The sequence below is a fragment of the Nyctereutes procyonoides genome, unplaced genomic scaffold (assembly GCF_905146905.1).
Source record: "Nyctereutes procyonoides isolate TBG_1078 unplaced genomic scaffold, NYPRO_anot_genome, whole genome shotgun sequence".
Classification (NCBI taxonomy): domain Eukaryota; kingdom Metazoa; phylum Chordata; class Mammalia; order Carnivora; family Canidae; genus Nyctereutes; species Nyctereutes procyonoides.
Genome location: NW_026575142.1, coordinates 16,813,179 through 17,101,536, shown reverse-complemented (window position 1 = coordinate 17,101,536; position 288,358 = coordinate 16,813,179). Strand labels below are relative to the sequence as shown.

Sequence of the window (288,358 nt, the reverse complement as noted above, 5' to 3'; positions counted from 1 at the left end):
CTGGCCTCCCCCCTTTGTACTAGACCCTTTCAGAAGCTGCATTAATGTTTTGAAGGCCCTGATAAGCTAAAGAGCCACAAGATTCTAAAGGTGCATTGAAATACTGTTCCCAAAGGTCTACACAGATCAACCTGCTGGGCAGCCCCAACTTATAAAGTCATTCCCAGCCAACATTGCCATAGAAGCTTCTGAGAATAATAGGGCTTCAGCTACAAATCAAGAGCAGCCTCCAAACATCCTTAACAGCGTATAAAACTTCCAACACTCCCCACTGAACACAAGCACCTGACCGTGTCTCCCAATTCTTAGAAGGAAATACCGCAGACACTCCAAAGAGCCTGTTTTATACTGCTGGTAGAACTGGAAAGCCCTGAGGCTTTTCACAGGGCCATTTACTAAGCAAGGGTTCTAAGTACTATGCTGAGAAAGAGAACATAGCTTGGTAACAAGCAGCCCCCAGCACTTAGCACCCAGGCATCTCTAATGCCTAATGATTCCAAAGGATATGAAGGAACATTCTAAAAGTGCTCAAAACCAAATGAATTTGAAGCCTGGGTACAGCCTCCCACAGTGCTTGGGATGGGAGGGGATGCTGAACCCTGCAGCAGAATGCAGCAACTCTAAAAAGTTTGGGATCATTGGCTACTCATTGAAGCTGTATCTCAACATGTGATGATTGCACTGGTGTCAGAAAGATTACTGACATTTTGTCCAGAAAGGTATCAGTGTCAGTCCAACATAATGGAAGGGTAAATTTGGGGCCACAGAAACCCACAATAATTATACAGATTCATTTGAGGCAGTTCTGTTTATAGGATGACAAAATTAAGTCTAAAATTAAATTCAAACAAATGAAAATATGTACATTCCAAGTCAGGAGCTCAGAAATGAATGAAATCAAGCTGCATTGTTTTAATCCAAACGAGGTTTTCAAGATGTTATTCACAAATATCCAGTTTTATCTATTTTATGGTATATTTTATTCTGGGCCATAACATTGCTATGGTTTGCCTTAGGGGCCATGATATGGCTGTGGCTTGGCTTAAGTGAACCACCGGCTTCCAAGGAGATTTATCAGGGAGTGAAAGATAAACAGAAGTCAGTGGTATGTTCTGGGTTGTTGGACAGGTTTTGAAGGAGGAGGAGAAGGGGCATCAAAGACTTGCTCACCATCAGAGGTGAGGACGCCCAACTTCTCTGCGTTCCATTTCCTCTAATCTGGATTGGCATGTCTGACCAAATTCCTGCTTTCAGTGCCACTTTTAAAATCCTAAGAGATGAGAACATCAGCACACTATCTATTATATTTTTAAAGGATGGTCTTAATTAAGAATGAAGCAGATCTATATTGACAGATACAAAGCAACTGCCAAGATACATTATTAAACATTAAAACAATGAAAGTTACAGAATGTCATGTATCCTGTGCCATTTGTGTATTTTGGAGGAAGGTATACATAAACGCTTTTGTATGCACACATATGTCTAGATTCTAGAAAGATACATTGGAAAGAGGTATAGATAAGGGAATTGTGGGACTGAGATATCCATCTACGCTATATGCCTTTTGTAGTTTTATCTTTTTTCTGGTTTGAAAAGGAAATCATGAAATAAAATGCAACATTTAATTGAGAGCTATATTTTCCAGACTAGTATTCGACCAATAGGATTTTGAAATTTTACACAAAGTACTGTGCAGAAACAAAGTCACCCAATGATGTCTTACATAGCTAATCAAGCTCAGCCCAAGAAGATTTTAAAGGTGCAAATGTCAGGCCATTTTCAATAAACCTGCTTCTTTTGCTTTTTTAGTCTTCATTTTCTCCTTCGATTTTCTAAAGATTAAAATCTTCAAGGTAGTGAAAGAGTAAGCGTGTTATTGTGTTAGTTATTAAATATAATTGTTTCCCTTACTCTCTGGAGAGAAAATTACAAAGAAAATCTGAAGTCATTTAAGATTTATTTCTCTTTCCCTAATTGGTTGTGAATACGGATCAAGATTGACACCCAGTGGCCAAATTTAATCCTTTCTTTTTTTCCACTGAAGTTCTCTTTCTGTGTACTTAGCCATTTCCTAAAAATCTCCCTTTATCTGTTTTCATCTGAAACTGTTATTGAAGGGAGACAAACCCTAAGAGACTCTTAATCCTAGGGTTGCTGGAGGGAAGGTAGGTGGGGGGATGGGGTAACTGGGTGATGGACATTAAGGAGGGCAGGTGATGTGATGAGCACTGGGTGTTATACAAGACTGATAAATCAGTGAACTATACCTCTGAAACTAATAATACACTATACGTTAATTAACTGAATTTAAAGAAATGTTTTTTTAAATGTTATCGAAATCTACAATCTAGTGTATTGTAGCTTATAAAACCAGATTAAATTAGTCTTATATCACACATAATTAATAGACTTATTTCTGTACCCTCTTTTTTTGTCGTTGAATTTTTTTACCTAACATTAAAAACCAAATGGGGGAGGGACGCCTGGGTGGGCTCAGTGGTTGAGCATCTTTCCACTCAGGGAGGGATCCAGAGCTCAGGGTGGGATCAAGTCCCACATCGGGCTCTCTGTAGGGAGTCTGCTTCTCCCTCTGCCTATGTCTTTGATTCTCTCTGTGTGTCTCTCTCATGAATAAATAGATCTTAAAAAAAAAAAAAAGCAAATGGGGGCTCGGGTGAAGGGATAAGCAAAATGAGTGAAGTAGAATGGAAAATACACCTTTCCAGTATGAATAAGTCACAGGGATGAAAGGCACAGCATAGGGAACATAGCCAATGGTATTTTAATAGCCTTGTATGGTGATTGGTAGCAACACTTGTGGTGAGCACAGTATAGACTTGTCCAATCACTAAATTGTACGCCTGAAACCATATAACATTGTGTTTCAACTATACTTCAATTGAAAAAAAAAAAAAAAAGCAATTTGCCCTCACTTGACAAAACAATGTATTCAATTTTTAGTAGAAACTAATGGAACAAAATAGAATCAAACCTAATTAGAGGACAAGATAATTTATATCCTTAACTTTTCCTGTAACAAATAGCAAAATTACCTATTCTGATTGGTAAATTACTTATAAATAATTAAACATTAGTTATTTTAATTTTGAAATACTGAGGGTGACATAATTGTCTAAAAATATTAGGGAGCCCTATCAGAACTGAATTGTACTTCTATTTAAAGAGAAGGAGAAAAAAAAGCATAAGATATATAATTTTGTTGTGTGATCTCTTACATGAGCACTCTGGAAGTTTTGTGATATGGTTAGATAAAATGTGTATTGTAGCATCCATTTTAATTGTTCTAAAAAATAGAAAAAAATCCTTGATTTTTATGAAGTTAATATTTTAGCAAAGACATATGACATGTTCAATACAGATTACCAAACAGGGAAGTTGGGAATTTAAGAATCAGAAAGATCAAAGTCCAAATTCTAGCAAGGCAATCTGAGCGAGTCTCAGCATTTTATTAACTTCAAATCCCTTCTATAAAATAGAGCTATTAATCCTGCCTCACAGGACTGTGGTGAGGATTAAATGAGATACAATTTAAAATGTTTATCATGTTCCTGGCACATAAATATATAATAGTATCTATTATTATTATGAGAATACCAGAAACAGCAAGATAACTAAAGTCAAATCCACATGAAGTAGATATCTCTTGAATCAATTTTCCATCTACCTGCTTCGATACAGGTGAATAGTGGTCTCAGATAATCTGAAAGTATAAATAATCCAAAAGATCAAATCCAAATAAAATCATTTTCAAGTTGGTTTCTATGATACAATATTTTTATGGCCCATTTATACCTTCATGATCATTTTTTAAATAAAACATTTAAATTAGATTTAAAAATGGGGGCTCTCCAAACTTTTCTCCTTTCAGGAAAAAGCAAGAATAGTGCATATTCTATAAAGCTCCATATATGATATATATAAATTACTTATAAATCATAAAGACATACTATTGACTATGTACATTATAAAATATGCCCAAAATAAAAATGTTTAAAGTATGAGATAAATATAAATCAAAGTGGAGACACTCTTTTCTATCTCACAATGGAGTATTTTGCACCCACCTGGGAGGGTATCCCCAACTTTGGAGGCCATTACCCTAATAGTTCTCTGACTTCTCACCAATAAAGTGTACAGAAACTAACTAATTAGTGATCTGGCACAGTGGAACAAGCGAAGGATTTGAGGACCTCAATCCTTTCCTTCACTGGAGACTGCTCTTCTGTTTAGGTCTGGGGCGGCCTTGGCAAGTCTCTTCATCTCTTTGAGCCTCCGGGCCCTCTTCTATCAAAGAGAGGTGATTATACCCACAAATGATACTATCCATAAAACACAGTGCTTGGAGCAGAGTATCATTATTACCAAGAGGTGAAAGAAGCTTTCAAAGGTCACTTAGGACACTACAGCTAGGATGACACAGTCCACCAGACTTTAAGTCTGGGAGACTTGCCAAAAGCCACACAACTAGCTACAGACAAATCCAGAACCATCCTGTTCTCTTTACTGAGCTCTTAACTACCTCAAAAAGTGTGCTGTCGGGCAAGTTTTCCCTGGGATTAGGAATTTAAATTCTGCCATAAAATCTCCCATAAATTTTACCCATCTGTAATCTACATGGAGGTACAATTAAAGGTACAATTACCAATATACTCATATGACCAAAAAAAAAAAAAATCCCACAAGTCACAGAGGAAATTGTGCCCTATTTACAATGCCAAAAATCCCTTCAAAACATTTTATTTTTAAATCTACACAAGTGGAGGGGCACCTGGATGGCTCAGTGGTTGAGCCTCTGCCTTTGGCTCAGGTTGTTAACCCCAGGGTCCTGGGATTTAGCAGTGCCTCAGGCTCCACGAAGGGATCCTGCTTCTCCTGCCTGTGTCTCTGCCTCTCTCTGCATCTCTCATGAATAAATAAATAAAATCTTTTTTAAAAATCTACACAAGGGGAAAAACTCTGGTCTAGAAGAAATGCTACATAGATTCTAGTTCCAATTGTGATGTGAACAAATCACTTGATCATTCTATATTTTCCTAATGTATTAAGCAGAAATGATAATATATTTATGGCAAGGATAGCATACAATAAACAATAATATAGGTTAGTGAAAGGATTCTATGAATAACAATCATTATTGCTAATGCCCTCTCTTCCGCAACAGTAAAATTGCAACACACACACACACATATTTGAGAATTCAGTATCTTCCCAGACCAAAAGAAAGATCTGGTCCCTTTGGAGATATAGACCATAGACTACTCCACTAGGCCACAGGTTTCACCAACAAAAGCATTGGCATTTTTGCCTTCTCTGATCACTCTTTTTGTCCTCTGACTGCTATAGGGGCTGGCCTCTGAGTTAGGCCCATTCTGAGATATTCTTTATCGGCAGCCCCAGGCCTTCCAGCCTATAACAAGATGTATGGTTTGCTAGGAATGAGCCTTGGAATCCCACATAGCCAGGTCACAGCATTTCCTACCTGACTTCTCCCTGACCAAGTCATCTCAGTCCTTCAGACTGAGCATCTGCCTTGATTCAACTGTTTGGAGCTCTCATCCTTTACTAGGACTAATGTCTTAACCAATTAAGAATGGATGCCATATTGTGGGTCTACTACTATGCTGGATATTTTACATATAGCATTTCCAATCCTTATAACAATCTGTGAGGTAATGATTATTATTCTACTTTACTGTTATAGAAATTGAGACTCAGAGAGATTAAGAAACTTATTAAAGTCACACAGCTAAGATGGGAAAATGCCCAGATAATCATTTCAGTCTGGCTCCAAATCACATGCTCTTTCTAAAATATTTCACATCCTGATTCTCTGCCTAGTTCCTGCCTAATCTATCCTCAGGATCTGGATCCTGTTTATTATAATCTTGTAGGGGTCCTGCCAGGAGCTACTGGACTGGCATACACAAAACAATTTTCTGCTTCTGGACTTACCTACTAAGTAGAGCACATATTAGAGCCCGCAGAAGCACTCTCCTAGACATGTATGTACCTCAGTTCACTAACTGACAAGCTCATATTGCTACACCCTTTAAACACAAAGCGTTGTGTTGCATGGCCTCCCCACCTGTACACTTTCATTTCTGTCTCATCTCAATCCCAGCTTCCTTCTGCTTCAGGCCAGCCCATGTACCTGAGGTTCCAGCATGTTTCACATTTAAGCCTGCCTTAGTTGCATGCAACACACACAGCACCTTATTCTCTTCCTAAAATAACGACTTAAGGAACCAACAAATTATTCACTACCTTGGAAAATACTATATTTCATTGAGATGGATAATTGTGCATATGCTTTATTTAAAAAAAGGAAACTTCTATGTCCAACATGGGGCTTGAACTCATGACCCCAAGATCAAGAGTCACATGCTCTACTAAATGAGCCAGCTAAGCACCCTTTGAATGGAGAACTGTGATTCACCATTAAGGAGGGGGTGGGGGGAAGCCCGGCAGATATTTAGGCTATCTTTTTAAATGACAACAAAACAGTCATTTGAATTGAAAACATCTGTATCAAGAAAGCAAAAATCTTTTTAATCTCTATAGATACACAGGGGTCAGAATGGGATGGTGCCCCCTCCCAAGCTTTGTAAAATTCAGAGACACTGAGCCTCAATAGAGGCCAATAATCCACATGAAATTTTAATATGCTTCCTCTAATTCTCCAAGTTCAGAGAAATAAAAAAAGCACCACAACCACATTTTTACAGGCATTTTAAAAAGATATATAGAAAGCATAAATTATGATATTGTAAGAGTTAACCTTGCAGATCTTACAGAATGGGAATCACACCATACATTTGGTACAGGTCACTTTACTGTAGCTTTAAAGACCTGATTTAAAAGAAACATCTTATACTCTCATGCTCTAGTGAACAAAGCTATCCCCAAAGTTGGATAGCTATGATCCCAACAATATAAATTTAGGAAACAGTTTTACAAAATTCAGACCCATAGCAGAAGGTAAGCACAAGACTCTTGAAAAGTGGCTTCTACTCCTAAATTAAAAAATAAAATGTGAATGTGTCATCTGAGGCACTTGTGCAGCAATTATTTATACAACTATTATCGAAGTTAGATGGGAATAACTCTGTTCTCATCACCAAAAAAAAGTGTCCAGAGAAATGTTCCAGCCCCATATGACACCTTTGCTCTAATTAGACTTTATGGTGATCACACATACTTTTTCCGTTCCTGTCTAGTGACTTGACCAAGTAACAAATATCAAAAGTGGAGTTTGTCTGAGGCAGGATGATTGGGGATAGACCAGGTAGATGGGGAAAACATACTGCCTTAGAATATGTTTTTACTTCAACAAGTGACAGTGTTTAACTTTGGTTGGCATGGTCTCTTCTGTGTCAGACACTTAGAGTCAAATACGCTACCCTATTTGTGGAGACCAGTAGAACATGCCTCCAGCAGCACTTGTACAGCAGCCAAATTGCTAAGAGAATCTTAAAGGGTAGAGATCAGAACTAATCAGCATCAGGGCCCTAGCAAAGCAGCTAGAGTCTACTCAAAACTTCAGACTTCAAAGAAGACAAAAGTTGGTTTCCACACAAGTTCCCATCAATGTTGACAAGGTCATGGATGTCAACCTGTATCAGGCCTTTTTCATGACTTGCTACTATAATAATATTGTGTGTTTAGAGAAGATTTTCATGCCAAGGAACCACTCTGAGTCTTTTTAATTTGCCATCAAAAAACATCAGAAGTCTTTTAGTTAAACATAGAAACTGCCCTTTAGATACAGTCAACAAAACTCAAAGACAACCTACAGAATGGGAGAAGATATTTGCAAATAACATATCAGATAAAGGGCTAGTTTCCAAAATCTATAAAGAACTTATTAAACTCAACACCAAAGAAACAAACAATCCAATCATGAAATGGGCAAAAGACATGAAGAGAAATCTCACAGAGGAAGACATGGACATGGCCAACATGCACATGAAAAAATGCTCTGCATCACTTGCCATCAGGGAAATACAAATCAAAACCACAATGAGATACCACCTCACACCAGTGAGAATGGGGAAAATTAACAAGGCAGGAAACAACAAATGTTGGAGAGGATGCGGAGAAAAGGGAACCCTCTTACACTGTTGGTGGGAATGTGAACTGGTGCAGCCACTCTGGAAAACTGTGTGGAGGTTCCTCAAAGAATTAAAAATAGACCTGCCCTACGACCCAGCAATTGCACTGTTAGGGATTTACCCCAAAGATTCAGATGCAATGAAACGCCGGGACACCTGCACCCCGATGTTTCTAGCAGCAATGTCCACAGTAGCCAAACTGTGGAAGGCGCCTCGGTGTCCATCGAAAGATGAATGGATAAAGAAGATGTGGTTTATGTATATAATGGAATATTCCTCAGCCATTAGAAACGACAAATACCCACCATTTGCTTCAACGTGGATGGAACTGGAGGGTATTATGCTGAGTGAAGTAAGTCAATCGGAGAAGGACAAACAGTGTATGTTCTCATTCATTTGGGGAATATGAATAATAGTGAAAGGGAATATAAGGGAAGGGAGAAGAAATGTGTGGGAAATATCAGAAAGGGAGACAGAACATAAAGACTTCTAACTCTGGGAAATGAACTAGGGGTGGTGGAAGGGGAGGAGGGCGGGGGGTGGGGGTGAATGGGTGACGGGCACTGAGGGGGACACTTGACGGGATGAGCACTGGGTGTTATTCTGTATGTTGGTAAATTGAACACCAATAAAAATTAATAAAAAAAAAAAAAAGAAACTGCCCTTTACATTTTCCTAAGCCTCTAGGAGATGATCTCTACTGACGTTATCAGAAGGGAAGTCATTCTGGATGTCCTGGAGCACAGGGAGTACAGGTGCCCTTGACCTCTTATAATTTGGTGTTGATATTTTCGTTCTTTTATGCTCCTGTTGTCCTCTGGTTCAGTAATGGGAGAGTGAGCAGAGGAAGTGTCAAGGGATCCCACAGTAGTTTTGCATTCATAGGAATTCTCTTGCCTTAAACCTGCACATTCTTTGCCCTGTTGCCCATAAATAATAGGCTGCACAGCAGCATCACCAAAGCCACTGATTTTCAAAGGCAAATAACCAATAAATTTTGATTAAAAATTCATAGTTCCGTATCAAACCTCTGCTACAATAATCACAGCGTCACATCATTGGTTAGCAACACGTGGATTACCAGATACTAATATTTTGACAATTCACTGTTGAAAGATAATTTTCAAAGAAAGGTAAAACCATGAGTCTCATACAGATACAAAAATGAATGTGTATTAAGGATTTTATTTAATTCAATGAGGAAACTGAGGAGGTTTCGCAACCAATTCAAAGCAGAAGTCAAAAAATGCCCAAATTTACATGGAGTAAAGAAATGAGAAATGAATGTGCAAATGAAGGCCAAACTAGCTTCTTCCACAGTGGAGGAGGGTGGTCGGTGGAACCTCTACTAGATAAGACAAAATTTACGTGTCTATAGACAAGAATTTTGTTTACAGGACTATCAGTTATCTACAATTTATAGAATTGTAAAAAGAAGCAGATAACATAAAAGGATGTCCCCTACACAGTGCATAGTTTTTCACTGAAGCACAAAATTGTTCCTACATCTGCATTTATACCAACTTGAAATTAAGGAAGTGATGGATAAGTAACTGTTGTCCAAATAAACAGCCTGAAAGAATGGCACAAATTATCAAAGATCTTTCAAGGATCCTGATCAATAAGACTTCACCAGTTTCATACCATTAAAATGTCACTCCGTGTTCAACAATGGTAGTAAATACTATTATGTGATTAATGATACATATAATTAGTTCCAGAATGCTGGCTAAACCATTGTATTCCATGTTCCTTAAGGAGCTACGGCCCAAAATTGTTGGAGACATTGCTCTATCTGCACCTAAACTTCACTCTTGTTTTTTCTTTTTAACCACAAAAGTAAGATCTGTAGAACTGAATAAAAATGAGCTCCTGGCTCTTGGAAGCATAACTGAGATAAGGACTCTTATGTACAATGTTCCAAGTTCAAAAGAGTGTTTAGAACTGCCATATCAATTGACAATAAGTTCTTCCTCCAGCATCTCCTCTAGTGCCATTTGGCTTTGGTTTTCCTCACTTTTATTCTATTCTATTCAGTTCCACCAACTAAGATCTCACAACACCACAAAGCGAAGGAAAGAATAATTCCTCTCTAGTCATAATTGCTGACGTGGAGTCAGCTGACATTTCTACACTTCTTTGTATAGCTCAGAGACAGCCTTACAAATGTCATGACCTTCCTTGACATTATGAACCAAATGAAGACCAGTGGAAATATATGCCGTGCACCTGCCTAACGTTGGCAAGTGGCAGGATCATATTTTTAAAATATTAAATGTATCCAGTTTTGGTCTCATAACCTTTAGTAATTCCTAGTTTCCCTGAGGCTTCCTACCTATAGCCTAGAACAGAGTGGCCAACTGAGTTGCTTCATCAGCTCTCCGAAGACACAAACCACTTCAAAGCGAAAGCAAAGGACTAAGGGGAAGCAACTTCTTGGACAGAGGCACAGCAGGACCACCCTCCCCTCGGGACAGTAGGAGACAGAGACTCCTATCACACACCACTTGCCTGCGGTATGGGCCAGGTCTAGGCCTTCAGGGAGCAGACGAAGACAGCTGTCCTGGAAGCCCGATTCACTGCCCCAGGCACCTACTCTGGCTCCTACTCTGGCTCCTACTCCAAGTCCCTGTGGGGTCTCAGCCGTCATTGGGCTACTCCCCAGAGCCGCCACATACCCTTTCCCAGGGTTCTCCAAGGACCTATACCATTTGGCTCAGGGCCTGGTGGAGAAAAAAGAATATGTAATGAGTTGCTTCAAGACCCTTGGGCTGACCTTGAACCAGTATCTGTAGTAGTAACCAACAGTACAGCAATACTCAAACATTCACAGACAACAAAGGAAGATACTTTTGTTAACATTTCTGAAATTCGCCTGAAGCTTCATGTGTCAGGAATATCTTGGACACAACTTTTACTTGTGTAATTGAGTTGAACCCTAAGATGGTGACTTTGAATTATTTGGATTTTCTTGGTATTTTTCACCATATCAAGTATTGTTGATATTAGAGAAGACATACGATAGAATAATTTGCAATATTTAGCTCCAGGAATGCCTACCACATTTTAGAAGATTTATAGTTTCCAAATATTTATATAATGGACATTTTTGTCTTTCAGTAGTTTTCCGTTTTAAAATAAAACATTTTGTCTTTCTAGAAAAAATTTAAAAGGAAAAGAGACTAAGTCACAAGTGCTTGATAAGGTACAGTGATGGTTTTGTTTTGAATTGCAATAAGGTTTGACTTGCAAGATATCAACCAAAGCCCAAAAGATTAAGCAAAGGGTTTTATATTAGCCATAGCGACAGTGCCATATAAAAAGTAAGGGCAGATTAGTACCCCTACAAGGAGGATTAAAGATCTAAGTTGGGGAAAGGAGGAAAGTTCAAATGCAAGTGAAAAGTCTGCTCTTTGGTTCCTTCCTTTTATCCTGGATGAAATTCAGGCAGTCTCAGACTTTTCTGGTCATTTTCAGATAATAAAAAGCCCAAATATTTACATCAAGTTGCAAACCAGTCTCAATTCAGGAAATGAAAGTGTGCAATCTCAAGTAATTACCAATTTTACAGTTCAATTTCTCCCCTTTCAACTGAGGTCTTTGTAAGTGAACCCAAAGCATGGAACATGATACTATTTCCCCACCATAGGCTTCTACGCCATCTTGCTGTCTTGCAAGATGTATTTTCTGGCTCATCAAGGGTCAAAGCAGGAGAAAGAGAAAAGGGAAAGGGGAACCAGGAGGGGGAAGAGGAAAGCTAGTATTTGATCAGGACTGTCAATGGTCTTTGCCCTCTGGTCTAGATGTCTAAGGCTGGCTCTAACTTATAATCCCTTTTATGAGCCTCTTCAAAAATCCACCCTGGGAATATTCAGTTTTATTTCTAGTCCTGGTGGATGCATTTTTCTCTGCCTAGCCACAGTCCATTCTCTCCCTTGGGTTCCCATCAGGTTTAGACAAGATTTAAAAGAGCCATAGGTCTGTTCTTTCTCCCAATGACTATATCTGATGGAGTAAACACACACTTGCATCCTTTGCTCCCACCTTGCATCAGCTATCCAGTCCACATTCCTGCCTTTCACATTTTTCAGTCAGAAGTCACACACCAGTCCACACTGCCACCCTCCTCCTCACAAAACTACTTGACTCATGTATCAAGATTTCTAAGGAACTCTTCTCACCAGGTTTGAGGTGAGGGAAAACAAGGCAGGAAGAGCTTACAACAGAGCTCTCTTCAAAGACATCCTCTATTCAATCCTCTCTTCCCATTTCCAAAGCTATCCTTTAGAACTTCAATAGGGGAAAGGTTTAGAAATTTCCTTTGAAATTTTACAAATTCTACTCTGTGATCTCACAATCCACTCTGCCATCTGGCATTTGTCATTTTAGGATCCCAGCTTAAACTTCCATTTACAGATCCTATTACAAGTGTTTTCTACTATTAGAGGAAACAAGGATTCGTGAACAACCATAGCTTCAGGTATAGAAAAGAAAAAAAAAAGAAAGTTAAATTTTAACACATTTAAGTTATGACTAAAACCTTAATTCTTAGTTACCTTCAGTATACCTTCATGCATATAATATGAGAGTCCCACAAAACAGGAGTCCACAAAAAAAAAAAAATGGAAACAGAAAGCAACTTTCTGGAGAAAAAGCAATAGAATGAAGGGGTAAGCAAGTTGGCAACCATCTGCTAGAAGGTCAGGTGTCCTCTCCCCCATCAACATCGAAATAGTTTATGTACCCATAGTTCTGCAACCCCAGAAAGATGAATGGAGAATAATTATGGAGAATAATAAGTTGATGCCTACTGCTCCATCTTGTATCTTCAATGGAAGCAAGAGATAAAAATGTTCACAGCCAAAAAAAACCCCAACAAAACAAAAAACCAAACCAAAACAAAACCCAAAGACAGCCACGTCAGGAGCAACAGGAAAGAGAAATGATGGTTCAAATGGAGTGAACTTGGTGTGCCTGGCTGGCTCAGTTGGAAGAGCATACGACTCTAGATCTCTAGAGCTCAGACTCGTGAGTTTGAGCCATACATTGGGTGTAGAGATTACTTAAATAAACTAAAAAAAAAAAAAACTTTTAAAAAATGGAGTGAACTTGAAAGAAAATTCTGATTTACAAGATTTATGGTTTGCTGGGCATCTCAGGATATGCTGGGTGACACCAAGGACTGAGTGTGCCTATAAGCTTAAATACCTGCCTTTATTTTGAGTTAAGTGGTATTATTTGCAAATTAGACAAGTGAGTTGTACAGCTTGGAGTCCCATAAATTTTGTGTGAACTTAGACCCCTAATGTTTGATATGGTTCCATTTATTAATCTTCTTAACATAACAGTATTAAAAACACTGTTTCAGGGCACCTGGGTGGCTCAATTGGTGAAGCATCTGCCTTCATCTAGGTCATGAGACCAAGATCCTGGAATCAAGCCCTACATCAGGCTCCCTGCTCATTGGGAAGCCTGCTTTTCCTTATTCCACTCTCCCACTTGTGCGCTCTCGCACTCTCTCTCTCTCTCTCTCATAAATAAATCTTAAAAAAAAAACACCACTATTTTATATGTCACCAAGGGCACTAGGTAAGGGGACCTATGCCACTCAGCAATATTCCAAGAAAGCTGGAGCAGCTCATGAAAAACTGGACAGAATAAGAGAACATTAGTATTCTAATTCTTTTGCATTCTTATGGTTCCTGTTAAAGTAATATACACGGAGGAGAGTTCTCAGAGTGGTATCAGAATGATTAAGAACCACCACACAAAGCCTTGCTCATGGCTTATCTGTGTGTTTAGAAATTTTGCTTCCACTCTGTAGTACTCTCCTAACCCAGCTTTCTTCCCCTGGAATCCAATGAATCTACTCTCTTTGATCCCTTCTATTTTATTTACTCTTGTCACGCAGCAAATTACTCCAAAATTTAGCAATTTAAAACAACCATTTTACTATGCTCATGAATCCCGTGGACCAGGAATTTCAACAGAGCACAGTGAATAAGACTTGCCTCCACTTCCATGATATTTGAGATCTCAGATGGGAAGACTCAACAGCTAGGATTGACTCTGGCAGAGGAGAGAAAGGAGTGCTGGAATCGGCTGGAGGTATATTCAGTCATATGTCTGGCTGGTGACGCTGCCTGTCAGACCTTAGCTGGTACTAAGCACCTACGCATGGCCTCTTGTGTGACCTGGATCTTCTCCCAGCACGGTGGCATAGGAACTTACATGATGGCTCAGGGTTCCAAAAGCTGAATGTACATCACCCTTTTGGCCTAGCTTCAGAAGTCACACAGCATTACTTCTGCTGCATCTATTGGTCAAATGAGTCACAAGCCAGCTGAGATTCAAAGGGAAGGGATACATACCCTCTTGATAGGAGGGGTAGCAAAAAAAAAAAAAAAAAAAAAAGCAGCCAATTTTTTAAAACCGCCATACCTTCCTTGCCTGAATACATTCAAGATTATCCCAAGTGCACAATTATTTTTATTTTTGCTATCATTTCCCTATTTTGAGTTATCAGTCAGAGGAAGGTAAGGTTTCTCTAAGATTAAGCACTCTGCTTTCCTCTCCTTTTATCACCTCCACCTGGCCAATTGGACATACAAGTACATAAACATACATACTTAAACACCAGTTTTCAGGGAACTAATTAAGCAAAGGAACATTAAGATTCAGGAAAACTATCAGTTGATTTTCTTTTTTTTTTCTTCCTACTGCAAAGGAAAGCAAATCTTAAACTGTTCACCATCAAAAAAATAACCTTTCACATTTTTCATCTTTCAGAAAATCTTAGCAAGCTTTCTATCAACTCTTTTACATTACTTGATTCAATTTTTTTTTACTTGATTCAATTTTTTAAAACATCATCATTTTCACACGAGTCATTGTTTCATGATACATAATTATACAGACAATGTTTCCAAGGTAAATGTTCACTAGTCCATAACAGAGAAGTTAAGTATTTAATCTATTAGTACTGAAAGCATTCTTATCTTTAAAATATATATAGGGCAGCCCCAGTGGCTCAGCGGTTTAGCGCCGCCTTCAGTCCAGGGCGTGATCCTGGAGACCCGGGATTGAGTCCCACATCCGGCTCCCTGCATGGAGCCTGCTTCTCCCTCTGCCTGTGTCTATGCCCCTCTCTCTCACTCTCTGTGTCTCTAATAAATAAAATCTTTTTTAAAAAAATAAGAAATAAAAAATATATATGTATATATTTTTTACTTATTATTTGTTTAAAAGATTATATATACACACACACACACACACACACACACACACACACACACACACATATATTCTTGAGGAACCTGAGTGGTTCAGTCGGTTAAGTACCTGTCTTCGGCTCAGGTCATAATCCTGGGGTCCTGGGATCCAGCCCTGTGCCGGGCTTCCTGATCAATGCCCTCTGTCTCTCCCCCTGCTGGTGTTCACTCTCCCTCTCTCTCTCTCAAATAAATAAAATCTTAAAAAAAATAAAAAATATATATATATATTTAATAACCAAGTGAACAATGACTATTGCTAAGGAAGTTGAGACAAATGTATTCACTTTGAAACATTTTTTCTTTAATCAAAACTGTTGCTAGAAAGCACTATATTGCTTAGAAACTCTTCATCATTCTTCAAAGAAACACTTTTTCTGATCATATTTTTGTTTTGAGTTGAGAGGCATGTATTATACACCACAGTTTGATACAAACACGCCAATTTTTAGCAAGCCCTCTTTTGTGGCTTCTTGAAGTATCATTTGCTGCTCCCTGATTCTTAGCAAACCCAATGACTTAAAGGATAACGACCCTGACCACAGATCAATGAAAATACAAAAAGAAAATATCTATAGCTTCTACTTAGTGAATTTACCAAAGTATTCTATTCTTGGCTTTACCAGATTATGCAAAGATAATCCAGGAATTTCAACCATGTTCCTGAATGGACAGTGATAAACAACACTGACAGCGAAATGGAAGAAACACAAAATGCTCCGGGGTTATCCAGCCTCAGCTGAAGTCTTTACCCCAGGGAATTGAATCCATATCTCATAGGAGAGTTTACATTTATAAGGCTAGTTTAGAGGAAGCTGATGTAAAGCAGAATGTGAATGTTATAGAAGAGATTCAGAGTGCTTTGGGGATTAAAAGGATAAAAACACATAGGTTAGAGGAATCATGAAAGACCTCGTAGAAGAAGTGCCCAGCCAACTGCTTAGGGCTTCATCCTTAAATATAATGAATGCTCAAGATTTATCAGGTAATTCTGGACAACAACAACATGGAAGAGAGAGACCTAAACAAACAAACAATATGAAAAGAAAGGGAGAAAGAAAATGTAAAAATGTTGAGGAGTGGGAAGGAAAGGAGGACACAATACAGAGAAGAGAGAAAAACTTTCAAACAAAGAATAGCGTCAGAGAAATAAGAGATGTATCCTGAAAAAAAGAATAGGTGCAAAGAAAACAGATAATCCAAGAACAGGAAAGAGCTCTTGGAATTTAAAAATCTATACACTAAATTTTTTTTAATTAAATAGAAGGGTTGAAAAATAAAGTCTTCTCAGAGAGTAGAGAGAGAAAAAAAAGGCAGGGGAATAGAAGAAAAATACAAAAGATAAGAAAATTGGATAATCAATCCTGGCCATGGAACATCCAATAGTTCTGGGTACCAGGAAGAGAAAAAGACAAAATGAAACAGTGGAAATTTAAGAAGTAATTCAAGACAACTAGTAGCACTGAGAACATAAGTCTGTAGCCTGAAAGGACTTGCCAAGTGACCAGCATGATTAATTTCAAAATCTCATTGCAAAGACCATATCACACAATTAGTGACTACTGGGGATAAGCTGAAAATCTCTTAAGTCTTCAGAAGAGAGAAAAAAAGATCATATACAAATGAACAGAAATGAGAATGGCATTGAACTTTTCAGTAATAACCCTAAAAGACAGAAGACAAAAGATCAGAAGTCTTAAAATTGTTGAAAAATGACTTTCAACCTAGAATTTCTATGTGGCTAGGCTTTAGAGTGAACACATAAAGGTTAAATAAATGTACTCCTTTTCTTGGAAAATTAATATGTGTCCAGTAAAATTGTAAAAATCAAGAAAAAAAGAAATCATGGATTCCCAAAAACCAGGGTGTCTAATTCAGGAATGAATCAAAGAAGAGTTGCAGGATCATAGCTGACCTAGAGAACAACCAGTTCAGAGTCGCTGGGAGGAAAGTTCCCAGAAAAACAAAGTTAATAAATTATTTGACTTGCTTAGCATTTGGGAAATTATTGAGAGGAGTTTGACAAATCTTATGGGAAAAATTAAAGATAAATGCTGAAAGGTATATAAGTAAAACAAATGTTACAATCATCAACTCCAAGAAAAACAGCACAAGAACTGTAAAAGTAGGGGCACCTGAGTCGCCAGTGGTAGAGTGTCTGCCTTTGGCTAAGGTCATGATCCCAGGGTCCTGGGATGGAGTTCTGCATCGGGCTCCCTACAGGGAGCCTGCCTCTCCCTCTGCCTATATCTCTGCCTCTCTCTCTGTGGCTCCCATGAATAAATAAATAAAATCTTTTAAAAAACCTGTAAAAGCAAGGAAGTTAAATCATAATACATTCTTTGGTTCAGGAATAAACAATATTCATATAGTATGATGTTATCCATGACTACCTTTGAACCAAAAATTATAATTCCATTAGGATAATGGAGTGTTGCTATTTACCCAATATTCCTTCCCTCCCTGACCCACCTTCTTCCACCTAGGTTTTGTTTAGATAGCTACCATTTTCTGTCTGGCAACATGCTTTAGGAGAGGCTAATCTCAATACCAGCCCCAAAAGGTAAACCTAATTAATCCCACTCATGATAATACCATCCATTCCCTCAACTGTGATAATTTTAGGAAGAGGCATAGGTCCAACCCTGTTGAAGGGCTTCTTAAACAGAATTGCAAAGAAGAGTCAATCTCCTCTTCTTTCTGTGGATATATGTCAAAGACAACTAAATTTACTGCCTTCATCCAGCAATCAGGAGGCCAACCTAAAGACAAAGTCAACACCCCAAGGATAGGAAAGCAAAGATCAGAAGTACTCAGGTTTTGATGATGCCACTGAATTATGCAACCTTGAGAGATACTACCTCTAGATTTCTGTTAAATGGAAATAATAAATGTCCTTATTAAGTTAGTAGAGTCAAAGCTTTCTGTAATGCTCACTGGAAAGTATTCTAATTGTTCTGGGGTTTTTTAGCAGGAGGGGGAGGAGGAGGGAGCAGAGGGAGGAGGGTGCAGGCTGATAGAGTACTAAATTTTAAATCCACATCTACCATAACAGGACATATAGAACATACTATCTAAAATTATTAAACCACACCGGGGTGCCTGGGTGGCTCAGTTGAATAAGTATCTGCCTTCAGCTCAGGTCATGATCCTAGAGTCCTAGGATCAAGCCTGCTTCTCCCTCTCCCTCTGCCTGCTGGTCTTCCTGTTTGTGTGCTATTTCTCTCTCTCTCTCTCTCTCTCTCTCTCTCTCTGTCAAATAAAATCTTTTAAAAAATAAAAGAATAAAATAAAATAAAATAAAATAAAATAAAATAATTAAACCAAGAGTAGAGCAGTATAAATTCCACATTTAGAAACACAGAGGCAAATACTTGGGAAAACAGTTAAAATAGTAGATAGTTGGGGCAGCCTGGGTGGCTCAGTTGGTTAAGTGTCTGATTCTTGATTTCAGCTCAGATCATGATCTCAGGGTTGTGAGATTGAGTCCTACATCAGGTTTCACACACAGCAAGGAGTCTGCTTGAGATTCCCCCTCTCCCTCTGCACCTCCCCCTGAGCTCGCTCACTTGTTCTCTCTCTCTCTCTCTCAAAATAAATAAATAAATCTTTTTTAAAAAATAAAACATAGAATAAAATAGTAGATAGTGGGTAGTTTTCAGGAGTAGGAATAAGAGTTGCAGAGATGTGAGGTAATACTGTTTAATTATGTGGGTGATTACTTTGATAAAAATAAAAAGTCATCACAATAAATAAATAAATATGAGAATAAAAACACAAAATGCGATTTTCCAAGGTAACTGTACAGAAAGATTGAGCGCCTCATTGAACCATCAAAGAAGTTACTGACATCCCCCAAAAGCCAAGCCAGCTGGTCTTGAAGGAGCTAATGTATTAGTCATAACCACATGGATCTCACAGTGCGAGGTACCAATGGCTCATAGTGTGGAGCAACCTGGATCTTTTTAATTACATAATGCAATGCTCAGATCATTTCAGACAAGATTAGAACAAGAGGATATAATTACAAGGTGACATGATGAGGGCTAGGTTGAGGTCAACCAATATTCTTTCCCCAAGTTACTTGCTGACAGCCAATTTCATTCTTTTTTTTTTTCTTTTAAGATTTTATTTATTTGACAGAGAGAGAAAGTGGCAGGCAGAGAGAGAGAGGGAGAAGGGTCCCCCAGAGCAGGGAGCCCAACACAGGACTTGATCCCACAACCCTGGGATCATGACCTGAGCTGAAGGCAGATACTTAACTGACTGATTCACTCAGGTACCGCCCGCCCTTTTTAATTAAAAAAAAAAAAGTCTTCCAGCTCTCATTTCTCTATAATTCAGATATGAAATTTTACTCTCAAAGCCTCAACATTTTTTTAATTTTTTTTTAATTTTTATTTATTTATGATAGTCACAGAGAGAGAGAGAGAGAGGCAGAGACACAGGCAGAGGGAGAAGCAGGCTCCATGCACCGGAAGCCCCATGTGGGATTCGATCCCGGGTCTCCAGGATCGCGCCCTGGGCCAAAGGCAGGCGCCAAACCACTGCGCCACCCAGGGATCCCCAAGCCTCAACATTTTAAAGGGCTATAACTGAAGAAAGATCTTTTCAGCAAACTTCCAAGATCTTACAACTGTTAGGTAACATTAAGGTTAGGTAAAGGTATCTGATTTTTGACAAATCAAACAGAAAGGTAAACTTTTGGAGCAACGACAAACTTGTCATTCTATCAAGTAGAACTCAATTTATTTACCTCTTGATCTTTGGCAAATTAACAAATAGGATATTAAAATTGACATATATGTTAAAATAAAATCTTGTCACTGATTTCAGCCACTTGGCCACCAAACGTTTCACCACGTCAAATAATGAAAGTGGGTCAGATTTGCTTTCCCATCTTGTTCCCTGAGCACTTCTTGGTGAGGTGGGCCCGAGTCTGCTACAGAAAGGAAATGCAGACATTCCCTAGGATCTGGGAGAGTTAGGGAAGTGGGGACCAAGGCATTGAGATGTTGCTATTAGCATCCTGTTAACTCCAGTCGGCCTTCAGGTACCAGTTTACCTCTCCAGGAAGTCTCTTTATCCTCTAAGACTAGAATAGGCCCCCTGTTCCCTGTCATGCCCTCTTATAACACCTACCCTTATCACAACAGTAATTAAATCATTGTTTCTGTGATGATGAATTGTTTCTTGTCTGCCTCCCCCAGTAGACAGTAAGTTCCATGAATCACAGGTTGTGTGTGTATTTGGTTCAGTTTTATATTACCTAGTACAATGCATGGCACATTATACATGGTCAATAAACATTTGACGAATAATTGAAAGGGTGAAACAGATGGTTTTTATGCATATTAAAATATGTTCAGCCTTATTCATAGATAAAGAAATACTATTCATGAAAACATCGATGAAATACTATTTTCCACTTATCAAATTGAAGAGTTCAAAAAATTTGATAATACACTGTTTGTTGGCAAGGGTGAATTATGAAAGGTGGTTCCTATTGGGGATGCTACAGGTTGGCAGTCTCTTTGAAAGAAAGTTAGCAAATTATTTCAAAACTTGAATACATATACCCTTTCACCCAACAGTTTCACATCTAAAATTTTATTCTACCATTATGCTCTCATTTCTGTTCAAAGACACCTCTACAAAGATGTACTAAACAGCAGTAAAATAATTAATTATATATTTATATACTGATTAAAAATAATAATCAAGACATGTAAGTAAGAAAATAAAATGCAAAACAATGTTCATATTATATTTCCCTTTATTGTGGTTTTTAAAGGAGATATACATGCATATAAGATATACTGGGACTATATGAGAAACTGTAATAGAAGTTGCTTCTGGTGCAGGAAGGCTGGAAAATTGAAATCCAGGACAGAAGAAAGACTTTCTTTTCACTCTGCCTTTCGAACTGTTCGAATTTTTAGCACGCACCTCAATACATTTTTAAATATTACAGCTTGCTTAAAAATCTAATTCTTTTTTTTATTATTTGACAGAGAGAAAGAGAGAGAAAGCACAAGCAGGGGGAGCCCCTAAATATTTAATTCTTGAAAGAATATCTTTTAGACCAGATGAATAGTCTTTCCACTTCAATCGTTTAATCAGTTTACAATTATAAATACACAAGATGAAAATAATTAAAATAAATAAATACACAAGATGACTGAATTTTGATTTAGATTATTTTGAAGATGCTCTCCTGGGGGCACCTGAGTGGCCCAGTCAGTTAAGTGTCTGCCTTCAGCTCGGGTCATGATCCCAGGATCCTGGGGTCAAGCCCCACATCGGGCTCCCTGCTCAGTGAGAAACCTGCTTCTCCCTCTCCTGCTCCCCCTCCTTGTGCTCACACTCTCTCTCTCTCAAATAAATAAATAAAATATTTTTTAAAGTCTCATTTTATATCACTAATGATTTTTTCTAAACAGAGACATGTAATAAATATCTGCTAAGGAGAGTCTCTAAAGTAGCTAAAAGCTAATCATCTTCGGTTTAATATAGAATGTACATTTCTCTTTTGAAGTGGGAGCCATACTAATTCATTCATTCATAATAATGATAAATCTAATTTAATTTCTATGGCCATGCATTTTATAAGAATTACACAATTCTTATTTATTTTATGAAGTAATTCCAATGAGTATTAAGTGTTATTTAAAATAAATGTAAATTAAATGCTATTAAGAAATCTTATTTATTAACATTAAATGTTAATTAAGAAAAATAAGACTTGGGATGCCTGGGTGGCTCAGCGGTTGAGCGTCTGCCTTTGGCTCAAGGCGTGATCCTGGAGTCCCGGTATCCTGGAGTCCCGGAATCAAGTCCCACGTTGGGCTCCCTGCATGGAGCCCACTTCTCCCTCTCTGTCTCTGCCTCTCTGTGTGTGTGTGTGTGTTTCTTGTGAATAAATAAATTTTAAAAAACTCTTTAAAAAAAACAGAAAAAGAAGACTTATCTGAGACAGTTACAACTGTTGGCTAATTGATGCACTATCATAGCTGAAGATATAATTTTATCATGGAAGAGAATATCTCATATGCCTGGAATCCTAGTGAGAGAACTGCCAAGCGCCATATGCATTCAGCTAAACTCCTGCCAAATTGAATGAGGCTTTCAGAATGTAAGCACACCTGAGCCACAGAACTGTCAAAAGAATATAGAAACTTGTTACCAAAATAACATAATCTGGCATCAATAATTTACTATTGAGTAAGAAAATATCAACTCATCAAGACATTTCTAGCTACGTCCACTTAAAGTCATTAATTTTCTTTTTTTTAAATGATTTTATTTATTCATGAGAGACACAGAGAGAGAGGCAAAGACACAAGCAGAGGGAGAAGCAGGCTCCCTGCGGGGACCTGATGTGGGGCTCTATCCCAGGACCCCAGGATCACACCCTGAGCTGAAGGGATTCTCAACCACTGAGCCACCCAGGTGTCCCAAAGTCATTAACTTTCTAAAAGAAGTTAAAAGGTGATCAGTCAGCTTAATAAGATCACTAATTTTGCAGGAAGAATGCTCTACTTAGTTTGGTTAATGGGTAAGGTACTGTAGCACTTTATTTTTTGGTTGCAATATATCACTTAAATAATCTTAACATAGTTTCTATATAAATGGACCTGTTGACCTATTGAAAACTTTATTTTTTAAGATTTATTTATATATTTATTTTAGAGAGAGAGAGAGAGCGTGTGTCAGAGTGAGTGGGATAAGCAGCAGAGTGAAAGAATCCATCAGACTCCGCTCAACCTCACAGCTCACTACCTCACAACTCACGAGATTATGACATGAGCTGAAACCATGAGTCAGAGGCTCAACCGACTGATCCACCCATGCACCCCATTAATGACAACATATTGACATTAGCTGTAAAAAAAATATTTTTTAACTTTTTTTAAATGTTGTGAAATTAGAAAGTTTTTGACCAGGCTCAAGAGGCACCAAGCAAAGGTTGATTCTGGTATACTATCAGTCTACTCCAAGTCAAGGCAGTAGCCTTGACTTAAAATGCCCTTAGAGAGTAGAGGAATAAGATCAATATTTAAGGGTACAGGCTTGCAATGAATAGTAAATAAGACATAGAGATCTGGGGATCCCTGGGTGGCGCAGCGGTTTGGCGCCTGCCTTTGGCCCAGGGCGCGATCCTGGAGACCCGGGATCGAATCCCACGTCGGGCTCCCGGTGCATGGAGCCTGCTTCTCCCTCTGCCTGTGTCTCTGCCTCTCTCTCTCTCTGTGACTATCATAAAAAAAAAGACATAGAGATCTAATGCACAGTATAATGAATGTAGACAACAACACTGTACTACAATCATCAAACTTGCTGAACGACTGAACGTCATTATCCCATCCACTAAAAGGAAAGGATAATATGTAATGTGACAAAGGTGCTAAATATCACTGCACCAATAATCACATTACAGTATATAAATACATCAAATTAATACATTGCATGCCTTAAATTTACATGTTATAAGTCAAATATACTCAATAAGAGCTTTTTTAATGATTCAGAACTTAAAAATATAAATACAATGCTAGATCATTTCACAATATATACAGACCCATTTTTGAAGTCTTACTATGTCTAAAGTTAACCCACTTTAGGCAACAGATTTTTAAATTTATTTTTATTTAAATTCAATTAATTCACATATAATGTATTATTGGTTTCAGAGGTAGAGGTCAGTGATTCATCAGTCTTATATAACACCCAGTGCTCATTACATCATGTGCCCTCCTTAATGTCCATCACCCAGTTACCTTACCCCCCAACCCCCTTCCTCTCCAGTAACCCTCAGTTGGTTTCCTATGATTAAAGTCTCTTTGGGTTTGTCTCCCTCTCTAATTTCATCTTGTTTTATTTTGTCCTCCTTCCCCTATGATCCTCTGTTTTGTTTCTTAAATTCCACATATGAGTGAAATCATATGATAATTCTTTCTCTGATTTACTTATTCAGTTTAGCAAATCCTCTAGTTCCATCCACATCATTGCAAATGGCAAGATCTCATTTTTTTATGGCTGATTGGTATTCCATTATATGGAATACACATCTTTGTCCATTCATCTATCGATGGACACCTGGGCTCTTTCAGTAGTTTGGCTATTGTGGACATTGCAACAATAAACATTGGGTTGGAGGTGCCCCTTTGGATCACCACATTTGTATCTTGGGGTAAATACTCAATAATGCAATTGCTGGGTCATAGGTAGCTCTATTTTCAACCTTTTGAGGAACGTCCATACTGTTTTCCAGAATGGCCGCACCAGCTTGCATTTCCACCAACACCATACAAGGGTTCCCCTTTCTCCACATCCTCACCAACATGTCATTTCTTGACTTGTTTATTTTACCCATTCTGACTGTTGTGAGGTGGTATCTCATTGTGGCTTTGGTTTATATTTCTCTGATGCCAAGTGACGTTGAGCATTTTTTCATGTCTGTTGGCCATTTGTACAGAAAACAGATTTTTTAAGTGGAACTGAAACAATGACATTAATGAGCAAGGGGCACATGCACCCTGATACTAATAGCAGCAGTGTCAACAATAGCTGAATTATGGAAAAGGCCCAAATGTCCATTGACTGATGAGTGAATAAAGAAAATGTGGCATGTGTGTGTGTGTACACACATAATGGAATATGACTCAGCCATCAAAAAGAATGAAATCTTTCCACTTGCAATGATGTGGATGGAGCTAGAGGGTATTATGCTAATCAAAGTCAGTCAGAGAAAGACAAATATCATATGATCTCACTCATATATGGAATTTAAGAGAGAAAACAGGTGGTCATTGGGGAAGGGGAAGAAAAGAGAGGGAAACAAACCATAAGAGACTCTTAACTATAGAGAAAAAACTGAGGGTTGATTAAAAGGAGGTGGGCAGGGGATGGGCTAGATGGGTAATGAGTATTAAGGAGGATACTTGTTGTGTTGAACACTGGGTGCTATATGTAAGTGATGAATCACCAAATTCTACACCTGAAACCAATATTACACTGTATGTTAATTGACTAGAATTTAATAAAAATTTAAGAAAAAACTCAGATCAAATGCCATTTTGGCCATGTAATCCCACCACATCCCCATTTCTGAGGATTCCTTTCTTAGTCTGCCACCTGACTACCCCACAGGCCCGGGGTGTCTCCCCAACTCTGCCACTCCCAGGTTTCTCCCTCCAGAAGGGCAGGGTTTGCTGAAGGGTTTAGCAGAACCTCCAGGTCTGCAGGCTGGCCCTGGACCCCCCACTCTAAGACTAGAGAAAGTTGTTCTGAGGGAAACTATGGAAACCTGGGAAAGTTGGGGGACATCTTCCAGGCCATCATGGCATGGTGAAGCATGGGAGTGTATGGGAGGACTGTAAGAGAAAGCTGGAGGAAACCCAGAGGGAAGGGGAAGGGGCTAAAGAAAGGAAAGGCAAGGAGAATTTCTCCTAAAAGGAACTGGAGTGCCAGAGGATAGTCCTGAAGCTGGAGGTAGAGACACTAGGAGATCCCAGCCAAGGTTTCTCAGGTTCTTGGATCCTTATCCCTAGACATCCTTCTGTACCTGCTGGGTCAATGCTAGGGGTTCTAGGCTATGCATGTGGGGCTTTTCTCTCCCAGGAGAAAGTCCTAAGTTTTATGCTTTCCTAATGCACTGAGGAATCCCTCCCTGTTAGCTTTATGTGTGAGGTACAGAATAAATTTGGTTTTCAGGGATGTCTGTAATAGCATTCTCCTTCTCCAGAAAAGTTGCTTATCCTGTCATATATGCTGCAGTGAGCCTTTGAGTCTGGAAAAACTAGGCTATCCCTCTCTATTTAGCAATGAGTTTATAACCTTTTCAACACTACAAGCCAGTGAGTTGGAATAGCTGCTGGGGACTGGTTAGAGAGGGATGTGGCTGCAGGATGGGAGGAAAAGGATCTTTGCAGAGATGGTGTTATACATGAACAGAAACACCAGGGTACAGCTAATGAGAATCCTCATGAGGGTCAAGGGAATGAGTTTACCACAACCTAATATTCTTCCTAGGGTCCAGTAGAATGTCTGCATACTGAGAGTCTTATTGAATTCTCAGGGATACAACCATATGAAAGACACTTCCAAACACTAAATCTAATGGGATTATCAGTCAACAAAGTCTCATTAACATGTTAGACATGGAATTCCTTATTTTAAGGTGCATTCCTGTCCAAAATAAATTTGAAGAAATGTGTTTGAATTTAGCAAGAAAGGTGGGTATAGCTATCAAATGACTTTCTTTATGAAAAAAACAACTACTAGGGGTACCTAGGTGGCTCAGTTGGTTAAGAGTCTGCCTTTGGCTCAGGTCATGTTCCTGGGGTCCTGGTATCAAGCCCCACATCATGCTTCCTGCTCAACAGAGAGCCAGCTTCTCCTCTCTCTGCCAACCACTCCCCCCCCCCCCGTTCATGCTCTGTCTCTCACAAATAAAATATTTTTTAAAAAAACAACTACTGATCAAAAGCTAGAGGCTTAGCTTAGTTCAGCAAAAGCTAAATTAGAATCTTGAACTAGAATTGGACAGTAACTTAACAAATTTAAGCAAGTTAAAGTAACTTAACAAACGAGTCAGGAAACCAGAAAACACACCAGTTGTTTCCATAGAAAGAATTTAATATATGGAATTGGTTAAACAGATATTGGAAAACTGAAAAAGCACACAGGGATGTCTGAGGTAATATAGACTGTAATAGAGACTGTATCAGGAAGCAGCTATCTCCCCAAAAGCTAGGTGAACAAAAGGAAGATGGATGTATTAAAACTCAAAAACTCAGAGGAGTAACTTCAAGATCTGGCACTGCCTAGTGGGTGCTAGTATCTTTGAAGCTGGAACCAACTGCTATTCTTGGTATAAAAATTCCAAATAATATACCAGTTATGGTTGGACTGGTCAATTCACCATAAGAAAGGATTCAGAGGCAGTATGTGTAAGTGGACCACCCTTTTTTGCACAAAAGTAAAGCCTGCAAAAATGGCAGAAGACTTAAAACTCAAGAATACAGAGACAATCCAACGACAACAAAAAAGTAACCTAAGGATTAAAATAGATATTCTTTGAAAGAAGATATACAAATAGCCAATAAGCAGGTAAAAAAAAGATGCCCAATATCACTGCCATCAAGGAAATACATATATAAACCACAATGACATACTACCATATCCATTAGAATGGCTATAATACAACATTTTTTTTTATTTGTTCATGAGAGAGAGAGAGGCAGAGACACAGGCAGAGGGAGAAGCAGGCTCCATGCAGGGAGCCCAAAGTGGGACTCAATCCCGGGACTCCAGGATCACACCCTGGGCGGAAGGCAGGCTCTAAACCGCTGAGCCACCCAGGGATCCCCAAAATATTTTTTAAAGAGAGAGAAAGAACAGTAGCAAACATTGGTAAAAATGTGGAGACATTAAAACCTTCAAACACCGCCAGCAGAAATGTAAAATAGTGCAGTTGCTGTGAAAAACAGGTAGTTCCTCAATAAGTTAGACACAGAGTTATGACCCAACCATTGTATTCAGAAAATGCTCTGGAATTAGTGTGATCATTATACAACTCTGTGAATATACTAAAAGTCACTAAATTGTGTACTTTAAGAGGGTGAATTCTACAATATACTGTGAATTGTATGATGTGAATGATAAAGTTAATTATATCTCAAGTTTTTTTCAATAATAGGAGAGAGGGGGCAGCCTGGGTGGCTAAGCAGTTTAGCGCCACCTTCCACCCAGGGCCTGATCCTGGAAACCCGGGATCGGGTCCCACGTCGGGCTCCCTGTATGGAGCCTGCTTCTCCCTCTGCCTGTGTCTGTGCCTCTCTCTCCCTCTCTCTCTGTGTGTGCCTCTCATAAATAAATAAATAAAATATTTTAAAAATAAAATAAAATAATAGGAGAGAGGACAAAAAAAATAGGGGCAGTGTTTTGAATAAGATAATATTAGACCAAGCATATAAATTTCTCTCTTTTTTCTGGAACATCCTATTCAATATCTTCCCACATCAAAGTGCATTTTGACTTTGTTATCTACTATTCAAAATCTGACTGATTAATCAAGCCCTCAAAATACTAAAAAGAGTACATAGAGTGCTTTCATGATTAACGTCTGGTTCACCCATCCAAGAATGCAAGGACAGAAACCTATTGTGTCCCATCATTATCTACTCTTCAGTCCTGGCTCCTGTGATCTGTGGTCCCTGCTGGTTAGGATAGGGTACCCCTATCTTTTTATCAGACTCCTGACCCCTACTTGTCACTTCACCAACCTTGGACTCCTACAAAACTCCCACCAACCCCAGGACAGGCACCAGTAGTAGATGAATTAGTAAGATGACAGACCAGGAAGCCATCAATTCACTACCTTACTTGGTGTCCCCATTTTCCTACCATCACCCCATAGAACTTTCATCACACATCCTCCCTTGGCTAGAAGAGGGTCAGAAACCCAAAGTAGGAACATCTCAGCTATAGACCTGGCATATTTTAACACCAATTACAGGCAGCCCGGGTGGCTCAGTGGCTTTGTGCCACCTTCAGCTCAGGTGGGATCCTGGAGACCCGGAATCAAGTCCCATGTCAGGCGCCCTGCTTGGAGCCTACTTCTCCCTCTGCCGGTGTCTCTGCCTCTCTCTGTGTCTCTCATGAATAAATAAATAAAATCTTAAAAAAAATTACTCTTGCTCATGCTTTCTTCTCAGGATTTTCTTCCATCCCTTTTCTTTTACCACTGCTTCTTCCTGGTTTATGCCTGCATTGCTATAATCATCTCTAGGTTTCTGCTTACAGTCTCCCCTTTCTCATTATCCTATACATGGATATCAAATAACATTCCTCAAACATTTTGTCTTTTTCATTTCTCTGAAATCCTTCAATGCCTCTTCAGTGCCAGTTGAATGTTAAAATTTAATTTTTGAATCTGGTTTCAGAGCCCTCATGATCTAGTTTCAACCTCTTTCCAGATTTACACAAACTCTCAATTTGATTACATACAATACTTTACCCTTACCCCAAGATTGCCTATTTCTGTGTCTTTATATATGTCTTCTTCCCCAGTTCCTAATTGTCTCTCCATCACAGCCTATCAAAACTCTTCCAGAAAAAAAAAATTCTTCCAGGTCTTCAAGACCTATTCTTTAAGGCTTAGATCAAGTTTTAGCTTTTCCAAGAAGTCGTGATTATCCCAGCTAAGTTTAAACTCTCTCCTTGAAATCATCACTATTTTCTCTCCCATTTGGCCTTCATCATCCACTACTTGGTAGTGGAATCACTTCTGGCCTCATCAGCTCTCCTCTAAACTCTAGGAGGACAGTGGAGCTTTGGATGTCCTGAAGTGCTAGTCAAATTCAACCTGCAGATCCATTCTGCACAGTGATTTTACAACTTTCAAACAGTTGTCGTCAACATTTAAAAGTTGGGAGATCTCTCATAAAAAGCTGGTTTTCTGCTTCTCTGAGAATTTTGTTCACACTGGGCTGAATTCAATTCACACTGGACCTGTACTCTTGCTTAGAAGATGCTAAGAAGACTGAGTAGCGGCCACCTCTTTAAGATGGGGCCTGTGCCTTCCAGTTTACCCAAATTCCCATCTTCATAGTCTTTAAACCTCATTCATGCCCCAAAGGGGTCTTTGCTTCTAACATCTCTACAATGTAAGGGATGGATGGATGGATGGATGGATGGATGGATGGAAAAAAGGATAAATGAGCAAACTAACCTAGCAGATGGCAAAACTCACTTCCTCCACATGTCTCTTGCTGTCCAGGAAGCTTAACAGCTGAATTCTCTTAACTGCCAGATTCTCCCACTCTATTCTTTACTTGTCCTGAGTCACATCCAGAAAAATTCTGGCCCAAGCTTGAGTGGAGAAAAGACATTTCTTTTTAATAAGCACTTCCCATTTTCCCTCTCAGAACTCTTAATGAGTGTGAGATGACAGTCAAGATTTTTAAAAAATCATTCCTGTGCCTCTGTCTGAAACTGGGGAAGTAAAAACTCAAAAGGGATCCATGCAAGTCACAGCCTTGCTTTGATGTGCCCCTTGATGACCCACACTGAGGCAACACATGGCTGTGGGTTCCCATTGTCAGAGTAAATGTGACCTTTCTTACACAAGGGGATTGTGGTTTTGATCTATTGAAAGGACCCCGTGGGCAGCCAGGGATCAGCATAAAGGGTGAAAAGGTGAACAATAAATATGCCAGTGCATCAACACAATTAGGTTTATAAAAAAGGCACTGAAGCAAAATGGAACATCGAGAATTTACAAAAGCAGCTGACGGATTCTGTGTTTTAGAGATGGATTTATGGCTAATTAACTGTCTAGAACCATTCTAACTCCTGTACATAGGAAAACATGAGCTGAGACAAAGAGTGATTGATTTTAGTGGGAAAGTCTTGTATTGTGAAATGAGAGAGAAAGGGAGGACAGTATAAGGCAATTATTTGGAAGTATAGTTTGCATAGCATACATGTAGAATCAGGGTTTTGCAAGAGACTGAGTCATTGCTGCACTGTTGTTTTTATTGCTGTTGTTTGCGTTATTTTAAAGTGTCTTATTAAGTAAGGTAATAGCTATATCTGTCACAGAAAGGTGGCTGGATCACAAGATTTACCAGCGCCTTTTGAAGTTACTAGCACTGGAATTCAACATTAAGTATTAATCAACTCTCGATGTATGGAAATTATCATGCTATCATTACAAGAGAGGAAAGAGAAGATTTTGGTTTTAATAGTAATGACTCTTTTCATACTTAGAGTTTTATCTAGATTCCAGGGGCACTGAGAAAGTGCCCATAAGAGGAACAGGCACTGCCATATCTAGAAAATATAAATACTTTCTGTTTAACTCATTTTGTCCTGAAGTAAATCCTTTCTGCCAACAGTTCCATATGCAACCACTCTCCTAGCCTTGAAACACAGTCAAACCAAGAGAGTGTATATACAACTAATGAATATTGGTCTAATACCAAACATCTATATTCACAGTAAGACCTAAGCACAGATAATAGCAATGGGATTCATCATCTTTGTGGTTCTCTTTCTAAAGATCAATTGCTCTGATTGTGGTTATCCACTTCCTCCCTCTAGAGAAGGTTCCAAGAGAGATAAGTGGGAATATAACCAGAGAAAAAGAAGGTAAAGTCTAAAAACAGAGCAGAAATGGACAATAGAAGATAGAGGGAGGTCTACCAAGACGGAAAATGGGTTGGATACAGTTCAAGTTGGCAGAGAGTAGTTAAAATTAAAGATAAATAGCTTGCCTTTTTGAAAGGGAAAGACTGGATTCTAGATTCTGAGGATTTGCTGATATCAGGCTTTAGAAAATGTAAAGTGGCTTAAACATAGAGTTGGTTAGCATTTAGAAAAGAAACTAGAGATAACTCAGAGCAATTAACCTCTTTTTCGTTTCTAATAAGATGTCTACATTGGTAGAGCAGGATCACTAATATGAGTTAGGGATTTCAGAAAGTCATGACAAAGTTTCTTTCATGATAGCCTGGTAGGCAAAATGTAGCAACCAAAACAAGATGATAGTACAGATAAGACTGACAACTTTATGATGACAGGGACTGTCATTGGCTTGTTCAATGCTGTACCTTCTCTATGCATCACAGATCCTGACCCAGGCTCAAAATATTTGTGTTGATTTAGTAAAGTTAGGTGCATTCTGATGACTGAAGAGCAATACCCAAAGTACATTGTTTTCTGGATCTCTGTCAACAGATTTAATTTTATTCGCCTTAATATCCCCAGGAGATTAGAAAATACCTGGCATACAGTAGGCACTTAATAAAATGTGATGAATGAATGAATTAATCTATATGTCTTTTATAACAGTCTTACAAGGTTTTTTTTCTTACTCTTAATCTAGTCAATGCTTTAATCAGTGGCTTGGTTGAAGATATATTAAAACAAGGGATTATCAGTTACTGTAATTATACACATTGAAATAATGAATAGATTAAATGCAATGGGTGAAAAGGACATATGTCAATATTAATATGGCAAAATGTAATATCACTAAATCTATATTCAAAAAATACACAAGGCCAAAAAAGAAGCACAAGGCATATGATCCAGCAATTCTACTTCGGGGCACAGGCATATCCCAGAGATACTGTGGATTCAGTTCCAGACCACTGCAATAAAGCAAATATCACGATAAAGCAAGTCAAATGAATTTTTTTGTTTTCTTATGTATACGAGTTGTTTACACTATGCTGCAGTCTATTAAGTGTGAAATAGCATTATGTCTAAAAAAATTAATGTCAGAGTTAATTTTAAAATATTTTATTGTGGAGTGCCTGGATGACATCGTTGGTTGGGCAACCAGCTCTTGGTTTCGGCTCAGGTCACTATCTTAGAGTTGGGAGATTGAGCCCTGAGTGGGGCTCCACACTCAGCAGGGAGTCTGCCTGAGATTTCTCTCCCTCTCCCTCTATCCGTCCACCCCTTGCATGCACACACTAGCTCTCTCTAACATAAACAAATAATTTTTTTAAGAAGAAGAAGAAAGAACATATACTGGCTCATAAAATTATCCATATCAAGCATAAAAGAATTTAAATCATACAAAGTTATCTGACCACAAAGGAATTAAGTTAAAAATCAAAAACAGCAAAAAAAAAAAAATGCTTCAAACATATGGAAACTTAAAAGCACACTTAAATAATCCATAAATCAAACAGGAAGTCTCAAGGGAAGTCAGAAAATACTTTAAACTGAATGAAAATAAAAATATAACATACAAAAAGGTGTGATATGTAGCTAAAGCAGTGTTTATGCAGTAATCATGTCATTACATACTAATATTAGGAAAGAAGACAGTCTCAGATCCATAAACTAAATTTCCATCTTAAAAAAAAGTATAATAAACAAAAATATCACAAAAGGGAATAATTAGTAAAGATAAAAGCAGAAATCAATGATATTAAAACTAAATAAAAAAAAGAGAGAGAGAGGGGTGGGGCACAAGAGAAAACAAAACCAAAAGGTGGTTCTTTGAAAAGATCATTAAAATTGAAAACCTCTAGCAAGACCAACAAGAAAATAGGAGAAAAGACACACTTACCAATTATCAGGAAAGAAAGAAGGAATCACTACAAATCTCAGATGTTAAAAGAATGATAAAAGAATACTACAAACAATTCAATGCACATAAATAGAACTAAGATGAATCAGACCAATTCCTTAAAAACTTTGAAATATTAGGGAAACAAAAGCAAAAATAAACTATCAGGACTTCATCAAGATAAAAAGCTTCTGCACGGTGAAGGAAGGAAACAATCAACAAAACTAAAAGACAGCCTATAGAATGGAAGAAGATATTTGCAAATGACATCTGATAAAGGGTAAGTATCTAAAATCTATAAAGAACTTGTAAAATTCAACACCTAGTAAATAAATAATCCAGTTTAAAAATGGACAGAAAGGGTGCCTGGATAGCTCAGTCAGTTAAGTGTCTGCCTTTGGCTCAAGTCATAATCTCAGAGTCATGAGATTGAGCCCTGCTCCCTGCTCACCGAGGAGTCTGTTTTTTCCTCTCTCCCTGCCTCTACCCCCACTCATGTGCTCGCTCTTGCTCTCTCTCTCTCTCCCCCAAATAAATAAATAAAATCTTTTTTTAAAATGGGAAGACATGATAGACATTGTTCCAAAGAACACATCCAGATGGCTAAGAGACACATGAAAAGATGTTCAACATCACTCATCATCAAAGAAATACAAATCAAAACTATAACGATATATCACTTCACCAGGAGAATGTCTAAAATTAACAACACAGGATATGACACATATTGGCAAGGATACAGAGAAAGGGAATCCTCTTACACTGTTGGTGGGAATGTGAACTGGTGCAGTCACTCTGGAAAACAGTATGGAGGTTCCTCAAAAAGTTAAAAATAGAGCTCCCCTACAATTCAGCAATTGTACTACTAGGTTTTTACCCAAAGGATACTAAAATACTGATTCAAAAGTATACATGCACCCCCATGTTTATAGCAGCATTATCAATAATAGCCAAATTATGGAAAGAGACCAAATGTCTATCCATAGATAAGTGGATAAAGAAGAAGTGGTTTATGTATACGATGAAATATCACTCAGCCATAAAAAAGAATGAAATCTTGCCATTTGAATGATGTGGATAGAGCTAGGGAGTATTATGCTAAGCAAAATAAGTCAGTCAGAGGACAAATACCATTTGATCCCACTCATATGTGGAATTTAAGAAACAAAATAGATGAACATGGGGGGGAGGCAAACCAGAAAACAGACTCTTAACTGTAGAAGAAAAACTGAGGGAGGGTTATAGGAGGGGAGGTGGGCAGAGGAATGTGTTAAATAGGTGATGGGTATTAAAGAGGACACTTGTGATGAGCACTGGATGTTGGATGGAAGTGATGAATCACTAAGTTCTACATCTGAAACTAATATTACATTGTATGTTAACTAACTGGAATTTAAATAAAAATTTGCACTTTTCCAACAGGCTACATACACTGCATGCTAATTAGTCATTTCCAGGAAACGGGTGCTGACTTTGTAGGGTTCAACATGGAGACAACTAGGGGAAATGCTGAGCCGGTTCCTGGGGAACTGGTGTCTGTGGCACATGCTCTTTTCCTCCCAGCCGAGTCTTATGGCAATGATCTTGATATCAAGATGGCTTGGGCCATGAAAGCAATGCAGCATGCTGAAGTCTACTACAAGCTGATTTCATCAGTTGACCCACAGTTCCTGAAACTCACCACAGTGGATGACCAAATCTATTCTGAGTTTCAGAAAACTTTTGAGAAACTCAGGATGGATGTGTCGGATCCAGAAGAACTCAAATCAGAGTCCACTAAAGAGAAGTGGAGACCATTCTGCTTGAAGTTTGACGGGGTTGTAGAAGACTTCAACTGTGGTACTTTGCTTCGACTGGATTGTTATCAGGGCTACACTGAAGAAAATACCATATTTGCCCCCAGGATACAATTTCTTGCTATTGAAATTGCTCGGAACCGGGAAGGCTATAACAAAGCAGTTTACACCAGTGTTCGTGACAAGAGAAAGAAGGCAACCATGGAAGAGAGAAAGCAGCTGACAGTGGACAAGCAGAAGAGAAAGGAGCCAAAAGAGAAAGAGAAAAAGTGAAAACCAACAAAGGAGAAGAAAAAGAGAAAGAAGCCAACAAAGAAATCAGCAAGAGTGGTGAAACAGCTATGTTAGGGAGACAGGGAATAGCACTCTGGAAGCTGTGACTCAGCTAAGTCTACAGATTCCATGATGCCACTTGCACAGACCCCTGTGGTTAAATGTATGTCCAGGGCACCCGGGTGGCTCAGTGGTTGAGTGTCTACCTTTGGCTCAGGGTGTGATCCCAGAGTTCCAGGATCGAGTCCCACATCCGGCTCCTGCAGGGAGCCTGCTTCTCCCTCAGCCTACGTCTCTGTCTCTCTCTGTGTGTCTCTCATGAATAAATAAATAGAATATTTAAAAAAAAAACTTGCAGAGTAAAATAAAATAATAAAAAATAATTTTTTTAATTTTTAACTTCAAAATATCAAAATTCATGAAAATTGCCTTAAATAACCCAAATTGCCTTATAACTAATGAAAGAGTTGAATCTATAGTCAAAATCTTCTGAAAAGAGATTTCCAGGTCCAGATGGTTTCACTGGAGAATTCGGCCAAACATTTAAAAAAGATATTACACCGGATCCCTGGGTGGCTCAGTGGTTTAGCGCCGCCTTTGGCCCAGGGCCTGATTCTGAGGTCCCTGGATCGAGTCCCACATTGGGCTCCTGGCGTGGAGCCTGCTTCTCCCTCTGCCTATGTCTCGCCTCTCTCTCTCTCTCCCTGTGTCTCTCATGAATAAATAAATAAAATCTTTTAAAAAAAAGATATTACACAAATTCTACACAGTCTCTTCCAGAAAATAGAAGAGGAGGGAACACTTCTCAACTAATTTTATGAAGTTAGCATGACCTTGATGACAAAAGCAAAGACAGTACAAGAAAACTATAGACTAACATCCTTCATGAACAAAGATGCAAAAATCCTCAACAAAATATCACCAAATCTAATCCAGTAATATAAAAAATACACCATGACTAGGTGGGAAAAGAAACCTCATTCAATGTCTTAAAAATTAATCAATGTGGGGCACCTGGGTGACTCAGTGGTTGAGCATCTGTGGCTCAGGTGGTGATCCCAGAGTCCTGGGATCAAGTCCCATATCAGGCTCCCGGTAGGGAGCCTGCTTCTCCCTCTGCCTCTCTCAATAAATCTTTTAAAAAATTAAATTAAAAAAATCTTCAGCAAACTAGGAATAGATGAGATCTTTCTCAATGTATTGAGAAAAGGCATTCTCAAAAAAAAAACTACAGCTAACATATACTTACATGAAACAGTGAATGCTTTCCTTCTAAGGCCAGGAACTTGACAAAGATGTCTACTCTCAAGACTCCAACTCAATATTACTAGAATTCCAAAGAAATAAAGTGAAATAAAGCAAGAAATAAAGCAAAAAAAATAAAATAAAATGCATACAGATTAGAACAGTTTCACAATGTGTAGAAAAGCCAAGAAATCTACTTTAAAAACTTCCTAGAGCTAATAAATGTATTTAGCAAGGTTGAAGGCTACACAGCCAACACAAACACCAATCATATTTTCATACAGCAGCAATAAGCAATTGGATACCAAAATTTAAAACACAATACCACTTAAAATAGCTCCAAAAAATGAAATATCAAGGTATACATCTAAGAAAACTTTTACAGGAACTATATACCATAAACCTCAAAACACTGATTTTAAAATAGATGTGAATAAATGAAGAGACATATTATGATCAAGGACTGGAAGACTCAACAGATCAAATGTCATTTGATCTATAGGTTTAATGGAATTGCACTCATAATCTCAGCGATATTCTTGGCGATAAAGGCAATCTAATTCTTATATTTATATGGAAAAGCAAAGAGACTAGAGCAGCCATAATAAATTTGAAAAAAAAAGTTGGAGCAATCACACTACTCTATTTTAAGATTTACTACAAAGCTGCAATGACCAAGAGTATATTATTAGTGGAGAAATAGATACAAAGCAATGGAAAAGAATAGAACCTAGAAATAAAATCACAATACATTAATTTTTACCTTGATGCAAAGGCATTTCAATGAAGATAGGGTAGTTTTTTTAAACAAATGATGTTGGAACAATTGGGCATCCGTATGGGGAAAAAAACCTCAACCCATACCTGTACCATACACAAAAATTAGCTCAAAATGAGTTATAAATATAAATGTAAAATGCAAAACTATATAATGGTTAGAAGAAGAAATATAAAAAGATTCATGGCCTGGGATTAGGGAAAGTTTTGGGACATGACACCAAAGACACAATCTATAAAAGAAAAATTTGTACTTAATCCAAATTAAAAGCTTTTACTCTATAAATAATACTCACTACTAAGATAATGAAAGACAAGCTAGAGACTGGGACAAGTTATTTGCAAATCATATGTCTGATAGAGGACTTGTATTCAGCATATATATGCATTTTTTTAATTCTCAAAACTCAATAATGAGACAGCAACTCAACTAAAAGATGAGAAAAAAAACTTGAAAAAAACTTTCACTGAAGAGGATATTCAGAAGGCAAATTGGTGTAGTCTAACACCAATTTCAGTCAGCAGGGAAATGCAAATTAAAACCAGGATGAAATATTACCCAACACCTATTAAAATGGTAAAAATAAAAAATAATTGACAATACCAGGTGCTGACAAGTATGCAGAACAACTGTAACTCTCAAATACTGCTGATAGAAATGCAAAATGGCACAGCTACTCTGGAAAGCCATTTGGAAGTTTTTTTTAATAAAATTAGATGTATCTGATAATTCTACTCCAAAATATTTAGGAGAAATGAAGTCCATGTTCACAAGAAAATTGACACATGGGAGGTTACAGTAGCTCTAACAAAACTGTCAAAAATTAGAGAAAATCAAATGTCCTTAAATTGGTGAATAAATAAGCAAATTTGGTGTACCTTTACAATAGACTACTACTTGGCAATAGAAAAGAATGCACTATTGATACATGCAACAACTTGAATAAATCAAAAAGGCACTAAATGGAGTGAAAAAAATCCAATCTCAAAAAGTTACATATAGAATGATTCCATTTATGTAACATTCTTGAAAAAATAAAACTATATGATGGAAAGAAGACTAGTAGTTTCCAGGGCCTAGGAGTCAGAGGAGGGTGTGATACAAAGATAGATTAGGAGGGAGGATCCCTGGGTGGCGCAGCAGTTTAGCGCCTGCCTTTGGCCCAGGGCGCGATCCTGGAGGACCCGGGATCGAATCCCACATCAGGCTCCCTGCATGGAGCCTGCTTCTCCCTCTCCCTCTGCCTGTGTCTCTGCCTCTCTCTCTATCATGAATAAATAAATAAAATCTTTAAAAAAAAAAAGATAGAATAGGAGGGAACTTCAGGCAGATGATGAAACTATTCTATATCCTGATTGTGGTTGTGGTTACACAAATATATACAAGTATTAAGACTCATAGAACTGTCCACTAAAAAAAAAATGATAATTTAAGTGTATGTTAACTGTTTATATACATTTTTAAAGTAAGATAGAACAGTTTTTTGTAGGCCACAGCTCAATACATGCCAAAAGTGTGATTTGATGACTAAGAAAACCCCCATAAACAGCAAAAGCAAAACCGTCTTAGGCTGCATTAATGGAAGAATTAAATCCAAATCAAAGAAAGTTATAGATGTATTGGATCTTAAACTGATCAGAACACACTTACCGTTTTCTATTTTCTTTAGACATTGATAAAATCAACTATCTAGAGGAAGGAGACCAGAATGAATAGAAAATGGTGGAAAGAAGATATTTAGCCTGGAAAAGAGAAGGAATGACACGGCAATTCTCTTACTCTATTAGAAAAATTGCCAATTATTTACTAAGTCTTGGGCATCCCAGGTGGCTCAGCGGTTTAGCGCCGCCTTCAGCCCAGGGTGTGATCCTGGAGAACCGGGATGGAGTCCCATGTCAGGCTCCCTGCATGGAGCCTGCATCTCCCTCTGCCTGTGTCTCTACCTCTCTCTCTCTCTCTCTCTCTCTCTCATGAATAAATAAAAATCTTTAAAAAAAATTACGTGCTAAGTTTTATTTTGTATCACTCTTCATGAAAGAATTGGCTCCCTGGGAAATAGTTGCAAGAAGGCAGACCTCAGATTACTATAAAGAAAAGCTTTCTGGGGGATCCCTGGGTGGCGCAGTGGTTTGGCGCCTGCCTTTGGCCCAGGACGCGATCCTGGAGACCCGGGATCGAATCCCACGTCGGGCTCCCGGTGCATGGAGCCTGCTTCTCCCTCTGCCTGTGTCTCTGCCTCTCTCTCTCTCTCTCACTGTGTGCGTATCATAAATAAAGAAAAATTAAAAAAAATAAGAAAAATAAAAAAAAAGAAAAGCTTTCTGATAATTCAAGTCATGAATAAGTACAATGACCTGCCTAGATAAGCAGTGAGCTTCTCATCGTTGGAAATCATTGGACATGTTTAAGCAGATGTTAAATAACCATCTGTCAAGGTTATCCTCAAAGGGATTACTTCACTGAGTAGGAGACTGATCTCTTTAACCTCTCGAGTCTCTTCAAACTCCACCTCCTGTATTCTAAATTATAAAGGTTGTTATAAATCATCCCCCACCCCTGCTGAGTGTATCTCCAAGTCTCTACAATTCATTGGATTGTACATTAGGTACAGAGTGCTCACAAAATCCCCTCGGATTCCTCCTAAAACTGATGGTCCCAGAACAGCCTTCGAGGGGCTGTTTTAATGAATTCCAACCAACAATAGTAAAGATATGCAGAGGAACATGTGAAAAAATCAAACTTGTGCAAAGAATGGATAACTTCTAATAAGAATGTATAGGGAATATTTGACTCTGCTCTATTAATGCTTGATGAGTTATTGTATCTTCCCAAAAATGAACTAAAATGAGGTTTGAGATTGTTTTTGACTTCCCTGACCTAGTCATTGCTCTAGTCTAGAAAAGGAAACTGGAAATTTCAAGGTCTTAAAATTTACCAAAGGGCAAAAAGAAATACCCCTATTCTTTCCCGTTCTTCTCAATTATTTGAATCTCACTCTTTATATTTTACTCTCTAGTCTTCTCGGCAAGAATTATCTCAGCCTAAACATTCCAAAAGTCTGGCAATAAGTGAGGAGCAAGGTGCCTAGTTAAGGTTATCATGGGCAGCATCAAGGCAGGTTCAGCAGCCATCAGGCTGACAAGAATTGGGACAAGGGAAAGGCTATGGAGATTAGTTTCATCCAGCAGGACATGAATCAAGCCAAGTGATCACTATTGATATATCTGAGGTTGGAAGTACAAGATTTAAAACAGTAGATCCAGGCATGACTTAGATAAGACTTCAATTAGACATCGTGTGGCACTCCAATGATTCCAAGAGAGCCAAGTTGTGTGCCCAAGTCCAAGGCTGTAATCATGCCTTCCCACATCAGAGTCCGCAGGCCTACCTGGCCTCATCCTCTTAGTAGAACTCTCATTCTGAATTATTTACTAAAGTCAGATACAACTTGACTCTTTACGGGGTGCTCCTGAGGGGTACAGCTGTTCCCTTTACAAGTCCATTACAGAATTAAAAGTCTGTTTGGCAGACAAAAATAATCTATAGTATGAGAAGATCACTCATTGTGGTAGGTAATCACTGGAAGGGAGCATAGTTGGGGGTTCTGGGGTTCTGGTAAGGTTTCTTGATCTAGGTGTATTCAGATTGAAAATCCTAGTTGTATACTTATGATCTCCATACTTTTCTGTATCTATGTTGTCATAATATAAATATATTTTAAAATTAAAATGTTCCCAAGATAAGGGAAAAGCCCTGAGCAGCAGCTTCATAAGACCACTCTGGCTACTGGGCAGCCAGGAGTAAAATCACTAAGCCAGAGCGCTAGACTCTCAGTCCTCTTCCTTTCTTTCCCTGTGTGTGTGGCTGCTCACACATGCTCACTCATACATGTGCATACACCCAAACACAAACAAGATGAGGCACCAGAGGCAGCAAGCAGAGAGGAGGGCTTTTTGCCTTATCTTTCCAACCCTGACCCTAACTCCAGGACTTGGCTCATGTCCTTCTAAGGACCAAGATTTGAAATTCTACTCCTCAGTGTTGGAAAAGGGGTCCTCCTTCTCTTGGTAGAAATCCAGACTTCTGAGATGAAGAAAATAAGATAACTTTAAGCATCAGGAAACTAATGACACCATATGTGTAGAGTTATGTATATTTAGCAAAAAAAAAACTACATCAAAATGTTAACGGTTTTTATTTCTGAGACATGGGATGAGTTGCAATTTTTTCTTTGTCTTTTTCTCTCATTTTTATATTTTCTGTAATGATTGAATACTACTTTATAATAAGAAAATACATGCTATAAATAAAAATTTACGTTTATATATTACATTAGCACTTCCAAATCTACAAGCATAAGTTTTCTCAGTGGGTTCTCTGTATAGTTTTGATACAAGTCCTTTATTGGACAGGAGTTCGGCAAATATTTTTTCTTTTCTTTTCTTTTCTTTTTTTTTTTTTTAGATTTTATTTTTTTTAAGAGGCAGAGAGAGTGAGAGAGGCAGAGGGAGAAACAGACTCCCCACTAAGCAAGGAGCCTGATGTAGGGCTCCTTGATCCCAGGACTGGAAGATCATGACCTGAGCCAACGACAGATGCTTAACTGACTGAGCCACCCAGCACCCCTCGGTAAATATTTTCTTTCAGTCCATGGTTTGTCTTTTCATTCTCTTAACAGTCTGTTTTGCAGAGCAGAGGTCTCAGATTTAAATAAAGTCCAACTTACCACTTTTTTTGTTTCATGGATTATTCTTTTGGTTGTATCTAAAAACTCATCACCATCTACTGATTCTTACAATAATTCTCTGATATTATTACCTCCATTTTGCAAATGAGGAAACCAAACCTCAAAGGTGAACTTGACTAAGCTCATGTGAACAAAACTAATGGATTTGGGACTGATATATTCCAATACTCATTCCACTATGCAGTGTTGTAAAGCTATCTAACTCTGTTCTTCTTTTTGTTTTCTTTGCCTTTCTTTCCTCTTTTCTTGGAAGTTTATTTTTTAAGTTTTTTTTTTTTTTTAAACCTAGGGTAAACATGTCTTGCCAGAAGACATGACAACTTCCAGAGAATAAGAGATTGATGAAGCTGGTCCAAAGGTTATCACAACGGCATTGATAGAAACATGCTCTAAGGTGCAGTGTCAAGTGTTGTGGAAGCTAAGGGCTCATTTCTCTAAAAACACACATACTCACATTTTGCATACAATTTTAGGTGTTCTGGATGCCATTGCTGCTTTATAATTAGTTTAGCACCTGGCCATCTGGGATACATATGAAATAATATGAAGAAATAATATCTATGAAAGCACTAGCATAGCTCCTGTGTAGAGGAGGCACTCAATAAATTCTCATTTAATCTGAAGTCTGATTAATTTGATTAATAGTACTTTTTGCCTTCAAGCAAGGAATCTATACCCACTGGGTTTAATATAGTCTGGTTACAAGAATTCGCCACAGGGTGTCACTATTGTTCTAGAGAAAAAATTAACAGCATTAACCCGTCCCCCCCACACTCCACCCCACTCCACCTCACCCCTTTAATTTAAAAAACAAAGTGATGCCTGTGTGGTGAGGAGGGGGTGGGGAAGGGCATTACTTTTGTATTCTAATAGCTTTTTAAATTTTTAATATTAACACAATTCATTGCTTTTGAATGTCATAAAAATGTTGCATCAACATATTTTGGGTTACTGAGCAGTTGTCCAGGGTGTAAAAAAAAATTAAAAAGCACTGTTTGGGTTCAGAAAGTTTACTTCACTCCAGAGGATCCATGGGGAGTCTCAGTGACTCATTTACTCATTCATCAAAGATTTGTTGCCTGCTATGTGCTATGCATTATGTAAATCATAGTATATCAAGAGGTTTGGCATATCTAGTCACTTTCACAATGGCTCTGAGTGATTAGTCCCCTGCTTAGAGTAGCAATAGGATAGGGATTTGCTTCAGGATTCCTATAGAGAATGTTCACCCCAAACAGCCTCTCATAGTTATTCGACCTGATAAATGTCATAATAGTCCTACATTCTAGCATGCTGCCTGGGGTAATATCCTTCCATCACTACTAAAATGAGCAGCAGTCACCTGTAAAATATCTACCTGGCATGTGCCTTCCTCCCTCTGGGCACCACTGATGGCACAGATAAAGGGACAAAGACAACAACATTCAGATGAGCAGTTTTGTTTTGTTTGTTTTTTAAGTAGGCTCCACGCACAGGGTAGGGCTCAAACTCAGGATCCTAAAAAGGAGAGTCATTTGCTCTATTCACTGAGCCCACCAGACACCCCCAACAGTTTTGTTCTTCAACAGCATTTTTGGGGTATTTACATACTGTAAAATTCACCCATGTGAAAATGTACAAGTCGTGGGTTTTAGCATATTCAGAGAGTTGTGGAATCGTCCCCATTACCTAATTCCACAACATTTTCGTTAGCCCAAAAGAAAACCACACACCCACTAGCAGTCACTCCCACCCTTTCCCCAGGCTCTGGCAACCACTTATCTACTTTACGTCTTGCTGGATTCACTTACACTGGACATTTCATAAAAATGGAGTCATAATACATGAACGGTTTGTAAATAGCAAAAGAAAGCAATTCTTTCATCTCTACTCCAACTACCATAGTTTGATTGAGTAGATTCCTGCTTCCAGAAAAGTGCTTTTAGAGTAGTCCCCAATATGTAATCTATAAATTCCTATTATAGTCATCATGAACTCCTTTGGGGGAATTTTTTTTACCTCAACAGCACATCCAAATGGGAGTGAAATTGGTTTCACTCAGGACAAAAGTGGCTGAAATCAGTCATCTTCTGAAATCATTAATTTTTAAGCATGGCCTGTGAGAATGTGGGTTGTTTTGGCCCAACTTTGACTTACACCTATTATCTTATTATACTCTTAAGTAGGAGACAAGAAAAACTAACTATAAAGCTCTGCTCTCTCTCTTCATTAATCATTAAATAAATACCCAAGTCCTCCCCTATGGCCCACAGCATAGAATGAGCCAACAGTAACCTGCCTGGTGGTGAAGAAGGGCATCCACAGAGAGAAATCCATGCTAGGCATTGTGCTGGCATTCCTCCCCCCAATTCTGTAAGTACTATAAGAATGAGAAAATGAGGGCAGCCCAGGTGGCTCAGTGGTTTAGCAGCGCCTTCAGCCTGGGGCCTGATCCTGGACACCTGGGATGGAGTTGGAGTCGGGCTCCCTGCAGGGAACCGGCTTCCCCCTCTGCCTGTGTCTCTGCCTCTCTCTCTCTCTCTCTCTCTCTCTCTCTCTCTCTCTCTCTCTCTGTTTCTCTCATAAATAAATAAAATATTTTTTTTAAAAAAAGAGAAAATGAGACTTAGTGAGATTCAATAACTTACCCAAGCAAGGCTACATGCCTAGTATGTGGAAGTGTTTAGTAAAGGATAAAAGCACAGAATCAGAAGCCAAGCTTTCTGGGTTTAAATCTTGAATTATACAGCACATACCTGTGTGACCTTCAGCAAGTTCTCTTAGCTCTCTGTGCTTCAGATGGCCTCTGTAAGGAAGGGATCCTAATAACACGGACCTTATGGGGAGGCTGTAAGTAAGGTTCAAGTAAGTTAGTACCGAAAGCCCTTATAGCAATGCCTGGCATATAAAAAGCCCTATAAAAGTATTGACTGTAAATATTATCAGAATCCAGATTCGCCTGGATTTAAAGTTCTTGCCCCTAATGCAAAACCACGCCTCTCCATGCTTACCCTATATTCTTGAAGAATTAGGAGATCTGTGGCCTGAGCTGAACTGACATTGCTGTGGCATGTGATGTCTCAATTAATGTGTGAGCCTGCTACAGTGAGCACATTGGTGGTACCGCCCTGTTCACACTGCAGACAATGTCCACTGCATCTTATTTCCACCCCCCACACACTCTATGTAAATACCACAGCTCTGGCCTGAATTGCAATAGTGTGCATTAAAAGAATGAAAGAGAAGGGTGTGAGAGCAGTTGCCTCCTGCAACAACTCTTTTACATTACTGTAGAAGCAGAATAATAAAACTTCACTGTCACTTTCAAGAAAAAGAGAAGCAAAACCAGGCTAAGGAATTGATAACCTGAACTAATGACCAGGAAGGTATTTTCCTGCCCACATCCCAAAGCAAAGGAGTCATTAAGATGATTTACAGCAACAGGGGGTTACTGTTACTGGTTTTGACAGCAATTGTCTTTAAGAGGATGGGTCCTGCAGTCCTACAAGTCTACTTAGATTTCCAGAAGGAGGGAACTCCAAGAAAACAAAACAAAACAAAACAAAACAAAAAGCTGTTTCCTAAAGTATAAAGAGGGCAAACGTGTATCTTAAGTTTTCTTTTTAACTTTTTTTTGTTAAGCAATCTCTATACCTAATGTGGGGCTTAACTCACAACTCCAAGATCAAGAGTCACATGGTCTACTGACTGAGCCAGCCAGGCACCCTGAATTTTAAGTTTTCCTAATAAAATGTATTATCTCTGTATCTGTACAATTATCTGCTTGCCTCTCTGGAATAATTTTAGTGAAGAATTAATAGGCAGTAAATAAACAAATCTGGCCAGCCCAGGTGGCTCAGTGGTTTAGCGCCACCTTCAGTCCAGGGTATGATCCTGGAGACCCGGGATCGAGTCCCACGTCGGGCTCCCTGCATGGGGCTTACTTCTCCCTCTGCCTGTGATTTGCCTCTCTCTCTCTCTCTCTCTCTCTCTCTCTCATGAATAAATAAATAAAATCTTTAAAAACAAAAGATTTTCATTATTCTGCAAATGCCTACAGTATCTCTTTACAGAAGGAATTCTCAGACTTGGCTATACACTGTAATCACATGAAGATGCAGGGGCTGTGCCCACAGAGATCTCTGACTCCATGGATCCAGGATACAACACGGGTATCAGGAATTTCATAGGCTCCCAAGTTAGGAGTAGCCACATTTTTAAAACCAGTGCTCAGTTGGCAGTCACATGTCCTCTGGTCCTGTGTCAGTTTCAGCTCTCCTGGAGGACAGGCCTCCCTAGAGATTCCTCCACTACTAAGTGGGTTTTAAGTTTTTATATGTCCCATGATCTACTGATTATCTCAGACCATCCCAAACCAAGCCTTCAGAGCAGTTGTCCTAAATGGACACGAATTAGGGAGAGTTCTTACAATCTCAACTAAAATGAACCTGGTAGGGACCCCTGGGTGGCTCAGTTGGTTAAGCGTCTGCCTTCAGCTCAGGTCATGATCCTGCAGTCCTGGGATGGAGCCCTGCATAGGGCTCCCTGCTTCTCTCTCTGCCCCCTCAACCCGCTCATGCTTGCATGCATGCTCTCTCTCTCAAATAAATAAATAAAATCTTTTTTTAAAAAGAGAGAGAGGGGATCCCTGCGTGGCTCAGTGGTTTAGCGCCTGCCTTCAGCCAGGGCGTGATCCTGGAGACCCAGGATCGAGTCCCACATCGGGCTCCCTGCATGGAGCCTGCTTCTCTCTCTGCCTGTGTCTCTGCCTCTGTGTGTGTGTGTGTGTATGTGTGTGTGTGTGTCTCATGAATGAATAAATAAAATCTTTTAAAAAATAAAATAAAAAATAAAAAGAGAGAGAAAAGAAAAAATTATTTGAGATTATAATTGGTGCTATTTACCAGAGATCTTTGGTTGCCTTATATGCCTTGCATCTTTCAAGACGGCCAATACCCTATCTCCAAGAAAAATAGCATAAACAACTACTCTGCTGGATGCACAAATCATGCAAAGAAAAATAAAATAAAATGAACCTGGTATTTACTCAAGTCCAGAGATGAGCTGAAGAAAGAAGTTGACTGTAAACTACCAGAACCTTAGCTCTGGTAATTAGTATAGATTGTTTAAAAATTATATTCATATGTTCAATTCTGTTGCTTTTCTCTCTTATATAAGCTAGAATTATATTACTTCAGCAGAGGTACTTTTTTTTTTTTTTAGATTTTATTTATTTATTCATGAGAGACACACACACAAGGAGAGGCAAAGGAAAGAAGCAGGCTACATGCAGGGAGCCCAACGTGGGACTTGATCCCTGGTCTCCAGGATCACACCCTGGGCTGAAGGCAGGCACTAAACCACTGAGCCACCCAGCAGCCCAGCAGAGGTCCTACATAAAGATGTAGCAGGATGAAAATTTGCATTTAACTATAAAGCAGTGTGTTTCCTTTCTTGCTATCATAGAAAGATGGAAATCAAATGGAAACTACCAAGCAAAACCAGAACACGACCGAACCAGTGAGAGTGAATACTGAATTATTTTCACAGACATGTATAAAGCATCTGCTAAGTGGTTGGTACTGTGCTAGGTACTCGAGATTCAGAAATGTCCCTCCTGAGGCTAGCCACCTAGTGAGGAAACCGATAATTTCAATATATTGTGGGCAACACTCTTCTAGAAAGGAAGAACAGGAAGGAGCCTTGAACTCAAAGGGGGGATATGTGGGTGGGGGCAGGGAAGCCTTCAGATAGACGCGATGCTTTTGATAAGTTTTAAAAGATATGTGCTATCGTGGGGTGCCTGGGGGGTACAGTCGGTTAAGCAACTGACTCTTGGTTTGGGCTCAGGTGGTAATCTCAGGATTGTCAGATTGAGCCCTGTGTCAGGCTCCGAGCTCAGAGCAGTCTGCTTAAGATTCTCTCTCCTTCTCCCTCTGCCCTTCTCCCCTGCAGACACAGTCTTTCAAATAGATCTTAAAAATAAAAAAATAAAAAGATGTGCAGGCACCTGGGTGGCTTAGTCAGTTAAGTGTCTGCCTTTGGCTCAGGTCGTGATCCCAGGGTCCTAGGATCAAGTCCTATGTCAGACTCTCTGCTCAGCCAAGAGCCTCCTTCTCCCTCTCCCTCTACCCCTCTCCCCTGCTCATGATCTTTCACACACTCACTCTCTCTCTCAAATAAATAAAATCTTAAAAAAAAAAAAAAAGATGTGCTATCCAAGTAAAGTGAACAATTGAGGTTTAGTGAGGAGGGCCTTATTTAATCATATTCTATCTTCCCCATATGTTCTGAACCAAATGAGAAATTGGCCCATGGGTCAACTAAGATAAAAAATTTCAACTTTATTATTGCTACTTTCACATTACTCTAAGAATGACCATGACTTTACCAGAGGGAGCGTAGGAAACAGTGATAGAACATCCTGTGATTTTCAGCTGCTTATCACAGTGAAGCTTCTGGTCACATTTCCTAGAATCTAGGATTATGTAAAAAGGACAGTTTGCTAAATATGTTCAAATTATTCCTTAGCATTCTGTGAGGAAAGCACCTTCATCAGAGTCCATAGAAACCCATGAGGAAAACATGCCTTTATTTCCCACAAATTATGGTTGGAAAAAAAATTATTCTTTGTTTCTATTTAAGCTCATCCCGGAGTCAATTCTAAACTGTATAGTCTATTTGGCGCACATTGATTTATGGACACTCACAACTTATTATCAAACCTAGTCCTAAAAGCTAAACGGGAAAATTCAAAACCAGCTTTTTTTTTTAAGGTTTTATTTATTAATTCATGAGAGACATAGGGAGAGAGGCAGAGACACAGGCAGAGGGAAAAGCAGGCTCCCTGCAGGGAGCCCGAGGTGGGACTCGATCCCAGGTCTCCAGGATCAGACCCTGGGCTGAAGGCGGTGCTAAACCACTGAGCCACCCAGGCGCCCCACGACCACCATCTTATAGAGCCCAGAAGCCTCACAAATATGTGATAAAATTTTAGGAACTGTTGCTGCAGCATGGTTTTAAACTTTTTTATTAAAAATACATTTATTAAATTTAATTTTTAAATTTATTTACTTAGATATATGCATGTGTATGTATGTGTGTATCTGTGTGTGTAAGGCAAAATCAGATCCAAAGTGATCAAAATCACAGTAAAGCCACTCTACTGGAGAAGGTAAAATTAGGCAGTTTGTTTAGGAAATCTAATTTTTTTGCCTATATTTTTCAACCTTCCTATCCTTTTTTTCTGCTGCTCTATTTCCATCCTACCTAAGATAAATTTTATGGTTGCCCTCTAACCCAAAATGATAGTAAAGTTATATAAAATATAAGACTTCACTTAATTTGTAAAATTTCTTTTTTTTTAATTTTTATTTATTTATGATAGTCACACACACAGAGAGAGAGAGAGGCAGAGACACAGGCAGAGGGAGAAGCAGGCTCCATGCACCGGGAGCCCGACGTGGGATTCGATCCCGGGTCTCCAGGATCGCGCCCTGGGCCAAAGGCAGGCGCCAAACCGCTGTGCCACCCAGGGATCCCCTAATTTGTAAAATTTCTAATTAATTTTTAATATTAACATTGCTCAACAATACTATTAAATAACGACTGTATTTAAAGCTCTCTATTAAAAAAATAATACATAAAGCTCTCTATTGTGAATGCAACTGTTGTCTGAAGTACATTCTGACACATAGATTCAGTTACAAATATAGTTTTAAAAGCAATGAAAAAATTTCAGTTGAAAAAATGAGATCCTGAAACCCCATTTTTTTTACCTAAGATAAACTTGTACATTGGTAGCTCAAAAAAGATATATATATATATATATATATATATATATAATCATTTGGTGATCTAAAAATTAATCAAGGCCTATGGTGATCAAATGATAAAATTAAAATTTAAATTAAATTTTAAAAAATGTTTATAATAGAAATTATAATTAACCTAATTAAAGAAATGTGTGGGGTTTTTTTTAAGATTTATTTATTTATTCATGATAGGCATAGAGAGACACAGAGACAGAGACAGAGACACAGGCTGAGGGAGAAGCAGGCTCCATGCAGGGAGTCCGACATGGGACTTGATCCCAGGTCTCCAGGATTGTGCCCTGGGCCAAAGGCAGGCGCCAAACCATTGAGCCACCCAGGGATCCCCAATGTGTGGGTTTTTAAAAATAAAACTTGCAGATTATTTTTTAGTCAATTCAACTTATTTTTCACTTTCATCCAAACTGGTAAAATAATTTAGCTCACTTGTTACTTGTAGTCCTTTGGAGGGGAAGCTTTTATAAACTAGTTACCAGTTTATTCTGGGAACCTGGTTAAGTTGTTTCTGGGACTTTTGATCAGGAATGGACAATATCGAAGAGTCAAAAAATCACTGATATTATCTATAATAGGTGTTTGGTGTGGGCTGGTGGGGTGCATATAGAGCTCCAACTACTTACCCCAATTCCACCTCCACTGAGCTTAGACTGTGCCTCATATACTGCTCATCATCCACCTGACTCTGATTTCATCAAAAGGCTGACATTATAAAACAGTGACTCAGTGAGAGAGGAATGAGTAAGAAGCCAAAAACATAAATAGAATCCTATTATGCTTGCTCCTCTTTCACATGTGCCTTTGGAGTACATGAGTGAGTGAGTGAATGAGTGAGTTAAAAGGCATCTGAATTTGAGTAACAAAATATAGTATTGTATTATAACTCAAAGAATAAGTTAAATATCCATGAGTTCATACTGACATGAATAAATGACTGAAAAAATACATTAAAAAAAGAAAAAATAAATATATGGAAGCAAAGGGAAAATCTTATAGAATTCCAAATAATAAATGTAGATATTTCCTCTTCCAGGATATGGGGCCTAATCTTCCTCCCCTTAAATGTAGGCTGGACTTAGTGACTTCCAAAAAGTAGAGCATGGAAAGAGAAAATAGCAACTTTACTGTGGAGAAACCTGGTGCAGACACCACCTTAACCAGGTAATCAAGGTTGGCATTATCAGTAATAAATCAGGTTGATATCATCTACCCCTGATTTGATACCTACATCACAGAACTATCTAAATTTATAAAGAAGTTTAACTTTAAAAATATATGAAAAAATCTCTTATTTCTTTACACACTTGCCTCAATTTAAAGATATGTATGTTTGTGAGTACATTCAAGAATATACAGAAGAGGTTTGAAAAGAAATAGACCAAATTTAACAAGGTTTACTTCCACGGGGAATGTGCACTTGCAGGGAAGGGGACAGATGAAGGAGTAGTTTCACTGTTTATTCTACATATTTCTGCATGGTTTTAAAATTTGCAGTAATTTCTTTTCTAATTTTATTAATTTTTAAAAATAGAAATGGTCTTAAAGAGAGCTCTATGAAGAAATTTGCAACTTTACACTCCATTCACTCTGGTCTCCTTCCAAACATGAAGAAGTGCTTTCATAAAGCATCTTTTGAAGATCTTTTCTGATTTATCATGCTCTACTTTCATTTATTTTCAAAATACTTGATTCACAATAATATAATTTAATGCTACTCTTAAATTTGAATTCTCCTTTCTCATCTCAAAACTTTAGTGTCTCTTCCAGCAAGAATGTTAAGGCTTAGTTTAGATGGTGAGTGCCAATATGTCTCAATTATTCCACAGTCCTCTCTTGGTAAATTCAGGATGAAGTATTGATATATATCAAACATTGGAGTACCTAGGATATCTAAAATATGTCAAGTGAAATATAAATGAAACATCAGCATATGTGATTATGTAACACCAAATTCTGTTAGTGTGGAAATGGTTATATGTACATTTATGTTCTCCCTTGATATCATGTAGATATAATCTTTGACTTTCTTGATAACCATGAATATATATTTGTTAATTAACTGAATAATAATATCCCACTAAGTACAATTTAGTGTTATGTGCCTAATGTAATTGGAAAAGACAAAGAGTAGCTCCAAGAATGAAAACTGATATATCCACTCTGGAGAACTATATGGAGGTTCCTTAAAATGTTAAAAATAGAACTACCAGAGGTACCTGGGTGGTGCAGTCAGTTAAGCACCCAACTCTTGGTTTCAGCTCAGATCATGATCTCAGGGTTGTGAGATCGAGTCCTGTATCAAGCTCCAGGCTGAGTGTAGAATCTGCTTAAAACTCTCTCTCCTAGGGGGACACTTGACGGGATGAGCACTGGGTGTTATTCTGTATGTTGGTAAATTGAACACCAATAAAAATTAATTTATAAAAAAAAAAACTCTCTCTCCTCCTTCTGCCCCTCCCTCATGCATGCTCTTTCTCTCTCTCTCTCTAAAATAAATAAATAAATCTTCAAAAAAGAATTAGAACTACTCTACAATCCAGCAATTGCACTACTAAGTATTAACCCAAAAGACAAAAATACAGATTCCAAGAGATGCTTGCACCCCAATGTTTGTAGCAGCATTATCAACAACAGTCAAACTATGGAGAGAGCCCAAATGTCCATTAACTGATGAATGGATAAAGATGTGGTATACATATACAATGGAATATTATTCAACCATAAAAAAGAATGAAATCCTGCCATTTGTAATGACACGGATGGGGCTAGTATATTATGCTAAGTGAAATAAGTCAGTCAGAGAAAGACAAATACCATATTTCCACTCATATGTAGAATTTATGAAACAAAACAGATAAAATATGGGAAGAGGGAAAAGAAAAAAAAGGAGTGAGGGAAACACACCATAAGAGACTCTTAATGATAGAGAACAAACTGAGGATTGATGGAGGGAGGTGGGAGGGGGATGAGCTTGATGGGTGATGGGGATTAAGGAGAACACTTGTTACGAAGAGCATTGGGTGTTGTATGTAAATGAAGAATCATTGAATTCTACTCCAGAAATCAATATTGCACAGTATGTTAACTACCTAAAATTTAAATTAAAAGAAAAAAAAAGAATAGCTTCCAGGGGGCTACTAATCTTTACCTATCCCCAGCTAAGGCAAGTGGCAAGAGTATGAATAAGAGAATACATGTCTTATACACCAAAGAATCATTGGAGTTAGAATATGAAGCCTATTAAGATGACTATAAGGAGGGGAAAGAACATTACACCTTCACTGAATCCCCAAAACATCATTATTTTCACATGTGAAAACAGTTATTAATCTACATAAACCTCAGATGTCAGCATTATCACCTTGCCTCTAACAATAAGATTGGCTAAAATATCCAGTTTCTTTTTTTTTTAATTTTTATTTATTTATTATAGTCACACACACACACAGAGAGAGAGAGAGAGAGAGAGAGAGAGAGAGAGGCAGAGAAGCAGGCTCCATGCACCGGGAGCCGGACGTGGGATTCGATCCAGGGTCTCCAGGATCACGCCCTGGGCTAAAGTCAGGCGCTAAACCGCTGCGCCACCCAGGGATCCCAAATATCCAGTTTCTATACAATACCCCATAATGTCCCAGGATGTCTGAGATATCTCAGGGTTTGTCTTCTCATAGTTACCTACAACTCCAAGTTTTGACTTCTGAATTAACTGATTAAGGTTATGGATGCCCCCTGCTTCACAAACCCCTTGTCCCTTTCTGAGCCATGAAATTTGGCATCACTTTGTGTTTTAAGGTTTTGTAAGATGAATGGGGTTTACATCACAATTCTACAGATAACTTAAAATCCAGAGTTAGATGTCCATGCCTTTCAAATAACCTTCTGCCATTATGTTGAAATTGCAATTTCTACTTCATTCTCCCTCCAGGCTTCTCATTTTTCCTCTCCCCCATTCCTCACAATGTGAGTATCCTAAAGGTATGTAAGCCGACAGCCTTCTGAAAAGCATTTTTTTCATATTGTTTACTTTTTTTATTAGTACAGATAATAGTATAGCTTACTAAATGGATTTTTCTAAGCTTTGCTAGTTGTTACAATCAGCAGATAATAGAAATTCTAAGAAATAGGCAATAACTTTTTTCTTTTTTCTAAAACCTTTTTAATCTTTAAAATTAACCTGATGGTTAATGTACTGTAAATAGCTCCAACGTCATCAGATTGTTTTTGTGTTTTGGATTTGCATGAAAGAACAGTAACGATTAAATCCATTCCATTCATAACGTTGATGTTTAATGCTGTGAGAAACTGCTATTTTATCAGCCCATTGAGCACTGAAGCTCAATTTGAGTGTACAAATCATATTGTAAAACAAAATAATAACCTTCTAAATGTGTTGCTATATATTATTAATAGCATGCTATTAAAATAACTTTGGGTACCATAGTAAATCTACCTTGGAGGAGTGAGTTTAAAAAGTTTGTGAAATGTTTTGTAAAAATGATTAATAATGAAATATAAATAATTACAGATATTTTCCTTGTTCTTTTACATACAGAAAATATACAGGAATTATGATGTAGATCAACTTAGATCAAGGCCATTGTATGTGTGTAATACAACTGTACAACAGAATGGATATAAATGACTATACTTAAGTTTTGGTAAGGTGGCTGCCATAGAATGTCTATCATTTTGGCAACAATGATAAATATATAGCATTTTGCCCAGTTTTTAGTGAAGCTTGTGGGAATATAAACATGAATTTTGAAGCATAACTTGATAGTCTGATAGGTTTAGATTGGGGAGGATGGTGTAGTCAGGGAACAGCACAAAGAACAGCACAGGTACATACCGGGAATTAGTTCAGCAGTTCAGGATTCCTGGCCATTGGTAAATAGGGAGATGTAATGTTAAAATTTTGGGGTAATCTGGCTTGATAACAACAATGATAAAGAGCATTCACTCTTTTAAGTTCAGGGAAGACACACTAACATATGGTGAATGGAATTAGGGTGATTCACTTTGGAGTCACTGGTTTGTTTCTAATTTGACCAGATCAACGGGGCTGTTAACTTTGGAAAGAGAAGAGGCCTGATACCTCTTATTACTAGTAGCATCAAAACAGGGAGGCTGTATCTATTACCATGAGAACTAGGTAGGAAGACATGAGGTGAGGAGTACATACCCTTCCTCTCTTCCCTATGCTACTCTTTGCTGTCCCCGTTGAAGCTGAGATCTCCTCTTCTACATAATCCACTGTCAACCCTGAACAAGAGTACATCGACTCTGGATGTGGTATGTTAAGAAAATGAACACGTTTTTAAGCATGGCATACTTTTCTTGACAGCATATATTAATTGCTGATGAATAGTCATAAATTGAGAATTTTCATGTTTCACCCAGTTGCTAAGCGGTACATTCCTTTTCAGTGATAAAAGGAAACATCATTTCTTAATGCATCCTCTATGATGTTTAGGAATGCATCCCATAGAAAAATCTTATAAATAAACCATAATGTTTCATTTTATTTTGCATAAACTTAAAATCCTTCAATGGATTCCACAACTTCTTTATAGCAAGAAAATCTTTGTTCAACAAAAGAACAAAGGATATCATAAATTCAACATTTCAGTATACAGATTAACTCAAAATAAAAAAATTTTTATAGGAGCATTAAAACCATCTAGTAGCTCTTTTACATTCTAGAATAGCTTATAATAAATGCTATTCAGTAACTTATGACATCTATTTAATGATTGTCTTCACATAGAAGCTAAGGAATAGATCAGAGTTAAGAAACAGATCAAATACTTGGGAAAGCACAAATAAAATTCCTCTAAAGGCTTTTTGCTTAGCATCCATTTTCTAGTAGTTGGACTTGGAAAGTTGTTTCTAAGTGCAATAATTTTATTTTAAGATAGAAATATATTTCAATCAATATTGATTATCATCTAATTGAAGAGAGTAAAATATTTGCACTAATACATATTTTATGTTATATAAATTCTAGATTTTAGATTTTTAAAATTCAAATGTTATAAAATATATTTTGGCTTACTGAATAGACATTCAGTAAGATGTGTCTTCTTGGCAAAAAGAATACCAACCACTGGGGTATTCAACATATTATTAACAAGAAATAAAAAGTAGAAAAAAAAAGAAATAAAAAGTAGAAGCTGACATCATGGAGGAAGGATTATCATTACTGATAAACTCTCAAGATTAATAAAGGTGATCATTTTTTTAAAAAGATTTTGTTTATTTATTTATGAGAGACACAGAGAGAGAAAGAGAGAGGCAGAGACATAGGCAGAGGCAGAGGGAGAAGCAGGCTCCATGCAGAGAGCCCGATGCAGGACTTGATCCTGAGACTCCAGGATCACACCCTGGGCTGAAGGCAGACGCTTAACCACTATCCAGCTTGGGGTGCCAGCTACCCAGGCACCCCAAGTGGATCATTTTAAAAAGGAGATGAGTGAAGTAGAGGGAAGAAGAAATAACTCAGTGATATAAAGGTAACAACTAGTTTTTACTCTTGTTTGACTTCACTCTGCTTCTTTGTTACCCAAGCTATGTACTGTCTTTCACTGGGCTCTAAGGTCACCCTACATCTCCCCCCTCAAGCCCTTAACTTTGCTTTTATTCATTCATTCATTCATTTATAGATTTTTATTTATTCATGAGAGATGTAGAGAGACAGAGACAGAGAGGCAGAGACACAGGCAGAGGGAGAAGCAGGTTCCATGCAGGGAGCCCAATGTAGGACTCGATCCCGGGTCTCCAGGATCACGCCCTGGGCTGAAGGCGGCGCTAAATTGCTGAGCCACCCAGGCCACCCAACTTTGCTTTTAGAAATAAATATAAATAGGTATTCTTTTTAAATGAAAGAATATTATTTTATTCTTATTATATTATTTATTATGTAAAAATTAACCTAAATCAGATCATTAACTTAAATGAAAATCCAAAACTATAAAAATTCTAGAAGAAAACAAGAAAATCTCTGTGATCTTGGGCTGGGCACAATTTGTCTGAGAGGATACAAAAAACATTAAATAGGAAAGAAAAACGTGATAAATAGGAAAGAAAAACGTGATAAATTTAAAAACTAAAAAGTTGGCAGCCCGGGTGGCTCAGCAGTTTAGTGCTGCCTTCAGCCCAGGGCCAGATCCTGGAGACCCAGGATCAAGTCCCATGTCGGGCTCCCTGCATGGAGCCCGCTTCACCCTCTGCCTGTGTCTCTGCCTGTTTCTCTCCCTCTTTGTGTGTCTGTCATGAATAAATAAAGAAAAAATCTTAAAAAAAAAAAACTAAAAAGTTCTGTTCTTTGAAAGACAAACATTAAGAAATGAAAAGGCTCCAACAAGAAGACCTAACAATTATGAATATTTATGCCTCTAATGTGCGAGCAACCAATATCAATCAAGTAATAACCAAAGTAAAGGGCAGCCCAGATGGCTCAGCAGTTTAGTGCCGCCTTCAGCCCAGGGCCAGATCCTGGAAACCTGGGATCAAGTCCCACCTCAGGCTCCCTGCATGGAGCCTGCTTCTCCCTCTGCCTGTATCTCTGCCTCTCTCTCTCTCTCTCTCTCTCTCTCTCTCTCTCATGAATAAATAAATGAAAATCTTTTTAAAAATAACCAAAGTAAAAAGATACATAGATAATAATATATTAGTAGGAGACTTCAACACAGCACTCTCAGCAAAAGACTGATATTCTAAGCAGAACATCACCAAAGAAACAAGGGCCTTGAATGATACACTGGACCAAATGGATTTCACAGATATACACAGAACATTCCATCCTAATGCAACTGAATACACATTCTTCTCAAGTGCACATGGAATTTTCTCCAGAATAGATCACATACTGGGTCACAAATCAGGTCTCAACCAATACCTAAAGATTGGGATTGTCCTCTGCGTATTTTCAGACCACCATGCTTTGAAACTAGAACTCAAAGAGGAAATTTGGGATTGCCTCCTGCATATTTTCAGACCACAATGCTTTGAAACAAAGAAACTCAAATACTTGGAGGTTAAAGAGCATCCTACTGAAAGATGAATGGATCAACCAGGAAATTAGAGAAGAATCAAAAAGAGTCATGGAAACTAATGAAAATGAAAATACAACTGTTCAAAATCTTTGGGATACAGCAAAAGCAGTCCTAAGAGGGAAATACACTGCAATACAAGCCTCCTCAAAAAATTGGACAAAACTCAAAATACACAAGCTAACCTTGCACCTAAAGGAACTGGAGATAGAACAGTAAATAAAACCTAAGCCAAGCAGAAGCAGAGAGATAACAAAGATTAGAGCAGAACTCAATGAAATAGAGACCAGAAGAACTGTGGAACAGATCAACGAAACCAGGAGCTGGTTCTTTGAAAGAATTACTAATATAGATAAACCCCTAGCCAGTCTTATTAAAAAGAAAAGAGAAAAGACTCAAATTAATAAAATCATGAACAAAAGAGGAGAGATCACAGCCAATACCAAGGAAATACAAATGATTTAAAAAATGTATTATGAGCAGCTACATGCCAACAAATTAGGCAATCTGGAAGAAATGGATGCATTTCTGGAAACCTACAAATTACCAAAACTGGAACAGAAAGAAGTAGAAAACCTGAACAGGCCAATAACCAGCGAGGAAATTTAAGCAGTCACCCAAAACCTCCCAAGACACAAAAGTCCAGGGCCAGATGGCTTCCCAGGGAAATTCTACCAAACATTTAAAAAAGAAATATTACCTATTCTACTAAAGTTGTTTCAAAGGATAGAAATGGAGGGAATACTTCCAAACTCACTCTGTGATGCCAGCATTACCTTGATCCCAAAACCAGACAAAGACCCCACCAAAAAAAGGAGAATTACAGACCAATATCCCTGATGAACATGGATGCAAAAATTCTCACCAAGATACTAACCAATAGGATACAACAGTACAACAGTACATTAAGAGGATTATTCACCACGACCAACTGGGATTTATCCCCAGGAGGCAAGGGTGGTTCAACATTCATAAAACAATCTATGTGATAGATCACATGAATAAAAGAAAAGACAAAAACTGTATGATCCTCTCAATAGATGCAGAAAAAACATTTGACAAAATACGGCATCCATTCCTGATTAAAACTCTTCAAAGGGTAGGGATAGAGGAAAAATTCCTCAATATCATAAAAGTCATTTTGAAAAGCCCACAGTGAATATTATTCTCAATGGGGAAAAACTGAGAGCCTTTCCCCCAAGGTAAGGAACACAACAGGGATGTCCACTCTCGCCATTGTTATTCAACATAGTACTAGAAGTCCTAGCCTCAGCAATCAGACAACAAAAAGAAATAAAAGACATTTAAATTGGCAAAGAAGAGGTCAAACTATCCCTCTTCACAGATGATATGATACTGTATATAGAAAACCCAAAAGACTCCACCCAAAGTTTGCTAGAACTCCTATAGCATTTCAGCAATGTGGCAGGATACAAAATCAATGCACAGAAATCAGTAGCATTTTTACACATAACAATGAGACTGAAGAAAGAGACATTAAGGAATCAATCTCATTTACAATTGCACCCAAATCCATAAGATATCTAGGAACAAACCTAAGCAAAGAGGTAAAAGAATTATACTCTAAAAACTACAGAACACTTATGAAAGAAATAGAGGAAGATGTAAAGTGACAGAAAAACATTCCATGCTCTTGGATTAGAAAAATAAATATTGTGAAAATATCTATGCAACCCAGAGCAATTTACACGTTCGATGCAATCCCTATCAAAATACCATGGACTTTCTTCAGAGAGTTGGAACAGATCATCTTACGATGTGTATGGAACCAGATAGCCAGAGGAATTTTGAAAAAAAAAGCCAAAGCCTGGGGCATAACAGTGCTGACTTCAAGCTGTATTACAAAGCTGTGATCATCAAGACATTATGGGTCTAGTACAAAAACAGACACATAGATCAATGGAACATAATAGAGAACCCAGAAATGGACCAACAACTCTCTGGTCAACTCATCTTTGACACTGCAGGAAAGAATATCCCCTGGAAAAAGGACAGTATCTTCCATAAATGGTGTTGGGAAAATTGGACAGCCACATGCAGAAGAATTAAACTGGACCATTCTCTTACACCAGACACAAAGAAAACTCAAAATGGTTGAAACATCTAAATGTGAGACAAGAACTCATCAAAATATTAGAGGAGAACACAGGTAACAACCTTTTTGAACTTGGGCGCAGCAACTTCTTGCAAGACACATCTATGAAGGCAAGGGAAACAAAAACAAAAAGTGAACTATTGGGACTTCATCAAGATAAAAAGTTTCTGCACAGCAGAACTTCATCAAGATAAAAAGTTTCTGCACAGCAGAAAGGAAACAATCAACAAAACTAAAAGACAACCTACAGAATGGGAGAAGACATTCACAAGTGAAATATCAGATAAAGGGTTAGTAGCCAAGATTTATAAAGAACTTATCAAACTCAACACCCAAGAAACAAGCAATCCAATCATGAAATGGGCAGAAGACATGAACAGGCATTTCTTCAAAGAAGACATACACATGGCCAACAAGCACATGAAAAAATGTTCCACATCACTTGCCATCAGGGAAATACAAATCAAAACCACAATGAGATATCTGCTTACACTGACTGGTAAGAATGGTGAAAATTAACAAGACAGGAAACAACAAATGTTGGTGAGGATGTGGAGAAAGAGGAAAATGCTTGCACTGTTGGTGGGAAGGCAAGCTGTTACAGCCACTCTGGAAAACAGTGTGGAGATTCCTCAAGAAGTTAAAAATAGAGCTACCCTACAACCCAGCAATTGCACTACTGAGTATTTACCCCAAAGATACAGATGTAGTGAAACACCGGGAGACCTGTACCCCAATGTTCAGAGCAGCAATGTCCCTAATACCCAAACTTTGGAAGGAGCCATGATGTCCTTCGACAGATGAATGAATAAAGAAGATGTGGTATAGGGATGCCTGGGTGGCTCAGCGGTTGAGCGCCTGCCTTCAGCCCAGGGTGTGATCCTGGAGTCCCAGGATGGAGTCCCACCTCGGGCTCCCTGCATGGGGCCTGCTTCTCTCTCTGCCTATGTCTCTGCCTCTCTCTATGTGTGTCTCTCATGAATAAATAAGTAAAATCTTTTAAAAAAATAAAAAAGGAAGATGTGAGATATATATATATATATACATATATATCACATCTTCCATATATATATATATATATATATATAATGGAATATTACTCAGCAATCAGAGGACAATCATCATATGGTTTCATTCATATGCAGAATATAAGAAATAGTGAAAGGGACTTTAAGGGAAAGGAAGGGAACTGAGTGGGGAAAATTTAGAGAGGAAGACAAACCATGAGAGACTCCTAATTCTGGGAAACAAAGGCTTGTGGAATGTGAGTGGGGGGATGGGGTGACTGGGTGATGGCCACTAAGGAGGGCACTTGATGGGATGAGCACTGGGTGTTATACTATATGTTGGCAATTTGAATTTAAAATTTTAATAAAGGGGGGATCCCTGGGTGGCGCAGCGGTTTGGCGCCTGCCTTTGGCCCAGGGCGCGATCCTGGAGACCCAGGATCGAATCCCACGTCGGGCTCCCAGTGCATGGAGCCTGCTTCTCCCTCTGCCTGTGTCTCTGCCTCTCTCTCTCTGTGACTATCATAAATAAATAAAAAAATTAAAATAAAATAAAATTTTAATAAAGGGAAAAAATAAATTTAAAAAATAAAGTTAAGGAGAAAGAAAGAAAGAAAGAAAGAAAGAAAGAAAGAAAGAAAGAAAGAAAGAGAAAAGGCAAGCCAGAGACCGAAAGAAAATATTCACAACACACATATGTAACACAGGGCTTTACTCCTACAAAATTCAATTATAAGAAAACAAACAACCTCCTAAAAAATGTGAAGTGACATAAACAGGCACTTTATAAAAAATATTTACAAGTGGTTGGGAAGCACATGAAAAGATTCTCAACACCATTAATCATCAGAGAAATAAATACAAGTTAAAACCATAATGACATACCCACTAAAATGGCTAAAACAGATTGACAGGTAAGAGAGATGCATTGTTGGTGGGAATGTAAATGGTTTAACTGTTTTGGAAAATAGTTGGCAGTTTTTTAAAAACTTTTTAAAAAGTTAAACATACACCTATCATATTACCCAGCAATTCCACTCCTGGGTATATTTATTCAAAAGAAATGAAAACTTACATCCACGCAGACTTGTGCATTAATGTTCTTGGCAATTTTATTAATGACAAAAACTGAAATGACCCACGTGTCCAATAGGTGAAACGAAGTACAGCATATCTAAAAAATGCACAATAAAACAGTAACAGAAAAGAATGAACTATTGATACATATAATAATATGGATGAATCTCAGGATGCCTGGGTGTCTCAGTCCGTTAAGCATCCAAATCTTGGTTTTGGCTCAGGTCATGATCTCAGGGCAGTGAGACTGAGCCCAACATCAGGCTCCATGCTCAGCACAGAGTCTGCTTAAGATTCTCTCTCCCCTTATTCTCTTGCCCCTCTCCCCCTCAAATAAATAAATCAATCTTTTTAAAAAATGGATGAACCTCAAAACATTATGCCAAATACTGGGTGTTGTATGTAAGTGATGAACCACTAAATTCTATATCTAAAACTATATTACATTGCATGTTAACCAACTGGAGTTTAAATAAAAACAAAAAAGAAAAAAAATTATGCCAAATAAAAGATGCCAGATACAAAAGAATACATATACCAGTCTTACATAGTATATATGTGTGATTTATTATACCATTTATATAAAATTCTAGAACATTCAAAATTAGTTTACAGTATGGCAAATTTTACATAATTATTTTACATAATAAAATAATGACAAAGAAAAACAATCTACAGTAATAGAAAGCAAACAAGTGATTTCCCAGATCTGGAGTTGACTGCAAAGGGGCACAAGGAAACTTTTCAGAGTGAGAGAAATGTTCTGTAGCTTCATTATGGGAGTGGTTACATGGATGCATACACTTGTCAAAATTCACTGAAGAGCACACCTAAATAAAATAGATGTATTTTTTGTATGTAAATTATACTTCAGAAAAAATTTATTTAAAAAGTAAACACACACACATGCACACAAAACTTTCTCTACAAAAGCAGGAGAAAAAGAAGGTCTGGAAAACAAAATATATGAAGTTCCAGCTATAAGCACATTGAAAAGTAGGTCTTCATTTCAGTCTTCATTATAAAAGGTTTCTGTGATTTGAAATAATTATTGATGCACAATAAATTGACACAATATTAGAAATTTAAAACAACACAAATTTATTGTCTCACAGTTTCTGCAGGTCAGGAGTCTGGGCTGGGTCATTGCTTAGGGTCTCACCTGAAATCAAGGGGTCAGCAGGACGTGATCTCATCTGAGGCTTGGGGTTCCATTCCAGGCTCATTTCAGTTAGCAGAATTCAGTTCCTCATGGTTAGATGGCTGGAGTTTGTTTTCTTGCTGGTTCTCCGAGCTCCTAGAGGCTGTCCTGTGCTCCTAGCTCCAAGGTTTTCACACAGCTTGGCCGCTATTTCAACAAATCCAGTAGAAAAATCTCCTTTAAGGTTTCACCTGATAAGCCCAGGCTCACGACAGATAGCCTCCCTCTTGGATAAATTCAAAGGACATTAATCATATCTGCAAAATCTCATCTTTCCCAAGTAACAGAATCTGATGACAGGGCTGATATCCTATTATATTCATAGGCTGTTCCATGCTCCAGGGAAGGGGATTAGATACAGCATGCATATAAGGAGGACAGGAATCTTAAGGGCCGTTCGGAATTCTGCCTCCCACAGCCTGTCCTCTGGCACACAACCACCCATGCCCCTCCCAAAGGAAAAAAAATAAGCTCCCTCCCCAGGTTCCTTCTCATCCTATTACACCATCTGCTCAAAATCCATGATCTCATCATCTAAATCCTCTATACCTGCTGCAAATAATGCTCCTGGGTCTAACCCACTAAGCACACTCCCCTGAAGCACAACTCCTCCTGGAAGACCTGGGAAACCAAAAAGACCACTTGTCTGTCCCCAACACTCCCATCATACAATGGTGGGCCCAGTATAGAAGAACAGTTCAGAGATATTTCGGTTTAAAACTTCCATCCTTGTCTTTTCATGAAAGGCAGCACATACTTGCAGGTGAAGAATTTGATCAGCCTGCTTCCTAACAGAATTTAGCTGGGTCCTAGCTCCTGCGATTTGTTAGAGTAGCACCATCTCTGATTCTACAACCCGTGTTAGTACTCTGTTGTCGCATATAACAAATGACCACCAACTCAGCAGCTTAAAATAACAGACATTTATTGTCTCCCTGTCTCTGTAGATCAGAACTGCAAGCATGGCTTATCTAGGTTTTCTGCTTATGGTCATGCCAGGCTGCAATCCAGATATTTCCTGGAGCAAAGAGCTTATCAGCAGTTCTACTGCAGTAAGATCTGCTTCCACGCTCATTTAGGTCGTTGACAAATTCTCATTCCTTGCACTTATATAACTGAGGTTGCTGGCCCTAAAGGCTGTATCATAGCAGCTGGCTTCTTCAAGGCAAGCAGGAGAGTCCTGCTCCAGGCAGCTAAGATCAAGTCTTACATAACAAAATAATCGTGGGAATGATACCCCATCGCTTGTACATCCCATCACCTTTGCCATATTCTGTTGGCTAGGAGCAAGTCACAGGTTCTGTCCACACCTCAGGAGGGAGGATTATACAAGGGCATGATTCATTGGGGGGCTGCCTTATATGTTCCTTTGTCTCCATTATTTTCTTCAACCTGAGAAAAATTCCTATGGTCTTTCACATTTCCAGGATTTGGCACAGAGCCTAACACAGAGGAGCTCTAGATAGTTTAAAGCTGTAGTTATCAAACCTTTGATTTCAGGACTCCTTTATACCCTTAAAAACATTATTGAGGACCTGAAAGATCTTTTGTTTATAGCATTTCTATCTGTTGTTTTTTTTTAAGATTTTATTTATTTATTCATGAGAGGCACAGAGAGAGAGAGAGAGGGGCAGAGACACAGGCAGAGGGAGAAGCAGGCTCTATGCAGGGAGCCCGACGTGGGACTCGATCCCGGGCCTCCAGGATCACGCCTCGGGGCAAAGGCAGGCACTAAACCACTGAGCCATCCAGGGATCCCCTATCTATTGATGTTTGATAAGACATTTAAAACTTCATTTGGGGCAGCCCGGGTGGCTTGGCGGTTTAGCGCTGCCTTCAGCCCAGGGCCTGACCCTGGAGACTCAGGATAGAGTCCTGTGTAGGGCTCTCTGCATGGAGCCTGCTTCTCCCTCTGTGTCTGTGCCTCTCTCTCTCTCTCTCTCTCTCTCTCTCTCTCTCTCTCTCTCTCTCTCTGTATTTCTCATGAATAAATAAATTTTAAAAAATAAAACTTCATTTATTGATTCATTAAAAAGTAAAAAACTCATTATACGTTAACATACATAACATTTTTTAAAATGATATTGTCCCCCCCCCCCCCCCAAAATGCGGGAAGAGTACCATTGTTTTACAGTGTTGCAGATCTTTTTCGTGTCTGGCTTAATGGAAGACAGCTAGATTCTCATACCTGCTTCCACATACAATTACACATCATATGGCCTCTGGGAAACGCCACTGTACATCCAACGAATAAATAAGTTATGAAGGCAAAGAATGTCTTCATGCTCTTGTGCACATATTTTGACGCTGTAGGCGTCCGGAAAGGATCCTAAGGAACTCCAGGGATCCCTAGATCAAACTTTAAAGAACTGTCATAAATTGAGGGAAGGGGGGCACCTGGGTGGCTCTGTGGTTGAGCATCAGCCTTTGGCTCAGGTCCTGACCCTGGGGTCCTGGGATCGAGTCCTGCATGGGTTCCCGTGGGGAGCCTGCTTCTCCGCCCCTCTCTCTCTCTGCGTGTCTCTCATGAATAAATAAATAACAATCTTCAAAAAAATAATAATAAGGTGAGGGAAGGAAGGCGTTTTAATTCGTTCGAAAAGTTTCTGAGTGCCAGCTCCTGTGGAAAGCGAGCTGGAGTATCGGGCCCTGTCCTGGGGGTGCTCAGGGTACGGTGACCGCAAGATCCGGGGCCGCCTCGGTTGACATCGGAGTTGCCACAGAGGTCAGGCCACGCAGAGATCTGGGGAAAGAGTTGCAGGCAGGGAAAGGGGACCCTGCGTCGCAGGAATGAAGGCAGGAGATGGGCAGGACCTGATGGCATTGGGGGGAGTGGGGGGTTAAGAATTAAGAGTTTAAGTCTAAATTTCTTGACTATAGCAAAATGGGGGAAGAGGGTGGAAGGGCTTAAGGATGTGTGCTTGAAGGCTGGGAAAGTCACTCAGCGCCCAAGCACGCCGCTGGGCCGGGGCCAGCTGGGCTTCCCGGAGCCTCAAATCCGCTTAGGGACGCGACAGGGCCCGGGAAAGCGCGCGCCGTACCTCAGGAAGCTTGGATCTCGGCGCCCGCCGTAGACGTCGCGACAGAGGCGGCCCGTTGCCTGGGAGCCGGTGAGACGCCCCTCGGCCTCCGCCGCGGCGGTCACGGCCGGCGTCGGGCCTCGGTCGTCATGTCGGTGTTGGACGCGCTTTGGGAGGACCGGGACGTCCGGTTCGACGTCTCCTCGCAGTGAGTCGCTCCCGGGGCCTGCAGGGGGCGCCGCAGCGCGGTTACGGGAGGAGCTCACGGCGCTCGCGAGAGCGGGAGGAGGTGGCTGTCGGCTCGGCGGGGGGCCCGGCCGCTGAGGGGGCGCCCTGGGTCGCTGCGAGCCCGGCCAGGCGCCTGTCGGGAGGCTGAGGCCCTGAGCTCGGGGCCATCTCGTAGGGCTGGGGGCGCCAGCTCCCGGGGCGGAGGAGCGCTCGGAGGGGCCTCCGCACCCCGGTTCTGAAGAGCGACGTACACGTGGGCCCTCAGGCTTCGCCATTCCCTTTTTTTTTTTTTTTAAGGTTTTATTTATTAATTCATGAGAGACAGAGAGAGATGCAGAGACACAGGCAGAGGGAGAAGCAGGCTCCACACAGGGAGCCCGACCCGGGACTCGATCCTGAGTCTCCAGGGTCACTCATGCCCTGGGCCGAAGGCGGCGCTAAACCACTACACACACACACACACACACACACACACACACACACGCACGCACACACAGGCCTCGCCATTCTTTTTTTTTTTTTCTCAAGGTTTTATAGTTTATTTGTTTTTTTTTTTTAAAGAGTAATTTACTCTTTATTTTTTTAATTTTATTTTTATTTTATGATAGTCACAGAGAGAGAGAGAGGCAGAGACACAGGCAGAGGGAGAAGCAGGCTCCATGCACCGGGAGCCCGACGTGGGATTCGATCCTGGGTCTCCAGGATCGCGCCCTGGGCCAAAGGCAGGCGCTAAACCGCTGCGCCACCCAGGGATCAAATGTGCCTCTAATACATTTTTTCAGGTCCATTGTTTGAAATGTGATTAGTTATTGAGAGAGGTTAGAAGTCTTTATAAAATGGAAAGAAATTATTGTATCTGATGGGGAGAGTATTGTTTTCATTAATGTTTATAGATAGATATAGACCTATAATAAAGGGTACTTACATCAGTATGCAATCTTGCACATAAAGTTTATAGTTTGCAATAAGTAACAAAAATAATGATCATCAAGTAGTTTAGATTGAATTAATTTATTTCATAGAAAAACAGATTAAGGAGACTATATTCTTTAGGGACTAAATTTGAATTCAACTATTATGATTTAAGTGTTCTATTAATTGCCTGAATTTTTTGGTATTAAGGTATAATTGGAATATAAGATTTTATTAGTTTCAGGTGTTTACCATAATGATTCAATATTTTTTTATTTTTTTTAATAAATTAATTTTTATTGGTGTTCAATTTACTAACATACAGAATAACACCCAGTGCTCATCCCGTCAAGTGTCCCCCTCAGTGCCCGTCACCCATTCACCCCCACCCCCCGCCCTCTTCCCCCTCCACCACCCCTAGTTCGTTTCCCAGAGTTAGGAGTCTTTATGTTCTGTCTCCCTTTCTGATATTTCCCACACATTTCTTCTCCCTTCCCTTATATTCCCTTTCACTATTATTCATATTCCCCAAATGAATGAGAACACACACTGTTTGTCCTTCTCCGATTGACTTACTTCACTCAGCATAATACCCTCCAGTTCCATCCACGTTGAAGCAAATGGTGGGTATTTGTCGTTTCTAATGGCTGAGGAATATTCCATTGTATACATAAACCACATCTTCTTTATCCATTCATCTTTCGGTGGACCCCAAGGCTCCTTCCACAGTTTGGTTATTGTCGACATGGCTGCTAAGAAACATCGGGGTGCAGGTGTCCCGGCGTTTCATTGCATCTGAATCTTTGGGGTAAATCCCTAACAGTGCAATTGCTGGGTCATAGGGCAGGTCTATTTTTAACTCTTTGAGGAACCTCCACACAGTTTTCCAGAGTGGCTGCACCAGTTCACATTCCTACCAACAGTGTAAGAGTGCCTAGCCATTCTTAAGCTTGAGCCGCTTTGTCTGTAAAACTAGGGAGGTGGGAATAAGCGTTTTCCAAATTTCCTCACCACAAACTTCATTTCCACGATAAGCTTCCATCCCGTTATTCATTTCAGTCACCGGTAGGTAGAAGGAGCTACCTTCTGAAGCCTCTTCAACAGAAATCCTAGGATGGTTTTTTTGTTTTTGTTTTGTTTTTTTCCTTAATTTCATGCTTTAAAGGGAGACTACTTAAAATAGCCCTACTCAAAGACCAGGGGGTTCCCGCCCACTGAGATTTATTCATTCATTCATTCATTCTTGAGGGAGACACAGACAGAGGGAGAAGCAGGCTCCATGCAGGGAGCCGGAGGCGGGACTCATTCCGGGGTCTCCAGGATCACACCCTGGGCTGAAGGCGGCGCTAAACCGCTGCGCCACCCAGGCCGCCCCCGTTGAGATATTAACTGTTGGAAAACAGTGAAGCTAAGGTTCTCAGGTTAATGGTATAAAGCTTTTTGCCCGCTTCTTATGATTCCTTATAATAACCCAAATCTTAGAAAATGAAATAATTTATCAGGCTTAGTTGTGGCTAGATGATCTAATACTAACATGGTCTTAGACCCTTTAAGAAGTTGTGAGAGAAGGGAATTTATAAAATTATACACGATGCTTACATATTGCACACATCCTAGGACTTTTTCTATTATTCTTGGAGGGTTCGTAATCCAAGCAAAGCCCCATTTCATGAACATTTCCATTTTATTGAACATTTATCAAGGGCTTACTATATGCTAGTTACTGTGCTGATACCTAGAGATACAAAAAATGATTGTTGTTACCCACCCGCCCCTCTCCACCACACACACCCCCACATTTTAGTGCAGGAGATATATATAGACAGCTATTTTTAAAATGTGGTAAATACCATCCCAAAAAAAATGAACAGAAAGCTAGGGTATTATAGAAACAGAATAGTTCATTCTGCCTGGGGAAGGCCTTAAAGAAGAAATAATATTTGAGTTCAACCCTGATAATTGGGCAGGGCCTTGTCAGGAGAGTATTCCAGAAAAACAACAACAACATTAGGAGCCGAGTCTTGGAAGTATAAATGTCATTGGCTAGAAGGGAGGGTTGGCAGGTAGAGGATGGAGGAACAAACAGGTAGAGCAACAATATTACCGATGTAATTAGTACCACTGAATTGTATACTTTAAGATGGTTAAAATAGCAACTTTTATTTTATATATTGTACCACAAGGAAAACAATTTTAAAAACTAGTTTAAACGGGGATGCCTGGGTGGCTCAGTAGGCTGTGTCCGCCTTCATCTCAAGTCATGATCTCAGGGTCTTGGGATCCAGCCCCGCCATAGGCTTCCTGCTCAGTGGGGAATCTGTCCCTCCTCCCCACTGACCCTGCTCCTGCTAGCTCTCTCTCAAATAAATAAATAAAATCTTAAAAAAAAAAAAAAAAAGGTAGAGCAGCCAAACTATAAAATCTTTGGCTGAGGATTCTGCACTTCATTTTATTTATTTATTTTTTTCAAGATTTTATGGGGATCCCTGGGTGGCTCAGCGGTTTAGCCCCTGCCTTCCACCCAGGGTGTGGTCCTGGGGTCCCGAGATGGAGTCCTGCATCCGGCCCGGTCATGGCGCCTGCTTCTCCTTCTGCCTCCCTCTCTCTCTGTCTCTCATGAATGAATGAATAAAATCTTTTAAAAAATAAATAAATATATAAGATTTTATTCATTCATTCATGAGAGACACAGAAAGAGAGGCAGGCTTCATGCAGGGAGCCCGATGTGGGACTCGATCCGGGGACTCCAGGATCATGCCCTGGACTGAAGGCAGATGCTCAATTGCTGAGCCACCCAGGCGTACCTGCACTTCATTTTCTAGGTAGTGGGATGACATGGGAGACTCTTAAGCAGGGAAGGTGTATTATGATTATCTCTGTATTTTCAATAAGTAATGGGTCAGCTCTATGGAGAATGTCTTTAAAAGCTCTACCACATATTGTACTAGGTTTTTGTTTGTTTGGGGGTTTCGTTTGTTTGGAATGCATTCTATAAGACCACAAACTCTTCTTCACTCTTTATTTTGTTTTACTCCTTGTATCTAATTGTTTACCAAGTCCTGACAATGCTTTTGCTTTAATTTCTTCCTTCCATAACTGCCCAACCTCCTTCCTTCTACTCAGAAGCTCTGAGGGTTCTCCACTGTCCACGGGACAAGGCCCATACCTGTCCAACTGGCTTTCAGAGGTAGTGGCATATATTTCTCACTACCTCTTAACATCGCTTTTCTTCCCTAGCCAGGACCATCTTCCCACATTTGCTTATCATTTCTTTTTTCTGGTCTTTAAGCATGGACTTTCCTCCCTCTCTCTTATTTCTCCAAATCCTACCTCTCCTAATTTTAACTTCTCTATATGTCCCTGGTCACTTCAGGTTCCACTAGGATTCTTGAAGTTCTCAAGATCTTATTTTCAGATGCATGAACATTTGGTACTGTATCATCTATTACTGTTGGCTGTTTTATATGCAAATGTCTCTTCTCTCCCTAACTAGACTGTAAGTGGATATAGTTGTAGCTATTAAAGTCTTGATATTTATTTTAGACAAATGAAAACAAGACCTGGAGAAGTCCTTATTGATTGTTTAGATTCAATTGAAGACACCAAAGGAAATAATGGGGATAGAGGTGAGTATATTTCCTAATATGTTTTATATTTCTTTTTTGATTTACAAATGTTAAATCATATTACCTGGAGAATAAGCTATGAAACAGCAGCATATGTAAATGTAATTGTGACAGTGAAAGAGCTGAATCCACATAACACTTTTCTCAGATTTAAACAGGAGAAAGGGTAGGTATTAAACCCGTAGCCAGGGAATACAGGTTCTTCCTCAGAACTTTGGTCCTTCAGGAAGTCCCAGTTTTGACATCAGCTTTCTCCAATTTAACTGTTAAAACTCCAGGATCCCTGTTTGTAAGGGATCTGACTTTTGAATCTGCCTCCCCCCAGAAAGAATATGAGGTAGTGGAATATAAGTTAGGTCATAGCTCTGCTACCTGGACCCGTACTTCCTTTTAAGAAATCCAAGAGTAATTCACAATCCACCAAGACTAATACCTGGAGATGGACATGTAGAGAACAAATTTAGTGCTGTACTGTGAAGTCTGTTTGTAGCACTGAAAAGTCCTAGGAGACATCTGTATATGTCACTGAGGAGAAGCCAGAGTTGGACTCTAGAGTCCTCTCAAACCAAATTTCCCAAAGGCTAGAACTTTGGAAAGAGTTCAGGCTGCATACAGCGGCTGCACATGGAGCCAATGTCCAGTGACCAGGTCTTGTCAGCATCCCTAATGTCGTTTTTGGAAAAACATAGGGGATGAGTGTGCAGCCTCATATATCTGAAGAGGTATTTTTTAGGGGAAAGGTCATAAACCTCTTAAATTGAAGAGAAGAGTAAGTGGGTGGAAAGGAGCAGACTTCTTTCAGGTAAGAAGGATCAGTGAATCCTAGAGACTGCACAATAACCCTTATTGGGAAAACATGCTCACTGCGGCCTTTCAAGTGGCCACTTGGTCTCTGGGTCTTTCTTCTGGTCTGCTCTGGGGTGTTGCGTGAGCAGCAGGTTTACTTGTGGGCCTTTCTTCCCTGTGAAGGGAAACTATCATCACCACTAGCTAAGGCAGATCCTGTCAATGGCAAGGGCCCATCCTTAGAGCATGGTTAGATCACACTTACAAAATGTTTCCTAGTGTCGGCCAGGCCCAGGCGAGAGTGAGGTATGAAGGTTTAGCAGCAAACAAGAATCTTAGTTTGGGCCTTTGAGGGTGGAATAATAATCTCTAGATGGCTGGATCTTGACAAACTTGAATTTAAGGAAGCCAAGGGAAAATTTGGTTGTTCTCATATACAGACTGACAGAAACGTTTATGTGACAGTCCATCCACCAGTCCAGACAAAGACAATGGGTAATAGAACGTCTTTCACTTCATCAGATATCACTGAGTACAGAATCTTATATTAGCACTTTGGGCAAATCACCTCCCTGGCCCCAAGTATCCATTACAGTGAGTACCTGAAGTCTTCCCATTCATAAAAAATAACTGTATGTGTACTCACCTCAGAAGCAATTCCCAGAAAATGGAATTTTACAGGAGTGTGCAGAGCTTCTGGTTAATAAGAAGGTAGGAAAAAAAAAAAAAAGAGGAGGAGGAGGAGGAAGAGATGAGAAGGGCAGTCCTGCCTTCTAGTCCTCTTTCTCCTTCCCTTTCCAACAGTTTGAAAATAACCAAATTAAGGCATTAAGTTCAGGAGACGCATGTTAAAACTATAAATACCCCCAAAGATTAGCGCATTTAATCCATTTCAGCTGTAAATACCCTGACATGAAATTACCAGATTAGCTTTGTACATTGAAGCTGTATAGGAATGAAACTGCCATATTTCAGTATTCGAGATTAGGAAAAACAGGGACAATTTATATTTTGGTGGTTAGTAAGACAGAGAGAAAGTCCATGCCTAGGACACTGGGTTTGTAGCAATAGGATGGAGCCTTTCAGCAAGAAAGAGGCAACGTGAGAATGCTAGAGATTTGTAGGACCAAGAACAGAAAAACAGATAATCAGAATTGGTCAGTGGCTTTACTTACCACTCCATAATTTTTCCTGAAATGCTCTAATAGACAAATACCAAAAAGAATCAAAAGGTGTCCTGGGCTTATAGCCCAGTTATGGAGACATAATGTTACTTACATGAAATAGTGTAAGCAAAACATAAACCAGTGTATCTATAATAAAATAAATCATAAAAATTGGTTTGTAAAGAATTCAAATATTTAAAAAATAGTTAACATTTTGAATGTTTACTCTTTGCCAGTCACTGTTCTGAATCTTTTACATAATATGTGTCTGAATCTTTTATATGATATGTGTAATATCATTTAATAATAATAAAATCAATAGTAAAAAATGAAGCAGATGCTGTTACCTTTTTCTTAATAACGAAACTGAGGAACAGAGAGGTTAAGTTTTGCAAAGTCACATAGCTACTAAGTAATGAAATAAACAGTTTACATTGCTTTCCAAACTGCTATGATCACATTATTCTCTTCTCAGAAATTTTCAGTTCTCTCCAATTCCAATTCTAAATCCCAACTCCACCTCCACTGCTAACAGATTTAAGTCTGAATTTCTTCTTTTTTTTAAGTTTTTATTTTAATTCCAGTTAGTTAACAGTGTTATATTAGTTTCAGGTGTACAATATGATGATTCAACAATTCCATACATCACCCAGTACTCATCACGAGTGCAATGCCTTAATCCTCATCACCTGTTTCACCCAACCCCTCCCTGTGCCCTTGGTAACCATCAGTTTGTTCCCTATAATTAGGAGCTTATTTCTTGGTTTCTCTCTCTATATATTTTTTTTTCTTTGCTTGTTTTGTTTCTTCCACATCAGTGAAATCATATAATATTTGTCTTTTTCTGACTTATTGTGCTCAGCATTATATTCTCTAGATCGTTCATGTCATTGCAAATAACAACATTTCATTGTCTTTTTTTTTAATGGCTGAATATCCCATTGTGTGTGTGTATATATATGTATATATACTACATCTTTTTTATCCATTTATCAGTAAATGGACACTGTATCTTGGCTACTGTAAATAATGCTGCTGTAAACATAGAGGTGCATGTATCCCTTTGAATTAGTGTTTTTGTACTCTTTGGGTAAATACCTAGTAGTGTGATTTCTGGATTGTAAGATAGTTCTATTTGTAACTTTTTGAGGAACCTTTATACTGTTTTCCACAATGGATGCACAAAGTTTTCATTCCCACCAATAGTGCACAAAGGTTCCTCTTTCTCCACATCCTCGCCAACACATGCTGTTTCTTGTGTTGTTGATTTTAGCCATTCTGATGGGTGTGAGGTGATGTCTCATTGTAGTTTTGATTTGCATTTCCCTGATGGTAAGTGATGAACATCTTTTCATGTGTCTGTTGGTCATCTGAATGTCTTCTTTGGAGAAATGTCTGTTCATGTCTTCTGCCCATTTTTTAATTGGATTATTGGGTTTTGGGTGTTGAGTTTTACAAGTTCTTTATAGATTTTGGATACTAACCCTTTAATGGATATATCATTTGCTTATATCTTCTCCCATCCCATAGATTGCCTTTTAATTTTGTTGATTGTTTCCTTTGCTGTGAAGAAGCTTTTTGTTTTTATTTAGTCAGTAGTTTATTTTTGCCACCGAGGCGCTCCAGGAGAGCACTTCTGTGGCAGAGATTAGTGTATATATGAAAGTCCTTTGAGAAATGTGATTTTACTAAATGGCTTTGTAGTTATATTGTCCCCAGCTTTTTCTCAGTTGTGCACATATGACCTGCTAGGACTCCCAGAACAACTTCCACCAAGACAAAAATCCAGTACCCAGTTTTCTCTGTTAATTTGAGTCAAACCAACCTGTTGGCATTGAATACCTGTATCCCTTCCGTAACAGATTTTGTTTCTCTGGGATTCTGAATCATGCGTTGTATACCTTACACAGGATAGATATAAGCAATAAACATATTCAGTGGATAATGTATGAAAACATCTGTGGGAATTATTGCTGTTACTGGCCAGAATTTCCACATATACCTTTTTCTTTACTGCAAACATGGGTCCTTACTTTAGGTAACCTATTTTTTTGTTTGTTTGCTTTTAGGTAGACTCTTAGTAACAAATTTACGAATTATCTGGCATTCTTTGGCATTACCCAGAGTCAATCTCTGTAAGTATCTTTTTTAGATAACACTAAAGGGAAAAAAAAATGCTTTGTCAGGTGAACTTGCACAGTGGCTTTTGATAACCAAAAAAGCCATATCATGAAATACTTAAATTAATAAAAACTTTAGCAATCCTAGACTAACCACAGACTGTACCATTATGCAAAAGAAATGTTTCTCAATCTGTCCACTTTGTCTGTTGGACATACATGAGATTATAGTGTTTTTACACTGAATGGTTTTTGTTCTTTGCTTATCTTTGACAACTTGCTGTGACCTGTTTCAACTAATTCCAAAGAAGGGAGATCTAAATTCTAATAAAACTGCAACCTTTCCATTGTTAATTTTTGTTTTACTTATTTTTTAAAACTATTTGAGATTATCCAGCTAAGCTAAACTTTTTCTCTTGAGGTAATAGTGCTAAGATGTTCAGTAAATATATAGATTTTAGAGAAGCAAACTTCCTTTCACACTGTGAATGTTATTTGTCCAAAGAGGCAGAATTGACTTTCTACTTCTTTTAATTATTTAACTTAAATTTGGAGTAATTTCATAAAATGTTTTAAAGTTGTAATTTATATTTAATTTTTAAAACATAAGGTTCTGTATACACAGGGGTTTTTTTCCTCTCAGTTTATTATGTCATGTTCTTGAAATTCTTTGCTTTTGAATTTTAGCTATCGGTTACAACTGCATATTGAACATTACAACAAGGACTGCTAACTCTGTAAGTCTGAAAAATCTTATTAAAATATATATAGTGAAGAAACATTAAATATTTGAGATTGGACTTTGTTTTCACTGTAAATAAGAAATTGCTCTTGAAATCTGAACTTCTAAATAAATTTGTCCTTACAGAAATTACGAGGCCAAACTGAAGCTCTTTATATACTAACAAAATGTAACAGTACCCGTTTTGAGTTTATATTTACAAATTTGGTTCCTGGAAGTCCTAGACTTTTTACTTCTGTGATTGCAGTACACAGGTATGGTAATACTTTATGGACTATTGAATAATTTTAATACGATTTTTTATCATATCAATTCTATGATTTAGAGGTTCAGAGGATAAAGTGTATAAGTATGGTACTATCTTCTTCCAAGCTCAGGAAATTGCAATATCCTGAAGATATATAGAAGAACATATTGCATTATCATTTAATAAGTACTTTGAAAGTATTTATAAGATACATAAGACTACTGAAGATTCGTAAAAATTTCTACTGAGGATTCTATTAAATTAACTACCAAGGTAGTTACAGTGAAATAGAGAATTCATTCAGTGTAGATAACCAAGTTGGATAATTCAATTAATGAATTAAAAAAGGTCATTTTAGAGGCACCTACATGACTCAGTTGGTTAAGTAAACCTCCAACTTTCGGTTTTGGCTCAGGTCGTGATCTCAGGGTCATGAGATTGAGCGCCACATCAGGCTCTGTGCTCAGTGCAGTCTGCTTGAGTTTCTCACACTTTCTCTCCTCCTTACTCTCTCTCTCTCTCTCTTTCTCTTTCTAAGATAAATAAATCTTTAAAGAAAGAAAGAAAGAAAGAAAAGAAAGAAAGAAAGAAAGAAAGGAAGGAAGGATGATTTTACTAGTAGTAGAAGACATACCCAGGTATTTTCCCTAAAGAGTTCTGTTGTTCTCTTTGCTAAATTCTTTTCATTACCTTCGCCCCCTCCCCTTTTTTTTAATTCTATAAGGAAATGCAGGTTGACATTTTCTTATTTCTAAGATATGTAGAAATGACATATTTGCATATAAATATTCAGATGTAACTCAGCCTTATTCACATGTTTTAAATTGCTTGGCAGGAATATTTTTCTAATGAAATACCACAATTACATTACTCAGTGCTGCACATTGTGCTCATATTATTTCCTCCGAGTTAATCCACAAAGGGTGGTAGTTTGCTGGGGAACTGCAGAAAATATGAAACACTTCACAGATTTGCATGTCATCCTCACACAGGGGATGCTAATCTTCTCTGTATCATTCCAGTTTTAGTATATGTGTTGCCCAAGTGAACACCTTAGCTCTTTATTTTAATCAGCCCTAAGTACTATGATTTTTTAAAAGCTTGGCTAAGATGACAGGCTTATTATACATATATACAAATTTATACTCACAAAGAGAAATACATATACTGTTTTAATTTGCATTTCTTTATTACTAGTGATGTAGAAATTTTTCTTCTTTTTTTTGGCTATTTATAGTTTTCTATTATAAATTTCTAAATTGGGATGCCTGGGTGGCTCTGCGGTTGGGCATCTGCCTTCGGCTCAGGGCATGATCCCAGGATCTGGGATTGGGTCCCACATCGGGCTCCCTGTGAGGAACCTGCTTCTCCTTCTTCCTATGTCTCTCCCTTTCTCTCTCTGAGCCTCTCATGAATAAATAAATAAATCTTAAAAGATAAATTTCTAAGTTATACCCTCATCTGTCATATATGTTGCAAATTTATTTCTTAGTTTTCTAGTTTGTTATTTGATTTTGCATTTTGTTGATTTTTTTTTTTAGATTTTTATTTATTTATTCATGAGAGACACAGGGACAAAGAGAGTAGCAGAGACACAGGCAGAGTGAGAAGCAGGCCCCATGCAGGGAGCCCGACTTGGGACTCGATCCCGGGTCTCCAGGATCACTCCCTGGGCCACAGGTGGCGCTAAACCACCAAGCCACCCGGGCTGCCCTTGTTGATGATTTTCAAATATACATAATGGTTTACATTTTTTGAGATATAATTCATGTAACAAAATTTTAAAGTTTAAAGTTTGATAATTTCAGTATCTTACAAGATTGTGCAGCTATTATCACTACCCAATTGTGGAATATTTCTATCACCCTCTAAACAAACTCGTATAGCCCTATAGTCTCTATAGTCCCTCTCTATTCTCTCCTCTTCATAACCCTTGGCAACCACTGATTTACTTTCTTTCTCTAAGGATTCCCCCATTTGGGACACTTAATATAAATGGAAGCATACAACATAGTGGCCTTTTATATCTGACTTATTTTACATGCATAATGTTTTCAGTGATCATCTATGTTGTAGCATGTATCAGTGCTTCATTCCTACTTATAGCTAAATAGTTTTACATTCTATGAATATATTTTTTTACTTACTAATCATTGATAAACATTTATATTGTTTCCACTTTTTAGCTACTATGAATATTTTTCAGTTCTGTTGGACATATATCTAAACTCTAGCTCTTTATTTCACTTTACTTAGAGATGTAATATAAAGAGAGTATGAAGGGAGCATAGAAGCTGCTTTTCTTCAATAGTATAAAAATAAGTGTTCCCCAAGAAATAACTCTTATCACATTAGTAGTTTCTATTTTGTCTGCTGGTTAAACATTGATGATTACAGCACTAAAGGAAATTAAGATTTATAGACAAATGTTTAAATACTCCTCTTTCACAATTTATATATTAGGTTAATTAAGTACCTAGTTAATTAAGTAAATTTTTACTTTAATTAAGTAAAAATCACAAATTTAACAATTTTATGATGTATATAAATGACTTCTGAAGTTATTCAGGCTAAGAAAATCCTTTAGTTTTATTAAATTGGTAAATTAGCCTGTAATTTTGTGGGGTAATATGATAATTAATAAAATGTTATAATAAAACTCATCCAAAAATTATAGTAAAACTAAACGGGGGTACTTGGGTGGCTCGGTTAAGCATCTTGATTTTGGCTCTGGCCATAATCTCAGGGTTGTGAGATTGAACTCCACAATGGGGCTCCATGCTCAGTGGGGAGGGTGCTTGAGATTCTTTCTGTTCTTCTCCTCCCTCTTGCTCTGCCCACCCCCCATTTGTGCTCTCTTTCTCTTGTTCTCTCTCAAATGAATAAATCTTTAAAAAAAACTAATTAACACTAATAACAAATACACAATTTTCTTTTGTATTATTAGTAGGAAGGCATGGAGAGAAAACATATTTGTGTGTGTGTGTGTGTGTGTGTCTAACTTGCACACAGATATACACTGTCCTAGGGTTCCTTTTGGAGTTGGTACAGATTCATTCCAATTTTCTGTATAGAGTGTAATGCTTTCAGTTGCAATGAGAAAAGTAATTGGACTCCCAACTGTGCCTTTGACTAAAACAGAAATGGAGGGAAGCATTGTGATAGGAAAAATAATTTCCATGTCTATTATATGCAAGCATTTGCATGTTTCTCATGCAATAAAATGTTTTTCTCTCTAAGCTGTTTTTCAGCTTAGAAAGAAAATCTTTCTTCTCATTTGTGCTGTATGATATATGTCTTAAAAATTATATTTCTAGGGACACCTGGGTGGCTCAGCGATTGAGCATCTGCCTTCGGCTCAGGGTGTGATCCTGGATCCAGGATCGGGTCCCATATCAGGCTCCTTGCAGAGAGCCTACTTCTCCCTCTGCCCGTGTCTCTGCCTCTGTGTGTGTGTGTGTGTGTGTCTCTCTAATGAATAAATAAATAAAATCTTAAAAAAAATAGACTTCTAAACATAGGTTACTTAGATAAACCATGTAAATACTACACTAAAATGATAAAGTCTTTAAAGACTGTGACACCAAAATTTATTGAAAAGCAATTTTTTAAATTTATTGTGCTAAGGAATCCCTGAGTGGCGCAGCGGTTTGGCGCCTGCCTTTGGCCCAGGGCGCGATCCTGGAGACCCAGGATCGAATCCCATGTCGGGCTCCCAGTGCATGGAGCCTGCTTCTCCCTCTGCCTATGTCTCTGCCTCTCTCTCTCTCTCTCTGTGACTATCATAAATAAATAAAAATTAAAAAAAATTTATTGTGATAATTATTTGAGTGACTCACATATGTATTAACAACTGTATATTTTAGTAGATAAGTAATCATAACCTAGGAAAACCACATTTTCAGTTTGGATTGGTCTTTCTTCTTTTTTATAGAGCATATGAGACTTCTAAAATGTATCGTGATTTTAAATTGAGAAGTGCACTAATTCAAAATAAGCAACTAAGATTATTACCACAAGAACATGTATATGATAAAATCAATGGAGTATGGAATTTATCCAGTGATCAGGTATTGTACAAAAAGCTAATGAACCTTTTGGGTCCGTCATTTTTCCATTTATCATTGAGTTTGTATATTCACTTAACTGTTAAAATTAACATTATATCTCTTGATAAATTAGCATTATAGCTCTTGATATAAGATAATATTCTGATTTTCATATTTTTATGGTTTTGTGTTCTTTTTAGCAACATTTGTTATACATAGAATTTACAGCTGGATTGATCCTTAGAGGTTATCTAGTTCAGTCTTCATTCACTTACAGATTAAAAAGTTAGGCCCCAAAGAATTAAGTGACTTCATACATCTGGTTTATCTAAGAACTATGTTCTTCCCCACATGCTGCGCATACCCTACCCTCCACATCTTGATAACTTATGCTGATGGAAGAGCGCCATGGGGTGGACAGTCATGGAAGCTTTTCAATCTGGTCTTTATGGGAGTGGCTGGCCAACTCAGTCAGAAGAGCATGCTACTCTTGATCAAGGTTGTGAGTTCAAGCCACATGTTGGGTGTAGAGATTCCTTAAAATATTTTTAAAAAAAAGTCTGGTCTTTATGGAATTAAACATACAATTCATTTGGTGATTCCTACATTCATTATCATAACTTCTCATTTGCTCTTGAAGCTATAACCAGCTGAAACATATAAGTTGGAATAAGTAACACATCAATTTCTAAAGAAAAATTTTCTCTTACCTAAGTAGTTTTCAGGCTTTGTGTATATTACAACCTATGTTAGACTGATAACCACGGAGGTAAAGCTGTAGCATTTGAATGAAGAGCTTCTTGCTAAATATTGAATCATAAACTTAAATTGTAATTAAATTCTGCTCATTTGAGAAGTTCTAGTTTTAAACTCTGATAATGGTTCTAAAGTATATAGACAGCTCTACATCTAAATAGTCCTCGTCAGGAATCAGTAAGCTTTTTACTCGAAAGGGCCAGATGGTAAATATTTTAGGCTTTGTAGGTCATTTCTGTCATAACTTCTCAGACTTGCACTGTAGTGTGAAACTAGCCATAGCAACAAGTAAGCATGGCTATATTTCAATAAAACTTGACAATGGACACTGAAATTTGAATTTCATAAAATATCCATGTTTCATGAATTACTATTCTCTTGACTTTTAAAGAGAATAATTTAAAAATGTAAAACTTATTCTTGGTTTCTGGCCATACAAAATGAGGCAGCAGGCCGGATTTATCCCATTGACCATAGTTTACAGATCCCTGGGACCTTAGGTCATAGCTTAGATGTCACTTTCTGTAAGCTTCCTTCTGTGTGTTGCTTATGCAATCTGTACTTAATTACCACTTCAAATTATTCCTGCTCTGGGAGTGCCTGTGTATCTCAGTGGTTGAGTGACTGCCTTTGGCTCAGGTAAGATGGGGGTCCTGGGATTAGTCCTACATCAGGCTTCCTGCAGGGAGCCTGCTTCTCCCTCTGCCTATGTCTCTGTGTCTCTAATGAATAAATAAGTAAAACCTTAAAAAAATTATTCCTGCTCTAAAATGCAGAGCTTGCCTGTACCCACATTAGATTGTAGGCTTCTTAAGGGTAGGGGTGGAATTATTCTGTTCATAGTTAGATCCTTACCATCTAGCACCAAACCTCACAGTTTAAATTAATTAAGATTGGATTATCAGAAGTATTTTACTGAAAATAGAGATGTTATTGTCAACCTAACATGTTTCCCGAAAATAAAATATGCCCTCTTAATCTTTTAAAAAGATCCTTGAGAGTTTTGCAGGTTGCTGTCTTCTTCTAAAATAAGAGAAAAGAAGTGGTGACATAAATAATGATTGCTTGTAAAGTTAGACTTAGTATTATGTAATGGGACATGGGCCAGGAATAAGGGAGTTAAAATTTTTGTATAACAATTTTTTGCAAGACGAGAGTAGAGGAGGGAAATATACACTTACACGTGTGTTTATTAACTTAATTATAATTAAGAAATAGGTGGTCTTGGGACACCTGGGTGGCTCAGCGGTTGAGCATCTGCTTTCAGCTCAGGGCATGATGCTGGAGTCCTGGGATCAAGTCCCACATGGGGCTCCCTGCATGGAGCCTGCTTCTCCTTCTGCCTGTGTATCTGTCTTTCTCTTTCTGTGTCTCTCATGAATAAATAAATAAAATCTTAATAAAATAAAATAAAATAAAATAAAATAAAATAAAATAAAATAAAATAAAATAAAATAAAATAAAAAAGAGGGGGCTCCTGGGTGGCTCAGTTCGTTAAACACCTGCCTTCAGCTTAGGTCGTGATTTTGGGGTCCTGGAATCGAGCCCACTTCGGGCTCCCTGCTCAGCGGGGAGTCTGCTTCTCCTGCTCCCCTACTCTCGCTCTGTCTCTCACTCACTCTCTCAGATAAATAAATAAAATCTTAAAAAAAAAATAGGTGGTCTTTTCTGATGTTTCACACCTGGCCATCCCAGAAGAAAGCTTTTCAGGTTTTGGGTTTGTAAGTTAATGTTTTATACCCAATCTCAAAGTATAAAATAAATTCCTCTGGCAGTATATGGTAAGAAGGAGGTGGAGGTAAAGGTAGATAATGATAGAGATAAAAGGTAGAGGTGGCTAATTTTAGTACCATGTATTATTAGGTCCTAAAGATTTTTTAGACCATTTAGCTATCACACTGGAGTAATTTTGAGTAGATGTTTAGGGGCCATATAATTGGAAAACAGTTTTGATTTATAGTAGTGTTAAAGAGCCATAAAAATCTCTTGTGAACTAATGGGGGTTATCACATGTTTTGTCTTTCTCTTACCACAACTCCCTTGTCTTATGCCAGGTTTTGAACAATAGTTGTAATAAGATCTGACACTTGCAGAATGCTTACTATGTGCCAGACACTGTGATAAGGGCTTTATTTATGGGGGTTATTTAATCAAATCTCCATTTTACATGGGACACAGTGCATCAAGAACAAATTTTCCCATGGTCAGAAAACTGGTAAGTATTGATGGTATAAATTTTTAGAATCTAACTTCAGAATCCAGGCTTTCAGTCATCTAATTGTTCTTCCATCCAGTGAATAATGAAGTCATTAATACTCCGTGATACTCAGTTCTAGTATTCTCTGCTACCATGATAATCAGAACTATTCTGGTGTTTAGAAAATAAAGAGTATTCAAACAGATGGTCATTGATATATCTCATATTTTCCAGGGAAATTTAGGAACCTTTTTTATTACCAATGTGAGAATTGTGTGGCATGCAAATATGAATGACAGTTTTAACGTCAGTATACCATATCTACAAATTGTAAGTACATGTATTTTGCTGACCTTATTTTAATGCAGAATGAATAATTTATGTTCAGTAATTACTACAATTTGGGCAGCCCCGGTGGCACAGCAGTTTGGCGCCGCCTGCAGCCTGGGGTGTGATCCTGGAGACCTGGGATCGAGTCCCACGTCGGGCTCCCTGTGTGGAGCCTGCTTCTCCCTCTGCCTGTGTCTCTGCCTTTCTCTGTGTCTATGAATAAATAAATAAAATATAAATAAATAAATAAATAAATAAATAAATAAATAAATACTACAATTTTCAGGATTAAATGAATTCTTTCTCCCTTTTTAAGTGGCAGCAGTGTTGCTGAGAGCAGACTTTTAAAATGTTGATAATTTGGAACACCTGGGTGGCTCAGCAGTTTAGCGTCTGCCTTCGGCTCAGGGCGTGATCCCAGGATTCGGGATCGAGTCCCACATCGGGCTCCTTGCATGGAGCCTGCTTCTCCCTCTGCCTGTGTCTCTGTCTCTCCCTCATTGTCTCTCATGAATAAATAAATAAAATCTTTAAAAAAAATAAAATTAAAAAAATAAAATGTTGATAATTTATAATTTCAACATAGAAAAGACCCAGTTGTACTTACATTCAAGGGAAATCCAACCGTTATCAATTTACTATTAAGAGAGAAATATACTGTATTTTAGGGGCACCTGGATGGCTCAGTGAGTTAAGCATCTGCCTTCGGCTCAGGTCATGATCCCAGGGTCCTGGGATTGAGCCCTGCATCGGGGCTCCCTACTGCTTCTCACTCTTACCCCCCCACCTTCAAATAAATAAAATTTTGAGAAAAAAAAAAGAAATATACTGGATTTTAAAGTTTTTAATAGTCACCATGCAGATTAAGATGTGTCAGTTTTTTTGTTTTGTTTTGTTTTAAGATATGTCCTTCTTAGATTCCAGTCAGAAGGCTACTAAGGTTTTCCATAACCTTTTTATGAAGCAGGTATATATAGTGGTTCTTTGCATGGCTTTGGCACACAGATCACACACATTGTTTTGACTCTGTTGACACTTTCTGCTTTTTTTTTTTTTTTATCATGAGAGAGAGAGGCAGAGACATAAGCAAAGGGAGAAGCAGGTTCCATACAGGGAGCCCGATGTGGGACTCGATCCTGGGACTCCAGGATCATGCCCTGAGCTGAAGGCAGATGCTCAATCACTGAGCCACTAGGCGTGCCAACACTTTCTGCCTTTAAAGCCAAAATGAAGGGGTGCCTGGGTGGCTTCAGTTAAGTGTCCAACTCTTGGGTCTCAGCTCAGGTCATGATCTCATGTCTGTGGGGTCAAGCCCTGCGTTGGGCGCTGTGCTCAGTGCAAAATTGGCTTCAGATTCTCTCTCCCTCTCCCTGTTTCACTCACTCTCTCAAATAAATAAATAAAATCTTTAAAAATAAAATAAAGCCAGAATGAATTCTTCAATTCTGTGAATGAAAAAAAAATTCTGTGAATGAGCTGTTTTCACTATATTCAAATACAGCACGTAATACAAGCTGGATTTATACAACAGATTTGGTTAAAGGAATCAAGATAGGTTTTAGTGATAATGATTTTAGCTTAAGTTCAATTAAAGCTGTTAAAATCCAGAGTAAGAACTAACTACATCTGAGACTGATTTGTTTTGAGAGTAAAAGTGGTTCTTTTTGTCTTCTGTTGCTACTACTATAAGTATGTGATTCAGTGAAACAAATAGTAAACTCTAATAAACTGAAGAATTTCATTTTACATAAGGAAATTACATTTAGGACCCTAGTGCAAGTTAGATGAAACATAGAAATAGCCAATGAAAATCCTGTGTCGTTTTTCTATGATAATTGCCCATATTGTGGGATATAAGTAGTCTTAACACTAAGCAGTTTCATTAACAAAAATTTATTGAGTAGACACAATGTATGTGATGGCTGGAAAATGTCCTTTTTTAAAAGACCTTTTAGTTTACAAGAAGGATGATTCTTTGCAAACTATTCCCAAGCCTATCTTTGGCTAAATTGTTTGATATCTGAGTTACTTGAAAATGCCAGATCATTCCTTTGCCAAATATTTAGCACCTGCTCTGCTAGGTGCTAGCGATATAGACATGAAGATCATTAACAAGTACACAGTTCCTGTCAAAAAGGAGTTTTCAGTCTGGTAGAGATTAAGCAGGAAATCCTAGAATCTGATAGGAAGAAAATGGTTTCTGGCCATCTAAAGGAAAGGAGGAATATATAAATATAACCGTGGCTGGGAAGATAAGACCGAGGCTACATAGGTATTTGATAAACTGATGTTTGTATTGTTCATTGCTGTTTTGTATGATTTACATACATTGCCTGACATACTAAAAAAAAAATTACAGAGTAGTAAACGACCTTGTGCTTTTTGTTCTTCAAATAGGACGCTTTTTGTTATTTAAGAATACAGTTACCAACCATGGCCCCTGGAATGAATCCAGCCTGGTCCAAACAACTTGCAACCTGATATCATCACAGTCTGTCACTAGGACAGTCATATTCATGTGACTTTTAAAAACCAACTCAGCCTTGGGAACCACAAAAGACACTGGCTCTCCAGTACTAAAAGATTGCTGGCCTCTGGTTTAAAATACTCAGAAAAGTTTTTAGACTCCCTGATTGTGGGGGATATGTGAGTCATAACTTTGTGCGTATTTCAGAGATGTCTTCTTTGCATTACCTTACAAGTTTGCTGCCTACTTCTAGTATGAACATTTTCATTTATTTGATCTCTATGGGAATATAATGAAAGAAAGAGGGAGAATTCTGTCCTTTAGATTATGTACACAGTTACTGTGTACAAGTTGAAAACTTGTTTGTGCTGAAGAATCACTACTATCAGATCCTAAAAGCATGCATTTTCTTCTTTTTCATTTTACATCCAGCGTTCAATCAAGATTAGAGATTCAAAATTTGGTTTAGCTCTTGTCATAGAAAGCTCTCAGCAGGTAAGATATTTTATAATTGTATTAATCTTTAATAGATTTTTTTAAACTATGACAGTCTCTATTTTTAGTTTTATTTATATCGTAAAGCAGTTTATATCTAAGAAGATTGTTAGTTGTGACATGAACTTAAATAAAGAGTTTAAAGTCATATATAGTAATTGTCCACACAGGAAGAATCTTATGTTTCTTTGTTGGGTAGACATAACCATTATTATCATTATGATCATTTTTAATGACAAAGTCACTGTACTTTTCATGCATGATCTCAGTCTTTACACACCCTATGATACAGTTACTATTTCTCCCCATTTTATATTCAAAGGAAACTGAAGCCTAGAGAAGTTAGGAACCTTGCCCACAGTCTCACAACTAGTAAGTGGTGAGGATAGGTTTTGATTCAGGTCTGACTGATTCACAAGAATGTCATTGAATAACACAGTCATATACAGATATACACACACATGCCACTGGGATTTTATACTCTCATATGCAGATTATACTGTATCTAATTATAGTTGCTGTGCCTCATTAGGCCAGATCTTTGCAGAAATACATTTAAATAAAACATTTACTTATTTGTAAAATTACTGCTCTTCTAAACTCTAAATGTAAATATGAATGTCTAACTATTCCTTTCCCCTTGCCTGCAGATTTGTAGCTTCCATTTACTGAGTGCTTAATGTGTTCCAGGAACTGTATCAAATGTCATATGTACATTATTTTATTTAATACAACAATTTGGTAACTCTATGGTTAGAAAATTGAGGCTTAAAAGATTAAGGAAAGTATATTTCTCAGCATCATGTAGTTAGTAAATTTGTAAATTTCTAGTTGTAAAACTATTTGAACTTGAAAGTAGGGATCCCTGGGTGGGGCAGCGGTTTGGCGCCTGCCTTTGGCCCAGGGCACTATCCTGGAGACCCGGGATTGAATCCCACGTCAGGCTCCCAGTGCATGGAGCCTGCTTCTCCCTCTGCCTATGTCTCTGCCTCTCTCTCTCTCTGTATGACTATCATAAGTTAAAAAAAAAAAAATGAACTCGAAAGTATATGCTTTCAACCTAAAGCATATGGTCTCACCTTTCACAGTATGCAATTTAATTTTTAACACTCTTTAACAACAACCTGTCATGGTCAAGTTTCTTTCCTAATTCTTCAAGGAATTAGCCTCAGCTGGGCCATTCCCTTTCTTCTTTTACGATATGGTCTACTCCTTTTCAAGGTCTAGCTCAAAAAAAACTTAGTTCCATTGGCCTTCACAATCTACAGTATTTTTTTATCTTAAAATACCACCTTTGATAGTTACAGATGAAATGATGGGATATCTGGATATGCTTCAAAATAATCCTGAGTAGGGAAGGGGAGGAGATTTGGGAAAACTGCAGGTTAAAAAGTTGACCATATGTTTCTATTTGTTGAAGCTGGAAGATAACTACATGGATACTTATTGTGCCCTTTTTTTCTATTTTTGTGTATGCTTTACGTGTTTCATCACAAAAATCTTAATTAAAAAACCAGCTTACCTGTGGTGCTCTGAAATAAGGACATTAGAGCTAGTTTATCCTATACTGTGAATACCATTCCTCAGGCTTGTTTTTTGTTTTTTCATTATTTTTTTCTTACAGAGTGGAGGATACGTTCTTGGCTTTAAAATAGATCCTGTGGAAAAACTACAAGAATCCGTTAAGGAAATCAACTCACTTCACAAGGTCTATTCTGCTAGTCCCATATTTGGAGTGGATTATGAGATGGAAGAAAAGGTAGTTTGTTCCGTATGTAAAACACAGGGTTTGCTGAATTGCTTTTACACAATCTATGAAATTCAGATATAAACACACTGCCTACAGTTTCATTCTGAACCGTGTTTAAAGTGATTCATATACAGACTGTGTTCAGTGAGCGTGACCTCTTGGCCATCTGCAGTTGGCGCCACCTGTCTGCTCGCTGGTTGCTTCGTCATTCGTTCCCACCCTTCTGGGTGAGCAGTTTACCCAGAGGTATCCATGTGCAAGACTCCGCTGATGTGGACAGATGTCAGTCTCTCACTCTGCTTTACTTTTATTCCACTTCTGCCTCCCACTTGCATTTGGACAAACCTTACAGGCCTCACAGGCACCAGGCTTTTCCCACAGAGCCCCACAGTACAGCAGCTCCAGGAGTCTGCTCTCTCCGTGTGCCCTGGTCCACCCCCTATTCGTCAGTGCCTGTGCCATACCAGTTATGAAATATTTTGAATATCACACCCACGTGTCTGCTCTTTACCTTCCTCATGACTGCCAGATTGGTTATAAAATATGTTTAATATCATGTTCATATTTCTGCTCTTTGCTTTCCTTGTGATCTCTGGGTTTTCCCCAAATCCACCCCACTCTCCAGGCACATCATCCCTCCTTTGACTTTACTCTTTAGCCTCTTCAGCGGGGACCCTTGTCATCTGGTCTGTCACTGGTGTCCTCACCAGCCACTGCATTATCGGCTCTATCAGTGGTACTCGTGCTAGAGGTTCTGTCTCTGGTGCCCTCAATGACCACTCTTATCACAGGTTCCCTTGCTGTCTGTTCTTTTGCGGGCACCCTCACTATTATGGTGCCCTTGCCACCCACTCTTTCAACAGCATCGCTGCTGGTACTCAGCATGTGGAGCCCTATCACCCATATTATCTGTATCTCTTCTACTCTTGGACTGCAGCGTGTGACCAGAGGAGATCAGGAAATACGCTGGGCAGCTAAGTTCAAATTCACACTCTCTGACTTCAAACAGACCCTTTTTGCCCAGTAGCACTGCTTGATTGTGTTTTCTCTCCCTGTAATATTCTCTATATATTCATTCCCCTTCCCTTCCAGCTTAAACTTCTCTCTGGGTTGCTGTGCTGTGTTATACATACACTCATGTTTTCCATGTCTTAATCATCCTTTTATGTTTTCCTCCCACCCTGTGCTGCTTTCACCACTGCTTTTCACTCTGCCTTCTTTGTGTATTCCTTTGCAGTATCAGCCCTCCTTCAGTTTCTTCAACCTATACTGTTATAGATGACTCCCACATCTTTTATTCTGGTCTTGACGCATTCTCTCAGATCAGTATGGTTCTAAATATTCTTGAGTATTTTCACATAAATGAGCATTCCAAATAACCTAAATTGAATTTTCTCATTTAAAAGTTTATCCTGAAAAAAAAAGAAAAAAAAATAAAAGTTTATCCTGGGGATCCCTGGGTGGCTCAGTGGTTTGGCCCCTGCCTTTGGTCCAGGGTGCAATCCTGGAGTCCCGGGATCGAGTCTCGAGCCTGCTTCTCCCTCTGCCTCTCTCTCTGTGTCTATCATAAATAAATAGGTAGGTAGGTAAGTAGGTAGATAGATAGATAGATAGATAGATAGAGATAGATAAGATAAGATAGATAAATAACTATCTTATCTATCTATCTATCTTAAAAAAATAAAAGTTTATCCTAGGGGTGCCTGGGTGGCTTAGTCGGTTGGGCGGCTGCCTTTGGCTCAGGTCATGATCCCAGGGTCCTGGGATTGAGCCCCATGTCAGGCCTCCTGCAGGAGCCTCCACTCTTCTCTGCTTGTGCTCTCTCACGCTCTCTCAAATAAAGTCTTTTTTAAAAAAAAAAAAAAAAAGTTTATCCTAGTAATTTAATTAGGTAAATAATTTTCCAAGTCTATAAGATACACTGAGACTTGAGTATCTCAAACTTGGCACACCTAAAATGCTATCATTTTTCTCAAAAGCACCATCCTGCTGATGTATCTATTTACTTATTTTCCATTTATTTATATTTAGCATTAGTAAAGTCAGCTGTGCTCAAAACCTCAGAGATTTCATTTTTTATGTTCCTGATTATTTTATTTTATACATTCAATCATCCAGTCTACTCCCTTTTTCTATTCCTTTCTTTTCATTCAAACTACAGTTATTGTTATTACTTTTGCTTCCATAATAATATTGTAGAACATGCATGGTCCTTGGAACCTGGCAAGCCTGACTGTAGTCCCAAATTCACCATTAATTTGTAATTCAAGGCAGATTTGAGCTTCAGTTTTCTCATTCTAAAATGAAGATAATCGTTGTCACGAAATTATTGATCATATCCATGAAATACCAGGCACATGAGTGCCTCTACCTTTCATTTCTTCTCTTCTTTACTGGCCCCCAGTACATAATAATAACCAGCATGATAACTCACTCTGTCATCTCATGTAAGCCCTTACTCCAAAGCTACCTCTTCAGGGAGGTCTTCCCTGACTACCATTTAAAACAGCAGCCTCCATCATTTTTTTGTTCCTTATCTTTGCTTGCTTGCTTGCTTGCTTTATTTTTAGTAACACTCATCAGTTTTCTCCACTATAAATAATCTCCATGAAGTCAGGTATTTTCATCTATTTTCTTTAACCACTATATCTCTAGCACATAATAGGGCTTAGTGAATATTCATAGATGTTGAAAGACTGCTTTGAACACCCTACTATTCCCATTCACTGCTCTAAGAACTTTATATGCATCATTTCATTTAATCCTCCCAACCGTACTATGAAGTATAGTATTATTATTATCTTTATCTCACAGTTATAGAGATGAGACTTAGCTAGGTTAGGTTACTTGTTCACAGTCACACAACTCAACGTGGTTGAAACATTGAGGCTATCTTCAGATGAGGGGATCAGATCACTCTTGTCAAGCAATACACTTCTACTCTACATACCCTCCCACAAATTAACTATAGATAAAGTCTGAATTCTTTGGGCTGGTATTAAGGAATTTCAGTAGACACCAGCTTACATCACAGCCACCATGTCTGTTTATGCAGGCTGCACACTGCCCAACTATAAAAACATAGTACACATAGACTACTGTGAATGATGCTCGTTGGGATTTTTCAATATGATAGCCCTGCATAGCTGCTTCTGTCTCATTGGACTCTTATTCTGACCACACTGGATTATTCATCATTCTTCAACCACGTTCTGTGGTTTCTCAGTTTTGTTGATGCGTGGTTCCCTCTGCCAGAAATACCTTTTTCCCTAATCCTACCTATGGAAGTCACTGTCATCCTAAAAGATGTAGATTACGTACCAGTCTTTTCTTCATAAAAGTTTCTGGGATTCACAAGCCACAAGTTGTGCTGTCTCTAAACTTTTTATTATAATAGATATTGCATTTGTTACAACTACTTTTCAAGGGTTGAACCTACTTTTCATAGGTTGAACCATGATATTATTAATATTTGACCATTTCTGACTCACAAAAATGGCAATTTCATATGTTTCAACCTAATATTTAGTTACTCATAATTGTGTTTTATCCTTTGGTCCACTCCCCCCGCCCTAGATTTTATAGTTAATTATATTTATTATAATTATATTTATCATAATTAATCAGCACCATATTTTACTCTGCTTTACTATTGGGATAGTCCATCTAAATCTTAGTTCTTTTACTTTTCACAAATTCTATTTAATGACTATTTTGAGTAAAATGAAATTGAAAATTTGCTATTATCCAAACTTAGTTTTTTAAAAAACATGTGAAAGAAAATAAGATAAAGTTCACTGACAGTTTCTTCTCTAAGGATATCTCTATCATATTAAGATTAGTAAATTTGTCATTTTAATACTTCTGATGATATTGACTTCAGATTTAAAAGCTTAGGTTTAACTGATTTATTACTAAAGTTAGTTTTAATAGAATATAAATGTGATTTTTCTAAGACTTGAGTAGTTTTCAATTGTTTTATACTTTTACAAGTATTTACAATTCTCACAGCACATTTTACTAAAATTATTTGTTTAATTAATATTGTCTCCTTGATGCATTTTATTTATTTATTTTTCCTTGATACATTTTAACGTCTACTGATTTTTAGCCTCAGCCCCTTGAAGCTCTGACGGTTGAACAGATTCAAGATGATGTAGAAATTGACTCTGATGATCATACAGACGCTTTTGTGGTGAGCATGACAAAATACTAAATTTATTATGATTATTTTATCTGAGTCAGATTTAATTAAGTAATGGCTTAAATGTGTAAAACACCATGGAACTTGGAACTTTTGAGAGTTATCTTAAACATGAGTTGGAAAGTAATTTTTTTTAAGTTAAGGATTTTTTCTTTGTGTGAAATTACTTTTAAATTACCAAACTAGGAACTAGTTTGAGAACAAAATAATTCAAAGGATTTCAGATCTCTGAAAAAATTTTCATACCTTAGAATAATAGAACAGGTTAAATAGTTAATTTAAAATCTATAGTTTTCATAATTAATCTTTATAAGATGGACTTCCTTTCAATTTATTGGTATATGATCTTAAAAAGAATATTTGAACAATGAGCTTTCCTGTTTCCAAATTTGTATTATTTCATAGCAAAAATAATGTCAATGCTTTCTATGTAGTGTAGTGTATAAATCTGACCAATATACCTCTCTGGAAATAAATATTTTTAAGCAAGTCGAAATTAGTGTAAAATATTTAATTATAAAATACAGGATTTGCTGACACATTGAAGTACTGATAGCTTTTTGTTTTGCCAGCACCTTCTTCTAAACAAAAGTAGAGATGACATATTATAGCTTCTAGGTCATTCTTTTTATCTCCTTTCAAGTTAACAATCCAAATTGTATACTTATTACAAAACAAATATTTTGGAGCTCAAAACATAACTCTTGTAATCATTACTAATGATTGACAGAAGAAGTGAAATCTGCTTAAGTAAAGATTAAGTGCTAAGACCATTAGAAAAACTGTAACAATGTAAAATACACTTAGTTACATAATTGTCCTGTAAATTACCCGTTCCTTAGTTCACTAACCTATTATATATCAAGTATGTGAAATATAATTTTCTTTGTCTTATAGGCTTATTTTGCTGATGGCAATAAGGTAAGGACATTTTATCTATAGTATATGAAAAAAACTTTCTATATTCCAACAATTTAGTATTCACAAAACTTATGTGAAACCTATTTTTTGTTTTTTTCTTCTTCCTTGCCCACCTTCTATATTCCCATCTCATCCTCTTACCTCCCAAAAAGCAACAAGATCGTGAACCTGTATTTTCAGAAGAACTGGGGCTTGCAATAGAGAAATTGAAGGATGGATTCACCCTACAGGGACTTTGGGAAGTAATGAGTTGATCTTGAGTTGAACTGGATTTCTATTTAAAGATAGCTCAAGATTAAAGATACTAGTCGCCTGCCATAAGGCACGGAATAGTTTTTACATTTACAGAAAAATCTTTTAAGAAATAATTTTTTAATGATTAAGGAAAAACTCATTTATCTAAGATTTTATTGCCACTTTTCTAAAAATTATATTTAAAATTGTAATCAAAATGTATCTGGTTTGTAAATATGTTTATTTTGTACCTAATGCTTGTAAATTAGTGCAGATATTAAATGACTGTATCATGTTGGCTTTAATAAAGAATTTATGCAGCACCATTTAATGTTTTGAAAGTATTATTTAAAAGAATAAGATTCTATTATGGAATAATCAAAATACTGCTTTTTTAGTTATAAAAATCTGGTTTAAAAAATTATCAAATAGCTCCAAATGTAAGTCAACTCTCATAAATTCAACCCTTAAACTTGTCATGTCTAAGTGATCATTTCTGTAAAACCTAAAAATTACATTAACTCTGGAGTATATCAATCCCTATGTAATAAGTGTTTTGGGTACTATTTTATAAATGATTGCAATATAGTTTTGGGAAGAATACATTTATTTTGTAAAGAAATAGTTTTAAATAGTTTGTAAATAAATAGTTCTTTTATTGACTTTCTCTGTGTATGTACTCATTGAAATTTCCTTGAAGTTTTCAAAAATAGGATTTTCTCTGATTTCTTGGTTAGCTACAATTTGGAAACTTCTCTGGCTTCTGTTTTTTGCCACTGCTTTGGTATAAGACATTGTAAGGAACCTTTGTCAAATCATTGAAATTATCCAAAGGAGCCCTCTTTCTCTAGAGGGAAAGGAATGAGTGTGTAAAAACATAAAATAAGATGCAACACTATGTACAACCATAAACACATAGTATAACCAAGTGCTAACCTGAGTTTAATTAAAATCAATGAATAAAAGCTATACATTGGTTTCTTTATTTAAAAAGGAAGGGATTTGTACGTTTTTAAAGATGGTGTTATAATAAATAACCTACATTAAGGGGAAGAAAAAGTTTACACAGATCACAAAATACTGCCAGGAATATGTTTAAATAGCTTTTGAAGCAAAACAGACTTTATAGTTGCTGACTAGTAAGGAATCTCAAATGTCATATCCTGGTGTTTGCATCTGACTCATTAATCTTTTCAAATGTTAGTTGAAAGCTATGAGTAGAGAGAAATGAGTCATTTATTGTTTAAACAAGGGAGCAGCTGTTAGTTTTTTCTAGTGTGTGAAAACCTTTAGTGACATCTATAAATGGAAAAAAGAGTCAATGAGCTCTTCTTTCAGCTGTTGTTTTAGCAGCTGACAGTAGCATTGACTTCACTGTGATGTAAAATAAGAGGAAAAAAACTTTACTCATAGACAGAGGCCTTGAAATTTAAAAACACACAATTCACTGATCTGGGGGCATTTATTCATTTGACAAATATTTGTGGAGGACACAAGGTCCTGTGGCTATAACACTGAACAAACCAAAAAAAAATTCCTGTCTTCATGGAGCTTATATTCTTTTGAGCAGGTTTAAGAGTACCAACCTTTGAAAGTACACAGTATTTCTGCAGCCCCTCTGAGTTCAGAAAATGTGACTGTATAATTTTATAATAAAATAGTTCATGAAGAGGTATGCAATGTCATCTACACCTAAACAAAAGATCAATTTTTTTTCAAATCATGACTTCTATATTCTGTAATTAATAGGGTGTTCTATTATTATCAACTACCTAAATTATTATTTCAGTTATATTTTTTTCCCTTGAATAGGCTTGTTTTCCAAGTTGTGCAGGTGACATAGCATTTCTTCCTGATTTTGCTGTGTTCTGTTGATAACATCATTTTCATGGAGTTACATTTGTATTTTAACTTTTTATTTAATGAGAAAGATTATCTTCAACATGTAAAAGTCACAGAATATCTTTAGTAATCATGTGAGTTTTTTCTTTCCCTAATGTTGATTTTTAGCTATTAATGTTGATTTTTAACTATTTCTGTTTCTTTCTGGACTTGACCCATTTTAACCTTTTGCCTTTATTTCACTTGTTTTATGATTGTTTGCCACATCACATCCTTTGTAGAGAAAGGCAAAGTATGAATAACCTAAATAATTTTATAAGGTAACTCAGTACTAATTCTAGTTTTTCGAAGGTCTTAGAAAATTAGTTTCTCTGCATTTATTATTTCAGTTATGATGGGGTATTGTTATTAAAGGTTTTCTTTAAATTATAATGATACATAAGCAGAAGTCTTCAAGTTTCCCACTTCTAAAAGAAAATTGTAAATACCACTGTTTTAAGTAGAAAATAAATGTTTGTATGTAACAGTAATTGGAAAAGGGATTTTGCTTATGATATTCAGATGAACTCACCTCATATTCTTGACCTTTGCATCATTAATTCAGACAGCCAAGGAGTTTGCCATTAGACCATTTTTAGCGGACTGACTCATTTTTATGATTCAGTTTTCTGTTACTTCAATAAACACTTTCTTTAAACGTGCCTTTATTGGCATATGTTCTAATGCTTTATGTATCTTAAAGCTTCCCACTTCATTTAAATCTCTTGTTTCTTAGTTGTTTCCTTAGTGATTAAAAGTTCCAGTTGTTCCCTTCAATCTATAACAGCTGCAAGAACAACTCTTCTTTCCAAACTAGCTCTCCTGAATTCCCGTTGTTAGAGTTGGTATCTATATTTAGCTGGTGGGATTAAATTGCAAAGGCTTCAAGCTGGGCAAAGCACACTGATCTGCCTTTTTTACAGCTAGACCTGTGTGCTGCGAGGAGCTAAGGCCTTCAGTGTCCCCTTCCTTACCCAGGTTACTCACAAAATGGATTCCCAGCGGGAACTCACAGAGGAACTGCGGCTTTACCAATCCACCCTTCTTCAGGATGGTCTAAAAGATCTCCTGGATGAAAAAAAATTCATCGATTGCACCCTAAAAGCAGGTGACAAAAGTCTTCCTTGCCACAGATTGATTTTGTCAGCTTGTAGTCCTTACTTCCGTGAGTATTTTTTATCTGAAATTGATGAGGGGAAAAAAAAGGAGGTAGTATTAGATAATGTGGATCCTGCTGTACTGGATTTAATCATCAAGTACCTGTACTCCGCCAGTATAGATCTCAACGATGGAAATGTGCAAGATATTTTTGCCCTGGCCAGCCGCTTTCAGATCCCCTCGGTGTTCACTGTCTGTGTTTCTTATCTTCAGAAAAGACTTGCTCCTGGTAACTGTCTAGCCATCTTAAGATTAGGACTTCTTCTTGACTGCCCAAGACTTGCCATCTCTGCCCGTGAATTTGTGTCTGATCGCTTTGTACAGATTTGTAAAGAAGAGGACTTCATGCAATTATCTCCACAGGAACTGATCTCCGTCATTTCAAATGACAGCCTAAATGTAGAAAAGGAAGAAGCAGTATTCGAGGCAGTGATGAAATGGGTGCGAACAGACAAAGAAAACAGGGTTAAAAACCTTAGCGAAGTGTTTGATTGTATCCGTTTTCGCCTTATGACAGAAAAATATTTTAAAGATCATGTTGAGAAAGATGATATCATTAAAGGCAACCCAGAACTCCAGAAAAAAATCAAAGTTCTCAAAGACGCCTTCGCAGGCAAACTCCCAGAACCTAGCAAAAATGCAGAGAAGGCTGGGGCCGGTGAGGTGAATGGTGATGTTGGTGATGAAGATTTACTTCCTGGTTACCTGAATGACATTCCCAGGCATGGAATGTTTGTCAAAGACCTCATCCTCCTGGTTAACGACACAGCTGCCGTGGCTTATGATCCCACAGAAAACGAGTGCTACCTTACTGCACTGGCTGAGCAGATCCCCAGAAATCATTCTAGCATCGTTACCCAACAGAATCAGGTGTATGTGGTGGGAGGACTCTATGTGGATGAAGAAAATAAAGATCAGCCTCTACAGTCCTACTTCTTCCAGGTAAGAAGGGCTACTTTTTTTTTTTACAAAAGTAGAAGCATAAAGGAAAGTCTGTTATTTGCTGTCCCATTAGCTGATGTGTGAATTATTCAGTCTGCTTGCGTTTTATTCTACTTGCTGCCCTATTCCAGTCCCTTGCCCTTTGCTACACTTCGAGAACTGACAAATATTTAAGTCTGTTAATGGCTTATTAATATTTAATAAAAGGTTTGGTGAAGAATGAGGTTCTAATTAACGTGTGATTCAAGATTTTCTTTATACTCTTTTACGCAAAATGTGAAGTTTATAGCTGATGGGGACTTTAATCTTTCTAACCCCAGTGTTTTAGTAAAACCTAAATTTAATCTTGTATCCACTTTTCTGAAAAATAGGTTAATATATTTCCCTAAATCATAGTACTTTACACATTACAAAAATAATTGATCAGATTTTCAGCCTTTTTTCCAGGTTTTCTTGAACTGAAGTTCTTAAAGGTAGCATTTTATCTGTTATTTAATGCTTACTGCCTAAAACTATATTTTAGTTTTGTTGAAAATGAAGAGAAACTATGTACTTAATTTACACACTTTGTGTACCTTGTGGGAAAAAGTATCTATATCAGTGTCACTAATTTGAATTCATTAATTATATTTAGAAGTTTTTACTCTTAATGATTTATTTTTTAAGTTTTCCACGCCCAGAGTGGATCCCAATCCTGGGCTTGAGATCAAGGTCTGAGATCAAGACCTGAGGTGAGATCGAGTCAGATGCTTAACCCACTGAGCCCCACAGGCATCCCATGATTTTTTATTTATGACAAGTGACCACATGTATTTGGATCAAAGTTGTACCTAGACATTATTATAATTTAATCTGTTTTGTGAAACCACAGAAGTGTCCAAGAAAACAAATCCTTCAAGCTAATAGATCCTTTGTGCTTTATTTAAAGGAAGTTTGCTTCCTATTATCAATATACTACATTTTATCAGTTTGTGAAGGAATCAGCCAGTGGCTTAACCTTTATCATTAGTAATGCCAATACCAGTACTTTGTAGCTTACAGCTAGCTCAGAAAGAGTTTGTTTAGGTCATAGCTACTTGTGGCCTGAGGTTTATGGGCACTTGAATTGGAAAGGCCAAAGATAAGTGTAGAATGTCATAGCACAGTCACTGTGTGCTCTCAGAGTGTGTGACATGCTGTGCATCTTGAAAAATGTAATAATACATGTTAATCTTCATTCTTAATTTTCAAAGTTCCGTTGAAGACTGTTAACTATGAAATAGAAAAATAAAATAGAAGCTGCAATCATAAGTATTTGAATGCATGCCAGAAATTTCCTGAGTCCTAATTTTAAATTTGGGTGAAATTACAGGAAAGCCAAATTCAGTTTAAAAGGCAATAATTGGGGGCATCTGGGTGGCTCAGTGGTTGAGCGTCTGCCTTTGGGTTGGGTTGTGATCCCACAGTCCTGGAATCGAGTCCCATATCGGGCTCCCTACAGGGAGCCTGCTTCTCCCTCTGCCATGTCTCTACCTCTCTCTGTGTCTCTCATGAACTTATTAATTAATTAAAAATAAAAGGCTATAATTATATCTAGGAAGCAAAAATGACATCAAAACACAGATAAAAGCAAAAAAAAATAATTACAGATCGACAGTTATCTAGAAATCATAGACCCAAGAAATACTTATAGTCATCTTTCCTCTATCCTGTTACTACTCTTATTGGCACAGCTTCTCATTTGTTTCAAGAAACTTGTGTGATGTTCTTTATAGCTACAAAAACAGTTATACAAAGTTGGTAAGACCAACTTCCTGTCCTTACCCGTGCCTTGCTCCTTTTAAAAGGCACAAATAATGCAACAAGATGCCAGGAGAAAAACACTTGACTGTAAAAAGGGTTATTTATGACTCGCAATAAAATATATGTATCAGGTATTATATTGTATTTTTCTGCTTGGTCACATCTGTTTAAAATGTATTAAGTTAGAAGTAATATGATCTTTGTACACTATAAATAGATCATGAAAATTTTTTATCTGGATAAGAGTTTTTTTTTTTCATAGAATTAATAGATGCATCAAATTTTTGAACAGCACCCCATCTTAAAGTAATCTAGTTTCAAAACTTGATTTTAAGGATGAGGAAACTGGAGCCAGAGAGGTTAAATAGCTTGACCACTCATCTATAAAAGAGTCTGGTAGGCAGTCTACTGTTACATTTGCTGAAGTAAATGCCCTAACTGGGGATTGTGTGGGGATGTGGGCAGTACCATCCAGTGTGGGCAGTATACCCTCCAGTCTGGGATCACGATGGCAACTGTTCCCATTTTTAAAAAGGCAAACAGTGGATTTAGATAGCCTCTATTTTATATCGCTTAAAAGCTCTGTGAGCATTTAGTACAAAGCCTGTCACAGAGCCAAGACTTATAAATGTTCATTATTTCTACTGGAGTACACACCACTTTCTTGATAAAAGGATTTGTTTTCAAAAATGAAAACATTAAGGGTCACAATCTAGGTGTTAAAATTTGTGAATGCAAAGCTAACAATGCATATGTGAGGATTAAACTGCTCATCTTATCAAGTCTTAGTGCTTTGCTTTGACTGAAGTTATGAAGTGAGATATATGCATGGTCCTACAGAGATCCCTCCCTTGACCTCAGCCTTTAATATCTGCACCTACTCTTGGTGTCCAGTTATTTGGGCGTTTATTCCTTTTTCTCCTGCTGCACCAAAGTGGCACTGGAAAGAAGAGCAAATCTGTAACTGCCCTCCCTCATGAAGTGGTTTTCTCATGCCTTGGTGTCCTAAAATGCAAAGTAGAAGATCTTAAAATGACCAAACAGTAAGTGCTGAAATTGATGACAGTCATACCAAAATGACCTGCCAAGAGCAGGAACACTTAGCTGTCTTGGGCTTGAAGTAAGAAGTAAGAAGTGGCAGAGCAAAAATGAGCAAGTTGCTTCCTTATATACTTTTTTTTTTTTTTTAAGATAAAGACTAAGGTATTTCAAACGACTTCCAACAAACGGCTAGGAGGTTATAGCTGTTAACACCTGCCTATGTCAGAAGTTATAAAGCAAAACATAGAGAACCTAAACAATTTTTAAGAAAAGAAAAAAGATATTGCCTAACCTCCCAGTTGTCGGTGGACTGAGCGACAGGTCCAGCTGTCCTGGGTGCCGGCTTGGGGAGCGTGTTAAATATAGAATTCGGGGGTCACTCACGTACTGTGGCCCTCCCTACAGTGACAACCTCTCTTTCCCCAATGCCCTGAAAGTGTTAAGGCCTTTTTTTGAACCTGAAGAAGGTAACATGGGAAGAAACTTTGACAAGGAACCTCACAGTTCTAACTGACCTCCAGTGACTCTAGTCTCTCCTACCTTTTTTGCAGATTTTGGCACTTTCAGTAAGCCAAGTAAATTTTCTCATTTTTCTTGGTAGTACAGAGGTAAAACATGATACTTTCGGATTTCAGTTTTATTTTACATCTTTGACTATCTCAGTGCATTCTACACATTATGTAAAATATAGCATCTTTCTTGGTACAACTGTAACTTTTTTCTAACAAGCTCCATAATTCCTCATGTATTTTTCTTTCAGCTTGATAACATAGCATCCGAGTGGGTTGGACTTCCACCTCTGCCTTCAGCCAGGTGTCTTTTTGGTCTGGGGGAGGTAGATGACAAAATCTATGTAGTTGCTGGCAAAGATCTTCAAACAGAGGCTTCGCTGGATTCAGTATTATGCTATGATCCCGTGTAAGTTGGCATGACATTCCTATTTCCTAAGCATTTGGGTACGAGTGCCTGTTACATGTTCATAGTTTTAGACCGGCATAGAAACTCTATCATCTTCTTATTGCAGGGCTGCAAAGTGGAATGAAGTTAAAAAACTGCCTATCAAAGTCTATGGCCACAGCGTGATTTCACATAAGGGGATGATATATTGTCTGGGAGGAAAGACAGATGATAAGTAAGTACCCTAAAAACCTCCTTATGGTTGCATCCAAATTATTTTTTTTAAACTTTTATTTATTTTTTTTGTAAACTCTACCCCCAATGTGGGGCTTGAACTCACAACCCTGAGATCAAGAGTTGCATGCTCTACCGACTGAGCCAGCCCAGCACCTCTCCCAATGATTTTTTATTGTGAGAGTTCTTTCCTCCTTTCATTTGAATCTACATCCTGAAAATGAGACTTGGTTCTTACCTGTAATATTTTGGAAGTTTAAATTTCAAAATTAAACTTTGAAAAGCTATTGGAGGATATTACAAATGATATCTGAAGGGAAATTTAAATAAAACTTAAAAGTTGCTAACATGGGGCACCTGAGAAGCTCAGTCGGTTAAGCGTCTGACTCTTGATTTTGGCTCAGGTCATGATCTCAGGGTTGTGGGATCAAGCCCCACCCCTCAGGTTACTCAGTCAGCAGAGTCTGCTTGAGATTCTGACTTTCCCTCTGCCCCTGCCCCCGACCTCTTTCTCTAAAATAAATAAATAAAATACTTAAAAAGGAACAGTTGCTAAAGTGAATTTGTACATTCCAGAATATTGCTAGGAACTAGCATGATAGCTCCCTCATAAGCATTCTTAAAGTGGAAAAGCAGCATTTAGGAGCATAATCAAGTCTTTCATTGGGCTAATTTTTAATTATATTTTACTACATTAAAACCAGTGGGCTTTGGGACACCTGAGTGGCACAGTAGGTTACCCCTCAGACTCTTGGTTTTGGCTCAGGTCATGATCTCAGGGTCCTGAGATCAAGCCCCTAGTGTGGCGCCCCTAGTCAAGCTTCCCGCACAGTGTGGGGTCTGCTTGAGATTCTCTCTGCCTCTCCCTCTGCCTCTCTCACACTCTCTCTGCCTCTCTAAAATAAATTAATAAATCTTAAAAAGAAAAAAAGTGAGCTTTCTTATTCTTTTGGTCATAACTAAATATAAATTAGGTGTACCTCTGTAATATAATATTTAAAATATAACTGCTAAATCAGTAGTGGATAAAAAATATTATGGATTTGTACTTCACATTCATAAGAGAGAATTTAGTGAGTTTGAAACTGAAAAGCATGGGAACTGAAAAGAGGGCATTTATCTCCTAAATAACGGTTCACTGACTTGCTTCTGGACAGAGGTGATATTTCAAATATTTAACAAATGGGTGCCTGGCTGGCTCAATTGGTTAAGCATCTGCCTTCACTCAGGTCATGATCCCAAGACCTTGGGATCGAGTCCTGGTTCAGCTCAGCAGGGAGACTGCTTCTCCCTCTGCCAATGTCTCTGCCTCTCTCTGTGTGTCTCTCATGAATAAATATATAAAATATTTTTAAAACATTAAAAAATAAACCAGTAGGGGCACCTGGGTTAAGCATCTGCCTTCAGCTCAGATCATGATAAGGGGTCCTGGGATCGAGCCGCACATCAGGCTCCTGGCTCTGGGGGGAGTCTGCTTCTCCCTCTGACCCTCCCCCCCCTGCTCTGGCTCCCTTTTTCTCTCAGATGAGTAAAAATAAGTAACAAAAAAACAAAAAACAAAATAAAAAACAGTAGCCCATCTGGTAAAATGAAGATTTTTCAGTTTAAATAGTGAGAATTAACTTCCTGCCCCTGAAAACTCTGCCTAATTTGTCTGGTCCTCATTTGCTCAGGTTGCTTAATAAATAAAGATGTCAATCCTGGAAATGGAACCAGAATTAAGAATTACTTGGGCAAAGCAGGATAAGAGAGTAAAATATGGAAATGTGCTAGAAATAACTCTATATTCTGAATTAATAATTAATAGTCATTATTAAATTAAAATGACAAATTGCAGAAGAAACATGATTTTAAAAGCAATGGGAACCTAAAAAACAAAAAATGAAAAAAAACAAAAAAACAAAACACAGACTCATGGATACAGGAAACAAACTGGTGGTTACCAGAGTGGGGAGGGTTGGGGATGGGCAAGATAATATGATAACTTTACTTGGTAACTAGACTTACTGTGGGTGATCATTTCATAATATGCAAAAATATCAAATTACCATGATATACACCTAAACTAATAGGATATGGTATGTCAGTTATACTTCTTTTAAAAAATAAAAATAAATGACTAATTGTTTAAAAAATAATGGGTTTTCATATAGTCTATCCATATTCAAAGATAACATTCTGAAATTTTGATATTTTCCTTAATCCTAGCTATTCTCATCAAACAAATATTTAAAGGAAGGCCATATTAGGAACTTAACTCAGTGCAAAATCTTATTTGGGGTATTTTTCCTGAGTAAATGGAATGGAAAATGTGTATTAAGGATTGTTCTGACTTTGGAAATGTAGTGACCCTGCCAAATGATTTAAATTGTTTCCTTCAAGTGGCATTAGTAACTAGGAAATGGATATGTCAGTAAGAAGCATACAGGTCTTGTCAGTAAGAATAAATTAATCTTGAGAATATGATTAACCAAGACAACATTGCTTGATGAATGCCAAAGTCAAGAACTTTGAAATGAGTCATTATCTAAAAGTAAGCACATTGAATTGCACTAGTTAACACCACTGAATTTGAAGAACATGATTTTGTATCATGTCCTTGTCAAGAAGTTTTAAAGTTATTAACTTATAGTCAAATATTAGAGGAAATGCTTCTACTCCAAATCTCTGGTCTTTCATAACATTAAAGAAAAAAGTTATCCTTACCAAAAGTTGGGATTTTTGTTTGTTTGCTTTTTTTTGCTTTACTGAATACATCTAGGGGTGCCTGGCTGGCTCAGTTGGTAGAGCATACGATTTTTTTTTTTAAGATTTTATTTATTTATTCATGAAGGACACACAGAGAGAGGCAGAGACACAGGCAGAGGAAGAAGCAGGCTCCCCGCAGGGAGCCCAATGTGGGACTCTGTCCCCAGAACCCCAGCCAGGATCAACCACTGAGCCACCAGGCATCTGGAGCATGTGATTCTTGATTTTGGGATTGTAAATTCAAGCCCCATGTAGTGTAGAGCTTACTTTTTTTAAAAAAAAAGCAAAAACAGGAGTGCCTGGGTGGCTCAGATGGTTAAGCATCTGCCTTTGGCTCAGCTCATGATCCCAGGGTCCTGGGATTTTGTCCTACTACAGGGGGATCCCTGCTCAGGGGGAGATTTCAGAGTGAGGGATCTCTCTACCCCCTCTCCCCCTCCCCACCCCAAGCTCTCACTCTGGTGAGTATTCTCTCTCTCTCTCTCTCTCTCTCTCTCTGTCTCTCTCTCTCTCAAATGAATAAAATCTTTAAAGGAAAAAAAAGCAAACCCCCCCAAATATATTCAGTTAATCAATTATTGTTTAGCATTTTAACTCCCATAAGTATATTATGGATAACTTTAAGGAATCATAAGGGACATACCAAGAATAATTCAGAAGAGTACAGGTTTTCCTGGTAGCATTTAGCATATAAAACTGTTTTTTTTTTTTGTTTATTTGTTTTAAAGATTTTATTTATTCATGAGAGATAGAGCGAGAGAGATTGGCAGAGACACAGGCAGAGGGAGAAGCAGGCTCCATGCAGGGAGCCTGATGTGGGACTTGATCCCGGGCCTCCAGGATCACGCCCAGCACCGAAGGCAGACGCTAAATGGCTGAGCCACCCAGGGATCCCCCTATAAAACTGTTCTTATTACTCATCTACTCAGATGACTACTTGTCTAATCTATAGTCCCAGATTTTGTAAAATGTATTGATATATTAGTGGTATACTAAAATGAAATGAGCCATCAGATTACATACTTACATTTAAAATAGGTACTTTCATATCTAATTATTTTTTTTAAATTAGCTGACTCATTACTAAGAGATTCAAATAATAAGATAAACAACATTTTTGTTACTTGGCACAATAAAGGGCTTATATATTTTTAAAACTCTATTAATGTCTTCCGTTGAATTTAACACAACATAGGATTAAAATCTACTCTGCCTGGGCAGTTGCCAAAAGGAAAGTTCCCCTACCTTTCAGTAGTATAATTAAGTTCCCCACATTTGGAATTTTCCTTCACTTATGTCATATGTTCAGATTAAGAATACTTTTGAGTTTTTCTAATTGTTTTATGTATTTCAGATGGGAAACAAAGCTAAATGATTAGTGAAATTGCTTCCTTCAGAAAAGGAAAGTTCTAAAAGGACCATTCTGTTGTCTTCTATGTTTACAGGAAGTGTACAAACAGAGTGTTTATCTACAACCCAAAAAAAGGAGACTGGAAGGATCTGGCTCCAATGAAAACCCCTCGTTCCATGTTTGGAGTGGCGGTGCATAAAGGCAAAATCGTGATTGCAGGAGGTGTCACTGAAGATGGTCTTTCAGCTTCAGTGGAAGCTTTTGACCTCATAACCAATAAGTGAGTTGTTATATCTTATGGATCACTCTACTTTCTAACTTTGGATGAAAATTAAGTTTTCTAGTTAGGACATGGGGAAAGGAGGGCAGAGAAGCAAGGATTAAGAGGGACGCCTGGGTGGCTCAGTGGTTGGGCGTCTGCCTCCAGCTCAGGGCATGATCCTGGGATCCGGGATTGGGTTGTGTTGGGCTCCTTGTGGGGAGCCTGCTTCTCCCTCTCCCTCTGCCTATGTCTCCGCCTCTCTCTCTGCCTCTCATGAATAAATAACATCCTTTTTAAAAAAAAAAAAAAAAAAGAGGAAGTATGTGGATTTGGGTTTCTTCTGCTGTTACTGGGTGTGAAATGCCTAGCATTCTGATGCATTATGTGTGCTTGCGACTTGGGACACATTAACCCTCAAGTTAATGCCAGAGTGTTCAATTTATCCTTGTTATTAACTTTGTGAATTAAGTCACACAAAGGTAATACTTCTAAATAATTATGTGGATGAATATACATGTCTCTATACGGTTATTTGATTTGAAATATATAGTTTGTTTAAGGGTTGAAAAGACCTCCACTTAGCTTGTGATATTTGTAAAGCATGAATGCTTTGGAAATTTTATTCTTTTATGTTCTTTATAATTCTCTTAAAATTTTCATATATAAGATTTTATTGGCTTAAAGTTAATGTGAAAAGATATTTGACAGATATTCTTTATGTAAAATTAGTATTTTTTCAAATTTTTGAGCTCACTCATCTGGATAAGTCTATAGTTTTTAGACTCCTATTTTAGCAATGAAGAAAAAATTAGAGCACTGTCATTACTTTTTTAAGGAACCATTTACAAAATAGACTTTAGTATCTGAAAATCACCAAGGAATTTTTATGGGAGATGATTTAAATGATCATTTTAAAAAGTCATCTTTTTGTAAACACTCAGAAGTGGTTTTTTTTAATAATTTTTTATTTTTTATTTATGATAGTCAGAGAGAGAGAGAGAGAGAGAGGCAGAGACACAGGCAGAGGGAGAAGCAGGCTCCATGCACTGGGAGCCCGATGTGGGATTTGATCCCTGGTCTCCAGGATCGCACCCTGGGCCAAAGGCCGGTGCCAAACCCCAAACCGCTGGGCCACCCAGGGATCCCTAAACACTCAGAAGTTAAAAAGGAGCACACAGAATTGTAAATACTCTATGCTCTTAGTTTTTTCATATGTATAGATGTTTATATTTAAATTTGTATGGCTTCTTGAGAAATAACACAATTACACTAAAATGTTCCTTATGATTATTCTGGAGGGGATGATCTTGGGTGATATTTGTTTTCTTCTATACCTTTCTGTATTTCCAGATTTTCTACAATGCACATATACTATTTTTATAGTTAGAAAAACAGATATGTTTAGAGAAAGGTCTGCTTTTAATGCCAGAGTAATAGAGTTGCCAAAATGATTAACTCAGTCAAGGTAGACTCTTGATCCTTCCAACTAATTTGATAGGATTTTATCATTAGTTGTCCTATTTCATGTGGCTGTTAATATTAAAAAGTTCCCTTAAATTAAAAAGATGAAATACGTCATTAAAAAGCAAATTACCAACCCTAGTTTCTTTTTTTTTTAAGATTTTATTTATTTATTTCTTCATGAGAGACATAGGCAGAGGGAGAAGCAGGCTCCCCAGAGGGAGCCCAACGCAGAATTCGATCCCAGGACCCTGGGATCGCCACCTGAGTCGAAGGCAGATGCTCAACCACTGAGTCACCCAGGTGCCCCACCAACCCTAGTTTTTAAACTAGGATAATGTAAGGTTAATCACATGCCTTTATTGTGAAAGATTATAAAGATTTCTTGAGAAATGATGAAAATCAGAGTTACTAAAAATTTGTATTAACATTCAAATGAAATCCAACACAGGAGGACCTAGGAGCCCTAGAACTACCATAAAGCCCGCACTATAGGGATCCCTGGGTGGCGCAGCGGTTTGGCGCCTGCCTTTGGCCCGGGGCGCGATCCTGGAGACCCGGGATCGAATCCCACGTCGGGCTCCCGGTGCATGGGGCCTGCTTCTCCCTCTGCCTGTGTCTCTGCCTCTCTCTCTCTCTCTGTGACTATCATAAATAAATAAAATAAAAAAAAAAAATTGAAAAAAAAAAAAAAAGCCCGCACTATTTATGGCACCATTGCAGAACATTATAACTGATGAAGGTGAAATATTCTGGGATTGACGTATTGAGAGCTTTATGTTTAATCTGGTTACATCTTTCAAATAAACAACTATTTAGGTATTTTTCAGTAACAAACCTAATCTTCTAATTTTAGAGGGCTTTGCTACTTGAATTTTTAAATTAAAATTTTATATAACTGTTCAGTAAGTATATTTGGCATTTCCTTAGGTTTTTACATTGATTGTATTTTCAATAATTCCTAGATGGGAAGTAATGACAGAGTTTCCCCAAGAAAGAAGTTCCATCAGTTTGGTCAGCCTGGCTGGATCCCTGTATGCCATTGGTGGTTTTGCCATGATTCAACTGGAGTCTAAAGAATTTGCACCCACTGAAGTCAATGACATATGGAAGTAAGTTTTTTTACTCCAATTTTCTGGACCAAATATTAAATCAAATAACTGATAGGTGATAAACAATTTTACAGTAAAGAATAAGCCAGTCTTTCCCAACACGTATGCTTCTTCTCGGTAGTAGACACTTTTCAAACCTCACTGGACTTCTGGACTTGCCACTTACCTGATGATCAAGTACTGCTTCTAGTTGTGCCCAGGAAAGACTTTTCTGGGCCTGTAAATCAGTAAAATGACAGTTGGCACTGCTGATCTTTTAAGCTCCATTCCAGCTCTAAAAGTGTCACGCTCTAGACAACTGGTAGAGCAAAAGCTACTTCCAAACCTTTCTGACAGTACTTTATTTTCTAGGAAAACAGAGTTCTGAAGAAACACTTGAGTTTTCCATGAATTCATTGATTCTATTTTGAATCTAATTTAAGTTGTTTTCCAGTTTTTAAAGATTGTTACAAAACTTTTTTAAAAAGAAAAAAGTGAAAAGTAGTAATCCATTTTACCTCTCAGGTGCTGGGCCGATGTCCTAAGTATGACACTTGGACTTGTTAATCAGATGACTATTTTAAAGTTAGGCTTAGAATAAATGTAGTATTTATACAGTGTGTTGGGGGGGTGAATTTTACCGTAGTTTCTAATGCTGTGAATATCCTCTGGAGAGCAGGGTATATACAGGAAGTCTGGGGAGCAGAAGTATAAGTTGTGTCATGGAGAGTCACATAGTTGCACAGGGCATACAGTATGCAGATGTCTGGTTACCATTAGGGTACCACATGTGTCTACCAAATGGTGCCTGCTGCCTTCAGCCCAGGAAATGTGGTTGTTGATAAAAATTTATAGGAGGTAGATCTCAGTTGCCTGAGGGGAATGTTAGCGAGTTCATACTGTACACTCATGCAGAAATTGCCAAACTCATGCCTTCCCTCTCAGCCAGTCCCCACTCTCAAGGATGGATGCCCTTATCTGGTCTGTCGATAGATTGTCCAGAACCTTGGACATAAAGTATGGTCTATTGACCAAAAATGGTGGTATCTCCCGAGAGCTTCCTAGAAATGCAGAATCACAGGCCCCACCTCAAACTTAATCAAAACTTCATTTTAACAAGGGGTGCCTGGGTGGCTCAGTCAGTTAAACTTCTCCCTTCGGCTCAGGTCATGATCTCCAGGTCCTGGGATCAAGCCCCAAGTTGGGCTCCCTGCTTAGCAGAGTCTGATTCTCCCTCTCCCTCTGTTCCTCACACTCCCTCTGCCCCTCCCCAGCTCATGTTCTCTCTCTCTCTCTCATAAAATCTTTAAAGGAAAAAAAATAAAAGATTCCCAGGAGATTAGCATACACATTTAAATATGTAGGTACAGCTTTAGAAGAGTGATCAGTGAAGGCACACCAAGGCTGAGAGTGGAAAGGAGATACTATTAGTTCTATACCGGACATAGCACATGCGTTATTACCTGGTGAACCAGAAGGTGAAAGGCCCTTTCCAAGCAATTATTTTCTGCATCAAACATCATTTCCTTGTGTTGTTGAAATAGTAACTAGCTGTGTAAAGGGCAAGAAAAAAAGTGGCTATAAAGGGAAATTAGCTATTACTCATCCCCCCTAAAAAGAAAGAGGAGGAGGAAGAAAAAGAAAGTGGAGATTTCCAGGGAAGAATGAGGCTAGAAGTGGAGATGGAAAATAGCTGGAAGCAGTAGAAAAAAAAGAATGAAATAATGGAGGACTGAGAAGGTCAGTGTTTTTGGAAAACAGGGATAAATACCAACAGTGAAGAGGCCACGATTCTTAACCCTGGCTGCACATTAAAATCACCTGCGGTGCTTTTAAAAATACACCAGTTCCCAGACCTTCATGCAGGCCAACTAAGTCAGGCTTTCTGGGATTCCTGGGTGGCTCAGCAGTTGAGCATCTGCTTTTGGCTCAGGGTGTGATCCCGATCCAGGTATCGAGTCCCGCGTCAGGCTCCCTGTGAGGAGCCTGCTTCTCTCTCTGCCTTCTCTCTCTACCTCTCTCTCTGTCTCTCACAAATAAATAAATAAATAAAAATTATTAGTTTAAATCTTATTCACCATCTTCACAGAATGATTTGGTAATTTCCTGTATGCCAACTATTGATAGTTTCTGGAAGAGGGAGGATACTTAGGTGAATAAGATATATTATTTGCCCTCAAGTACCCTTGAGCTTGTTGAGGACATAAATATCAGGGAAAAATTAAAAGAATGATAATTGCTATAATAGATACTATATAAAGGACAATGCGACAAATGAAAGGAAAGCTACAAACTCTGCTTGAGGAAGGTGAGAAAGGCTTCAGAGAGAAGGTAGCATTTAGGAATTCCTCATGCAGAGAGGGCATTCCAGGCACCAGCACAGTACACATATTTCAAAGCAATTCAAGTCACTTGTATCTTTATAATGGACTCTTCCCCCAAAGGAACAACCTAACATGTTTGTCATTAGTTCTTACCTAACATCAAGTGCAAAATCTAGGAGTAGTACTCACACGGGACGGGACATTAAAGGGGGAGGGAAACAGATTCTTCTGAAATGATCACTAGTGAGTATCACTGGCCACAAATGTATTGGAACAATTGGAATTATCATCAAGGTGACTAGTCCCTGTTCTTCCCAGATCTTACTCTTAAGGTAGAGTCTGCTGACCTGACTCATAGAGACCAGTCATTGTTATTGGTCCAAAGGTGAATAATTGCTTAACTGCTGACTACTCTTCATCTCTGAACAGTCTGATTCCCAGAGAAGTCTCAACTGCCTAAGCATCCAGATTAAATAGCATGGCAGGAATTCAGACTAGGCTCATTCCGAGAAAGCATACTTGGGGAGGAATTCAAATGTTATTCTACAGGTCAGGTGTATCCCCTCTGGACAAGAGCCAGTAGGGTTTTCTCGGAGACCCATATGTGTATATCTAATACAAGGAAACCTACACAGCTATCTATTTAAAAACTGCTTATTGATTACTTTTTTTTTTTCTTCCATCAGGTATGAAGATGATAAAAAAGAATGGGCTGGGATGTTGAAGGAAATACGTTATGCTTCAGGAGCTAGTTGCCTAGCAACACGTTTAAACCTCTTCAAACTATCTAAACTATAAACAGGGAGGTGAAAAAACAATGGAATGGGATGTGTTTGGTTTGGATAACAGGGCTTTAATTTATTCTGTTTTTCAAAAGCCTATGCAGAGATTCATGTAGAAATTATTCACTAAATTACTATCCATGAGGTTAGCAGTGGGCGTCAAAACCTCAGTCATTGAATCTTCAGTATAATGATCATTATTTAAAACTATTTTCTAGTAAGAAATTAAATATTAAGTTGAGTGGATTATTTCTTTTGTTAATCTGTCTCAATCAATTGTAAACGTTTCTAAATTTGAGTTATTTACTGTTTCTTTCATTTGCATTGTTATGGTAACTTTACAGTCATTTTCTATTAAAAATGAAATTGGAGAATGAAATATATACATATACATTTTTTAATGTTTAAAATATCAAATATCACTTTCCCTTGTGCTTCAAGATATGACAAGAATCCTATGCCTTATATTAAAGATTATATGTCATAAGAAGACTTTGGAAATGCTATTTAAGAAGTATAATAAATGGGTCTCATTTGAAGGGGAAAAACCTCTAAGTAGTCAAATTCAAGTGGTCCTTCTTTTTTCTCCATTCCTTTGGTGATACTGCTCTATTGTTTGTGATTTAAATCAAATTTAATTTTTTTTTTTTAATTTAAACCAGTCTTTAAGGTCTTAACTACAATCTCTGTGGTAGAAGGTTGAGGATTGTCCTTAGGAAATGAACTGATTCTTTATTTTTTTTTTTAAATTTTTTTTATTTATTTATGATAGAGAGAGAGAGAGAGAGAGAGGCAGAGACACAAGCAGAGGGAGAAGCAGGCTCCATGCACCGGGAGCCCGACGTGGGATTCGATCCCGGGTCTCCAGGATCGCGCCCTGGGCCAAAGGCAGGGGCTAAACCGCTGCGCCACCCAGGGATCCCCTGAACTGATTCTTTAAATTGCTGGGCGTTAGTTGGGGCCAGTGAGTGTACAGTGAGTGTACTGGAAGATGTATTTGTTGGTTTAAGTTTTATCTATACTCTCCAGGAAAGAGCTACCTATTTGCAAATTTCTGATAGGAAAGAAAGGTGACTGTATTATTGCATTTTCTGGATGTGAAACACTGTATTCAAGATGTTTGTTCTTAGTGTACACACTAATTTGACACCTCAATCTGTCTACAACCATCACATTCAACTCTGTAAGTTATCAACTAATCATCAATCACAGATTTTACATGATCTCTGAGACATGTTTGATTTCTATCCTTACATCTCTTATTTTCTGAGAAACCTAACTTGGAACTAATTTGGAGTATTTCATTATCCAAATACTCCAGGAGTGTTCATACAGCTTTATTGTCTCTACCATAAATATGGAAACATCCAACAAAAACCAGCTTTACTTTGGATTTCTGAAGTAGAATCCTGGGTACTTTTCTGTATGGACAATACTCCTCTAGTTTATACCATGATTATACAATCAACAAATCCTGAGGGTGGAAAACTCCACAGGTTGTTGAGCAGATAAACTGGAAGAGAAAGGGGTGGTGGGAAATGCTTACAGACTGACACACTTAAAAGGGGGAGAGGTGCAAATTATGGTGTCTAGAAATGCAAACCTGGATAAAACTGTAGGAAGTGCTTACTATAAAAGCAAGATGGTGATTACTTTGGGGAGAGCTAATCTACATAAACATGAGATTAAACTATAAAAACAATACTTTGGGATGATGAAAATGTTCTGGAATTAAGTAGCAGTAATGGTTGCATAAACTTGTGAATATTTTAGAAACCACTGCATCGTATACTTTAAAAGGGTAGATTTTATGGTATGTGAATTATATTTCAATGAAAAAAAGAATGCTTTAAAAAATGCTTTTGTTTACAACAACTCCAGTTATTTAAGTAGAAAAGTCATCAAACAGGGGTACCTGGGTGACTCAGTTGTTGGAGTGTCTGCCTTTGCCTCAGGTCATGATTTCCAGGTCCTAGGATGGAGCTCTGCAACGGGCTCCCTGCTGAGCGGGGAGCCTGCTTCTCCCTCTCCTGTTCCCCTTATTCATCTCTCTCTCCCTCTATCTCTCTGTGTGTCAAATAAATAAAACCTTTAAAAATATATATAAGAATATATATATAAAGAAAACTATCGGGATGCCTGGGTGGCTTAGCAGTTAAGCTCCTGCCTTTGGCCCAGGGCGTGATCCTGGAGACCCAGGATTGAGTCCCATGTCGGGCTCCCTGCATGGAGCCTGCTTCTCTCTCTGCCTGTGTCTCTGCCTCTGTGTGTGTGTGTGTCTCATGAATAAATAAACAAAATTAAAAAAAAAAAAGAAAGAAAACTATCTGCCAGGTAACCTGGAGAAAGAACAGTGAGAGATGTGGTACATGAGAAGTCAGAGTATGTGTAACAGTAAGTGAAAAGTACATCAGGGTCATTTAATCAAGATTTCCATGTATTTAAAGTATACAATAACTGGGTTTTCACTTTTATCGAAAGGAAACAATTTATAATCCTCAGCGGTGTAATCATTTTATTCTAAAAGTTGCTGAGTAAAATATTTTAACCTATTCATGGTTCATTTCTCTTAATAATTTGCTTGGGAAATAGAACACATTCATGAATACAGAAGATAAACACTCAGAACTTAGCACTTCAGCTAATACAAATGAATATCATGAGGAAATTTAAAATGAGGGAGACTGGTTACAAGGAGAAATCTCGGGGCGCCTGCGTGGCTCAGTTGGTTAAGTGTCTGCCTTCAGTTTAGGTCATGATCCCAGAGTCCTGGGATCAAACTCCACATCATCACATCATCAGGGTCTCTGCTCAGTGGGAGTCTGCTGTCTCTGTCTCTCCCCTGACTCACGCTCACTGGCTCTCACTAGCTTGCTCTCCCTCTCATGGCTCTCTCTCAAATAAATAAAAATCTTAAAAAAAAAAAAAAAGACATCTTTCATTTGCTTACTGTTTTGATCCTGTTTTTCACAAAAGGTTCTGTGAACTTTACATGTTACAAACCATTATGTATTGGATTTCACATTATGCAAAGTAAAGATATTTTAAACAAGTACTTTAAACCCAAATCAAATATCAACAGACCAAAATCTATACATGACACATGTTTTGTAGCTATAATGAAGACTCAAGGAACTCTGGTGACCAAATTTTGGGACAGAATGAACTTACAGGGTCATGAAGTCAGAGGATAGCAAGTTTCAGACGCTAGTTACCTGCACTCCCACCGGGTGGCCTGAGGTTAGTTACAACATGGCTTTCTGCCCAGCACAAATATATCACTCTTGGAAGAAGGGCTATGGATTAAATCACATAGTAGTCCCTTAATAACTATTTTATTGAATAAATGTAAGACAAGAGAAAATCATTTTCCTCCATCATATGGAGGATCAGACCAGATCAAGATTGGTCCATTTCCAACTCCATCCCTTTGCTTCCATTTATTTATTTGTTTATATTTATTTTTCTATTTTTTTTAAGATTTATTTATTCATGAGAGACACAGACAGAGAGAGAGAGCCAGACACACAGGCAGAGGTAGAAGCAGGGAGCCCAATGCGGAACTCAATCCCGAATCTTGGGATTATGACCTGAGCCGAAGGCAGGCGCCCAACCACTGAGCCACCCAGGCGTCCCTCTTCCATTTACATACATACTTACATACATACGATCAATCCTGTCTCCCACTTTCTATTAAATCAGGCTTTCAGATCTACCACTTCCTCAAAACTCCTCTTTTCAAGGTCACCAAGGATTTTCATGTTGCTAAACTTAATGTACATCGCCCACTCCTCATTTTACTTGAGCCATCAGCCGCATCTGATACAACTGCTCACCTCTTCCTCCTTGAAATGCTTTCTCTATTTGGCTTCTAAGAGGGATAGTAATACTACAGTCATACCAATGATTTCCCCTCCTACTTCATTGGCTGCCCTTGCCCAGCCTTCTTTGCTTGTTCCTCTTCTTGACCTCACGTTGGGGCACGCAGACTCAGTCCTCAGCTTTTTCCTCCACTCACCCTCTCCTCTAATCACATTTTAGTGATTTCATCTACTTTCATCACAATAAATACTGCTGACACCTTCCAAATTTATATCTGGCACCTGGATCTCTGCCTTCACCTCCAAACTCATGCCTATCTAATATCTCCACTTAGATGTTTAAAAGGCATCACAAACTCAACATGTCTAAACCAAACTCATGATCCTCCCACCCACTGCACCCCCTACTTCTTCCTCCTATAGACCTTCCCATCTCAAACAATAGTAATAATAGCTTTTAGTTGCTCAGGACAAAAACTGAAAGCGTTCTTGAGTCCTTTCTCTCATACCTCATTTCCAATCAGTGAGCATATGTTGTTGCCTCTGCCTTCCAAATATAGCAAAACATCTGACCACTTCTCATTACTTCCACTGCTGTTACTATAAACCAACCATCTAATTTTTTTTTTAATAGGCTCCACGCCCAATGTGGGGCTTGAACTCACAATCCTGAGACCAAGAGTCACATGTTCTACTGACTGAGCCAGTCAGGTGCCCCCTCCCCCACAACCATCTATTTTTTTGTCTGGATAATTGCAATGATGTTCTAATGGGTTTCCCTGTTTATACACCCGCCTCTCTGTAGTCTTTTCCCATCTCAACAGAGTAGCACAATTTGATTCAGTTAAAATGTGAGTTCATATCATTCCTTTATAGAAACTCTCCAATGGCTGCTTATTCATTCACAGCAGCCATGAGCTCAGATCATATGTATTTGATGCTTATCTATCTTACCTTTTCTCTTATTATACTTCTACCCTCAACCTCCCACTTATTCTGGTCCACCACAGAGGATTCCTTGTTATTCTCAAAGATGCCAGGCATATTCCTACCTCAGGATCTTTGTATCTATTGGTCCCTCTGCCTAGAATACTCTACTGCTAGTTAGCCTCACCTCCTTCAGTCTTTACTCAAATACCACTTTAGTGAGTCCTTCTCAGATCACTCTATTTAAAATTATACCTACCCAAAATACTCCTATCCCCTTTCCCCTGAAGTTTTTTCCATAGCACTTAATAGCATCTATGGTATACTGTATTTTATTCACTTATTTTGATACCTCCCCCACGGCAGATATACTAAATTCACTGCTGTGAATTCCAGCATCTAAAACAGTTCCTGGTACTTATTAGGCACTCAGAGAATGAACTGTAAGCTATTTAAGTTGATTAAAATTTACAAGTCTCTTATATCAAGAATTTTATACAATTTCACAACCAGATGGTAAAGAAGTATTGGAGAAAGTAAAATGTCTTTATTTTAATAGGTATTCAACTGACCATGAAATCAGTCAATTCTGTACTATTATTTTTTCATTGAGTCAGATCACTTAATTACAATAAGTTCAGATGTGACACACCATCATCACTAATTTTAAATAAAAACTACAATCATGATTTGCCTTCTCCAAATATCCGTTCTCTCAGGTAGTCCATCCGTGCTTCCTTTGTTGACAATGCCATAGAGTTCCATTCAAAATGAGGGATCTGTAAAATATGTCACGTCATTGGAATGAAAGTTTTAAAGCAACAACAATAAAAACATCAGGGAAGACTTGTAAGCACCACTGAGTCAAGCCGTAGGAACCTGTGAAATTAGTTTACATAAGCATAAACCATTTTTAGAAGTTAAGTTGGTCCTTCTTCCTGATAAAGCCCAGAGACTTACTTCTTCCTCACAGCTTTTATCTTATCCTCCTATTCCTACAAATATCAATAGTGGCCATTTTTTTTCCTATGTACCTTCCCTATATACATACACTACCTTTTCCTCTGTATCTCTACCCATCTCCACAGTGCCTCTCTCTCGTAAGATACGTTAAAAAACCAATGGATATTCTAAAGACAATAAAATATGATTCTTATTTACTGTTCAAGAAAAAGAGAGGGTGTTCTGTTTCAGAGATATTCTAATATTACTTTTTTATGTTAAAAAATGTTTAAAAAATTAATGTTTTTTAATGTTAAAAAAAAAGGAATAGTAGAACTTTCACAAAGAAAGGGAACACATACTGGATGGACCTAGAGGGTATAATGCTAAGTTAAATAAGTCAGACACAGAAAACAAATACCATATGACTTCATTCATATGTGATTAAGAAACAAATGAACAAAGAAAAAGAGAGACAAAAAAAACAGACTCTTAAATAGAGATCAGACAGCTGGTTGTCAGAGAGGAGGTGGGGATGTCAGGGAGGGATGGGTGAAATAGATAAAGGGGATTAAGAGGTACAAACGTCCACTTGCAAAATAAGTAAGTCATGGAGATGAAAAGTCGAGCATATGGAATATAGTGTATAAGACTGAAAAAATGTTTGGTGACAGATGATCACTACACTTAATCATGGTAAGCACTGAGTAATGTAGAGAATTGCTGATCCATTATGTTGTATATCTGAGATGAATATAACACTGTATGTTAATTATACTACAATTTTTAAAAAAGGAAACACACGTATAGCCAGTTCTCCAGGGTTTTAGAGACTGAATTACATGAGTATTTCATACCTGAATTATGTGATAGCCCAAAATTTCCAAATGTCGTTTTTTCATAGCAGATTTTCCTTTTAAGTGAGGGATGTTTCTACAAAAAGCTCTTGAATCCAAAAATTGCAGAGCAATCCTGTGGATAAAAAAATATTTACTTCTGAAATCAAAACGAGACACTGAATAATTACAAGCCTTTCAGGAACAAAGTTGCATCTTTATAAATTAACAGGAGCCAAATGAATATAAATGAGTGTGCTATTTTTCTACTTAAATTAGTAATTGGTGACATGTAAGCCTATTCATTAGAGTTTACACCAAATTATAATAAAAATCTCCATGCTGTCATTCGTTTCCTTGTCCAATATATATTTATTATGCGACTACCATATGGAAGGCACTGTTAGGGATACAAACATAAAGAAACATAGCCTATAGTCTAACAGAACATGTGATACATATTAGGTTAATTATAATACAGCTCAGATATCTTCCAGATATATTTCTTTCAGAGAAGATATTATTTACTTCCACTGAGGACAATGAGAAGGTTAGTACTTTAGTTAGAGACTGCTAGGCTTTGAATAGCAAAGGACAGACAAAGGTGGAAGGTACAGGAAAAGCAGACACAGAGGCAGAATGCAGAAGATAAATGAGGAGTAGATTCTCCTACAATCACTCCTTGATAACTGAACTCATTAAATTATGCTACACTTAACATCTAACTAATAAAATCTCAAACTAAGAAAGAAGCTACCTCTCAGCTCCTGGTGGCAGTCTTGATCCAATTATTTGGGTGTTTGATTCCCAGTGCATTTCTGGCAGTTTTCCCAAAGTTATATTATGGCTTCCATACGGAAGAGGTTTTTTCTTTTTGTCCAAGACACACTCAAAATCTATAAGGAAGTACAGGAATCAACAGTATGAATTAAGTAAATTCTTACAGGTAAAAGTCTAAGACATAGTTTAAATACAAATACATATAGAGACATATATGTATATACACACCCATATATGAAAGAATGATGTACACCTCCCTAATGATTCAACTTGTATTTTTAAGATCTGGTCCAATGGTACCTCACTTTGAAAATCGATCAATAAAAATCAACGAGGAAGTATTATTAAACTATACTTAGGACAGTTATATTTAGTGTTGGTGTAGGCCAAATAACATTAAGAGTTTTATTTTAATCCTCTTAAATCTCTTTGTAGCATTTGGAGGAAGCTAAACTCACTCACTGGAAACTAGTAAAGACAAAGATTCAAACATGTCTGTCCTGTATGAACTGTACATAAGAATAACTAATTGATATGGGAAAATTCTTTTTTAGATAAATTCTGGCTAATGCAAAAAAAAATGATAGATGTAGAATATCACTACTTTACCACCCCTAATGAATGATGGATTTAGACAATAATTTCAATGACTAATAAAATCTATAGATGAAAAACTGATACGAGAACTTTCTAGTGGATGAGTTGATGAATCCATAATATAATAAAAACAAGACAACCAGCACTGTGTCTTCTGATATGATGCAAGAAGTATATACCACCTACAAAATAGTCTGGGTTAACAAACAAAAAATCCAACCTGGATCTAACCTGAATCTAATCAAACCTCTAGATCTAAGGGGTGGCTTACAGGAAAACAAGGGATGCAGGAGCATGTAAGATACAAGAGGACTGTAACTCAAAAGTCTAGGATGTGGAGGGGGGGATTTGTTTTCAATAAATAAATTGTAAGGGGAAAAGTGATACGTAGAACTTAAAAGGACATGTCAACCAAATGTAATGTCTAGATCTCAATTTTAACAACAACAAAAAAAAACCCCAGTAAAATAAAACATATAAAAGACAATTGAGACATTCAAGCATTGACAAGCTATGTAATACTAAGAAATTATTATGAACAATGGTGAGGTGATAATGACAGGACTGTGGTTATGTACGTTTTCAGATAAACATTTTAAGAGGATATGTGTGATTTTTTTGAAAAGGATCAGGTGTGAGTCTGGTGAGTGAGTTTTAGTAACTGTTGATGCTGGATGGGGGTTCATCATACTATGCTATTTTTTTTTTTTTTGGAAATTGTTCTGTAATAAAAACAATTGTAAAAGTATTTAAACCAAGAGAAAAAAAAAGGACAAATGAGAAAAGAAACAATGAATGAAAAGGAAAGAGTATATGTTTTTTATACATAAGGGAAACTGGGGCACTGAAGCAACTTCAAGCTAACTATCAAATGTGAAATATAGTTCTCTTATTGAGAATGAATTCTGGAGCTAGAATACCTAGGTCAAATACTGGCTCCACCATTTGCCAACTATATGACCTTGGGCAAACAATAATGTCTTGGCCTCAATTTCCTAATCTAGAGTAATTTATGTACCTGGTAGGGGCATAATAAAGTCTATTATACATCAAACACTTAATACACTGTTTAACATATAATAAACAATATATAGGCATATCAATTACTACTGCTGTTGTTTTATAAAACTGCAGCATTGTCTGACAGATGCATGTACCAACAAAAAGTCCTAAGGATTAAATAAACTATCATATACTCAATACAATGAAATATGGATACAGTCACTAAAAATAATGTATACTTCTGGGCACAGAAGAATATTTGCAATATATAAACATAGCCACAAACATTATAGAATAAACCATTTTTTGGTTTTAAGCAAGTCAGTTACAAAAATAGCAAAAGTAAACAATGGTTATATCACAGTTATTTCTCTTTTTTGTTATTTGTCCTTTCTGGTTTTTCTATAAGTAGTATCCAGTGATTTTTTTTTTTTTAAGTGAGTGTTTTTTTTTAAAACCCTAAGCAATGCTCCTAATCCATAGTTATTAATCATACTATTACATTGTCTTAATTATGCTATAACTATATACATAAATAATACCAATTAAATCTTATTTTTAATGATTCATATACATTTTCACATAAAAATATGCCTCTTGACATGAGAAAGAACAAATATGAATTGGAATTACAATAATCTTGAGACAGACTAATCCTACTTTCAGTACTAATTACATGTTATGCACGATTAGTTACGTGTGATTTTTTTTCTTTTCTGTATTTTCCAAATGTTTTACACAGATATGACTATTTATAGTTTGAAAGAAACATTAACAAAAACAAAACAAAAAGAATAAAATGAAATAACCAGTCACAGTGCCTGTCACAAAGTTGGTGATCAATAATTTTAAGTTATGAGATGGAATTACAGATCATTTTCATATTTTAGTGTATTTCCTTCCAAGAGCATTATTTTTACAGGAGTATATTTTAAAATATAAACATATTTTAAATAGTATAGATTAACAGTATACAGATAGTCCCCAACCTATGATTTTCCAACTTTACAATCGTATAAAAGTGTTATGCATTCAATAGAAACCATAGTTCAGATTTTGAACTCGGATCTCTTTTGATGCTGGGCAGCAGTAGTGAAGATAAACCACTGATACACTTAGAACCATTCTGTTTTTCATTTTTAGGACAGTTTTCAACAAATTACATGAGATATTCAATACCTTATTGTAAAACAAGCTTTGTGGTAGATGATTTTGCCCAACTGTGGGCTAATGTAAATGTTCTGGGTACATTTAATGTAGGCTAGCCCAACTTATGAAGTTTGGCATGTTAGGTGTATATCATGTTAGGTAAAATGCCTTTCTGGGGGGCCCCTAAGTGGCTCAGTTGGTTAAGCGTGTGCTTTTGGCTCAAGTATCGGTCCCGGGGTCCTGGGATCAAGCCCCACGTCAGAGTCCTTGCTCCTCGGGAGCCTGCTTTTCCCTCTCCCTCTGCCTGTCGCTCCCCCTGCATGTGCTCTCTCTCTGTCAAATAAATAAAATCTTTAAAATAAATGTTTAGGGGATCCCTGGGTGGCGCAGCGGTTTAGCGCCTGCCTTTGGCCCAGGGCGCGATCCTGGAGACCCGGGATCGAATCCCATGTCGGGCTCCCGGTGCATGGAGCCTGCTTCTCCCTCTGCCTGTGTCTCTGCCTCTCTCTCTCTCTCTCACTGTGTGCCTATCATAAATAAATAAAATTAAATTAAAATTAAAAAAAAATAAAATAAATGTTTAGTTTTGTTTTTTAAGAGAGAGCATGTGTGCAAGAGCAGGTGCAAGCAAGGGATGGGAGCAGGAGGCAGAGGGAGGGTCAAAGAGGCAGGTTCCATGCACAGTACAGAGCCCCATGTGGGGCTTGATCTCACAATCCTGAGATGACGACCTGAGCTGACATCAAAAGTCGGACACTTAACCAACTGAACCACCTAGGCACCCCTAAATGCATTTGACTTGCAATATTTTCAACTTATAATGGGCGTATTGAGATATAATCCCATGGTAAATCAAGGAAGATCTATATCAATCTTTTAAAACAACCCTCTCCTAGAGTGCAAGTTATTCCCCAATACCTAATACTTGCCTTCATTTTTAATAGAATCCCTAAATCTTAGCTAGGTACATGGTCACCCAGAATAAAAACATTTTCTAGGGATCCCTGGGTGGCGCAGCGGTTTAGCGCCTGCCTTTGGCCCCGGGTGCGATCCTGGAGACCCGGGATCGAATCCCACATCGGGCTCCCGGTGCATGGAGCCTGCTTCTCCCTCTGCCTATGTCTCTGCCTCTCTCTCTCTCTCTCTCTGTGACTATCATAAATAAATTAAAATTTAAAAAAAAACATTTTCTAAACTCACCCACAGCCAAGTGTGGCCACAGGGTATTCATTAAAAATGGCATGTGCAACTTCAAGGAACTATTCTTAAAGGGATACCCTTCCTTTTCCTTCTCTCCTCCTCCTGCTTAGATTGTAGATGTGTTGGCTAAAGAACAAGGAGACATTCTGGGCCATAAAGTGGAAGCTACATGTTAAGGTTGTAGATTATAATAAAATAAAAAGATCTTGATCTTTAATGTTTGTGGTGCTGGCATCTCAGACCTGGATACTCTAAGAGTATGGGAGAAGGAAATAAACTTTGTTAAGTTCTTGTTATTTGTGGATTTGTTACTAATGTAATCCTAAGGTAAAACCAAACAACTGAGATGTGTTCTGTAGTGTAAAGATAAGAGTATAAATGATTATTTGGTTCAGCCTTCTGAACACACAATCTGGTCATTCAGCTTCTGCCCAAACATTTCTTTACAAACATTTCTTCTTTCATTTTTTGATACATCTTTCCTAAAATTTTCCTTACATTGACTTAAAATATGATTCCTTTAATCTTTACCATATTTTTATCCTTGAAATAGATAAATTTCCCTTTCACATAACAGTCTGTCAAACATTATATTTTTCCTTGCATAATATATTATGCATTATACTAAAGATTTATTTATTTATTCATGAGAGACACAGAGAGAGAGGCAGAGACACAGGCAGAGGGAGAAGCAGGCTCCATGCAGGGAATCCGATGTGGGACCTGATCCCAGGACCCTGGGATCACAACCTGAGCCAAAGGCAGACACTCAACTGCTGAGCCACCCAGGCATACCTAGCTTTTTTTTTTTTTAATCATATGTTGTCCAATTTATCCACTAGCCCACTAACTTTATGTCACAATGAAATCAGAATGCTTTCTACAGCTAGACCACTGAGAAACAAGGTTAACCAGGTTGGAGCTGAGTGCATACCTACAAAAATCTTCATCTGAGTGGTTAATCCAAGTCAGTTTGTTTGTTTGTTTTAAAAGATTTATTTATTCAGAGAGACAGAGGCAGAGACACAGGCTGAGGGAGAAGCAGGCTCCATGCAGGAAGCCCGACGCGGGACTCGATCTGGGGTCTCCAGGATCACACCGGCTGCAGGCGGCACTAAACCCCTGCGCCACCGGGGCTGCCCAATCCAAGTTAGTTTTTGACATGAACTTCAGATAATGAAATGGGGGGGGATCCCTGGGTGGCATAGTGGTTTAACGCTTGCCTTCCACCCAGGGCATGATCCTGGAGACCTGGGATCGAGTCCCGCGTCGGGCTCCTGCTTGGAGCCTGCTTCTCCCTCTGCCTGTGTCTCTGCCTCTCTCTCTCTCTCTCTCTCTCATGAATAAATAAATAAATAAAATCTTTAAAAAAAAAATAATGAAATGGTGTTAAATCATTTCCCTGACTTTGGGGTACTTCATGGAGAGGAAAAAAAACTTTTGGAGATCTAGAAATATTCAGTGAATCTGAACCTGGGTTTTACTTAGAATTGATGAAAGATTTGTAAAAAATTTTTTTTTGAAAAACAACAAAATGCTGATGGTTCTCAGGCTGGACTATGGAAACTTGAGGAATCATTGTATTCTTTTTTCTATTTTGGTCTGTTTAGAAATTCCATTTGAGGGCAGCCCTGGTGGCTCAGCGGGTTTGATGCCACCTTCAGTCCAGGGTGTGATCCTGGAGACCCGGGATCGTTTCCCACATCGGGCTCCCTGCATGGAGCCTGCTTCTCCCTCTGCCTGTGTCTCTGCATCTCTCTCTCTGTGTGTCTCTATGAATAAATAAATAAAATGTTTTTTAAAAAAAAAGAAATTCCATTTGATGAGATGATTCTCTTTTAATTAGTTTAGTTTTGGGATCCCTGGGTGGCGCAGCAGTTTAGTGCCTGCCTTTGGCCCGGGGCACGATCCTGGAGACTCAGGATCGAATCCCACGTCGGGCTCCCTGCATGGAGCCTGCTTCTCCCTCTGCCTGTGTCTCTGCCTCTCTCTCTCTCTCTCTCTGTGACTATCATGAATAAACAAATAAAATCTTTAAAAAAAAAATTAGTTTAGTTTTCTGAAAGTACCTAGTAACCTACCAAAGACTTACCTATTCGGTGGTAATAAGGGGTAAGAACCGAGGCTTTTACACAATTGGTTCCTCCTAGCACCTCTGCTAACATTTTATAAATCTGCTTTTGTGCTCCATTCATGCTGCCAATATCTTTATGAAAATAAAAATAATTAGTTCACATAAAAGAAGTTCATCAGTTTCAAATGAGAATCAACCCAGTTCTACAGCTGAAAAATAAAGATTAATATTTTCAACAAAAGCTTCAATATAATACCATACTCAATGATATTAAATTCAGAACAATATAAGTTCTGTGCTCTCTACCAAAGAGTAATTAGTGTCCTAAATATTAAGGAATTCTTATAACACAAATCCCACCTATAAAATGGTTCTATCAAACAGGTCATGGCATCCTCAGTAACTCTGGTGTCATGGTTGGGCATAACAAGGTACTAACTAATAATTCCCTTTAGAATTAAATTTTGCTGTCTAACCCAAAGAAAACTCAAACCTTTGTTATACTGTTGTTGACAGAAGCGGTCATGAAACCATGGAATCTGATACTCAGGGCACTCCAAGCAGACTGCTCTATTTAATTCCATAAGACGAAACTGGACCCTCCTATTTAGAGATGAACATAAAACTGAAATCAAAAATAAAATATTAACGGATTTCGATGGGTTGGACATAAAAAAGACAATCCATTTTTTTCACATTCATTTATCCTTATTATTTGTTAGTACTTTCATTCTCACAAAACCATTTGATTTGCACACACATGTTTTATATTTTTAAGTTACTCAGTGGCATGATTAGGACCAACTCTTATGTTGTTTTCACTAATCATGAATATTAGAACTATATTTTTAAAAATACTACCAAAGAATTGACTTCATTGACTTAATATTCCACATTTAGGTATCTATCCTAAAGAAACAAAGGTGCGGTCAATGATTCATGTATAAAAATCATTATTTATAATGAAGAATTGGAAACAACTTACATGATAACAAATGCTGTTACATTCATATCATAGATTATATAGACACTAAAACAATTATGATATCAAACATTAATGGCTGTTCAAAATATAGCTGGATGACAAAAGGCAACATATAAAAGTGAATATGCTAATAATCCAAAATTTATGTTAGAATACATCTAGGCATATAAACATACACATAAGAATAAGAGAGAGATAGAAAAGAAAGATATGCTCCAAAATATGACTGAAAGAGTAGTTTCACTTGGTGGTAAAATTATGAATAATCTTTTAATTTCTGTTTTATACTTTTTTTCTATGTTTTCCAAATTTTCTACAAGAAGCAGGAAATACTTTCATAAATAAAAAAAATATATATATATATATTAACATTTAAATGCTTCAGTATAGGTGAGTTGAAACTTGAATAAAAAGTGTAAGTAATAATTTAGTGTAGATACATACGTTCAAGTTGAGAATCCATTTTGGACAAAAATTTGATATTAAAAATTGCCTTCAGCAGATCTTCTGGAAAATATCCAAGTGCAGCCAAAGAGAAACCAAGAAACACTAACATGGGAGGCTCCAATCCACCTAAAACAAAATTAAGATAAAAAAAATTATAACACACAGCCACCTCAGATGTACATAACTACACACGTTATTCAGGTCAAACCAGGTTTTAAAAAAAACGATACAAACATAGCCTTGACAAAATTATCTATACTGTTACAAGTCAGGAGAGTGGTGAAGTGCTTACCTTTGGGTGAGAGTAGAGTAGGAAAGGGGGAGGAGAGGAGGACACTGTGGTAATACTGTCTCTTTACATGAGTACTGATTCCTTGGGTGATTCTCTTTATATAAATTCATACTATGTGCTAAGGATATGTAAATATTCCTGTATTATTATTTTACTTCCATAAAAAGTTTTAAAAATTGCTTTGAAAAGATAAAGAATTCGAAACAAAAGGTCAGTAGTATATGTAATAAGTGGTCCTAGTCTCTGTATTGATGATAACAATATAATAGAGCTCAGGTGTGTTAGGTATCATTGTAAGCATTTACATATATTAACTCATTGAAATCTCACCTCAGTATACAGTAGGAACAATTATTATCTCTGCTTTGAAAATAAGTATACAGAGGCACAGAGAAGTTAAATGACTTGCCTGAAGTCACACAGTTAGCAAGTGGACAATGAGGTTTAACCCAGAGAGCCTAGCTCCAGAGCCTAGACTACTACTCTGTGCTGCTGTGTAGGGATCTCAAATATCCAGGCTGAGTGTAGACACATATGAAGCTCAGGTTTCAAATAGCACCTTCTCCCTACCTGTCACCCAACAGCATGGCACATGTCCCAGAGTACAAGATTGAGGTTATTTAGCTAATTTGCCTCGTCCAAGAGATATTTCCGATGAAAAGGAAGGGGTCCCTACTGGTAGCAATATTCTTAGCAAGGACAAAAAAAAATGTTAAATCTTTCCTTTTGGATTTTTTGCTGAGTTATTTAATAAATCAAGATCAAGTCATAAATGAGCTTAACAGTGGCCTGTCAAAACTAGTACTTAATCAAAATAAAGAAAAATATTATGCCATTATTTAAAATTTTACTTATAAAGGTCTCCAAGAATTTTCCAAACATTCTCTTAGTAAGTCTTAAAAAAAAAATCAAAGCTGCATTTCTCAATCTTTCTTCTCTTAAACTCTATTTTTTTAAAAAAAGGAGGTATTTTCATTTCCTTCTGGTTGTTGACACAAGACTGAACAAGCAGGAAAGCACACTCTTTTTTTCTTTTTTTTCTTTTTTAAGATTTTATTTATTTATATGAGAGAGAGAGAGAGAGGCAGAGAGACACAGGCAGAAGGAGAAGCAGGCTCCATGCAGGGAGCCTGACATGGGACTCAATCCCGGGACTCCAGGATCACGCCCTGGATGAGGATGAAGGCGCCCTGGATAAGGATGAAGGCGGCGCTAAACGGTTGAGCCACCTAGGCTGTCTAGGAAAGCACAGTCTTAAGTCTCAGTTTCAAGTCTTCTCTTTCTGCATATTGTTATGTTACTAAAAAAGGATATATATAAGGCCACACATGCATAAGCCCCACTCACGACTAAGTGTAAACATACCACAGCAGCCTGTTTTACATGTCTGTTCCCAAAGTAGTATCAGACATGGTTATAATATTATGGTATCAGTCAATGGCAGGAGAAAGTAAAAAAAACAAAAACAAAAACAAAAAACCCAACAGACTATCAGAGACTAAGGAGGTATCAACCTAGTGCAATGAGTGGGTGCTGGGTTCAAAATAAACACCCTAGAAGGTATTTTTGAGACTAACGAGGGAGATTTAAACCTGGACTGTATATTAGGTATTATGAGTACTAATTTTCTTAGGTATGACAACAGTACTGTGGTGATATAAGAGGTCATTATTCTTAGGAGTTGTATGCGTAACCAATACACCTACAGTAACGATGCCTACAACTTACTGTGAAGTGGCTCTGAAAAAAATAAGAGAGCAAGAGAAACAAACAGCAAAGCAAACACAACAAAATGTTAACAATTACTGAGTTTTCCTGGTGAGTATGTTGGTACTCTTTGTTTGATTTTTTTTTTCCATTTTTTCTTTAAGCTTGATATTTTTCATAATAAAAATGATCCAAAAATGGGTATAAACTTTTTTTAGGTCTAGAACTCATGGCCATTATCATTATCCCTTAAACAAGAGATATCTCTTAACACAGTGACAATGGTATCTTCCAACCTGCTTGGAAGCAATATATTACCAAACAATATACCTACTTAAGTAAGAATTCAGGTGTTGAATGCAAATCCTGAAAAATTCATCATTTTGAGGTGGATCATAGTTCAAGGCGCTAAATGGAAGAATAATACCAAGGATCTCAAAAGGGTGGATCTGTATAAACACAACAAAATGTTATAGTTTAAACTTTAGTAAAATAGAACAAAAATTTACCTAATTATTATTTGGGTAGAAATCTTTTTCTAACATGCCTAGAGTAAAATGATAAATGCATCACTACCGATTACTTCTCCCACCCTGCTGTAATCTACTTAGTCCCACCACTAGCTCCTAGTAACTCTAAGTATCAATGCAGAAAAAAATTAACCAGAAAATCTGCAAATCAGTTTTATTAGGTGTAAAATCCTGTTCCAGAATTCATTAGTCATTAAAATTAATAGGAAATAGTATTACTAATTTCCACATCAGTGCATTTTATAGAGTCATCATATAATCAAGTTAGTTTATAATATCAGGATATTTCTTTCATTCATTCATTTTTTAAAATTTCACTATTCACTCATTTGTCTAAAACTTAATGATCGCCAGGTACTACACTAAGCAAATAAGACAGATTTTTATTTTAATTTGGGAAAAATACTGTCTTCTAAGTAAAAGCCTTATCCTGATATAGATTTTATAAGTGAGCTTCTTCTCGCATAATAGAAAAAGTATTTTACAAGTAAGTTCCAGAAATACATTTGTAAGAAGACACATTGACAATTTAAGAATACAGACGTCAGTGTACACCCTTTTTTCTTCATTTTTCACATTTATCTCATGCTTTTAAATGTAGTCGTTCCTAGATAGCAAAAGTAATATCACAGGATTATAGAAAAGAAAAAAAAAATCATGCATACTCCATTTCCTTAATACAATTAAGTATATCCTTCTAAACAACGAATTTTGACTACAGATCTTAAAAATATTATAATGAACCAAAAGATGACTGCTATACTCCCCAGATCTACCCTGCTGGAGGAAAAAACTTTAGAGGAGGAACAAACTACTGAATCAGACACTAGAACTTAATTTTTAAAATTCAAATTCCAGGAGCACCTGGGTGGTTCAATCAGTTAAGCATCTGCCTTCACAGCTCAGGTCATGAACCCAGGGTCCTGGGATCCAGCCCAACGTTGGGCTCTCTACTCAGCGGGGAGTCTGATTCTCCCTCTTCCTCTGCCCCTCACCCCCACCCCTGCTGAGGCTTGCATGCATGCTCGCTCTCTCTCCCCCAAATAAAATCTTTGAAATAATAAAGAATAATAAAATTCAAATTCCAATTAATTCTCAAAGTTCTTTGATAAACATTTATGCTTTTAGAAGTTGACAACTATATAAAATTTAATTTTACCTTTTCAATCTGCTGAACAACCACTGAGGCTATCCTATCAAGTAGCAAAGTATTGAGGTAGTTTGTTCTAGAAATAAAAGATGCAATCTCTGCAACATTTTTGGAATTAATTTCATCCATCAAACGCAGGAAAGTAGCAACTGTTTCTTCAAGAAGTGACTCAGTAAACCAGTCTCCTTTTAAAGATTTAAGTTCTTTCCATAACATATTCAAACTGTTGCATTTTCGTAGTCTCTGAAGTCCATAGTGATCTAGTTTTTGAAGCAGTTTCAGTTGTTTCCCAGTGGTATTATCCAGATATTTGTGATCATAATGAATCCATCTTAAAACAGATGTGGCAAAACCATTCAGGTCATTTAGGTCACACTGTGGTAAAACTGCTTCAATTTGAGATATCTCCACTTCACCTAGGTTAGAAGATGGAAGAATGGAAAGAGCATAGACCAGGATGGCAATCTCACTAGGTATAACACTAATTTTCAAGTACCTAAAAAGGGGAAAAAATGAAAAGAACAAAATTAATAAATCAGCAACAAAACAAAAAATAAAGTTTGAATAATAACCATTATTGTAATTAGCAGGTATAGTAGGTTTAAAATACAAGTTAGTTTAAGAAGAGTTAAATTCAAAGATGACTGTTCCACAAAGGGTTACTAAAAAAAGTCTGGAGATTTTCTAAGGCACATCTCAAATATTTTATGCAAAAATGAAACCATAGGGACATCTGGGTAGCACAGTGGTTGAGCGTCTGCCTTTGGCTCAGGGTGTGATCCTGGGGTCCTGGGATTGAGACCAGCATCAGGCTCTCTGTAGGGAGCCTACTTATCCCTCTGACTCTGTCTCTGCCTCTCTCATGAATAAATACATAAAATCTTTAAAATTTAAAAAAAAAAAGAATTCTATAAAAAAAAATACAAATCCCAAAACCAAAAATGAAACCACAGTCAGGGTAACCAAAGCAAAGATCAGGGTCAGAACAATATTTCCAGTGCTTTTGCTGGAGACAGATTTTGGGCTGTTTGCTATGACCAGTTAGGAGCTGGTTTGACATAGTACAGGCCCTGCCATACAGTGATCACTGAGTAACGCTTTTCATTCCTCTTTCCCAAATTCTCATGGTAACAGTCCCATCCCCAAAGTAAGAGTCTGGCCACCAGGACAGCAGTTGTTAAATTACAAATAAAAAACTGGAAGCTTTTAACGAATCTTTTGGTTTAGAAGTACCAGGAGAAAAAATCAAATCTATATTAAAACAAAGTTGTTGGGATCCCTGGGTGGCGCAGCGGTTTGGCGCCTGCCTTTGGCCCAGGGCGCGATCCTGGAGACCCGGGATCGAATCCCACGTCAGGCTCCCGGTGCATGGAGCCTGTTTCTCCCTCTGCCTGTGTCTCTGCCTCTCTCTCTCTCACTGTGTGCCTATCATAAATAAATAAAAAAAATTAAAAAAAAAAAAAAAAAACAAAGTTGTTGAGTTACTTTTTAAAATATTACATTAGCATATTAAACAATCATAATAGACAATGTGAGCAAAAACTTAAAAAGTAATTACTTCATTTGATATGGTCAATTCCTGTCTAGGAAACTAGACTAAGAAAATAATCTAAAATGTGAGCAAATGGCAACTATACTTTAATTACAAAATTTTTTTAAAAATACACAGTATTACAAAGAAAAATAAAATGCTAACAAAGATCTGTGTTATGTATCATATTTTTACATGGCTAAAATTTGAAAACTAAATGTTCAATTAGGAAACACTTAAATGAATTATGGTACAGTTATATGGGTATTACCTAGTCATTAAAAAGATTTACAAATAGTGCTAAATGATGTGCAAAAATGCTAAGTGGGTAAGGGTAAGTGCGGAAAAAAGCTACAAAACTGTATTCTCAACTAGGAGAGAAAAAAACATTTATGCACACACGTGTAAGTTAAGAATATATCACAAGTAAATAAACCAAACCACTGCCAGTGGATGAATGAGTTTAGGAATGATTTTTATTTTCTTTTTTATACTTTCTTTTTTTATTCTCCAAAATTTTCAAAATGATTTTTATATAATATTTGGTCCACTGCCTGACACAAAGTAGGTACCCAATTAGGACTAAATGCATATTTTATTCTTATAACCACAAAAAGATAAATATAGACTTTTATATAAAGAAAGCCCCCAAAGCTGCATCTATTTGCAGAACTGATCTAGGGGATAGAACTCTCAATATTTGCCAACCTTGCCATACTTGTCTAAAAATAAACCCCCAACAGATACAATCTCTCCAACCTCCACTTGATGTTTTTCCTAGAAACACTTCCTCAAATTCTAAAACTTACATGTGCATGTGTCTTTACTTACAATAGCACCACAGTATGGCTAAATTTAGAAAATAAAAATACGTGAAGTGTTGGCAGGGATGTGGAGCAACAGGAATGATCAGCCCACATTCTGCTGCTGGGAATATAACCTGGTACAACTCCTCTAGAAAACCGTTGTTTTTTTTTTTTTTTCTTTTTAAAGTACAGGTTCAGTCAGATTTAATTTTTAAAATGGAACATATCTTACATAAGGATCTTTTTAGAAATGCTATACCTATGTAGTCACTACAGGAGATGCACAGATCTATAACTCATGGGGCAAAGAGTATACAGACAATTTTGTAAGGATTTGAAAAACAATTCAAAAATAGTTTACAAAGAGAATCAGGAGGCAGAAAATGCTTCAAGAGGCATGATACTCAGAAATTGTTATGGAATGCTGGTTCACTTGTATCAATGTAATGTTCCTGATCAAGATCTACTGATGATGAACATAGGTATAACCTATGAACCAACAATTATACTCCTTGGTAAATATCTATAGAAATGCATACATATATTTATTAAAAGACATGTATGAGGATATTCAGAACACAACTACTCATAGTAGCCAAAAACTAGAAATAAGTAAAATATTCATCAACAATAGAGTGAATAAAAGTATTTTTGTTATATCCTTACAAAGAGAATACAATACAGCAAAAATATGGATAAATCTCATGAATGTAACTGTTGAGCAAAAGAAGTCACACACAAAACAGACAAAACTAATCCATGCAGTTGGAACTAGGCCTGGTAGCTAACCTGGGGGATGAGGAGGTAGGTATATTTTGTGTAGATTACATTTCAATATGGTAAAATAATAATAATAAGCCCACATTATTCTAGTATATGAATTCTCTGTTCCCTGGATGGTTTCAAGAGCTACACATAGGAATAGTTATGTGAATAGTATAATTAGACTGTGTTCCTTCTAAAGTCTACTTGAGGGCAGCCCCGGTGGTGCAGCGGTTTGGCATCACCTGCGGCCTGGGGTGTGATCCTGGGGACCCTGGATCGAGTCCCACGTCGGGCTCCCTGCATGGAGCCTGCTTCTGCCTGTGCCTCTGCCCCCCTCTCTCTCTGTGTCTCTATGAATAAATAAATAAAATCTTTAAAAAAATAAAAATAAAGTCTACTTGAGGAGATCCCTGGGTGGCTCAGTAGTTTAGCACCTGCCTTCAGCCCAGGGCCTGATCCTGGAGTCCCGGGATCGAGTCCCACATTGGGCTTCCTGCATGGAGTCTGCTTCTCCCTCTGCCTGTGTCTCTGTCTCTCTCTCTCTGTGTGTCTCTCATGAATAAATATATAAAATCTTTTTAAAAAAATATGAATGTTATATCCACAGAAAAACAGAAAACGTTAAATTACATAGATAAAATACCTTTTCAGTAACATTACTCTTAGATATCTTATTTTAAAAATTACAAATTAAAAAATGTAATCTGCTTTGAAACAATCTACATGCCTTAAAACAGGCAAGTAAGCAGACTGAAGGCCCCTAAGTGTGAGTGCTCCCAAACGGAGTTTTGTCTTGCTGGGCAGCTCCAATCTTTTCATAGTTATTGTATTTCTGCAGGAAAGGAAAATGCCTTGGCTTTTACTGTTATTCATGCCCCGGGGAACTCATTACCCTACTAGCTTCATTTCAGAATATACCAGGCCTGAGCACTGACAGAATGGGCACGGGGAGAGATAAATGTGTTAACATTTTAAATAATAAGCCACTTAATTCTGCCTCCAAAAGTTCCAACAACTCTCTACATAACCAAACAAAACAATCATTGAGTCGAGATTATAAAACAAACACTTTGATTCAATCTTACCTAAGCAGTAATTCTCTGAGTTTCACAAAAAGCTCTTTACTTTGAAAATGTAGAAAAATCAATGTTTGAGTTATCTTCAATAACTCGAATGGTTTATAGTCATCCAAATGTTTATGCAGAATTGAAGCGATTCTAAAAAGGATAAAACATGTATTATAATCAATTCATTCATTCATTTATTAAATATTTACTGAGGAGCTCTTTCATGCCAGACATGTTCTGTGCTGGAGAAACAGCAATGATTGAAATAGCATTTTCTGTTTTTGAAGAGCTGTCTCAAGATGCTGATAGAAATGTAAACAATTAAGATAGAATGGTATAAGAGCTATCAATGAAGTGTGAATGAAATAATATTTAGTTATTAATAGTAAGAGGAGAGAAAAGCATAGTTTCACTTTTCTAAATAAAAAAACTCACAGAACAGCCATCAAATTCCATATCTTCCCCACAAAGAAATCTTTACCAAGAGTTATTAACAATTAGCAAAACTGATTTAATTTTCTTCCTTAATACACTGGCCCTTTAATAGAACTGATTAAAAGCAGTAAGAAATGCTAAGAGGGAGTACATTGGAAGAAACAGGGTGGAAGGAATACTTTAAAAAGGAACATACAATAAAACATTAAGTATATATAATCTGAACTACACATTTTTTTCTTCTTAAACTTCATATTAAAAAAGACAATATATGGCAGTATGATTTCAAGGTAATAACTGTGGTGTGAAACAATTCAAGTTCATATAGATGCTCTCCATTTTTCTAGCATCATAATGCTCTACTTGAAAATAACAAAAGCATGGGATCCCTGGGTGGCGCAGCGGTTTAGCGCCGCCTTCAGCCCAGGGCCTGATCCTGGGGACCCAGGATCGAATCCCACGTTGGGCTCCCTGCATGGAGCCTGCTTCTCCCTCTGCCTGTGTCTCTGCTTCTCTCTCTGTGTCTTTCATGAATAAATAAAATCTTAAAAAAAAAAAAACACTTTGAAAATAACAAAAGCAGCAAATGAAACAAAAAATGCTATAAACAATTTAAAAATCTCTATTTAAAAAAAAAACTATTTAGATAATAATGCCTTAAGTGTTAATTCCTTATTTCTTCAAAACTGATTATAGAAAAAAATAATGTATCCTCAAAGAAAGTAGTTACTTATGAATGACAACTAAATGTAACACCATTAATTTCAGGAAAGACTACTTTTTAATCAGATGTGAATTTCTGCTTTCCATCTCTTCCATTGCACTCATCACTGCTAGGGCTTGCTGGCTGGTTAGCTCCTCTGACATCAATAATATAGTTGATTTAAGTCTAGAAGTAAAGAAAAATATTGTTATGTTGAAAAACATAATGATTAGCTTATAAACAGTTTTTTTTATTTTTAAATAACAGTTATTAGGTAATGAATAGAAAAGAAATACAAACAAAAACTGAATTCAATATGCAGTATAAATTTTCTCCCCATATAATAGGGGATAATATAAGTATGATTGAATAAAGAAAATATATTGTTTTCATCAAAGGAATTAAGGCTTCACTACAATCTCATCTTAAATTGTCTCTTACAAAATATAGACAAATATTTTTTAATTGATGTTCAAATAAGATAAAGTTCTAATATTTATAAAATACAATGATTTAGTGAAATTATTCAGTACTACAGAGCTAAAGAACTAAAAACTGACAGTCAAACAATATTCCAATTATCCTAAATTAAGATCTAATCAGGAAGTCAATATATCTCCATATTAACAAACCTTATCTACTAAATACTTGCTGAAACACTATAAATTTACAAAGATGATCCATTTTGAAACCATCCAAAGTAGTACACTAATACGGGTATCTTATATAACTGTATCTTCTAGAATAATTTATTTTTAAAAAAAGATTTTATTTGAGAGAGAGAGAGCACACAAGCAGCAGAGAGGGAGAAACAGGCTCCCTGCAGAGCAGGAGTTCGATCCCAGGACCCCCCAGGATCATGACGTCAGCCAAAGGCAGATGCTTAAATGGCCATCCAGGTGCCCCCTTAGAATAATTTAGAAGGCTAGCCCAAAACATGAAATCTGAAGGTAACAGGATAAATTCTCTATTCATACTAGATATTTCTACACCATCCTTTTCATTAACCTTATCAAACATTTCAAATCCAGCTTCTACTCAAAGCTTTCCCTAGCCATTTATGTTCACATTTTTCTCTCCTTTTCCTACTGTATCACTAATTTGAGTACTTATGCATAATGTATTCCAACGTCATGATATTTAAACTTTTTAATTATGTATACATTTCTATCTTCCCAATTGGAATTTAAATTCCATAAAGGCAAGGACTCAGTGAAATTCAACTTTTGTACTGCTTTAGCACATGAGATATCAGTAGTACTTGGTGACAAAAAAAAAAAAAAAAAAACCCTCCAATAAAAGCTTTTTAAGTAATTATCTTATCCCCAACTTTTTTTTTTAAGATTTTATTTATTCGTGACAGACAGAGAGAGAGAGAGAGAGGCAGAGACACAGGCAGAGGGAGAAGCAGGCTCCATGCAGGGAGCCCGACGTGGGACTCGATCCCGGGACTCCAGGATCACGCCCTGGGCTGAAGGCGGCGCTACACCGCTGAGCCACCCGGGCTGCCCTCTTGTTCCCATCTTGATAGTCTCTTAAAACGTATCCTTAAATGTCTTCATATAATTCAAAGGACCCTTAAAAATAAAACTCTCCACGAATCTTTTGCTAACAGAGTAATGATGTAGATACCTCTATTATCCAATTCCTGGAATCCCTGCATAACTAAATCCAGTATCATAATTATCTCTTTCCTCATACCTAGTAATCATTTATTAATTTAATCTTTTCCCAGAAGACACGAACAGAAATTTCACCAAGGCAGACTACACATGGCCAACAGGCACATGACAAAATGCTCTGCATCACTTGCCATAGGGAACTACAAATCAAAACCACAGTGAGATGCCACGTCATACCGAAATGGTATGGCGAAAATTAACAAGACAGGAAACAGTAAATGTTGGAGAGGATGTGGAGAAGGGGGAACCCTCTTACACTCTTGGTGGAAATGCAAACTGGTTCAGCCACTCTGGAAAACAGTGTGGAGGTTCCTCAAGAAGTTAAAAATAGAACTACCCTAGACCCAGGAATTGCACTACTGGGTATTTATCCCAAAGATACAGATGCAGTGAAACACTGGAACACCTGCACCCCAATGTTCATAGCAGCAATGTCCACAACAGCCAAACTGTGGAAGGAGCCACGATGTCCTTCGATAGATGAATGGATATAAAGAAGATGTGGTCTATGTACATAATGGAATATTACTCAGCCATCAGAAAAGTCGAATACCCACCATTTGCTTCGACGTGGGTGGAACTGGAGGGTATTATGCTGAGTGAAGTAAGTCAATTGGAGTAGGACAATCATCATATGGTTTCACTCATATGGGGAATATAAGAAATAGTGAAAGGGATTTTAAGGGAAAGGAGGGGAACTGAGTGGGAAAAATCAGAGAGGGAAACAAACCACAAGAGACTCCTAACTCTGGGAAATGAACAAAGGGTTGCAGAAGGGGAGGTGGGCAGGGGCTTGGGGTAACTGGGTGACGGGCACTGAGGAGGGCACTTGATGGGATGAGCACTGGGTGTTATATTGTATATTGGCAAATCGAATTTCAGTAAAAACAAATGAAAAAAAATTAATGTTTGCCCATATTTATATCCCAAACAGTTCTATCTATATCAATATCTGGAAAAACTGGAAATTTTTAAAAGATAGGAAACAGATGAAATTCACTCCAACCTGAGAAGAGCACATTTACTAAGATACTTAAGAAATGCCTTTGATAACAAACTTGAGGACAACACAGGATAGAATGGTCCATTGTTAGGACTATTATAATTCTAAATATTCTATACCCTCTAACTGGGGGTGGGAAAGTCTTATATCTATGTGTAGAGTCAATCATATGGCCCAGCAGGAAGAGAGAATAAAAACACACACTTGGGTATTCTCCAGAGAATATCCATCTGCCTCATCCTTTCTTGTGTTGGCCACCACCATGGAGTTATTGGCTTTTTCTGAGAATTTAACAGTAGACCAAGCATTTGAGATGTAACTGATAACAATCAGAGAAATAATCAAGAAGTAGACATAAGAGATTATTCTCTCTTCCAGGGCTACATGGGGTGATATTTGTGCCTTCCAGAAAATAAGAAAAGAATAAGAAAAGTAAAGCATTTTTAGCTAACTTACTGTTTCTTTTCTTCAGGTCCTGCCATGGGTCCCAATGCTACAAAAAGTTTTACAATGCCATCAGGGTGATCAAACAGAGGAATCATTTCAGTTAGCCTCTTTTTAGCCATTTTAACAAATTCAAAACTATGAAACTGCAGAGAGTGGTACAGACTAAGTATTTTACTGATGGAGTCCAAATCAAGGTGGTTCATATTGCTTAAAAACACTTTATTGCACCTTTCTAATAGTGGGTAATAACTATATTTAATATTTCGAAGAAACTGTACTATTCTTCTTGCAACGTTAACCTGGGAAGAATCTATGGTATCAAAAAGATGTTCTGTTTTGTTCACTAACTGTTGTTGAAATCGTTGTGATGTTAAAGAAGATATGCTGACCATCAATACAGACAAGGATCTAAAAAGGAAAAAGATGCAAAGATTTTCACATTATTTAAGAATAAAGAACAATTCTAAGACTAAATGATTAAATATGTAAAAGAACTAGTTAAAATATTATGGGCCTTATACCACAAAATTTTTCCCTAAATATTCTTACTGGACTTGAATGCAGATCTCCTAGTAATCAAATACCTTTAGACTAAAAAAAAAATTATACTAATATCTTTTATTAAGTATGTATAACATATCATTATATAGATAACTGCCTTGAAGGAAAAAATTATCATTCAGAAATCACTTTGGACCAATAGCCCATGAATGCAATATTAAAAGTCTCACTTCATATTTTTGGCAGTAGACTGCACTTTGTTATTCCTTTCTCTGTATATCTGTAACTTACTAATAAAAATCTTGGCAAACTATTGCTCATTAATAAATGACTTCATATGTTTTAATGTCTCATGCTAGTAATATATGACAGTACTGAACATAAGGTAGCATTAATATTTCTTCACTAAAAAAAAAAAAACTTTTAAGGAACATAAATCATTCTTCCAAGCATTGAGGGAGACATCAAAATTACAAGGGTGAGGTCCCTGCTTTCAAAACACAGGTTTTACATAATACAAAAATCAGAAAACTACAAATACAAGAATGCACCCATAATGAATGAGGAATGCAAAATGGAAAAGACATGTAACAAATGTTCATGGATGATAATTATAAAACATCTACAGAAAAGACGTAAAAATGTAAATATAAAACTATTACATCCATTAGGATAGAGAGACTGCATTTATTTTTGTTTCCAAATTTCTTCAATCTCTCCAATAAAATAAATATATTTTAAAAACCCAGTTGTACAATATTTTGATTTCTCTACTCAAATGTTTCATGTTAATATTAAGCAGGATTAATTAGTGACTTAACATTGCTATTTCATTTAACCATAAACCACACTGAAATTTTTTTTTTAGTTGTATGTATATTTTTAATTGCAGTTTAGAGTAGGGGAATGTCCAAAGATTTTATTAGATTCTCAAAGGGTCTATAATTTTTTAAAGTTAAAAAAATTTACACTGATTTTTATTATCTCTGCTTTTCCAAGGTACTTTGCGGTTATGTATGTGAAAATATATATAACATAAATTTACCATTTTAAACATTTTTAAGTGTACAGTTCAGTGGTATTAAGTATATTCACATTATTGTGCAAAGGTTACCACTATCCACCTGCAAATCTTTCCCATCCTCTCAAACTAAAACTTTTTACCCATTTAAACATTTAACCCTCAATTCTTTACCCCGTCAGCCCCTAGCAATAACCATTCTACTTTCTGTTTTCATGAATTTGACTACTCTGGGAAGTCATTTATGTGGAATCATACAGTATTTGTCCTTTTGTGTTTAGTTTATTTCACTTGGCATAATGTCATCTATGTTGTAGCATGTGTCAGAATTTCCTTCTATTTTACCACTGCATAATATCCCATTGTAGGCATATACCACATTTTGATTGTCCATTCATCTTTCAATGGACATTTAGGTTATTTCTACCTTTTGACTCTTATGACTAATGCTGCTATGAACACTGATGTATGGTACAGACTGAAATGTATCCCAGCTAAACCCCATATATTAAAATCCTAGTCTTCAATATGACTGTATTTGGAGATAGGGTATTTAAGAAGGTAATTAAAGTTAAATAAGGTCATTGGGGGCAGGAAACTAACTACCTTGCAAGTAAAGTAAAATCTCAAATATTCCACAGATCTCAACAACGTCATGTTCTACTTTATATACTTTCTAATTCCCACAGCAACATTGCGAAGTAGATTCTATAGTACTGTATTATAGATAAGGACACTAAAGTTTCAAGAGATTAAAGCTACATAGGAAGTGGCATATCTAAGTGTGTGTGCATCCAAAGCCCAGAATCTCTCTACCATATATTTACCTAAATACATTTACCTTAAATCGTCTATGGTTTCCAGGTTCCTATGTACAATATCAGCTATTTTTCCCATTAATGGACTGTAATATAAATGTTGATTTGCTAGGCAAGAGGAAAATTTTGACAGCACATTAATATCAAACCTATTAAAGGAAATATACAAAGATTATTATTATTTACTTCCACTTAAAATACAATAAACAGTTATAAAAAAGCAATAAAAATATTAATACACTGCTAATATATTACTAATTTATTTTTTTTTTTAGATTTTATTTATTTATTCATGAGAGAGAGAGAAAGGCAGAGACACAGGCAGAGAGAGAAGCAGGCTCCATGCAGGGAGCCCGACGTGGGACTTGATCCCCAGTCTCCAGGATCACAGCCCGGGCTGAAGATGGCACTAAACCGCTGAGCCACCGGGACTGCCCATATTACTGATTTAAAAGGAAATGTTTCTAAAATGTTTATTTTTTTTATTGTTATAAAAGTAATTATGCTAACAATTATAAAGTCAGATGCTACTAAGATTTTTTTAAAGGGAAAAATCACTTGAAATTATTTAAATCATTTATCAATTTTTTGAGGTGACAGATCAATTTCAACAGAAGGTTATACATCAACAAAACAATCAACTACTACAACTAGTCTGTGAAAAACTCCAGAATTTTTCTGTAGGAAAAATGATCCCATTTCTTTTTTTTTTTTTTTAATTTTTATTTATTTATGATAGGCACACAGTGAGAGAGAGAGAGAGGCAGAGACACAGGCAGAGGGAGAAGCAGGCTCCATGCACCGGGAGCCCGACGTGGGATTCGATCCCGGGTCTCCAGGATCGCGCCCTGGGCCAAAGGCAGGCGCTAAACCGCTGCGCCACCCAGGGATCCCTGATCCCATTTCTTCAACAAGTAAATGGCAAGACAAAAAGAGGGAAGGAGAATTGTCATAGATTTTAAAAGACTCTTGGGGTGAGGAATTGCATGAAATCTGTTGATTACTTTCTCTGAATTCACTAAGACAAGCAAAAGGAAGTTATGCACAGCACAGTAAGTTAATGGCAAAAAAACTGCAAACAACCTAAATATCTATCAAAAGTACATTGGATAGGGGTGCCTGGGTGGATCACGGAGTATGCTTAACTATTATATTATGCCTTTGATTCTGGTCATGATCTCTGGGTCGTATGAAGCTTTAATGAAAAATTTTAAAAATTTGAGTTATTGTCAACAATGACCAAATTTAACCCAAAAGCCCAGTAGTTTGGACTGCTCACAAAAGATATAAGATTATTCTCCCTATTTTCAATAAAAGATAGTTAAAGAGAATGCAAAAAATGGAGATGAAAAGACAGATGGGTTGAGGTCATGAGACTTCTGAAATCACAACTTAGTAAATGAATGTAGACTTTCTCAGCCCATAGAACTTGTTGATCCTGTTTAATCCAGCCCATATAACAAAGGCCCACAGAGCTTGCCCACATATAACTAAAATTTTAAGAATTTAACATGGTTTATGCTTTAATCAGTATCCTAAAAGGGCATAAGATGGGATAATAATCACCAGTGATGAGTCTGCTCCTGTCTACAGATAAATATCCTGTGGCTTCTTCTGTATGTTAAGTCAATCCTTTCCTTTCTTACCCTAGGTTTCTACTTGGTTTAGGAGAGTTGGTCTGTGTTTTTTTGGCGGGGGGCGGAGGGGAGGCACTTGTCACTGCATTTAGCATTATACTCTCTAGCTCCATCCATGTTGTTACAAGTGGTAAGATCTCATTATTTTTTTATAACTGTATAATATTCCATTGCATAAATTTACTATATCTTCTTTAGCCATTCATCTATTGATGGACACTTGGCTGCTTCCATAGTTTGGCTATTATTAAATAATGCTGCTATAAATATCAGAGTGCACATATCCCTTTGAATTAATGTTTTTGTATTTTGGGGGTAAATACCCAGTGGTGCCATTACTGGATCACAGAGTGGTTCTATTTTTAACTCTTTTTTTTCTGTTTTTTTTATTTACGATAGTCATACAGAGAGAGAGAGAGGCAGAGACACAGGCAGAGGGAGAAGCAGGCTCCATGCACCGGGAGCCTGACGTGGGATTCGATCCCGGGTCTCCAGGATCGCGCCCTGGGCCAAAGGCAGGCGCCAAACCACTGCGCCACCCAGGGATCCCTATTTTTAACTTTCTGAGGAAACTTCATACTGTTTTCCACAGTGGCTGCACCAGTTTACATTTCCACCAACAGCACGAGAGGGTTCCTTTTCCTGCACATCCTCACCAACATTTGTTTTTTGTGTTGTTGATTTTAGCCATTTCGACAGGTGATAATTCATTGTAGTTTTACTTGCATTTCCCTGATGATTTCCATGTGTCTGTTGGCCATCTGGATGTCTTCTTTGGAGAAATGTCTGTTCATGTCTTCTACCCATTTTTAATTAGATTGTTTGTTTTGGAGTGTTCAGTTATTTCAGTTTTTATCTATGTTGGATACTAACCCTTTATCGGAAAGGTCATTTAAAAATATCTTCTCCCATTCAGTAAGTTGCCTTTTAGTTTTGTTGATTGTTTCTTTTGCTATGCAGAAGCTTTTTATTCTGATGTAGTCCCAAATAGTTTATTTTTGCTTTGATATCCCTTGCCTCAGGAGCTGTATCTATAAAAATGTTGCTACAGGTAATGTCAGATAAAGTACTGCCTGTGCTCCTTCAAAGATTTATATGGTTTCAGGTCTCACATTTTGGTCTTTAATCCATTTTGAGTTTACTTTGGTATATGGTGAAAGAAAAAGAAAGTGGTCCAATTTCATTCTTTTGCATTTAAAACTCCACTTGTTGAAGAGACTGTCTTTTGCCCATTTGATATTCATTCCTCCTTTCTCAAAGATTAATTGACCATATAATTGGTGGGTTTATTTTTGGGTTTTCTGTTCTATTCCATTGACCTAAGCATCTAGTCTTATGCCAGTACCACAGTTTTAATTGCCATTGCTTTATAATATAACTTGAAATCTGAAATTGGGATAAACCCAGTTTTGTTTTCCTTTTTCAAGATTGCTTTAGCTAGCTATCAGAGGTCTTTTGTAGGTCCATACAAATTTTAGGATTGTTTGTTCCAGTTCTGTGAAAAATGCTGTTGGTTTTGATAGGAATTGCATGAACTCTGTTGATTACTTTAGGTAGGATAGACATTTTAAGAATATTCATTCTTCCAAACCACGAGCATGGAACATCTGTTTCTCTCCATCATCTTGAATTTCCTTCATCAGTGTTTTGTAGTTTTCTCAGAGTACAAGTCTTTCACCTCTTTGGTTAAATTTATTCCTCGATATTTTATTGGTTTTGGTGCAATTGTAAATGGGACTTTATTTTTAAGATTTTATTTATTTATTCATGAGAGACAGAAAGGCAGAGACACAGGCAGAGGAGAAGCAGGTTCTTCATGGGGAGCCCGATATGGGACCCAATCCCAGGACTCTGGGACCAATACCCGAACCAAAGGCAGACACTCAACCACGGAGCCACCCAGGTGCCAATGAGGTTGTTTTCTTAATTTTACTTGCAAGTGCTTTATTATTAGTGTATAGGAAGGCAATAGGTTTCTGCACATTGATTTTGTATCCTGCAACTTTATTTGATTCCTTTATCAGTTCTAGTAGTTTTTTGGTGGAGTCTTTAAGGTTTTCTATACATAGTATCATGTTATCTGCAAATTCTGAGAGTTTGCCTTGTTCCTTACAATTTGGATGTCTTTTATTTCTTTATGTTGTCTAATTGCTGTGTCTCAAACTTCTAGTACTATGTTGAGTAAAAGTATTGTCTTATTCATGACCTTAAGGGCAAAGGTCTGTTTTTCACCACTAAGTATGATGTTGACTGCGGGTTTTTGATATAAGGTCTTTGTTATGTTGGACTATGTTCCTCTAGGCCTAATTTGCAGAGGGTTTTTATCATGACTGGATGTTGTACTTTGTCAAGTGCTTTTTCTGCATTTAATGAAATGATTATTTGACTTTTATCCTTCCTTTTATTTATTTTTTATAGTGATGTCCTTTCTTTTATTGATGTGATGTATCACACTGATTATTTTGTGAATATTAAATCACCCTTGCATCCCAGGAATAAATTCCACTTGATCGTGATGTATGATTTTTTTAATGTATTGTTGAATTTGGTTTGCTAATATTTCACTGAGAATTTCCGCATCTATACACATGAGAGATATTGGCCTGTGTTTCTTTTTCTGTGGGGTCTTTATCTGATTTGGTATCAAAGTGATATTGGCCTAAGAGAATGAATTTGGAAGTTTTCCTTCCTCTTCTATTTTTTTGGAAGAGTTTGAGAAAAATAGGTATTAATTCTTCTTTAAATATTTGGTAGAATCCTCCTATGAAGCCATTTGGTCCTGGACTCTGATATTTTGGAGTTTTTTGATTACTGATTCAGTTTCATTTCTGGTAATCAGTCTGTTCAAATTTTCTATTCCCTCCTGCTTTAGTTTTGGTAGGCTATATGTTTCTAAGAATTTATCCACATCTTCTAAGTTGTCTAATTGGTTGGCATGTAGGCTTTCATAATCTTGTTAAAATTGTTTCTATTTCTGTGGTGTTGGTTGTTCTTTTAAAGATTTTATTTATTTTAGAGAGAGCATGAGCAGGGCAGGGGAGGAGAGAAAGAATCCTAAACAGACTCCCTACTAACTGTGGAGTCTGATGCAGGGCTCAATCCCAGAACCTCAGATTATGACCTGAGCCGAAATCAAGAGTAGAACATTTAAGAGACTGAGCCACCCAGGAGCCCCCTGTGCTATTGGTTATTTCTTCTCTTTCATTAGTAATTTTGTTTATCTAGGTTCCCTCCCTCTCTCTCTGATAAGTCTGAGTAGAGGTTTATCAATTTTGTTGATCTTTTCAAAGAACCAGCTTCTGGTTTCATTGGTATGTTCTATTGCATATTTTTAGTTTCTATATCATTTATTTCTACTCTAATCTTCATAATTTCCTTCCTTTTGTTCCATTTGCGTTTTGTTTGTTCTTTTTAGAGCTCCTTCAGGTGTAAGGTTAGGTTGTTTATCTGAGATTTTTCTTATTTCTTGATGTAGCCTTGTATTACTATAAACTTCCCTCTTAGAATCATTTTTGCTGCATCTCAAAGATTTTGGCAACTTGGTTTTTTTTTTTATTTTCATTTGTTTACATATGATTTTTGATTTCTTGTTTGACTTCTTGGTTCACCCATTCATTATTTAGTATCAAGTTATTTAACCTCCATGACTTTGTTCTCTTTGTGTTCCATGGTTTTTATTTTATTTTTTATCAAAGTATAATTGGCATATAACATTGCATTAGTTTCAGGTATGCAAAATGATGAATTGATATTTATATAGACTGTGAAATGATTACCCCAGTAAGTCTAGTTTCCTCCTGTCACCATATAAAATTACATAATACGTAACATAATATCGACTATGGTCATGATGCTGTACATTAGAACCCCAACTTAAATTTATTTTGTGACTGGAAGTTCATATCTCCTGCCCACCTTCTCCCATTTTGCCTATCCTCCAATTCCCCTCCCCTCTGGCAACCACCAATCTATTCTCTACATTTATGTTTTGTTGTTTGCTCATTTGTTTTTAGAGTCCCATATATAAATGATATCATGTATTTGTCTTTGTCTGATTCATTTCACTTGGCCTAATATCTACAAGGTCTATCCATGTGTTTACAAATAGCAAGATTTCATTCTTTTGGGGGGCTTATATTCATAAATATATATTTCTCCCACATCTTCTTTAACCATTCATCCATCAGTGTACACTTTGGCTGTTTCCATGTCTTAAATATTGTAAATAATGCTGCAATGAACATAAAGGTGCATATATCCTTTGATTGGTATTATTATTTTCTCTAGATAAACATGCAGAAGTGGACTTATTGGATCCTATGGTAGTTCTATTTTTAATTATGATGGAAACTCCATGTTTTCCATAACAGTGTACTAATTTACATTCCCACTAACAGTGCAAGAGGATTCCCTTTTCCCCAAATCCTCACCAACACTTGCTACTTCCTGTCCTTTTGATAATTGCCCTTCTGACAGTAGTGAGATGATAACTCATAGTGGTTTTGATTTGCATTTCTGATTATTAGTGATGTTGAGCATGTTTTCATGCCCCATTGGCCATCTGTATGTCTTATTTGGAAAAATATTTATTCAAGTCCCCTACTCATATTTTAATCAGATTGTTATTGTTATTTAGCTGTAGGTGTTCTCTATATATTTTGGATTATTAACCTCTATTCAGATACATGATTTGCAAACATCTTCTCCCATTCAGTAGGCTGCTTTTATTTTGGTGATGATTTTCTTCACTGTTCAAAATGTTTTTAGTTTAATGTAGTCTCCTTGGTTTACTTTGTTTTTGTTGCCATTGATTGCCCTTGGAGTCAGATCCAAAGAAAATATCACTACAAGTAATTTCAAGTTTACTGCCTATGTTTTCTTTTAGGAGTTTTATGCCTTCTGGTCTTATGTTCAAGTGGTTTAGTCCACTTGAGTGGAGTTTACTTTTGTGCATGGTGTAAGATAGTGGTCCAGTTTCATTCTTTTGCATGTGGCTAATTCAGTTTTCCCAGCACTATTTACTGAAGAGACTGTTCTTTCCCCATTGTATATTCTTGCCACCTTTGTCATAAGTTAATTGACCATATGTTTACAAGTTTATTTCTGGGCTTTCTACGCTGCTCCATTGATCTGTGTGGTTTTTTTTTTTGTTTTGTTTTGTTTTTTAAGAAATTCTTTTTTTTTTAAGATTTTATTTATTTATTCATGAGAGATACAGAGAGAGAAGCAGAGACCAGGCAGAGGGAGACGTAGGCTCCATGCAAGGAGCCCGATGTGGGACTCAATCCTGGGACTCTGGGATCATCTCCTGAGCCAAAGGCAGACACTCAACTGCTGAGCCACTCAGGCGTCCCTCTGTGTTCGTTTTTAATGCCAATAACATACTGTTCTAATTACTATAGCCTTCTAATATGCTTTGAAATTAGGGAGCTTGATGCTTTCTCTGCTCTCGAGACTGTTTTGGCTATTAGAGACTTTTTGTGGTGCCATACAAGTATTAGGATTGTTCTATTTCTGTGAAAAACCCCACTGGAATTTTGATAGAGCTGCACTGAATCTATAGGTTGCTTTGGGTAATATGGACATTTTAATAATATAAATTCTTACAATCCATGGCCATGAATATTTTTCAATTTGTTTATGTCCTCTTTGATTTCTTTCACCAATGTCTTAGTTTTCAGTTTACAGGTCTTTCACTTCATTGTTTAAATTTATTCCTAGATATTTAATTCTTTTCAAAGCAATTAGAAATGGGACTGTTCTCTTACTATGGGATTGTCCTATTCCTTCTAATTGTTTATTCTTAGTGTATAAAAGCACAATAGATTTTTAATATATTGACTTTGTATCCTGTAATTTCACTGAATTAGTTTATTAGTTCTCACGGGTTTTTGGCGGAGTCTTTAGGGTTTTCTATATATAAAAATCATGTCATCTGCAAATGATGAGTTTTACTTCTTTACTTCTTCCTTTTCATTTTGGATGTCTTTTATTTCTTCTTTGCTTAATTGCTCTGGCTAGGACTGTCTTTTTTTTAAGATTTTATTTATTCATTTATTTGAGAGAAATTGAGAAGAAGGGAGGGAGAAAGAGAGAGAGCATATACACATGAGTTCACAAGACTGGATAGCAATCAAGGGAGAGGGAGAAGCAGCCTCCCCACTAAGCAGGGAGCCCAATTCAGGGCTCAATCCCAGGATACTACAATCATAGACCTAAGCCAAACGCAGACACTTAACTGACTGAGGCACCCAGGTGCTGCATAGGACTTTTAACACTATACTGAAAAAAAAGTGGTAAGAGTGGGCATCTTTGTCTTACTCATCACCTTGAAGAAAAATTTTCAACTTTCCACCACTGAATATGATCTTAGCTGTGGGTATGTCATTTATGGACTTTATTATGAGGGACATTCTCTCTATACTTACTTTGTTGACAGTTTTTATTTTTTAAATCATAAATGGATGTTGAATTGCATCAAATGTTTTTTCTGCATCTATTAAAATTATGATATAATTTTTATCCTCCATTTTGTTAACGTGCTGTATCACATTTATTACTGGATGTTGAACCATCCTTGCATCTTTGGAATAAATCACCTTGACAATGGTATATGATCTTTTTAATGTATTATTGAATTTGGCTTGCTAATTTTTTAAGGATTTTTATATCTATGTTCATCAGATATACTGACTTGTAATTTTCTTTTTCTATGGTGTCCTTGTCTGCTTTTGGTTTCAGACTAATGCTAGCCTCTAAAATGAGTTTGGAAGTGTTCTCTCCTCTTCCATTTTTTGGGAGAGTTTGAGAAAAATAGGTTAAGTCTTCAAGAGACTTAAAAATTCACCACTGAAAGCTGCTGTCTGTTCCTGGACTTTTGTTTGTTGGGAGTTTTTTAAATTACTGATTCAATCTCCTTGCTAGTAATTGGTCTATTGAGACCTTCTATTTTTTCATGATCAGGCTTGGAAGACTGTCTATTTTTAGGAATTTATCCATTTCTTCTAAGTTGTCCAATTTGTTGGTATATAATTGTCCATCACAGCCAAGATCTTATTAGCTTTTGTATCATTTTGTTATCAGGTATAATGTTCCCTCATTCATTTCTGATTTCATTTTTTAAAAAGATTTTATTTATTTATTCATGAGAGACACAGAAAGAGGCAGATATAGCCAGAGGGAGAAGTAGGCTCCCTATGGGGAGCCTGTGTAGAACTCAGTCCCAAGACCATGGAATCACGGGCTGAGCCAAAGGCAGACACTCAACCACTGAGCCACCTGGGTGCCCCTCTGATTTCATTTATTCAAGATCTCTTTCTTAGTAAATAGCTAAAAGTTTATCAATTTTGTTTATTTTTTTCAAAGAACCAGCTTAATTTCATTGATCTGTTCTTTTTTAAATATTTTATTTATTTGAGACAGAAAGCACAAGCAGGCAGGGAGGAACAGGAGGAGAGGGAGAAACAGTCCCTACTGAGTAGAGAGCCCAATGCGGGGCTCGAACCCCAAGATGACTTGACCCAAAGGCAGATGCTTAACCAACTGAACCAACAAGGCATACCCCATTGATCTTTTCTATTGTCTCCTTAGTCTCATTTTCTTTTTTTAATTTGAGAAAGAGAGAAAGTACAAGTGGGGAGGAGGGGCAGAAGAGGAGAGAGAGGGAAAGAATCTCAAGCAGATTCCGTGTTGAGAACAGAGCCCAACTTAGGGGCTCAAATTCACCACCCTCAAATCACAACCTGAGCTAAAATCAAATCAAGAATTGGACACTTAACCAACTGATCTACCCAGGTGACCCTCTCTAGTCTCTTTGTCATTTACTTTTTCTCTGACCTTTGTTATTGCCTTCTTTCTACTAACTTTGGGCTTCCATTTGCTCTTTGCTTTCTAGTTCCTTTAGAAATAAAGTTAGATTATTTATTTCAGATTGTACTTATTTCTTGAAGTAGATCTGTATCACTATGAACTTCCCTGTTAAAACCGCTTTTGCTGCATCCCACAGATTTTGGAAAGCTATATTTTCATTTATCCGAGGAAAATTTGATTTTTTTACTTTTCCTTCAATTTCTTAATTGGCCCATTGGTTGTCTGGTGGTATGTTGTTAAATCTCCACATATTTGTCATTTTTCCAACTTTCTGTGATTGATTTATACTGTCGTACCATTGCAGTCTGAAAAGATGCTTGATAGGGTTTCAATCTTCTAAAATTTCTTGAGACTTGTTCTCCCCAAACTGGTACTCACTACAGTTGTCATTGGCTCTCCATCTGAGCCACCACCCTGCTGTGCAGCCTCCAGATACCGAAAACAAGCATACTAAGGCCACAAGAGTCAGAAGTTGGCATTAGTCCATTAATATTTAAAATAATTATAGATGGGTATGTACTCATGGTCATTTTAACTGTTTCTGGCTGTTTTGTTGTTCTTCTCTGCTTATTTTCCCTTTTGCTCTCTTCCCTTATGATTTAATGCCTTTCTTTGGTGTTAGGATTTCAGTTTCATGATTCTTTGTATATCTACCATATGTTTTTGCTTTGTGATTTCCATTTGGCTTACATATATCAGCCTACATATAGATATACCAGTCTATTTTAAGTTGATAGGAAATTAAGTCTGAATACATTCTAAAACTCTACATTTTTACTTCCCTTACCACATTTTATGTTTTTGATGTCACATTTCTTATCTTTTTATTTAGTATATCCCTTAACTGTTATCGTTATACTTAATTTTACTACTTTTGTCTTCTAACCTTCACAGTCCACTACTCTTTATATTTACCTTTAGCAGAGAGATTTTTACTTTATATGTTTTCTTGTTACCAATTGGCCTTTCTTTTCAGCTTAAAGAAGTACCTTTCATGTATCTTTTAACTCTAGTAGTGGTAAACTTGTTCAGTTTTTGCTTGTCTAGAAAACTTCCTCTCCTTCAATTCTGAACGATAATCTTCTCAGGTAGGGTATTCTTGGTTGGAAGTGTTTTGCTTTTGGCACTTTGAATATATCATGCCACTCCCTTCTGGCCTTCAAAGTTTACATTGAAAAATCTGGTAAGAGTCTTAGGGGGTTACCTTGTACATAAAAAGTTGTTTTTCTCTTGCTGCTTTTAAGACTCTCTTTTTAACTTTTGATGTTTTAATTATAATGTGTCTTGATATAAATTTCTGGGTTCATCTTATTTGGAACTCTCTGGGATTCCTAGATCTAAATATCTGTTTCCTTCCCCAGGTTAGTGCAATTTTTAGATATTATTTCTTCAAATAAGTGTTCTGTTCCTTTTTCTCTCTCTTCTCCTTCTGGAACATCTATTATGAGAACACTGTTCCACTTAATGTAGTCCCATAGCCCTCATACAGTATCTTTACTTTTTTTTTTTTTTTTTCTTGCTGCACTGTTTGAGTGAGTTCCACTTTACCCTGGTTCCAGTCACTAGTTCTTCTGGTTCACCTAGTCTGCTGCTGAACCTCTGCAGTGTGTCTTTCAGTTCAGTTATTATATTCTTCAGTTCCAAGTCTTCTGTTTGTACTTTCTTATGTTTTCCATCTCTTTGTTGAAGTTTTATGTCCATCCATTCTTCTCCTGAGATCTCTGTTTCATTATGGTTTTTTCAGGGGTTTTATCTTCTCTCATTTAAAATATAGCCCTTTGTTTTCTCACTTTTCTTTGACTTTCAATGTTTGTGCTTATACATTAGGCAACATAGCTATCTTTTCAAACTTGAAGGAATCACAGGAAGACCAGGGTACTTCAGTCTGCTATCTGTGTGGTGCTTTGGGCATATCTGCCTGTCAAGAAGTCTCTGATTGGTCCAGTCCCATGGGTCTCAGAAACACAAAACTCCCTGGACACCAGAGGCAGGTGTTCAAAGGGCGTTCCCTCTATGGACTGCCATATATGCCAGATTTGGCAGGGCCAAGGAGGAGCACCAGGCCAAGGCAAAGCTGCTTACCAGTTTTAGCAGTGTGGGGCTGTGGGGGATACTGGATCAGGGCAAGCTGGCCCAATCGTTTGGTGGGGCAGAGCCACAGAAGTACACAAAAGCAGGGTAAACAACTTTTACAAGGTAGGAGACCGCTAAAATGGTACCTGCCAGTGCTGGTGCGAGCAAGGTAGAAGAGTACAAAAATGGTGCCCACCAGTGCCTCTGGCAACAAGAGAGTTCCAATGGACCCTGTCCCTCTGGCAGGCACTTTAAGCTTACCCTGTAAATCCCCTTCACATATGGCTTAGGCACTTCCAAACTGCTACTTTTGTGCTGGGTCCCAGGACAAGTAAGTCTGCATGTGAACATGTTAAGAGCAGAGTCCCAGGTTCCTACAACACGTGGGTCTCCTTGATGCAAGCCCCGGTAGTTCTGTTTGTTTTAAATATTTTATTTATTTATTCATGAGAGACACACAGAGAAAGAGAGGCAGAGACACAGGCAGAGGGAGAAGCAGGCTCCATGCAGGGAGCCCAAGGCAGAATCGATCCTGGGACTCCAGGATCACGCCCTGAGCCAAAGGCAGACACTCAACCTCTGAGCCACCCAGCCATCCCATCTCCAGTAGTTTCCAAAGCCACACATTTATGAGCTCATTTCTCTGGTACAGGTCCCAAGAGCTGGGGTTCCTGATGTGGGGCTCAAACTCCTCACTCCTCAGGGATAGGCTTTGTATTTGTTAGATCCCTCCCTTTGTGGGTCACTGAGTCGGGAGTGCGGATCTCAAGAGCATGTCTCTGCCTCTCCCACCTATCTCCAGGTGGCCTTGCCATGATTTCTTGTGGAGTTGTTTTTCAGCTAGTCCTCGGGTCTTTTTTCAGAGACAATTGTTTTATAGGTAGCTGTATATTTCGGGTGTGTCCTTGGTAGAATGAGTAGGGTCTTCCTATGTTTCCATCTTGAACCGCCTTTCTGTTCTGTGGTTTTCAAATGTTCCTTTCTTTTTCCCACTTTGATTTTCCCTTTCTTCACTAACATTTGTTTTACCCCATTAATAATGGATGTAGGCTATGCTGGGATAGCCTTTTTAACATAGATTTTCAGAAATAGCTAAAGATTTTCCAAAATAAGGTCTGTTGTTATCTCCCCTTTTTTATAAGTGGAGTTTCTCATATTCTTATATAGTATGAATAATACAGTTTTGTATAGAATAGACTTCTTATAAGAACACGCTGAACAAATTTTACATTTTTCTAGATGATTACTGACTATGCCAACATACTGCAAATATAGTTGTGTACAGGAAAGAGATGTGAATTAATCCTGTTCACAGCAGCATACCTGAAAACTTCTAAGTCACATACGATCATATTCATTGCCTCTCCATAAAATAGTGATGAACAAGTATACAAACACTGCTAAACAATGTTAAAAAGTTTTCCTTTCTAATAAACTGGTGTCTTCTTTTCTCCCCGATCATTCAGAGAATCTTTTTCTTTCTTTTTTTAATTTGTTAAGTGAACTTTACCCCCAATATAGGCTCAAACTCGTAACTCCAAGATCAAGAATCTCATGCTCCACCAACTAAGTCAGCCAAGCACCTTGAATCTTTTCTTTCTGAAGTACAATCCTCCAGAAAAGAAGATTCAAAGAGCCAAATAGGGATGCCTGGGTGGCTCAGTGGTAGAGCATCTGCCTTTGGGTCAGGGCGTGATACCAGGTCCAGGGATGGAGTCTCACATCAGGCTCCCTGTGAGGAGCTTGCTTCTTCTCCCTCTGCCTATGTCTCTGCCTCTCTCTCTCTCTGTGTGTGTCTCTCATGAATAAATAAAATGTTTTCAAAAAAAAAAAAACAAAAACAAAAACAAAACAAAAAGCCAAATAGCTGTTACTGCACCTTAGTTATATTTTAATTAATTATATATGTGGAAAAGCACACTGCTCCCACTGTTAATTTAAAGAGCAAATATTAGAGTTTCCTTTCTCTCTTAGGGAAAATATAAATTCCTCATTATTTTCCTTTACACAATCAAAAAACCCTCAACCCAAATGAGTTTACATTTTTTTTCAGTGAAGCTTAATTAGGTAGGCAGCAGCTCCCCATTCTTTCTCTACAAGATTTCACTGAGCTAACTTTGAATAAGATAACTGTGCTCTTAAATGATGAACCCAGAGTACTTGCCTTTCTAGTCTTCTCCATGATTCTATAACTAGTGCTTCAACCAGAAGGTCATGGGCCTCAGGAGCACACCTCAAGAAAACCAAGAGAAAATAATCTGTCATACATGAATGCTTTTAAATTACTAAAAACAATTATGCAAGTAAGAGTTATATTGCAAAAGTGAACCTCAAATTATTGTACTCTTACACAGACCTTATCTCTGGTCTATTCCCATTTCAGTATTCTGTTTTCTTGATACAATATAAAAACATCAACATTTTATTCCATGTCTCTCTCATTCTTTTATCTGTTCAATGCCTTCCACTGAACAATGAAAATGTTCAATGATACATGTTATGCTAAAAGTACACATAACGTAGGTTACTTTGCTCTGATTACAAAAATATTTTTATAGGAGAGAGTTTGTAAAATACAGAAAAACTTAAATAGGATACTAAAAATGATTTACAGGTCTGTACTCATAAATTGCCACCATCATTAATTTGGAGCATAACATTCGAGTTATCTTTTCTACACACATATGAAATACACATATTTCTTTTACATGCCTATATCCTACCCTTTTCAGTAAGTTAACATTATATTGTGGACATTTGCCCATGACACTATACATTGTTCACAACAATTTTTAAACATTGTATATTATTCCATTATGTGAATATAATATCACTTAAACACTCGCCTACTTTTATTTTTTTTCGCCTACTTTTAGAATTGTAGTTTTTCAGCATTATAAATAACGTTGGGCTGAATATCAATGTACAATAACCTTTATATGTATCTCAGATTATTTTCTTTGGATAAATCTTAGAAGCAACCTTTTTTAGATCCTTTTTTAGATTTTATAGTTTTTGATACATTCTGTACCACCAGAGCATATAAGAGTCCCACTTCTAGTATATCTTCATTAACAATGAATACTTTCTATATAACTAAACCACATAGACTGTATTTTGTAGGTATAAAAATCTCTTTTAACCAATCATAGTATCTTTATAATGTTAAGACTCTAGTAGTCTCCTAAAAATCAAAGACTTTCAGGTTGAGTCATGAAGCAAAATTGAACTACATGCTGCTTTTAAAACTTGAAAACAAAATTATATTTTACTCTTAAAATCCTTTCAGTATTAAAATATTACTTAGGAGGGAAACATAGAAATATAGTTTTTAGACAAATCCTCACCAAATAGCATTTCTCCATCTGCCTAAACAGACATGAGTCTTGTGAGGTGTTTAACCCAATGTTTTGTGGTTAAATAAATTTGGAAACTGCTTGCTTAGCTATCCATAATATGCATTAACATATAAGGGCTGTGAAGAGTTCTGCAAAAAAGACTTGTTGAATTTTGTCTTATTCATCATTTTCCAAGTTTTTTTTTTTTCATCATTTTCCAAGTTAACATGAACACTGAGGAAGTAAATCTATACCAATATATGAGTTGGATAATCATGTGAGAAAACTGCTATTTTTCCATGAATGAGACTAAGAAATAGATTACAACTTCTGTGTGTTACTTTTCTCTTATATGTCTGCTAAATACTTTAGACAATCCAGTTTTTCTGAAGGCTGGATTCCCTTGCAAACCATGAAAAATCTTTTCTTTTTTAATGTTTTCCCAGCTCTACTGAATTATGTTTAACCAAAATTGTATATATTCAGGTTGCATAACAGGACATTTGATATACATATACAGTGTTACCATAAAGACTATCCTCTAACCATCTTAAAAGTATTAAATGATCAGGAATACTGTTTACAGAAAAAGAGTTTTCCATTTTAAAGAGAGAGATTTTTAGAAAATTAAAATATAAAAATAAACTACAATGATGTCTATAAAATCTAAAAGTATATTACTTACTGCTGTATGAAGTACAACACATTCACCAGGGTATCATCATCCATGAATTCTATTTGACTTGTAGCTAAATTATGAAGAGTAAGAAAGTGGGGATAGTCTCTAATACAGTCAACATTTTTTAAAAAGCTGGTTCTTTGCTGTTGAAACTGCCAAAGTATATTAAATGCACATTCCACTTGCTTTTCTGAAAAAGTGGCTTTGTTTTTCTTAATAAGATCAAATACTTGCTCTTCATCTGTACACTTAATCATCTGGCTAATTAGTGGTTTACAACTGCAGGTTCGAAATTGAAACACTCTCCAGGAGCATGGATAAATGGCTCTTAGGCGAAGCATATTTACAAGTAATGAGTCTAAAAGAAAGGTAATTTTTCATTTACATCACAAATTTTCTTAGCTAAAGAAAACCATTTGCAACTAGTAGTCAGATGCAATATGCTGGAAAACAGGTAACTTTTTCCTTCACGTATTTTGCTTCCATTATGGTAACTCCAAATCCCATTCCAACATGCAGCTTCTGTAAAAAGATTGGTTTAACATGGTTATGCTAATATTATTAATACCAAATCAGATTCAAAATTCAAATTAGGGCAGCCTGGGTGGCTCAGTGGTTTGGCGCCTGCCTTCAGCCCAGGGCGTGATCCCAGGGTCCCAGGATCGAGTCCCACATCAGGCTCCCTGCGTGGAGTCTGCTTCTCCCTCTGCCTGTGTCTTTGTCTCTGTCTCTGTGTCTCTCGTGAATAGATAAATAAAATCTTAAAAAAAATTTTGTTTCAAATTAAAGAAACAAGTTTTTTTCTGCATTAACTTCAGACCTTGTTCTTAGTCTGAAACAAACAGCAGAACTTGGTCCAAAACTAAGTGTCAGGAAAAGGGACTTCTTTCTGCACTCCATTAAAAAATGTTTGTTAGGGACGCCTGGGTGGCTCAGTGGCTGAACGTCTGCCTTTGGCTCAGAGCATGATCCTGGAGTTCCGGGATCGAGTCCCACATTGGGCTCCCTACATGGAACCTGCTTCTCCCTCTGCCTATGTCTTTGCCTCTCTGTGTGTGTGTCTTTCATGAATAAATAAATAAAATCTTTTTTTAAAAAAAAAGTAAAAATAAATAAATAAATAAAAAATAAAATTTGTTAAATTTTACACATATACACAAATACATATATTCAAATTTGACCATAAAAGCAGAAGGGAAAAAAAAAATCCTAAACTCAGAACCATCATTTTAAACAAAAGAGTCAAACTGTTTGCAATAAATAAATATATCATCTTAACATTTTTACATGAAACAGTCATAATTCAGAGCCATAGTTTTTTTTTTTTTTTTTCCCCTCAGGATGGTGGGATCCAGTCCAGCATGGGGCTTACCCAGTCTGATGAAGATTCTTTTCCCTCTCCCTCTCTCTCCCCCTCTGCTCCTCCTTCCATTTGTGTGCATGCTCTCTCTCAAATATTTTTTTAAAAAATTTGTTTTCAAAAAGGTAGTTTCTAGTGTATCTACTTTCAGGATAATTTCTTGTTTCTTCTGGTACTCTAAAAGAACTCAAATGATTTGGTCACTACTGACCTTTGGTCAGTTTAAACCAATAAGCAAGACGATTAAAGCACCAATCAGGAAATATAAAGAAATCAAGAAATGTATCAAGACATGTTGAAGCAATTTAAGAACCAAAGATAATTATGAAAAAGGAGAATTTATTTTAACACTATATTATAGGGCAGCCCGGGTGGCCCAGCGGTTTAGCGCTGCCTTCCGCCCAGGGCGTGACCCTGGAGACCCGGGGTCGAGTCCCACGTCGGGCTCCCTGCATGGAGCCTGCTTCTCCCTCTGCCTGTGTCTCTGCCTCTCTCTGTGTGTGTGTCTCTCATGAATAAATAAATAAGTAATCTTAAAAAAAACACACTATATTATAAATGTTTATATTTCTAATTGAGAAACAACAGAAAAGCTGCGACTAAAATCACAATACCTAACATTTCTGCGACATTTCACAAAGGGACTTTTAAAATAGATCATCTCATTAAATTCTCTCAACTAACCTATCAGGCAGATATTGCCATTTGCATTTTACAGATAAGAAAAGCTATTTTCAAAAAGGACTAAAAAGGGCAACCCGGGTGGCTCAGCAGTTTAGCGCCGCCTTCAGCCCTGGGCGCGATCCTGGAGACCTGGGTTCCAGTCCCACGTCGGGCTCCCTGCATGGAGCCTGCTTCTCTCTCTGCCTGTGTCTCTGCCTCTGTCTCTCTCCCTCTCTGTGTCTCTCATGAATAAATAAATTAAATCTTTATAAAAAAGGGTCTAAAAAAAAACTACTTTAGTACTTGTGAACTGAGACAAGCACTCAGTTATTTCTATTCTTTCAACTTGAACACCTCCTCACATCAGCAAAACCAACACTAAAAGATTGCCTCAGACTATGGTTATGCTGAGCTGTTTACAAGGAAAGACAAGCAAAACGAGACAGTATTGGTACTTTGTGGCAATCAGCACAGTGCAGACGGCGTCCTGACGTCGGCCGACCTGGGTCTCACACACACAAACCCTGTCCGCAGCGAGGGTATCCTCAAGGTTCTTCTGTCTACGATAGAAAACAGGAGCCGCTCACGGGCTGGGAGACCAAGGTGTTAGGTCTCCAGCTACGTCCCAGACAAACGGCCTTTGGGAAGTCACTTGACCAAAGGAGGGCCCTTGGGGCTGAGTGCTGGGTGCACAGTGGCACCCGGTGTGAACCACGAGCGTCCCCCACGCTGGGCGCACAGCCGCCCTGGACGAACCAAAGTGGCCGCCCTCGTCCCGCTCACCGCGGGCTCAGCCCGGCCCGCCCCCGAGCACCCGGGAAAATCCAATACCCGCGAGGCAGCCTCCGTTCCTGGCCAAACCCTGCACCTCGGGGCCGGAAACGTGCTGGGCGGAAGACGACCTGCCGCCCCTCCTCGGCCCTGGCTTGCAGGTGACGCTCTCCCCTCAACGACCTCCAGCTCTTCTGGAGGATGCCGGGGGAAGGCTGGTTAAGATGGCTCTTTCTGGTCCCCAACAAGGGACAGAACCTCCCCTCCCCCCCAGCTCATAGCTTGCAGCCTTTCCTCCAGAGACATCACCTCTCCGATGATGATCCAGTCCCCAAAGCAGGTTTAAAAAAAAAAAAAAAATGCCTGGCCTGCACAGCGTGCTCAGCTTAAGGCACGTACTACACGCCCCAGAGGACGTAGCGGCGAGGCCAACGGAATGGACGTCGCTTACGCATTCGCGGGGCATTCTGGGCATTGTAGTTCCTCTTTGAGAGACTTCGGGACTACCCATTTTAAACTGCGGCAGTTATAAGTCCTTTAGGTCATTGTTTCCCAATCATCTGAGGCTTGGAAAACTGATTTTTTAATAGTATATAATAAAACATGGGGATCCCTGGGTGGCGCAGCGGTTTGGCGCCTGCCTTTGGCCCAGGGCGCGATCCTGGAGACCCAGGATCGAATCCCACATCAGGCTCCCGGTACATGGAGCCTGCTTCTCCTCTCCCTCTGCCTATGTCTCTGTGCCTCTCTCTCTCTCTCTCTCTCTCTCTCTCTCTCTCTCTCTCTCTCTCTGACTATCATAAATAAATAATAAAAAAAATTAAAAAAAAACATGGACACCTAGAAAATGAAATTTGAAAAGGTAAACATGGAAAAAACACCTGTGTATTTTTGTTTCTTGTGCTATTCAGCATATATGAAATGACCATCAACTGGCTATAAAAGTAAAGTCTTACTCTCAGTTTCTGCCCTTGTGTCATGGTGAGGCCAGTCTTTGGAACCATACTTTAAAAAAAAAAACAAAACAGCTTTATATATTGAGAAATAATTTACACACAGCATCATTTACCCATTCACATTGTACAATTCAATGCTTTTCCTAGTTTACAGTTCTGGAGCATCACCACAATTCATTTTACAACTTTTTAAAAGATTTCATTTATTTATTCATGAGAGAATACAGAGACATAGGCAGAGGGAAAAGCAGGCTCCATGCAAGGAGCCTGATGTGGGACTCAATCCCAGAACCCCAGGATCATGCCCTGAGCATGCCCTGGTAGACACTCAACCACTGAGCCACCCAAGTGCCTCTAGAATATTTTTATAAGTCCAAAAAGAAATCAGCTAACCAACAGCAGTCACTTCCCCTACTTCACTATAGTCAATCACTAATGGGAGAGCACAATTTGACTAGCATTGATTTAGATTGTTTGGAACCATGTCAACTGATTACCTTGAAGTCTGAGGTTGGCCTTAATGCACAGAATAGTTTCAGAACAAACATCAGAAAAAGCATAGGGATGAAACTAGGCACTGTGTCACTATTCTTCAGTCAAAGACCTATAGTTAAAATTGGGATTACGGACCAATTGTAATGAAGAACACACTCTAAGGAGTGTCAAATTAAGAAAGTGTTAGAACTTATTATGGTATTCAGTCCTGTGTTAAGTCATTTGGGGGAGGTTTAAGGGGCTTTTCTCTTGAAAATTCCACTATTGAGTATCTTAAACTTTATTTATAGGGCAGGAGAAGTAAAGTGAGGTTAAAGCTGTGTTTAATAAAGAGGAAGCAGTCACTCGTAATAGCCAGAATAGGTACCTGTTTGATCATTTTTTTGTGATTTGAACAATGTTCTTGTTTTGGTCTCAATTCTGTATGAGTATGCAATGGTCTTGTCTTGGCCTTGTCTCATGTTTGTGTTCTGTGCAATTGTTCAACAGAATACCAATGCTGAGCTATGAGGGCCAGACCAGCTCCAGCAACAGTAGGACCTAAGTGATAGTGTCAGGACAGTTTCTTCACTGTTGTGCCTGTTTATCTCCTTCTTACCAGTTTGTGTAATGTAAGGAGACTGACCTAAGAAACACATACCAGAGGCCTGCCTTCCTCTGGAATCTTGCTTATGTAAGAAAAGGAAGTCCTTTTTGTTTAGTCACTGTTTGCATCTTTTTTCTTTACTTGCAGTCTAGGGCAATTTATAAGATATATATTTATGTATAAATCATATCTGAGAACAAAATTAAGGTAATAACTTAAGTCCATAGCCATAAAATTGTGTTAGCTAGTGATTTAACTCATGAAGAAGTATCTTTTACAAAACCTAACAAGTGGTTAACAAAGTGTGGCTCTTAATTTCCTCCTAGCAAATGTCAATGCCCTTCAGCCAAAAATCACAAGAAGCCTGCAGTTGAGGTTTATTACTATTACTTGTTATAGCTAGGGAAAATGCACAGTGCAAGGAATCCTTTAGCTGGTCAATAAAAGAGTATTAGAAAGAACCTATTAGAGGATGTGGGCTTTGGTTGGGTAATTTTGGGGAGCGTGTAAGGAAGAAAGGGTTTGCTCTATTTTTGGGTGCTAGGAAGCAGGGCAATCCTAGGATTGGGCATCTAATACATCTTAATTATAAGGAAAGCAGATTAACACAGGGATAAAGCTGAAATTGGTAAAGAAGTAGCATTCACTCATTTAATGAGAGGGGAATCTTTGGTATTTTGTGTGACACGGGGATCTTGTCTGAGTCAATGTTCTGTGAGATTGTTTTTGGTTTTTTATTAAAGCTTTTATTTATTTATTCATGAAAGACAGAGACAGAGAGAGAGAGAGAGAGGCAGAGACACAGGCAGAGGAAGAAGCAGGCTCCATGCTGGAAGCCCTACATGGGACTCAATCCTGGGTCTCCAGGATCACGCCCTGGGCCAAAGGCAGGCACTGAATCGCTGAGCCACCCAGGGATCCCCTGTGAGATTGTTTATATCCAACAGGAGGACAATATGCTTTAAACTTTGTCAGATAAGTCTGAAATAGCATTGAGTCTTAACAATGAACACACACATAAACACACACACACACACAGTCTTAACAATGAACACACACATAAACACACACACACACACACACACACACACAAAATGAACACCAACCCAGTTTTTCCAATATCAGAGACTGTTCTTTTTTCCCCTCACAAATTTACTTGAGTGTTTTTTCTCCTGGAGTAATTCTGCCAGTAAATAATGTATTTGTTGTATATAACACCAACTGCATAGGCAAGAAGAGAAAAAACAAAGTAACTTGGACTTCATCAAATTTAAAACTTTCATGCACCAAAGAACACTCTCAACTGAAAAGGCAACCCACAAAATGGGAGAAGATATTTGCAAATGATAAATCTGATAAGAAATTAATATCCAGAATATATGAAGAACACTACAAATCAGTGACAAAATTTTTCAATGCGCAAAGGGCGTGAACAGACTCTCCATGGTTACCGGCACATGAAAAAATGTTCAAAATAACTAATCACTAGGGAAATGCAAATTAAAGTACAATGAGAGACCACCTCACACCCAATAGGATGGCTATTTCCAAAAAATTAGAAAATACCGAGTGTTGGCAAGGATATGGAGAAACTAGAACCCTTGAGTATTACTGGTGGGAATGTAAAATGGTGCAGCTGCTGTGGGAAAAACAGTATAGTGTTTCTTCAAAAAAATTGAACAGAATTATCATGTAATCTAACAATTCTATTTCTGGATACTCAAAAGAATTAAAAGCAGGAGCTTGAACAAATATTTGTACAGCAATGTTCATAGCAGCATTATTTATAATAGCCAAAATGTGGAAGCAACCCAATTGTCCACTGACAGATAAATGGATAAATAAAATGTCATATATACATATAATACAATTTTTTTCAGGCTTAAAAAGAAAGGAAATTCTGACACATGCTACAACATAGGTGAATCTCGATGACACTATGCTAAATGAAATAAGTCAGACACAAAAGAATAAATGTTGTATGATTCCATCCACCTAGAGTAGTCAAATTCATAGAAACAGAAATTAGAATAGTGATTGCTAGGGGGTCGGGGGAAAGGATAATGGGGAGTTGTTCAGTGGGTATAAAGCTACAGTTTTGCAAGACAAAAAGTTCTTAAGATTTGTTGCACAATGTAAATATGCTTAATGCTACTGAACAATACACTTAAAATAGTTAAGATTATGTATTTAACTACAATTTTTAAAAAGGTATTCAATTTAAAAAAAAGGGCAACCTTACTGGTAACCAGGAAATTATAAAATAAGATGGTACCATTCTTTTCACCCATTAAATTAGCAAAAACTAAAAAGATTGAAAACAACCTTCATGAAGGATAAGAGTCACTTTTATACAATCTTAAAGTGCTTCAACCGCTCAATACTAATCTGGTACTATATGTCACATTGAAAAGTGTACATATTCTGAAATGCATTAATCTCTCTTCTGGCTATCTTTCTTGCAGATTTATAGGCATCAATATATAAGGATATATGTAAAAGGATGTTTATTACAGTATTGTTTGTATTAACCAAAACTTGAAACAACTGAAATGTCCAAGAGAATGGCTGAATAAATTATACTATGGAATGGTATATAAATATCAAAAAATGTTCATAATATTTTTCATGCAAACAAAACAAATTTAAGAATAATATGTGTGATGGGATCTTATTTTGTTAAAGGAAGGGAGAGAAAGTTTTTAATATTAGTACAGGAATAGAAAAGAATATTATTGGAAACCTCGAGGGGAAAAATTGGAAAAGATTAGGGGGAAATTATTTTTAAACTTTGATAGAATCTTCAAATTTTTTTTAATATTAATTTTTTAATTTATTTTATTTTATTTATGAGAGTCGCAGAGAGAGAGAGAGAGAGGCAGAGACATAGTCAGAGGGAGAAGCAGGCTCCATGCACCAGGAGCCCGACATGGGATTCGATCCCGGGTCTCCAGGATCGCGCCCTGGGCCAAAGGCAGGCGCCAAACTGCTGTGCCACCCATGGATCCCAGAATCTTCAGATTTTTATAATAGTTTATATTACTGTAAAATATATGTGACAACAAGCATATGTCTTTAAAAAGGTTAACATTTTTTATATTATTGGTGATACAGAAAAAATAAGAACAAACAACAGGGATACCTGGGTGGCTTAGTGGTTGAGCATCTGCCTTCAACTCATGGCGTGATCCTGGAGTCCCGGGATTTAGTCCCACATCCGGCTCCCTACATGGAGCCTGCTTCTCCCTCTGCCTATGTCTCTGCCTCTCTCTCTATGCCTCTCATGAATAAATAAATACAATCTCTAAAAAAAAAAAAAAAAAAAAAAAAAAGCTTTAAGAACAAGCAATTTGCTGTTTTTCTGTGGGTAGGTAGAAACAAAATTTTTTATTCTTTTAAAAATGTTGGGGTAGGCTCAATTAGTAGAGACTGTGGTTCATGATCTCAGATTTGTGAGTACAAGCCCCATGGTGGGCATAGAGACATTTAAAAATAAAATCTTTAAAAAAATAAATTGGGGCTCTGAGTGGCTCAGTCAGCTGAGCAACAGACTTTTGGTTCTGGCTTAGGACATGATCTTGGGATCCTGAGGTCAAGCCCCAAGTAGGGTCTGCACAGGATTCTCTCTCTTCCTCTCTATCTGTTGCTTCCCCCCTTCTATTTCTTCCTAAAATAAATACATAAATATTTTTTTAAAAAATTAATAATGTTAATAGTAGTTCAGCCCAACAGCTTCCCTTCTTTTGGTATCAGACTCCATGCTTCACACTATAAAAACTGAAATGACCTAAGCTAGGGCAAATCTATTACTTCAGGCTCATAGCCTGAAGTTAGATGGGTAATACTATCTGCTATGATAAATAAAGCCAAAATGTCAGTGGTTTAACCAACATAATTTGATTTCACTTCACATCAAAATGTGGATATCTCTGGTCAGTGGAAGATCTTTATCTATATGGAGATTCAAGAAACTACTCTTCTTTTATAATCCCCCAGGGTCTTAAATCTCTCTGGATCCAGCTAACAAAATAAGAATGGACACAGAGAAGACATAGTGCTTTGTAACATCTTGGCCTGGATGCAATATACATAATTTTCACTTATTTTCTACTGATGAGAAATATTCACATATCCTCACTTGGATGCCAAGGGGACAGCTAAGAAAATGTAGGCATGTCAGATACTTCCCAGCAACACCCTTCACTATGTAAGTGGGAGCACAGATTTTGGGGCTTTCACTACAAGGCTAATCAAAGACTTTTCTGGAACTTTATAATTGGAGCTGCCAGGGACTATTTATTAAGACGTCAGGTAACTCTTCAGTCTAGAGAACAAAGCCAAAAAACAAGTAGGTCAAATTAGACGAGAGACAAGTTCTATGGTATTTCAACTATTCTTTTGTGTTAGTTATCCACTGCTATTGTAATGAATCTTCCCAAGCCTTAGCAACTTAAAACAACATTTATCATCCCGCAGTTTCTGTGGGCCAGAATTTCAGAAGTAGCTTAGCTGAGCAGTTTCGGCTCACAGTTTCTCATGATTGAAGTCAGATATCAACAAGGACTATAGTCATCTGAAGCCTTGACTAAGGTTAGAGGATTGCTTCCAAATGGCTCACTCACATGGCTGTTGGCAGGAGGACTCAGTTCCTCTCTGACTTTTGCCAAGAAGCCTGTTTCTTGTCACATGGGTCTCTCCATAGTCTGCTTGAGCATCTTCTTGACATGGCAGTTGATTTCCCCTTGAGTGAGTGATCCAAGAGACACAGCAAGGAAGACATCAAATGCCTCTTCAGAATCACACTGTCATTCTGCCTTTTACTATTTTTACTGCCTTTACTATTAAAAGAAAGTCGCATTAGAGAATTTATAGACATTTTATTTTTTTCTTTTTAAGATTATATTTATTTATTCATGAGAGACACAGAGAGAAAGAGGAAGGCAGAGACACAGGCAGAGGGAGAAGCAGGTTCCATGCAGGGAGCCCTCGTGAGACTTGATCCTGGGTCTCCAGGATCAGGCCCTGGGCTGAAGGCAGCGCTAAACTGCTGAGCCACCTGGGCTGCCCTTCATAGGCATTTTAAAGCCACCACACTGTGCAACAGTTTTGTTCTGTGAAGCAATACATTCCCAATTTTACTTGAACTAGCTGAAACTAGCTTTCTTTTATTTGCAAAGGAGAGCTCTCACCAATAGTGGAATTAACAAGGCATATACAGTAAGAATATTGTACAACGACTTCAGGAAACTCTTTGGCAGGATCTACTAAAACTGATCCCACCCATGCCCTAAGATCTAGCAATTCCATTCCCAGGTATACTCCCAACATGTATGTGAAATTTATGTGCTCCAATACACCAGATACAAGAATATTCATTGAAGCTTTATTCCATAAGGGCTAAAACTCAAAAACAAAACAAATATCCATCTAAAGTAGAACAGATAGGTTGTGCAATGCCCATTGTTATGGGTAATTTTGTGTCGACTTGACTGGGCCAAGGGCTACCTAGATTAAACATTTATTTACGGGTGTGGCTTTTAGGAGGTTTCTGGGTGAAATTAGCATTTGAATTGGTGTGCCCCTGCTCTCCAGTAATAAAGGCAATGCCACAAGGGAGGATGGAGACGCGGACAGAGATTGTCCTTTCAGTGTTACAGCTATTAAAGTTGGTTGAGAGTCTTACATGTGCCACATGCCCGACTGTTGTGATAATTAATCTACCTAACCTCAATGAGTGAAAAATTTAAACGATCATAACTTACCGATCTTGCTATACAACAACAAAATCAAAGCCCCCTTAGCTAGTTCCTTTAAAACGCACTCCCCCTATGTCCCCGCAAGGATTGTTGCCAGTCCTCCCTCCCTCCAAACAGCACAGGCATTTATTTTTAATCTAATCTGGAGACGTTGGCCTCTTAAAACAATTAAATAACAATAGATGTCCAATTTTTCCCTAGGTTTGGAGTCACAGATTTGCTTCGGTAATGTAGGAACAATGTACTCGGGGGGAGGTGGGGAGGCACTTATCCTCCCTGAGCCTCTATCTCCTTATCTGTAAGACAAGCATCAGTAACCCGAATCACCGGGCTGCGGTGAGAATTTTCAGAGAGCGTCAAAGCCCCGCGTAATTTTCTCCTTTTTTTTCCTCAACTAGCACTTCGTTTCTGTTTTATTTCATTTTTATTATTATTTTTTTAAGATTTTATTTATTTATTCATGAGAGACACAGGCAGACGGAGCCCCGGCTCCAGACGCGGGACTCGATCTCCGGTCTCCAGGGTCACGCCCCGGGCCGAAGGCGGCGCTAACCGCTGAGCCACCCGGGCCGCCCCGTTTCCGTTTTTTAAAACTTGTGTCATAGCGTTAACCGGAAGCTGACCTGGAAGCTCCTTAAAGGAAGGGCTTCCTTCCCAATCCTCCGGCAGAGGACGAATAAATGTGTGGTAGACGGAGCGCCCCACAAAGAATCTGGCATCCCGACGGTTCCACGCGTTCCCAGTCACGTCCCACAAGAAGCACTAAGCTACCTGAGAGCGCGGTACTTGGGAGGCCCCAGCTCCTCGGCCTCCTGGGAGGCCCGGGTGACGCAAGCGGAGGACCCCGGGCCGCGGCGGAGCGCTGGCGTACTTCCGGCGCGACGCTTTCCCTCCACGCCGGGCTGGGTGGCGGGGGAGGGAGGCGGTTAGGGGGCTTTAGCGCCTTTTCTGGCGGCGGTAGATTTGAAGCGCTTTAAAGGACCGGACCCCGGGAAGAGAGGGCTGCCGGAGCAGGTGGGCGGCGCGAAGCCCGAGTCGTTTCGGTGGCGTCCTTTGCAGCCGTCCCGGGGAACGAGAGCGGGAAGAGCCCGAGGAGAGGGGCGGAGCCGCCGCGTTAGGCCCGGCGGAGTCAACCGTCTTCGCCTCGAGGTATCCGGGCTGCTCGGTGCCCGCACAAGCCCGCCCCGGGGGGGCCGTGGCGCTGGCCTTGCAGCTGCGGCCGCTGCCGGAGCCTCCCGGGCCGGGGAGACGGTCCTCCCCCTCCGGCCCCCGCCCTCTGCACTTGGGCGCACACCTCCCTCCCTGACGCATTTTGCCGCACAAGCTGTAACATGGCGGCAGCGACGGCGGCCTGAACTCTAGGGAGCAAGGGTGATTTTCTTTCTGATGCTTCGAAATCGTAAGACTCATGGCTAACGCGGGGTAGGCGGGAGGATTGGTGGAGAAGGGGTGACCTGATGTCCTGGCGGGTGCGGGGTTGGAGAGCGGCAGGCGAGGAGCCTGGATCACAGGCTTTCCTCCTCCTCCTCCTCCTCCTCCGACCTTTTCCTCTCGCAGACCGCGGCTGTCGTACCCAGTTACGGGATACAGGCCTTTTAAACCGAAACTGCAATCCGGGCCCTTGCCTTTTCGTCCCAGCGCTGTCTCAGAGTTCACCCCACGTTCCCGAGGAGCCGTGAGCAGCGCAGGCCTTTTAGGCGAAGATAATTACTCTTCCGGAGGAGGGCGAGGGCTCCGGGGCTCCGTGTGCCCTGGGGGAAGCGTGCGAATTTGGCTCCTCTTTAGTCTTCTAAGGAGCTAAAGTCGGGGTCTGCGGGAAGGCAGAACTGCCCTTCGTTTCGGAGATGTTATGAAAAGCACCATTTTGTGCATTGGTGTAATCTGTTCCCACAACAGTACTTTCCGTTCAGGACCAAGCTTTCGCAGTAGTGGTGACAAATGACGTCCAAGGAACAATTAAATGTTAAATGTCCTGGGCGTTTGGGGCTCCGTTAACTTTTCAGGAGCTAAAACCAGATGGAAGGGGTGTGTGTGTGTGTGGGGGGGGATATTCGTAAAGATGATAGCTGAGGAGGTGTGTGAACATTTTCGAAATAGGGCCGTAAAATCCAGAAAAGGTACGGTTATCTAGAATGGCTACTTATCAAGTCTTCTTCTTCTTATTATTATTATTATTTAGATACCCGAAAATTTACTCGTTTTAGCATTTCTCCTTTTTGCTTTAGCCGTTTTAGACAGAATTATTTCTATAATAAATTACTTCTGGCTCCATTAGAGTTCATTTTACATCGCTTAAGGTTTTCTTTATTCAGGATTATAGGTGCCCTAAAATCCCAATGGGTCTTGTAATAGGATTCTGTGCTTTTTAGGGAGGAGGGGAGGCAGGATATTGTGTTTGCTTTTTAAGGTTTTTGCCTTAAAAACCTTGCCTTCCCCTGCAGTCAGCAGTGTATGCAAGCTTCCTAGTTTAGAAATTTGGATTTGTTTCTGGCTCAGCCATCTTTCTGAACCTCAGTTTCTTCATCATATATTTTGATTTCCGGCTATCATAAGGTGTGGGCTTCAAAAATAAATAATCAAATTTGTTAAAATTCTGTGTAAAATCGGCTTTCAGTAAGAAGTCAGTGGTTCTTCTGTGAGTGAGATAGAGAACATACATTTTTTTTTTAAAAAACGATTTTATTTATTTATTCATGAGAGAGAGAGAGGCAGAGACACAGGCAGAGGGAGAAGCAGCCTCCATGCAGGGAGCCTGATGTGGGGCTGGATCCCAGGACTCCAGGATCACGTCCTGGGCCAAAGGTGGTACTAAACTACTGAGCCACCCAGGCTGCCCCGAGAACATACATTTTTTATGACCTATTAAAGACCTTTCATTTTTGGTGCTATTGTGGTCTTGCAGTATCAGTGACCTCTGATTTAGATTTTCTGTCAGGCAACATCTATTCTGCATGCAAAGGAAAATTCGTAGCCATTCATGATAGTATGAACTAGTCATCAATATGAAACAATAGCAATTAATTCTTCCAGTGTTACTCTTTTAAAAAACAGATGTTGATGTTATTTGTTTGTTTATTTATTTATTTTTACTAATAGGGTATTTTAGTAGAACTATAACGTATTACCTAGTTTTGGTATTCTGATATACTAAGATGTTTAACTTGCCACATGTATTAGGAGTCCATAGATAATTAATTTAAGTGATTTGAAGAGTTTGTTGCAGATTTCTGCTACATTGTTTTACTACACTTTTTTGGGCTTTAATATTAGCCCCAAGCTTCAGTTTTTATTTAACGATCTATGGTTTTGCCATGGTTTAATGCATAGACTGTCTCTATAAGAACTCTGTATTTTTATTTCGGTGGGGCAAATCTTGCGTCTTGAGATTTACTACAGGCAGTATTGTGTAAATACTTAGAGAAAACTTCTGTAACTGGGACTTTGTACTTTTAGTACCACACAGGAAATCCTTTGCACTTTTAAAAGGTGTCTTAAGATTATCACCAAACTCTTCTTGAAATGTTACTACCTCATACTTCCCTATAACTATAGGCTTCAATATTTTTAAATATTAAAATGGTTGTTTTTAAAACATGAGTGATTCCTTCAGTCATTGTTTTTCTTTTCTTTTTTTTTTAAGATTTTATTTATTTATTCGTGAGAGACACAAAGAAAGGCAGAGACACAGGCAGAGGGAGAAGCAGGCTCCCTGCGGGGAACCCGATGTGGGACTCGATCCCAGGACCCCGGGATCATGACCTGAGCCAAAGGCAGACGCTCAACCACTGAGCCACCCAGGTGCCCCAAGTCATTGATTTTCTAAAATGAATGAAGCCTCTTTATGTATTAAGTTACTTTGAATTATATATAAACTTTAGCTTAAGGTTTATATCATTACACTATGGTCATAATGTAGAAAGTAAAATTGAATAAGCTGTTATCTGGAATATTTGCAAATAAGCTGTTTTCTAGAGCGAAGCTGTTAAAGTACTTAACCAGAAAAATCTTGCCTTTTTAAGTTATGACCTTGTGCCAGTCACTTCAGCTCTCTAGTCCTCTTGTCAAATCTATAAAATTAGAAGACTGGACCATATTAAGTTTCCTTCAAACTTCAAAAATCTGTAATTTATGTAGGAATTACCACGTTGGCTAACATGTTGCTATTATATGATATAGGTATATCTCTGGAGAGAGTGTTGTACATTTATCATTGTAAGAACTTAAATAATTGCAGGTATAAGATTTAAAATGTTAACAGGGATTTCCCAGTTAGTATACGCTTTTTGAGTTTGGTACTAACAAAGCAAGCATAGTTTTATGCTTCCAGATTGTATGTTTAGAAAGTATATGATACACTATTTAACACTGAACTTGGCAACATTACAGCTTTTCTCTTTTTATGTTTTCTAAAGGATTTAAGAATTTAGGAAGTGCCTAGACACCGTTAATCATGTTTCTATCAGCACAGTGGTTTGTGATTATCAGAGACACTAAGGGAGGAGGCACCATATGGAAAAGCATAGTTGCCTTTTCTGATGCCTCAAAATGTTAACTTGTTTGTACTTAATTAATTAGCAATTAATTAGCATTCATAAATGTATTAGAATGCTTATTAAATAGTCTATTTTCATTTCTCATTTGATCTCTGTGAACTACATTGTGGGTAGGATCAGTAAAGAAGCTGAGGTGAATGTCACATTGCGTTCTTTTTTCTTTTTTAAAGATTTTATTTATTCATGAGGGGCAGAGACACAGGCAGAGGGAGAAGCAGGCTTCATGCAGGAAGCCCGATGCGAGACTCGGATCCCGGGTCTCCAGGATCATGCCCTGAGCGGAAGGCAGGCACTAAACCACTGAGCCATCCAGGGATCCCCTCAGATTGCCTTCTTTGAAAGTAATCTTCAAGTCTGGTCTAGTTCTGATTAGTTTAATATAAAGTGCTTGCACTTAAAGGTGGAAATCTTGTATGAAAATTGTTGCCTGTTTATTTAAACTTAAGCAGATGAGAACTTGCCATCTTTATTTCTTAGTCCTAAAGATGCTCCCTCTAGTAGTGGATTCTGTTTATTAAAAAAGAAAAGAAACATTTTGTTAGTAAAATACAACTCAATTAAGCAGGGATAGGAAATAGGTTCTGTTTCAATTATGGAATAGACTGAGGATGGTTACTGACTGGTAGGCTCTGGGACAATTTACAGACTACAGATACAAATTAACAGTACTCCATGTGAGTAGTGGTACATTTAAGGGGAAGGCACTGAATTTTAAGCAGAATCTAGTTTTGCTCATGCCTTGAGTAGCTAGTATTATTTCCATTTGATAATGTTGTCCTGGGCCAGGCCCTATGCCTGGTGTTGAAGATAAAAGGGTTCTGAGTTTGAGGAGTTTACAGACAAGTTTATGATAATGAACATAAGATTCATTAAAGGAGAATCATTTAAGATTTAGAGAGTCAGGGTGACGTTCCCGGAAAGTGTATTCTATTTGAGTCTTTAAGGACACAGGGGAATTAGCCAAAGGAATCAGAAAGGGCAGAGACCTGCTAATCTTAATAGTTTAAAAGATTTACTGTCTATTTTTCGAAGACTCAGTACTTTACTGACTTTCTCATACTGTGTAAAACTTCTGAGTAATTCTTTGAATCTCATAAATCCCTGCATTATTTATTGCCTTATTGCAAATACCATGTCCTTTTCCATATATTTTAGTAATTAGTTGCCTATGTCCTTGTCCTGCCCCCATTCCCTTCCTCCATGTTACTTTAGGATGAATATCAAAGTTATTTTAGTTTTGAAACTATAAAATGAAACTTTTTACAAATGAATTTGTTACCTCTGATATTTTTATGAAATACATTTGTTGCAGAAGTTTACATATCCTAGCATTTTGTATTTTAAAATACTGTTTACATTATGAAAACTATGAAACTATGAAAACTGTTAGTAAACATTGAAAACCACTGTAATTCTGTCTGCTTAGAAAAAATATATATAAACATTTTAAAAGTTATAGCTAAGCATCAGGATTTTATGCATTTTTATATGATCTAACCTTTTTTAGTGACTTTGTTAGCCTTATTATTTAAAAGAATTTTCATGGGACACCTGGGTTGAGCTGCTGCCTTCAGTTCAGGTCATGATCCCAGGATGCTGGGATCAGCCTCCATTGGGCTCCTTCCCTGCTCAGTGGGAGAGGGCTTCTCCCTCTTCCTCTGCCTGCAGCTCCCCTTGCTTGTGCTCTGTGTCAAATAAATAAAAATAAAATCTTTAAAAAAATAAATCTTTTAAAAATTAAAATAAATGAAAAGTATATTCATTATGAAATGAGGTTAAGTATTACTCAAATTCCTGAAGTAGGCAAGTGAAGTGAGTTCGTGAGGTCAAGTAGATAATAAAAGGTAATAGCTAATAGGTTATAGTTGGAGGCAGACCATGTTGATTGCTCTACAGGAATGGGGCACATTATTTTTGTTTTTCAAGAAAAATTAATACCTGGATTTTATGGAAATAGCTGCAACTCATTCAGGTTAAACAGATTTGCAACAAAGCATGCTACTATTCTGAAAGCTTTCATTATATACTATTAGGAAATTCATGAGTCATTTTACTGAAAATTGCATACATATTATTTTTCCCTGAATTATTGTATCCTTGATATTCCTCAGTAATATTTTCCATTTACTTTTTCTTGAGAATGTGAAAAACTGATCAGATGTTTATCTCCTGTTTGTTTTTTCCTTTTTAAAAAGATTTTATTTATTTATTCATGAGAGACACAGAGAGAGAGAGAGAGAGGCAGGGACATAGGCAGAGAGAGAAGCAGGCTTCATGCAGGGAGCCAGCCCCATGTGGGACTCAATCCCGGGACTCCAGGATCACGCCCTGAGCCCAAGGCAGACACCCAACCACTGAGCCACCCAGGTGTCCCTATCTCATGTTTGATTTTAGGTATTGTTGAGTAATACCAGGAAATAATAATTATAAAGATGTACTACTATTTCTGATCAGGTAAAATCTGATTTCAGTGATGTTAGACACATAGTGCTGAGCCATCTTTTTTGTCATCATTGATCTTTATTAGCTATGACAAGAACATTTACATACTTGAGGTTTCTTCAGTGCTTTTATTTTATTTAAGATTTTATTTATTCATGAGAGAGACACAGAGAGAGGCAGAGACATAGGCAGAGGCAGAAGCAGGCTTCCTGCAAGGAGCCGGATGTGGGATTCGATCTCAGATCCTGGGATCATGCCCTGAGCTGAAGGCAGACGCTTAGCCGCTGAGCCACAGAAGCATCCCAATCTTTAGTGCTTTTAATAATGATTTGCTGTCTCTCATCTTTCTTGAATTTAAGACATTTAATTCATTACGTCAGGAAAACTAATTTTAATCTATTTCTGTGAATAGTATCTTTATATGGTGTAACCTAAATATATATCATAATCACTGACAGACCTGTACATTATACTCTGAGATTATATATACATATTTATTACGAGTTTTTTCTTTAACATACCAATTATATTCACTAAAGAAAAGTGGAATGAACTGCAGTGAGGCAAAAACTCTCTTGGTCTTACAATGAAACACAATAATGACTTTTCTTTCAATTTTTCTCTTTTTGTAAATCTTTAAATTTGAAGTTTATGAGTAGTTGATTATAATACTTTCACATATAATACTTTCACCATTTTATATCATTTTTTAAAACAAAATTTTTTGAGCTTTTATCTATTCTTGAGAGATACAGAGGCAGAGACATAGAGGGAGAAATAGGCTCCCTCTGGGAGCCTGATAGAGGACTCAATCCCAAGACCCCAGGATCACAACGTGAGCCAAAGGCAGACACTCAACCATTGAGCCACCTAGGCACACTATTTTTAAACAAATTATAACCATTTTCTAGATTACTTACTACTGTTTATAAGCGTTGCTTTAACAACTATGATATTTTGTTCAACTAGAGACCATGATTTAACCATTTTTTGTAATACTGACTAGGTTGCTTCTGATTATATGTTCCTAAAAAGAGTACTAAGATAGTAACTTTATACATGAAGACTTTCTCAATTTTGGGTAGTTTCTTAGAAGAGATTCCTAGTGGGTGAATTTTACTGGTTTAAGGTGAAAACCGGTTTAAGATAAAAATACTTTTTTCCCACATAGTATTTCCAGAGGAGCTGCATACTATTTTGGGAATTAGTCTTAAAAGATCTTTACTCTTTTGATAAGCAAAACATCTCATTTTATTAGTGTTTCTTCTACGTGTCTGTTGAAGACAATTTTCAAAACCAATACATAAAAATTACCCCTAAACTCATGGCTTAAATATAATCAATGTTAATATTTTGGTGTAAATCTTTGGGGGTGGCTTTTATTTATTCAATTTGGGGGGATATAATCGGTACTATATTAGTTTCAGATACAGCATGATGATTTGATATTTGCGTATATTGCAAAATGACCACTACATTTTTTTTTTGGATATTTTTTTATTGGAGTTCAATTTGCCATCATATAGCATAACACCCAAAGCTCATCCCATCAAGTGCCCCCCCTCAGTGCCTGTCACCCAGTCACCTCAACCCCCCGCCCACCTCCCCTTCCACTACCCCTTGTTCGTTTCTCAGAGTTAGAAGTCTCTCATGTTCTGTCTCCCTGATATTTTCACTCATTTTCTCTCCTTTCCCCTTTATTTCCTTTCACTATTTTTTATATTCCCAAATGAATGAGACCAGATAATATTTGTCTTTCTCCGATTGACTGACTTCACTGAGCATAATACCCTACAGTTCTATTCACATTGAAGCAAATGGTGGTATTTGTCCATATTTTTCATGGCTGAGTAATATCCCATTGTATACATAAACCACACCTTCTTTATCCATTCATCTGTCAAAGGACACCAAGACCCCTTCCACAGTGTGGCTATTGTGGACATTGCTGCTATAAACATTGGGGTGCAGGTATCCTGCCATTTCCCTGCATCTGTATCTTTGGGGTAAATCCCCAGTAGTGCATTTGCTGTGTCGTAGAGCAGTTCTATTTTTAACTCTTTGAGGAACCTCCACACAGCTTTCCACAATGGCTGTACCAGTTCACATTCCCACCAACAGTGCAAGAGGGTTCCCCTTTGTCCACATCCTCTCCTACATTTGTTGTTTCCTGTTTTGTTAATTTTCACCCCTCTCACTGGTGTGAGGTGGTATCTCATTGATGGCCACTACATTTAATCTAGTTAATCATCTATCACCTAACAGTTACCAAAAATTTATTATTATGAAAACTTTAAAGATCTCTCTCAACAACTTTCAAATATGTAGTATAGTGCTGTTAACAATAGTCATCATGCTCCACATTACATCCCCAGACCTAAAATGAATTAGGGTTTTTTTTTTTTAAGATTATACATATAAGTGAGATCATAAGGTATTTGTCTTTCTCTAACTTATTTTACTTAGCATCATGTCCCAAAGGTCCATACATGTCGCAAGTGATAGGATGTCCTCCTTTTTTTTTTTTTTTAAATATTTTATTTGTGGGGGGAAGAATGTGTGTGAGCAGAGAGAAGGGCATGGGGAGAGGAAAAGAATCTAAAGAGAGTGGAGCCCAATTTGGGGCACAATTACATGACCCTGAGACCATGACCTGAGACAAAACCAAGAGTGTGACACCCAACTGACTGAGCCACCAGGCACACCAGAATTTCCTTGTTTTCTTGTGGCCGAATGATACTCCTATGTGTGTGTGTGCACATATCACATTTTCTTTATTTATTCATTCATCCATCAGTGGACACTTAGGTTGTTTCCATGTCTTGGCTATTGTAAATAATGCTGCATAATTTATAATCCGTGTCAATATTTTGGTGTAAATCCTATCTTTTCTTTCAGTTACATTGAGTTGCAATTGACATATTGCACAGTAGAACTTTAAAGTATATATAGCATATGACCTAACACATATTGGAAAATGATTAACACAAGAAGTTTTGTTAACATCCATCATCTGAGATGGATACAAGGAAGAAAATGTTTCTTTTGATGAGAATTTTAAGGATTTATTCTCTTAGCTTTCTGATATAGCATATAGCAGTTAACTGTAGCCATCATAGCGTTCATTACATCCTCAGTACTTAAAACTAGAAGTTTCTATCTTTTGATAGTTTTCACTCAGTTCCCCTACTCTCTCCCCCCAGCTCTGGGAACTACAGATCTGATTTCTTTTTCCATGAGTTTGGGCAGGGTGTGTGTGTATGCATATATTTTTAGATTTACCTTTTTTTTTTAATATTTTATTTATTTATTTATTCAGGAGACACACACAGAGAGAGAGAGAGAGGCAGAGACACAGGCAGAGGGAGAAGCAGACTCCATGCAGGAAGCCTGATGTGGGACTCGATCCCAGGACTCCAGGATCACACCTTAGGCCGAAGGCAGGCGCTAAACTACTGAGCCACCCAGGGATCCCCTATATTTACCTACCTTTTTTTTCTTAGATTCTACATATAAGTGAGATCATACAATATTTGTCTTTCTCTGGATTCCTGGGTGGCTCAGTGGTTAAGTGCCTGCCTTCAGCCCAGGGCATGATCCTGGAGACCCAGGATCAAATCCCATGTCAGGCTCCCTGCATGGAGCCTGTCTCTCTCTCTCTCTCTCTCGAATAAATAAATAAAATCTTTAAAAAAAAATATTTGTCTTTCTCTTTCTGACTGACTTCACTCAGCTTAACGCCCTTCAGGTCCATCCATGTTGTTGCAGATTGCAAGATTTCCTTATTTATTTCGTTTGTTTTTATGGCTGAATAGTATTCCATTGTATATGTAAATATACCACATTTCCTTAATCCATTCATCTGTAAACACGTAGGTTGTCTACATGTCTTGACTATTGTAAATAATGCTGCATTCAACATAGTGGTACATATAAGTCTTTGGCATAATGGTTTCATTTCCTTTTCTTTTTTTTTTTTTTTAAGATTTTATTTATTTATTCATAGAGACACAGAGAGGCAGAGACACAGGCAGAGGGAGAAGCAGGCTCCACGCAGGGAGCCTGACATGGGACTTGATCCCAGGTCCTCAGGATCACACCCCGGGCTGCAGGCAGCACTAAACCGCTGCACCACCGGGGCTGCCCTCATTTCCTTTTCTTAATGTACATTTTTTTTTTTTAAGATTTATTTATTAAAAAAAAAGATTTATTTATTTATTCATGAGAGACACAGATTGAGAGGAGAGGCAGAGACATAGGCAGAGGGAGAAGCAGGCTCCTCGCAGGGAGCCAGATGTGGGACTCGATCCCGGACCTGGGGATCATAACCTGAGCCAAAGGCAGGCGCCCAACCGCTGAGCCACCCAGGCGTCCCTTAATGTACATTTCTTATGTGGAAAATTGGGAATTTTTAGTAACTTGTTTTTTTTTTTCCACTTATTTTTGAATATCCTCACCTCCATGAATAGTCTTTGGTTAAGATTTCTTTTCCATTTTGTTTTTTGTAGTAACTTTTAATAATAATATGTTCATGTGGTATAAAACTGAAAAGGTATAGAAGGTTGGTCATATAGTGTAAAAAAAAAAAAAGTCTTATCCATATTCCCTAGCCATACATTTCCTTTCCCACCAGCTGCCTTTGTACTAAACAAGCAAATATATATACTTACATTTTTTTACTTCTTCGAAAAATATACAAAGAAAGCATGGCCATACACATCTGTACCTTATTAAGTTTTTTTTTTTTTAACTTTAAACCAGTACATAAACTGCTTTCTCATTCCTTTTTATAGCCTTGTACATTGTATGGATGTAATAGGATTTATGTAATCTACCCTTCTCTATGGACACTTATTTACAGCCTTTTAACCACAGAAACTGGTGCCTTGAATAACCTTGTACATACTTTACTTTGAAAATGTGAGGGATATGTATAAAATTTCTAAAATGAGTTATTGAGTCAAAGGGTATTAATAATGCACTTGTAGTATTGAATGTTATCAAATTGGCAAAGGATTGTATCAGTTTATCCCTTTATTATTGGTAACATGTATAAGGAAGTCAGTATTGTTTATTTTTGTTAGATAGGTGAAAAATGTTATCTCTAATTTTACCATGTAAAAGTATGATTTCCAACAGCCTAGATAAGTACCATCCATTTTATGGTAGAATAATTTATTTAACCAGCTTCTATTACTGTACAGCTGATTTGTTTATTATTATAAAAAGCACTTCAGTGACTGCATATGAATTTTTTTAAGGCAAAGGGTAGATTTGAGGGATTTTTTTAAGGTTTTTGTTTGTTTGTTTGTTTGTTTGTTTTTAGTAATCCAACATGAGGCTGGAACTCATGACCTGGAGATCAAGAGTCACATGGTCTTCTGACTGAGCCAGCCAGGTGCCCCACATTTTTTATATTTAAAATCCTTATAATCATATAATGTTAGTATCTTTTTTCATTTAATTTTTTTCCTTATTTTTAAAAATTACATTTTCATAGGCAGTGTAATAGCTCATCATAGGAATATTAATTTCCTCAATTGTTACATTGGACATTTAGGTTGTTTCTAATTACTATTAAACCAAAATGTAAGAATATTTCATTTAAAATGATTGCCTTTAGAGAGATTCCAAGATACTGAGTTACTAAAATGATAAGGTTAGAATGAATATATTCAAAGTTGTTGGTCTGTAATGCCAAGTTGCTTAGCAAAGTTGCTCGTGTGGTTTTTTTAATTTCATTTTTTGTTAGTTGTTCATGTTTCCTTGGGTGATTTTTGTGCTTTTAATGTTTGGTGCATGGACCCTATGGTATTGGATCTCAAAGATAGGGGCAAAAGGACATTGAGAGGTTTTTTTGGTGTCTGATGTGTTGATACTTAAATAGGGCCACTGGTGATTAATATTCTGTGGTGAGTTAGGATGGTCCTAGTCAGTGAAGAATTGTCCTAGTGCCCCATTCCTAAGCACTGTTCTACAGTAAAAAATTAACATAGGACATTTGTTGAAAATACATTCCCGTTTTTTACTTATTTCTTAGTGTGTGTGCATGTGTGAGTGCATGCACAAGAGAAGGGGCAGAGGAAGAAGGAGAAAGGGAAATTCAAGATTGACTCTCCCCTGAGCACAGAGCCCCTTATGGGTCTTGATCTCACAACCCTGAGATCACCACCTGAGCCAAAACTAAGAGTAGGAGACTTAAACAACTGAGCCGCCCTGTTTTGTACTTTCTAATTTCCTTCTGACAAATAGGAATAATAAATTTTTTCATAAGGTCAGATCTGTTTATTTCCATTATTTCTTTATTCATGAACCTGAAAAATTATTTAATATCCAGAGTTTGGATAAATATTCACATCTACTCTTCCTAGTTTCCACTAGGGGAGTAGTATACAGTTTTATGAAAAAGAAAAATAATTTCCTAAGGTCTTCTAGATTTAAATGTTAAACAACAGTAATAATCATGAAAGTGAGACACTTAAAAAATACATTAATACTTGACTGGTCTTTTGAAAAGTTACTTTTACAAGACTGTAGAAAAAGTCTATAAAACTTGAGAAATGAGAAATTTAAAAAAATCCCATATGACTCTTTCATATAGAGATAGGCTCTTGGTATTGTCATGTATTTCCTATATTTTATGTTATTATGTAGATATATCCTTAAATTGTATTAATTTTAAATTGGGAAACATACATGAATATATTCTCATTGCAAAAATTTGAACCTCATATTTATTTATTTAAAAAAATTTTTTTTTAATTTATTTATTTATGATAGTCACAGAGAGAGAGAGAGGCAGAGACAGAGGCAGAGGGAGAAGCAGGCTCCATGCACCGGGAGCCTGATGTGGGATTCGATCCTGGGTCTCCAGGATCGCGCCTTGGGCCAAAGGCAGGCGCCAAACCGCTGCGCCACCCAGGGATCCCTGAACCTTATATTTAAAGACTCCCATTGACTTCCATCCCTATTCCTGGTCCCCTCTGCAGAGTATTGTTAGTTTTGCTATGTAACTCTTTACCTGTAGAAATAGATAGAGTATTATTATTTTAGAGTATAAACAAAATACTGGGGCAGCCTGGGTGCCTCAGCAGTTTAACGCCACCTTCAGTTCAGGGCGTGATCCTGGAGACCTGGGATCGAGTCCCACGCCGGGCTCCCTTCATGGAGCCTGCTTCTCCCTCTGCCTGTGTCTCTGCCTCTCTCTCTCTCTCTCTCTCTCTCTCTCTCTCTGTGTGTGTCTCTCATGAATAAATAAAATCTTAAAAAAAATACTTATGTGCAAATTGCTTTTTTTTTTCCCTTTTCAACTAAGTAGTAGGATTTTTGGATAGAGTAAACTTTGTAAACTGCTGTTTAATATTAAATAGCATGTATATATTAGGATTTATTCAGGTTTTCTCTCATTTGGGATATTTTGGATGTTTCCATTTTGTTGTTGTTAAGTGTTGCAAAACTGCATTTTCACACATGCCTAATCTTTCATACATATTCGTGTATTTATTAAATACTGATTTTTTTGCCATAGCCAAGCACTATTTGAGGCACAAGGAATTAAGAGGAGAGCAAAACTGGAAAGGTTTATCACACCATGGAGCTTATGTTCTAGTAAGAAGACTAGATATAAAAACTTAAATTTATAATAAAATATCAAATGCTGGGAAGAAAAATAAGGCAAGTAAGAGGATGTAAAGTGTTGGAGGACAGAGGCTGGTCCTTTGAATATACTGGTCAAGATTGGTTTCTGTGTGGAGGGGATACTTGAGCAAGGATTTAAATTAAATGAGGGAATGAACCAAGTGAAGATCTGGGCTAAGAGCATCCCATGTGGAGAAAACAAAGATGAGGGAGACCTGATGAAGGACTAGGCCTTGGGATGTTTGAACAACAGCTGGAACATGTCAAAGCAAAATTGAGAAGAATGTTAGATAAAGTTGTAAAGGTTAATAGAGGCTAAAATATTGAGAGATGTGCTGTCCACACACAGGTATGAGCCACATGCAGTTATTGAGCACTTGAAACATGGCTATTTTGAATTGATAAACACTGGATTTCTAAGATGCAGTACTCAAAAAAGAATGTGAAATATCTCATCACATTTTTTATGTTGATTATATTTTGAAATAATATTTTGAGCATACTGAGTTAAATAAAACATTGTTAACCTGTTTATTTTTACTTTTATTTATTTTTTTAGATTTTATTTATTTATTCATGGGAGACACAGAGAGAGGCAGAGACACAGGTAGAGGGAGAAACAGGCTCCATGCAGGGAGCCCGATGGGGGCCTCGATCCCAGAACTCCAGGATCACGCCCTGAGCCGAAGGTCGATCATGCTCAACCACTGAACCACCCAGGCATCCCTCTTTTTAAAATGTGGCTATTAAAATTTTTTAAAGTACATGTGTCCCATATTTCTATTGGACAGTGCTGGTTTAGGTTCTTAAAATCCATGGAAAGACATTCTGATTAAATGTGATAGATGTTAGAAAATATTAGGCATGGGATCCCTGGGTGGCGCAGCGGTTTGGCGCCTGCCTTTGGCCCAGGGCGCGATCCTGGAGACCCGGGATCGAATCCCACATCGGGCTCCCGGTGCATGGAGCCTGCTTCTCCCTCTGCCTGTGTCTCTGCCTCTCTCTCTCTCTCTCTCCATGACTATCATAAATAAATTAAAAAAAAAAATTTAGAAAATATTAGGCAGAGAAATGAAGTGGTAAATTGTGCTTTTTAAAAAAGATCTTATTTATTTATTTAATTTATTTATTTATTGACAGAGATCCATCTTGAGTGAGGGGGGGAGTAGCAAGGGGGAGAAGGAGAAGAGGCTCACTGCTGAGCAGGGAGCCCGATGTGGGATTGAGTCTACAATCTACAATCATGACTTGAGCTGAAGGCAGACGCTTAACCAATTGAGCCACCTAGGTGTCTAATAAATTGTACTTTTATTTTTTTAAATTTTTTTATTTATTTATGATAGTCACAGAGAGAGAGAGAGGCAGAGACATAGAGGGAGAAGCAGGCTCCATGCACCGGGAGCCCGATGTGGGATTCGATCCCAGGTCTCCAGGATCGCGCCCTGGGCCAAAGGCAGGCGCTAAACCGCTGCGCCACCCAGGGATCCCTAAATTGTACTTTTAAAGGATCACCCTTCACTTGGGTTATCCTCTGGAGAATAGGTAATAGAGGACTAAGTAAAAGCAGGGAAACCAGTTAAGAGGCTGTTGTAGTATTCCAAATGAGAAATAATAATGGTAAAGATGGTGAGTGCATTTTTGAAGCTAAAATTAAATCAACCTAAGATGATTCCAAGTTTCGGTTTAGCAGCTGATTTGTACAGCGATAATATTTACTGAGTTTTGAGAGAAAAGGGATAGAGAAGTAAAGTTTATTTTAGATTTATTGTTTTTAATAAACTTTTTCTTGAAGTATAATATAGTGTACCAAAACCTACATAAAATCTAAGTGTAGCTCAGAGTTTTCCCAAAGTGAACTCACCCAGGTAAGCAGCTCTCAGATTAAAAAAACAAAATGAAACAAACACTATCCTGGTAGCTCCCCCTTGTGCTCCATAATTCTATAAATGAGTAGTGGTATTCATTGCAGTTTCAAAGTCCCAGAGCTATAAAATTCTTTACATTGTGTCCTAGAACTGAGAAACTCGGGTAGTTATCAAAGATTGTGTCTAAAAGGTTAAGGGTAATTAGGAATTTTCCTGACCTCTCATAAATTATGCCTGGTTTTAAAATTGTTTTCAAGAACACAGTACTGTATGTAGAAAATTAACTGTAATTATAAACAATTTGGCGTATTTGGGACAGTATTATCTGAATTATCTATGTTATAGTACTCATTGTAAGAATAGTGTATATATAAAAAAAAGAATAGTGTAGTATATTGTACTCGTGCAAGAATAGAAATCTCCACCTGAGGTATTGTGATTAAATAAGTAGCTAAGTAGCTATAGAAGTTTTATTGGAGGAAAATAAATCATTAAACTCTCTTCTTCTCTATCCCTAAAAGTAGAGAATTTAAGGAGGCCTGCAAAAATTATTTAGAAGATAAAGGATAGTCAGGTACTAAGTAGTATTTAAAATAATTTCCTGAGATTTATGGATTCAGCATATTCTCAATTTCACATGTGCAGGAATTGAGATCCTATACAAGTAAAAACAGTGCAACAAACTTGGCAAGATAATAAAATTGCTAAGTTTTTGTGTTTTCAGGAAGTCTAGGCCACTGGAGGATGGAAAGTTTAGCTTTTTTGTGTGTGTTTTGTGAAACATTTAGTATCCATTATATTTATTAGAAATAATAAATGAAGTCATGAGAAAATAATATTTTCTCCCCTTTTTCTTTTTTTTTTTTTTTTTTTAATATTTTTTTTCTTTATTTATGATAGTCACACACAAAGAGAGAGAGGCAGAGACACAGGCAGAGGGAGAAGCAGGCTCCATGCACCGAAAGCCCGACGTGGGTTTCGATCCCGGGTCTCCAGGATCGCGCCCTGGGCCAAAGGCAGGCGCCAAACCACTGCGCCACCCAGGGATCCCTCTCCCCTTTTTCATACACATGCCAAAAGTGAACATACCAACACTTAGGCTGAATTTGAATGCGATATAATCTTTTACATAATTTAATCCCTAATTTACATAATCATTAAATGAATGAGTATATATCTGCATTTTTCAAATTGCTGGTGATTTGGGCAAAGCTGAGTATTCTGACTTGTGGTTTGTGGGTTGTGTAAAATTGATAAGGGATGGTGATATATAAACCTACATGTGTGATGAAATTGTGTAGAACTAAATAATTATACAAGCACACAGATAAGTACCAATTTTACTAAACCAGGAAATGTGAATGGGATAAATGATTGTATCAACATTGTTGTGCTTTTATGCTACAGTTGTGCTATTATATAACAGTTTTCTAAAATGTTATCATTGGGGGGAATCTGGGTAAAGTACACACTGTATCCAGTGAATCTACAGATATCTCTACAAATGGGTAAAGAGAGGAATCTCTTTAATATGGAGAATATATAGATTTTTCACAGCTTCACTGGACCTAAAATATCACATTGCTTGCAGAGCTACCAGCTTAGATACGATAATTTTCAGAAAAGCATATGCATTTCAGTCTCTGTTCTGAGCAGATGAAATTTTCATTTTTATAGTCCATTTTTTTGGTTGCTATTTAAACTAAGTAACTTTGTTTCTTCTGCTCTTTACCTTACCCTGTCATTCCCCACCAGGTATCATGATTGAAAGGACATAAGTCCTTCAAATAAATGCCTTACCAAAAGAATGTTCAGTAATAGCTATGTGCTATTAGATGAAAGTGTTTATAGAGTATCTTACCTGTTGGTACGTTTTGTGTCTACACTAGCATATCAGTAAAGGTTCATATGTAATGTGATTTTACTCAGAATGCAAACCTACCATTTATTACTATTGTAAAAAGATCCCACTTTCTTCCTCGATTTTTGGGTGGTATTTTTCAAGAATTTTAATGTTTTTCTTTTTAAAACATTATTCTAATTAAAACTCTCCTTTTCGTTTTCAAGGAGTGAAAGGATTGGATTAGTCTGCCCTTGATTTTTGTCTATTTAAAGGTAATCTGCGTGTTGAGTTAACTAATCATACAGACTTAATATAATTTTCTGTTTGGGCGGCAATCTATATTTGGTGGTTAAAATAAAATATTATGGCTAAGGTTTTTTGTTTGTCTTTTCTGTTTCACAAAATGCAATTTAATCCCTCCCCCAAAAAATCCATGTTGTTTATGTCATTGAAGTAAATATCAAAAGAAGTTCAAATTCTATTCCTAGTTTATGGTGTTTGTTTGTTTGTTTTAAGAATTTATTTATTCATGAGAGATACAGAGAGGCAGAGACACAGGCAGAGGGAGAAGCAGGTTCCATTCAGGGAGCCCAATGTAGGACTCGATCTCGGGACCCCAGGATCACGCCCTGAGCCAAACGCAGACGCTCAACCACTGAGCCACCCAGGCGTCCCTCTAGTTCTTGTTAGAGAATTTTTTCCTCCAGAAATTTATAAAAAGTTTCTGCTGTTTTGGCTTGTTTGCCTGAAACTGTATTTTATTCATAGGTTGAAATACTGAAGCCATGGGAATAAAGGTTCAGCGTCCTCGATGTTTTTTTGACATTGCCATTAATAATCAACCTGGTAAGAAAATTAATGTTCCTTTGTAACATTTATAAATGAGTATTTAGTATTTTAAGTTAGTAAAGTATAAACTTGCTTTCTTCTTTTTCAGCTGGAAGAGTTGTCTTTGAATTATTTTCTGATGTGTGCCCCAAAACATGCGAGAACTTTCGTTGTCTTTGTACAGGTTTGTTGACATTTTTAGTTGGCCTAATAGTAGCCCCTTTTGACTGTGGTTTTAATTTTTTAATTTAACATTTTAATTTTCCTCATGCAGGTTATGTACCATTGACCAAGTTGTGAAAGTAATATTTATTTATTTATTTATTTACTTGGAGCACAAGCAGGGATGGGGGGCAGGGGGAGAGAATCTTTATTTTATTTATTTTATTTTATTATTTATTAATGAGAGACAGAGAGGTAGAGAGGCAGAGACACAGGCAGAGGGAGAAGCAGGCTCCATGCAGGGAGCCCGATGTGGGACTCGATCCTGAATCTCCAGGATCAGGCCCTGGGCTGAAGGCAGCGCTAAACCACTAAACCGGGCTGCCCCAAGGGAGAGACAGAGAGAGAGAGAGAGAGCGCCCAATGTGGGGTTCGATCCCATGACCCTGAAGTCATGCCCTGAGCTGAAACCAAGAGTCGGGTGCTTAACTGACTGAGCCACCTAGGCACCCTATGGGGTGGAAGTAATTTTTAGAAATATTGCTTGTGGGATCCCTGGGTGGCGCAGCGGTTTAGCGCCTGCCTTTGGCCCAGGGCGCGATCCTGGAGACCCGGGATCGAATCCCATGTCGGGCTCCTGGTGCATGGAGCCTGCTTCTCCCTCTGCCTATGTCTCTGCCTCTCTCTCACTGTGTGCCTATCATAAAAAAAAAAAAAAATTAAAAAAAATTTAAGAAATATTGCTTGTCTTGGGCTTTTATCTGAGATTGGTTTCTACATTTCTGTACTCTCCAGAAAAACATTAATGATTTTTAAATGAATTTTAAAAAAATTCCTGAGGGGAGTGAAAATTTATAAAGGCGTCTACATAATTTAAGAGATGTGTATTTTACAGAGATAAGCTTCTGTCATTAATTTTGCTTTAATACTGCTTCTTTGATTTCCTTTCTACTAAATGGCCTACTAATTTTTCTTCTCTGTAGGTGAAAAGGGGACGGGGAAATCAACTCAGAAGCCATTACATTATAAGAGTTGTCTTTTTCACAGAGTTGTCAAGGATTTTATGGTACAAGGTGGTGACTTCAGTGAAGGTAAGACTTTGATTCCCACGAAAGAAAATCATGCATGCTTTGTTAAAGATAATAGATCTTAAAGTTAGATATGTTTTTATCTATACTTTCAAATTATAAAACAAACTATTTTTAAAGACACTGAAAAAATGTAGTCTTTGTTCAGAGACCTACATAATTATTAGAAACTGAATGTTCTTTTTTCCATGTATCTTAGGTTTTGCCACATTTTTACTGTTGTATCATAGGGAAAAGAAACTAATTTGGGATCTTGACAATATTGACTTTAAATTAATCTTATGATTTGTTTTGAACCTTTGAGTATTTTTGATTTGAAGTCATTTGAGCATCTACTTTTTAAGAGGTATTTTGTTTAGGGGGTACCTTCGAAGAGATTATTGTCTTAAGAGTTCAAGAGTCCCATGTTTTTCATTCTTAGGAAATGGACGAGGAGGGGAATCTATTTATGGTGGATTTTTTGAAGGTAAAATTTTTTTATTTAAATTGTGTTTTTAATGTTTTTTTCTGTTATTTTATTTTTTTCTATTGAATCAATAAGATTCATTATACTAATATCCAGCTACATTCAATGAATCTGAAAGTTAATTTTCTTGTGAAAAATTTTAGGTGATAGAATTTTAGTAGAGGTAGGATTTTTTTTGTGTGCTAAGGACATTAATACATCATATTATTTGAAGGGTTGCAATGATCTAGAATTAAACTCTTAGAAATATAGTGCTAGGATAGGAACTTCCATAGCTTAATCTTAATTTTTATTAAAAGAGATTTAACAGTATTTCATAGTATAAATATCCACATGTTCAGTGGGTCCATTAAATCTCTTTAATATAATGTTTTTCTCAACTGTAAGTTTTCTCTTTGGAATTTTTTATTTGTGTGAAGATCATTTGAAAGACTACAAGCAAAAAAAAAAAAAAGGAATACAAACATGTGAATGTGGAAATAATTACATATTTCCCATCTTTCACTTTAGGGATTAAGTGAAATTTTATTTCACGTTCCAGTTGTGTTGTTCTTACATTCTAATCCAAAATTGGAAGGCAAGCTACTCTCTACAATAAATGATGCTGTGGCAGAGATTAAGTTAATGAGTCCCTTGCTCTGCTTAAAATAGTAGATGTGCCTTTTTGTGCTTAGAAATGAAACAGATCAACTGTAAAAGAATCCTGTTTGGTTTCTTTCTCTTGCTTTTTAAGGAACATTTTGTTTGTTGTCTGAGTAATCAAAGACAGTTGTGTTGTTTTTTACCCCCACCTCCCAAAAAACAAAAGACAAATGCAGAAGGAAAGAAAGGGTAATAGTATTTGGATTTATAGCAAGGGATTGAAAATTAGAAATACTTTAATATAAAAAAATGGGAGAGGGAATTGGTTAATATTTAATTCTTTCTTCTTTTAACCTGACTAAATTTTGTCTGGTGCTAAAGAATACATATGAACAAAGGAGGTAACAAAGTGAAAATGAAATTTTGGGGCAGGTTATTCCTATAACATAACTGAAAACTTTGCTTTTCTGTAGATGAGAGTTTTGCTGTTAAACACAACAAAGAATTTCTCTTGTCTATGGCCAACAGAGGGAAGGATACAAATGGTTCACAGTTCTTCATGTAAGTATCTGTGCTGTGATCATTTAAAATATCTCTTTTTTGGTGCATCATTTCTCATTGATTGCTAATAAATAGATCCATAATGAGGAAAATTTTTGAAGGAAGGAGGACAATGAATTTTTGAAGGGGGGAGAATTGTTGAAAGGGAAATTGAACCGTACTGCTAAACTATCAAAATGATGAGTACTTGTCAAAAGGACACAGGAGCCAGCCTGAAGGGGTGAGGTTCCCCTGGCCAGATTAGGACAACTTGAGCATCAAAATAAATAATGATAGTATTAGATTAGCAAATAAAATAGAAATCCAAGAGCCTATACACATATAAATAATAAATGAATAAATAACAAGGGAGAAGAAAAACCTATTTTTAATAGAACGTAGCTAATAAATAGAAGAAGAATGATAGAAAAGTCACCATTTTCAGTCATCTCAGTAGTGATTGAGGAAAGAATTATCTATTTTGAGGGAAAATTTAATAATAAACATATTTACAGAGTATCTCTTTATAAATTACTTGATTACAAAGAATAAAATACAATTGATCCTCATTATTCAAAGATTCTGTATTTGTGAATTCATGTACTCACTAAAATTTGTTTCTGGTTGCAAAGTCAGTACTCTTAATGCTTTCCAATTATGACACCAAAAAATTTTGATCAGAGCTCTTGTCAACTATGCATATTTTTTATCATGTCCTATGGATACTCCTCAATAGCCTTAAACTCTTTTACTCTCAGAAGAACATAATCTGTAAGCACCATATGGATTATTCCAGTGTTTTACTATTCCACATTTGTAACTCCCTTCTTCAACAGTGAGAAACTTGGCTCTCATTATCTTCCAAATTTTGCCCGTTTGCTGAATTCTAGAATAAAAAATCACCGTTTTATGCTACTGTGAAAAATAACCTTACTAGAGTTACAGTTTACTTACAGTTATTTTTGTTTTAGATTGAGGGTATATAGTTAAAACAACTGTTTAAAAGTGAGTTGGAGGGATCCCTGGGTGGCGCAGCGGTTTGGCGCCTGCCTTTGGCCCAGGGCGCGATCATGGAGACCCGGGATCGAGTCCCACGTCGGGCTCCTGGTGCATAGAGCCTGCTTCTCCCTCTGCCTGTGTCTCTGCCTCTCTCTCTCTCTCTCTGTGTGACTATCATAAATAAAAATTTAAAAAAAATTAAAAAAAATAAAAGTGAGTTGGATTAGTACATTTTGGTGTGAATTTTTTGTGGTTTTGTGACTCAAAATATGTTAGGTTCATTTGTTTATATTTTATTGTCTCACCTTGTTTTGATTTGTTGTTTTTGTTTATTAAACAGTGTATGAGTCAAAAAGAATACCTTACAGTATTACTCCCACCTAATTCTTTATCCCATTGCCAATCCCATTTTTTCATCCTTTTCCCACCCATCCATTTTAGTTTCCCACCTCATTAGTTTCTGGTTTATCTTCCTGTATTTCTTTTTATAAAAATGAGCACAAATACATATATATTTTCTTTTTTTCCTTTCTTTCTTATACAGTAGATAGCATGTATACAGTGTTTTGTTCTTTTCACTTAGCAGTATATCCTAGAAATCACTCCAAATCAGTTCATGTAGACCCTTTTCATTTGTTTTTGCAGCTGCATATTACTTTATTGTGTGAGTATACTCTAGTTCATTCAACCAATGGCTATGTAGGGGTCTTTCTGATTTTTTTTTCAAGGTTTTTATTTATTTATTCATGAGAGCCGGGGGGGGGGGGGGTGGAGACACAGGCAGAAGGAGAAGCAGGCTCCATGCAAGGAGCCCAATGTGGGACTCGATCCTGGATCCCAGGATCATGCCCTGAGCCAAAGGCAGATGCTCACCTGCTGAGCCACCCAGACATCCCAGGTCATTCTGATTTTTAAAATAAAAACCAGTTGTATCATGTTAGTTATAGAAAAAAATAGAACACAGATAGAAAGAAGAAAAACATTCCCATCCTCAGAGCATCTTTCTCTGCAATAAAAATGTAACCTAAATACTGTATATACTCCCTAATCAACTTTTGGATACAGTATAATTCTTGGCACATCACTAAGTACTAATTAGCATTTTAATAGTTATATGTAAATTCATTGGATGTACTATGCCTTATTTTAAATAAGTTGCTAGGAGTGTACTTAGTGAAATGTTTACACATTTTTTTAAAAGATTTTATTTATTTTTGAGAGAGAACGCAAGCAGGGAGGAGGAGCAGCAGGAAAGGGAGAAGCAGAACCACCCTTCCCACACCCACATGCTGAGCAGGGAGCCAGACACAGGGCTTGATCCCAGGACTCTGGGATTATGACTAAGCTGAAGGCAGACCCTTAACTGACTGAGCCACCCAGGCATCCTATTTATACATTTTTAAGCCTTTCCGTGTATATTGCTACTGTGATATCAGCAGTATGCAAAATACCAGTGTTACCAGATTCTCAACAACACTTAGTATTATCATTTATTTTCCTTTTTTTAAAAGCAAAATCCTTCCTGTGCTAAAACCTCTCCATTAAGTTGATGTTATCCTTCATGTATATTTTCAGAATCTTCCCTCTGTATGTTGATTTTTCCTTATTTCTCTTAATTTCTAGGTAACGTTTCCTTAATTTCTGTGTTTCATTATTTTTAAAGGAGAAAACTTGGGACACCTGGGTGGCTCAGCAGTTAGGCGTCTACCTTTGGCTCAGGACATGATCCTGGGATCCAGGATCAGGTCCCCGCATCGGGCTCCCTGCATCTCCCTGCTCTCCCTCTGCCTGTGTCTCTGCCTCTCTCTGTGTCTCCCATGAATAAATAAATAAATCTTTAAAAAAAAAAAAAGGAGAAAACTTCAGTTTTTAATCTTAAAATGTTTTTAATTGTGGCAATATATATGATACAGAATTTTCCAGTAACCATTTTTAAGTGTATGACTTAATGGTATTGATTATATTCAGAATACAGTGTCGCTGTTACCACTGTATCCAAACTATTTCATTGTCCCAGAAACTAACTCATTTCTTTTTACCCTCAGCCCCGGTAACCTCTTTTATTTTGTCTTTATAAATTTGCCTTATAGATATATAAGCAGAATCATACAATATTCTCTGTCAAGCTTATTTCATTTAGCATGTTTTCAAGGTTCAGCCATGTTTGTTGTAGCATATATCAGGACTTCATTCCTTTTTATGGCTGAATATCACTCCATTATATGCACATACCACATTTAGTTTATCCATATACATCTGCTGGTAGATAATTTGCGTTCCCACCTTTTGGCTATTATGAATAATGCTATAGTAAACATTGGCATATCCATATTTGTTTGAGTCCCTTCTCAATTTTAGGTATATACCAAAGAGTGAAATTGCTAGAGCAAATGGTAATTCTATAGTTCTGTGAGGAAGCACTAAACTGTTTTTCCACAATGATTGTTATCATTTTACACTCCTACCAGCACTGTACAAGAGTTCATCAATACCTTTTTTTACCAATCTGAGAATGACCATGGAAACAGGGGTTATAAATAAATTCTAGTGAGCAGGGTAGCCCGGTAGCTCAGCGGTTTAGCGCTGCCTTTGGCCCAGGGCAGGATCCTGGAGACTCAGGATCAAGTCCCTCGTCAGACTCCCTGCATGGAGCCTGCTTCTCCCTCTGCCTGTGTCTCTCATGAATAAATAAATAAAATCTTTTAAAAAATAAATAAATAAAATAAATTCTAGTGAGTAAGTGAACTTGGCAAATACAGTATCTGTGAAGTGAGGAATGACTAAATCTAGATGCAAATTATACATATATGTTGAATAACCTGTAATATAAATACATATATGGTATACACAAAGGTTTTTACATCTCTAGATGGTTTAAGCAAGTTCACATGAGCATAGCTGCAGTCAGAAAACAATAGGTTAGTTTTAAAAACTTATAAATTTTAAAAACTTATAAAATTACATGTACATGTTTGCATTCTTTTCATTAGTATTGTGTGGGCTTTAACCAAAGGTTAGCTTAAATTGTGTTCCTTCCTCCAAATTTCTAACAGCTTTTTGGTAAGTTCTTTTAAATAATAAATGATACACAATGCTTATCTTCAGTTTGTTATGCCAGTATGTCTTCATAGCTACTCAAATACTAGTCTTCTTAACTACATAGCTTTAAGGTTGCTGTGGAGTGGCAAGATAGAATTTTAAAAAATTACATAATTTGTGGGACTTTTTGCTTATTTTGAGTTTTTCTAAAGTTTTAATCCAGATCTTTGCTTCATTGTGTAGTTTGTTTACTGGGGTAAAAAGCTCAATGTCTTTAGGTCTTAGGCAAGTAACAAGCAAAAAAGCTGTTAGGACCAGAATCTAAACTTAATCGTTGTATTAAAAAGACAAAGATAATCAACCTGACCCATTCTTGCCGTGTGCCCACCTTCCAGCTTTCCATAAAGGTCTGAAATCAGGATTTTTATGTGAAAGTATCCAAAATTTTGAATATTGGCAGCTAATTGAAAATTTTATAAACATTATAAGGACCATTTCTGTTCTGGTGTACCAGAACATGTCTGAGGGCCATCTGAACATTATCCATAGGGGGTACGTTTCAGGATCACACCCCCCAGTCCACTGTGGATGCCTGAAACTCCAGATAATACTGAACTCTATATATATTATGTTTTTTCATATATATATATATATATATATATATATATATATAACACACACACACAGACACATATACGTTTCTAGGTAAAAGTTTATAAATTAGGGATAGTAAGAGATGAACAATAGTAATCAAATACAACAATTATAATAATACACTGTAATAAAAGTTACATGAATGTGGTCTCTATCCAAATATCTTACTGTACTATTCTCATCCTTGTGAGGATGTGAAATGGTAAAATGCTTACCTGATAAAGTGAGGTAAATAACAGGTTTTGTGATGTAGTATTAGCTATTATTGAACTGACAGTATGTGAGTTGGAGGATTGTGTGCTTCTGGACTGTAATTGACTGCTGTTTTGACTGGATCACTGAAATGGTGGAAAGCAAAACATTGGATAAGGGGTTGACCGATGCTTTTAACTGTTTAAAATGCTAAGATTGAAAAGCCCTATTGTTACACCCTTAAACTGGTGGTATCTTTTGATAAATTATGGTCTGTCCATACAATAGAACATTATACAACCCTAAAACTTTTATACACCTATGAATATTCAATAAAAGCCCAGTCATATGCAAGAGACAGATGGATAGAAATAACACCAAAATGTCAACTTTAATTATACGGAATTTTTCAACGATGATTAGGTATTACCTTTATGATCAGAATAAGTTTTTGAAACTATATTATGTAGAAAGCATCTAGCATTATTTCTGTTCTACTTAAGGTTAATATATTAAGATTCTATTATGTTAAAATAGCGTATGCTTTCTTTGTTTGCAGCTTTGTTTCCAATGCAGTTATTTTCTTTTCCTTTTTAGAGATGCTAACTTTGTTTTTCTCTGACTTTGTTTTTATTCTATCTGATGACTTCCAAAGAACAACGAAGCCAACGCCTCATTTAGATGGGTAAAGATTATTTAAATTTATTTTATGACCACTTTAAATTAATGTTAAAATTAAAAGCTTTTATTTGATCATCTTTAATTGATTTTCTAGGCATCATGTTGTTTTTGGGCAAGTGATATCTGGTCAAGAAGTTGTGAGAGAAATAGAAAACCAGAAAACAGATGCAGCTAGCAAACCATTTGCTGAGGTGCGGATACTCAGTTGTGGAGAGCTAATTCCCAAATCTAAAGGTAAGAACAAGTATATATTTCTGATAAAGCTTATGCGTACAAAACAAACAAATAGTTGGCATGAAATTTATACTAATGTGAATATAAATATGAGACATTTGTGTTTTTAAATGTGTTTTATCTTCACACTTTTCATTTACCATGAAATCACTTAATTGTTATTTGCTGTAATTTATCCTTCTTCCACTTTGTTTTTTGTTTTTTTTTTAATGGTAGTTGTCTAAATAGCATGGTAAAGAAATATTCTTCTAGAGAAAGACACGGTGAGGGGGAGGGTGAAAATTTAAAAGAATGACATAGACTAAGAAACTTAATGGAATAAATTATTTTCCCTTCATGCTCTACTGAGATTCAGAAGCATCTGGCATATTTGAGAAACTTCTTTACTTAGACCAGAATATTTTAAGTTAATATGACCAGTAGTTTGATATGATATTATATGAATGGTAAGAACTTTGTTTTAAGTGATTGTTTTGTTTATATCATCTATGTGAAATATGTAACTGTTATCATTTATTACAGATATTGGGTCTGTTACTCTAAAAGTAATAGGATGAGATTCCCTGTGGAGAAAACAAAATAATAAATGGACTCTATTCTTCCCCTTCTTACTAGTCTAGAGAATAATAATACCAATATTTAGTTTTTCGTGTCTGACAAATGTGAGAGTCATCTGTAATCTTTTCTGATCCTCAATAACCCTGTAGTATTTCCCCCATTTTACAGATGAAGGTATTCAAGAAGATTAAGTTATTTACCACATCAGGAAGCTAAGTTTCAAACTGAAGCTTGTTGGCTCCAGATCTAGAGCTTTTTCTATTATGTATTGTTAACTCATTAAAGTCTTTAACATTCCTTTCAAAATTGTTCTAAGTAGAACATTCTGTTCTCAAGTTTCAGGTATACTGATTTCTTTGTATCATTTAGAAATATGCACATTTGTTTTAATTTTAAAAGACCTAAGATATCCTAGAGAAAGCTATTCTTAATTTTCTGTTTCTGTATTCCACTTTGATTCTGATGATTTCATTTTTCTTCTCTGTCATATCGAATATATACCTTGTAAATATATACCTCGAATATATACCTATATACCTTGTAAACCATTGCAGGAATATGCTGCAGCATAATAGGAGTGTTTATGTAACTTCTTTGTGTTCATGAGCCGGGCTATCTATCTTTATATACAAACAACAGGTATAGTGTATGCTTTATGTTTGTGAGGATCCAGTAAAGAATGAGATGTTACTGAATAACTTATATTAAAAAAAAGAAAAAAACTAAACTAAAAAGCAATCTGTATTGATGTTTACAAGTTTTAGACCCTGATACCTGATAGTTAATTCTTCAGAGTATTGTTAGTACAATTGGAATATTTTCATTTAAGGCATTATTTCTTCCCTCATCATCTAGGAAATCTTTATATCTTTTATTCTCTACTAAAAATCAGGGTTTTTTCCTTATATTTTGTAGGCTATAAGATCTCTTATGTTAGGATCTACTCTGCTTATAAAAGTTGAGGATATTGTGATTTATATATTTAGAAAGAAATTAGTTTAATAAAAATATACATTTTAAGCCGTAAGCAGTTATCATAGATTCTCTAATAAATTTTGGTAATAAAAGGTCAGTTTTTGAATATTTGCTTGAAAGAATGAAAAAGTGAATGAGTGTCACTCTTTATATGTTGTTTTTTATGTTTTTATAATGTATTTCCAGTTGTAGAGATAAATGCTAATTTTGCCAATGCCATTATGACCAGGAAGTTGTGCTGAAAGTTGATGTAGCAACTTTTAGTGTGTGTTCCTCAGACTCTTGCTAAGGAAGCACATCTTGCCCTTACCTGTTTCAGCAGTTGAGGGGGAACATTTGGCCCTTTATTAGTGTCTGCCCAGGAGTTCCTGAAAAGGTCAGATTTGTTTTGAGCCTCAGCTTCCATGTCTACTCTGTTCTGGACCATACTGTCAAAATAAGAAAAGATCTTTATATTTGAGGTCACATAGTTTGGAACCTGTTACCCTACAGTCCTTTACCATTCAGGACATTGGTGAGAATGGATTTTGTCATGTATCTATATAGTCTTTTCTTAGGCAGAGTTGTGTCTCACATCCAATTTATATTTGTTGGCCTCCTTATAGTTTTAAGTAAGAAACAAAATTTTGGGCAACACTGTGGTGTTCATCATCATTATATTTAAAACCTTGTTTGAGAGATTTACACCCCAGTTTAAAAAAAAATAAATACAGAATCTTTCTTTTCTTTTTCTAACTTCCTGAACGAAAACAAAAAGACTTCTGAAGAATTCTGACTGTCTGGGCCCACCTGTATATGGTCTTGGTGAGTCTGGGCAATCTTGGGCCTTTTTCCTTTTGCTGTTGCAAGTTTGGAAGTTCTGCCTTTTGTAACTATTTGAATATGTCTGAGAAGGTTCACAGTCCAGAGAAGAACCTTCCAACAGATGCAGAAATGGAACACTGGAGGCTAGTAAAAAATGCATTTCTGTAGAGACTGTCATGGGGTAGAGTGGAGGATAGAACACAGACACCAGAGAATGAAACCACTACCTTCCTTGGTCAAGGTACTTACTGGTTTTTCAGGAGTTGGCATGACCTCAGGTCATTCTGGACTCTTCAGAGTTTGCTGGAGTTGTTAAAATAGAGGTCTGTATACCTTGCAACAAGAGACAGGGCTACTGCTGCTATATTACAGAAACACAAGTTGCTGAGTTGTGGCAACACGACAACAAATAGTTATATGAGCAGAAATTTTGCATACGTGTAGTTGGAAACCTTGCCTGTCAATACACAAAGAACAGAGTTCGGGAAGCAGCTAGGGAATCTTACACACTCAGGAGACTGTAAAGAACACCAGAGACTCATGTATATGGCAACAGAATCCCATTCATTGCCCTTAACCTGGAATGAAGAGCAGAGGTCATGGCACTTTTACTGGAAAGTGGTGGGATATTAAACTTAGAAACTGTTTAGAAGATGAGACCAGTAATATGAAATGAAAATATCTAATGGAGACCTATTTTGGGAGTAGTTGTGTTCTTTTTTTTTTTTTAATTTTATTTATCTATCTATCTATCTATCTATCTATCTATCTATTTATTTATTTATTTATGATAGTCACAGAGAGAGAGAGAGAGAGGCAGAGACACAGGCAGAGGGAGAAGCAGGCTCCATGCACCGGGAGCCCGACGTGGGACTCGATCTCGGGTCTCCAGGATCGCGCCCTGGACCAAAGGCAGGCGCCAAACCGCTGCGCCACCCAGGGATCCCCAGTAGTTGTGTTCTTTATTTCAGATCTTATTTGATGATTCCCTAGAAAGTTCCATTAATATAAAGGTTTCACATGAAATTCATTGGTGTAAAATCTATAGATATCAAATAAAAATGAATAAGGGAGCATTTTTTTACCGGAGATTTTTACAAGAAAAATGTTCTGGAGCTTGTTTTTTTACCTTCATATCATACTGGTAGAGGCAATGCCTAATTAATGAGATTACACCCTACCCCAACCCCCCAAAAAAGTCCGTGTTTAGGTTTGGGAAATTCTTTTACCTGATGGTAAGCAAACTACATAATCTAAAAAATAATTATCCAGAAATGGCCCTGAAGTTGGAAGTGTAACTCTTTGTAATTTCTTTTCATCCATTATGATTTTCAACTTGCTTTGTGGTTTTGCTTTTAGTAGTCTTTGACTTTATCATAAGTATACTTAAATGTTACAGATACTTTGGAACAAATTTTGTGTAAATAGTTATGCAATATAGGAGGGTTTTTTTATGAAAAACATTATTGCCATACTTGGAAGTTTTAAAACATCTATAATTTTTTTTATTTTTTGTAAGATTTTATTTATTTGAGAGAGAGCTTGAGTGAAGGGGAGGGGCAAAGGGAGAAGGAAAAGCAGGTTCCCCACTGAGCAGGAGCCAGGCAGAGGCTTAATCCCAACTGAGTCACCCAGGCACCCCAGTATCTACAGTTTTTAAAATTTAATATATTCATTTGGTTTCACATTCAGAGGCCACAAAGCATCATTAATGAAAAGGCTTTTTCCAGTCTGCCCATCAGTTTTCATTCCTACATTTTGTGTATCATTCAAAACGTATGGAATTTTGGTCAGATTCTTAAAATGGAATTAATAGATTAAAAATGCATTTGTAATTTTGGTAGACACTGTCATTGAATATAAAAAAATAAATTCCCCTTATATACTTTGCAAAGCCATCTATTGTCAAACTCTTTAATCTCTGCCAGCCTAATACTAAGTGGGATTTTTTTCCCAGCTAGTTTTAATCGACATTTCTCTAAGATGTTTGATGTTAGTATCTTTTTTTTTAAGATTTATTAATTTTAGAGCATGAGAGTTGGGGGGGGGGGAAGAAGGAGAGAATCTTCAAGCATACTCTAGGCTCTATCTCACGACCCTGGAATCATGACCTGAGCCCAAACCAAGAGTTGGACAGTTAGCCAAGTGAGCCACCCAGGCGTCCCTGTATATAAACTGATTTTATTCCTTTATCCCTTATCTTTTACCCATTCTATTGGTTTTTTTCTTCCTGAAATTTCAAGCCACCTTCTATTATTGCCTTTCTCTTTGGAGAAATTCCTTTAGCCATTTGATTGATTTTAATTCCAGTGTAATTGACATACAATATCCTATTAGTTTCAGATGTACACTGTAGTGATTTAATAACTCTATACATTACTCAGTGCTCATCATGATAAGTGTTCAAATCCCTTTCACCCATCCCACTTCCCCAATGTGGTAACCATCAGTTTGTCCTCTATAGATAAAAGGGGGGATTTTTTTGGTTTGTCTGTTTTTCTTTGTCCATTTGTTTTGTTTCTTAAATTCTGCATGAGTGAAATTATATGATATTTGTCTTTCACGGACTTTTTTCACCTAGGATTATACCCTATAGATCCATCTGTGTTGCAGGTGGCAAGATTTCATTCTTTCTTACGGCTGGGTAATAGTCCATTGCATATATGCCACATCTTTGTCCATTCTTCTATCAATGGACAGTTGGGCTACTTCCATAATTTCACTATTTTAAGTAATACTGCGACAAACAGGGGTGCATATATCTTTTCGAATCAGTGTTTTTGTGTTTCGGGGATAAATACACAGTACTGTATTTATCCAGAAATACTGGATCATGTCATAATTCCATTTTTTTAAGTTTTAAACCTTTTTTAAAATTTAAATTCAGCTAATTAACATACAATGTATTATTGGTTTCAGAGGTAGAGGTCAGTGATTCGCATTATATAATACCCAGTGCTCATCACATGCCCTCCTTAACGTCTGTCATCCAGTTACCCATTTCTCCACCGTCTTCCCCTCCAGCAACCCCCAGTTTGTTTCCTAAGATTAAAAATCTCTTATGGTTTGTCTCCCTGATTTTGTCTCATTTTATTTTTTTCCTATCTTCCCCTGTGATCTTCTGTTTTGTATCTGAAATTCTACAAATGAGTGAGATCCTATGATAATTGTCTTTCTCTGATTGACTTCTTTTGCTTAACATAATACCATCTAGTTCCATCCACGTTGTTGCAAATGCAAGATTTTTTTTTTGATGACTGAGTAGTAGTAGTCCATTTATGTGTGTGTGTACATGTGTATATACACATATATATACACACATATATATGTGTAGACACACACCTTTTTTATCCATTCTATCCATTCTTTTTTATCCATTTATCTTTTTTATCCATTCATCTGTCTGTCAATGGGTATTTGGGCTCTTACCATAGTTTGGCAATTGTGGACATTACTTCTATAAACATTGGGGTGCAGGTGCTCCTTTGGATGACTACATTTGTATCTTTGGGGTCAATACTCAGTAGTGCAGTTGCTGGGTCATAGGGTGGCTCTGTTTTCAACTTTTTCAGGAACCTCATACTGTTTTCCAGAGTGGCTACAACAATATGCATTCTCCCCAGCAATGAACTTCTCAGTGCGTGAGGGTTCTTTTTTCTCCATATGCTCACCAACACTTGTTTCTTGTGGTTTTGATTTTAGTCATTGTAACAGGTCTGAAATGATAGCTCATTGTGATTTTGATTTGCATTTCCCTGGTGATAAATGATGTTGAGTATCTTTTCATGTGTTTATTTGCTATCTGGATGCCTTCTTTGGAGACTTGTCTGTTGCTGTCTTCTGCCCAATTTTAATTGGATTATTTGGGGGTTTTTTTGGTGCTGAGTTGTAGAAGTTCTTTTATATATTTTGGGAATTAACCCTTTATTAGGTATGTCATTTGCAAATATCTTTTCCCATTCAGTGGGTTGCCTTTTAGTTTTATTGATTGTTTCCTTTGCTGTACAGAAGCTTTATATTTTGAGGGAATCCCAATGGTTTATTTTTGCTTTTGTTTCCCTTGCCTCTGGAGACATATCTAGAAAAATGATGCTGCAGCTGTCAGAGAAATTACTACTTGTCCTCTCTTCAGGGATTTTTATGGTTTCAGAACTCATATTTAGATCCTTAATCTGATTTTACTTTCGTGTATGGTGTTAGAAAGTTGTAGGTTTCATTCTTTTACGTGTAGCTGTCCAGTTTTCCCAGTGCCATTTGTTGAAGAGACTTTTTCCTGTTACATATTCTTGCCTCTTTCATCATAGGTTAATTGATCATATAATCGTGGGTTTATTTCTGAACTATCTATTCTGTTCCATTGATCTCTATGTCTATTTGGAAGCCAGTACCACACTGTTTTGATTACTTATATCTCGAAGTTTGAGATTTTGATACCTTTTACTCTGTCCTTTTTTCAAGATTGCTTTAACTGCTGAGGGTCTTCTTCGGTTCCATACAAATTTTAAGATCGTTTGTTCCAGTTCTTTGAGAAATGTTCCTGGTATTTCAGTAGGATTTGCATTAAATTTGTAGATTGCTTTGGGTAGTATGGACATTTTAACAATATCTGGTTTTTTTTTTTTCAAGATTTTATTTATTTATTCATGAGAGACCCAGAGAGAGAGGGGCAGAGATATAGGCAGAGGGAGAAGCAGGCTCCATGCAGAAAGCCCAATGTGGGACTCGATCCTGGGACCCTAGGATCACACCCTGAGCCAAAGGCAGATGCTCAACTTCTGAGCCACCCAGGTATCCCAACAATATCTGTTCATCCAAACTATGAGCATTGGAATATCTTTCCATTTGTTTGTGTCATCTTCAATTTCTTTAATCAGTGTTTTATAGTTTCAGAATACAGGTCTTTTACCTCCTTGGTTACAACCTACTGATTTTTTTTTTTAAATTGGAGTTCAATTTGCCAACATATAACACCCAGTGCTCATCCCGTCAAGTGCCCCCCTCAGTGTCTGTCCCCCAGTCACCCCATCGACCTGCCCATCTCCCCTTCCACTACCCCTTGTTCGTTTCCCAGAGTTAGGAGTCTCTCATGTTTTGTCACCCTCTCTAATTTTCTCTCCTTTCCCCTATAATCCCTTTCACTATTTTTTATATTCCCTATATCAGTGAAACCATATAATCATTGTCTTTCTCTGATTGACTTACTTTACTCAGCATGATACCCTCTAGTTCCATCCACGTTGAAGCAAATGGTAGGTATTCGTCATTTCTAATGGCTGAGTAATAGACCACATCTTTATCCATTCATCTTTCGACGGACACCGAGGCTTCTTCCACAGTTTGGCTATTGTGGACATTGCTGCTATAAACATTGGGGTGCAGGTGCCTCGGCTTTTCACTGCATCTGTATCTTTGGGGTAAATCCCCAATAGTGCAATTGCTGGGTCGTAGGGTAGCTCTATTTTTAACTCTGAGGAACCTCCACACAGTTTTCTAGAATGGCTGTACCAGTTCACATTCCCACCAACAGTGCACAACCTACTCATTCTTAAATTACACCTATAAAGGGACTTTGTTCAGTGCTTATTAGCAATTTGTAAGTACAGATCTTACTCCCCACTTTACTACCCCTATGAAATCTTAATTTAGTCAGTTTTGCTATACTGTTTTGAAAACACGCTTTTGTTTTATTCAATTGGTATATTAGAAAACAATTTGACTGTAACACCTTTTTTACCTTTGCTTATGTATGATCTTGTTTAGAAGAAACCGTGAATGCAGAAAATTATAACATCCAGGTGAACAGCTTCACAGGAATGCATAAAAATTACACACACCTTAAACGTCAACTAAACTATCACAGTTAATCACTGGTGTTATGAGTCACATCAGAGCACAATCTACTGCTAAGACCTTCCTCTGATTTTAGATCACCTTCCTTCCACTACTTTATACAAACTCACAAGTTATAGCCCCCTAATATTCATTGCCACAAGTAAACCCCAGGTTTTTTCCAAAGTAAAGTGCCACATTTATTGTTGTATTTATGTATTAACCACTTAACATGTAAAAATCTGCCATTTTTATTAGTTTGTTATCCTTTTTTTCATGTCATTGATGAAGTTTTTGTGTTTTGCACCTCTTCCCTCATTTTTCCCATAAGCCATGTAGTTTTTATTGTGTAATTTTTTATACACAGCATAGTGATTTACAGGAATACATATGTTGTTGTAGCATTGGAACTGACTTTAACTTCTTGAAAGCCTTTCTACTACTCTTGTGTTGATTTACCATACTCACTTCTAAATCCATATATAATTTATAGTCAGAGTTTCTAGAAAATTTACTACGTAAGTGTATATTTTCTGATGTTCTTTGCTATTCAGTGCACACTTGTTGGTTTTTTTTTCCAAATAGATTCTGAATTCTGTGAAGGAAGGTGCATGTCTTAGAAATTTACTATCGAACATCCCCATACTCTACATACAGTTCTTTATCTTTGTATCCTGGCATCATGTTGCATACATATCTATTTACTATTCAATTAAACATACTGAACCACACGAGTTTGAACTGCTTGAGTCCACTTGTACATGGATTTTTAAAATATATAAACAGTACGGTACTATAAATGTATTTTTCTTCTTTATGATTTTCTTAATATTTTTCTCTAGTTTTTTAAGAATACAGTATATGGAGACACCTGAGTGGCTCAATTGGCTAAGCATCTGACTCTTGATTTCAACTCAGATCATGATCTCAGGTTTGAGAGATCCAGCCCCACATTGGGCTTCATGCTGGGCATGGAGCCTGCTTGAATTTTTCTCCTTCTGCCCTTCCAACTCCCTTCTCTCTGTCTCTTCTCCGCCTCTCTCTAAAGAAAAATGCAGTGTACTATCTATATAACCTACAAAATATGTGTTGCTTGACTTTTATTTTTGGTAAGGTTTCTGGTCAACAGTAGCAGTTAAGTTTCTGTGGAGTCAGAAATTACCTGTGGATTTTTAACTGTACAGAGGTTTGGTCATTTGTATTTGTTTATCTGAGAAGGATAAAATTTCAGTTGGATTCATAATGTGCCTAAATCCTATTTTTAAATTTAGTTTAACACAGATTTTGAGGCTCAGGATACATCATTCTATTAGAACCAATACTGATTTCATTATGTCTCTGTTTTTGCCTTTATACTCTTCTGTACTTTAACTGCCATTTCTTTCTCATTTTCTCTCTTTTTTTCCCGAGCAGATCATAGGAAAAGGGCATGCATGTAAACTTAAATGTTACTTTTAAAATAATATTGACAAACATCAGAAGAGGGAACTTTTTTAACCTTAGAACTTTCTAAGCTCCCTTCCAAGGCATTTTTCCTAAAACACAGTTTATTTTCCTTTTATAGTTGGATGTCATCTAATATTTAGATTATATATATTACCATAAGAAGTAGTTATAAATCTTTCTCTGGCATTTCATATTGTTGTGATATTTTGTTTCACCCAAATGTTTTCTTGAAAAGTGATGTGTGACTAAAAGGTCATTTGATATTTAATACATTTGACACCTTTGATGTAAATTTGATGGGGAGTAAATTAGGCTTATTTGTTAAAGAAACCAATTGCAATGTATTTCTCATGGAAAAGAATCTCAGTGCAAAAAAGTACAAGTTGAAACTGGTAAATAAAGCTTTGTTAATCTGGTACATCATGGTAATCAAGTAAAGCATTACTGTGTTTATGTAAAATATTTTTATTTTGCTTGCCTGTTATGTGATCTCATATTTAGAGTTATTCATTATTTACTCCTTTAAGTTTGATTATCTCCTACCCACCGACCCATCTCTCAGGTTTGTAGTATATATAAGTAGATGTTTCAGTTTATGTTTACATACCCATTCTGTGCCTCAACCAACAATAGTGGTCTTGGGTTCACATTAATGGCTGGACTCATGAGACAAAATAGACTTCACTCAATACTATGGTTATTTTCCTTTAAGAAGGGATACAGGACGGAAACAGTATAGTTTGTACAGCAGCAACATAGAGAGATCTCATGATATTCAGGTGGAGTTTACATATGTCCCAGGCATCTCACACTTGTTATGTTCATGATCTTGAGGAACATGACTGTGTGATGAAGCCCTTACCTCGAGTCTCTTCACCCACCTTCCTCCCCACCTCTGCCCCTTCAAGTTTTATACCTTATTCCTATTCTCTAGATGAGATCATCGGTACTAGAAAAACAATCTTGGCAGTGAACTGCAAGTCCCGGGTAAAATACATAGTAACTTCAGCCACATTGTCATTTATCTTATAATTAGCACACTCTTATTTATAACTTCTGAGTTAAGAGTTTCAAGAATGATTTGGCCAAGTGCCATATCCTCAGGTGTTCCTGAGGCTAAAGGAAAGGTTATAAAACCAACTGTTAACCCTTTCAGTTAAGGTCTGTAAACAACCAACAGTCAGTTCAAAGATGTATTTTCTTTGTCCTCTGATTTTTTTTTTAAATCATAGAAAATAATAACATATACAGAAGTGGTTTAAATAGTATAAGCAAACAAGTGTTCATTCCTGCTTCAATAATTAAGTCGTGGCCAGTCTCATTTTACCTATACCCTGGCCAGTTCTCCCTTCTTGAAGGGATTTTTTTTTTTTAATTTTGTTTTAAAGAGATTTCCATTGCCATGTCTTTTGTATTCTTGAGACTCATTTGTTGAACAAGCTAGGTCATTTATCCTGTACTGTTTCCCACTATTGCACACATTGAATTACCCTGATTGCATCTTTTTTATGTAATGTGTTCTTTTTAACTTCTATTCATATGACTTGTAGTTAGATCTAGAATGTTGATCAGATGCTGTTTGGATTGATTTCTTGATGGGAGCAAGAGTCACATACCAAAGGTAGTTTTTGTGCTGTGCAGCAGCTCTTGGTGTCAGTGCCTCATTATTAGTTGAAAAATGATGATATCCTGACTGTATAATTTCTGCTTCATTTATTCCTGGAATACTTTTGATAAAGAGCATCTTCCTTTCATCCACTGTTTGGTTAGCATGTGGTACAGTTTGTATAAGGAAAAGCAGGTAAATTCTTTAAATTTTACTTACCAATAACATTATGAACTGATGGATTCTAATATATTTGATGTGTTCCAGTCTATTACAGTTATCCATATGTCAATGTTGTCCTATTTCTGCTCTGATTTCACTTTTAAGTCCACCATAGTTTGAATTAGAATACCTTTTGATGAGTCGAGCTCTATTCAGTTTGTCTTCTCTTTGCCTAATTCCTGTATCATACTTCACTTATTTATATTAGTTGCCTAGTCCTTAAAGCATTTGAGTTTTGGGATCCCTTTAAAAATTATTACCTAATAAACCTAACATAAAATTTTAATTTGAAGTAACTTGTTTGTAGCAAAGTTATTAACCATTGGCAAATGACTACCCTCTGTGGTAACAGTGCTCTTCAGTGAAGTGAAATTTCTTAATCATTAGAAGAATGCTCAGGTATGAAAATAAGCCAATGCCAGTGGAGTCATGTTTCTTATTTTCCACATTCATGTAAATAATTTTTTTGTGTGTTATTTCTCTCCTACAGTTCTGCCTCTATTCTTGATAATAAGAAAAAGTTGAAAACCACAAGAAGATTTGAATCTGGGAGTCCTAAAATTCTGTGCTTTTTAGATAATGTCATTTAAGTGTTTTCTAAAGTCAACTTAGTCTTAGACTTACCTGTTACTTTTCCAAAATTATTTGGCAAAGTAGATACAACTTTGATCCATGAAGCCAGAGATCTAGATTCTAATCCTAAGTCTTGACTCCTTTCCTGTACCCCTCAGTTCAAATAGGTGGATGAGCTAAGTGTTAAATATTGGACTTAGAATCTGCAGCAAATTTAAATTTCCACTTAAAAGTTTATCTAAAAAATGCTGACCAAAACCTTTTTTTATTTTTTATTAAAGCTAAGAAAGAAGAAAAGAAAAGACATAAGTCATCCTCCTCCTCCTCCTCTTCATCCAGTGACTCAGATAGCTCAAGTGATTCTCAGTCCTCTTCTGATTCTTCCGATTCAGAAAGTGCTTCTGAAGAGAAATCAAAAAAAAGAAAAAAGAAACATAGGAAAAATTCCCGAAAACACAAGAAAGAAAAGAAGAAGCGAAAGAAAAGCAAGAAAAGGTCTTAATTTTACTTTTATAGTACTAGCTTTATATTTGAATTGTCTTCAGTTTATAAGTAAATCTATTGAGATTTTGGATCAACTGTATAGCAATATTAAAAAAGTGAGAAATACTTTCTAGCGTGAAGTATAAGACCATTTTTATTCTATAGTCTATATTAGGTACATTTTCATTTCCTTTTTTTTTTTTTCATTTCCATTTCCAACAAAACTATTCATTTTAGTTTGTCTGAACTCAGTGAAATGATGCTTTTGGTTTTATAGTTTTGTGTTTCATAGGAGATAAATATTTAGCGTTAACGAGAATTATAGGAAACTGGTTATTTATTTTCCTTATGTTTTATCGCAGTCTTTCTTGCCTTTTTTTTTTTTTTGTCCTTTATTTCCTTTGTTGCTATGCAAGCACAAGGGTAAAAGCAAATAATGACAGTATATTTTTCTGTTTTGTCTGAATCTTTTTATACTAAAACTTGTCATTATATGCCTATTGCCTTTAAAGCAACTAATTTGCCTACATTTTATCAGTGCATGGCTTATGGAGTTCCATATTTTAGACTCATTTTATTGGAAAATTCTGAGAATGTAATAACAAATCATTGATTTTGGTTTTGGGTTGGTTAGCTGGTTTGTCAGGGGACTAAAGGAGGATTTTCCCTATGTTACTGCATCTTTGTGGGGGAGTGGGCAGGATGGCATATATATTGTAATAATTTGGGATAGATACATAATAATGAAATGGAATTTGTTTTGTGTGTTTTCTGTTAAGTGCATCTAGTGAAAGTGAGACTGAAAATCTTGAAGCACAACCCCAGTCTACTGTCCGTCCAGAAGAGATCCCTCCTATACCTGAAAATAGATTCCTAATGAGAAAAAGTCCTCCTAAAGCTGATGAAAAAGAGAGGAAAAACAGAGAAAGAGAGAGAGAGAGAGAGTGGTATGTTAATGTGTCTGTCTCGTAGAGTGTTCTACAGTCTTTTAAGTCTTCACTTTAAACAAGATTTAATTGATGACTTTGTCTTAAATTGAAATCTTTTTTTATAGGATAATGTTAGCAAAGCTCCTTTTTGTTAACCACGTAGCTTAAAAGAAGAACTGAATTCAAACAGATTTTGAGTAAAAGTTACTTTTTTGAAAAATAAGCACCACAAAATGCCTTTGTTAGCATTTTGGCAATTTCAGACCAATTCCATTTAAAACAAGCTAAGTACCTTACTGTGTAATTTGTATATATTAAACTTATAAGCAAGTAAGAACCTTTATTTTCCAATTTGTCTAATAGGCAAAAATGCTGTTTTTCATGCCTGATTTATAGTATTGTGGTAATGAAAATTGATACCATATTCAAGTTCTTTGAAAATTTTGTACATAAATTCACATTATTAGTATTAGTAGGCCTGTTCTTTATAAATCATTTTAATAATTATGTCCAACAGTAGAAAAAAGATTGAAATCATTTTATTTATTATTAGAAATGTGTTGTTATAGCATAAAAGTAATAAAATTTTGAGTTTTCCCCTATACTTACACAATATAGTAAAAATATAAAAATAAATCTTAGCTTAAAAAAAAACTGATTTGAGGGACGCCTGGATGGCTCAGTGGTTGAGCATCTCTCTGCCTTTGGCTCAGGGCGTGATCCTGGAGTTCAGGATCGAGTCTTGCATCAGGTTCCCCACAAGGAGCCTGCCTCTCCCTCTGCCTGTGTCTCTGCTTCTCTCTGTGTGTCTCTTATGAATAAATAATATCTTAAACAAAAAACAAAAACCCAAAACTTATTTGAAACTTGGGGTAATTTTGATGGATTGGATTGAGTTAATTTTTCCTTAAGTATTAGGAAAGGATATTTTTAAGGAAATAGATTATTGCAGAGAGAATGTTTGAACTACTTAAAAATGAACTTTTCGAACATAACTTACATGAATATTATTGGTACTAATTAAATATTAACTCATTATTTTTTGAAAACCTTTTCCTATTTTGGTGTAAACCAGGATATAAACATTTTGCTAATTCACATCAGCTTGTGTCTGCTTATTTCTCAGTACTTACTCTTTTCTGTAGTTTTTTTTTTTCCCCCTTAAGATTTTATTCATTCAATCATGAGAGACAGAGAGAGAGAGGCAGAGACACAGGCAGAGAGAGAAGCACGCTCCATGCAGGGAGCCCAATGTGGGACTCGATCCCGGGTCTCCAGGATCACACCCCAGGCTGCAGGTGGCACTAAACCACTGGGCCATCAGGGCTGCCCTTCTATAGTTCTTTTAACAGTGAACAGTTGCTTATAGGATTATAAACTACTTTGGAATAAGATGGTAGGGGGTTGTTTTGTTTTTTTAAAGATTTTATTTATTTATTTTAGAGAGTGTGTGTGCACCAGTGGAAAGAGGGGCAGAGGGAAAGAATCTCAAGTAGATTCCCTGCAGATCCCAATATGGGCTCAGTCCCAGGCCCCCTGAGATCACGACCTGTGCTGAAATCAAGAGTTGGATGCTCAACTGACTAAGTCACACAGGCGCACCTCAAATAAGATACTTTTAAAATTATTCTTAGTGTCATACAGCCTTTGGTGAGCTATGGTGATTTTCCTTAACACTGTCCGCTCTTCTATGATGATTTTCCTTAACACTGTCAAGTTAATTTCACCTTTAGAAAGGTTATTTTTAACAGTGTTTCTCAGCACACAGCTGGCATTTTGGGGCAGAATAGTTCTTCATCCTCGTGCATTATAAGATTTTAGCATTCTTAACTTGTGGCAATAAGTACCAGTAGCACTCTCTAGTCATTGGCAGTCGAAAAATGCTCCCATACTTTTCCAAATACTACCTACTAGGAATTGATAACATTGAAAACCACTGATTATGTATAAGATTTTAAATTTATTAGTTTAGATCAGTAAAGCTATATTCTCCAGATTCATTTTATATTATGTTTTAATATTTTAATTTAAATCTAATTAGTATCTTATTAGTTTCAGAAGTATAGTGATTTATCAGTTGCAGGCAACACCCAATGCTCATTACATCAAGCACCGCCGTCCTCAGTGCCCATTACCAAGTTACCCCATCCCTTTAGCAACCCTCCATTTATTTCCCATTATTAAGAGTCTTATAGTTTGTCTCCCTTTTCTGATTTCATCTGATTTTATTCTTTCCTCCCTTCCCCTATGATCCTTTGTCTTGTTAACTTCCACATATAAGTGAAATCATGATAACTCTTTCTCTGACTTACAGCATTATACCCTCTAGTTGTACTCACGTTATTGCAAATGGTAAGATTGCATTTTTTTTGTTGGCTGAGTAATACTGAATTGTGTATATTTTAATTTTCCCTTTGCTTCCTTCTAGTAATCCACCTAACTCCCAGCCTGCTTCATATCAGAGGCGACTTTTAGTTACTAGGTCTGGCAGGAAAATTAAAGGAAGAGGACCAAGGGTAGGTGATTCTTTTTCCCAGAAATCTTAATAATATTGCATTTATCTTAAATAATTTGAGTGTTTCTTAAATATTCTTTTATACATAAGTAACTAAAATAGGGGTATTGAATTATATGTTCTCTTTTTATAGTAACTTCTTTGTGTTGGTACTTCCAGACTGAAAATACATGGGATGTAATAGATTTTACATCTACATGGTAAAAATGAGATGAGTATCTTTCTTGTGCCTCCTTGTTACTTCCTGATCACTGTATCTCTAATCTTTTTAAAAATTAATAAAAATTAACCCTGTGCTTATATTTCATCCTCTTTCTCTTTATTGGATTCTCCTCATCAGAATTTGAATATCGTCTTGTGTTTTCAAGACTTATTAGGACTGTGGATATACTTGGTATATTATTTTTTCACTACTTATTTCTAAACCATTTCAATTTGTCTTCAACCATTCTGCTGAAAATAGCACTTGATACACAGTTGGCTACATGTCACAAAATCCAATAGGTCCTTCCAGCCTTTGTCTTACTTAATCTCCCCCTTGTAATACTCTTTCGACTTGCTTCCATCCTATCTTCTTTCTGTCTCTTGGCCAGTCTATTTTAAATGTCCAATGCTACTATAACTGGCCCTTAATATAGTAGTACCTCAGGGTTCCAACTCTTATCCTTTTGATCCTTGGGCAGTCTTATCACTCAGTTTCAGTGGCTACCTATATGTTGATAATTACCAAAGGTTCATTTGCTGTTCTGGTACCAAGACTTAATTTGACAGTCAGCTAATTGTTTAACAAACACATCAAACTCAGTCTAGATAACGTTGAGCATAAACACTTCTTCTTCAGACCAGGTGATCCTCCTTTAGGTTCCTACTTTCAGTTTTAGACACCACCATCTCTGCAGTTACTTATAGCCCAAAATCATTTTATTTCTCTCCTTTACTACCTTGTATATCTTACTTATCACCAAATCATGTTTTCATTTCAACCTGTTCTAAATACTTTGAAATCCATCTGTTTCTCTCAGACTCCACTCCCACCATCTTAATTCAGTTTCCCTTTGTATATTTTCTGAAGTAGAAATGTCCTTCTAACTGTTCTCATGGCAGTTCTCAAACATTTTTGTCTTAGAATCTCTCTTTACACTCTTTTACACTTTTTTTTTTTTTTTAATGCAGAGCTTGAACTCACAACCTTGAGATCAACACCTGAGCTGAAATCAGGAGTTGGAAACATAACTGACTGAACCACCCAGGTGTTCCAGAATCTCTTTACACTCTTAAAAAATTATTGAGAACCCAAAAGAACTTTTGTGATTTGGGTTATATCTATCGATATTTTAGTTTTAAAAATTAAAACCAAGAACTGTTTAAAATACAAAAATGTATAAGCATACATTCCATTAGCTATGAAAGGAAAGATGGAAACATCACGTAGTCTCTGAAAAACTCCACTGTACAATGAGAGTGAAAGAAAAAAAGGCAAATGGCATGATATAATATAAAATCTTGGGATCCCCGACTACATTTTGAGAATCACTGATAGAATTCGTTCTCTAAACAGCATCCAAAATGTTCATTTAAAAATGAAAATGTCACTCCTTTGCCATCAATCTTAGGCCATGTTAACAATTTTGGATTTATCCAATGAGACCTCATAAACTAGTCCTTGCTTGCCTCATCAGTATTATTTAGTATTACTTTCCCTGGCAGTTTTTGTCTTTAGCCATACTGATCTATCTTATGATCTTTTCTAAAAAAAAAAAATGCAGTGTTTTTTCCCATCACAGGACCTTCAAATATGATTATTTCTTATGTTTCACATGTTCTTCCTTAACCATCCATCCTCACACTCTTACCTTTTCCTTACCCTAGCCTATGTAATTCCTCATGCATGTTTGTTAGTTTTTTAGATTTTAATTGTCATTTAACTTTCCCTGTACTAGGCCAGATCTCTTTGTTATATATTTTCTGAGCACTTTGTACTTCTTTTATACTGATTCTAATTGTAGCTGAATTAGGCTTGTTAATATTTGTGAATATATATCTGCCTATGGGTTCTCTTAGCCTTGTAGAATTCAATTCCAGAGGGGCAAAATCGAGATATGTCTTGGCTCACTAATGTTTCCTCAATACATAATAAAGTTGTTGGCCATTCCAAGAGCTGAGTAAATATTGCTTGAATAAATGAACATCTATGCCTTTACTCAATTATTCTCACAATATGGGATATTTGCCTTGAAATATCAAGAATACTTATTTCCAAATTGGAACTTGGCAAGTTGTAAGGGTTCTTGTAACTGTTATGCTCCAGTAGCATAACTAAAATAGGACAGTTTTGTGGAGAGGACACGGGTGGCTAGAATTTATGTGGTTAATGCTTTTTATTTGGAATTTATAGTCGAGTGAATGTTTAGAGTATTTTTGCTCCACAGGTTTCATTCTTGAAAATTAGGAAATTTCCTTATTTTAAAGGGTATAGAAATATCAGACATTTTATTTGAACCTAGAAATGTATATGCTATAGCTATTGTAATGCTTTTATATTTTTATACATTAAATTTTTTCCCTTTTTATTTTTTTAAGCGTTACCGAACTCCTTCTAGATCCAGATCAAGGGATCGTTTCAGACGTAGTGAGACTCCTCCACATTGGAGGCAAGAGATGCAGAGAGCACAAAGAATGAGGGTATCAAGTGGTGAAAGATGGATCAAAGGGGATAAGTAAGAAATAACTATATTATTTCAAATGTAGTGACAAGTTTGGTTTTTTGGGTTTTGTTTTGTTTTTTACTTTTGTACATAAAGTTTATTTATAGCTATTTAAATTGTTTCTGAATATTTTAAAGGATATAGAGTGCCATTTTGGCTAATAATGGATACCATTGTTTTCCTAATAAAATTTCCAAAAAACTTTTTTCTCCTTATTTTTTAGGAGTGAGTTAAATGAAATAAAAGAAAATCAAAGAAGCCCAGTTAGAATAAAAGAGAAAAAAGTAATTGATCACAGGCATGTGTCTGAGAGTCCAAACAGAAAAAATGAAAAGGAAAAGAAAGTTAAAGATCACAAATCTAACAGCAAAGAGAGAGACATCAGAAGAAATTCAGAAAAAGATGAGAAGTATAATAAAAACAAAGTGAAGAAAAGGGCCAAATCTAAAAGTAGGAGTAAAAGCAAAGAGAAATCAAAGAGTAAAGAAAGAGATACAAAGCATAATAGACATGAAGAAAAGAGGATGAGGTCAAGGAGTAAAGAAAGGGATCATGAGATTATTAAAGAAAAAGAAAAGTCTGATTCTAAAGGAAAAGATCAGGAAAGGAGTAGAAGTAAAGAGAAGTCTAAACAGTTAGAATCAAAGAGTAATGAGCATGATCATAATAAAAGTAAGGAAAAAGATAGACGTGCACAGTCTAGGAGTAGAGAGCGTGATACAACTAAAGGCAAGCACAGTTACAACAGTAGAACAAGGGAACGGAGCAGAAGTAGGGACAGGAGCAGAAGAGTGCGATCTAGAAGCCATGACCGAGATCGCAGCAGAAGCAAGGATTATCATAGATACAGAGAACAGGAATACAGGAGAAGAGGAAGGTCTCGAAGCCGAGAGAGAAGAGCAACACCAGGAAGATCAAGAAGTAAAGATAGGAGACGGAGAAGGAGAGATTCACGGAGCTCAGAGAGGGAAGAAAGTCAAAGTAGAAACAAGGAAAAATACAGAAACCAAGAAAGTAAGAGTTCACACAGAAAAGAAAATTCTGAGGGTGAGAAGAGAATGTACTCTAAAAATCGTGATCATAATAGCTCAAATAACAGGGAAAAAAAGGCTGAGAGAGATCAAAGTCCATTCTCAAAAATAAAACAAAGTAGTCAGGACAATGAATTAAAGTTCTCCACATTGAAAAATAAGGATGACGAGAAGACCAGATCCTCAGTGGAAAAAGAAAACCAAAAATCAAAGGGTCAAGAAAATGACCACATACATGATAAAAATAAAAAATTTGATCATGAATCAAGCCCTGGAACAGATGAAGACAAAAGTGGATGAGTGAGTTGTGTAAACTTATTTCCATTCTGTCTCAAATTTTAAGTTTTAGAGACTTGCTGATGAATCTCCTTTATGTTGTTTTCCTCTTTTCATTGTTTTTGGGGTTTATGTTTGTCTTTTTTTTTTTTTTTTTAATGTGGACTTCATTGAGTTGATCTTTTGATAATCTGCAACCTGGATAATTTGTACTGCTAAAGTTTTAATAAACTTGAAATGAGAAAAACACTTTGGTGTAATACTGTGTGCTGTGTTTAACTATTTCATGTATGCATTTTTGTGTTGCAACAATCAGCCAGTAGCAAGTATCCTATTCTACATCCCAGTTTGTGTGATCAGCCAGTTCAAAACAAGCATAACTGATTGTTGGAATACATTGTTACAGAAGCTTGTGTTTCTCATGATTAAAGTATCTTTAGAAGCCACTAGATAGAAGAAATCTTGTATAGATTTTATGGTTGCATTTAAATAGAGGCTTGCAGCGGCTGCAGCTTTTAATTAAACAGAAAAGCAGGATCCTAATAATTTGAGATCTTAGGTCATCACTTTTTATTTTATAGTAATTTGTGCTTTAAAAGTTACTTATATTGCACTTCCTATGTTCTTTATAATTCCACTAATAGCTTGATTCATACTAATATTTTTCCTGACTAGTTTTGTTTCACTTGTCTACAAAAATAATTACTTTTTTCAGCTGATATAGGATTAAGTTTGATTTGCTGTTATACAGCATCTGACAGGAACTATACCTTGGAAATTCAGCTTGTAATTCTCAATTCTATGTTGCTTTTGGTCTCAAAAGATGAAATTTTTGCTTTGGGGAACATTGCGTTATTATTATTCTCATTACCTTTCTCTAAAATGAAGATATTTTTCTCACTAAAACATACCACTTGTGCAGGTCTTTATGTGAGATTCTAAAAATTGTTAGTATTGACATACTAACTTCCGAGATCTCTTTTTTGGCCACTGGTCTATATAGAGTTGAGTGTTAATTCTGCATGGTACTTGTTTTGTTTTTGTTTATGTTTTGTTTTTTTTTTAACTTAAGCTGGCTTCTCTAACTCATAGTAGTGAATTTCAAATGGCAAGAAAATGCATCTTTTCTATATATGTATCACAATAGGGTATAGCATGTTTATGACTCTGGTTTCTTTCTATTCAGATGGCCTTCTACCATTACTGTTAACATTGTTTTAGCTTGGCATGTGTAACATTGCCACATAGAGTAGAGTAGAAAGTTGCAAAATTTGATAGCTTACGGAGTTAAACAATAAAAGATACCCAAAGTCCATTTAGAATTTTGTGTGTTGTATATTGCTATTTTTGTGATGTGTGGCCTTTTTTCCTGTAATTTCTCTTCTAAATAAAAAATAAAATATTGAACATCCAGCAAACAGAAAACCTTCCTCATTTGAGAAGAAATTTCAGAAATTAATAGTAGCCTTTAGAGTGTTTTGTACTTTAATATTTGTCAATGTAGTGTCAGCTCTTTTACCAGGGTAACTTCTTGGTAAATCCAGTAATTAGACTCAGTGCTGTTTGTACTGAGCAAAGCAGTGCTTAACATATTTCCCATTATTGATTAATACAGTAATGACACATTTGGCATTGTGGTAGTTGTTTCCATAATGAATAATAGGTAATGATTATAAGATTGTTTGGAATATCTTGAAGCAAATATCCACAATGAAGTCTTTTCTAAATTTTTTTTCCTGACGATAAAAGTGATAGATGTTTATGATAATCTGGGATGATTGATTTCTTAGAGACTGACCACAAACCTACCTTGAGTTCCCAAGCTGTATAATCTGTTACATATCTTAAATTAGTTATTGTCTTAAATTCAGTAAATTGCATTTTAAAAATCTCGTTATAAACTATTTGAGCTTTAAGAAAGGTGCTATTTAAGAAAGGATTTCTAATAACAACAAAGACCCATGCTAAGTAAAAATACTTATTACATGTTGTCTGATTGTAAAGCTTTACTAAGAATTATAGACAAGTAACCATAGGGGAAAAAGTAATTTCTATAAGTAGTATTCTGTTGTGGTTTTCAAAAGAGCAACTCCATTCTAAGCATTTATAGACATTTAAAAACTGTTAGTTTTTACAGTAGAACAGATATAGTGAAGAAATTGAAAGATGACAATCAGGTAGATTTTATTTTCAGAATACAAAAAAACATTTAGAAAATAATTAAACAGCATTAACTCTATGTTGTCTGCCTTTGCATCAGAATAGCACATAGCTCAAACAGTCCTTTTATTAATTTTTTTTAGTTTTATTATATTTTTAATAGTTGTGTCACCTTTAGCTTTTATTTTGAATATCCTCTTTCCAGAAAGACGGCTCTTTCTTTCCTGTCAAATTGATTTTATAGTTCTGTCTGAGCTTACGGTTTACCTCAAACTATCTTTGACTTGATATCCTCTAAAGATATTTAATAGGTTTATTCTATTGTTTGGCAAGTTCTGAGTTTTTTTTCATGATTATTTCATTCTTTTTTTGGGGTAAACCATCTGCCACAGAAATTGACACTACAGAGAGATTAATGTTCAGTAGAGAATCTGCTGGATTGCTTTAAAATATTTTTAAATCACAGTTAATGAGTTCATAAGACCATTGTAGTTTCTAATAGAGTACCTTAAAGCCCTCACAGAAGTTTCAAAGAATGTGTCTGATAAATCTTTGTACAAGTATGGCACTGATTCATATTGGCTTTGCTGAATGGCCTTTGATTCTTGTGCCCGGTAGAAGGTATTAAACTGAAAAGTGAACATTTCTTAATATTGTAGAAAGGAACACATTGGGTTTCGGTATTTTGAGTAGTGATGTTAAAGGACGATTCTAATTTGTTTTCACGTTAATATATGGAACAAGTTAGTATGGGTTTTTTTAGTATCTCACTGTGCTTTACTCCAGGTAGCAATTTTTTTCATCACAATTTGAATCTTTTATAGTAAATTTCCATAGTAACTTGTTCCCTTTACCTTCACCAGAAGGTACTTTAAATATTATACATGATATATAGTTGATTGTTATAAAAATACATAAAATGGGTAATTTCCTGTCTTCTGGTCATGCTTATTGTAATTATTCAGTTTAGTATTTCATACATTTACAGATGAATAAACTCCAAGGATTATAGATTTATAACCTGTTTATTGTGAAAAGTTGTTTTGTTGCAATAGTTAAAAATTAATAAACTCTAGGAAGTGCAGCATTGACTGACACCTACCCATAGTGGGTTTCCCAGCTACCTTTAAAGGCTTCAGACATGCAAACTGGCCTGTGGTATGATACAAGAAGTAAATATTAAAAGAAAAATCACATAAATAAAAGTCCATCAGCAAGGTTGGAGAAGGGATTGTTGAGGGGTTTTGTTTTCAGGTATAAGGAGGAGTTGTGGGGTTAAGTTGTGTTTCTGCCTTTTTTTTTTTTTTTTCAAAACAAAGTCCTGCGTTACCAAAAGCCCATGCTGTGTATTTTGTTTCTCTTTTGTGTGTTTCTAATACTTTGAAGGATTGATAAATGAATTGGATATTTGTATGTGGGGATGTTAAAAGTTGTGGCTGCTCTCTTTGTGGAAGGGATAAATTCAAATGAAGTTAATGCACTTCTTTTCCTAGCTCAAAAGTCACTGTGATGTATATTTTTTTAATGAAATTTAGGAATAAAATTGTTGTCACAATTATATAGTTTCAAAATGCTGCTTCTTTTATCATTAGTCTAGTAACTGTTAAAACTGTTTTCTGCAAACTGCATTTTACAGAATTTAAACTCTGAAACTATCAACTTTTATAGTTAAGCATTAAATAAACTATAACAGTTTGTTTTGTATTTTTAAAATTACTGTTGTATTAGTTATTCAACCTTTATTTTTGTTAAAAGCTAAATAATGAAGATAAATCAACTAAAATATACTTTTATTTTACCCATGGGGATATAGAATTTGTATTAGGAAAAACTGAGCAAAGAGTTTTAAGAATACTGAGCTGCTTTAAGAATTTAGTCAGCAGTGATGATTTCCAGAAGGTTTGGAGATAAAATTCTAATGTAAATGTTTAATCATAATGCTTCAGATTACAATGTGTCTTTTGCCTCAGCAAACTTAAGGTTAGATTTGGAATTTGCATTATTGTCTACTGGAATGCTACCATTTGCTTTTTAGTTCCTCCAAATTTCTCAGCATTGGGAACACTGTATTATATCCTGTGCTTGCCAGTTTTAATATAACACTTAACATTGTAAAGCCATATCGATGTTAATTGACTTGTAAAAGATTGTCTAGTTTTTGGTTTCTTGTTTGGTTTCATTTTTATTTAAATTAGATATATTTAGGGAAAATGCACCAACTTGAAAGTTAGTCACTGAAAGTAATATATGGTTAGATAAAAATGTTCTGACCATTCAGTGGTTTGTATGTGTTAACAGGTAATACTAAATTCTCGAATTTTGGAGTGTTTTTAAATGCTTTATTTAGCCAGAAGAATATGTAAAATGTGAGTGCTTCATATGAACTGTGTAAATTAATTGTGTATTAAAATACTTTTAGTATCAATTTGCTTTTTCCATTTTCATTGCTTTCTAGGTTTCCTTCTCAAACATCTTTCCCAACCTAATACCAGTATTTCTTTTTTCTTTTTAAGTGCTGTTTGATAATTTTTACATGGTTTCCCCCTCCATACCAAAATACCTTAGCCACACATTTTAGCTTTGGATTTCTTATATTGGAAAATTACAGCAGTTCTGTTTCCACTGTTCTGAGTGCTCTGCACTCAGTTCTTTACACGCAATTGTTTTGTGATTAATTTTGAAACTTTGGATAGCCCTTTTGTTTTTATTTTTTAATGTGCTTACTTCCAGTAGAAAGACCAGCCCAATTAAAGGTAATCAATCAAACTGCTTACATAGTAAGAAAACTAGTAATGTCTTTAATTTTTGTCACTCTGATAAGTTGGTTATAAACATTTATGAAATGAACCATTTTGTAGAAACATATTTCCTGTTTTGTAATGTGAAGATAGCTTCATCCAAAACTAGTAATCACCCCTAAATAATGTACAGTACTTTCTAAAAAAATTTAAAGAAAAAATATATGGCGGAGGTTTCCTGGATTATATTATTAGTTCATCGAGCCTTTGCATCCAGTAATTTTTACTTTATTCATTTGAGAAAAGGAAAGACACGGCAGGAGCAGAGAGAGAAGGATAAGCAGACTCCTCACTGAGCAGGGAGCCAGACATGGGGTTCAATCCCAGGACCCTGAGAGCATGACCTGAGCCAAAATCAAGGGTTCACACTTAACTGACCAAGCCACCCAGGCATCCCAGCATCTGGGTAATTTTTACATGGTGGCAAAAGAATTACCTAACAATTTAGTAGCCCTGTGAAAAAGGAAAAGAACTTTTATTTCACTATTAAACACAGTTACCAATGGGATATGTGAAAATTATTGTACAACTCAAAACCTTGAGTCCTATTGGCTGCCATCACCCTCACAGTCACCTGTGTATCAAACTGCTCATATAACTATTTGTAGAGAAATTACTTCAGGTAACTTAAAAACTAATTTGCACATGTCTAGCAAGTTACACTCTACAAAAGAAACTTTAAAAAGTTATAAATTCTGTAATCCTACTGTTAGTAATAATATTGGTAATGTTTGAAACTAAAAGTTAAGTACTAAAGGGTAATTATGTACATTTCTGCTGAAGACAGAACTTCTTCCAATGGAATATTACTCAACTATAAAAAGGAACAAAGTACTGATAATGGTACAACATGGATGAAACCTGAAAATAAATGAAAAAGGCCAGACACAAAAGGCCACAGTATGATTCCATAGAATTATATGAAGTATCCAAAATAGGCAAATCCATAGAGACAGAGCCAATCCATTGCCAGAGGCTATGGAGAGAAAGAGAAGTAGGAAGTGACTGCTTAGGTTCAGGGTTTGCATTTGGAGCAGTGAAACATTCTGGAACTAGATCTGGTAATGGTTAATATTGTGACTAAATGCTACTGAAAACTTTTTTAAAGGCTAAAATTACACTATGTTGTGTATGTTATCAATAAAGGAATTCAAATTATTAAACTTTGGTAGTGAAGAATCCATTAGATATACATAATTGCACTTAAAAGCAGATTTATTAACAAATTATAAGCATAAAATTGACTTAATTGTAGTTCATATTAGCTACAACTTAGTCCTCACAATCTTAAAAATAAACTTTTTTCTACCATGTAAAACCTAGTCTTCCCTTAGACTTTTGAAAATTACTGTATTTTGATCCCTGAGAGTTATAAAAAGGAAGCTGGACTCCAGTGGCATCATTTGCCTGGTAACTGGGTCTTAATCCACTGTCCACAAAAACTGGTCCACGGCCACCTCCGTGTCCTTCCTGTACAGCTTTTACAAGAGGATAAATATATTTATTTGTTGATTCAGACTCCAGTTCAATTACTTCTCTGGCATAATCTTGGAATTCCTTCTCCTTTTCAGCCACAAGCGCTTCAGCAAGTCTGGAATACTCTAATTCTGCTTGTTTTTCTTGCTTTGCATTAAATTTATTTTTGGCCTGTTTGGGAAAGAAAGAAAATGCAAGGTCATGGTGGTGAGATCAATTTTCTATATATACATAGCATTTGAAGTTGCAGATATAATTTTCTAAACCTACTAATAGGTGACAAGTTCTGACTTAACTACACTTGGCCCTTGAACAACATGGGGGTTAGGGATGCCAGCACCTGGTACGGTAAAGAATTCCTGTATAACTTTTGACTTACCAAAACTTCTAAAAGCTTACTGCTGACCAGAAGCCTCACTGATAACATAAAGTTGACACAATTTGTATGCATATATGTGTTATATGCTGCATATACCTTTTTTTTTTTAATTTGGTGGGGCATATTTCTAGACTCTGGTTGGCTCATCTGCAAGGTTTTCATATGGTAGCAAATCTCCAGAAAACCTTCCAGTGTATGTGTGAAAAAAGAATCCATGTGTAAGTGGACTACCACAGTTCAAACCTTTGTTCATGGGGCACCTGTATATACTATAATTTCAGAAATTCTCCCATGCTTCTCAGTCCTATGCTCAAAGCAGTGGCTCAGTGGCTATATTGCATATATAGCCTTATGCAATGACATATCTTCAAACAATATAGCAGTGTAGTGAAAAGCATGAACTTTAGGTAAAAATCAACTGAATTTAGAATCCTGTTTCTAGCGGAAGTTGGGTAGCTCAAGTAGGTTAAAGGGTCTGCCTTTGGCGCAGGTCATGATCCCACATCCTGGGATCAAGCCCCATGTTGTTGGGCTCCTTGCTCAGTGGGGAGTCTGCTTCTCCCTCTCCTGCTCCCTCTGCTTGTGCTCTCTGTCAAATAAATAAAATCTTAAGAATTCTGTTTCTGGGATCCCTGGGTGGCGCAGCGGTTTGGCGCCTGCCTTTGGCCCAGGGCGCGATCCTGGAGACCCGGGATCGAATCCCACGTCGGGCTCCCGGTGCATGGAGCCTGCTTCTCCCTCTGCCTGTGTCTCTGCCTCTCTCTCTCTGTGTGACTATCATAAATAAATAAATTAAAAAAAAAAAGAATTCTGTTTCTACCGTTTATACAAAGGTGTACTTTGGCAGGTATAGAAGACCTACCGAACACTGTCTTCAACCCATCCGCTATTTTTTTTTTTAAAGTTCTTTCCACACCCAGTGTGGGGCTTGAACTCCTATGACCCTGAGATCAAGAGTGGCATGTTGTTCCAATTGAGCCAGTCAGGTGGCCTCCCCCGTCCCCAATTCTGAAGGAACTTACTCAAATCCACTGTTCTACGACAGTCCAATATACCATGTGATCCAGCCACATAAGATTAAGTTAGCAGTGAATATCTGAACTAAATTAAACCAATTGCATTTTCTTTTTCCAGGAATTTGAAGTTGTAGTAAGCGACATTTATCAATGTAGGCTGGTTGATCTGGAACTCGGTGGAGTAAGTACTCTAAGCAATTTACCAAAAGCCAATTTACATCTCACAATTTTCTCTTATAACTCTCTATATTTGCAAAAACATTGTTCGTTTAACTAATTAGATAAGGTGATTTTAATGAAATCCAACTGATAACTTTTTGTCTTAGCATTTTAAGAAATGCTGTTTGTCAAAAATTGAGTGATTCTACTTATGAATCCATTTAATATTCATGAAAATATTTTCCTAAATCAGTAACCAACACATAAAATAGTAGCCCAAACCTGATAACTACCATACGTTGAAATTTATAAATAGAACAACCATAACAATATGAAATACCATATTTTTATTAGTGCTACAATTCAAAATTAAGGTTATGAGAGACAGCAGGCATGAGTGGGGGGCGGTTGTAGAGGGAGAGGGGAAAGCAGACTCACTGCTGAGCAGGAAGCCCTATGGGGGACTGGATTTCAGGACCCTGGGATCATGACCTGAGCTGAAGGCAAGATGTTTAAATGACTGAGCTACCCAGGTGCCCCAAAGTTAAGGTTTATGTGCTTAAAAAAAAAAAAAAAAAAGGCTATGTGCTATTTGTTGAATTGGTAATACAGTATCAGGAGTTAGAAAAAGTAGAAAATGACCTTCAAAAAGAAGTACAGAAAGGAAGTGACAGTGGAAGGGATGGATCACATAATGCCTCAATTTTGATATGCATTAAGCATAAATAGATTTATAAAGGAACTTCTCTTTTTTTCTCAGCAGAGAAATTTTTAAAGTTTTAAAAAGTTTTTATTCAAATTTAATTAACATATATTATTGGCTTAAGAGGTAGAGGTCAGTGATTCATCAGTCTTATATAACACCCAGTGCTCATTACACCACATGCCCTCAATGTCCATCACCCAGTTAGTTACCCACCCCCCAACCCCCTCCTCTCCAGCAACCCCTAGTTTGTTCCCTATGATTAAGAGTCTCTTATGGTGTGTCTTCCTCTCTTGATTTCATCTTGTTTTATCTTTTCCTCTCTTCCCCTATGATCCTCTATTTTGTTTCTTAAATTCCACGAATGAGTGAGATCATATGGTAATTGTCTTTCTCTGATTGACTTCTTTTGCTTAGCATAATATCTCTAGTTCCATTCACATTGTTGCAAATGGCAAGATTTCATTTTTTTGATGGCTGAGTAGTATTCCATTGTGTGTGTGTGTGTGTGTGTGTGTGTGTGTGTGTTGATGGATATAAACATACCCAGTAATGCAACTGCTAGGTCATAGGGTAGCTCTGTTTTCAACTTTTTGAGGAGTCTCCATACTGTTTTCTAGAGTGGCTGCACCAGCTTGTATTGCCACCAACAGTGTAAGAGGGTTCCCTTTCTCTGCATTCTTGCCGACATCTGTCATTTCTTGACTTGTTAATTTTAGCCTTCTGACTATTGTGGTATCTCACTGTGGTTTTGATTTGTATTTCTCTGATGCCGAGTGATCTTGAGCACTTTCTCATGTGTCTGTTGGCCATTTGTATATTTTCTTTGGAGAAATGTTGGTTCATGTATAAAGAAACTTTTAAAGTACTGTTTTAAATTCCTAAGAATTATAACAGATGGGGGTAAAGTAATAAGCATCTTTAGAAGATTCTAGAGAGCTAATTATTTTGAATATTGGAAAATAAAAGGAATCAACTATTCTGTCTTTAAAAGCTGAACCTAAAAAAAAAAAAAAACAACAACAAACTGAACCTCAAGGAAACCAAACTGTTGATCATGAAAAGTTCTTTGAAGACTTCAAATGAATATAAGAAGAAATGAGAGATTATCAATATCTTGTCACCTCATGAACCAAGAGATCTAAACAATAATCAAAGGCTGTTCATGTCACAGAAAGTGACAAGTCGTTATGTGCCTTCGGATGCAAGTATACAACACCACATAAGAGGAATTTTAACCAAAAAATTTGAATCTGTTTCTGACCTCAACTGGATTTTACCTGAAATGCAGGAAACATAATAAACTATACCACAAGGATTCAACCATAAAAGTCCAGACTATAGTAATTCCAAAAACAAGCAACCCTATAAGCCATTAAATCCCCAGCTCAAGTGGTGAAAACTTACAGGTCTGCTGGACAATGATGTTAGAATCCATTTGGATTGGGTAGCAAAGTAGCTAGAAATTTAAGGGGAGATTCTGGGAGTGAGATGGGCATAGAAGGGCTGAAATAATAAACTCTATAGACATCTTTGACTCATTGATAAACTACACATTCACACAGGAGACCCCAGGGAGCTTAGCAAAAATTAAAAGTCTGGAGGAAATTGTGAATTTGCTGTTCTTAAGAATAACATCTTCAACCCACACACAGCTTGTGTAGCAGGGGTAAAAGCATTACTGGCTTAACATCACTGAATTAAACTTAAACTCCACCCACATTATTGGTTGGCTGTCAAACTATCAATCTGCTGAAAGCCAAAAATAAAGAGAAATTTTTGAAACCAGCAAGAGGAAAATAATAGATTTAGGGGACCAAAAATATGATTAACAGCAGATTTCTAATTATAAACAATGAAAGTCAGAAGACCATAGAACAATATATTAAGAGGGCTGGGGAAAAATGGTATCCAGTAATTTTATACCCAATTAAATGAAGACAAGACATTTCCACAAACACATAAAAAAAGGAAATCATGTGGGATGCCTGGGTAGCTCAGCAGTTGAGTGTCTGCCTTTGGCTTAGGTCATGATCCCGGACACCCGGGATCGAGTCCCACATCGGGCTTCCTGCATGGAGCCTGCTTCTCCCTCTGCCTGTGTCTCTGCCTCTCTCTGTCTCTCATGAATAAATAAATAAATGTTTTTAAAAAATGGAAATAATTTATTGCTAGCCCACCTATGCTATAATACATGCTAAAGGAGTCTTCAGATTGAATAGACATGGCCAATAAACATGAAAAGATGCTCAACATCACTAATTATTAGGGAAATACAAAGGAAAACCACAAGAGAAATCCTCTTCAAGCCTATTGCTATGGCTATTATAAATAAACCACAAAACCATTAACAACAAATCTAGAGCACAACAAATGTTGAGAATTTGTAAAAATTGGAACCTTAAATATTACTGTTTGGGATGTTAAATGGCAGAGTGTTCGAGAGAAAACAGTATGGTTATTTAAGGGGGCACCTGGGTGGCTTGGTTAAGCATCTGACTCTTGATTTCAGCTCAGGTCATGATCTCAGGATCCTGGGATCCAACCCTGGATAGGGCTCTGTACTTAGTGCCTCCTGACCCTTACCCCACTTGGACACTCTCTGTCCTGCCCCCTGCTTCCTCTTTCTCACTCAAAATAAGCTAAAATCTGGGGCAGCTGGGTGTCCCAGTTAAGTATCTGCCTTTGGCTCAGGTCATGATCCCAGGGTCCTGGGATCGAACCCAGCTTCAGGCTCCCTGCTCAGTGCGGAGTCTGCTTCTCCCTCTCCCTCTGCCTGCTGCTCCCTCTGCTTCTGTGCTCGCTCGCTCTCTCAAATAAAGAAGTAAAATCTTAAATAAATAAATAAATAAAATCTTTTAAAAAGAATAGTTAAGTGGTTCTTTAAAAAGTTAAACCTAGGGATCCCTGGGTGGCGCAGCGGTTTGGCGCCTGCCTTTGGCCCAGGGCGCGATTCTGGAGACCCCGGATCGAATCCCACGTCGGGCTCCCGGTGCATGGAGCCTGCTTCTCCCTCTGCCTGTGTCTCTGCCTCTTTCTCTCTCTCTCTCTCTCTCTCTCTCTCTCTGTGTGTGTGTGTGTGTGTGTGACTATCGTAAAATAAATAAAAATTTAAAAAATAAATAAATAAATAAAAAGTTAAACCTAGGGGATCCCTGGGTGGCTCAACAGTTTGGCACCCGCCTTCAGCCCAGGGCATGATCCTGGAGTCCCGGGATCAAGTCCTGCATCAGACTCCCTTCATGGAGCCTGCTTCTCCCTCTGCCTGTGTCTCTGCCTCTCTCTATCTGTGTCTCTCATGAATAAATAAATAAAATATTTAAAAAAAAAAGTTAAACTTAGAATTACCATATGATCTGGCATTCTATTTCTGTGTATATAGACAAAAGAACTGAAAGCAGGACTCAACAGATATTTGTATACCAATATCCACAGAAGCATTATTGCCAAAAGATGGAAACAACCCAAATGTCCACTGATGGATGTGTGTATAAACAAATGTGGTATATACATACAATGGAATATTATTCAGCCTTAATAAAAAAAAGGAAACTCTGACATACACTGCAACAGAGATGAATCTCGAAGATATTATGCTAAGTAAAATAATATAGATACAAAAGGACAAATATATGATTCCATTAATATGAGGTACCTGGAATATTCTTTTTTTTTTAAAGGTTTTTATTTATTTAATCGAGAGACAGAGACAGAAGCAGAGACACAGGCAGAGGGAGAAGCAGGCTCCATGCAGGGAGCCAGATGTGGGACTCAATCCGGGGTCTCCAGGATCACGCCCTGGGCTGTAGGTGGCGCTAAACTGCTGAGCCACCAGGGCTGCCCTGGAATATTCAAATTCATAGAGACAGTAATTAGAATAGTGATCAGGGGCTGGGAGAAAGGGGAAAGAAATGTAAAGGAACAGAATTTCAGTGTACATGATGAAAAAGTTATGGAGATGGGTAGTGGTAATAGTAAATGCACTTAATGGCCCTGAAGTGGTACCGTGAAAAACGGTTAAAATGGTAAATTTTATGTTACATATATTCCACCACGTTGAAACACAATAATAAGAAAACAACCCAGGGGCGCCTGGGTGGTTCAGTCAGTTAAGTGTCTTAGGAGCCTTAGGCTCCTGTCAGGATTCTAGGATCCTGGGATCAAAGACCAAGTTGGGCTCCCTGCTCAAGGGGGAGCCTGCTTCTCCTCTCCCTCTGCCGCTCCCTCTGCTTGTGCTCTCTCCCACTCGTCTCTCAAATAAATAAAATCTTAAAAGAAAAAAAAAACTCAGTTGAATAATTGGCAAAAGATTTGAATACATACCTCCTAAAAGAAGGCACACAAATATCAATAAAGGACATAGCTTTAGTCATTAGGAAAATGCAAAACAATACAAGAAATCACTACACTAGAAATAGTTAAGAGATCACAAACACAAGGATGATGAAGATGTGGAACAACTTGTCCTCACGTACGTTGCTGCTAGGAATGGAAAATGGTATAGCCATTTTGGAAAAATAGTTTTAAGTCATAAATGATTGCACACCAGGTCCTTTATACATGTTCTAAAATCTCTGGTACCCCTATTCACCCCAACTCTGAAACCTATGAGATCCTAATTATCTCTGGGCTATAGTTATAAAGAGGGGGAAAAGTAAAAGGAAGAAGGTAAGCATCATGGCCTGCCATATGCATTTGCATTTTCTTTAATATTTACTAAAGCATAATAGACACTGAAAAAGGATAAATATTTGTGCAAAAGACATAAACCTAGTATTGGAACTTCATACAGATAAAAAGATAAATGAACTCTTCATATGTTTAATATATTTTATTGTGTCGTAACTATATCGATCATCTGATCTGATTTGATAAAGGAAACCACCTGGGAAACAAAACCAGCATAAACTCTACATTACATATTTATTGTTAAAATAAGTATAAATAGGGATCCCTGGGTGGCGCAGCGGTTTAGCGCCTGCCTTTGGCCCAGGGCGCGATCCTGGAGACCCGGGATCGAATCCCACATCAGGCTCCCGGTGCACAGAGCCTGCTTCTCCCTCTGCCTATGTCTGCCTCTCTCTCTCTCTCTCTCTCTCTCTCTCTCTCTCTCTGTGGACTATCATAAATAAATAAATATAAATAAATAAATAAATAAATAAATAAATAAATAAATAAATAAAAAATAAATATAAGTATAAATATTTAAGAATAATTACCATTTGCTGAATATGGGCATCTCGAACTTCTCGATGTTCTTTATCAGCTTTGCGTTTTTTCTCCTTTTCATGCTCCTGGAAAATCTGATCTGCTTTCATGATAGCCAGCAATTGTTCTTTAGCCTCTAGTTTTCTCTGTCTTTCTTCTTCCTCTTTATTTTTCATCTAGGTGTTAAAGCGCAAAGGGAAAAAAAAAATTTTTATCAACCAGTGCTCTCTAATAAAGCATAGTTAGAAGGCTCCAAGCAGAAAGCCAGGAGCAATGCAAAGGCAGAAAATTACATACCCCTGGGCTGATTCCCACCTGTCCAGTTTACTTTGGTTTTGTTTTATTTCTAGAACAACAGGTAACATACAATGAAACCTGAGTGATACTGGTTTAAAAAATAAATACAGGAGCAGAATAGCAAGATCTTTCCAAGGTAAAAAATGAATTGCGACAATGTTTATAAACTATCTAACTTAAATGTTGTGATGGCCAATTATGTAGGAGATAAGGATTATCTGAAGGATTAAGAAATAAGGAAATGCAATGGGGTAATTTTTATTTGGTCTTAAAAAACATTGAAATGTATACTAAGTGAATAACAATTTTTGCATTTTAGATGGCTCTGAAACAGAAGAGATTATTATTTTGCATCTATCAATATCTTACTTATAATTGATTATCATGTGATCTGCTAGAAAGTAAACATGGTCTAGTTTCAAGAATATAGGAAGATAATTCATACGTTGTTTTCCAAATCTTTTCTAGGTTTTTATCCAGCAGTGAGTGGAAACTACAATGGAAAGGACTTAAATTTGTTTGTTTTTTTTAATTTTTATTCATCATAATTGAATTGCTTACCACAACAGCTCTATATTCTGCAATTGCTTTTAATTCTGCTTTGTTTTTTTCATATTTTTCTTTTTCTCTTTTTTCCCATTCAGCCTCAGCCTCTGCAATATCTCTAGCAATAATCAAATCTTCATTGTCAAGTTTCTCTTTTAGTAGCTCACTCAGGAAGTTATTTATTCTTTCTCTCCTTTCTTCCATTAGCCTATAACAAAATAACCATCACTTGTTAAATCTTCATGAATAGATTTATTTTGGAGCCAATATAATTACATTAGAAATTGGATCTTTTATAGTCTTTTACAAGACTAAAAGGAGGCCAACTGCTCTTTCTATGTACTGATGAAGTGGAAACTATTTTTAATACTTTGTTTAGAATAAAGTATCTTTTAAAAATCCAAAGGGAGTAATGCATATAATAATATCTTCTGTATGTATGTGCACATGTGCACATGTATGTGAAGAAATAAAGTATTAAAATTCTCACAATGAAAAAATTTTCAAAGTACTTCGTCAGATACCCTCTTTATCATTGGAGGCTTAGGTTATAAAATAAATCAAAGGCCTTTCTTTGAATGAAATCTCAAAATATCAAGTAAAAGTTATCAAAATCCTGAATAAATCCATCCTCTTACTATATAGCCTGTTTACAACCTATTAATAGCACTTTAACGACTTCATCTATTTATATGAAGGTAGACAACTATGTTTTTACACTATGAGATTCCTGAGGTCAGAGAATGGGTCAGTCCTCTCTCTAGTTCAGAGCCAAGCATGGTGCCTGACACATAACAATAACTAGGTTATTTGTTAAAAGAATAGGGGCATTTTCATTTAGAGTAGGGCAAAAAATACTTTTAAATTTAGATGCAACAGATTCATTAATTTACTGAGTGAATTTGTAAAGCAATGTGGGAGAAACGATAAGAAAGGACACAGTGCATATCCCAAGGAAATCACAGTCTAAAGTGGAGAAAAGACATTTATGCAAATAACTATAAACACCAAAGGGTGATATATGCCATGAGAAAGCTAGAAAGTGATATAGGCAGATGAGAAAAAAGGAAAGCTTCATGGGAAAGGTGATATTGCATCTAGACTTTCAACAATATTCCTAAACACTTTACTGATTGCCAGCTATGTTCCAGACACTATTCCAGGTGCTGGGGACACAACAGTAAACAAAAACATTAAAGATCTGTTCTTCTAGAACACTCTAGCTGGGGTACAGTGATAGTGAACAAAATAAATAGTTAAAATAGTGCTATCTCTCGAAATGAAAAAGAAAGCAATTAAGTGGATAAGCAATGGGGGAGGGGGGGTGGAGCTGTAATTTTAATTAAGGTAGTCAGTGAAAGCCTGAATGAGAAGACAACATCTGAGTAATGATCCTTTTGAAAGAGTTTAGGGAGGTCAGCATTCCCCAGAGAGGATCCAGTGTGAGTGACGAAGAGGCAAAGGAGAGAATAGTACAAGATGAAGTCTCAGAGGTGAGGCTGGGGTCAGCTAGCAATTAGGATGGTGGAGAGCCTTATGGGCCTTAGTATATACTCTACATGTGATATAAAGCCATTGGAACGTTCTGCACAAGGAAAAAGTAGGATCTAGACAGAAACACAATGTACTGCAATTGGCCCCCTCTCCTCTCCTACCTCATCCCAAACTTCTAAGGTAAGAAATGACCTCCATATCTGATGGACATTTCATTTTTAAAATCTCACTTAGGGGTGTCTGGGTGGTGCAACTGGTTGAGTGTCTGACTCCTGGTTTCCACTCAGGTTATGATCTCAGGGTTGTGAGATCGAGCCTCCCATTGGGATCCATGCTCAGTGCAGAGTCTGCTTAAGACTCACTCTCCCTCTGTCCTCCCCCTCCCTCTCTCTGTCTCTAAAATAAATAATAAATAAATCCTTAAAAAATAAAATTTCATTTAATCCCTCTATTGATGTAATACCAATGACTGCTCTCTTCTTATTGAGACTCTCCTTTCTTGTTTCTCTGATTTTCTTCCAATTTCTGGAAACTATTCTTTGATCTTCACATGATCTTTTCTCCATTTGACCCTTAAATATGGGCTTCCCAAGGGACTATGCCACTTTCATTTCTTACCTACTCACCATAGGTGAGGTCACCTGTGTCCACTGTTCTAACTACCTACCATTTATATATCAATGGCTCACAAAGGCATCTCCAGCTCATATCCCTCTCCTATAGCAGAGATTTCACTATTTCCAACCATCAACCAGATAGATGTTCTTGATATTCTAAGGGAACCCTAACTTTGAAGTCACATCACTAATTGCCGAGTTATATATAATGACTTTTTCTTAAAAACTATTCTCATATCACTTCTGATTTATAATAATTTCAAATAGTACTTTATTAATTACATCAATTATTTTTAAAAGGTTACCTGTGTGTTTCAGCTTCTTTTTCTTTCCCCATTTGTATAAGACGCTTTTTTGCTTTGATAAATTTCCTAATCTTTTCATCTTCCTCCTCTTGCTGCTGCAGTTCTACGGCTTTGATGATATTCTTATCATTCATATGTTCCTTGAGGGAAAAATTATGTATTATCCTATTACAAAGAAAAATATCTTTTGACATACGAGTATCTAACAAGAACCTGTCAAATGGTCATAGCTTTTGACTCAGTTATTTCTCTCTTGGGAATTTATACCAAAGAAACAATCAGAGATACACATTAAGCTTTATGTACCATGTACTTTATCTCAAAGTTATTTATTAGAGTGAAAAAATGGAAACAACCTCTAAATCTCTAATAATGAAGAAACAGTTAAATTATACTCTCAATGATATGGGAAGATACAAATAATATAATGGGGAAGTGGGGGTGGAAGGAGAATATAAAACAGTACATAATAGCATATTTCAGTTTTGCAAACATATAGGTACAAGTTTATAATGTATATACTACTAGAAGAAATGTATCAAATGTTAACAGTTATCTCTGGGGTATGAGATTATATATGTGACTTTTCATCTTAATGCTTTCCTGTATTTCAAATATTTCATTTCTTAAAAAAATGTAATTAAAAATAATTCTAGGGGGAAAGTTGGTGAATCAGTTAGGCAGCCAACTCTTGGTTTCAGCTGGGGTCATGATCTCAGGGTCCTGGTATGCAGCTCCAGGTCAGGCTCCCTGCTCAGCAGGGAATCTGTTTCTCCCTCTGCCCCTCCATTCTCTCTCTCTCTCTCTGTTTCATAAATAAATAAAATCTTTAAAAATAAACAAATCTTAAAAAATAATACTATAATCATAAAAAATACATTAAGTGTTTTCATTGATTTTCATTTACTGTTTAATTAATATAGTTATATGGTACACAGTATAAAATGTCCTTCCTTCCCCCATCCAATGTCTGCCTATATTCCTAATTCCCCCACCAGACTTGATCACTGTGAATCAAGTTTCTTGTCTAGACTTTCTTTTCCCATATACACAAGAAAAGATATAGATACATATTCTAACAGAAAATTTTAATATGGTTCATTATTTTTCAAGACAAAAAATAAAAATTTGTTCATATCAGCATATATCCACGTCCCCATTCTGAATTAGTTATCATAAAAATAGGTGCCTTTGAACACAATAGCCTGGATATATAGATATATTAGTGTATTCGGTTACTAGAAGTAGAAACCAATTCAAGGTGAAAGATGCAATGTTTAATCTTCCAATATATTTATAACTCAGGGTTTACTATTGCCTAGCATTCTTAAGTACTCTCCTATTTTATGTCTATTACTTTGAAAAGCCCATAATCTGGTTAAGAGAAGCATTAGTCAACACGAAAAGCAAATGCCAATGTCAAACTGTTAAAAGTGACTAATTTTGGATGATTTCTTTTCCTGATTTTTTCTAAGTTTATTGTAATGTTTATACAGATTTGTTTTATAATAGGAAAGAACAGACTTAATTAACACAAAGTCAATTCTCATCTTTAGAAGTTGAAAGCCTCAGCTCAAGGTTACATAGCTAGTTAGTGGCAGAGTTAGCATTCAAAGGTCTGTCCCATTCCAAAGTGTCTTGGAGAGACAAAAATATTGCATCCATGAAATAAGAATAAGATTTTAGGCTAAAAGGAACAATAACATTACAGGTAAAACTCTTACAAATTAAGACTTTGGTAGCTAAATTTATTTTTTTAAGATTTATTTATTTATTTGAGAGAGAGAGAGAGAGTGAGGGGAGGGGGGAGGAGCAGAGGGAAAGGAAGAGAGAAAATCTCAAGCAGACTGCACTGACTTGGGGTTCAATCCCATGACCCTGAGATCACGACCTGAGCTGAAATCAAGAGCCATATGTTTAACGGACTGAGCCTCCCAGGTACCCCTTGGTAGCTAAATTTAAAATTCAATACAAAGTTTAAAAGACAAAGTTGAGAGTAACTCTCAAAGTCAAATAAAACCCCAAAATGGCAGGAACAATTAATTGCCTACCCAAGATTCTTTCTTCTTTTCTGCATTAGTAACAAGACCTAGATTTTGTTCACAGTGGAAGCATGCTCATCAAAAAAAGACTATATTTCCAAGCTTTCTTTTCAGCTAAGTGTGACTAATTATGACCAACGAGATTCAGTGGGAAACTTCTGAAATGTTCTTTAGAAGGAGAATAGATAGTTGGGCATCCTTTTTTGTCCTTCATCTTTTTTTCCTTCTTGCTGCCTGGAATGTGGATATGAGGGGAGGAGGTTCCAACAGTCATTCAGGGTCATGGGGCAACTTTGAGGACAGAAGTCATCTACGTTCCAAGAATAGCAAAGCAAAACAAGAAGAGCTGTTTCAGTCCGTATTGATTCTGAAGTTGCCATATCAGCTTTGGAATGACTACTACTGTGCTTCAAAGTTTTAATTTCTTTAAGGTATTATTATCTTTGAATTTCCCTTAAAATGAGGAAGTTTTTGGGTTTTTTTAAATTACAACATCAATTCAGAAAGTCCAATGTGTATCAGAGGGGTTCTAGAACAGAAGAGACAAAATGGAAGACTATACAAGAAATAAAGTAAGATGGGGCAGCCTGGGTAGCTCAGCGGTTTAGCGCCGCCTTCAGCCCAGGGCCTGATCCTGGAGACCCGGGATCGAGTCCCGTGTTGGGGTCTCTATATGGAGCCTGCTTCTCCCTCTGCCTGTATCTCTGCCTCCCTCCCTATCTCTCTTTCTCCCTCTCTCTGTGTCTCTCATTAATAAATAAATAAAATCTTAAAAAAAAAAAAAAAGAAAGTAAGAAGGGACGCCTGGGTGGCTCAGCAGTTGAGCGTCTGCCTTTGGCTCAGGGCGTGATCCCACGGTGTCAGAATCGAGTCCCACCTTGGGCTCCCTGCATGGAGCCTGCTTCTCCCTCTGCCTGTGTCTCTCCCTCTCTCTGTGTGTCTCTCATGATAAATAAATAACTTTTTTTTTTAAAAGAAAGAGTTTCCAGAATGAAAGGAATATACCTCTCCAGATTGAATGCATCAACTGAGTGCTCAACAAAATAATAAAAAAGAACTATATCAAAGTATGTCATGTAAAATAAAGACCCAGAAATCTTTCATAAAGAGAGGGAAAGAAAAATAAAATACAACAGGTCACATAAGTAGGCTAAAGACCCTAAATGGCAACATATTTCTCAACAGCAATACTGGAAGTCAGATGATCATGAAACTATGAATACAAAATTCTGAATTCTGAACCAGAATTCTGTATCTAGTCAAACCATAAAGCAAATATGACTTTAAATGATAATCTTTTCAAGTAAGAAATTTAAAAGTTAACCTTTACCCCTTCTTAGAAAGTTACTCGAAGGGGTGCCTGGGTGACTCAGTGGGTTAAGCAGCTGCCTTTGGCTCAAGTCATGATCCTGGGGTCCTGGGATGGAGCTGCAAATCAAGTGGGGCTCCATGCTCAGTGGGGAGTCTGCTTCTCCCTTTGCCTCTCCCCCTCCCCTGCTCATGTTCACTCACTCTCTCAAATAAATAAATAAAATCTTAAAAAAAAAAAGTTACTTAAAGATGTATCTCAGTAAGATGAAGAAGTAAGCCAAGGAAAAGGAAGACATGTGATTCAGGAAATGGGAACTGCAGCCCAGGAAAGTGAGCCAGGGAAGTTCCAGAGTGACATCTGTGCAGGAAGCCTAGAGGATAAGCAGTCCAGAAGTAAGAGAAGGATAGAGGACTTGGATGGAGGAGCTCTAAGAAAACCATTTAATATAGATACTTTAATATTAGATGAATATTCATTGTTTAAGATTATTTATTGAGACAGAGTGCACACACAAGTGAGGTGGAGGGGCAGAGGAAAAGGGAGGATCAAATTCCCTGAAGAATTCCTTAGATGAATATTTGAAAACTATCAAATATTTGAATATTGAAAAATATCCTTAGATGAAGAATTCCTTAGATGAATATTTGAAAACTATCAATATTTGAATATTGAAAAATATCAATATACATTTGACAGAACTTATAGAACATATGGAAAAAAAACAGGTATATAAGCATCAAAGCAAATACACAGACAACTATTTTAATCATAAAAAATGTATGCAAGCAAAGAAATATAATCATAGTATATGACTTGGCTCTTCAGAGAATATTTATATAATAATAATGATTTAGCTAAAATTGTGACATAATTATTTTAGGGAAAGGGGAGAATGGCCAGATGGACAGAAAATGTCTAAATTGATAAATCAAGATACGTATCTTTAGAACTTGATATGTATTTTTAAAATATACAGATTATTTAGAATATAATTTCATATCAGAACAAACACCAAAAAGAACCTGGAAGTGGCTGTCTTCATGAAGCTACTCTTCTTTTAAGCCTCTGGTAGTGTTTGATGTTTTAATTCTGTGCATGTATTACTTAAGAATAAAAACTAATCTTAAAGAAAAGAATGTAAAAAATTATAAGATAAAGTTAGTTGCAATAGGCACAAAATAACCACTATGTTTATCAAACACTTAATAACATTGAGGCAGACCCAAACACACATCACCCCATTCATTCCTCGCATCTCTCATTTAAAGGATAAGAAAACATGTTCACTTGAAAATAAAGTCTCATTCTCTTTTCTCGTTCATACATGAGAGCATGCCCACAAAAATTCATAGTAAATACAGTTCTCCCAAGAGTATACTTCGAAACCCAACTTAATAGCTCCACAATATTTTACCAAAAAAATATTAAAAGTTAGTCATTGGATTTTATATATTTTTTGAAGAAGTACTGTATTTTCAACTTACAAAAAACAGTTTTCTGCTTTCATTTATATCTTCTTTTTTCTTTTCTAGTTTTTTCCTCATTTCTAATTCATATAATGAATTCTGTCGCTTTATTTCTTCAGCATCCTTTTCTTCATGTTTTCTCCTTCTTTCTTCCTCTTCTTCATGTTCCTTGATTCTAAAGCAAAAACATAACTAAAGTTGAAAGCAAAGCAGAAAAATAGATATTTTAATTTTTATTTATTTTATGATAGTCAGAGAGAGAGAGAGGCAGAGACATAGGCAGAGGGAGAAGCAGGCTCCATGCACCGGGAGCCCGACATGGGACTCAATCCGGGGTCTCCAGAATTGCACCCTGGGCCAAAGGCAGGCACCAAACCGCTGCGCCACCCAGGGATCCCAGAAAAATAGATATTTTAAAGAAATGAATTAGATTGTAACCTGGGGTTATTTGAAGCTGTGGGGAAACTTGTGAATTTCTTTGGGCACAAGAAAGATATATAAAGAGCAGTGATTAAAGCCAAATTCAATTTTGGTTAGCCCAGAATTGCCAGTGTTTTCCTTTCTCCAAAATTTGTTTCACTCCTAACCAAAATTAAGTCCTACACTAAATTCAAATGTTCCTTTCCTTTAGAAAGAACTAGCTAACTGAATGACATATAGTGGAATGGGGACATTATTTTACAGAAAAGCCCTTAATCTCTAGTGTTTCTCAATTTCAGCACTACAGATCTAGCCTCTTAGGCAATGGGGTTTCCCTGCCCAACTAACCACTCTGGTTGTCATTCTTTCTCTAGCCAACATTCACCTGCTATTAATGCCATCTGAGTGGTAAGCCATACAGGGCTCATGTGTGAGTTCCTCAGAGATCACTGAGCACCCTCCTTACTGAAGGGCTGTGATCTGGGAGATTTAGCTCCAGCACTTCCTCTTCCACCCACCTTCCCAGCCCCATCACCATCACTACCATGAGCTTCCACCATCAGTACTTTATTGCAAACTCTGAGTGCCCTCCTCTGGCGACCAATCCTATGCATGCTGGCAAGGCAGCTCAGCCTGAGATGCCTACTTGCCTGTGCATCCTTGTCAGCCAATCAAGTGTGCAGACTGTTCCACTGCTATTCTCAATCTGCTGTCCCTATTTTTTTTCTTCCTGAATAGGTAGACACAGGATAGATCAACAACATACTTAGATAAAAAGACTGCAGTATAAACCTTTCTTTTCTTTTCTTTAAGATTTTATTTATTTATTCATGATAGTCACACAGAGAGAGACAAAGAGGCAGAGACACAGGCAGAGGGAGAAGCAGGCTCCATGCAGGGAGCCCAACGTGGGATTCGATCCCGGGTCTCCAGAATCACGCCCCGGGCCAAAGGCAGGCGCCAAACCAGCTGTGCCACCCAGGGATCCCTAAACCTTTCTTTCATATGCATCCAATCCAAAAGAATTTTTTCTTGGAGTCCCATCACTCAGCTTTAGAGGGGAAAATTTCCTTCCCCTGTGCCATGGAGGACTACACAGTTAAGTGAGCCAGGAAGTTCACTTTGGTATTATTAAGCAGGACAAGAGATTCCCAGATGATTCATCCATCTGTACAGAGTAAGCAGCCTTAGAGCCAAAGTCACTTTCTCTAGGAAGAGCTAAGAAAAAAGTCACTATTGGCTATAGCTAAACCAGGTTTATATGGTTGCCTGAAAAACACTAGATTTTCAAAAAATGTTTTTGTTTAGTAGGCATTCTTAGAAGCAAAGAAGATTCTTTGAGCTGGTAAGAAACCCACAGATAAAGAATGGGAGAACAAAATTCCAGACAGAGGGAAAAACATGTGAGAAGACCCTGAAGCAAGCAAAGGTTTGACAAGTGTGCAAGACCTGGAAGATAGGTATGATAGAAGTGAAGAGAAGGAGTGGTAGGAAAGGAGGTTGAGAAGAGGAGGCCAGATCACACAAGGCTTTGCAGGAGATGGTTGTTTCCATTCTATTTGATTTATTTATTTATTTATTTATTTTTAAGATTTTATTTATTCAAAACAGACACACAAACACAGAGAGAGAGAGAGAGAGGCAGAGACACAGGCAGAGGGAGAGGCAGACTCCATGCAGGGAGCCCGACGAGGGACTCGATCCCGGGTCTCCAGGATCAGACCCTGGGCTGAAGGCGGCACCAAACCGCTGGGCCATCGGGGCTGCCCTCCATTCTATTTTATTTTATTTTATTTTTTTCCTCCATTCTATTTTAAATGAATGGAAAGTCACTGAAAAGTTTTACGTAGGAGAATAATATGGTCAATTTTTATTTTAATAAAATCTCTCTGGATGATGAAAGAAAAGGGACTTAAGAAGAGAGAACTGAAGGCCAGTTAAGGTGTTGATGCAATAATCCATGGGAAGTGAGAGTGGACTAAGATGACAGCAGTAACTTTAAGATTCATACTGGAGAAAAAAGATTAACATCAATTGCTGATAGATTTGATGTTGAAAATAAGGGAACATGATGAATAAAGATGTATTCCTCGGTTTCTGATTTGAACAACCAAGTGGATAAAGATGCCACTAGAAAGTCCACTGTGGGGGTGGAGAATAATAAAAAATGCTAAATGCTTATTTCATCCTAGACATTTTTTTAAAAGATTTTATTTATTTATTCATGAGAGACCCACACAAGGAGAGAGAGAGGTGCAGAGACACAGGCAGAGAGAGAAGCAGGCTCCATGCAGGGAGCCCAATGTGGGACTCAATCCCAGGTCTCCTAGACCACGCCATGGGCCAAAGGCGGTGCTAAACCGCTGAGCCACCCGGGATCCCGATGCTAGACATTTTAAATTTGAGATATAGATAAGACAAATGAATATGTCTTAAAGGCAGCTGGATATGTGAAGCTGGGACTCAAAGGAGTGGTCTGAACTAGAGTTAAAAATGTGAAAGTTACAAGATTTAAGATGGATTTTTAATCATTAGGAATGAAGATCACTTAAGCTTTCATATCTCTCTCTGCTTTTTCTCTAGATGATCATATCCATGGGAAAGTGATGCAAACAATCCTATGATGATTTTTCCTTCTTTTGAGAAGCTGATGAGATTAATAGTAACAGAGTTGTTCTCAAGCAAGGTCTACTGGCCCCTTCCCAGAGAAAGATTTGCCTATCAATAGAAGTAAGTAGAATGATATGCAGTATCTACATAAAAATTAAATTCTGTTAAATTTCTTTTTGAGAATTATGTTTAAGGTTCTTGGTCAAGGGATCCCTGGGTGGCGCAGCAGTTTAGCGCCTGCCTTTGGCCCAGGGCGCGATCCTGGAGACCCGGGATCGAATCCCACATCAGGCTCCCGGTGCATGGAGCCTGCTTCTCCCTCTGCCTGTGTCTCTGCCTCTCTCTCTCTCTCTCTCTCTGTGGGACTATCATAAATAAAAATAATAAAAAAAAAAGATAAGGTTCTTGGTCAAAATCCCTCCATTTAGGGATTTTGGTGTCACTAGAGTCCTTTATTGGCCCCATCCTCATTATGCCCAGCCAAAGGCAGATTCTTATGCTGCTCAAAGCCCAACAATGGAATAGACTGCCCAGGTCTGCAGTTTAGAGATTGTTTTAAAAATGTGTGAAAAATCTCACTTTCAGGCACAGGGCTAGCAGCTGTATAGTGTGTTTTAGCTATCCGTTGCTAAGAAATTATCCCTAAACTTAGTGGATTAAAACAATAAACATTTATTATTTCACGCCACTTCTGAGATTCAGGAAGCTGGGAGTAGCTTAGCTGGCTGTTCTCCAGAGGTTGCAGTCAAGATGTTAGTTGGAGTAGTAGATATCTGAAGGCTTGACTGAGGATGGAGAATCCATTTTTACATATCTCTTGGCAGGAGGTCTCAGCTCCTTGCCACATGCACCTCTCCATAGAGCTTCCTGAGTGTCCTTACACCATGGCTCCTCAAGAATGAGTGATCCAATATATCAAGGAGGAAGCTACAATGCCTTTTATATCCTAAACTCTTTCAGGAGATCATACACCATCACTCCTATTTATTCTCCTCACTGGAAATGAGTTACTCTATATAGCTTCACAGTCAAGGGAGGAAGGAATTAGATTCCACCTAAGGAGTATCAAGGAATGTGTAGAGGAGTATCAAAGAATGTGTGGCCATATTTTAAATCACCACCAGGTAATACCCAAATAGCACTTGTTAATATATTTAAGGGCATGCAAAAGACTCTTGCCTCTTGGCATCCTCCAATTTCCATTTCTTTGTGATTAAGAGAATTAAAATATGGTCTTTGCTCAAAGCAGAAACTTATTCCAAATTTTGGCACACCTTAGACACATGGCCTATAAGGCACATCATGACCTGGCCCTTGTCTCTCTCTTTCCAATCTCATCTTTAACATTGCCCTCTTAGTCATCTTGACTACTTGTAATTACCCAAATCCACCATAATCTAACTCACTTTTGGGTCTTCACCCATGCTAATTCCTCTCTTTAAAATACTCCTACATCCCCACTATTTGCATGACTTATTCCTACTCAGTTTTGATACTTTGGTGATGGAACTGATCTTTTCTAAAAATTAGCCTTCTCTAGACTAGATCAGATGTCCATTTTATATGCTTCCACATATCCTGTGCATCTATTTGCCAAAATATCTACTGTCAAACCCTAATTATTTGTTCCATATTTATAGCTTCCTTCCCAGATTGTGAACTTCTTAAAGAAAAAAGACAATTGTATTCATTTTCATATTCTTAGTTACTAGATTAGTGGCCAGCAAATGGAGATTGTCCAATAAATGTTTGTAACAATGAATGGATGATTGGATAAATGAATTTATTCACAAATGAAATAAACAGCCTATTTAAAAAATTGTCCCCTGAATAGACTCTTATTTAAATTTTTTCCTCTTTTTTAGTTTTATTTTTTTTTAAGATTTTATTTATTTATTAATGACACACACACACAAACACACAGAGGCAGAGACGCAGAGGGAGAAGCAGGCTCCATGCTGGGGGCCAGACGCGGAACTCGATCCCGGGTCTCCAGGATCAGGCCATGGGCTGAAGGTGGCGCTAAACCACTGAGCCACCTGAGCTGCCCATCTTTTTTAGTTTTAAATAGGCTCCACATCCAATGTGGGCTCGAACTCATGACCTTGAGATCAAGAGTCACATGCTCTACCAACTGAGATAGCCAGGTGCCCCTGAATGGATTCTTATTATTCAAGAAATGGGGAAAGAAACCCTTCTCCTCTCTTTTCTACCACATCTGTATCTGCTCTCTTTATATGCTCAAGTTAGTATTCCAATCCTATTGTTGGCTTAAAGAGGCTTTTTATGGGCTCATTACCATTTCTAGCAGTATATTAAGTGACACGCATTCTGAATTATATAAAACTCTATACCTAATATAATCTCTATACCTAACATGGGGCTCAAATGTACAACCCTGAGATCAAGAGTCACATTTTCTACCAACTGAGCCATCCAGGCACCCCTGAATGGTTTTAGTATTTAGAAGACACTTATTTTTATGTGCTTAAATATATCTTTTTATTATTATGATTTTGGTTTTTGTATATGTGTATATATATATTTATTTCTCATAGTTATAAATATCTGAGTGACATAGATATCAATTCTCAAGATACATGTGTGGCCAAATTGTATATTCTTCATTTCTTGTAACCCTTAGTAAAAGGAAATGGGAAACCTCTGGATTTATTGTAATTTTTTTCTTTGTCAGCATAGAAACCCACGGGTTTCCACAAGTTAGGGGCAGAGCCATTGGCAGAGGAAGGCAAATATTTGACCAGTGTGTCACCACTGAAACTTCTCTTATGCCAGCTCTTGCAGCTCTGAGATAATTGCAGGTAGCAGACTGATCTCCAGGAAACTACCTGCAAGTACTAACATCTTCACAAGCCATCCACCTACCTATGGGCTTTGCATGTAGGGTATGATCAGGCTGCAGGATACCCTTTCTATGTGGTCTTTCCATGTGCTGGTTAGAAGTTCCAGCAAGTTTAAGGTTCGTTTGAGTTATTTCTTCAGCTTATCTTCAGTGTAGTCTAGGAGATGTTGACTGGGCTCTGAGGTCAACATAAATTCCTTTCCTTTTCATGGTGGGCTCTGTCTTTGTGAATGATGGCAAATATTACTTAACCTGACTGCATTCTCAAATGCCCTATTTTTTGTGGAAATCTCTTGAAAATTCAAGTACATAGGTAAGAATTTGCTTTACTTAGTTTCTAACAGTGGTATAGAATTTCTTCCATTCTGTTGGTTGCATTGTGGGGACTTAGGAAAGGAAGATATTTGACACTTGGACTTGGGTTGCCAATTTGCAAATTTCCAGCAGTCCTACATCTTAAATTTATTTTTTTTTAAATTTTTTTAAATTTATTTATTTATGATAGTCACAGAGAGAGAGAGAGAGAGAGAGAGAGAGAGAGAGGCAGAGACATAGGCAGAGGGAGAAGCAGGCTCCATGCACCGGGAGCCCGATATGGGATTCGATCCCGGGTCTCCAGGATCGGGCCCTGAGCCAAAGGCAGGCGCCAAACCGCTGCGCCACCCAGGGATCCCTAATTTATTAAGAAATATTCAATTCTGTAATTGAAGACAACAAAGGAAGATGCAAATCTATAATTATAAATATTCTTTTAGGTATATGAATTTAAGAAATTATCACCAAGTAGTATTTTGTTGGAGTCATGTGTCAGTTTTATTTTTTTATTTTTATTTTTTAAAGATTTTATTTATTTATTCATGAGAGACACAGAGAGAGAGAGAGGCAGAGACACAGGCAGAGGGAGAAGCAGAGGGAGAGGCAGAGACACAGGCAGAGGCTCCAAGCAAGGAGCCCGATGTGGGACTCGATCCCCGGTCTCCAGGATCACACCCTGGCCCGCAGGTGGCGCTAAACCGCTGCGCCACCGGGGCTGCCCTCATGTGTCAGTTTTATATAATTCAGAATGCCTGTCACTTAATATACTACTAGAAATGGTAATGAGCCCATAAAAAGCCTCTTTAAGCCAACAATAGAATCGGAATACTAACTTGAGCATATAAATAGAGCAGATACAGATGTGGTAGAAAAGAGAGGAGAAGAGTTTCTTTCCCCATTTCTTGAATAATAAGAATCCATTCAGGGGCACCTGGCTATCTCAGTTGGTAGAGCATGTGACTCTTGATCTCAAGGTCATGAGTTCGAGCCCACATTTGATGTGGAGCCTATTTAAAACTAAAAAAGAGGGGCAGCCCAGGTGGTGCAGCAGTTTAGCACTGCCTGCAGCCCACGGCCTGATCCTGGAGACCCAGGATCGAGTCCCACGTCGGACTCTCTGCGTGGAGCCTGCTTCTCCCTCTGCCTGTTGTGTCTCTGCCTCTCTCTCTCTCTCTCTCTCTCTCTCTCTCTCTATGTCTATGATGAATAAATAAAATCTTAAAAAAAAATCTTTAAAAAGAAAATACTAAAACTGTTCAAAAAGATGACAAAAATCTGCAATATGTCTAATAAAGGTTAATATCCAACACATATAAAAACTGCTTATTAATCAGTTTTTAATCAATGACAGACATACATACCAGTATGAAACAACTTACACAACAATGGAGTAACCAATTTATGATAACAAAAACCAAAACTGAGGAATATTTACACATGAAAAAGAGAAATATAAATTAAAATATATTATTTTTTGCATATTAAATTATAAAAAAAGTACTGTCCAGAACTCATTATAACATAAAGAAAAGGATATCAAGGGCAGCCCGGGTGGCTCAGCGGTTTAGCGCTGCCTTCAGCCCAGGGCATGATCCTGGAGACCCGGGATCGAGTCCCATGGCAGGCTCCCTGCATGGAGCCTGCTTCTCCCTCTGCCTGTGTCTCTGCCTCTCTCTCTCTCTGTGTCTATGAATAAATAAATAAAAATCTTTAAAAAAAATTACATACTTAAAGCCTCTCAAAGGGCAGTTTGGCAGTATCTCTCCACCTATAAAATCCAAGCTCAGTTCAAGAAATCTACCCTATGTAGATATATCTTTGCACAAAAGGCACAAAATATATATGGTTGGGGATATTCACTACAGCATTGTTAGAAATGGAAGAGGGAAAAATCCGAACTTCCCTTAATAACAACATAGTTAAATAAATAATAGTACATTCTTAGTGTATACTATGATTATTTTAAAAGATGTGACAGGTCCGTATATTCTGGCAAGAAAGATATTCAAGGTATACTGTTGAGTGAAAAAATTAAGACATAGAAAAATAGATTGTAAAACATCCATGGTAAAATATATATACACACTTAAATGTGTCCTATATATACAGATATTAGTAACAGTAATAAAACATTCTGAAAGGATTGTCACAAAACTATTCATAATGGTTATTTGTTAAGAGGAAAATGGGCGTTAAAGAGACATTGAAAAGGGTGGATATGAAGATGGACTTTTCAATTTTATTCTAAGTTTTGCTGTATTGAATTTTAAACAACCATATATTCATTTATTATTGCAAAATTTAAAAAATAACTTTGAAAAGAAGACAAATATATGTGCAAATGTTAATAGTACCTACTCTGGATCACAGAGTTTCTAGTGATTTTAATTTTCATTTTGTTTTATTGTATTTTGTAATTCTATAATGATCACATATTAATGGTATGTGTAAGTACAAAAATAATTTTTTTCTTTAAAAGTAAATTTTTTTTTAAGATTTTATTTATTTATTCATGAGAGACACAGAGTGAGAGGCAGAGACACAGGCAGAGGGAGAAGCAAGCTCCATGCAGGGAGCCCGATGTGGGACTTGATCCCAGGATTCCAGGATCACGACCTGACCTGAAGGCAGACGCTTAACTGCTGAGCCACCCAGGCATCCCAAAAGTAGAATATTGTTTAAAATGTTTTGATAATTTACACAATTTATGCACACTTAAACTACAGTGTAAAAAAACTGATAGGTCTCACATTGGAGAAACAAGGTTGCCGGTAGACAAGGAAGAGACTTTTTACTGAATCCCTTTTGTGACTTTTCCTATTTGCATATATCACTTATTTAGAAAAGTAAGTAAAATTATACGCAAATACAATCCCCACTCCTGATATACATATATATCAGGAGTAGCTACTTCTTAAAAAAGATTTGTTTGATTTCTATTTACTGACATAGCAAGACCTCATGATATACTGGTAAGTGAAAAAATACACAATGATACGGGCAGCCCTGGTGGCTCAGCGGTTTAGCGCCGCCTTCAGCCCAGGGTGGGATTCTGGAGACCCGGGATAGAGTCCCATGTCAGGCTCCCTGCATGGAGTGGAGCCTGCTTCTCCCTCTGCCTGTGTCTCTGCCTCTCTCTCTCTATTTCTCTCATGCATAAATAAATAAAATCTTAAAAAAAAAAAAAAGAACTCAGCTTCCCATTTAAAAATATATATATAGGGATCCCTGGGTGGCGCAGCGGTTTGGCGCCTGCCTTTGGCCCAGGGTGTGGTCCTGGAGACTCGGGATCGAATCCCACGTCAGGCTCCCGGTGCATGGAGCCTGCTTCTCCCTCTGCCTATGTCTCTGCCTCTCTCTCTCTGTGACTATCATATAAAAAATAAATAAATATATATATAATATATAAATATATATATATATATATATATATATATATATATATAAAATGATACTATTGATCCAATATCATTTTATAAAATATAAGTACATGCTTAGGGAAAAAGTCTGTATTAGTGGCTCAATGATTGTCAGGGACTGAGGGGACAAAGGGGCATGAGGGAACTTTTGGGGTGAAGAAGTATTCTAAATCAGGATTTAGAGGTGGTTATATACAGCGATATGCTATTTAAAAGATGAATTTTATTAATAAATCTAAATTATAGCTCAATGAATCTGACCCCCTCCACCACCACCACTGCCAAAAAAACGTCTATACTGATATACCAAAACAGTAACAGATTGTTATAGATTAGATTATTGCTCAAAACGACTCACTCTCTTTCCCATTTCCACGGGAGTTTATTTCTCTGTCCCGTGGTTAGACCTGGCCATATGATTTATTTTAGACTTATGGTAGATCAAGTGTATTTCCTTTGCTTTTGTCCTTGACTTAGCCACATTGTTGTAAGCTTGGTCTCATTCACTTGCATCTCTGTCAATACTATGAGAAAAGTTTCCCCAAGTGTCTGCTGTCCCTTCATCCTGGACCTTAAAAATGAATATACATGGATGGAGCAGATCAGAGTCCTTTCCACAGCAACCAGCAAACACAAATAGTCCTGCAGTTTGAAGAAAAGCTGTGCAGCCAAGCTCAAACAACCCACAGATGCATCAGATATAAATGATATTGTTGAATGACACTAGACTGTGTGGTTGCTTGTTATGCAGCATTATTGTGACAATAGTAACTAATATATTATTTCTGGGTAAGAGAGTAATAGAGAATTTTAACCTTTCTTTGTATTTTTTCTACTTACTAGGTATTTCAGCATGTATTACTTTTATGATCTGAAAAAAAAGCTTTTGTGAGAAAAAGGTACAAAAAAGGTAATTTATAAATACATACTGTTTTAAATGATCATTGGCAAGAGCCACTCTGTTTCTGCGTCGTTTTTCTGCTTTTTCTTGTTCTTCTTTAAAAGCTTTTTCAACATTGAGTTTCAATTGTTCTTCCCATTTTTTATCTGATTTTATTTTCTTCTTTTGGTATTCAATCTGTGCATCACGTTCTTTCATTACTCTACTAAGAAGAAGTCCTGACTACAAAAAAAAAAAAAAAATTGTGGCATTAAAAAAAAGCTTAATTATGTATAGATATGTTAAATATATACAGAAATGCAAGAAAACCCAAGTAGTACATGAAAGTTCTTCACTCTTTCTGTCTGGTAAAACTGATATTGCTTTGCATATTCAATAGCCTTTTTTCTTTCTCCTTGTTTGTATATTTCTTCCTCCACATCAAGAATTTGTCTTTCTGCCTCTATTTCTTCATCACGCTTCTTTTTGGCTTCAAGTTTCTGTTCTTTCATCCCCTGAAAAAAGAAAAAAGCAGTCTTCTGTTTTCATTTTTCAATTTAATTTCAAAATTGAACTTTCATTATGAGTTTTTATTGTATCTGCATATATCATTAATAAAAAGACAGGTTACACTTACAAGCTAATATTTTAATTGAATTTTTTTGGTAGGTAACATGTTCACATGGTTAAAAATCCCAAAATATTATAAAGGTAAACAGTGAAGCTCTCCCTCTAATCCTAACTTCCATCAACAATCTCTAAGATAACCGCTATTATTAGTTTCTTATATTTTCTTCCAAAGTTCCTTGCCATATTTACATAAAAATATATGTATTACTACTTTTATTCCTTTAAAAAATCAACAGCAGCATACTTACATGCTCTTCTAAACCTGTAAGGTGTCTAATGTGTCATATTGGATGAAATCTCTCTTCTTTATGGGTCATACTTTCCATGTCTTAAGAAAACTTTACCCTAAAATCCTGAAGATGTTCTATGATTTATTTTAAATTTTTACTGTTGTACTTTTCACATCTGGGTCTTTCATTCAGCTGAAGTTCATTTTTGTATATTCTATATCCTAAGGATATAATTTCAACTATCCATATGCCAATTATCTCAGTATTAGTGATAGGATTCCCAATCTTTTCCCTTCTGTCTTGAATGACATTTCTATCATATGTCAAGTTCCTATAACATGTGATAGTTTCTAGGCTCTCAATTCTGATCTATGACTTTCTCAATCTTTGTGTCCATAAAACAGTTCTTAATACTACATTGCTACCACATTAACTATATTTCTTATTCTTTTACAACCATGGAGATATAAAGTATTATGTATAGTATGCTACTTCTGTCTATATATATGGTATATTCCACTCCTCCATGTCTTTATGGACCAGGGACTTGTCTAAAGTAAATTTTAAAGTGTAATTTACATACCTCCTTTTTAGTGTACAGTTTTACAAATGCATAATTGCTTATAGAACAGTTCCATCCTCTCCAAAAATATCCTCATTCCCTGATAAACCAATCACTCCCCCCATCTGCAGTCCCTGGCAACCACTGATCTGTTTTCTTTCCCTATACTTTTGCCTTTTTCAGAATGTAATATATGTAACATATGATATTAGTTACAATATAATTTATCCCCCTTCTAGGGACACCTGGGTGGCTCAGTGGTTGAGCATCTGCCTTCAGTTCAGGGCATGATCCCAGGGTCCTAGAATCAAGTCCCACATCGGGCTCCCTGAGAGGAGCCTGCTTCTCCCTCTATGTATCTGCCTCTCTCTGTGTATCTCTCATTAATAAATAAAGTCTTAAAAAAATGTATCCCTCCTCTAGAAAAAAGAATAAATTATGAATACTGTTCCTAAAGCAAGGTAGTACAAGCTTTTTGTGTCCCTTCCCACAACTAGGAAAAAATATTTTTGAATCTAATATCTAATAAAGGACTTGTATTCAGAATAAATAAATATAATATATATATATATAATATTTATTTATTTATTTATTTATTTATTTATTTATTTATTTATTTATTCATTCATTCATTCATTCAGAGAGAGAGGCAGAGACACAGGCAGAGGGAGAAACAGGCTCCCGGCAGGGAAGGGAGCCTGACATGGGACTCGATCCAGGGTCTCCAGGATCACGCCCTGGGCCAAAGGCGGCGCTAAATCACTGAGCCACCGGGCTGCCCCTTCAGAATATATTTTTAAAATTCTGGGGCACTTGGGTGACAGTTGGTTAAGCTTCTACCTTCGGCTTCTACCTTCTATCTTGAGGTCCTGGGACTAAGTCCCATATTCGGCTCCCTTCTCAGCAGGGAGTCTGCTTCACTCTCTCCCCCTGCTCCTCCCCTGTGCTCCAGCTCTCTCTCTCTCTCAAACAAATAATAAAATATCTTTATAAAAAGCATATATTTTTAAAATTCCCTAAACTCAATAATAAGAAAACAAATCCCATTTATTTTTTGAAAGATTTAATTATTTATATTAGTGAAAGAGACACAGGGCCGAGGGGAGGCAGAAGGAGAGAGAGAATCTCAAGCTGACTCTGAGCTGAGCGTGGAGCCTGACTTGGAACTTGATTCTACAACCCTGAGATCACAACCTGAGCTGAAACCAAGAATCAAACACTCAACTGACTGAGCCACCGAGGTGCACTAAAACAAACCCTATTTAAACATGGGCAAAGGGATCCCTGGGTGGCTCAGCAGTTTAGTAGCTGCCTTCAGCCCAGGGTATGATCCTGGAGTCCCGGGATGGAGTCCCACATCAGGCATCCTGCATAGAGCCTGCTTCTCCCTCTGTCTGTGTCTTTACCTCTCTCTGTCTCTCTCATGAATAAATAAGTAAAATCTTTAAAAAAAATGGGCAAAAGATTTGAATAAACACTTCACCAAAGAAGATAGACAACAGAAAATAAGTTCGTGAAAAGATATTCAGAATCATTGTAATTACTGAAATTTCAATTAAAACTATAGTTTGATACAATTTTACACCTATTAGAACGCCTATAATTAAAAAGACTGACCATAGCAAGTTGGCAAGAATGTGGAGAGAACCGAACATTTACACACTTCTTATGGGAGTGTAAAATTACAACTACTTTTGAAAACAGTTTGGAAGTTTCTAAAATTAAATATGCAACCATTATATTATTCAGCCATTCTACCAAGATACTTACCCAAGAGAAGTGAAAGCATATGTCCACCAATAGACTCATACATGAATGTTCATATGCAGCTTTTATTTATAATAGCCAAAAACTGGAAACAGCTCATATATTAACTTTTGGTTGATGCCAAAACCATCAACAATTGAACTGATAAACTGTGGTAGGTCCATACAATGGCATACTTCTACTCAGCAATAAAAATGAATGAACACCTCCAGACACGTCCCTGTGGGGCCCCGCACAGGCTGGGGGGTCAAGGGTGCGCTTGGGGAACAGAGTCACCCCCCATCACCTGCTGCCCTGAGTAAAGTGATGACGCACCAGAAAAAAAAAATGAATGAACAATTGCTACACCCAACAACACGAAGGAATTTCAAAATAATTGTGTTGAATGAAATTTACAATAGAAAGCAGATGAAGGCAGGGGCACCTGGGTGGCTCAGGCAGTTAAGTGACAGACTCTTGATTTCAGCTCAGGTCATGATCTCAGGGTTGTGAGATTGAGCCTTGAATCTGGCTCTGTGCTCAGCAGTGAGTCTCCTTGAGATTCTCCCTCCTCTTCCTCTGTCCTTCCCCCTACTTATGTGTGCACAAGTGCATTCTCTTTCCTTCTCTCAAATACATAAACTTAAAAAAAAAAAAAAAACAAAGAAAGCAACCAGATCAGGGCGCACCTTGCTGGCTCAGTTAATAGAGCATACAAATGGGGTTGTGAGTTTGAGCCCCAAGTGTAGGTATAGAGATTACTTAATAAAATCTTGAACAAAAAAAGAAAGAAAGCAGATCAATTGCCTGGAGACAGGCAAAGAGGAGTGGGGAAGAGTGAGAGGGAGTAAATCAAGTAAGAGGAAACTTTGGGTGATGAGAATGTTCATTATATGAACATTATAATGATGGTTTCAGGGATGTGTAAATATGTCAAAACTTACCAAATTGTATACTTTAAATATGTCTTACTGTATGTCATTTCTCTTAAATAAAGCTGTTAAAAATGTGTTTCAAAGCATTTTTATGATATTTTACATGCAAAAAAATATTTATAAAGGGGTACTAAGAAACAAGAGTGAGTCTTTGGTGCATGTGTACTCCTGGGTGATTAATACTTACTGCATATGTATTAGTCCAATGTTTTACTACTTCTTGGGATCGGAAATGCATTTCTTTCTTTGCCTTTCTCTCTGCACGAAGACATGCTGCTTTTCTTGTCAAATTGTCAAGGCTATCTCGAATCCTTTTCCACTCATTGTGTGGAATTATGGTAACCTGCCGAAGATCTACCGTGCTAGGCAGAAGAGGTGGGTGGAGAGTCTGATCTTCTTCAGAGTTCTTTATTTCTAATAAATTTTAAAAAATGACTATTAAAGACCTTCAAGAGTTTAACATTTTTTCTCAGACATTTCTATAGTATCATGATATCTGGAAATTGTTTTATTTTTTTTAAGATTTTATTTATTCAGGAGAGACAGAGAGAGAGAGAGACAGAGAGATAGAGAGGCGCAGAGACACAGGAAGAGCAAGAAGCAGGCTCCATGCAGGGAGCCTGACGTGGGACTCGATCCCAGGTCTCCAGGATCAGGCCCTGGGCCGAAGGCGGCACTAAACCACTGAGCCACACGGGCTTCCCCTGGAAATTGTTTTAAATAATAATTTTATTCTTGCTATTTTAAGAACATTAAGATTAAATGGAAAGTATATAAGAACTTGAAATCAAAAGATAGTCATTCCTTGGTCATTTCTGTACTCTGTAAACTTAGGCAAGTCATTCAACTTTTTGGAAACTCAATATCAACATCGTTAAAGTTGAGATCAATAATACCTACCCCAACAAGTTGTTATTAAAGCTTTTTTTCAAAATTGACCAAGTAGCAGTCTATAAATGGATAATTTGGGGGATGTTCATCTATTTAAGTTGTAGACATCATGACTAACTCTATTCAACTCTTTCCTGAGTAGCAGCAATGTAATCTGGACAACTAACTACAGTCTCAAGTGGGCCTCATTAGTTTAAGAATAATTGCATCTCCCTTCCCAATAATTATTTCTGTAATATGCAAATAAAAGGAAAAGAGATTTATTTGAGACTTTTAGAAAAGTTCCTTCTTGTTCTTCTGGGAGAGACGTCTGAGAGTGACTCTTTAACTAGATATGAACAGGAAGCATGAAGAACAGAAAGGCAACCATCCTATGACCACAAAAGGAAATAGCCTTACAATGAATTTATTACTGTGAACCACAAATGAAAAACAAAGGAGGACAGAGGGGAATGAGGATCTCATTGTAATGCTAAATCAATCAGACCTGGAAGCCTGGAGTTCCTGTTATATGAGCAAATAAATTTCCTTATTTTTAAACATGATTGAGTTGGGTATTCTATAGGAATTAAAAAGCATCCTAAATGAACATACCACATATGAACTATGCAAATCTAGGCAAAACTATTTAACTCTCTAATTCCTTAATTGCAAAATGGAGATACTAATAGGACCTACTTTATGTGGTTGGTGTGAGAATTAAATGAAGTTATATTTGTAAAAAACTTAGAATAGGGGTGGCACACAATATGTTCTCAATAAATATCAGCTATTATTATGTTTACTATTTTTATTAGATTAATGAAACTGCAGTACAGAGAAAAGCAGAAGCAAGAAATCACATGGCACCAGAAAGAGATAAAGATACCAAGAAAAAAGCTGCCACAATCAACTAGTGTCTTCTTGGGGTTTGCATTAAGGTTGATGGGATTGAGAAATTGGTTGCTAAAGTAAAGTAAGAGTTTAGAACCACAGGTACCATCTTGTCTGTCACATATCAAGTCTCTGCCTACAGAATAAAGCTAAGCAAACCTGGGAAGAAGTTAGAATAGTGTTCTGGATCAAGTTATACCTAAATTCCAAGCTCTATGAGCCAAAATATTCCCCTCTTGTTTTAACTATTATGAGTTTGATTAGTCACTTGTAACCAAAGAGTCCTGACAAATACATCCTTGTAACAAGTTTCCTTTGTTTTGCCTAAATTGCAATGAGAGGCTAACTAAACAAAGGCTACTAGGTTAAACCATTTACCTTTTGATTAACATATTGTTCAGCATATTGATATCTTTTTCTTGTGACAAAAACTTTTAAGATCTACTCCCTTAGCAAGTTTCAATCATGCAATACAGTACTATTAACTATAGTTACCACACTGTACATCACATCCTCAGGACTTATTTATTTTATAACTGCAAATCTGTACCTTTCGACCCCCTCTTCATCATTTCTCCCACTGCCCACTTCCTGCCTCTGGCAACCATCTATCTGTTCTCTGTATCTACGAGCTTGTCTTTTGGGAGAGTTTTGTAGAGTTTTTGTTTTTGTTTTACATTCTACATATAAGTGACATCATACTGTATTTGTCTTTCTCTGTCTGACATTTCTCTCAGCATATTGCCCTCAAAGTCCATGTTATTGCAAATAGCAAGATTTTATTCTTTTTTTGTGTCTAAATAATATTCTATTATATATATAAACCATATTTTCTTTATCCATCATTTCATTTATCCATCAATAGACACTTAGGTTATTCCCTCCTGACTTGTAAATAATGCTGCGTAAATATCACTTCAAATTAGTGTCTTCATTTTCTTTGGGTGAGTACCCAGAAGTGGAACTCCTGGGTCATATGATAATTCTATTCATAATTTTTTGAGGAACCTCCATACTGTTTTCAATAGTGGCTGCACAAATTTACATTCCCCAAAACAAGGAGGACAAGGCTTCCCTTTTTCCAACATCCTCATGAACATTTATTTCTTATCTTTTTGAGAATAGCCATTCTAACCATTCTAATAGCCACCATTTTGTGGTTTTGACCCAGTTTTTTAAAATCTAAAAGAATTTAGTTTCTTCATATTTGTGAATTCTCCAAATTTCTATTATTCATTTCTAATATCATTCCACTGGCTTTGAAGAATACATTTGGTATGATTTCCATCCTTTTAAATGTATAAAGGCATGTTTTATGGCCTGTCATGTGGCCTATCCTGAAGAATGTTGCATGTACATTTGAAAAAATAGATATTCTGCTCTTGTTGGGTGTAATGTTCTATTGATATCTGTTAGACCTTGTTGGTTTATCACAGTAAGTCATCTATTTCCTCATCGGTCTCCTGTGTAGTAATTCTGTACATAATTGAATGTGGGGTATTGATGTCTCCAACTATTATTGTGCTAATTCTCCCTTTAATTCTGTCAGTTTTTGCTTCGTGTGTTTTGGGCTCTGATGACAGATGCATATGTTGTTGTTTTTTTAAGATTTTTATTTATTTATTCATGGGGGGTGGGGAGAGACACAGGCAGAAAGAGAAGCAGGCCCCATGCAGGGAGCCCGACGGGGACTCGATCCCAGGTATCCAGGACCACACCCTGGGCTGCAGGCGGCGCCAAACCACCGCGCCACCAGGGCTGCCCGCATATATGTTTATAATTATTATATCTTCTTGATGAATTGATCAATCATCAATCAGTATAAAATGTTCTTTATCTCTAACAACGATTTTTATCTTAAAGTCTATTCTATCTGATATTATTACAGCCCCTCCAGCTCTCGTTTGAATACTGTTTGCATGATGTATCTTTATTCATCTTTTTAACTTCAATCTATTTATGTCTTCGAAACTACAGTGAGTCTCTTGTAGACAACGGACAGTTGAATAATGATTTCTTAAATCTGGTCTGCCAGTCCGTATTTTCCCTGAAGTGTTGAACTCACTTATATTTAATGTAACTACTAGTAAGGTAAAATTTATGTCTGCCATTTTGATATTTGTTTTCTATACGTCTTATAGCTTTTTTGTTCCTTTATGCTTTCAAAAGAGCCTTTTTCTGTTAAATAAATATTTTCCACTGTACCATTTTAATTACCTTGTCCATTTTTTACTGTAATTTTTGTGGTTTTCTTATAGTGGTTACCTTGGGAATTATGATAACACCTTAGTTTATCATAATCTAGTTCAGATTAATACATTTTCAATGGTTCCCAAAAACTCTTTTCATATACAGTTCCAGTTTCTCACCTCCCCTTTGTGCTACTGTAATACATTATACGCCCATAAACACAGAATTATAATTATTTCTTTTGCAATTGTCTTTTAAATCAGAAGAAAAAAATTACAAATACACTTATGTAGTCTTTTATATTTACTTATGTGGTTGCCTTAATTGGTAACTTCATGTGAATTTGAATTAGTCTAACTCTTCTTTCATTTCACACTGAAATGTGAAAGGGCTCCTTTTAGTATTTCTTGTAGGGAAGGTCTACTAGTAATAAATTTGCTGTTTTTATTTACCTGGAAATACTTGAAAAGTTTTCTTAGTTATGAAATTCTCTAAGTCTTTTTCTCTCAATACCTTGAATAGGTCAACCTGCTGCCTTCTGGACTCCATAGTTTCTTTTTCTTTAAAGATTATTTATTTATTTATTTATTTATTTATTTATTTATTTATTTGACAGAGAGAGGGAGAGAGAGCACAAGCAAGGGGAGCGGCAGAGAGAGAGAGGGAGAAAGCAGGCTCCCTGTGCAGGGAGCTGACAGGGGGCTCCTCAATCAATCCCAGGACCCTGGGACCTGAGCCAAAGGCAGATGCTTAACTGACTAAGCCACCCAGGCACCCCTGGTGTCCATAGTTTTCTTTCTCTCTCTCTCTCTCTCTCTCTTTTTTTTTTTTAAGATTTTATTTATTTATTTATGAGACACACACACACACAGAGGCAGAGACACAGGCAGAGGAAGAAGCAGGCTCCATGTGGGGGGAGCCTGAGGTGGGACTCGATCCCAGGTCTCCAGGATCAGGCCCTGGACCGAAGGCGGCGCTAAACCGCTGAGCCACCCGGGCTGCCCCTCTCCATAGTTTTCTTATGAGAAACCAGCTAGTAATCTTATTGAGGCCCATTTGTATGTGTTGCATTGTTTCTCTCTTGCTTCTTTCAAGATTATCTTTGCTTTTGTCTTTTTACAGTTTGATCATGATATTTCTAGTTCTGGATCTGTTTGAGTTTATCCTAGTTAGCAGATCAATGAGCTCTTTAATATGTAGATTAAAGTTTTTCATCAAATATGTGAAGTTTACAATCATTATTTCTTCAAATATTTTCTACTTCTTTCTCTCCTCTTCTAAGTCTCAAATTATATGTATGTTGGTATACTTGTTGGTGCCCTACATTTCTCTGAGGATCTGCTCATTTTTATTTTTTTTTTTAAAGATTTATTTATTTATTCAGAGAGAGAGAGAGAGACTGAGAGGCAGAGACACAGGCAGAGGGAGAAGCAGGCTCCAAGCAGGGAGCCTGACGTGGGACTCGAAGGCGACACCAAACCACTGCACCACCGGGGCTGCCCGGATCTGCTCATTTTTATTCATTCTTTTTTCTTCCTATCCCTTAGACTGGACAATCTCAATCAACATTTAACGGAATTTGGGCAGCCCCAGTGGCTCAACAGTTTGGCGCCGCCTTCAGCCCAGGGCGTGATCCTGGAGACTCGGGATCGAGTCCCACGTCGGGCTCCCTGCATGGAGCCTGCTTCTCCCTCTGCCTGTGTCTCTGCCTCTCTCTGTGTGTCTCTCATGAATAAATAAATAAATAAAGTTTAAAAAAAAAATTCATGGAATTTTTCCTCTGCAAGCTCAAATCTGCTACTGAGACCCTTTAGTGAATTTTTCATTTAAACTATTGTGCTTTCAACTCAAAAATTTCTATTTGGTTTCTGTTTATAACTTCTTTTCTTTTTCTTTTTTTAAAACAAAGATATCACCTATTTATTTGAGAGAGAGAATGAGCTGGGGAGAGTAGGAGAGGGAGAAGGAGAGGCCGACTCCCTGCCAAGCAGAGAGCTGGACTCGGCTCCATCCCAGAACCCTGAGATCATGACCTGAGCTGAAGGCAGAAACTTAACCGACTGAGCCACCCAGGTGTCCCTGTTTATAATCTCTCTATTGAAATGCTCTATTTTGTGAGACAGCATCCTTAATACTTTCCTGTAGTTCCTTTGACAGTTCTTTGAACATATTTGCAATAGCTATAAATTTACACAAGAAAATTGTTTAGGAAGTCTAATACCGGACTTCCTCAAGAACAGTTCCTATTAAAACGTTTTTCCTTTTTGGACCATAATTTCCTTTTTCTTTGCATGCCTCGTCATTTTAAATAATATGTGGCAAGTCTAAATGTTCTGACATTCCCCCTACACTCAAAGTCTGTTTTGTTTGGGGGTTTTTTGGTGGTGTGTTGCTGTTTTGTTTGTTTTGTTTTGTTTTTGGCAGTTGTGGTTTGTTTAGTGTTTTTCCTGAACTAAATCTGTAAAGTTTGTATTCTTTTTGTACTTGGCTATTGGAATTTCAGCTTGGTTAGTTTAGTTGTCAACTAATAATTAAATAGTTTCCTTAAATTAAATTAAATTTCCTTAAATAAGTCTCCCAGACTTTGCCAAGAAAGTCTCTGTGACGGGTGAAACGTGACTTCAATGCTTAGGCAAGTAGTTTACAACTCTGTCTTAGTCTTTACGTTTTTTCTTGCATAGAGCCTCAAATTCAGCCAGAGATGAAAGCTTCATTCTCACGTATTTCCTGGGCATGTGTATAGCACTCTGCATGCATTTGTCCTTCGGGATTCCCAGGAATAAGTAGGGAGCTTCTACCTTCTATAAACATCTCAGTTCCCAGGTAGTTTTTTGTTTTGTTTTGTTTTGTTTTAAGTTTTTTTGTTAGCTTGTTGGCTTGTACCCAATACTTACCACTGTATCATTCATTCACCTTTCTGGCTGATGTCACTCCACTAAATCTTTAGATATTTTACAGATAGCTGTCTACATATCTGAACCTCTCTCCTACTTTTCACCCTCTTCTAAATGGAGATTACAGTTTAGCAGTGAGGCTGAGATGGTAACTTTTTAAAAATGTTTATTTATTTCTCTACACCCAACTTGGGGCTCAAACTCATGACCTGGAGATCAAGAGTCACATGCTCAAGCTACTGAGCCAGTCAGGTATCCTTCAGATGGTAACTTTTAGACTGAATGATGCAAAACATTATTTAACACCTATTAGATAAATCAGTCTTTTATTGTAGTACTGTGTATGTAAGAAAGTGAGTATGTGAGGTTCCTTGATAGTTCAGTTGGTTAAGTATCTGCCTTCGGCTCAGGTCATGATCCCAGGGTCCTAGGATTAAGCCCCACATCTCACTCCCTGCTCAGCAGAGAGCATGCTTCTCTCTCTTCCTCTGATTCTCCCCTTGCTTGTGCTCTGTCAAATTAATAATCTTTTTTTAAAAAAAGAGAAAGTGAGTATGTGACAGTAATTGTGTTTTTTCAATACATGTCCCAGGGATACGTCCTCCAACCTGTCAGAACCTTCCATGGCTACTTCATGAGTCCTTCATTGTATAAATTCCAGTAGAGTCCCCTGGTGGGATAGCAGCTGGCCCTCACTCTGCATCTGGCATAAAGAGGCTCCACTGCTACAGAAGCTCAGGCAATGACACGAAGACAGTCCAAATTCCCAAAGTTCAAGCGGTCACTATGACAACATTAATTGGGAATTCAAAGACTTAAAAAAACAAAATCACTGTAATTGCTAAAGAGTTCTTTAGATGTCCCCTTAGACTACTTCTATTCAAAAATCAAATTTTTATAGAAGGTCATCTAGGTTACAACACCTAAGTAGCATTATTTTTTATACTCCTTCACTTTAGAGATGAGGAAATTGAGACATTTCCCAACCAAAAAAAAAAAAAAAAGAAAGAAAGAAAAAAGAAAAAGAAAGAAAAGAAAAGAAAAGAAAAGAAAGAAAGAAAGAAGAAAGAAAGAAAGAAAGAAAGAAAGAAAGAAAGAAAGAAAGAAAGAAATTTCCATTAGAGACGTTCCTAAGGGCACAGTAGGTTCACAGCACAGACAAGACTAGTGAAGTCATTGATATTTCCAAAAGATATTACAAGTCACTCACGAATAACAAAAGCTTAAGGGAATTCAGCGAACACAACACTCTTGGAACTGCCACTGCACACCTTGAGGCTGGTCACCTAGGAGTCTCTGACTCATCTTTTCTCCCCTCCTATTTGTGTGAACGTTTCCCACCTGCCCATTCATCTGAAGGCAAACCTGTGCATTTACTCAGAGCCCAACGATGCCCATGGGGCTGCTTTCGAGTTGGTGGAGCCCTTCTCAGAGAGTAACCAGAACTCCCATTTGGCCCCCCTGCCTGGATCGGCCAGGTCAGCTCACCTGTGTTTTTCCTCGCCCTCCCTACACCTCCACAGCGCCTTCCAAACCGCGCCAGCATCTCTGACGAGGCGTCGGGCACTCTGAGACTCTGCAAGGCGACGCCGACGCGGGGCGAGCAGGACCCCAGCCAGTGGAATGTTTGCCGAAGCGCGCAGTCGCTTAGCAACGCCGCCGGAAGTGACGGCAGCCGCGGCCGAGGAACGGCGAACGCGCCGCAGCGGGGCCGTCGGGCTGGGAAAGCGGGACTGCGCCTGCGCGGGAAGTCGTGCGGCGGCGCGCGCGTCGGGTTTCCCGCAGGGGCAGGCTCCGGAACGGGGGGCAGAGCCTGCGGGAGCGGCCCCGGGGACAGGACGGCTGCCGACGCGTGGTCCGGGTCCGTGAGGAGCCCTGGGGGCCCGGCCCGGCGCTCCCGTCCTCGTCCACCGGGCTCCTCACGGGGGATGACCCCCAGCGAGGTGCCTGCGCCTACGTCCGGGGCGGACCCTGCAGGTGTGTGGGAGAGCGAGGCCTGACTCGGTGTGTGCGGCCCACAGACCTGCTCGCGGGGGGGAGCTGGAGGGCAGAGGCCCCCCTTCCGTGGAAACGCCGAGGTTAATGGACAGAGAAATCGGTTTTTAAATACTTTGGTTTCTAAACCATGATCCAGGCTAGATGAAGCTTATATTAAAAAAAAAAAAAAAAACTTGGATATTGTCCCAGAACATTCATGTTAGGATCCTTAAGACGTTTTAAATTGCTTTGTAAATGCATTATAGTAAAATGAAGGTATTTGTGGGACAAGTCAGACCACTGAGAACACAAAAATCTGTTAAAAGTGGATGCAGTCTTGGTTTCAAAAGACCCCCCCCCCTTTCTGACACATCGAAGTACAATTTTTTTTTTTTTTATCAGTTAGTTGGCTAGGGCACCTACACATCAGGCACCAAACTAGAGTCGCTCAAAATGAAAGGAGGTAACGATTTTTAATCACTAAAGTTCTAACACATAGTTGTGCTATTTTTCTTCAGGTTTTCTATCAGATGTTCCACCGTAATAATGCTGGTAAGTATGAAAGGACTAACAAAATATTTGTTGATGTAAGTTAGCTTATGCACATTGGTGAGGTGTTTTTTTTTTTTTTTTGGAAGCATAGTTTTATTTTTATTTTATTCTTAAAAATTATTTTTTTTAGGATTTTTATTTATTTATTCCGGTGCATGGAGCCTGCTTCTCCCTCTGCCTGTGTCTCTGCCTCTCTCTCTCTCTGTGTGTGACTATCATAAATAAATAAAAATTAAAAAAAAAGAAACATTTAAAAAAAGATTTTTATTTATTTATTCCTGAGAGAGGCAGAGACACACGCAGAGGGAGAAGCAGGCTCCACGCAGTGAGCCTGACGTGGGACTCTGGGACTCGATCTCCAGAGTCACGCCCTGGGCTGAAGGCTGGCGCTAAACCGTTGAGCCACTGGGGCTGCCCAGAAACATAGTTTTAAAAGTGTCAAGAGCTCGGGAAGGGCCAGAGATTTTATACTACTTGCACGCTAACAATTTAGCTTGCCACAGTTTTGTGGAAGACGCAGAAATAAATGAAATAGAGCCATGACACTGGACAAAATCTCAGCAGTTTTGCCCCGCTTGCCACCTGGTGATGAAAGGATCAGAAGTCACCTGCACGTGGAGTGTGTTGCAATACTGCACAGGAACCTTGAGCTTAGGGAACCTTAATCTATTCTACTGGACAGTAAGCATGCCTTTCGGGGCTTCTCACTACACGTAGGTTGAGACAATAGCCCAGAGCATAGAGCAGTGAATGGCTTGCTTGTAAAGCATGAAGAACCAATAGAGACCATGGAGAATTACCTTCCAACAAAAATTCACTGGAATTTTAACTAACTAGGTTACAGAAAGTATTGAATCATATAAAATTCAGTCTCAATAATTTGCCAATTTGTCTGATATCATTCGACTTCCAACACCCAGTTCAACTAACCCATGGATGTTTACAGCTAAGTCTAGCTAGAGCTAGTTACTTCTCTCTCTGACTCCACTCCTTTGTTTTATTTTGTTGTGAAGTTAAGGTAGCATTTGCATTTTGATCTGAAACAAGAGTTTAAATTATTCTTTGGAAAAAAAATTATTACAAAATCGGTGTAGAAAAAGAATGCACGGCAATTGAAGCACCCATGATCCTACCACCGTACACAGACATTTTTTAAAACAAAAATGGGATTATACTGTACACACTGTTTAGTGATTTACTTGTATAAGTTGTACTAAAGATCTTAGCTTTTATTGTCTGAATAAATATTCCATTACCCGGCTATCACATATCTTTTTTTTTTTTTAAAAGATTTTATTTGAGAGAAAGCACATGAGCAGGGGGAGGAGCAGTGAGAGAGACATGCTGACTCCCAGTCAAGACCTGAGCCAAAGGCAGACGCTTAGCAGATAGAGCCACACAGGTGTCCCCTAGCCACACTTGAAATACTTCGTTGTCAAGGGCCATTTCTCTCACTGCAGAAAGTTCTATCCGACGGTGCTATGTGAGATCTGACAGGAGGGGGAATTCAGTACCTCACAAATCAGGACACAACAGCAGCTCAGCTGAAAGGTCTCACATTTATTACTGAACCAACCTACTGTATAGAGGCATAGTAACAGAGAAAATCATTCTCTTGCTAAGACATGTCTATTGGCCGGGTAGGAAGGATGTTTCCATATTGATAAGATAGGAACATGTGATGATCTCCATGTGGCTTAAATATGTGTGCCATTTATGTTTGCTATTTCATGATGTGCGATGCTTCCTCACAGACCCAGTTTGGTTCTTCTCCAGTGTCTCCTCTTGGAATTGTACCTGATTTTATTACCAGTTTTCATCCGAATCCCCTGGGGAATAGGACGATTCTGCTTTTGTTTCTTGGCCAGGAATCGCTTGATTCTGAAAGTCTTGTGAGAAGACATGGCGATCACAGTCAACCACACGCCCACATATCTTATTTAACCAGTCCCCAGTTCTTGGATGTCTGTGCAGTTTCCAGTTTTCATTATTGTAAAAAACACAGGTTATGTTTATATATATAAATGTTATGTTTATAGATATATAAAAACATTGCAGAGATGGCAAATATATACTGCTCATGCTTTTGGAGAGAATAATTAATAACTGCTTTTGGAATTTTAACAAACTGGATTCAAAATAGATTCACTTTTTCTTTTTTTTTTTTTTAGATTCATATTCTTTAAACTTTTGTGCACATCCTTAAGTTTTGGAGGCATTTTTATTAAAGTATAGCACTAGGGGGGATCCCTGGGTGGCGCAGCGGTTTGGCGCCTGCCTTTGGCCCAGGGCGCGATCCTGGAGACCCAGGATCGAATCACATGTCGGGCTCCCGGTGCATGGAGCCTGCTTCTCCTTCTGCCTGGGTCTCTGCCTCTCTCTCTCTCTCTCTCTCTCTCTCTCTCTCTGTGACTATCATAAATAAATAAAAAAAATAAAGTATAGCACTAATTTTAAAAGTTTATTGACAATAGAATGTAGTACTTATCTATTATTTAACAAGTAAAAAGGAAAAATGGAACCTGGAAATCTTAACATAATCAGCCTAACACGTGACTTTATCCACCGGATTAAAATGTATATTCATTGTAATCTTTGTTTAATCAAGATTTTGTTTCTCCCATTCCCAATAAGTGCCTTTCTAATGTAAGAGAAAACAGCGTAATTAGAAAACATAAATTTAAATATATCTTAAATACTTTTAATTTTAGGAGTTAAGAAGTCTCCGTTTCTTTGCTCCAAACCAGAAGACTTTGTTTCCTGCATATAGAGTAGGAGTAATGTTGGTTAGAAACTGGCTGGTGTTTAAAGGTGAAGATTGTCTTGACTGTTTAACCTAAGCCCTATTCTGAAGTAAAAATAATTGTCTTGGAAATACTAAGTTGGGTAAGTTTTTTTTTTTTTTTTTTGGTTTTTTTTTTTTTTTTTGGTAAGTATTTTTAATAAAGGTTTATGTTGAATGGTGACAAAAAACTACTAGAAAAAGATCTGAAATTTTAAAAAGTATATTTTCAGATAGAAATTAATACTCAACAGCAGAACTATGTTAACTTCAGGTTTATGATATATCTTATTATTTTGAGGTTAATAAATAGTTCAGGAATTTGGGCAACTTTTGGCTCATTAAGTATCAGCCTGAGACAGTTTTCAACCAGCGAGTTACATTTAAAAATTTTTTTTAATTTTGTATAAATTCATAATACTTGAAAAGCATGTGTAATTTAAAGTGTGCCTAGAGTGCAATACTAATGTGTTTGTCAACTATGCCTTATTGCTATTTGTTACACTGTTTTTAGGACAGTGAATTCTGCACTTAAATTTCTAGGAGCCAGTTGGAATAGCTGGATTAGATAGTTAGAGTACAAGGATCCAGAGTGTCAGAATATTATGTACTGTGTGCCTAAATTCACAAAACAAGAGATATCCTCCTAGGTTAATCTCCAGATAGTCTAAATTGAGAGACATAGAATACTAACTCTTGTATGAGTCAACAAGCTCTGTTCTCCATTTCACCTCCTGGATATCTACTCACCTACTGGATAAACTAACTGACTGAGCCACCCAGATCCCCCTACCTAGTATTTATTTTAAACTGATTAATAGGGACGCCTGGGTGGCTCAGCGGTTGAGGCTCTGCCTCTGGCTCAGGGCATGATCCCCGGGTCCTGGGATCGAGTCCCACATCAGACTGCCTATTAGGAGCCTGCATCTCCCTCTGCCTCTCTCTGTTTATCTCTCATGAATAAATGAATTTAAAAATCTTAAGAAAACAAATAAACTGATTAATAAGTGGGACACCTGGCTGGCTCATTTGGAGGAGCATGAGACTCTTGATTTCAGAGTTGTGAGTGTGAGCCCCATGTTGGGTGTTGAGATTCCAAAAAAATAAATAAACTTAAAAAAAATAAAGTGATTAATAAACTTTAAATGTTTTATTTCTTAGACACTAGAGTATGGTACTTTAAGCCTGAACTTTGGAGTCAAGTGTACCTGAGTCCAAACTCCAGCTTTTCCATTTAACTAATACTTAACCAACTTAACTCATACTTAGGCTTTGGCTTATGTATCTTTAAGATGATGGTAATACTTTCTACTTGATAGGGTTATGAAGTTAAGTGAGATGATGAAATTGTAAAGTTCTTAGTCTAGTGCCTGGTATATTATGATATCTTTAAAAGTGTTAGTTACTCTTTAAAAAAAGATTTTTTTGTTGTTTACACACAGTAATTATAGCTTCTCTTGGGTTTCTTTATAACTGTCTTTTTTACAGATGGATAATTTTTATTCATAGCATCTGTTGACCAGTTTAGTTTTTCTTTTTCTCAAGGAAAAACTAAGGTCATTTATAAGAGGGTCACTTATATTTAATGACCTTCATTATCATTTAATGAAAACAAAGAATTAAGTAATTGTCATATAAGCAATGTGACTTTTCACACATACCCAGATTATTTGGTACTCCAGAGCTGAACTATCTTAGAAAATAAAAATAAATTTGAAAATTGTTAACAAAAGTTACTTATAGTCTGGAAGGATGGAACTGGTGCCAAGTTTAAGTAATTTGTTTAGAATTTCAAATACACCATAAGCAACCATTTAGTTGTAACACTGGCATTAATGATTTCAAGCTAAATACCTTTTTAGGAAGATTATTCAAATTTTGTAAGATTTCATAGTGTTAAATTTGGTAGAATTTAGGTCAGTATACAGAGGATTTATTTTATATTATACATAGCCTGTTAGTTTATATGTGGATTATTGTAAATATTTTAAACTAATAAATTTGTGATTGATAATTTAAAGAAAATAATGATTAGCCAGGCTACTTTTTTCTGTCATGTTTTATAATTTTTCTAAATTAGACTGTAAGGGAATAATTATTTCACTCTCATTGGCTTAATCTGTAGTTTAATTCTGAGTGTTCGAAGAATCATCCTCACAGGAACACAGTAATACTGTGAATATCCTTTTGGATATTCTATTTCCATTTATTTAAAATACTCAAATATGAATTTTGCTTCTTAGGAAAAAGTAATTAAATGGTGGTCTTAAATGCTTAATCATTTTAACTTTTTTAGATTAGGCCTTTATTTTAGCAGATTAACACTCAGCAATGTTTGTTAAATAAGTGTAATAGCTAGATATGTAAAACAGTATGTTTAGGAAACAATATTTCTTCTTTTTCAGGGTAACCCAGATTTGCTTTTGGAACCATGAAAATTTTGCTCGTTTTTGACTTTGACAATACAATCATAGATGATAATAGTGACACCTGGATTATACAGTGTGCTCCAGAGAAAAAGCTTCCTATTGAACTACAAAATTCTTATAAGAAAGGATTTTGGACAGAATTTATGGGCAGAGTCTTTAAGTATTTGGGAGATAGAGGTGTAAGAGAAGATGAAATGAAAAGAGCAGTGACATCAATGCCTTTCACTCTAGGGATGGTGGAACTTTTGAACTTTATAAGAAGGAACAAGGATAAATTTGACTGCATCATTATTTCAGATTCAAATTCAGTCTTCATAGATTGGGTTTTAGAAGCTACCAGTTTTCATGATGTGTTTGATAAAGTGTTTACAAATCCCGCAGCTTTTGATAGCAGTGGTCATCTCACTGTGGAAAATTATCATGCTCATTCTTGCAACAGGTGCCCAAAAAACCTTTGCAAAAATGTAGTTTTGGTAGAATTTGTAGATAAGCAGTTACAACAGGGAATAGATTATACACGAATTGTTTATATAGGTGATGGTGGAAATGATGTCTGCCCAGTAACTTTTTTGAAGAAGAATGATGTTGCCATGCCACGGAAAGGTTATACTTTACAGAAAACTCTTTCCAGAATGTCTCAAAATCTTGAACCTATGGAATCTTCTGTTATAGTTTGGTCCTCAGGTGTTGAAATAATTTCTCATTTACAATTTCTAATAAATGAGTAACATGCCAACAAGGAGTAATATGGTGTGTATAGGTTAAGGTTAGGTACAGCAACATAAAACTAAAACCCCAAATGCCAGTGGATTTTTTTTTTTAAGTTGTTTTATTTTTCCCCCTCTCACTTAAAAGAATTTCAGAGGTAAGTATCACAAGGCTGCTGTGGTGCTCTAGCAACCTCAGCACTTGGCTTCTATCTCACATTCCAAGATTGCTGCTCAAGCTCTTTCCCTTACATCAACACTAGCCAGCAAAGGAGAGGGCAGTAAGTGAGAAGTTTGCACCCTCACTTAATTTTCTTTGGCTAAGGCTTAGTCATGGTCACCCCATCTAATGGTGAGGAAGGATGAAAAATACAATTTTTATTCCAGATGATCATATGCCTGGGGAAAAATTGAGGGGAAAAGGAGTACTGGATTGAGGTGGGTGCAATTAGTGCCTCTGCCAAATGTGGTTGATAGATTGTATTTTTGAATTTATTCCCAGAGAGTAGTCATATATTATACTTTCTTAGATGCTTATTTCAAAAGCATATCTAGTAGTTACAGATCTTAAAAACAAACCTGATACTTTATTCACATAAGAATAAAAGATTCCCCAATATATATAATGTCCTATTTTCAAATAGGTATTTTTTTTAAAGATTTATTTATATTTATTTGAGAGAGAGCATGAACAGGGGAAGAACAGAGAAAGAATCCTTGAGCAGATTACCCACTTAGTGCCAATCAGGACCCTGACATCATGACCTGAGCCAAAACCAAGAGTCAGTCACTCAACCAACTGAGCCACCCAGGCACCCCCTAAGTCAGGATTTTATAGATAGGGATGAAGTATCTATCTCTGAAGTTTTTGTGATTTTCCTTTTTGAAATGAAGTAACAGCATTCTTCAAATATTTTAAATTTATGTCAGCATCACAGACTATAATCCCAGTATCCTAGTTTAGTCAGTATGTTATTTCTATTTAGCAACATAGGGCTTGAACTCACAACTCTAAGATTGAGACCTGATCTCAGCGATCAAGAGTCAGAGCTTAACTGAGCCAAACAGGAGCCCCATTTTGTTGTTGTTTTTCTTTTTATTCAATTGAAGTTTAGTTGATACTGGGTTACATTAGTTTCGGGTGTACAACATAGTGATTGGACAAGTTTATATCTTACGTGTTTATACATTATGCTGTGTTCACCACAAGTGTAACTCCCATCTGTCACTATGCAAGGCTGTTACAGTACTGTTGACTATGTTCCCTATGCTGTACCTTTCATCCTGCGACTTAACTCATTCCATTACTGGAAGCCTGTATCTCCCACTCCTCTTCACCCGTTTCCCTTTCCCTCCACCGTCCACCCCTCTGGCAACCATGGGTTTATTCTCTATATGGGTGTCTTTCTGCTTTCTTTGTTTTATTTTTCAGACTACACATATAAGTGAAATCATATGTTATATGTCTTTCCCTGACTTATTTCACTTAGCTTAATGTCCTCTAGATCCACCCATGTTGTTGCACATGGCAAGCTCTCATTCTTTTTTTGTGGCTGAGTAATATTCCAGTGTGTGTATACACATCATTTCTTCTTTAAGCATTCATCCATGATAGACACTTAGGTTGCTTCTGTCTTCTGGCTATTATAAATAATACTGCAATAAACACTGGGATGCATATATCTTTTCGAATTAGTGTTTCTGTTTTCCTTTGGTAAATACCCCATAGTGGAATTACTAGATCATACAGTATTTGTATTTTTTTTAATTGAATCTCCATACTGTTTTCCATGGTGGCTGTGCCAATTTACATTCCCACCAGCAGTACATGAGGGTTCCTTTTTCCTCATACTCTTGCCAACACTTATTATTTATCTTTTTGTTACTAGCCATTCTGACAGGTGTAAGATAGTATCTCACTGTGCTTTTGATTTGCATTTCCCTGATAATTAGTGGTATTCAGCATCTTTTCATGTGTCTCTGGCCATCTATGTATCTTTTTTGGAAAAATGTTGATTCAGGTCCTCTGCACATTTTTCATTTTTGCCCATTTTTTAAATTAGATCTTTGCTTTGGTGTTGACTTGTAAAAGTTCCTTATATATGTTGGATATTAACCCCTTATTGGATATATCATTTGTAAATATATTTTCCCATTTATAGTAGTTTGACTTTTTGTTTTGTTGATGGTTCTCTTTGCTGTGCAAAAACTTTTTAAAATTTTGATGTAGTCCTAATAGTTTTTGTTTTTGTCTCCTTTGCCTAAGGAGATATATCAGGAAAAATGTTTCTAAGGCCAATGTCAAAGAGATTACTGCCCATGTTTTCTTCTAGGGCTTTTATGGGTTCAAGTCTCACATTTAGATCTTTAATCCATTTTGAATTTATTTTTGTGTATGGTGTAAAAATCTGGTTTTATTCTTTTGCACATAGCTGTCCAGTTTTCCCAGCACCATTTTAAAAATTATTTTTAACTATGAGCCATTTCTTTTTTTTGCTTTTTTCTTCTTTCTTTCTTTTCTTTCTTTTCTTTCTTTTTCTTTTTTTTGAGAGAGAGGGAGTGGGGAGGGGCAGAGGGAGAGGGAGTCCCAAGCAGCCTCCACACCTGGAGTGGTTCTCAGTGTGGAACTGGATCTCATGATCATGAGATCATGATCTGAGCCAAAATCAAGAGTCAGACACTTAACTGACTCAGCCACCCAGGCACCCCTTCCTAGCACCATTTATTAAAGAGACTCTTTCTCATTGTATGTTTGCCTCTTTTATTGTAGGTTAATTGGGCGCATAAACTAGGTTTATTTCTGCGTTCTGTTCTGTTCCATTGATCTGTGTGTCTATTTTTGTGCCAGTACCATACTGTTTTGATTATTATAGCTCTATAGTATATCCTGAAATCTGGGATTGTGATACTTTTACCTTTGTTCTTTCTCAAGATTAGCAATGCAGACTTGAGTGATACAATATATAACAGTAGGAATACTCAACATTTACAAGACTATTTCATATGAGTATATTGTAAAACATGTTTCATACATAAAACATCAACTGCTCTGAAAATTTTATAATTCTATGCTAATTTCTAGGCTCTCATTTTTTAGGCATGAGTTTCCATTATGTATTGATAGAATTTTCTTTTCATTACAGAAAGCACCAAAAACAGATTTTCCATATAATTTAGTGGGGAAAATTGGTACCATCTATTTTTTTAGGCTAAAAAAAGTAAATCTTTGTTTAAATCTTTGTTTCACTGTAATTAATAAATTAGATGACATTGAAAGACATTTATTTTTAGGTATTGAGTAAGGAAATGAAATGAGATTATCTAGGCTATTTAGAGCTCCCAGGTGCTTGGCAGAAGAAATAGGTCTGATTTTCCTCAAGAGGAAATTAATATCCTGAGTGTGGAGGACGGACTCTAAGGTGGCCCCCATCATGATCCCTATATTCTGGTATTCTGTGTGTGTAGGGGGTGACCTATGATTTGCTTCTAATCAATGGAATACCACAAGGATGATGGGATGTATGTGATAAGGTTACATGATTACATTACATCAGATTGTAATGCTCATCTTGTTAAGGAATTCTCTCCTTTTATTTCTTAAAGATTTATTTATTTATTTGAGAGAGAGAGCATGTGCACAAGCGGGGGAAGGAACAGAGAGAATCGCAAACACTACATATTGAGCCTGGAGCCCAATGTGAGGCTTAATCTCATCACCCTGAGATCCTGATCTGAGCCAAAACCAAGAGTCTAAGGTTTAACTAACTGAGCCTCTTGGGTACCACTATTTTTTAATTATTATTTTTTAATTCTCTTACTCTTAAAGAAGCAAGCTGCTGTGTTGTGAATAGGACTTCAGAGAGGGCCACATGGCAAGCAGTTGAGAGTGGCCCCTGGCTAACAGCAAAAAGTAGGCCCATAGTTCAATAGTCCTTAAGGAACTGCATGCTACAACTATGTGATCTTGAAAGTGGATCCCTTCCTACTGGAACCTCAGCTGAGATTACAGCTCTGGATGACACCTTGATTGGCTTTGTGAGATCCTGGAACAGAAGACCAGTGGAGCTGTGTTTGGACTCATGACCCACAGAGCCTATGAGATAATAAATGTTTGTTGTTTTGAGGTGCTAAATTTGTGGTAATTCTGTTATACAGCCATAGAAAATTAATGCAGTAAGCCTCAAATCTATAAATAATTTTGCAAGTACCTTGTAGGGCATACAATAAAAAGTAGCCACACCAAAAGACATGAATGATAACCAGTAGAAGCTTCCGTTTAAATAGATCTGCAGGACCACTAGATATTATTTTCAGACATACACTAAACTTTTGAGAATTTTGACAGAACTGAAAATTACATAATATGGAAATACTAGAGCTGAAAATTAACATGACCGAAATTAGAATCTTGGTGAATGGATTTGACAGCAGAACAGGCACAGCTGAAGAGAGAGTTAGTGAATGAGCACAAGTTAGAAGAAAACATCCAGAATGATGTGGAGAAAAACAAAACTATGAAAATAGTTAAGAAACATGGAAGAGAAGTTAAGAAATATGGAAGATAAAGTCTAACAGGAAATTGGTGTCCCAGAAGAAGAGGAGAAAGAACATGAAACATACAGTGTTTTAAAAGATAATGATGGAGAACTTTACAAAATTGATAAGCAGCATTGAAACAAATTCAAGAGTCTTTACGAACCCCAAACAGGATAGATAAAAGGAAAAACCACATGGAATCACACCACTGTAAAACTACGGATAACCAAAGACAGAAAAAGCGTAAAATAATCAGAGGAGAAAAAAGACATTGAAAGGAGCAACAGTTCTACTAAAACCTGGCATTCTTTCTTTCTTAAATGTTTGATACAATTCAACAGTGAAACCATCCAGGCCTGGAGTTTTCTTTGTTGGCAGGTCTTTAACTACTTACCCAATTTCTTTCATAGATGCGCAACTATTCAGGTTGTGTCATTTTTCTTGAGTAAATTTTTTTTAAATTTTATTTATTCATGAGACACAGGCAGAGGGAGAAGCAGCCTCCATGCAGGGAGCCCAAGGTCTCCAGGATCTCCAGCCCAAGCCGGGGTCTCCAGGATCACGCCCTGGACTGAAGGCGGCGCTAAACCACTAAGCCACCCAGGATCCCTTTCTTGAGTAAATTTTGGTCATCTGTTGACTATATCTATTGCTGCATAGCAAATTATGTCAGAATTTAATAGCTTAAAAGTAAGCATTATCTCACAGTTTCTGTGGGTCAGGAATTCAGGAGCACTTAACTGGGTTGTTCAGGATCTTTAATGGGTCAACATGTCAGCTAGGGTTGTAGTCATGAAAGTACCACTATGGCTGGAGGACCTGCCTTCAAGGTGGCTTGCTCACATGGCTTTTGGCAGGAGGCTGCAGTCCTCACGGCTTGTTGTCAGGAATTCTCAATTTATTGCTGGTTGTTGGCAAAAAGCCTCAATTTCCAACCACTTGGACCTTTCCAAAGAACTGCTTGAGTGTCCCAAAGACTTGGTTTTCTGCCAAGTGAGTGATCCAAGAGAGAGGGCAGGAAGGAAACCACTATGCCTTTGTGACCTAGTCTCAGAAGCCAAACACTATCAATTCTAATTATTAAAACAGAACACTAAGTTAAGCCCACATTCACAGGGAGGGGAATTAGACTCCACCTTTGGAGAGGGAGTTAAAGAATGTTGGGTATACTTTAAAACCACAGTAGTTTCTCTCAAGGGCTTTACTTCTTGTAATTTGTGAAACTCAGGGACAAATCGTTTTTTGTAATGTTCCCTTATTAACCTTTTAATTTTTTAAAAAGATTTTATTTATTCATGAGAGAGAGAGAGAGAGAGAGAGGCAGAGGGAGAAACAGGCTCCATGCAGGGAGCCTGATATGGGACTCGATCCCAGGACTCCAGGATCACACCCTGGGCTGAAGGCAGGTGCTAAACCGCTGAGCCACCCGGGAATCCCTAACCTTTTAAAGTGAACATATGTGTACCTATTATTTAGATTTTACCATTAACATTTAATTCTGCTTGTTTTTTTACATATCTATACATCCCTCTATCTAGCTATCTTTTTTTTTCTTTTGCCTTTTTAACATAAGCACCGTTCTTCCCTTTGATTTTTTTGTTCCCCAATATATCAAACCCAGGGCTTATGTGGATCTGACTGGAATTCAAACAATATTCACTAGATGCCTGTGGCACCTCTCCCACCAGATTGTGACCCCAGAATGTCTCTAAATATTGCCAAATGTCTCCTGGAGAATAAAGCAATTCTTGCTGAAGAACTACTTACTTAATGCTTAAAAGTCAGTATCTTTTATTTGTGGATTAAGTGAGGATATAACAATTGTACAAGCTAAATATTGCTACTCTTAAAGCCACAGATCCAAAATATTTTCCCCATATAAAAATTTCTTCATCACCAAGTCCATAGCCTTGTTACAGCACATCCACCACCATCTAAGTGTTTAATAATTTTGTTTTTTTACCTAAGCTTCATGTCCAATGTGGAGCCCAATGAGGGGCTTGAACACATGACCCTAAGATAAAGACCTGAGATCAAGAGTCGGATGCTCAACTGACTAAGGTATCCAGGCACCCCTAATAAATATTTTTGATGCCTAATTCAGTCACTTCCTTAGTATGTTAATTCAGTCACTTCTTCCTTAGTCACTTCCTTCCTTTTTTTTGGGGGGGGGGAGATTTCTTTTCCTACCCAAGTATTATATGTATTATGGCACATGTCTATTAGTTTAAATCTGCTTTTGTAGCACAAGTGTAGTCTTTTGTAGTGCAAGTTATAATTACATCTTTATTCTACCTTCATGTTTCTCTGATATGCCTACATATTTTTCACAATTTTTTAAAGATTTTTTTAAATTTTTCTTTAAAGATTTTATTCATTTACTCATGAGAGACAGAGAGAGAGAGAAGCAGAGACACAGGTGAGGGAGAAGCAGGCTCCATGCAAGGAGCCTGATGTGGGATTAGATCCCGGGACTCCAGGATCATGCCCTGGGCCGAAGGCAGGGGCTAAACTGCTGAGCCACCCAAGGATCCCTTTAAGATTTATTTTCTTATTGTTAGATAGAGAGGGGGAGGTGAGCAGATTCTCCCCTTAGGCAGGGAGCCCAATGTAGGACTTGATCCCAGGACACTGAGATCATGACCTGAGCCAAAACCAAGAGTCAGAAGCTCAACCATCTGAGCCACCCAGGCGCCCCTGATATACCTATTGATATGCTTTTACAGCATTTTAATTTTTAGCTCCTGATTTATACTACCCCTGCAAAAGAGTTGGAAAAGATTTTTTTACAGTCTCATAAGCTGCTTCCAGGGACAGCTGATATATCAGTAAGGCAACTGCATGGAGGCACCAGATGGGGTGGAGTAGCTCTGATAATAGTGTGGGATTAGAATGTATAGCCACTTCTTACCCCTATAGTCAGATATGCTCTTTTACAGAAGAGTCCTCTACTGATACAATAACCACACAACACATCTTCAGATGAGACTAATTGTGGGAAATGTATAAACAATAATTGACTAAATTCTTTTACCTAATAACCTATCATTTTGTGCACTCTATTTGATTTCTTTTTTTAGGTGGACAGTGTGATAGTCCTGTTGTAGACAGATTTTTCAATGTGCTCTGTAAGGGCTCATGGAATAATCTAGGGCAAAAGCTAAATCTACCCTACTTGTTTATGTCATATAAACTGATGTCCGTATGATGACTGTTCAAATGGAAACAAAATATTAACATAGATGTTTCCTTTTTTTAAAACTTCTTTTTTTTTAATTTATTTATGATAGTCACACAGAGAGGGGGGGGCAGAGATACAGGCAGAGGGAGAAGCAGGCTCCATGCACCGGGAGCCCGACGTGGGATTCGATCCCGGGTCTCCAGGATCGCACCCTGGGCCAAAGGCAGGCGCCAAACCGCTGCGCCACCCAGGGATCCCACATAGATGTTTCCTAACACAAATTCTTAGAGAGTCCCATTGTTTATGGAAAATATTTCTTAGTAAAAAATTAGTTTGTCTTATGTATTTAAATAATAAAATGTCATTTGTGTATCTAAACAACTAGTAAATAATATTTACAATTAAACTAAATATTGTTTACCTCATAAGATTTTTATAATCAGTGCAAAATGGAAACCTTGATCATTCACATTTTTTTTAAAGATTTTATTTATTTATTCATGAGAGATACACAGAGAGAGAGAGACAGGCAGAGGGAGAAGCAGGCTCCATGCAGGGAACCTGACATCGGACTCGATCCTAGGTCTCCAGGATCATGCCCTGGGCTGAAGGCGGCACTAAACCACTGAGCCACCCCGGCTACCCGATCATTCACATTTTTTAAAAATTATTTATTTTAGAGAGAAAGAGCACAAGCGGGGGTGGGAGGGGGGGCAGAAAGAAAGGGAGAGAGGAAGAGCAGAGCACAGAGCCCAATGTGGGCCTTGATCTCATGACCCTGAGATCATGACCTGAGCCAAAATCAAGAGTTGGACTCAACCACCCAGTTGCCCCTCGTTCACATTTTTCCAACTATTTAGTCATTTTCTGGATTATGTCATATATGAAAATTACAATTCTTTTCACAAGTTGATCTAAACAATATTTTCTTCTCCTCAGTTCAAGGTGAAAGTATGTTTCTTCAGGGATCTATTAACAACCTAGCTCTTGTCACACTTAAATCTAGAAAATCCTATTGCACAATTTTGGAAGCTAAAAATACTTCACTCAACAAATTTTTTTGGCACCTACTATGTCCAAACAAAACAAAAACCTGTGGAAGTATAGGACTATCTCTTACAGAGAAAGATACCTTTCCAAGAATTTACAATTTTATTGTAATGTACAATACCAAAGTATGCTTCATAATGCATCTTAGTAATTAGCATAAACTGAAAGTACTTAGATTAAGGAATGACTGAATGACCATATAGCACAGTGTTTTGCACTCCATCAATTGATTAATTTTGGTGGAAGCTTTATGAAGGCAGTAGACTGATCCACACCTTAAAAAATGGAAAGAAGGAGCACCTGGCTGGCTCCGTTGGTAGAGCATATGGCCCTTGATCTTGGGGTCATGTGTTCAAGCCCCAGGTTGGACATAAAGATTACTTTTAAAACAGAAAGGGGCCAGCCCTGGTGGCACAACAGTTTAGCGCCGCCTGCAGCCTAGGGCGTGATCCTGGAGACCTTGGATCGAGTCCCACATCAGGCTCTCTGCATGGAGCCTGCTTCTCCCTCTGCCTGTGTCTCTGCCTCTCTCTGTGTGTGTGTGTCTCTATGAATAAATAAATAAATAATCTTTAAAAAAAAAACATAGAAAGGGTTTGGAGAGATGGAAAGGATAGAGCTTCCCAGATGAAGGGAATAACTTGAACCAAGATGGGAGTGAGCATAGCATATTCACAAGGCAGTGATGAAGTAGCTGGCCTAATAGTTAAAAAGTTTAAACTGGGGAGTAGTGGAATCAATTTTGTAAGTGGGATTTGGCCAATTTATGGAAGGCTTGAAAGCTAACCACTGGAATTTGAATTTTTTTCTGTGAGGCTCTCAAGAGTAAGCAAAGGGAAGTGGTGTTTGGGGAGGATGAAAGGTCTTGTACAGCTTGGGAGGAAACAGGAGAGATGACACAGGCAAGTCTTGCTGTAAGCTAAGTGAGAAATGACAACAACCTGATAGAATTAAAATGAAGGTATAAATCAGATGCTTTGAATTTGAAAATAAAAAAATGTCAAACCTTTTAGACCATATGCTAATCCCCACTACTGCGGATTAAGTCACTTACGTAATTTCCTAGAGAACTATGGGCCCTTGAGCCAAGTTTTATTATTTTTTTAAAGATTTTAATTTATTTATTCATGAGAGACACAGAGAAAGGCAGAGACACAGGCAGAGAGAGAAGCAGGCTCCATGCAGGGAACCCGCCGTGGGACTCGGTCCCAGATCCCCAGGACCACGCCCTGGGCTGAAGGCAGTGCTAAACTGCTGAGCTACCCGGGCTGCCCAGAGCCAAGTTTTAAAACAAAACTCTGAAAGTCTTTCTTTAAATCCAGCCATGTTTTCATTTATAGGACAGATATTTATCGAGCACCTGTTACATGCAGACATTATTCTAAAACTACAGAAATGAATTAGAGATAACTATGAACAGACAAAAATCAGTGCTTTCATGGAGCTTACATTCTAGTGTGAGAAATCACACATTAATCTGATAAATAAGCAAATACAGGGGCACCTGGGTGGCTCAGTGGTTAAGCATCTGCCTTTGGCCCAGGTCAGACTCCCAGAGTCCTTGGGTCCAGCCTTGCATGGGGCTGCTTGCTCAGTAGAGAGCCTGCTCCTTTTCCTTCTGCTGCTCCCCCCTTCTTGTGCTCTCTGTTACTCTCTCTCTGTGTCAAATAAATTTTTAAAAAATAAGCAAATATATATAATTTTATAGATGGTAATAAGCACTATGGTTTAAAATAAAGCCAGCAAAGGGGATAGGGAATAGCAAGTGAAGTAGGAGACCATTTTAAATAGGTTGGTAGAAGAAGGCCTCACTTGAGAAGTTGATATTTGGGTAAAAACCTGATGGAGGTAAGTGAGAAGATCATGTAGCAGTAGCTAGGAAAAGCAGCTGTAGGCAAAAGAGCGAGCCAGTAGTGAGGACAGAAGCAATGCTGTTCCTAGTGAAGGCAGAAAGCACAGTTGGGTGTGGGGTCCAGAAGGCCATTATAAGTAATTTGGCTTTTACTAAATGAGGCTGTAATTGGAGAGCTTTAATCTCTGATTTATTTAAGAGTATCAGTTTGTCTTGGTTTATTTGAGCCAATGCTCTTTTTTTTTTTTCCTAGTTACAGAATTGGGTTTCTGTTGCGTGTAATTGAAAAAGTTTCTAGTTTATTATACTCTATCGTCTATTAATTTTATCTGGAATTTACCTTTAATGGTGGCACCAAAAACATATTCCCAATAAACTGCTTTTAAGTGACTCTCCACCACAAAGTGGTAGACTAGTTCCTGTTTTGAGTCTTTCATAAGTTTTTTGAACAAGTACCCCCAAACAACTGAAAAATTAAGTACTCACTTCCACATTTTCAGACTGATTTTGAAAACTTTTCATCATAAGTTTAAACATTTGCTAAGCTTGTGATTTCTTTTTTTTTTTTTTTTAGATTTTATTTATTTATTTTGAGAGTGTGCGAGCAGGGGGAGGGGCAGATGGAGAGAAAATCTGACTCCGCTAGGAGTGCAGAGCCTAACACAGGGCTGGATCCCATGACCCCAAAATCACCACCTGAGTCAAAATCGTGTTGGCCATTCAACCAACTGAGCCACCTAAGCACTCCCCAAGGCTGTGATTTCTAATATAAAGAATGACTTTTTAAAAATTTTAAGTAATCTCTATACCCAACAGAGGGCTGGAACCCACACCCTGAGCTCAAGTCACGCACTCCACTGGCTGAGCCAGCCAGATGCTCCATGAATGACTTTTTAATAAGAGTTTAAATAACTTTTAAATCTATTTAGTGAAAGCTATCTATAGTAATTTGAAACCTACCATCATTCATTTAAAAATACATAAACAAGGGTGCCTGGCTGGCTCAGTCAGCGGAGCATGCAACTCTTGATCTCGGGATTGTGGGTTTGAACCCCAGGCTGGCTATAGAAATTACTAAAAAATAAAATCGTAAAAAATATATATAAATAAGTTCTTTAACTGTGATTTTTACCTTTTTTATTGAAGTATAGTTGACATACAATGTTACATTAGTTTCAGGCATACAACATAGGGATTGGACAAGTTTATACAATCTCATACATTGTGCCATGCTTAGCACAAATGTAGCTACCATCTGTCAACATACAACCCTATTACAATATCATTGACTATATTCCCTTGCTGTAACTTTTATTCAATATCAGACAATTTTCAAGCTTGTTCTTTTTTCTTCTGGAGCCCATATTTCTGTTCTACTTCTCCCAGAAAATGTCCTACTGAAAATACAGGCAGTCTTCATTTTACAGAGTGTTATAGGAACATAAAAATGACTATGCAAGATTACTGTGCAAAGGAATGTTAATAATTAGTGGGAAATATTTTAATTTCTTGTCACTTTTAATTTTTTTTTTTTTTTTTTTTTAGATTTTATTTGACACAAAAAGAGAGAGTGCAAGTTAGGGGAGCGGCAGGCTGAGGGAGAGGGAGAAGCAGGCTCCCCACCAAGCAAGGAGCCCAATGCCATGCTCAATCTCAGGACCCTGGGATCATGACTAGAACTGAAGGCAGAGGCTTAACCGACTGAGCCACTCAGGGGCCCCGACATTTTTTTTTTTTTTTAATTCATGAGAGACACAGAGAGAGGTAGAGACACAGGCAGAGGGTGCAGAAGCAGACTCCATGCAAGGAGCCCTATGTGGGACTCGATCTGGGGAATCCAGGCTCACACCCTGAGCCAAAAGCAGACACTCAACCTCTGAGCCACCCAGACATCCCTGGGGCCCCAATATTTAAGTTTTTTATAAGAACATTAAAAACTGTCAGTTACAAATGTATAGGAAAATGAAAAAATAGTAAGATCAGTATTTCCTTAGTATACTGCAATTAGAAACATTGAGGATGAAAGCATTTCTTTGTAAAAAAGTTTTGCTGAGTAGTTTGAACAGTTCTTGCTTTCTTTTTCCCGTATTACTTACAATACAGGGAGACCAGAATCTTTCTATGCCCTAGTGAACTGTCAAACTTTTTTATAAGTTTGGATTAGCTTCCAACATTTTATCCTTTGCATTCTCTTTTTCTTTTTTTAAGATTTTATTCATTTATTTGAGAGGGAGAGATTGAGAGAAAATGAGAGAAAGCACAAGCAGGAGGGAGAAGCAGACTCCCACTGAGCAGGGAGCCCCACGTGAGGCTCAATCCCAGGGGACTAATGACCTGACTGAAGGCAGATACTTAACCTACTGAGCCACCCAGGAGCCCCTATCCTTTGCATTTTCAGTGTTGTGAAGAGTCTCCATGAGTTCCTTTAATATGAAGTTTTTTGCCCACATCATTTCTTCTGGGACATCTTCATTCTTTTTGTCAATAACCACTTTTTTCACTTAAGTCACTAAGTTGGCCTGCCAGTTTCCACTGGCTGCATATCCAAACTCTCGATTGGTGGCAGTGTCAACATTCCCATGGTCAGCTGTTTCTTCTAGAATTTCATTATATTCAATTCAAATTTCACTTGTAGCATTATCCTTTTAATTCTTTGCTGTGCTTTCATTTCTGCTGACCAATGTCCTCTTTCAATGATCTATTTTTTAAAATATTACATACATTTATCACTGGCAGACAAGGAGGTAAGACAACTACAAACTTTGCTGTCTGCATGTAAACTGAATAACAGATGCACGGTTACCAATCACCAATGACTTTGAAAGAAGAAACATAATAGGCCACTGACCATGATGTTCATTTGTTATTTATGTAGTGACTCATGGATTAAAGAGCTAGTAGTGAAATTTGTTTTGTGCAGTTACAGTTCATATACCATAGTAATTGAAATTTGAACCCTGTTTAGGGGATTGGTATTATTTAAGCCATGGTAATTGAAATTCATGCATGTTGGAACTACTCAAAGAAAGGATTGCCTATTTACTTTTATACTTGAAAATCTTTTGTTAATCATCTCCTTAAATCTGTCTGCAACAAGAATGTACATAATTATTTTTTTTAAGATTTTATTTATTTATTCATGAGAGACACAGAGAGAGAGAGAGAGGCAGAGGGAGAAGCAGGCTCCATGCAGGGAGCCTGACGTGGGACTCGATCCTAGGTCTCCAGGATCACGCCCTGGACTGAAGGCGGCGCTAAACCACTGAGCCACCTGGGCTGCCCAGAATGTAGATAATTAAAATTTAAACCCTTTTATGACCTTGATTCTTAAGTAGTAAAAAATATTCTGGGCTGATTAACATTACAATTGTTATAATTGATCAAACAACATAAATATGTTTAGATTAAAAGTAAAAATTGCAGAAATTATTTCAATCTGATGAATTGGGCTATTTTCTTTTCACTTAAACCATATGTCTTTAGCTAAGTTCACTTACTGTTCGAATGAGACAGTTTAGATCAATGATATTCCTGATTTTCATTTCTATAGATAAAATCCATGAAAAAATGTGTTCACATAGACAAGTAGATGGGAATGAGAGGAATTTTATTATAGCAGTACCACTCATTTTGTGGATTCTTTCCAAGATATTTGTCAAAAATGCTCTTTGACTTTTGCTAAAAACAAGGAATTTGAAAACTTCTGACTTAAAAAACTACTTGTTACCCAGTCATTAGAATGTTCATTTTCTTATTTTCCAGAAAGCATACCAAAAAGGCTTTGCCAGATATATCAGCTCCACAGCAGCTATTATACACCTGTGCTTGTTGTATACTGTACAACTCCTAAGGACAGTGTTCACATTGCAGTGTACTTGAGGGGAGTGAGCTGGAATTGGGCAGTGCACAACATACAGAGTTGTATGTGGTAGCCTTATAAATTATACCTACTATTTTATACTTAGCAGCAACTTAATCCAGTATGTAAATGAAGTATACAAAAGCTCCTGTATATATCTGTCATTTACACACACTGATAATGATATCACAATCAGCATATCAAACACTTAATGACATAGCAATGCTGAGTGTAAAGATGTACTAATATGGTAAAAACAATAAATAAAATTGTTATTTTTAGGAACCAAGAAAGGGTCTTTTGAAAAGCGAAGTGTGGTGTCAAAAGCCGTCTAATTCCATGCCAAGCTCAATATCTGCCAAGAGTCATTTATATCTCATCTCCATGGTGGCTCTTTATTTCCTTAAGACTTGAATTCGCAGATGGCACATGTGTTTTCTTGAACAGTGTCATTAATGTATTTAACTTATGAATGCTAATTATATGTTTCCGTGTGCATCCAATCTATCAGCATTTGCAGTGATCTCTTTGACAAAGCACGTGGTAAAGAGAAGCTCCGCTGGCAGTACCTTCCAGGGCCTGCTCTTCCCTTGGCAAGTTGAGGCAATCTAATATATACTCCTAGACACTTTTTTTGGCCTTAAAGAAAAATTGAGATATAATTGACATGCAACATATACACTTTAAAAGCAGTAATTCACACCAGGGAACATAAGGCAATGGAAGCAAATTTTTTTTTTTTAAGATTTATTTATGATAGACATAGAGAGAGAGAGGGAGAGAGGCAGAGACACAGGAGGAGGGAGAAGCAGGCTCCATGCCGGGAGCCTGATGTGGGACTGGATCCCAGGACTCCAGGATCACGCCCTGGGCCAAAGGCAGGCGCTAAACTGCTGAGCCACCCAGGGATCCCCCGGAAGCAAAAGTTTTAATTGATCTATACAGCAATCTGAAATAACTGCACCAATGACAATATAGTGAATTGTATTATTTGATAACAATTTATCGCATGCCATCTTGATTCTAGAAGCCCCTACTCCTGGTTAGGTGGAGTCTATATTTTCTATGCATTAAACTTGGTGTCATAGCCACAAACAGCCATCTGTGATAATTCAGTGACAAACATGGAAAGAATGCCCTATCTTCAATCATGGCCTTGAATGAGCACCAACAATAACATTATCAGTTATGAAGAACAAGCTGTCTATCTATAATCACAATTAACTACAAAGTTCATAGCTTTTTTTTTTTTTCAAAGTTCATAGTTTTTTGAAGACAGGCTTAAAAATACTAATTTCCGAATTGAGGTTGTGTGGAGAATTAAATGTAAATATCCTTTCATATATAACATTTATGTTATATAACATACAATAGCTTTCATACATAACATTTATATGCCAAATTCTACGCACTCTCACATTCATAATTTATTGTCTTTCTGATAACCTTATGTGTTTTTTTTAAGATTTTATTTATTTATTCATGAGAGAGCCAGAGAGAGAAAGAGAGGCAGAGAGAGACACAGGCAGAGGGAGAAGCAGGCTCCATGCAGGAGCCTGATGTGGGACTGGATCCTGGGACTCCAGGATCATGCCCTAGGCCGAAGGCAGGCGCTAAACCGCTGAGCCACCCAGGGATCCCCTGATAACCTTATGTTAAGCTGAGAAGATTGTGGTATTTTCTGTTTTACATATCAGAAAACTAAGAGAGAAATTTAGTAACTTGCTTAAGGCTATGTTACAAAAGTGGCAGAGATGAACCTCAAGCCTGAAACAAAATCTACACATTTCTTCTCTACTAAACTGTTTACCAGATGTTGAGATACGGAACCTTCTGTTTTTCTTCCATTTGGGATCCAACATTCATTCTTCTAACTGTGCAAAAGAATTGCTCGATGCCCTTAAATAGAATACAGATCCCTAGGTCTCCACCCAGAGAAGTCTGGATGGTTGTGGTGTTTGTGGGGTGCTGCATTGCTAGAATTCCACATAATTCAATTGAGATTGACCTGTAGAAATTAAACTAAATCACCCAAATGAAAACAACCAGATGCTACTTATTCAGATCTTGGTATAGCAAGAGAGTCAGCCACCATCACTGGCCTTTGGCAGAGGCTCAAAGGCAGGCAGGGGAGTGGGAAAGCTCTATAAACCTGAAGAAAGGGGGGATCCTTGGGTGGCTCAGCGGTTTGGTGCCTGCCTTCAGCCTAGGCATGATCCTGGAGTCCCAGGATTGAGTCTCGGGATCGAGTCCCACATCAGGTGTGTCTCTCATGAATAAATGAATAAAATCCTTAAAAAAAAAAAAACAACTGAAGAGAGCGGTAAGGTCTCTGGTATGTTCTGATTGCAGGCTGTTGGCCTGGGAAAGCTGGAGGCGGGCTACTGGAAGGGGGTAGTAATTTATGTGACTGGTTTGGGGAGCATGTTGGCTTTCCCTGGTTGGTCCTGAGTTGGAAGTCCAGAAGTAGGGAAGTTGGCAGTCCTTGAAGGTGTCCTGACTGTTCTGGTCCAGCTGCAGAGGTTATGGTTTGCTTCCTGCGCTTCTTACGTAGTTCAGAGTTCCCCTTTTGTCTATTCCGTCTCTCAGACCATACTTGGAGAAACACACTGGGCCCTGGTGTTCTTTTCATCCTGGTCTCCTCCCTTAACATGGCTAGACCGAAGCTCCACAAGAGCTCTAAGTGCCAGCGCCTAGCCCTATCAGACACTCAGTAAAAACTTGCAAATGAATGGATGAATGATAAATAACAAGATTCAATACTGGCTTTTGCTGGAAGAAGAAAAGGAACTTTCTGGTGTAGTACATGGACATGTTTGACTGGACGTGCTGTCCACCAGAAAGGTTCCTCCAGCTACTCTGCTCTACATACCTTCATCTTTGGCTGCTCTCACTTTTTCATGAAGCTTCCAGGTTAATCCAAAGTGTGCAAATGGGCCTCAGGGCTCCCTCCTGAGCGCTCTGCTGGGGAGCAGGACGGTGCTGGCGGGAAAGCGGCGGCTACCTCTGGCGTTCGGAAGGCAACCCGGACCCCGGACTCTTGAGGTTCGCGGCGTTCCGCCCACGCGGCGCCTCCGCCTGTCCCTGCAGGGCCTGCGCAGTGAGGGCTACGGGAGGGGGAAAGGGCATCCCCCTCGCAGCCCCGTGCGTGGTCTACATTCGGGACTCGGCGAGTCCGTGTGGAGCGAGAGCGCCCGAGGCGCGTGCTGCGTGGAAGCCGCGGAGCCGAGGAGAGGCGGGGAGCGGCGGGCGCAGGCGGGCCCTCGGCGGCCTCCCACCTGCTGCGGGCCCGCACCGCCGGGAAGGGGCCGCCGCGCGTGCCCGCCCGCCCCGCCCGCCCCGCCCGCCCCTCCCGCCCCGCCCCTGCTCGCCGCGGCCCCGCCCCCCGGAGTTCCCGGAGCGGCCCCGCGCCCAGGCCGCGCGGGGGGCTGCTCGGCTGGAGGCGGGGAGCAGCCGGGCGCCAGAAGGGGAGCCGCGTGTGGGCTGGCGCTGCGCGGCCAGGCTCCCTCCGCCGCGCCTCTTCCAAAGATGGTCAGAGGGTCCGGAGGCGCCCCCGCCCCCGCCCCCGCTCGCCGCTAGCCCGTCGGCCAGCACCGCGACCCGGAGCGCCGCCGGAGGTGGGTGCCCGCGCCCCGGGGTCGGGGGGCGAGCGGGGCCGCGGGGGGCAGCGAGGCCGCGCCGCCCCAGCCCGCCCGCCGCAGACGCGCGGGGACAATGGCCGCGGGGGCCCGCGGGGGCCTCCCGCACCTGTGCGGCGCCCCGGGGCGGGGGACGCGGGCGCCCGGGGCGGGGCGCTCTCCCGGCGGGAAGGCGGGCCCGGGCCCAGGCGCTGGGCGCGCGGAAGCCCCTGCGGCGGCCGCGGGGGGGTTGGGGGGGCCCCGGGGGGCCTGGGGAGGCGCTGGGGGCGCTCAGGGAGGCTGGGGGGGGCGCGGGGAGGCTCGGGAGGGCTCGGGCCGCCGCCCCCGCGCGGTCCTTTCGCTCCTTTCTCGGGCCGAGCGGGACAGGGCTCCCCTTTCCCGAGATTTCCTCCCTCCGGTGATCTTGGCCGTCCCCCTCTCGGCGGCTCCGCGCGGCTCGCAGGGCAGGAGCTAGCGGAGAGGTGGAGCTGGGGCCGGGCCGCGGGGGCAAGCCGGGCTCCGTGGGGCGACCCCCGCGCGGGGCTGGCCGAGCGTGGGCTCCGGCTCCGGGCCGCCAGCTCCGGGCCGGCTGCGGACGCTGGGTGAACGGGCCGCAAACCAGGATTTCTTCAAAAGATCGCTGAAAAACCCGGGGCCTCGTTTCAGGCTCCAAGCTGCCCCGGATTTGAATTGACCATCCCGTAAATTACAAATGAGTCTGCCCACGTTTTGCGTTTGTTCCTTAGAATGCAGCGCTTGGGCTGCTTTTGGAGTCTCTTCGATGCTGACCCCTCACCCTCAGGATTGGCATAGTTAGCATTGGTTATTTGTGGTCATCTGCGAAATTGAAAACACGTTTATTTCATGTTTGTTACAGCCATGGCTCTAAAAGGACAAGAAGATTATATTTACCTTTTCAAGGATACAGCGCATCCAGTGGATTTTCTGGATGCATTCAGAACATTTTACTTGGATGGATTATTTACTGATATTACCCTTCAGTGCCCTTCAGGCATAATCTTCCATTGCCACCGAGCTGTTCTAGCTGCTTGCAGCAATTATTTTAAGGCAATGTTCACAGCTGACATGAAAGAGAAATTTAAAAATAAAATAAAAATCTCGGGCATCCACCATGATATTTTGGAAGGCCTTGTGAATTATGCATACACTTCCCAAATTGAGATAACTAAAAGAAATGTTCAAAGCCTGCTTGAAGCAGCAGATCTGCTACAGTTCCTCTCAGTAAAGAAAGCTTGTGAGCAGTTTTTGGTAAGGCACTTGGATATTGATAATTGTATTGGAATGCACTCCTTTGCAGAATTTCACGTGTGTCCAGAACTAGAGAAGGAATCTCGAAGAATTCTGTGTTCAAGGTTTAAGGAAGTATGGCAACAAGAAGAATTTCTGGAAATCAGCCTTGAAAAGTTTCTCTTTATATTGTCCAGAAAGAATCTCAGTGTTTGGAAGGAAGAAGCTATCATAGAGCCTGTTATTAAGTGGACTGCTCACGATGTAGAAAATCGAATTGAATGCCTGTATAACCTACTAAGCTATGTAAACATAGATATAGATCCAGTCTACTTAAAAACAGCTTTAGGTCTTCAGAGAAGCTGCTTACTAACCGAAAATAAGATACGATCTCTAATATACAATGCTCTGAATCCCCTTCATAAAGAGATTTCCCAGAGGTCCACAGCCACAATGTATATCATTGGAGGCTACTACTGGCATCCTTTATCGGAGGTCCACATATGGGATCCTCTGACAAATGTTTGGATTCAGGGAGCGGAAATACCAGACTATACCAGGGAGAGCTATGGTGTTACATGTTTGGGCCCCAACATTTACGTAACTGGGGGTTACAGGACAGATAATATAGAAGCTCTTGACACAGTGTGGATCTATAACAGTGAAAGTGATGAATGGATGGAAGGTTTGCCGATGCTCAATGCCAGGTACTACCACTGTGCAGTCACCTTGGGTGGCTGTGTCTATGCTCTAGGCGGTTACAGAAAAGGGGCTCCTGCAGAAGAGGCTGAGTTCTATGATCCATTAAAAGAGAAATGGATTCCTATTGCAAACATGATTAAAGGTAAGTACGATTATATTTATTCTGTATTTCTTAGGTGTTTGAGGTTAGGCCATTGGTCTAAATTCTCTTGCAAAGAACTTTCAAAACAATGTATCATTTTGGAATGCTATCTCCCTATTATAATAGAGTATACAAATAATAGTGGACAGAGTGTTCTGAGTGAAAGCATAGTACAGCAGTCCCCAACTTGTCTGAGGTTACATGATTAGAGTATGCACCTCAGACTACAAGATATTGTTTATATAAGAAAACAGTATAATTCATTCTACTTACTCCACAACCTGTTTCAAGCCTAGATCTTGCCTCAGGTCTTAAGAATTTATTTTTTTTAATTTTTTAAAAAGATTTTTACTTATTTATTCATGACAGACACACAGAGAGGGAGAGAGAGAGAAGCAGAGACACAGGCAGAGGGAGAAGCAGGCTCCACGCAGGGAGCCCGACGTGGGACTCGATCCTGGGTCTCCAGGATCAGGCCCTGGGCTGAAGGCGGCGCTAAACTGCTGAGCCACCTGGCTGCCCAAGTCTTAAGAATTTATATTTAAAAATCAAAGGTTAAGCAAAAAGAGAAAGTTGGGTGGTTTTATTAGTTCATATTTATATATGCATTTTTGCTTGCTCTTGAACCCTGTTCAATTCTGCTTTTAAATATTGAGCTCTTTCCCTCTCATTATCTGATCATCGCTCTTTTAAAAGGTCTTTCATTAAAACTTTGAAAGGTTCGGTCCCTATAGAGTGTAGCGAATTACATTCTCTCAAAGACTAGAGACAGGTAGCCCCTGCTTTTTGTGATTCAAATCTCGTTTCATAGGGTAAAAAAGATAGGGTCAGATCCCATCTCCTCCCTCATGAGGTCCACACAGCCGGCACACTATTGGGTTTCAACGTCTGTCTGATAAACACCGTATTTTCTGCTGTGCTCCGGTACTAGCCTTGCTCTCTTTCCCTCCACTGGCAAAAAAGTTAAGCTGGAATGTTAATTACATTTATTCATTTGTGCTGGGAGTTGCACAAAAACAACTGGTAGGTTGTTACTAAATTTGTGTCATTTTATCCCAAATGTTCCTTCCCAGGCCTTTCTGTTTCTTTTTTAACTAGTGAGGGTGTGGGAATCTGACCTGGTCTGGGAATCTGACCCAGTGTGATTGTGGGATGACAAGCAGGAAGCCTGAGAGGCAGAATGATCTTGTGATCAGACACATTGCTACTGAAGCCAAACTGCTTGGGTCCAAATCCTGCCTCTCCTTTTACTTGCTGGTGTGCTCAGGCAAATTGCTTAATCTCCCTGTGCCCCGGTTTTATGGTCTGTACAATGGGGCTGATGAC

General features: G+C 37.5%; 8 protein-coding genes, 1 long non-coding RNA gene, 1 other non-coding gene and 1 pseudogene across 27 annotated transcripts in view; 6 read left to right on the top strand and 5 right to left on the bottom strand.

Annotated features, from left to right (window-relative positions):
• The first annotated feature begins 34,987 nt into the window (after positions 1–34,987).
• On the top strand, positions 34,988–35,676 carry LOC129498418 (protein PBDC1-like; annotated as a pseudogene).
• Positions 35,677–62,946: 27,270 nt separating this feature from the next.
• Positions 62,947–66,775, bottom strand: LOC129498911 (uncharacterized). Its single transcript, XR_008662239.1, has 3 exons — positions 66,641–66,775; positions 63,561–63,746; positions 62,947–63,228 (listed from the first exon to the last, which is right to left on the bottom strand). It is a non-coding gene; the product is annotated as an uncharacterized LOC129498911 (long non-coding RNA).
• On the top strand, positions 66,701–94,511 carry BBS5 (Bardet-Biedl syndrome 5). The gene is made up of 12 exons (XM_055308490.1): positions 66,701–66,827; positions 71,303–71,385; positions 75,407–75,472; positions 76,145–76,194; positions 76,326–76,453; positions 80,381–80,516; positions 83,683–83,778; positions 86,678–86,740; positions 88,365–88,499; positions 92,602–92,685; positions 93,592–93,615; positions 93,768–94,511. Exons 1-12 carry the CDS (start codon positions 66,769–66,771, stop codon positions 93,867–93,869), a joined length of 1,026 nt encoding a protein of 341 aa, XP_055164465.1. The 5' UTR covers positions 66,701–66,768; the 3' UTR covers positions 93,870–94,511.
• LOC129498993 (U6 spliceosomal RNA) lies at positions 77,394–77,498 on the bottom strand. Its single transcript, XR_008662262.1, has one exon. It is a non-coding gene; the product is annotated as a U6 spliceosomal RNA (small nuclear RNA).
• Positions 94,512–96,648: 2,137 nt separating the features above from the next.
• On the top strand, positions 96,649–112,353 carry KLHL41 (kelch like family member 41). Its single transcript, XM_055308592.1, has 6 exons — positions 96,649–97,830; positions 101,414–101,571; positions 101,678–101,785; positions 105,978–106,163; positions 108,572–108,718; positions 111,708–112,353. Exons 1-6 carry the CDS (start codon positions 96,721–96,723, stop codon positions 111,817–111,819), a joined length of 1,821 nt encoding a protein of 606 aa, XP_055164567.1. The 5' UTR covers positions 96,649–96,720; the 3' UTR covers positions 111,820–112,353.
• Positions 112,354–117,076: 4,723 nt separating this feature from the next.
• Positions 117,077–168,029, bottom strand: FASTKD1 (FAST kinase domains 1). Of its 6 annotated transcripts, none has more exons than XM_055308410.1 (15): positions 167,976–168,029; positions 156,624–157,139; positions 154,765–154,833; positions 141,045–141,170; positions 138,691–139,089; positions 135,625–135,735; positions 134,430–134,561; positions 130,252–130,738; positions 128,897–129,011; positions 126,561–126,689; positions 125,625–125,756; positions 125,150–125,263; positions 119,087–119,225; positions 118,351–118,465; positions 117,077–117,330 (listed from the first exon to the last, which is right to left on the bottom strand). In XM_055308410.1, the coding sequence occupies exons 2-15, from the start codon at positions 156,956–156,958 to the stop codon at positions 117,235–117,237; spliced, it is 2,499 nt and encodes an 832-aa protein (XP_055164385.1). In that variant the 5' UTR covers positions 156,959–157,139; positions 167,976–168,029; the 3' UTR covers positions 117,077–117,234. The 6 variants fall into 6 exon arrangements, with proteins under 6 accessions (XP_055164385.1, XP_055164384.1, XP_055164381.1 ...); XM_055308409.1 differs by lacking the exon at positions 167,976–168,029 and adding an exon at positions 159,721–159,807; XM_055308406.1 differs by lacking the exon at positions 167,976–168,029 and adding an exon at positions 159,096–159,707.
• A 75-nt stretch (positions 168,030–168,104) lies between these two features.
• On the top strand, positions 168,105–218,313 carry PPIG (peptidylprolyl isomerase G). 12 transcript variants are annotated; one of them, XM_055308415.1, is made up of 15 exons: positions 168,284–168,353; positions 170,845–171,002; positions 185,770–185,817; positions 186,314–186,391; positions 186,483–186,557; positions 187,519–187,626; positions 188,045–188,089; positions 189,145–189,232; positions 194,751–194,780; positions 194,871–195,010; positions 207,305–207,518; positions 208,286–208,453; positions 210,864–210,951; positions 213,531–213,667; positions 213,879–218,313. In XM_055308415.1, the coding sequence occupies exons 4-15, from the start codon at positions 186,331–186,333 to the stop codon at positions 214,984–214,986; spliced, it is 2,262 nt and encodes a 753-aa protein (XP_055164390.1). In that variant the 5' UTR covers positions 168,284–168,353; positions 170,845–171,002; positions 185,770–185,817; positions 186,314–186,330; the 3' UTR covers positions 214,987–218,313. The 12 variants fall into 12 exon arrangements, with proteins under 12 accessions (XP_055164391.1, XP_055164396.1, XP_055164388.1 ...); XM_055308416.1 differs by lacking the exons at positions 168,284–168,353; positions 170,845–171,002 and adding an exon at positions 168,105–168,218; XM_055308413.1 differs by lacking the exon at positions 170,845–171,002 and having other exon boundaries at positions 168,148–168,353.
• A 2,804-nt stretch (positions 218,314–221,117) lies between these two features.
• CFAP210 (cilia and flagella associated protein 210) lies at positions 221,118–262,373 on the bottom strand. Its single transcript, XM_055307749.1, has 10 exons — positions 262,347–262,373; positions 259,887–260,457; positions 251,738–251,964; positions 247,789–247,962; positions 247,497–247,690; positions 236,959–237,115; positions 232,121–232,260; positions 229,720–229,912; positions 228,873–229,037; positions 221,118–221,567 (listed from the first exon to the last, which is right to left on the bottom strand). Exons 1-10 carry the CDS (start codon positions 262,371–262,373, stop codon positions 221,226–221,228), a joined length of 2,190 nt encoding a protein of 729 aa, XP_055163724.1. The 3' UTR covers positions 221,118–221,225.
• On the top strand, positions 260,134–270,416 carry PHOSPHO2 (phosphatase, orphan 2). The gene is made up of 4 exons (XM_055307938.1): positions 260,134–260,375; positions 260,894–260,927; positions 263,639–263,813; positions 266,115–270,416. The coding sequence occupies exon 4, from the start codon at positions 266,141–266,143 to the stop codon at positions 266,864–266,866; it is 726 nt and encodes a 241-aa protein (XP_055163913.1). The 5' UTR covers positions 260,134–260,375; positions 260,894–260,927; positions 263,639–263,813; positions 266,115–266,140; the 3' UTR covers positions 266,867–270,416.
• On the bottom strand, positions 261,214–263,248 carry LOC129498552 (60S ribosomal protein L39-like). The gene has a single exon (XM_055307939.1). It carries the CDS (start codon positions 262,829–262,831, stop codon positions 262,676–262,678), a length of 156 nt encoding a protein of 51 aa, XP_055163914.1. The 5' UTR covers positions 262,832–263,248; the 3' UTR covers positions 261,214–262,675.
• A 14,299-nt stretch (positions 270,417–284,715) lies between the features above and the next one.
• The window catches only part of KLHL23 (kelch like family member 23), a 15,512-nt gene continuing 11,869 nt past the window's right edge, over positions 284,716–288,358 (top strand). For both annotated transcript variants that reach the window (XM_055307937.1, XM_055307935.1), the window contains exons 1-2: positions 284,716–284,940; positions 285,818–287,032. In XM_055307937.1, coding sequence (XP_055163912.1) covers positions 285,820–287,032 — 1,213 coding nt within the window. In that variant the 5' untranslated portion in view covers positions 284,716–284,940; positions 285,818–285,819. The remainder of the gene's footprint in view (positions 284,941–285,817; positions 287,033–288,358) is intronic.

What these genes read in the sequence shown, in the direction of transcription:
- BBS5 (XM_055308490.1), top strand. Translation starts at nt 66,769, where the DNA reads ATGTCGGTGTTGGACGCGCTTTGGGAGGACCGGGACGTCCGGTTCGAC. An exon ending in CAACAAGGACTGCTAACTCT is followed by an intron (nt 76,195 to 76,325) that starts GTAAGTCTGAAA and finishes TTGTCCTTACAG; the next exon opens with AAATTACGAGGCCAAACTGA. An exon ending in TCATAGAAAGCTCTCAGCAG is followed by an intron (nt 86,741 to 88,364) that starts GTAAGATATTTT and finishes TTTTTCTTACAG; the next exon opens with AGTGGAGGATACGTTCTTGG.
- KLHL41 (XM_055308592.1), top strand. Translation starts at nt 96,721, where the DNA reads ATGGATTCCCAGCGGGAACTCACAGAGGAACTGCGGCTTTACCAATCC. An exon ending in TACAGTCCTACTTCTTCCAG is followed by an intron (nt 97,831 to 101,413) that starts GTAAGAAGGGCT and finishes TTTTTCTTTCAG; the next exon opens with CTTGATAACATAGCATCCGA. An exon ending in GGAGGAAAGACAGATGATAA is followed by an intron (nt 101,786 to 105,977) that starts GTAAGTACCCTA and finishes CTATGTTTACAG; the next exon opens with GAAGTGTACAAACAGAGTGT.
- CFAP210 (XM_055307749.1), bottom strand. Translation starts at nt 262,373, where the DNA reads ATGGCCCTTGACAACGAAGTATTTCAA. An exon ending in ATTGGACTAATACATATGCA is followed by an intron (nt 247,963 to 251,737) that starts GTAAGTATTAAT and finishes TTCTTTTTTCAG; the next exon opens with GGGATGAAAGAACAGAAACT. An exon ending in GCCAATGATCATTTAAAACA is followed by an intron (nt 237,116 to 247,496) that starts GTATGTATTTAT and finishes TTTTTGCTTTAG; the next exon opens with AATCAAGGAACATGAAGAAG.
- LOC129498552 (XM_055307939.1), bottom strand. Translation starts at nt 262,831, where the DNA reads ATGTCTTCTCACAAGACTTTCAGAATCAAGCGATTCCTGGCCAAGAAA.
- FASTKD1 (XM_055308410.1), bottom strand. Translation starts at nt 156,958, where the DNA reads ATGCTTCGCCTAAGAGCCATTTATCCATGCTCCTGGAGAGTGTTTCAA. An exon ending in GTGTTGTACTTCATACAGCA is followed by an intron (nt 154,834 to 156,623) that starts GTAAGTAATATA and finishes GGTTTTCTTGAG; the next exon opens with GTGTGCTCCTGAGGCCCATG. An exon ending in TTGTTCAGCAGATTGAAAAG is followed by an intron (nt 129,012 to 130,251) that starts GTAAAATTAAAT and finishes GTGTTTATACAG; the next exon opens with ATCCACCCTTTTGAGATCCT.
- PHOSPHO2 (XM_055307938.1), top strand. Translation starts at nt 266,141, where the DNA reads ATGAAAATTTTGCTCGTTTTTGACTTTGACAATACAATCATAGATGAT.
- PPIG (XM_055308416.1), top strand. Translation starts at nt 186,331, where the DNA reads ATGGGAATAAAGGTTCAGCGTCCTCGATGTTTTTTTGACATTGCCATT. An exon ending in CTTTCGTTGTCTTTGTACAG is followed by an intron (nt 186,558 to 187,518) that starts GTTTGTTGACAT and finishes TCTTCTCTGTAG; the next exon opens with GTGAAAAGGGGACGGGGAAA. An exon ending in AGAGAGAGAGAGAGAGAGTG is followed by an intron (nt 208,454 to 210,863) that starts GTATGTTAATGT and finishes GCTTCCTTCTAG; the next exon opens with TAATCCACCTAACTCCCAGC.